This window comes from Homo sapiens, chromosome 17, assembly GCF_000001405.40.
Source record: "Homo sapiens chromosome 17, GRCh38.p14 Primary Assembly".
Taxonomy (NCBI): domain Eukaryota; kingdom Metazoa; phylum Chordata; class Mammalia; order Primates; family Hominidae; genus Homo; species Homo sapiens.
In genome coordinates, this window is record NC_000017.11 from 21123853 (window position 1) to 21363112 (window position 239260).

Here is a 239260-nt window from a genome sequence, read left to right on the forward strand (position 1 = left end):
GAGGTGGGTGGATCACAGGCTCAAGAGATCAAGACCATCCTGGCCAATATGGTGAAACCCCGTCTCTACTAAAAATACAAAAATTAGCCAGGCGTGGTGGCGTGAGCCTGTAATCCCAGCTACTCAGGAGGCTGAGGCAGGAGAATTGCTTGAACCCAGGAGGCAGAGGTTGCAGTGAGCCGAGATTGTGCCACTGCACTCCAGCTTGGGTGAGAGAACCAGACTCCGTCTCAAAAAAAAAAGAAAAAATAAAAAATAAAAATAAAAAGAAAATCCAGCCCTCCACTTGGCCTTCTCTGACACCATGCCAGGGAGAGGGGACAGTGGTGCCTCTTTACAGCCTAGCATGCGTGGCAGTCTAGGCTTTCCAAGAGGCAAGCATGGGGATGGGGCTTTTTCTGTGGTTTGGGCTGGATTAGAGCCATTATTGTGTAAACGTTTTCTGTCCTCTGAGGCTGCCCATTTCCTGGTCCTGTGGCTAGAGAGAGAAGGCTTTTCTTAGGGCATTGTCTTTGCCTGTCGGCATTTCCAGGTTGCTTGCTTCCTAGCACCCAGTCTGGGATATATAAGGCAACACCCACCATGTTGTTCCTTGCGTCCCAGGGTGGCTAGCTGGTTTGCCTTCTCTCCAACTTTTGGAGTCTTAGATTGTTTTATATATAATGCCCACAATTTTTAGTTGTACTTAGTAAAAGGAATAGGGAAAATTGTGTCTAGTTCATCTTCCTGGAAACAAAAATCTTCCATCTTGTTTTCATAGAAGGCCATGGAACTGTGCTAACCACTGGAATCTATTTGTTTTGTTTGTTTGTTTGAGATGGAGTCTCGCTGTGTTGCCCAGGCTGGAGTGCAGTGGCATGATCTCTGCTCACTGCAACCTCCACCTCCTGGTTTCAAGTGATTCTCCTTCCTCAGCCTCCTGAGTAGCTGGGACTACAGGTAAACGACACCATGCCTGGCTGATTTTTTTGTATTTTTAGTAGATGGGGTTTCCCCATGTTGGCCAGGCTGATCTCAAACTCCCGACCTCAGGTGATCCGCCTGCCTCAGCCTTCCAAAATGCTGGATTACAGGTGTGAGCCACTGCACCCGGCCCACTGGAATCCTTTTTGTATAATATCCTGGCTGCGAAGTTAGAGTTTTTACACTTGCATTTGGCAGATGCAATTCAAATTGGTTACCAAAACTTTGAAATATATTGAGTTGCTTCTAAAACAAATTCCATGCAGGATTGAAGAGTGGGTAGGCTAAGAGGGTAGCAGGCCTGGGAAATGAACCCCAGGAAACTGACTTAGTCATGCAATAAAGACTCAGGTGTTACCAGTGGAGAGTGTCCAGGTTCTTGGCGTTTTGAACAAACAATTGGACAAAACGCACAAACAAAGCAAGGAAAGAATGATGCAACAAAAGCAGAGATTTATTGAAAACAAAAGCACACTCCACAGGTTGGGAGCCTGCCTAGCAGGTGGCTCAAGAGCCCGGTTACAGAATTTTCTGGAGTTTAAATACCCTCTAGAGGGTTCCCGTTGGTTACTTGGTGTACACTCTATGTAAAAGAAGTAGTGGCCTGTGATCAGCCTGATTGGTTGCAAGAGGGGACCAATCAGAGGTACCTTCAATTTTTCATCTGCCAGGCAGAAAAGCGGGGCAGGTTGCAAAGGGACTAGCTTCTGTTCCTTTTGTTACCTGGGCATGGAAAGTTCGGGTTTTCCTTTTGATTTAGTTCTAGGAAGTCAGCGTGAATTGGCCTTAGGTTCCCTGTCTCCAGACCCTATTTTTCTGCCTTACGGTTCATATTGGGTTTGCTACAAGGATATTCAAACTTTGTGAATTGGCAAGCAGGAATCTAGAGTTTCCAGAACAATGGAGAGGGGCCAGAAAGGTATAAAAACTTTTGTGAAAACGTCAAAAATAAATATTTAGTTAAAAATAAAATTTCCCATTTTCAGATTTTGTGAATATCTGTAAGAATTTCCAGGATATATTAATTCGCTAAAGTTAATAAAAGCAAGAAACAGAAGGACGTTTCAGAATGCTATTGTTTGTGTAACAAGGGGGTGCTGAATACATACATAATTGCTTGGTTATGAATAAACTGGCTCTGGAAGGACACACATAGCTAATAGCATCGTTACCTAGGGGGAGGTGAAGTGGGTCCTGGAGAACAGAAAGGGAGATTTTCCACCTTACACACATTTGCCATCTTATGATTTTGAACGATAAGAGTCCCCCCGCCCCTTCCTTCCTCTGCCCTGCCCCTTCCTTCCTCTGCCCTTTACTCTCTCAATATCCTCTTTTCATGCTTTTTTTTTTTTTTTAAATCACTTCGGGTCCTTTAAAAAATTTACTTGCAAGAAGTACGTACATATTCTGAATAAAATTCATTTTCAGATATATGTATTACAAATATCTTGTCTGTTCTATTGTCTTTCCCTTTTCTCAATGGGGTCTTTTCGGTGTCTTATAGTTACAGACACCCAATTTATCAGCTTTTTCCTTTAGGACTGGCACTTTTTGTGTTCTGCTAACACGTTATTTTCCTCTCTTATGGTCATAATATTCTGCGATTTTATTGTCTAGAGTTGTATTGTTCACATTCAGGTCTACCATCCGTCTAGAATTATTTTACTTGAGATAGGAGTCAAGGTTCATTTCCCCCCAATCGACCTTCAATTGACCTAGCACTATATATTGAAAAAACTCTTCTTATTGCATTACAGTGGCTACTTGTAGGAGGAAAAAGTGACTACATAGCTGCAGGTCTGTTTCTGGTCTCTCTCTTTTTCATTCATTGTTTTTACCTTTGTGCCAGTTATCACACTGTTCTGATTACTGTGGCATTATAATCATCTTGATAACTGTATCGTGAATTCTCCAACTGTGTTCTTCGCCGGAAGTCCACGGAACACCAACCACGACCTTCGGAATTTCCCTCCGGAAGATGAAGGCACTGTAGTTATGCGGGTGGACCCTATCAGATCTCGGGTCCATCGGGTCCTGTGTACACCTTGAGGGACGCCCACCCAACGCGCATGCGCAGCCTCAATGCTGGGATTGGACGGAGCCTCGCCGGCTGCGTACACGTCACTTCCGAGGCGGGAGGATGAAGTTGATTGACTATGGTCTCTCCGGCTACCAGGTAGGGGCTGGGGAAGAAGGAACCTCCGAGATGAGGCGATAGGGTCTGGCCTTGAGCTGAGGCGACGCCCCGGCTTGGGTGAGGGGAAGCGGTGTAGTGGTCGAGCTAAGGCCGCGGGCCCTGGGCGGCTTCCGGATCCCCGCGACGCCGAACTCTGAAGGAAGACTCAGCCCAGGCGCTGGGACCAGAGCCCTGGCTCCGGCGAGTGCGTGGCGGGGAAACCCGCCTGTCGCCGAGGTGTCTTGAGTCCAGTTTCCGCTGCTGGGAATGGGTGTCGCGCCGGGCGCTGTGTGTGAAAGGCCTCGCGCCCACAGGGCTCCTGGCTTCAACCTGTTTATTCCCACATTTCTGCGCGACGTAGGGGAGGCTCCGCAGCGTCTGCGAGTGGCAGGACCGAGGGTTGAGCGCTGGGGGCCAGTGGCACCTTAGCCAGTGACGGCGAGTTAGGACTAGCAAAGGAAGTCCGGTTTTTCAGAAGGCAGGAGGAGGGTGCTGACTCGAGCGTCCACGGGAATGGCTGGTTGAGATATCTTGCTCTTCCAATACTTACTCTGCGGCTTCCTGGCTGTGCGGCTTTGGGCAAATGTTTTAAACTCTGAGTGTTTCTTCAGCTGTAACTTTGGGAGTAACAAGCCCACTCATAAGGTTGTTGTGAAGCGTAAATGAGACTGCGCGTGCAAGGTGCTCAGCTGGTGTCTGGCACATAGTAGGTATTCAACAAATGGTAGCCACATAATGCTCTTTTTTTCAGTTTCCAAACCTTCCATGTAGTGATTGGAGAATCGTGAAGTTACTTTTGAAGTAACGTTTGGGTTTCACACACTCATACATTTAGTAAGCAGAATTCTTGCTTACACTGTTGCCGATTGCAACGGTGTGTTTGCATAATGGAAGCTATGTTTGTGCCTTTGCCAAGGGTGTGGAATATGCCTTCCCTACCATGTACATGTCCCCTTTTCTCCATTCCTTAATAATAGTTGATATTTTTTGAGTGTTTGCTATGTTACAGGCACTGTACTAATCCCTTTACTGAATTATTCAATCCTGTAATAACCCTAATCATAGGAACTATAATTTTTATTTATGGAGGGAGAAATGGGCTTAGAGATGTTAAGAAGTTTATCCAAAGGCATAGAGCTATTAGCCAGGCAAGGTAGCACACGCCTGTAGTCCCAGCTATTTGTTGGGGCTGAGGCAAGTGGATTGCTTGAACCTGGGAGACAGGCTGCAGTGAGCCGAGATCACGCCATTGCATTCAAGTCTGGGTGACAAAGTGAGACCCTGTCTTGGCTGGGCGCAGTGGCTCACACATGTAATCCCAGCACTTTAGGAGGCTGAGGCGGGCGGATCACCTGAGGTCAGGAGTTCGAGACCAGCCTGGCCAACGTGGTGAAACCCCGTCTCTACTAAAAAATACAAAAATTGGCTGGGCGCGGTGGCTCACGCCTGTATTTCCAGCACTTTGGGAGGCCAAGGCGGGCGGATCACGAGGTCAGGACCTCGAGACCATCCTGGCTAACACGGTGAAACCCCGTCTCTACTAAAAAAATTCAAAAAAATTGGCTGGGCTTGGTGGCGGGCGTCTGTAGTCCCAGCTACTAGGGAGGCTGAGGCAGGAGAATGGCGTGCTCCGGATGGCGGAGCTTGCAGTGAGCCGAGATCCCGCCGCTGCACTCCAGCCTGGGCGACATAGTGAGACTCTGTCTCAAAACAAACAAACAAACAAAAATTAGCCGGGCGTGGTGGTGGGCGCCTGTAATCCCAGCTACTCGGGAGGCTTTGGCAGGAGAATCGCTTGAACCTGGGAGGCAGAGGTTGCAGTGAGCCGAGATGCCGCCACTGCATTCCAGCCTGGGCGACAAGAGCGAGGAGACTCCGTCTTAAAAAAAAAAAAAAAAAAAAAGTGACACCCTGTCTCAAACAACAACAACAACAACAACAAACAACAACAAAGGCATAGAGCTAGTAAAGGCCGATCCAATGCCATGTCACTCCAGAACCTAGCGCTTAGCTACAAATTTCATTCATTCCTTCAGATACTTATTGAACGTTTACAGTGTACCAGCATTGTGCTGGGTGTTGTGGATACAATGATGATCAAAACAGATAAAGCCCCTGTCTTTAAATTGCTTATAAATCTAGCAAGGGAGATAGTAAATATATAAATAAAACTAAATATTAATTACGATTGTGATGCATGCTGTGGAGGACAGTAGAGGGTGCTGTGAGGATACATAATGGAGTCACCGGCATGCGGAGGGGGAAATGAGGAGAGACAGGGAAGGCTTTCCCAAGAAAATAATATTTAGCTGAGACTTAAAGGACTGAGTTGGAGTTAAATTGGACAAAGAGCTAACAGGAGGAGGGAAGGGCATGTGTGAGGTCTTGAGACTAGGAGGAGCTTGTATCTTGTTACTTAAAGACCCCTGTGAGGCTGTAGGTGGTGGCTCACACCTATAATCCGAGCGCTTTGGGAGGCTGAGGTGGGAGGATCATGTGAGGCCAGGAGTTTGAGACTAGCCTGGGCAACATAGGGAGACCCCATTTCTACAAAAAATAAAAAATTATCTAGGCGTGCTGGTGTGTACCTGTTGTCCCAGTTACTCAGAAGGCTGAGTCAGGAGGATCACTTGAGCCCAGGAGTTTGCGGCTACAGTAAACTGTGATAATACTACGGCACTCCAGCCTGGGCAGCAGAGTAAGACCCTGACTCAAAAAAAAAAAAAAAAAAAAGAAAAAGAAAAAAATAAGCATTAAACCAGACTGGAATGTATTATGGATAATATGCTAATGCAGTTTCTTTCAGAAAAGAAATCCCACCACTTATTTGTATGCAGCTGAGCAGATACAACCCATTATGTAGTCTCAAGATTAATGGTAATTTGTCCTCTTATAAGAAGACTTGACAGCACCATTTGCTGTACATGTTTTCATAGTTCATTCTAAATTCACCTGGTAATTGGGTTGGTCATCTGTGCTACCTAGTTACTTTTTTCCAAAGGAAAACATGAAACAGCTCTATGATAAAACAAGTAGTTGAGGTGCCTAGGCTAAACTTCCACAGTGATAGGGATAGGGCTGGGGCATTGTCTTCCTGGATATTTCCATTTAAAATAGGGGGTTTGGCTGAGCACGGTGGCTCACGCCTGTAATCCCAGTACTTTGGGAGGCTGAGGAGGGCAGATCACCTGAGGTCAGGAGTTCGAGACCAGCCTGGCCAACATGGCGAACCCCGTCTCTATTAAAAATACAAAAATGTGTGGTGGCGTGTGCCTGTAATCCCAGCTACTCAGGAGGCTGAGGCAGGAGAATCGCTTGAACTGGGAAGCAGAGGTTGCAATGAGTCGAGATTGTGTCACTGTACTCCAGCCTGGGCTACAGAGTGAGACTCCACCTCAAAAAATAAATAAATAAATAAATAAATAAACTTACGTATGTATGTACGTACGTTTGTAAAGGGGGGGTTCCAGGCCCTTCAGAAAAACAGTCCTGGGTTTTACTGTATTTACTGGGTTTAAACAAGCTAAGCTAGGGGTAGTTTATTTAGCCTTTAAAAAGATTTGCATACATATCAAAGGGACAGAGGAATAATTTATAAATACTGGGTTTTTCAAAGAAATGCTGTGAGGAAAAGGAAGGAGAGAAGATCTCTTTCCCTTTGGAAACAGTGAAAATTCAGTTTTAAAATTTTTACTATATGTTTGCATGACAACTAAAAAAAAAATTTACTTACAGTACAGTAAAATGTTGGACTAGAGCAACATCCATAATGTTGGATGGTGTAGGAATTATTCATTCCCACCCCATTATACACATAAGAAACCTTTCTTTGGTAGCCAATGTTATTTTAATGCAAAAATGAACTCTCTATTCTGGAAGGCCATAAGCATGAGGGTGAAAATTGGGATTGAATGGTGTGTAAATTCAGTTTGAAAGCTTCTTGCCACCCACCCAGATAGGAAATACAACAAATTCCTTAGGATTTTACCTGAGCTCTCCCTCCTATCTTCTAAAGTTCCCAGTAACATGAGGCTTGGCCATTTAAACTGCTTAGTGGAGGGAGAGGTCTGTGATGGCCACTGAATTTGCTACTGGAGAAGAGTCTTGATCCAGACCTCAAGAGAGGGTTCTTGGATCTTGTGTAAGAAATAATTTGAGGCCAATCCATAGAGAAAAGTGAAAGCAAGTTTATTAGAAAAGTAAAGAAACAAGAGAATGGCTACTCCATAGGCAAAGCAGCCCTGAGGGCTGCTGGCTGGCCACTTTTATGGTCATTTCCTGATTATATGCTAAAGAAGGGGTGGATTATTCATGAATTTTCTAGGAAAGGGGTGGGTAATTCCCGGAACTGAGAGTTCCTCCCCTTCGTAGACTATATAGGGTAACTTCTTGACATTGCCATGGCATTTGTAAACTGTTATGGTGCTGGTAGGAGTGTCTTTTAGCGAGCTAATGCCTTATAATTAGCATATAATGAGCAGTGAGGATGACCAGAGGTCACTTTCATTGCCATTTTCCATTTGGTGGGTTTTGGCCGGCTTCTTTACCTCAGCCTGCTTTATCAGCAAGGTCTTTCTGACCTGTATCTTATGTGACCTCCTATCTCATCTTGTGATTTAGAATGCCTAACCTGCGAATGCAGCCCAGTAGGTCTCAGCCTTATTTTACCCAGCCTCTATTCAAAATAGAGTTGCTCTGGTTCAGATGACTGATAAATTGATTGAATATTGCTTACCAGTGGTTTGAGCTTCCTTGCTGTACTTAGCTAGTGTTTTATTAAGTAAGGCTATGTTTGTACTAGGAACACTAATTTCTGAAGGGGATATAAATTTTTCCAGTTTATATGAGCAGCACTTAGTGGTCATTAAATTGGATACTACTACATTAAGAAACTACCATTGCAGAATTCTCTATGAGTATGGCATTATAATCCAGATTGGTTTAAAATGTTAGCTAAACTGAATCAAAGAAACTGTACTGAGTTCCTATTAAGCAGCTAACTTGTTTATGTTCAATTGTTGCTTAGAAGCCTTTGTATTCTGTTTGAGTTGTTAAAACTTCAGACAAACTAAATTCAACAGAGTTTAACTGAACAAAGAATGATTTGCAGATCAGCAGCCTCTGGAACTAGAATAGGTTCAGAGTGACTCTGGGGTAGCTACATGGTTGGATAGTATTTGTGGACAGAAACAGCAAAGTGACATACAGAAAATGGAAGTGAGGTACAGGCCAGGCCCAGTGGCTTACACCTATAATCCCAGCACTTTAGGAGGCCAAGGCAGGAGGATTGCTTGAGCCCAGGAGTTTGAGACCACCCTGGGCAACATAGGGAGACCCCATCTCTTAAAAAAAAAAAAATATATATATATATAGATAGATAGATAGATAGAGATATGCAGGTGTACCACTCATGCCTGTGGTCCTAGCTACTCAGGAGACTGAGGTGGGAGGATCGCTTGAACCTGGGAGGTTGAGGCTGCAGTGAGCTATGATCACACCACTGCACCCCAGCCTAGGTGGCAGAGGGAGACCTTGTCTCAAAAAAAAAAAAAAAAAAACAAAAAAAAAACAGGGAAGTGAGGTGTAGAAAGAGCTAGATTGGTTGCAGCCTAGTGTTTGCCTTATTTGAGCAGTTGGCTGCCTATGACTGGCTGAAACTGGGCTGCTGTGATTGGCTGAGACTGGGCTACTTGTTACAAGAGTAGGTTAAAGTTTGTTTGCACATCCAGTTAGGTTACAGGTCACTAGCTATGGAGGAACATTTAGGCTAAACTTAAAATATGTAAGGAGGCAGCTTTAGGCTAAACTTCTTATAACAAGGTGATTAGAGCTAAGCTTAGGGATCTCTTCATCTCTTAGACAGTATTAGAATCCTTCCTGTTTAAAGTTCCAGCTAAAGGATTTTTTTTTTTACATGACCCCCTATTTGATGCACTTAAGAGTTAAGAATGTGGGCTTCAGAGTCTGAGTACGTTGGTTGAAATCTCTTTTCCACCATTTGCTAGCCATGTGACTTCACGTACTTTTCTTATTTAGCAAATGAAAATAACTGTCATACCTACCTCCGGATTGCTGTGAGGATGAAATGAGATCATGGGTATGGAGAATGTGTATTTCAGTGTCTGGCACATTGCAAATACTTAAAAAAGTTAGTAATTGTTATTAATATTTTTCCTTTTCAATAGCCATGTATGGTACTGTGAACCCAGAAAATCTGAGACAGGTCTTAGTTAATTCAGAGAGTTTATTTTGCCAAGGTTGAGGATGTGCCCATGACACAGCCTCAGGAGGTCCTGATGACATGTGCCCAGGGTGGTCAGGGCACAACTTGATTTTATACATTTTAGGGAGACATGAGACATCAATCAATATATGTAAGAAGTACTTTAATTCCATCTAGAAAGGCAGGACCACTCAAAGTGGGGCCCCCCTTCAGGGGCTTCCAGGTCACAGATAGGTGAGAGACAAATGGTTGCATTCTTTTGAGTTTCTGATGAGACTTCCAAAGGAGGCAATCGGAATATGCATCTATCTCTGTGAGCAGAGGGATGACTTTGAATAGAATGGGAGGCAGGTTTGCCCTGAACAGTTCCCAGCTAGAAGGAGCCCAAGATATTTTCCTTTCACATTTCCCCACTTTTCTTTTTTAAAATCATTTGGAGAAAGCATTTTAGAAGAAAATGAATCTCTGGTCTCAAGTTTCATCTGATCTCTCATGGTTAGGATGGTTTATTCCTAGTTAGTTAGGTCCTGAAAGCTCATTCTTAGCAGGTTGTGAAGTCTCATGTCCTGTGAAGAGAAAATGGGGGGAGGAAGGGAGAAAAACAACAACAAACAAAAGAACAATCCTGGAAAAATCGATATTGGCCACATTACTCTGAAGTCCACACATTAGTAGGCAGGTATGAAAGTGGCTTATGTATGTAAATAGGTTGCTATTATTTTCTTCTGAAGTGTAAGTTGTCTGGCTTCAGTTTGCAGGGCTTTAAGAAAGCACAGCTTAGTTTTCAGTGACTCCAAATTAGGAAAAATGGAAAAAAAAAAGGAAAAAAACTGAAAACATTATTTTGAAGACTTATAGCCAAGAAAAATTAGAATTCAGTTCAAACTGTAGAAAATAATAAAAATTGGAAAAACATTAGGCAAGACTAGACTCCAACAACAGGTTTACTATAGTTTTGAAACATAATTTTTCTCTCTCTGGTTTCCCAATTTTGCCAAAGACAAGTCACGCTAGGACTGGTTTGCTTTATTATACTTGACCTAATTATTTGTATACAGTGCAGCAAGAATAATTTTTTTTTACATACACTTTTAAATTGCTTTGATGGAACTTGTTCCATAGGAGGAATCTCAGATAAGACTTTCTAAAGCTGAGCCATGATTTGTGTCATCAAATACCTATGAGCTGGGTGAATTTCCTCACCTCTTTAGGTTCCAAGATAAACCTGGGGCTTCTGGGACTGTCAGAAAGTGACATTCTTTACTTACCACAGGTCAGAAACCCTGTACATGGACTGTATACACAAAATATGAGGCCAGATTTTCCAGGGGCTTTACTGGCTCTATATGTCACGTTTGATTCCTTAAAGGAAAGCACTCCATTCCAGTCAAAGCCTTGGTAAAATAACCAGTTTCTCCAATTGTGTCCTGCTACAAATGAAAACACAGTCTTACAGCACTGATGCAAATAACTGTATTGCCATAAGAATACTCATAAATAGTTTCCAGATTCTGGAGTAATCAGGTAGAGAGAAACAAATATGTTCCAAATTTTGTTCATAGGAGTATGCTGAATTGTTAAAAGCTGTCAGTAGCTCAAAAGAAAAGTTTTGAGACTCTGAAAAACAAAACAAAGGATCAGCAAACATTTTAAGCAAAAATTCAGTCCATGCAGTTAATTCCTGTTCTGCTTGATACTCATGAACATTTTAGCTCTCCGTGAGTCCTGGAAGTTTTTCCTCTATTCTGATATCACAATCTCTAAAGTTATGAGAAACCTGCATTCAAGAGCACCTGTTAGAGTTTTGTAGCTGATTATAAAATCACCTTCTAAAGAGGACCAAAACAAGACAACAATTGTCTGTGGATGACAAAAAGTTTTAGGGCAGCCATAGTCAAAGACAATTGACAAGGAAATTTGTTACCTCTGTGACACACAATAATTTTATGATTATTACTGATAATGTATACTAAGTTATATCAGAATTATAGGAGTTTCACATAATTTTGGAACACATACCAATAACATATTTATACAAATACAGCCCAAAGGAAACCAAACACCATTTCATATTTGACAATGCCTCCTGTATAATTTTTGGACCAGATAAGCCAAATTATGTTATTTTTTGGACTTTAGGGAACCTCTAATGTCTTAAAGGATTAATTAGGTCAGAAAAAGACATAATTTATTATTTGATTTGGGAAAGTTTGTCAAATATCAAAGGTTTTAAACACTTGATATCACAAAATAGGATCACAGGTCTTTGTAAAATAAGTCATCCATTTAACCAAAATGATAAGGATTTCAAAAACAAAAAGGTGAAAACCTTTATTTGTTGAGAGAGAAGAATTAATTTTGCAAACAATAAGCCTTAATAAAACCAGCATGAAGCCAATTAAATTTGTTTTTTAAAATTTTATAAATAATCTATAAGATTTTAATCTTGACCGTAAGATATAGCTTCCATAAGCCTTTTATAACCTTTATTAAGGAGTTGGTTAATGCTTCAAGAAAACCTAACTAATCTGACACAGGGGCCCATATGCTGGTCTTGCATCAGTGTGCCTTTGACATTAATAATTAATTTATAGAGAAACTGAACTTATTTTATCTTTCAAAATTGGCCGTTACAATCTTACGTGCCCACCTCTTCCACAATAGTCCCTGGGCTTTGAGGAGTTGAATAGCTTTAACTTTTTGCCTTGTGTGTCAGGAATGCAGTTTATTTTGATGGGCATCTTCTATGGGGCCTGAAGACAAGGCTTTAATTGCAGTCAGTGTTTAAGATTTAGCAAGACTGGCCGGGGATGGTGACTCATGCCTATAATCCCAGCACTTTGGGAGGCCGAGGTGGGTGGATCACCTGAGGTCAGGAGTTCGAGACTAGCCTGGCCAACATGGTGAAACCCCGTCTCTACTAATAATACCAAAAAAATTAGCTGGGTGTGGTGGTGCACACCTGTAATCTCAGCTACTCGAGAGGCTGAGGCAGGAAAATCACTTGAACCCAGGAGGTGGAGGTTGCAGTGAGCCGAGATCACACCATTGCACTCCAGCCTGGGCAACAAGAGCAAAACTCCATTAAAAAAAAAAAGAAAAAGATTTAGCAAGACTTGGTGTCCTGTTTTAGATCCAGGACTCAAAGCCCTGTAACTCAATGTCACAAGGACTTTAAAAGCACATACAGGAAGATACATGGAGGCTGAATCACTTGAACCTGGGAGGTGGAGGTTGTGGTGAGCCGAGATCACACCTTTGCACTCCAGCCTGGGCAATGAATGAAACTCCGTCTCAAAAGAAAAAAAAAAGAAAAGGTTTTGTGGGTTTTTTTGTTTGTTTGTTTGTTTGTTTTGAGATGGAGCCTTGCTCTGTTGCCCAGACTGAAGTGCAGTGGCCCGACCTTGGCTCACTGCAACCTCCGCCTCCCAGGTTCAAGCGATTCATTCTCCTGCCTCAGACTCCTGAGTAGCTGGGATTACAGGTGTGTGCCACTATGCCCAGCTAATTTTTGTATTTTTAGTAGAGACAGGGTTTCACCATGTTAGCCAGACTGGTCTTGAACTCCCTACCTCAGGTGATCTGCCCGTTTCAGCCTCCCAAAGTGCTGGGATTACAGGTGTGAGCCACCGCACCCAGTCAAAAAAAGTTTTTTAATCTCAGTTTTTTTATTTCTAAGCAAACCAAAACTTAATAATAATATGGCAACTTGGTCATATTAAAGTTTTTTGGCTTTTAAAATTTTTTTTATTTTTATTTCTTTTTTTTTTTTGTGAGACAGAGTCTCACTCTGTCACCCAGGCTGGAGTGCGGTGGTGTAATCTCAGCTCACTGCAACCTCTGCCCCCAGGGTTCATGCAGTTCTCCTGTCTCAGTCTCCTGTGTAGCTGGGATTACAGGCGCCTGCCATCATGCCTGAGTAATTTGTGTATTTTTAGTAGAGACAGGGTTTCACTATTCTGGCCAGGCTGGTCTTGAACTCCTGACCTCAGGTGATCCACCTGCCTTGGCCTCCTAAACTGCTGGAATTATAGGAATTATAGGCGTGAGCCACTGGGCCTGCCCATTTTTCTTTTTTGTCTTTTTTTTTTTTTTTTTTTGAGACAGAGTCTTGCTCTGTCACCCAGGCTGGAGTGCAGTGGCACAATCTCAGCTCACTGCAAGCTCCACTTACCGGGTTCACACCATCCTCCTGCCTCAGCCTCCGGAGTAGCTGGGACAGGCACCTGCCACCACGCCTGGCTAATTTTTTTTTTTTTTGAGATGAAGTTTTGCTCTTGTTGCCCAGGCTGGAGTGTAATGGCATAATATTGGCTCACTGCAACCTCCGCCTCCTGGGTTCAAGTGATTCTCCTGCCTGAGCCTCCCAAGTAGCTGGGATTAGAGGCATGTGCCACCACGCCAGGCTAGTTTTATATTTTTAGTAGAGACGGGGTTTCTCCATGTTGGTCAGGCTGGTCTCGAACTCCCAACCTCAGGTGATCCGACTGCCTCGGCCTCCCAAAGTGCTGGGATTACAGATGTGAGCCACCGCACCCGGCCTCTGGCTAATTTTTTGTATTTTTAGTAGAGACGGCATTTCACCATGTTAGCCAGGATGGTCTCAATCTCCCAACCTCGTGATCTGCTTGCCTCGGCCTCCCATAGTTCTGGGATTACAGCCACCGCACCCAGCCTCTGGCTAATTTTTTGTATTTTTAGTAGAGATGGCATTTCACCATGTTAGCCAGGGTGGTCTCGATCTCCCGACCTCGTGATCTGCTTGCCTCAGCCTCCCATAGTTCTGGGATTACATATTTCTGGGATTACAGGCCTCCCATAGTTCTGGGATTACAGGTGCCCGGCCTCTTTTAAAAAAAAAATATATATATATATATATATATATATACACACACACACACACACACACACACACACATATATTTATTGCGACTTATACTGACCATTCGTGACATGCTTGGACTTTCTCATTTGTCTTGAACATCCATCCCTCCTTCTTTTTTTTTTTTTTTTTTTTTTTGAGATGGAGTCTCTCTCTGTTGCCTACACTGGAGTGCAGTGGCGCGATCTTGGCTCACTGCAAGCTCCAAGCTCCGCCTCCCGGGTTCACACCATTCTCCTGCCTCAGCCTCCTGAGTAGCTGGGACTGCAGGCTGCCACCACCATGCCCCACTAATTTTTTCTATTTTTAGTAGAGATGGGGTTTCGCCATGTTAGCCAGGATGGTCTTGATCTCCTGACCTTGTGATCCACCTGCCTCTGCCTCCCAAAGTGCTGGGATTACAGGTGTGAGCCACCGCGCCTGGCAACATCCCTCCTTCTTAAACAACCAGTCATTTTATTTTAGGACTAAATTTACCATACAATATTCTTTCTCGTAAAATTATTTTTCTTTAAGCTTTCTTACCACACATACAAAAATCCTATTTATTTTTAAAACTTTCTTTACATCTCTTTTTATTTTCTGGTTCCTTTTACCTTGTTTTATATGTAACCTTTAAGTAAGCTGTGAATTAGACAAAACTTGTTCACCCTTTTTTAAAAAGGACACATCCTTCTGTTTTTTTAGCAAGAATGTTTTCCTACAATATATATTTATTGGAAAATACCCAAATAATTAAATACCTATTATTTAATTTAATATAACTTTATATTCTAAATTATGACCAGTTTATCTACAGGTATTTATCCCATTACATTTACCTAATTATTTTATTTGTTTACGTACATTATTTATGAAAACTATGATAGTCATAATTTAAAGTTATGAAACCACCATTGCAAAATTGTAACAGTGAAAAATGATTTGACCTAACTAAACTTCATCTTGCTCTTAACCTCCAATCTGTCCTTGTTCATTCCTGGGCATAGGCTGAACTAACTTTGGGAGGAACTTATAGTTTAGCTTTGAAACAAAGATGATAACAGTCCTTTCCCAAAAGAAACCTCCTTATTGCCTGTGGACTAGACTGCCTAAAGCCATGAGGTTAGAAGTTATGGTAATTTTACCATATTTAAGATGCAGCTATTTTCATTAAACCAGTATTAATGTCTTATTTATTAAAAATTACACAAGCGAAGATCATTCTGTTTTGGGCTGGGTTTAATGTTTTGTAACCCCCGTGCCATATTTTGACACCTTAATGTATCTGGCAGAGAACTATGAAACTGCTTGATTAGGCCACGCATGGTGGCTCACGCCTGTAATCCCAGCACTTTGGGAGGCTGAGGCAGGCAGATCACAAGGTCAGGAGTTTGAGACCAGCCTGACCAATGTGGTGAAACCCTGTCTCTACTAAAAATACAAAAATTAGCTGGGCGTGGTGGCACGTGCCTGTAATCCCAGCTACTCAGGAGGCTAAGGCAGGAGAATCACTTGAACCTGGGAGGCAGAAGTTGCAGTGAGCCAAGATCGCGCCACTGCACTTCAGCCCTGGGTGACAGAGCGAGACTCCATCTCAAAAAAAAAAAATAAATAAATAAAAGAAATTGCTTGATTAATAAATGCAAGCAAAAATGAATGCTGGCAATTGTTAAGACATTTCTAATGTTTCCCAATAATTTTAAAACTTGCTTTTTATTAAAGAGTCTACTTAAGTTACATGAACTTGAAAAAGCATTTGAGTAGTCTTTTTTAGTATCTGATTTAAGTGCTTTTTTAAAGCCAATTACCTAGAGCTCTTTTATATGTATTTTTAGTAGTGAAACATTGTGTACACAACACATACACAGACATATAGGCATGCCAATAGAAGTACATTTTGTAGATTCATAGAAACCTTTTTTTTCCTATCAGACTTTCAGATTCTTTTTTTTTTTTTTTTTTTTGAGACAGAGTCTCACTCTGTCGCCCAGGCTGGAGTGCGGTGGCGTGATCTCTGCTCACTGCAAGCTCCGCCCCCTGGGTTCACGCCATTCTCTTGCCTCAGCCTCCCCCTAGCTGGGACTACAGGCGCCCACCACTACACCCAGCTAATTTTTTGTATATTTAGTAAGATGGGGTTTCACCATGTTAGCCAGGATGGTCTCGATCTCCTGACTTCGTGATCCACCCGCCTTGGCCTCCCAAAGTGCTGGAATTACAGCTGCACCCGGCCTCAGATTCTTGATAACTTGTTTTACAACCCTGGGCAGCTGTCAGCTACGTAGCCTTAAATTTGCATGTTAAAGGAACCAACTCAGGTGAAAGTCAAATAGCAAAGTTTACATTATAAGGTGCGGAGAGAAAAAGTTTGGGTTATAGAAATTTTAAAGGCCTTTTAAATACACACACACACACACACACACACACACACACACACACACACACACACACACACACACACCCTGACACCCTATAGCTTTTACTTCAGAACTTTTTGCCACTAGATAAATAGAAATTTACTGGCTTGCAAAAATATCTTGTTGGATCTAAACAGTGGTTTTTATCTTAATAGAAAAATAACAGCAGATTGAGAGCAGGCAGAAAAGAAAAAATAGAGAAAAAGAGTACTTAGGAACTCTGTAGTTTGCAGGTCAACCTTAGGCCTCCTTTTCCTTAATGTGAATGTGCACAGAGACCATATTATTTCCATTTTACATAAACTTTGGCAAGTAGAGGTGCCATAAAACCTATGGAATGCTCAAAAGGGGTCATTCTCCTTTTCTCCTCATTCTTCGATTATTTGCTTCCTGCCCTTTTTCTTTTTTTTCTTAAAAGGGGGAACTGAGCTTGTAGCCTAGGGTTTTTGTGTGGTGGATCAATATGTGCTCCTTGTGGGCAGGACTACACAGTATGTCAGCACTGAGTCGCTTCCACCCTTTTACATGTCTCAGTTTCTCTCTCCAGAGGTCTGTGACCTCAGAGAGGGCTCAGAACACTGGGTGATCAGTCCTTATATGCGATTCCTGGACGAGCCATTTTAAAAATTAATTTCTGTTGGGGATTTCCCTGCAAGCCTGCTGCATGTCATTGTCGGGGGCGGAACTTAACCCCCAGACACCCCCAGGAGGCCACCGGTCACCCAGGGGTGCCTTCTGGCTGGGAGGAGCAAAACACCCTTTTTCTTCTCAACTGACAAAACTCAGTCTCTCATTAACATATGAAAACAGCAGTTCAATTTCTCACACAAATGCACACAGAAAAACTGAATTAACATTAAATTTGAGAGAAAAAGCAATAGGGAAGAGCCTTTAGAATGCATCTCTGAACTAGAATTAGGTTCCTTAACAACTTCAGACAGGAACAAATAGCAAAAACAAACACACACACAAAACAGCAATAGGATCACTGAGCGCTCCAATGGTAAGGAGGAATTACGACCAGTTAGTTGTTAATATTAACTTTAACCAAGACAAACCCCAGTTCAGTTACTTACCTAGGGATGAGTCTCAGGCTGAAGACTGGTTTCTACCAGCAAGAAAGCAAAAAAAAAAAAAAAAAAAAACAACCTCATCTCAAACTCCACAAAGGAGTTACTACTGCCTTCCATCATTATGGAAGCAGGAAAATCACTTGCCTTGTGCTGGAAGCAGGTAAAACTCCAAAAAAAAAAAGAGGAGTTATACAGCAAAATAAACTTTAGATCTCGATCAAATTTTGGGAGATCAGGGATTCTCTGGAAGGAGTGCTCTCAGATCCCAGCAAATCGTCCTATTGGTTTGTGCCATAAAGGTAGCTGATGCTGGTACCAAGCACCAATAGGAAATTTGTCAAAGGTCAAGGGCATCTCCACTCAGAATACCCCCATGGTTACCAAAATGTGAACCCAGAAAATCTGAGACAGGTCTCAGTTAATTTAGAAAGTTTATTTTGCCAAGGTTGAGGTGTAGCAGGACAAGCTGCGGACAAAACCCCTCAGACACCAAGATAGTGAAGGGAGTGGCTTTCATCAGCTGGGAGCATCGGCAGGCTAGTGTCTTAAAATCCGAGCTCTTCAGGTGCTCAACTTCTGTCCCTTTTAAGGACTCACAACTCTAAGGGGGTCCACGTGAGAGGGTCATGATCGATTGAGCAAGCCAGAGGGTACGTGACAGGGGCTGCAAGCACCGGTGGTCAGAGTGAAACAGAACAGAACGGGAGGTTTCACAGTGTCTTTCCATACCGTGTCTGGAATCTATAGATAACATCAGTTGCTAGGTCAGGGGTCGAATTTTAACTACCAGGCTTAGGTCAGGCAGGCCCAGGCCTGGTTTCCGGTCTGGTTCCTAGGCACCGGGCTACCTGTCTTTAGTTTCGCTTCTCTTTCCTTTTCTGAGTATAAAACAATATAAAACAATATGAGAGGGTCTCTCTCTTCCTTCAGAGGATGTGCCCATGACACAGCCTCAGAAAGTCCTGAAGACATGTGCCCAAGGTGGTTGGGGAACAGCTTAGTTTTATATATTTTAGGAAGACATGAGACATCAATCAGTATATGTAAGAAGTACATTAGTTCCATCCAGAAATGCAGGGACAACTCAAAGCAAGCAAGCTCTCCCACCCCCTCACCCCCCTCCCCCGCCCCGCCGTTACCCTGGGGGCTTCCAGGTCACAGGTAGGTGAGAGACAATTGATAACATTCTTTTGAGTTTCTGAAGTCTTTCCAAAGGAGGCAATCAGAATATGCATCTATCTCTGTGAGCAAAGGGATGGCTATGAATAGAATAGGTAGATTTGTCTTGAGCAGTTCCTAGCTTGAAGGAGCCCAAGATATTTTCCTTTCACAGTAATAGGCTAAAAATTACTTGGGGTTTTGTTTGTATGTTTGTTTTGAGGTGGCGTCTTGCTATGTTGCCCAGACTGGAGTGCCGTGGCACAATCTTGGCTCATCACAACCTCCACCTCCTGGGTTCAAGTGATTCTCTTGCCTCAGCCTCCTGAGCAGCTAGGATTACAGGCACCTGCCACCACGCCCAGCTAATTTTTGTATTTTTAGTAGAGACAGGGTTTCACCATGTTGGCCAGGCTAGTCTCGAACTCGACCTCAGGTGATCCGCCCACCTCGGCTTCCCAAAGTGCTGGGATTACAGGTGTGAGCCACCGCACCCAGCCTAATTTTTGTATTTTTAGTAGAGATGGGGTTTCACCCTGTTGGCCAAGCTGGTCTTGAACTCCTGATCTCAAGTGATCTGCAGCCTTGGCCTCCCAAAATGCTGGGATTACAGGCGTGAGCCACTGTGTCTATCCAAAATTACTTGCTTTTAAAGTATGATTTGGACATCTGTGTAATATTGTTTCACTCAAAGCTGTCATGTGAGAAATAGCCACAGGATGGGCAAAATGTTAATTATATTAGAAATAAAAATGTACTTCAGATTTGTGAAGTTGGCATATATAGTGTTTTCTACAACATTTTCAAAGGAATGAAGGATTGTGACATTACAGCATTTTGTAATATATAAAAAGCACCTGAAAGGAGCATAGTTCCTCTCTCCCTATCAATTGTCAAGTATTTACAGAGGGTCAGTTTTTTTCCTCTCATTTTAACCCACGAGATTTACAAATTATGATAGTAAAATAGTGGTTCTCATATACCTGTGTGTGCCCCTTCTGAGGATCCAATCTGGCAGCTTGCACAAAAGAGTTGTAGTTATTGCTGACTGCTGACTCTTCGGGGTAGCAATTGGGGTGCTGAAATCCCAGTTACTGAAAACGAGAAGATTACAGCGAGGGAGCCTAACATGTTAAAAGTGTTTGCTCTTTTTCACATCTGCTTTTCATTTGCTTATCATTTCAGATGTTTATTCAGCATCAAGCTTGTGCATGGCACAGGAAACAGAGAGATGAATCAAGTGGCCTTTCTTAGGCCACCAGAGAGAGACCACCTGTGGACAGGTCAAGTGCAACCAAGGGTTCTAAGAGCTATGGCAGGAGGCTCCAGACAATTCTGGGCTTTCTCATGATCTAATTTCTTACTATCAGGTTGAGAAACACTCACCTGATGTAGACATGCAGCAGTAGAGGATGCTTGTAGCAGCTGAGGACAGGTCTGAGGACAGATCATTCCAGCAGACTCCATTCAACATGTAATGCTTTATAGTGAATGAGGAACTGTTACCTCTTTACGTCTTATCTTATAAGTGCCTAGAGATGCAGGTAGAATGAGAATCTACTCATTCTGGAGGTGAGAAAACTGGGGCCCAAAGGGGATAAGTTCCCAAATCAAACAGAGGAAGTAAATGGTGGCAACATTTTTACTCCAAATAAGTTGCTCCAACATGCAGTAACTATAAAACTAACAAGCATTTCATTTGTCATGCTGGACTACCTTAGTTTAAGGAATCTAGATTTATGAAAACCCAGGTTTACTGATTCACCCAAGTTTAAATGGTGAATATTTGCATTGCAGAAGGATTTTCCAGGCTGGGCATGGTGACTCACGCCTGTAATCCCAGCACTCTGAGAGGCCAAGGTGGGTGGATCACCTAAGGTCAGGAGTTCAAGACCAGCCTGGCCAACATGGTGAAACGCTGTCTCTACTAAAAATACAAAAATTAGCCAGGCATAGTGGTGCGTGCCTGTAATCCCAGCTACGTGGGAAGCTGAGGCAGAGGAACCGCTTGAACCCAGGAGGCAGATGTTGCAGTGATCCCAGATCACGCCACTGCCCTCCAGCCTGGGTGACAGAGTGAGACTCTATCTCAAAAAATAATAATAATAATAATATTTTCCAATAAAAGTAGGTATTGTAACTTGGAGTGTACAGATGGGCTTCAAGAGTTTTGTAGGTCTCCTGAAATCATTTCCACAATTTTGTATATACTTACCTTTTAGCAGACATAGTAATAATCAGATTTCCAAAGGAATCTATACAGAGAATTGGTAGAGACCCCCACCACTCTAGTGGATTAAAAAAAATCAACCTGTAGGCCATGCACGGTGGCTCATGCTTGTAATCCCAGCACTTTGGGAGGCCAAGGTGGGCGGATCACGAGGTCAGGAGATTGAGACCATCCTGGCTAACATGGTGAAACCCAATCTCTACTAAAAATACAAAAAATTAGCCAGGCATGGTGGCGGGTGCCTGTAGTCCCAGCTACTCAGGTGGCTGAGGCAGGAGAATGGCATGAACCCCGGAGGTGGAGCTTGGAGTAAGCCGGGATCGCGCCACTGCATTCCAGCCTGGGCGACAGAGCGAGACGCCGTCTAAAAAAAAAAAAGAAAATCAACCTGTAAATTTTTAAATTATAGTACTTAATGGAGTGCTTCTCAGTAACTCTTCAGAAAACGTGTTTAAAAAGAAAACATTTAAATGCAGGTTTATGGGAAAATGTTACATTTCTTAGTATGTTCCATGTGGTAGAATATTGTACTGTGTAGAAGCATCTCAATTAATGAAAAGGGGAATTTTAAAAGGTCACTTCATTTTCCATTGCTGGATAAGGAGAGATAAAGAAATTTAAACTACAGATGGTTCCCAACTTATGATGGTTCTACTCAACCATTTTTCAACTTTATGATGGTGCAAAAGTCATATGCATGTAGAAACTATACTCAAGTACCTATACACCCATTCTATTTTTCACTTTCAGTACAGTATTAATAAATCACATGAAATAATCAACACTTTATTATAAAATAGGTTTATCTGAGATGATTTTGCTTAACTGTAGGCTAATGTAAGCATTCTGAGCATGTTTAAGTTAGGTTAGGCTAAGGTATGATGTTTAGTAGGTTAGGTGTATTAAATGTATTTTTATTTATGGTATTTTCAACTTATGATGGGTTTATTGAGACAATCCCATGTAAATTGAGGAGCATCTGTAGTTGATTTGGTTGCCCATTAATGTTGGGCACAAGGAAGAATAATAATTTATCCATTTTCTTCGTTCGTTCTCTTTACTGTTTCTTATATTACCTAACACCCCCTCAGATAGATAACCCAGCAGTTGTGGTAATAATATCATTTAACTAGACCAAATAAAAGGCCTCCTAACCTACATATAAGCCTGGGCACTGTAGCATAGTACATGTTTGTAATCCCAGCACTTTGGGAGGCTGAGGCAGGCAGATTGCCTGAACTCAGGAGCTCAAGACCAGCCTGGGCAACATGGCAAAACCAGATCTCTACAGAAAATTATCTGGGCACACTGGTGTGCACCTGTAGTCCCAGCTACTTGGGAGGTTGTGGTGAGAGGATCATTTGAGCCCCGGAGGTCAAGGCTGCAGTGAGCTGAGATCACACTACTGCACTCCAGCCTGGGTGACGGAGTGAGACCTTGTCTCAGAAAACAAAAACAAAACAGAAAACAAAAAACATGCATATACCTATTTAATCCTTTCTGCAGTCTTATAAGGTAGATATTAGATACATTTTGCAGATGAGGAAACTGGCAGAAACATTAAGTAACTTGTTCAAAGGCACTCACTTAGTATGATGTTGGTATTTGATCCAAGGTCTGCCTGGTTCCAACAATAGTTTGCTATATCAAGCATTTGAAATGGTCATTCACACCTCAAATTTATTTATATCTCAGTAGAAAAATGGCAGCTAGCAACTTGATCTTAAGCAAAAAGCAAGTCAGACTTGAATTTAAAGAGAAATTATTTTATGGAAAAAACAATGAATTGCAAGAAACAAAATGTGGTTTCTTACTGAATAAGAAGGAAGATGTGGTTGGACAACTATAGCAACTGACCCCAGGCCAAGGGTACTGGTTAGTGAGGAAACGTTAATTCTTACAACAAGAGGAAAGTTTTGCAATGATCTACTGTCTTTTTCTCATAAACTTGGAATTAAGGATATTTCCTTTTTCCCCAAACATTTTTTATTTAACTTGGCAAATATAATGTCTTAAAAGGCATCTCTTCTTGAAAGTTTCTAATTGCCGTGCACTACTATGAAGACATTTGGATAGGATTATTTCAGAGACATAATTTCTGTGTGATTAGGGTTTTTTGTCTATTTTATCAAGATTTTAATTTCTAGCAGTGGGATAATTATATTAATAAGTTCTTGGGAAATTTGTGGCGCTTAGAGTCTGTTGAGGTGCTGAACAGAGCTGGGGGTCTTGCTGTAGCCAGTGATCTCAGGACATTTTAAACGCTGCCACTGTTGTAGGCCAAAACCAGTGTGCCTTATATCAGTGAAGACTCTGAAGCCTTGGGCTATGGCAGAACTTGGGGCCCTGAAGTACACATGGAAGTCAGCCCACTGAACATGGGCTGACAAAAAGAGTGGAGAAATAAGAATATATATTTGGACTACTTCTGGTTCCAAAGTAGCAACATAGAAGCAAGCTGACTTCACTCACCTCCACAGACAACCAAAAACAAATGTATAGTGCTGAGATTATCACGAGAATTGTCCCAGAACTCAAACATGAAGATGAGACAGTTCTCGAGGCCATGGAGAAATGAAAAAGCTCCGAGCAGATGGTAAGAGAATTGGACTTCCATATCCCTTCTGCCTGGCACCAAGTGTGAGGAAAATTTCCCTGCAAGTCACCATTTTTGCACTGGAAAAAGTAAGACTGAGATGAACAACCAACATCCCTATCATCTTGGATTCCCTAGCAGGAGACTTGTCCCTGCCTTAACCCACAGGAAGCATCTCAAGTGCCTGAAGGGAGAAATCCCTGAGGACAGGCAGAGACAAAGGTGGGAGGCAGGTCTGCCATCCCCAGCCCTGGAAACTCTGCTCTGTAATTCAGCCAAAGGAGATGGCAAATCATAATGGCTGCTCAGCAACACAACACTGTAGGAGGTTTCACCTACAGGTCCCTTGGGCACAGTGTGGGAGGATCAAGAATTCAAAATAGGCCAGCACCATGGCTCAAGCCTGTAATCCCAGGACTCAGGGAGGCTAAGACAGGAGGACTGCATGAGCCCAGGAGTTTGAGACCAGCCTAGGTAACATGGTGAGATAGTGTCTCTATTTTAAAAAATAAAATAATTTTTGAAATTTATTTTATACTTTTTGTAGAGACAAGTTCTCACCATGTTGCTCAGACTGGTGTCAAACTCCTGGGCTCAAGCAATCCTCCCACCTAAGCCTCCCAAAACACTGGGATTACAGGGAGAAGCCACCATGCCCAGCCCTAAAAAATAATTTTTAAAAAAAGAATTCAAAATAGTAGTTTCAAGGAAACTCAATGATCTCCAAGATAACACACACAAAAAAAATTCAGAAATTTATCAGAGAAACTTAAGATATTGAAATAAGAAACAGAAGTCTCAGAACTGAGAAATACATTTGCTAAACTGAAAAATTCATTAGTGGCTTTCAGCAGCAGAATGGATCAAGCAGAGGAAAGAATCAGTGAGCTGAAAGATGATTTGAAAATACACGGCCAGGCACAGTGGCTCATGCCTGTGTTCCCAGCACTTTGGGAGGCTGAGGATGGATCACTTTAAGTCAGGAGTTCGAGACCAGCCTGGCCAATGTGGTGAAACCCCATTTCTACCAAAAAGTATAAAAAATTAGCCGAGTGTGGTGGTGTGCACCTGGAATCCCAGCTACTTGGGAGGCTGAGGCAGGAGAATCGCTTGAACCTAGGAGGCGGAGGTTGCAGTGAGCCAAGATCGTGCCACTGCACTCCAGCCTAGGCGACAGAGCGAGATTGTAAAAAACAAACAAACAAAACCAGAAAATACACAGAGGTAAAAAAAAAATGATGAAAAGCCATGAAGATTGCCCATAAGATGTAGAAAACTACCTGAAAAGGCCCAAACTAAGAATTACTGGTGTTCAAGAGAGAGTTGAGCAAGAGCAAAGGGTAGAAAGCTTAGTCTAAGAAATAACAACAGAAAACTTTACACAACTTAAGAAAGATATAAATATTTGGGAACAGGAAAATCAGAGAACATCAGATTTGACCCAAATAAGACCCCAAGGCATATAATAATCAGACTCTTAAAGGTCAACAAAGAGAGAATCCTAAGAGCAGCAAGAAAAAAGAAGCAAATAATATAAAGGAGCTCCAATTTGTCTGGCAACAGACTTCTCAATGAAGAAGCCTCATGGGAACCATGATGCAAAAAAAGCATGCAGGAAACCATACAGGCCAGGGAGGTATGGAACGATATTTTCAAAGTGCTGAAAGAAAAAAAAAACCTGCCATTCAAAAATACTGTGTCCAGCAAAATTGTCCTTCAAATATGAAGGAGAGGTAAAGTCTTTCCCACATAAACCAAAGTTGAGAGAATTTACCGCCACTAAACCCATCTTACAAGAAATGCTAAAGGGAGTTCTTCAAACAGAAAGAAAACACTCATGGGCAAATAGGAAAACATTTGAATGTCTAAAACCCACTGATAAAGTTAAGTACGTGGACAAACCCAGAATACTCTAATACTGTAATTGTGGTGTTCAATTCACTCATAAGTCTAGTATGGAGCCCAAAAGACAAATCTATCAAAACAAAAATAGGTATAGCAACCTGTTAAGAGGTAGATAATATAAAATTATGTAAATTAAGACAACTAAAAGTCAAAATGTGGGGGGACGAGGATAAAGTGTAGAGGGAGTTTTTTAAACATATTTTTCTTTGTTTCTTTGTTATTTAAGATAAGTTGTCATCTCTTTAAAATGACTTATTACATCTGTGAGATATTTTTTTGTAAGCCTCATGGGAACCACAATGCAAAACACTTGTAATAGGTTTACTAAAAATATAAAGCAACAAAACATTCTACCAGAGAAAATCACTTAACCACAAAGGAAGACCAGAAGAAAGGAAGAGAGGAGTTGCAAAACAACCAGAAAATAAGGAACAAAATGGCAGTAGTAAGTTCTTATCAATAATAACACTGAATGTTAATGAACTCAGTTCTCCAATTAAATAGCATAGAATTTTCTTTAGCCAGGCATGGTGGCTCATACTTGTAATTCCAGCACTTTGGGAGGCTGAGGTGGGAGGATCACTGGATCACTTGAGCCCAGGAGTTCAAGACCAGCCTGGGCAACATAACAAGGCTCCATCTCTATTTAAAAAAAAAAAAAAAAAAAAAAAAAAACTAAGGCATAGAGTATCTGAATGGATAAAAAGTCCTTGGAAAAGGGGCAAGGTGTCTGGTATGGCAGACGAGGAGGCTGGTAAATCTCCTAGAAAACCAACCTATTAAAAAAGTATGAAACAGGATGAAATTATTAAAAACAACCACTTCATGGGTGTAGAAATTGACCAAAGACATGCAACAAATCAAGAAGCATTTCTTTGTCCGGGCATGGTGGCTCATGCCTGTAATCCCAGCACTTTGGGAGGCTGAGGCGGGTGGATCACCTGAGGTCAGGAGTTTGAGACCAGCCTGGCCAACTTGGTGAAACCCCGTCTCTACTACAAATACAAATATTATCCGGGCGTGGTGGTGCATGCCTGTAATCCCAGCTACTTGGGAGGCTGGGGCAGGAGAATGTCATGAACCCAGGAGGCGGAGGTTGCAATGAGCCGAGATTGCACCATTGCACTCCAGCCTGGGCAAAAGAGCAAAACTCCGTTTTTTAAAAAAGCATTTATTCATGAAAAAACATGGAACTTTGAGTAAGAGCAGTAGGAGTCTGTGACAGACATGCCGAGAGCTATAATAAAATTACCACAAATTTAGTGGCTTAATAAACCACATATTTATTATTTTATAGTTCTAAAAGTTGGAAGTCCTAAAATTAAGCCATCAGCAGTGCTTGATTTCTTCTGGAGGGTCTAGGATAACTCCCCTATCTCGAGATTCTTAAATTAATCACAGCTGCAAAGTTTCTTTTTACCATATAACTGAAGTAACATGCCCACTGATTCTAGATATTAGGATTAGAATGTGGACATCTTTGAGAGGTATTATTTAGGCTACCACAAACATTAATATACATATCCAAGAAACTTTGTGAGCTCCAAGTAGGACAGACACAAAGAGATCCACCACATCTAGATACATCGTAGTCAAACTGTTGAAAGCCAAAGGCATAAGCTCAAAAGCAGCAAAAGAAAAATTACGCATCAGATACAAGGGAACAACAGTTATGTGATTAGTGTCTGGCTTCTCATTATAAGAAATGGCCGCAGGGCTTTGAATTTACAGTCCAGCAGGTAGGTAGCTTAGAAGTTGCCACTTCTAGGCTGGGTGCGGTGGCTCACGCCTGTAATCCCAGCACTTTGGGAGGCCTAGGCAGGTGGATCATGAGGTTGGAGTTCAAGACCAGCCTGGCCAAGATGGTGAAACCCTGTCTCTACTAAAAATAAAAAATTAAAAAAAAATTAGCTGGGCGTGTTGGCAGGCACCTGTAATCCCAGCTATTTGGGAGGCTGAGGCAGAGAATTGCTTGAACCTGGGAGGCGGAGTTGGCAGTGAGCCGAGATCACACCACTGCACTCCAGCCTGGATGACAGTGTGAGACTCTGTCTCAAAAAAAAAAAAAAAAAGAAGTTGCCACTTGTTCCTAACAAGTAAAAAGCTTAACAAACTGAAAAATCAACTCTTCTTTGATACATCAGAGACATGAAATCATACCGCACACAGTTGCCCCCAAAATAAAAGACAGATAGGTGGATACATGGAATCACACTTACTGGAGCAGAAACCTCTGTGGGAACCAGTCCTGTGGTAGGAAAACATGAAGTGTAATTGACAAATTGCTGGAGACTCAGTGTGGACAAGTCTGAGAGTGATTTAGTTGAATGTTGTTCCCACTAAAATCTCATGTTCAATTGTAATCCCCAACGTTGGAGATGGGGTATGGTGGAAGGTGATTGGATCATGAGGAATCTTATGAAATGGTTTAATGCCATCCTCCTGGTGCTGTCCTCGCAACAGTGAGTGAGTTTTCACAAGATCTGGCTGTGTAAAAGTTTGTGGCATCTTTCCCCCTTGTTCTCTCTCGCTCCCACTCTCAACTACTCCCTGTTCACCATCCACCATGATTGTAAGCTTCTTGAGGCCTCCCCAAAAGCTGAGCAGATGCCAGCACCATGTTTGCTGTGAAGCCTGCAGAACCATCAGCCAATTAAATCTCTTTTCTTTATGAATTACCTAGCTTCGGGTGTTGTTTTTTTATTTTTATTTTTTGAGAAAGGATCTCACTGTGTCACCCAGGCCAGAGTGTACTGTCCTGATCTCAGCTCACTGTAGCCTCAGCCTCCTGGGCTCAAGTGATCCTCCTGCCTCAGCCTCCTGAGTACCTGAGACAACAGGCACATGCCACCACACCTGCCTTATTTTTGTATTTTTTGAAGAGACGGGATTTCACCACATTGCCCAGGCTAGTGTCGAACTCCTGGACTCAAGCAATATGCCTGCCTCAGCCTCCCAAAGTGTTGGGATTACAGGTGTGAACCACCACACCCAGCCCAGGTGTTTCTTTATAGCAATGCAAGAACAGTGTAACACAGAAAGTTATAAACTTCAGTGGGACCCAGTCATGGGGGGTGCTCATGCTTTCCGTAAGTTTTACCTCCAAGAGTTCTACCAGCCCCTCACAATGAATATTGGAGAGACATCCCTTTGTGCTTCCAGCAGAGGGAGGGGAAAAAAAATCATCACTTTGAAATATGCCAGAGCATTCTGCTCATCTTAACAATGCCTGCCCTCAGGAGAAACTATTTTACCAGAGTCTAACTTACTTTGGGGAAGGGTAATACTCAACCTCAGCTCACTCTATTCTTTCATGTGGGGAAAATTAATACCCAACTCCAGCCCTCTCTAGCCATCCTGTCCCACCTGAAGGGGGAACACTGAGAGGCACTGGTGAAATTTATAGTTCACAGGCTCACCAAAAAACTGAGACCTAATAGGACTGTAGAACACTTCCCCTTCCTCCAGCACCTTACCACTACGTTACTAAAGGCCTGTTTGCCACAGTTCTTTTTACCCAGTGCATCCTGTCCACCTTTTGATTAAAAAATTACAAGTCATACTAAAAGGGAAAATACACAGAAGAGACTGAAGAAGCATCAGAACCAGAGTTTGATATGGCAGGAATGCTGGATTTATCAGACCAAGAATTTTTAAAAATCATGATTAATATGCTAAGGACTTTAATGGAAAAGTAGACAACATGCAAGAACTGATGGGTAATGTAAATAGAAAGATGAAAAATCTAAGAAGAAAAACAAAATGCTAGAAATCAAAAGTGATACAACAGAAATGAAGAATGCCTCTGATGGGCTCAGTAGACGGGACATGGCAGAGGAGAGAATCTCTGAGCTTTGAGGATATGACAGTAGAAACTTCCAAAACTTAAAAGCAAAGAGAAAAAAGACTGAAAAAAACAGGAACAAAATATCCAAGAAATGTGAGATAACTACAAAAGATGTAACATACACATAATTGGAATGCCAGAAAGAAGAGAGAAAGGAATAGAAGCAATATTTTAAGGAATAACGTTGAGAATTTCCCCCAGAATTAATCTCAGACACCAAATCGCAGAACAAGGAAGTTCAGAGAACACCAAGCAGGATGTCTTAGTCCTGTAGACTGTGTAATTTATAAAAAAACAGAAATGTCTTACAGTTCCAGAGGCTAGGAAGTAGAAGATCAAAGCACTGGCAGGTTCACTGTCTGGTGAGGGCCTGTTCCTTATAGAAGGTGCCATCTAAGTGTCCTCACGTGGCAGACGGGATAGAATGGGTGAAAAAAAGGGGGAAGGGCATGTAATCCCATTCATGAGGGCAGAGCACTCATGACTCAATCACCTACAAAAGGTCACAACTCTTAATACTATTGGATTGGGGATACAGTTTCAACATGAATTTTAAAAGGGACAAAAACATTCAAACCATAGCACAGGATAAAGGGAAAAAAGACTATACAGACATTTCATAGTCAAACTACAGAAAATCAAAGATAAAGAAAAAGATCTAGAAAAAAACCAGAGAGGAAAAATGCTACCTATAGAGGAGGAGAGATAAGAATTACATCTAGGTTGGGCATGGTTGCTCATGCCTGTAAATCCCAGCACTTTGGGAGGCTGAGGTGGGTGGATCACCTGAGATCAGGAGTTTGAGACCAGCCTGGCCAAACATGGTGAAACCCTGTCTCTACTAATAATACAAAAATTAACTGGGTATGGTGGCATGCACCTGTAATCCCAGCTACTCTGGAGGCTGAGGCAGGAGAATTGCTTGAATCCAGGAGGTGGAGGCTGCAGTGAGCCGAGATCGTGACATTGCATCCCAGCCTGGGAGACAAGAGCCAAGCTCTCTCTCCAAAAAAAAAAAAATTACATCTGACTTCTCAGAAATTATGCAAATGAGAAGAGAATGGTGTGAAATATTTAAAGCGTTGAGAGAGGAAAAAAAACCCACCAACCTGGAATTCTGTACCCTGCACAATTATCCTTCAAAAGCAAAGGAGAAATAGAGACTTTCTCAGACCAAAAATAAATAAATGAAATTGGAGGAATTTGTTGCTGGTAGACCTGCCTTGCAAGAAATGTAAAAAGTTTTTCGGAGAGAAAGAAAATGATATGAGTCAGAAACTCTGATCTACATAAAAGAACAACATTGGAAAAAGAATAAGTGAAGGTAAAAGAAAAGCATTATTTTTCTTATTCCTAATTGACCTAACAGATAAAAGTTTGTTCAAAATAATCATAGCAACAATGTATTTTATTATGTATGCTTTTATATACCAATACATTATGTATATAAATGAACATAAATATGTGTTTATGTATTTTTAGTTATAAGTGAAATGAATGACAGCAACAGTGTAAGGGAAGAGAGGGAAGAATCAGGAGTATTTTGTTATTATATGATACTTGCAATGCCTGTGGAGTGATATAGTGTTATTTGAAAGTGGACTTGGATTCATTGGAAATGTATACTGTAAACTCTAGGGCAACCACTAAAAAAAGTTTTTTTAAAAAAAGAAGCATAGTTGATAAGCTATGAAGGGAGAGAAAATAGAATCATATAAAATGCTCAGTTAACCACAGTGGGCAGAAGAACTGTGGAAGACAAAAAGAGGAGCAAAGAACAAGGGTAACAAATGAAAAAAAATTAACGAATATGGTAGCTATTAATCCAGCTATGTCAATAATCACTTTAAATGTCAGTGGTTTTGTCAGTTACATCATTTAAAAGGCAGAGATTGTGAGAGTTTATCAAAGAATAAGACCCAAATATATGTTGTCTACCAGAAACCAACTTTAAGTATAAAGACACATATAGATTAAACATAAAGAGATGAAAAAAGATCCACCATACTAACACTAATTAAAGAAAGTGGGAGTAGCTATATTTCTACACAGAGTAGACTACAGAGCAAGGAAAGTTATCAGGGTTAAAGAGCATTACATTATGACCGCAGATCAATCCTCCAATAAGACAATAATCTTTAATGTATATACACATAATAGAGCATCAAAATATGTGAGGCAAAAACTGATGGAACTGCAGGGAGAAAGAGATGAATCCACTATTGTATTTGGAGACTTCAATGCTCCTTTATCAGAAAGACAGATTTGGCATGCAGAAAATTAGTAAGAACATAGTTCAACTCAACAGCGGTCAATTGGATATAGTTAACATGTATAAACTACTTTGTCCAACAACAGCAGATTATACATTCTTCCCAAGTGAATGAAACATTCACTTAGACCACATTCTAGGCCACAAAACACACCTTAATAAATATAAAGGAACAGAAATACATTGTCTGCTTCCAGACCACGATGGAATTGAACTAGAAATCAGTAACAGAAAGATAACTGGAAATCCCCCAAATAGTTAGTGATTAAACAACATACTTGTGAATAACACATGGGTTAAAGAAGAAATCTCAAGAGAAAACTGAAAATATTTTGAAGTAAAAGAAAATGAAAACCTTACCAAATTTGTAGAATGCAGCAAAAGCAGTGCTTAGAGGGAAATTTATAGCATTGAATGTATGTATTAGAAAAGAAGAAAGATCTAAAATCAACAATCTAAGTTTATACTTTAGGCAACTAGAAAAAGAAGAGAAAATTAAATCCAAAGTAAGCAGAAGAAAAATAATAAAAATTAGAGCAGAAACCAATGAAATTGAGAATAGGAAATCAGTACAGAAAACCAACAAAACTAAAAGCTGGTTCTTTGAAAAGATAATAAATAAAATCAATAAGCCTCTAGTCCAGCTAAGAAAGTTAGCTAAAAAACTAAGGCACAAATGACTAATATCAGAAATGAAAGCAAGGACATCACCACAGAGCCCATGGACATCAAAAGAATAATAAATGTAGCCGGGCGTGGGGGTTCACGCCTGTAATCCTAGCACTTTGGGAGGCAGAGGCAGGTGGATTACCTAAGATCAGGAGATTGAGACCAGCCTGGCCAACATGGTGAAACCACATCTCTACAAAAATACAAAAGTTAGCCAGGCATGGTGTTGTGCACCTGTAATCCCAGCTACTTGGGAGGCTGAGGCAGGAGAATCGCTTGAACCTGGGAGGTAGAGGTTGCATTGAGCCAATATTGCACCACTGCACTCTATCCTGGGTAACAGAGTGAGACTCCATCTCAAAAAATAATTATAATAAAAAAAATAAGCCGGGCGTGGTGGCTCATGCCTGTAATCCCAGCACTTTAGGAGGCCAAGGCAGGTGGATCACCTGAGGTCAGGAGTTCGAGACTAGCCTGGCCAACATGGTGAAACCCTGTCTCTACTGAAAATACAAAAATTAGTTGGACGTGGTGGCATGCACCTGTCATCCCAGCTATTCGGGGGGCTGAGGCAGGAGAATCGCTTGAACCTGGGAGGTGGAGGTTGCAGTGAACTGAGATCATCCCATTGCACCAGCTAGGGTGACAAAAACAAAATTCTGTCTCAAAAAAAAAAAAAAAGAATGCTATGAATAACTCTGTGCCCATTTCTTGATAACCTAGATGAAATAGACCAATTCCATGAAAAGACAATCTGCCAAAACTCACGCAATAAGAAATAGACACTCTGAATGGGCCTGTATCTATTAGAGAAATGGAATCAATAATAATAACTTTCCCAACAGAAAGCACCAAGCCCAGATAGATTCACTGATGAATTCTACCAAATAATTAAGAAAGAATTATACCAATTCTCTACAATCTCTCCCAGGAGGTAGAAGCAGAGAGAATACTTTCTAACTCAACCTATGAGACTTCCATTACCCTAATACCAAAACCAAAGATATTACAAGAAAATAAAAATATGTACCAATGTCTCTCATGAGCATAGATGCAAATATCCTCAAAAAATATTAGCAAATTGAATGCAATAATGTATGAAAATGACCAAGACCATGACCAAGTGGGATTTATCCAAGATGTGTAAGTCTGGTTCAATATTCAAATCAGGCTAGGCACAGTGCTCATGCTTGTAATCCCAGCACGTTGGGAGGGCTGAGGTGAGAGAATTGCGTGAGGCCAGGAATTCAAGACCAGCTTGGGCAACAGAGCAAGACCTCATCTCTACAAATAATAAAATCAGCCAGGTGTGGTAGTGTACACCTGTGGTCTCAGCTACTTAGGAGGCTAAGGTGGGAGAACTGCTTGAGCCTGGGCAGTTGAGGGTGCAGTGAGTTGTGATCATACCACTGCACTCCAGTGTGGGCAAGAAAGTGAGACCCTGTCTCAAAACAAAACAAAACTAATGTAATCTGGCTGGAGGTGGTGGCTCATTCCTGTAGTCCCAGTACTTTGGGAGGCAAAATGGTGAAACCCCATCTCTACAAAAATGACCCAGGTGTGGTGGCACACTACTGTAGTGCCAGCTACTCAGGAGGCTGAGGCAGAAAAATTACTTAAGCCTGGGAGGTAAGGGCTGCAATGAGCTGAGATTGCACCACTGCACCCCAGCTTGGTTGACAGAGTGAGACCCTGTCTGAAAAAAAAAAATAATAATAATCCATCACATCAACAAACTAAAGAGGAAAAAAAGTCACATGATCATATCAGTAGCTGCAGAGAAAGTATTTGACAATATCTATCTCTGATTCATGATTAAAACTCTCAGCAAATCGGAGTAGAGGGGAACTCCCTCAACTTGATAAATACTTAAAAAAAACTACAGCCATCATACTTAATGGTGAAGAACTCAGCTTGCCCACTAAGATCAAGAACAAGGCAAGGATGTTCCCTCTCACCACTGCTTTAAAAAAAATTTTTCCCACCCAAATCTCATATTGAATCATTACTGTTTTTTAACATCATACTGGAAGTCCTATATAGTGCAGTAAGACAAGAAAATGAAATAAAAATTGTAGAGATTGGGAAGGAAGAAATGAAAATGTATTTGTTCACAGATGGCAATCATTTATGTAAAAACTCTGAAAGAATAAGAAACTAAGCAAAGTTGCAGGATACAAGGTTAATGTATAAACATGAATCACTTTTCTGTATACCAGCCGTGAACAAGTAGAATTTGAAATTAAAAAGACATTAAGTATGAACAGGTTTTTTAATGAGGCAGACTATAAAACTGTGATGAAATGTATCAACTAAATAGATATTCCATGTTCACAGATAGAACAACTCAATAATGTCAAGATATAATTTCTTCCTAGCTTATCTATGGAGTCAATGCAATCCCAATCCAAATCCCAGCAAGTCATTTTATGGATATTGACAAACTGATTATAAAGTTTATGTGGAAAGGCAAAAGACCAAGAATAACCAACTCAATATTGTGGGAGAAACAAGTTAGAGGACTGACGCTACCTGACTCCAAGACTTAGTATAAAGCTACATTAATCAGGACAGTGATATTGGTGAAACAACAAGTAGATCAATGGAACAGAATAGAGAGCCCAGAAATAGACTCACATAAATAGAGCCAACTGATGTTTGACAATGGAGAAAAGATAGTCTTTTCAGCAGATTGAAACACTATCTGCATGCAAAAAAAAAAAAAAAATCTAAACACAGACTTCACAACTTTCTCAAAAGTTAACTCAAAATGGATCATAGACCTAAATGTAAAATGCAAAACCATGAAACTGCTAGAAGATAACATAAGAGAAAATTTGATGACCTCGGGTATGGTGGTGACTTTTGGGCATGATCCATGAAAGAAATAATTGATAAACTGGACTTCATTAAAATTAAAAACTTCTAGTCTGAGAAAGACTGTGTCAAGAGAATGAGAAGACAAACCACAGACTAGTAGAAAATATTTTCTTTTTCTTTCTTTCTTTTTTTTTTTTTTAAAGACGGAGTCTTGCTCTGTCGCCCAGGCTAGAGTGCAGTGGCGTGATCTTGGCTCATTGCAACCTCCGCCTCCCGGGTTCAAGTGATTCTCCTGCCTCAGCCTCCTGAGTATCTGGGATTACAGGAGTGCACCACCACGCCCGGCTAATTTTTTTTTTTTTTGTATTTTTAGTAGAGACGGGGTTTCACTGTGTTGGTCAGGATGGTCTCAAGCTCCTGACCTCATGATCCTGCTGCCTTGGCCTCCCAAAATGTTGGGATTACAGGCGTGAGCCACCGCACCCGGCCAATATTTTCGAAAGACACATTTTAAAGGACTGTTATCAGTTGGAATGGTGGCTGATGTCTATAATCCCAGCACTTTGGGAGGCCAAGATGAGAGGATCACTGAGCTCAGGAGTTTGAGACCAGCCTGGGCAAGATGGCAAGACCCTGTCTCTGCAAAAATTTTTTTAAAGTTAGCTAGTCACAGTGGTGTGTGCCTATAGTCCTAGCTACTTGGGAAGCTGAGGCAGGAGAATCCCTTGAGACCAGGAAGTTGAGGTGGCAGTGAGCCACTGCATTCCAGCCTGGGTCACAAAGCAAGACCCTGTCTCAAAAAAAAAAAAAAAAAAAAAAGGACTATTGTCTAAATTATACAAAGAACTGTTAAAACTCATCAATGAAAAATAGGGCCAGGCATGGTAGTTCATGCCTGTAATCTCAGCACTTTGGGAGGCTGACGTGGTGGATCATTTGAGGTCAGGAGTTCAAGACCAGCCTGGCCAACATGGTGAAACCCTGTCTCTACTAAAAATACAAAAATTAGGCCTGGCGTGGTGGCTCACGCCTGTATTCCCAGCATTTTGGGAGGCCGAGGTGGGTAGATCACAATGTCATGAGTTCGAGACCAGCTGGGCCAACATGGTGAAACCCCGTCTCTACTAAAAAATATACAAAAATTAGCCGGGCATGGTGGTGTGGGCCTGTAATCCCAGCTACTCGGAAGGCTGAGGCAGGAGAATCGCTTGAACCCAGGAGGCGGAGGTTGCAGTGATCCAAGATCATGCCAGTGCACTCTAGCCTGGGTGACAAAGTTAGACTCTGTCTCAAAAATAAAAAAATTTAAAAAATTAAAAATGAACAACACAACAAAAAAAAATGGACAAAAGATCTGAAGAGACCTGAGTGAAGAAAATATACAAGTGGCAAATAAGCATATGAAAAGATGCTCTGCATCATATTTCATAAGGGAAATGCAAATTAAAATGACAGTGAGATACCACCACTAAATAGGATGGCCAAAATCCAGAACATTGACATCACCAAATGCTAGCAAGGAAGTGGAGCAATAGAAACTCTTATTCATTCCTAGTGGGAATGCAAAATGCTATACCCACTTTGGAAGACAGTTGGTAGTTTCTTACAAAATGAAATGTACTCTTAACATACACCACAGTAATCACACTCCTTGATATTTACCCAGATAAACTGAAAACCTATATCTACTCAAAAACCTGCACACAGATGTTTATAGCAGCTTTATTCATAATTGCCGAAACTTCGAAGCCACCAAGATGTCTTTGAATGTATAAACTCTGGTACATCCAGACAACTGAATATTATTCAGTACTAAAAAAAAATGAGCTATGAAGCTATGAAAAGACATGGAGGAAACTGAAATGTATATTACTAAGTGAAAGTAGTCAATCCGGAAAGGCTATGTACCATATGTTTCCAAGTATATGACATTCTGGAAAAGGCAAAACTGTGGAGATAGTTAAAGGTTCATGGGTTGGGGAGGAGGGAGAGATGAATAGGTGGAGCACAGAGGATTTTTAGGGCAGTGAAACTATTCTGTATGAAACTACAATGATAGATATATGTCAGTATACATTTGTCCAAACCAAGAGAATGCATAGCACTGAGAGTGGGCACTAATGTAAACTTTGCCCTCTGGGTAACAATGATGTGACAGCATAGGCGCATGGGTTTTAACAGTGTAACACCGGTGAGGGATGTGGATAATGGGGGAGGCTGTACTTGTGTGGACACAGGGGTGTATGGGAACTCTACTTTCCGCTCAGTTTTCCTGTGTACCTAAAGTTTGTCTTAGAAATTTTATTAATAAAAAAATGGCAGCTATGAGGCAGTAGAACAGTATGTTCAAAGAATATACATGAAATTCTGTATCTAAAACTATCCTTCAAAATTGAAGGTAAGATAAAGACATTCCCATATAAACAAAGACTGAGATAATTGGTAGATTGTAGATTTGTCCTTCAAGAAATGCTGTATTAAAGGAAGTCCTTTAGGCTAAAAGGAAATGACTCCAGACATTATCTTGAATCCCCAGGAAGAGGGCCTTGTGAGAGAAATAAGAAGAGAAGACATGTATCTGTGAAGAAAAGTGGGAAATCTAACAGTGGGTGAAATAGATTGATTACTTACTGTATGACTGTCCGAAAGAGACACAGCCGTGTCCTCAGGAAATATTTGCTAGGACGCTTGGTAAAAGAAAGTGATAGGGCACCTGCTAGGCTATTTTTAAATGAAATCATAGATGTTGGGAGTGGCACAGCCTTCTCAGCTCATGACACTTTGCTTCCCAGTCAGTTCTTCCCACATGTGCCCTTCCTCCTCTGTGTTTGCTGGCATTAAAAGTCAGTGTACTAAACGTTTTCAGGAGAGTTGTTATATAAACTTTCAAAACCTCCCTTAGAATAAAGAGCATTTTCTAGTTAAATTTCACAAAAATGTTTTTCACACAGCTCTAAAAATAACTTGGAATTCAGGGTGAGCCATCATCCTAGATAAATTACAGTAAGGCACATTTGTCTGAGAGAAAGGGAGCCAACAGAGACATGATGATTTATCTAACTTTGTGAGGAAACCAAGACAGGAATTTGTTAGAATTCAAAGTATTATGATTTCAACCATGAGACTACATGAAATTAAGCAACATTTAATGTTTAATCCCTAGCGAATGACATACTTTTGCTCTGGGATGTGATTTGTTTGCCGTAATTCGTTTTAGTGATATTTTGCTGAGATAAAGCTGCAGGAATGTTTGCTTTTCTTATGGCAACTGGCAAATAGTTAAAATGGACTGTGAGAACATTTGTTCTTCAGGATTCTGTTTAATACTGAGTGTAGGCAAATAAAACAACACATCTGGGCTCTGTTTTTTTCTGTAATCTGATGGTATTGGATTAGATTATTTCCATGATACAATCTTATTCAACAAACATTTATGAAGTTCTCACCACATAGATGGTGTGGGAGTCAGAATAAAAGGCCAGACCCTCAGAGAACTGCTGTCTTGGGAGGCACGTGGCAGTGAAGGGAAATCATTGTGATGTTTTGTGAGATGCTATGGAGGCTACACTGAAAAGGAAGTGATTAACCCTGTCCAGATATGGAGGGCAGGGTTGCTGGGTGGCTTGAAAGGTTTCAGGGAGATGGTGCCCAAGCAGGACTTGAAGATTGGATAGGAGTTATCAAAGAGGACAGCAGGCAAGAACGAACTTCTAGAGACCCAATTTTTCTTCTGCTTTCTACTTATCAAAAAGTATTTAGCATTGAGAGTGTTTTCTATAATGAAGGCTCTTAAAATTATTATTTAATATTTCTTGAACATGCTTGGTACCATTTAAAATACAGGTTTAGGCCGGGCACAGTGGCTCACGCCTGTAATCTCAGCACTTTGGGAGGCTGAGGTGGGTGGATCATCTGAGGTGAGGACTTCGAGACCAGCCTGGCCAGCATGGAGAAACCCCGTCTCTACTAAAAACACAAAAATTAGCTGGTTGTGGTGGCGGGCACTTGTAATCCCAGCTACTCAGAAGGCTGAGGCAGGAGAATCGCTTGAACCCGGGAGGCAGAGGTTGCAGTGAACCGAGATCGCGCCACTGCACTACAGCCTGGGTGACAGAGCAAGACTGTCTCAAAAAAAAAACCAAAAAAAACCAAAAAACAAAAAACACAGGTATAATCTAAATAATCAAGTTAAATTAGAAACGGCTTTGGTACATTGTCAGGACACTAGGGGGACATTTACTTCTGGAGTTTTTTTCAGTTCTGTGTATTTTACTTCTTGAGTCTTTGTGCTGACCACTCTATTTCAGTGAATTGAGTTCCCTTTAAAAAGCATATCAGAAAGTAAAACTGCTTTTGTTGTGTTTCTATTCAGCTACAAATCTCCCAGAGTCTGCTTGCAGTGAAGTGTTAGTAATGAGGTCTCTTCTGTCCCCACTTCAATGCCGCCGTGAAGAAAATCCCATGAAATGTTATAAGGCATTTTAGTGGATGGAAAAGCAATATAAATGACCAGATTACCTAGGTGCTTAAAATTGCATCAGGTGGCCTCCTTGTAGCCCTTGCCACATGGTAATTAAATGTTTGTTACTGATTGTTCTCCTCACTGGCTTAGTCCACACACACAGTGGCATCAGGGGCTGGGTCTTGTTGATTCACTGATATCCAAGCTCCACATCCTTAGGGTGTGATCACAGCTCACTGCAGCCTCTACTTCTGGGTCTCAAGTGATCCTCCCACTTCAGCCTCCCAAGTAGCTAGGACCACAGACATGTGCCAGTATGCCCTGCTAATTTTTGTATTTTTGGTAGAGACGGGGTTTTACCATGTTGCCCAGGCCAGTCTCAAGCTCCTGAGCTCAAGTGATCCTCCTGTCTTGGCCTCCTAAAGGGCTGAAATTACAGGCATGAGCCACAGCACCTGGCTATGCTGCTCAATCTTGAGTGCAGATATTGTCAATTGTTGTGCTTTTTTTTTTTTTTTTGAGACAGGGTGTCATTCTGTCTCCTAGGCTGGAGTGCAGTGGCATCATCATAGCTCACTATAACCTCAAACTCCTGGGCTCAGGCAATCCTCCCACCTCAGCCTCCTGAGTAGCTGGGACCACAGGTGCATGCCACCACACCTGGCTACTTTTTTCACTTTTTTTATACAGACGGGGTCTCACTCTGTTGCCCAGGCTGGTCTCAAACTCCTGGGCTCAAGCAGTCCTCCCGCCTCAGCCTCCTGAGTAGCTGGGGATTACAGGCATGAGCCACTGGGCCAGCCTTGCTTAATTAAGTTTCTGAAACTGATGCCTGTAGATAGTTCCTCTTAGATACTCTAGTTGACGCTGTAGCATCTCCTTTTAAACTAGATTCCTGAACTCCTAGATTTCTGACCTCATATTTATGTTGGCATCTTGTCTGTCTTGTTGCTGTTGTTATATGTAATTTTTAAAGACAATAATCTGATTTAGGAGTCACAAACCAGCAGTGGCCTCGGCCAGGTGCGGTGTTCGGCCAGCACAGCAGTTTGAATTGTTTTGACTTTGAATGAAGTCTTCAGGCAAGGCTTGTACTTTGGACAGCCCACTACTCTGTGTTGTTTCACACTGATTGTTTCTTTCATTATCACAATTATTTAATTTTTGTGTTTCTTTGTATATTGTCAGTCTTCCATAGGGGCTGCCTCCATGAGGTCAGACAGCTTTTCTCCTTCGTTCATTGCCCTCCACCCCAGCCCTAGCCCAGTGCCTGGTACCAGAGGGCACTTGAGAAGTGTAGTTGAGTGGATGAGTGCACGACATCCAGGATCTGAGGTGATCCCTGGTGTGGGTGTGAAGGAATACGGTTGGTCTTTCTACCAAACATACTCAAACATGACGAGCCCTTAAAGCTGCCAGCTTGGCTGCTATTGCTTGGAACGTTTCTGAAATCCTCTCTGGGAATTGCCTTTTTTCAGTCAGTTTATGATTCAACAGCACAGTTGTTCAAGATTTTCATATTTACAAAGTGCTTTCCTATGCATTTTCCTATTGGAGCGATCATCCCCATTCTGAGGTGAGTGTGCTTAGTTTCAAGTAGTGAATGAATCTGCCTGTGTTGCACAGCAAGTATGCAGCATGGTGGTCTTGTCCCCCTCCCCCATGCTGGCTTGGTGTTTTCTCTTCTTCACCACCACAGTCAGTGCCTTGTCCAGTTTCTGTCAGGGGTGGGTGCGGGGGGCCTGGGGCTCTGGTGTGTTTTCTAGGAAAGAGAGTGACATTATTCCAGTGTCTTCTGGTAACACTATATTCACTTTTTTTTTCTTTTTTTTGGGACAGGGTCTCACTCTGTCACCCAGGCTGGAGTGCAATGGCACCATCTCCACCTCCTGTGTTCAAGCTGTCCTCCCACTTCAGCCTCCCAAGTAGCTGGGACTACAGGCGCGTGCCACCATGCCTGGCTAATTTTTAATTTTTGGTAAAGATGGGGTTTCGCTGTTGCCCAGGCTGGTCCCAAACTTGTGAGCTCAAGCAGTCCACCCATCCTGGCCTCCCAAAATGGTGAGATTACAGGTGTGAGTCAACTGCGCCTGATCTAAATTCACTTTAAGAAGCATATTAAGGCCGGACGTGGTGGCTCAGCATTTTGGGAGGCTGAGGTGGGCAGATCACAAGGTCAGGAGTTCGAGACCAGCCTGGCCAGTATGGTGAAACCCCGTCTCTACTAAAAATACAAAAATTAGCCAGGTGTGGTGGCGTGCGCCTGTAGTCGCAGCTACGCGGGAGGCTGAGGCAGAAGAATTACTTGAACCCAGGAGGTGGAGGTTGCAGTGAGCAAAGATCGCGGCACTGCTCTCCAGCCTGGGCAACAGAGCAAGACTCCGTCTCCAAAAAAAAAAAAAAAAAACCACATTAAAAACCAAAATTGTGTGTGTCCAAGTTCCTAGGTAGCCATAGTAAGTGCTATAATTGATAAGGAGGGCTTTAGGCCATAATGAACAGACAGACTTGGCGCGGGCTCTGCCTCCTGTTCATTGTCACCGCACTCCTGTGCCATCATATTACAGGGCCCGGGGCTGGGCTTTGGCACCTTTCTCCGCCCCCCCTCACAGGATTGCCGGGAAGCATGTGCTTGGCATCTTACTGGAGAGCAGAGCTCACTTCAATGTGGCTGCTCTTCCCAGGATTGAACACTCAGGAGCCTGGTCTGAAATCTCCAGCCTTCCTTCAGGTTTTATTTTTACTAAAGCCAGCCTGTACTCTTTTAAACCAGGGAGCTGAAGGCTGGCTTCTGAAAATACACCCCACAGGCCACTCTGCCGTGGCTTGTTCAGGCATTCCAGGGAGGGCTTGCTGACCTGAAGGTGTCCTCTGGCCCAGGTCAAAAGACCAGAGAAGACACTGGCGCCAGGAACCGCCACTGGCAAGGTAGCTGCCATCTGAGGTAGGATATTGTTCTTTTTTTTTTCCAGTCGAAGGCGGCCTTAATGTGGCTTCTCAGACATTTGAGACCAAAAAAAAAAAAAGGCAGTTTGACCCTGCCTTTACTTTCTGAAAATGACAGAAGCTTTCAGATATATTTCAAGATATGGGTCATAAGCATGACCCATAGTTTATGTCACCTTAAATAGAGCAGCTGATTAGAACTGGCCATTGGTTATAAAATAAAAGAGTACGTGTAGGTTTGTGGGAGCAGGATCCTAACTGCTTTAGCAATACTAAGCCACTCCTTGCCGTGTGATTTCAGTGTCTTTCCTTCCAGTTGGAACTCCTCTCTGCCCTTTAGCCTGATTTTCTTGTGTGTAACATGGCAAATTATTTCATGGCTAATCCTTCTTACAGACCTGAAATTGTTCTTTTTAAAAAAAACTTTGGTGGGTTTTGAGATCCCCTCCTTTGATTCTCAGATGTGGCTGTTAGTAGTTTAATTTCTGTATGTGGTTTCTGAGTAGCTTCCAACAACCTATTTTTGTTAACAGTTCTTTAAAAAAAAAAATGCTCGAGAGAAAGGAATCTTAGGAACGGATTCCGTCTGTGAAATGCAAGGGAGAATTTTGGCCAAAGTAGAAGGAATGGAATGGATGACATAAAGGGTGACATTTGTGCTCAGAGTTGATTTCTTGGTGATAGTCTCATGTCTAATTTGAGGTTCCAGAAGCCCTTTAAAGGGTGGATGAGCTGCACAAATGGATGTGAGGGAGTTACACAGTGGTGGGTTCAGCAGAAAGTAAAGGAGCAGCAGAATCACAGAGAGAAGCCCCGAACTCTGGCTGCCCGGGCCCAAGGAACCCTCACCCTTAGCGGGACTTTGCTACCTTTGCACTCTTTTAACCTGGGTCTAGAGCTCATGGATCTGGCAAGGGATGAAAATATAAGCAGACAGTATTAATATGTGAGCCCCTGAGCTCTCTCCCTTCCTCACGCCAGTTCGTGAGTCTCATCAGTGTGAGACTGTGTTTCAGGTCTCTTGCCCAAGGACTAAGAGTGTGACTATGACTGCACACATTCCATGTGTAGGTGGTGCCCTCTGCTTCCAGATGCCGTGTGCACTATGGTTTCTATTTGAGGGGCTCTCACCTTCTTTTTCTGGCTTCACTCTCTCTCCCCATGTCTCTGTCCTGCTTTCTGCCATGGCTCACAGTGGTGCTAGACAGACTCTGTCCCTTCTTTCTACAAGCTGATCTCCAAATGCTGAAAATCGTGAGCCAGATATTTTTTCCCAGTCCCTTTTTATACCATCAATCTTGCCTTCTCAGTCCATGATCTGGCTATATATCTGAAACTAGCAGTTAATAAGGATTTTGGTATAAAATGCATGATTGATAAATATATTAAAGTTTATACATATATATAAATCCTTCTTGTATGCCATTTTCAAAGAAAACAGGCCTCCCTTTGACCTTGCTTTATGTAGATTTATTTCCTAATCTGGAAATGTGGCCAGCTAGAACACTGTTCCTTTCTTCCACTGTGAAGCTGTCCTTTTAGCTGGTAGAAAGCCCTGGACACCACAGCAAGGTGGTGGGGCTTTCCATGGCTAGCTCTCATGGTCATCCTGACTTCCAAAGACAAGCTAGGAAAGTGTTGGCACAGCTGTCTCTAAGAACCCAAGAAGGCCCAGCAGTGTGGCCACATGCCCTGCATAGTGGAAGAACTATTAGGAGGGCTTTCAGAGTTTGAAAAACTCTGGAAAGAGTCGGGATTATCAATATGAACAACTTCATCTAGTCAGGAAAGTTATGCTGGAATTGAACCTGATTCTCAGATAAATGGCTCACTCTGGGGTGTCTTTTCCCACCATGGTCATTCTTTGTTAGCAGGGGAGAGTTGGCACTGGATTTTGTTTTTTGTTTGCTTTTGAGACAGGGCCTCACTTTGTCACCCAGGCTGGAGTGCAGTGGTGCAATCTTGGCTCACTGTAGCCTCAACTTCCTAGGCTCAAGCAATCCTCCCACCTCAGCCTCCCAAGAAGCTGGGACTACAGACGTGCACTACCATACCTGGTTAGTTTATGTGTTTTTTGTAGAGACGGGATTTCACCATGTTGCCCGGGCTGGTCTTGAATTCCCAGGCTGAAGCGATCCCCCTACCTCAGCCTCCCAAAGTGCTGGAATTACAGGCGCGAGGCACTGCGTTTGGCCTTGGCACTGGCTTTTAATTTGCTTTGCATTCTGATTCGATAGCACTTTACCAGACTGAATGCAGACATGCGCTCTCCCCACAGACAGCGGCCCGGGCCAAGGATGGATCCCATTCACCCGGCGCCATGTTTGCCTCAGGCAAAGTGGTCTCCAGGGCCAGGAGACCAAGGCTGGCCTGTGATGTTGTGTCAGGTGCTCAAGGAATCCCAGAAGTGTACAAGACGGTGTGTAGTTTTCGCTCTTTTCTTCATGTCATGGATTGCTGGCTTGAGTTTTAATTAGGTTGCATGAAAGTGCAATTTGTTGGGAACTTTAATCATCTTCCACTGGGGAGCCTTGCTGGGCTGGTTTATTTTCATCCTGCTCCTCCCTGGGTGTGAAGACGGGGTTGAGGGACATTTTAGTACCTGTCTGCTCTCTCCTGCTTTGCTGGCCTTGATAACCACATTTTCTAACACAAAACTTGGGACATGAGAGCCTGACTTCTGCCAATGTTGTGGAGTTTTTTCCTATTTGTTAATTTGATTAAACTGAAAGGTTTATGAAAATATAGAAGTTAAACAACATTGGACACTTAATACATTTAATGAGCTTCCTTTATTTGGAAAGAACCACACTTCACAAGCCAGGGGTCCCTTCAGACAGTCTTGGGAGTCGGATTGCTGGGAGGTGAGGTCCTGATCCAGGAACTTTGAGTTAATGGTGGTCATTATGATGCTGGTGGCAGCTGTGTTCCCTCTGTGTACAGATGAATTCATCCAACCTCATAACAAACCCAGGAGGGAGGTCCTCTCACAACTTCAGCTCAGAGGCGAGGACACTGAGGCCCAGGGCAGTGAGGCCCCTTTGCCAGGCTGCCAAGTGACTGGGCCAGGGTGTCACCCAAGCCAGGCTGGCTTGAGGGTTCATCCTCATGACCCCTGCACTGCCGCTGTTGTGCTGCAGTTAGTGTTTTTCAAGTGGTCTCTGAGTTTTGAGAAGCGACAGGCTGCATACTTGGCTCTTGACCCCCATGACCTCGGTGGCACTGTGCCTCAGCCCCAGGTTGTCAATTTGAAATTGGGTGGACTTCACAGGCACTGGCCTCCAGGGGCCCACGGAGGAGTGTTCGGAGGGGTTTCCACCCAACACGCCTAGTGGGGCTCTGGGTCCCGGCCCCAGAGGCTGAGCCCTACTATCCTTCCCTGAGCTGAGGCCCCCACCCCTTTCATACCTCAAGCTCATCCTGGGCAGTGGCTGGGCCCTGGGCCATTCTGGACAAGGCAGGGTGGTCCTACCCTGAGACCTACCTGGTACAAAGACCTGGGATTGCAGTGAGAAAAAAGCTTTTACCAAATAGCCATCCAGCCGGGTTGAACTCTTCCCAAGCCCCCACCCCTCAACCAGCTTATTACATGCAAGTTTTAAGCTATCCTTGCCTGGAGCCTTCTCTTGCCTTTTGTCAATTGCTGTAATTTTCTGGTAAAGCTATATCAACAAAATGGCAACCATTCCTGCCTCCCACTGTTTATCCCTCCTTCCCCTAGGAAACCCTCCCACATTCCCTGTTTTCAGGATCTTGGTCCCGTGCAGGACTCCAGGCAGCACCCACAGAACCCTGGAGTGGCACAGGCCTCGGTGCCTACTCTACAGCTTTCCTGAGCACTTCTCAGATTCCACACAAAGGGTCCTTGGGACCCAGCATAGCCTGCAGGCAAGAACACCTGGTCAGAACTTCCTCTTGGGGCAGGGATGGTACCAGTAGTGCCTGGTGAAAAGCTTGGTGCTTTAGATACCACCTTAATCCCCAGTTCATACAATGGAGGCTTGGCATAGTGTAGGGCAAGAGGGAGCTTTATCCATGCAGCAGATAGTAGCTGAGGTGTTTTCAGAGGTGGATTAAGTGGCAGTTGATGGGAAACTGTCATTTTTACAGTCCAAGAATGTGGCTGTTTTTTATGGTGGTTAAGAATTCAGGTGTATCTGGAAAAGCAGGTGAAAAAGTAAATGCTAATCTAGTTCAGTTGACAGTTCCGTTGCAGTAGAATCCTCTTGTAGGGGGCAATTTAGCATAGATCAGGACAGCCACCCTGAACATGAACTTCAGGATCAAAGCGACTTGGTGCATAGATGGATGTGTGTTGGGAGTCCACAGTGTTCCTGGCTTCACTCTGGCATCCAGAGTTGATGTCCTCTTACGAAAGGAAGCAGAATTTTTTTTTTATATGTGGGCTTGAGATGGGATATTAAGTAGGTGGCTGAGGGTTTTACATTATTGCTCCAAGCTTATGAATAATTTAGAGCTACAGTCTGGTTTGCCAGAACTCTCTTCTTGGATTCCAGCCTCTTCCTTCCTGAGAAGGATTCTGTGCTCGTAAACCACAGCCCTGGAGGTGGACTCGGGGGGGGCCTTTTGTCTCATAGACTCTGGCTCGCTCGTCAAGTGGCCTTCCAGGGCATTGCTTCCCAGCGACAGCACATGGTGCTCACCACGGTCCTCACCAGCTCCTCCTCAGCCTTCCTTTAACCCTGTGTCCCCCTCTTATCTCCTGCTTTGGGCACAGGAGGACAGGTGAATGCGGAGGAATGGGGGAGGTTCAGGGGAAATAAGGGCAGATGGGGAAAAACACACATTTTCTAAGAATCAACTGCACACTGTTGCACAGACACTCATACAGCCTCCAGATTTCATGGCTCACTGGGGAATGCTGGGCAGGAACATGCCACAGGCACAGCGGGGCAGCACGCTCACCGGCCGGAGCCCATGCTGGTGCTTGGGGCAGGGCCCTGCACTGAATCCCCTTTGGGTGTCTGTGAGGCCTGTGGTCAGAAGTCCATCTGTGGCCCTCACTGTAACAGTCTAGGGGCTGCTCCACCCAGAAACGTCCGTCCTCTGAGTGTCTGCTCTGAAGAGGATAAGAATTGGTACGACTTCCTTTTTCCTTTCCTCAAAAAACCCCTTTCTAGTTTCACAAGTATTCAGGGATTGAAAATGAAAACAGGCATTACTTGAGGTAAGGCCAACACAGGTTTCCGAAGGAGAGGCAGGTGAGTACTGACACACCACCTCTTCCTGTAACACTGTGGGTGACTATGTCCTAGGCTGAATGGCAATCTCCGCTTGTTCCCTGAGGGGCAGCATGAGGCCTGTGGCTTTTCTGTCCGCTCATGTCAGTACTGAGAGGAAGAAAGTTCTACAATGCTGAACAGTCGGCCGAGGGTGCAGGGCCTGGGTCAATGCTTGCTAGGGCTTAGAGCTGGAGTCCACAGAGGGAGATCTGGGATTCATATCAGATGAGAGGAAGAGCCTAGGAAAGTCCCCTGAACTCTGCTACTTTGTCACTGGTGTGTTTGGTTTTGGTTCTTCCAGGAAGAGTCTGCCGAAGGTGAAGGCCATGGACTTCATCACCTCCACAGCCATCCTGCCCCTGCTGTTCGGCTGCCTGGGCGTCTTCGGCCTCTTCCGGCTGCTGCAGTGGGTGCGCGGGAAGGCCTACCTGCGGAATGCTGTGGTGGTGATCACAGGCGCCACCTCAGGGCTGGGCAAAGGTGGGTCCTGGAGGCAGTGCTGCCAGGGGGCGGGGGTAAGTCAGCCAGGGATGAGGAGCGGCCCAGCTGCACAGGGACCACCAGCGCAAATGCCCGAAGCGGCAGCAGAAGGCCAGATAAGGGAAGTGGGCCGGATGGCACTGTCCTTGGTACAAGTGGAAAAAGCAGGAGCCAAGGCACAGTGAGAAATGACTCAGCGTCAGGGTGGGAGGCAAGTGTGAGAGAAGCAGCCTGGCCCCGGGGGTGGGGTGGGGTGGGGTGGGATGGGATACCTGCCCCTCACAGGGCAGCCCTGCTCAGCCTCAGTTGCTTGCTGAGGTAGGAATTTTATGTGAAATATCCCAATTTCCAAATATGGACAGCTAACTTAAAACGTGTTTTTACCTCTATGAGGACCAAATGAAACATGTCCTTTCCTAGATTCAGCCGGGGCCTCTGGTTCACAGCTTTGGTGCATGCTTTCTCTGGGCCTTGCCATCCCAGGCCAGGCCCCCAGCTGTCCCCTCAGCATGGTCTAGACAAGGTCAAAGACAGATAAATGGTGCCTCAGCTGTTCCAGGGTCTCCAATCTAGGTCCATTCCAACCCAGTGAACACCATGAGCTTCTAAGTCTCAGGAATGGTGTACCGGGACCCTGGCCTGGAGTGTCAAAACCTGGGTTCCCCCTTCTCCCATTTCTGGAAGCCTCTGAGTTACAGGGCTCCATTGTTTTCCTGCCACACACGTATATTGACTTGGCACGTTGCACATGCACACACCATACCATCTGCCATCCACGCTTACTCTGAGTTCCATGGAAGAAAGCTGAGGAGTTCCCTGAATTGTGGTGACCCCACCCGCTGCTACATCTTCTGGTTGGTGATAGCTCAGCTGGAGCTGATGGAGCACCTGCTAAAGTGGGAGGCTCTGGGTCAGGTTCTAGAACAAACAGATGAAAGACAGGGTCCCTTCCTTCAAGGAGGTCACGGTCGTCTGTTGTAAGGAGAAAGGCAAGGACTTATCTCAATATATTGCCATTGCAGTAACATATGCTCTCAAACCAGCCTGGTGGCAACAAGGCACATGTATATGTGCTGACTTGTGCTAAGCACTTTTACATGCATGATCTCACTGACTTCTCACAGCTAAGATTCAGAGAAGGAATGACTAGGACTTCCAGCCAGAAGGTACAAAACCTAGAGTCAAACCCACATCTCTGTCTCTAGAACTCACAGTCTCAAAGCTTCAGCAGGGGAGATGGCCAGGTAGAAGGAATAGGTGGGCTAGTAGACAGAACATTCCAGACAGGCCCAGAGGTAGGGGAGAAGCACGGTCCTGTAGGGACTTATACAGTTGGGTGTTGCATGAACACAGAGAGGCAGGTGGGTCTTTGTGGTGGAAGTGGCTTGCAGTTGGCCAGGGGTGGCCTGGGAAAGCTTTAGGGAGTATGGATTCATTTGTGCACCACTGTGGATGTTAGGTGAGGTCTCCAGGGGTGAACACCATATCTGTCATTGGATATCCAGACCTTTGCAGGGACAGCTGTCTGCAGGCCCTTTGCCATCGTCAGTCCTCTGACCTTACTCAGTTACTATATATAGGGTGGTCAGCAGCCACTTCTCTTGAGCTCAAAGAGAAGCATTTTGTGAAAGTCCTTGAAGAGCATTTGAGGGCTGGCAGAGGTGGAGCTCTGAGTCGCAAGTGCTCCCATCCATGCATGTTTGAGAAGCATGCTGTCATCTTCATTCTGCATCTCCTCTCCTGACACCAAGACTATGAAGGGAACAGAAAATGTCACGGAGGTCACCAGACCTGTCTATGTATCATAAGATGTCAGGCCCTTCCTGGATTCCAGTCACTGCTTATATTCTGCCCCATTTAACTTTTTGGGAACAAGAGTCCCTCCATCCAGATAAAGTAGGGCAGGTTCTTAACTGGCCATGTCAAGTACAGCCACTGTTGATGCCACCAAGGACGTTCTGATGTTGCCTTGCTTCTGTGAGGAGGCAGAGCTATGTTGTCCTCAGTGGCTCTGCCTGCCGTGTCAGCCACCCGGAAGGTTTGGAGTTATGCAACGAGTCTTCAGTTTTCCGTGTTTCTCCTATCTTGTCTCTTGTTTTGTGTACTTAAGCCTCTTGAGCTTGTCCTTGTAGAATAGTGTGGGACCACTGACTAAAGGAACAGAACGTTCTGGATATCTCCTTCCTCCAGCTTTAGCCACAGGGCTGTGCACAGCTCTGTTGATTTCCAGCCAGGCGTGCCAGCGGCACTGGACAGTCATCTGCAGCCCTTCATATATCGTACCTTGGAGTTGTTTTCCTTGGACCCTCCTACCTTCCAATATCAGCTTTTCAATAAATGAAAATGGAATCCTTCCAATCTGTTGTTTTCATTTCTGTCACTCCCTACACAAACTTTCATTTCCTCTCTTTTTAGCTTTGCTAGGAAGCAAAACTCAAACAGGTTTGAGGCAGTCATCTCCCCAAAGCTGTTTAGACTCCAGCGGGACTCCCACCTTTGAAGGGTTCTGTGTCTGCACCCTTTGGTGGCACCTCACAAATGTCCTATGTATTGGTCAGGACAAGACAAAATGGGGTGAGGAAGCCAGCAGGGCCCAAGGTTCCTAGCCTTTGGGAATGATTTATAAACCGGATGAGCAGTTCTAGCCTCAGGAATGCTGGCATCTGGCTTGGAGTGCAGCCATCACCCCCCTCATTCCTGTGGGGGCTCTGCTGCTCTGCTGAGAAGCGCACCAGGGAGGCAGGGTTGGGGCGCTGGGACCAGGCCTCACTACCCAGGGTGGGTGCTCTCTCCGGGCTTTTGCCCTTTGTTGGGATGAGCCAACGAACACACCAACCTCACCTCCTTCAAAGAAGATAGTGTGTCTAGATTGAGTCTACTTAGCACCTCTTTCCCGAAGACTGTCGGGTGTATGGAGAGGCGCCTGGGGGATGAGCAAATGCTGTGTGGGGAGCTGAACAAGAAGCTGTGGAGCACACGGAGGCTTCACACCATGAGACAGACGTCAGGGAGCCTTCCCTCAGACCTCTCAGGACCCCTGGTGCTGAAGGAGTTTCTTCTCCTCCCATGTTTTGAACCCATCTAGCTTTAAGGAAGTTTGACACTTCTCTAAGGGCAGGCCTGTTCAGACCAGTACACACCGCCTGCCCCTCTGACCTTTCCTTCCCAGCTGAGGAGATGGCAGCCCTGATCCTCTGACCCTGCAGTATTGGCCCATCACCACATGGCTACCAGAGATGGAATTAGCCTGCAAAGGCCATTCCCTTTCATGAACCAGGAGCTAGGGTGCCACCTAATCACCTGGGCCTCTAAGATTCGGTCTGGAACCAAGTCAGTGGCTCACTGGTGTCAGGTCAGGGTCAGCCAGGGGCCAAGGTATCCTGTGCAGATCTGCTGGTGAGCACTTAAGGGAGACTATGCCTCAGGTGAGGACAGGAGTGCCTCTTTAAACCAGCATGTGGCCAGGTGCAGTGGCTCATGCCTGTAATCCCAGCACTTTTGGAGGCCCAGGCAGGAGGATCGCTTGAGTTCAGGAGTTCTAGAGCAGCCTGGGCAACATGGCGAAACCTCATCTCTACAAAAGTTAGCCAAGCATGGTGGCATGTGCCTGTAGTCCCGGCAACTTGGAAGCCTGAGGTGGAGGCTCGCTTGAGCCTGGGAGGTTGAGGCTGCAGAGAGCCATGATGACACTACTGCATTCTAGCCTGGGTGCAGAGCGAGACCCTGTATCAAAAAAAAAAAAAAAAAAAGTAAAAAACTATGTTTCAGTTTTCATCATCAGTTTTTAGAACATTATTATTTACACATATTTTTATTTTTTGAGACAGGTCTTGCTCTGTCACCCAGGCTGGAGTACAGTGGTGTGATCATGGCTCACTTGACTTCCCAGGCTCAAGGGATCCTCCCACCTTAGCCTCCTGAGTAGCTGGGACTACAGGCATGCGCCACCACACCTGGCTAATTTTTTATTTTTTGTAGAGACAAGATTCCTATGTTTCCCAGGCTGGTCTCAAACTTCTGGGCTCAAGCGATCCTTCTGCCTCAGCTTCCCATAATGCTGAGATTACAGGCATGAGCCACTATGCCCGGCCAGAACATTTTTACAAAGTAGTTCAGAAATATGGCCAGGCACAGTGGCTCATGCCTGTAATCTCAGCATTTTGGGAAGTCATGGCAGGAAGATCGCTTGAGCCCAGGAATTTGACACCAGCCTGGGCAACATGGCAAAATCTCCATCTCTACAAAAATACAAAAATTAGCCAGCCATGGTGGCGAGTATCTGTGGTCCCACCTACTCTGCAGGCTGAGGTGGAAGGATCACTGGAACCCAGGAGTTCGAGGCTACAGTGAACTATAATTGTGCCACTGCACTCCAGCCTGAGCAACAGAGTAAGACCCTGTCTCTAAAAAAAATATTTTTAATAAATAGAAATACAAAAATGACAATTGACACCGCTGTAGTGCTGTTTATCAAACACTGTGGTAAGAGATTACCTACCTTAACTCATTCAATCTCACGGTCACACCCCGAGGGACTGAATGAGTTAAGGTAGGTAGTCTCTTACTACCGTGTTTGATAGATAAAAAGCATCCTAAATAAGAGGAAAGTCAGAAACAAAGAGGTTCTAACTTACTGGAGTTGGAAGTCTAGCTCAAGTCCACTCTCTTGGCTGCTGGGCTGTCCTGCTTTTCATAAGCTGTATGTACATTTTTGGGGCACTGAACATTTACATAGGATATGTTGCAGGGGAGGGTAAGCAAGAAGCAACGACGCCACCCTCTGCCTCCTCTCCTCCCATCACTCCGTTTCCTTTCTGACTCCTCATAGAGTAGTCCTCCACCCCCAGTTCTCATGGTTTACCCTGCTGCGTCCAGGGGGTTTCTCGTCAGGCCCTCCTGCTTAGCCACAGGAGAATTACCTGTGACCCTTGCTGGGCCCCCCACTCAAGGCTGATCACGGCCTTCCCTGGGATTTGATCAGAGCTGGGAAGAGACAAGACAAAACTGTGCATGTGAGCTCTGGGGCCTGCCCGCGTGTGAGAGCACCCAGGCACGTGAGAGCACCCGGGCAGCCAGCACTTGGGTCCCTCCTAGGTTTCGGCCATCCGGCTCTCCTCTTCATTCTTGAACTTCCCCACAATCCCTCTGGCAAATTCTCTTTTTGCTTTGCCCCAGTGTGAGTTTAGTTTCTGTTTCTTGCCACCAAAAGAATATAGAGCACGTGTCTGACTAGCTTTGGACTGTCCCTGCTGTGGTCGTAGTTGAAGTCCGCATCGATTGTTACCTGGAATAGTGTGGTGGGCTTGGTGGAGCCTGCTTTCCTCCAGTGTCCCCACTCCCTCCCGCCCAGCAGGACTGAGCCTTTTCAAAGGCAGGCACCCTTAATAGTCCTGCGTGTGGCAGGTGCTTGCGTGCACTGACTTGACCCCTCCCCAGCCAGTGAGGTTGTTAGACCCTCCACCTTCTGTCCCATCTCTATCTGCCTGTGGCCCTTCAGGCACTCTGCTCCCTCTGCCTCAAGCACTCCCTGGGAAACAGCCCATCAGATCTGGGAAGGGCCTCGGTCCCCTGCCCCAGCTTTTCTACAGGACTGTGTGAGTATTTCCAGGAGAGCTGTGCCTGGGTAGTGCCACCACACAGTCTTGGCAGGGCACAGCACCATAATAGCTGGCCCTCATTGACCTTGCCAATCAGGACAAGACCCTGCCTGAGTGACCTTGGTGAGCTCCCTCAGCTGTGAAGATAGGTGATGCTCACAGCTGATCCAGGTGAACAGGAACATCATGGGGTGTTCTGAGCATGATACTTAACACATCTGTCCACCTCGGCCCTCCTTTCTCTTTGCCCTGTGGATGTTTGTAGCACTGGGCGTGAGCCCGGCATTGGGCCCTAGCTCCCAGCTTCATGCTGGGCCACACAGCAGGGGCCAACACAGACCTGTGAAGGGTGTGAAGCAGCAAACAGCAACGCTGGGTGAATTTAAACTGAACGGCACTGAGGAAGAATGGCTGTCAAGGCTCTTTTCTCTTCCCTTAGAATGTGCAAAAGTCTTCTATGCTGCGGGTGCTAAACTGGTGCTCTGTGGCCGGAATGGTGGGGCCCTAGAAGAGCTCATCAGAGAACTCACCGCTTCTCATGCCACCAAGGTGAGCCAGGGGCGTGCTTTCCATGGGGAAGGAGTGCAGGCCGTCTTCTGTAGGCACTGAGGAGATAGTGGCCCACTCCTGGACTGCTGAGCTGTAGGACATCCATGCGTCACACTGTCCCAGGGAAGGCAGCAGGTCTCCATAGCGAACCGGGCCCACTGCATAGGGAGAGAGAACTGTCCAGTGGTTTACATCCTGATGCCCCTACTGGCTAGCACTGTGAGTTGAGAAAGTTCTCTTTTCTCCCTTTCCTTTTACCTGGCTAAGCTCTACTTACTGGGTGGGAGTGGGGGATGGTGATAACTTTAAAAGGTGTTTTTTTTTTTTTTTTTGGGACACGGAGTCTCGCTCTGTCACCCAGGCTGGAGTGCAATGGCCCAATCTCGGTTCACTGCAATCTCTGCCCCCTGGGTTCAAGCGATTCTTCCGCCTCAGCCTCCTGAGTAGCTGGGATTACAGGTGCACACCACCACACTCAGCTGATTTTTGTATTTTTTGTAGAGACGTGGTTTCACCATATTGACCAGGCTGGACTCCTGATCTCAGATGATCTGCCCGCCTCAGCCTCCCAAAGTGCTGGGATTACAGGCGTGAGCCACCAGTACAGCCCTTGTTTTATTTTCTTAGGCTCTTGCTCTGTCACCCAGGCTAGAGTGCAGTGGCACAGTCATAGCTCACTGCAGCCTTGAACTCCTGGGCTCAAGTGATCCTCCCACGTCAGCCTCTTGAGTAGCTAGGACTATAGGCATGTGCCACCACACCCAGCTAAATTTTTTTTTTTCTACTTTTATGTAGAGACACGGTCTCACTATGTTGCCCAGATTGGTCTTGGACTTGTGGCCTCAAGTGATCCTCCTACCTGAGCCTCCTTATTGTGGTTTTGATTTGTATTTCCCTAATTAAAAATGATGTTGAGCATCTTTTCATGTGCTTATTGACCATTTATTAATCTTTGGAGAAATGTCTATTCAAGGCCAGGCACTGTGGCTCATGCCTGTAATTCCAGCACTTTGGGAGGCCGAGGTGAGTGGATGATCACTTGAGGCCAGGAGTTTGAGACCAGCCTGGCCAACATGACGAAACCCATCTCTACCAAAAAGTACAAAACTTAGCTGGGTGTGGTGGTGCATGCCCGTAGTCCCAACTACTCAGAAGGCTGAGGCAGCAGAATCACTTGAACCCAGGAGGTGGAGGTTACAGTGAACCAAGATCGCACCACTGCACTCCACCCTGGGTGACAGAGCGAGACTCTGTCTCAAAAAAAAGAGAAATGTCTATTCAAGTCCTTTGCTTGTTTTTTTAATCAGGTTGTTGTTTGTTGTTGTTGAGTTTAGGAGTTCTTTATGTATTCGGGATATTAATCCCTTATAAGATATGTGATTTGCAAATATTTTCTCTCACTCAGTATCTTTTCACTTTCTTTTTTTTTTTTTTTCTTTTTGAGATGGAGTTTCACTCTTGTTGCCGAGGCTGGAGTGCAACGGTGCGATCTCAGCTCACCACAACCTCTGCCTCCTGGGTTCAAGCGATTCTCCTGCCTCAGCCTCCCAAGTAGCTGGGATGACTGGCATGCGCCACCACGCCCGGCTAATTTTGTATTTTTAGTAGAGACGGGGCTTCTCCATATTGGTCAGGCTGGTCTCTAACTCCCGACCTCAGGCGATCCACCCGCCTGGGGCCTCCCAAAGTGCTGGGGTTACAGGCATGAGCCACCATGCCCAGCCCACTTTCTTTTTTTTTTTTTTTTTTTGAGAGGGAGTCTCGCTCTGTCACCTAGGCTGGAATGCAGTGACACGATCTTGGCTCCCTGCAAGCTCCGCCTCCCAGGTTCAAGTGATTCTCCTGCCTCAGCCTCCCAAATATCTGGGACTACAGGCACGCACCACCACACCTAGCTAATTTTTGTATTTTTAGTAGAGATTGGGTTTCACCGTGTTGGCCAGAATGGTCTCAGTCTCTTGACCTCATGATCCACCTGCCTCAGCCTCCCACAATGTTGGGATTACAGGTGTTAGCCACCACGCCTGGCCAAGTTTTATAATTTTAAATCTTACATTTAGGTGATTGATCCATTTGAGTTAATTTTTATACATGGTATTAGGTAAGAGTCCAATTTCATTATTTTGCACGTGATTATCTACTTTTCCCAGCACCATTTGTTGAAGACTGTCTTTCCTCATTGAATGGGCATCCTTACAAAAATCAATTGATTACATATTTGAAGTGTCTATGTCTAGGTTCCTTGTGCCATTCAGTTGGTCTATATGTCTGTCTTATGTCAGTACCATACTGGGTTTTCTCCCCCTTAGAGGGACGGGGTGGAGCATGAGGGTAGGAAGGGGGAGGCAAGGGGGAGGAGGAGGGGAAGGACCCATACTGTTTTAATTGCTGTAGCTTTGTACAAGTTTTGAAGTGAGGAAGTGTGAGTCCTCCATCTGTCCTTTTTCAGGAGTGTTTTGGCTATTCAAGGCCCATTGTAATCCCATATTTGTGCAAAAACTGCCAGTGGGATTTTGATAGGAATAACATCGAATCTATTGGTCCCTTTGGGGAGTACTCTCACATCAACAACACGGTCTTCCAGTCCATGAATGCAGGATGTCTTTCCATGAACTTACATCTTCTTTAATTTCTGTCAGCAGTGTTTTACAGTCTTTTATCTCCTTAGATTTATTGCCAAGTGTTTGTCTTAGTCTGTTTTATGCTGCTGTAACAATAGCAGAGACTGGGTGATTTTTATTTTTATTTTATTATTATTTTTAGAGACATAGTCTTGCTCGGTCATCTAGGCTAGAGTTCAGTAGTGCAATCATGGCTCACTGCAGCCTGAAAATCTCAGGCTCAAGCAATCCTCTGCCTCAGCCTCCTGAGTAGCTGGGACTACAGGCACATGCCACTGTATTGGGTTAATTTTTTCATTTTTTGTAGGGACAGGGTCCTGCTATGTTACCCAGGCTGATCTCGAACTCCAGGCCTCAACTGAGTTGCCCACTTTACCCTCCCAAAATGCCAGGATTACAGGAGTGAGCCACTGCGCCTCGCCGGACTGAGTAATTTTTAAAGAAATCTAGTTTTCAAAGTCTGGAGGCTGAGAAATCCAAGTTAGAGGGGCTAGCATCTGGCAAGGGTCTGGTGTCTGGCAGGGGCCTTCTTGCCACATCTTAACATGTAGGAAGGCATCACATGGGCGAGAGAGAGGGAAAAGGGCTGATTTTATCCTTTGATAAGGAAGCTCCCACAATAACAGCATTAATCCATTCATGAAGTTCCCACCTTTCAACACTGTTGCATTGGGGATTAAGTTTCTAACACATAGGTTTTGGGAGACACATTCAAACCATAGCATATTTAATTTTTTTAACTGCTACTGTAAATAGAATTGCTTTCCTGATTCCCTTTTCAGATTATTCATTGTTTGTATATAGAAACACAGCTGATTTTTGGATGTTGCTCTTGTACCTTGCCACTTTGCTTAATTTGTTAATTAACTCTTATTAGCTTTTTGTGGATTTATTGGAATTTCCTATATATAGAATCATCTGCAAACAGAGGTAGTTTTACTTTTTCCTTTCCAAATTGGGTCACTTTTTTCTTGTCTAATTGTTCTGGTTAGCACTTCCAGTACAATGTTGAGTAGCCGTTGTGAAAGCAGGCGTCCTTGTCTTGTTCCTGATCTTAGAGGAAGGCTTTCCATCTTTTTCCACTGAGTATGTTATCTGTGGGTTTTTCATAAACACCCTTTGCTGTGTTGAGGAATTTCTGGTCTAGTCCTAGTTTATTGAGTATGTTTACCATGAAAGGGTGTTAGATTTTGTGAGATCTCTTTTCTGCATCAATTGAGATGATCAAGTGGGGTTTTTCCCTCGTTCTATTAATGTGATATATTATAATGTTCAATTTTCTTTTTTTTCTTTCTTTTTTTGAGAAGGAGTTTTTGCTCTTGTTGCCCAGGCTGGAGTGCAATGGTGCGATCTCGGCTCACCACAACCTCCGCCTCCCAGGTTCAAGGGATTCTGCTGCCTCAGCCTCCCGAGTAGCTGGGATTACAGGCATACGCCTCCATGCCCAGCTAGTTTTGTATTTTTAGTAGAGACGGGGGTTTCTCCATGTTAGTCAGGCTAGTCTTGAACTCCCGACCTCAGGTGATCCACCCACCTCGGCCTCCCAAAGTGCTAGGATTATAGGCATGAGCCACTGCCCCCGGCCAATTTTCTTTTTTTTAATTTAAAGAGACAGGGTCTCGCCATGTTGCCCAGGCTGGCCTCGAACTCCTGGGCTCAAGCAAGCCTCCCTCCTCAGCCTCCCAAAGTGCTGGGGATTACAGCCATGAGCCACTGTACCTGGCCATGATTGATTTTCCTATGTTGAACCAACTTTGCTTGCATTCCTAGGATAAATCCCACTTGGTCATGGTGAATAATCCTTTTAATACGCTGTTAAATTCAATTCGCTGGTATTTTGTTGAAGATTTTTGCATCTATATTCATAAGAGATATTGCTCTATAATTTTCTTGTGATATCTTTAATCTGGCTTTAGTATCAAAGTAATGTTGGCCTCAGACTGAATTAGGAAATGTTTTCTCCTCTTCAGTTTTCTAGAAGAGTACAGGAAGGACTGGTGTTAATTCTCCTTTAAATGTTTGGCAGAATTCACCAGTGAAGCCATCCGGTCCAGGACTTTTCTTTGTTGGAAGGTTTTTGATTACTGATCCAATCTCTATCTGTTAGAAGTCTCCTGAGATTTTTTATTTCTTCTTGAGTCAGTTTAGGTAATTTGTGTTTTTCAAGGAATGTATCCATTTATTCTAGTTTTTCTAACTTGTTGGCAAATAATTGTTCATAGTATTCTTTTATAATCATTTTTATAATCTTTATAATTTTTTTTATCATCTCATCATTTCTGTAAAGTCAGTGGTCCCACTTTCATTTCTGATTTTAGTTATTTGTGTCTTCTGTTTTTTCCTTGTCATTCTAGTTAATGCTTTCTCAATTTTGTTGATCTTTTCAAAGAACCAACTTTTGGCTTCATTGATTTTTATTGTTTTTCTGTATTCTGTTTGTTTATCTCTGTTCTAATCTTTATTATAATGTTTCCTTCCTCTGCTGGTTTTGGGTTTAGTTTGCTATTCTTTTTCTAGTTCCTTAAAATATAAAGTTACATTATTGTTTTGAGGCTAAGTGATCCGTGGGACACATAGCTCAGATGGCCTGCCACTCAGAAAGTGAATTTGTATCTGTTGTATTTGACCAGGTGCAGACACACAAGCCTTACTTGGTGACCTTCGACCTCACAGACTCTGGGGCCATAGTTGCAGCAGCAGCTGAGATCCTGCAGTGCTTTGGCTATGTCGACATACTTGTCAACAATGCTGGGATCAGCTACCGTGGTACCATCATGGACACCACAGTGGATGTGGACAAGAGGGTCATGGAGACAAACTACTTTGGCCCAGTTGCTCTAACGAAAGGTAACAGTCTTGAGAAAAGAGCAGTGATAAGTGATATGTTGGCATTCTTTTTACTTCACTTGGATCCTTTTCAGCTAAACGTTCCCCATCTCCATCCTCTCTGTTGCCCTGGAGTGGGTGTTAGGTGTTATTGTTACAGTTTGGGTATTTGCTTTATAGCTTCCAATCAAGATGTTCTCTTTAGTGACAGCCACATTTGTGCAGCATTACCTACATGTCTTTTTCATGGTGCCTGCAAACCCCTACAAGGTGGGGATATTTTTATGTCCCACCATGGATTTCAGTCCAGGGGAGAGGCTCCAGCAGGAAAAGGGAACTGAGCTAACCATTTGCAGTGACCTCTGTCCCTGTTTCCTTGCCTCTCTCCTCTCTCCTGCTGGCCTGCTGGCACTCTGCTGGGCATAGGAGGCTGGAAGTTCCAACATAGTCCTCTACCCTAAGGGGTTTTCACCATTCTCCCTCATTCTGACTAAATATCAAAAGCAAGGTCGCCTTCCATCAGCATCGGGTGCAATGACTGGAAGTAGGGCGCTTGCCTAAGCCTCTGCATCTGTCCTCAGCACTCCTGCCCTCCATGATCAAGAGGAGGCAAGGCCACATTGTCGCCATCAGCAGCATCCAGGGCAAGATGAGCATTCCTTTTCGATCAGCATGTGAGTACTTCTCTCTCCCACAAAATGCTTGGCTTTATTGTTTTTTCCTGATTATAAAAATAACACATTTACTATCTAGAATTTAGACATTGTAGAAATAAACTATCCAGAATGCAAAGGCACTTGAGAATGTGTTCTCCAGAGCCACATGCCTGGGATCAAATCCCAGCTCTACTTTCTGTCCCCTGTGTGACCTTGGGCAAGTATCCCCACTTCTCTGTGCCCTGCCCTCAAGTGTAAATGGAGACAGCCTCAGTCTTAGCCCGGAGGACTGCTGTGAGCGCTGTGCTTGGAGCTGCCCCAGACACTAAGCACTAGGCATGTGCTAGCCACTCCTACTGTTAAGATTTTTAGCTTGTCCCACAGATATAACCATGCCATCACTTTGGGGCATATGCTTCCACAGTTTTTTCTACGTATAATTCAAACATGCAAAAATGGAATGGCATTATTCATATTGCTTTGTGGCTTGTTAATCTCACTTAATGTATCTTTCTACATCAGCATGTATGGATTTACCTCATCCTTTCAATACAGTAATCCATTGAATGAGTGTGACATAATTGATTTAGCCATTTTCCTGGACACTTGAGGATTTTTTTTCCCCCTCAGTCTTTGACCATTAGCAGCAGTGTGCTGTGTAGAACATTCTCAAATATTTATATCTCTGGGCACTCAAATGGGAAGGTTTCAATAAAAAGGGTTTTAAGGTAATTTCACAAACTGTCCTTTCTTTGCATCATCTCCCGAAAGGAAATACTGCCTATACCAGCCTCATCTCCTCTCAGCCACCCAAGGGCTAGACCCAGCCACAGCCTGGTCAGCAAAGGCAGGGAAATCTGAGCTGCTGCAGCACTTTGCAAGGGCAGCCCCAAACATCCAGTTCCATGACACTATAGGGCCAGCTGTGAACTGAGAGTGTAACACAGTTTATTCTTTCTTCCAAGATCTGGATCCCAGCTCTACCTTTTGGTTCTGGTTGTATTTTCTTGGACACATTACTTAACTATTCTGATCCTGTTTCCTTACATATTAGTGAGATTTACAATCATCATACATGCTTGTACATGCATGATTTCCCTGTTTGTTAATATTCTCTTTCAGCTTTGGATAGGACAGCCATCTAAGGCTTCTCAAATGGTTCAGGAAAAAACAATTATATATAGAATCATCAATGATAAAGCAAATGAGTTAAAATGTTAATAATAGGTAAATCAGGGTAAAGAGGTTTTTTTTTTTTGGAAACAGAGTTTCACTCTTCTCGCCCAGGCTAGAGTGCAGTAGTGCGATCTCGGCTCACTACAACCTCCGCCTCCCGGGTTCAAGCGATTCTTCTGCCTCAGCCTCCTGAGTAGCTGAGATTATAGGCGTGTACCAGCACACCTGGCTAACTTTTGTATTTTTAGTAGACACAGGGTTTCACCATGTTGGCCAGGCTGGTCTCAAACTCCTGACCTCAAGTGATCCGCCCACCTCAGCCTCCCAAAGCGTTGAGATTACAGGCATGAGCCACCGCGCCCAGCTGGAGTTCTTTATACTAAATTATTTTCAAGTTTTACTTTGATTTATAATAATACCACTGATTTTTGTTGTCTGGCCTGCTGACTGCAGTAAGGCATACAATGGTTGGTCTCCGTATTCAGTTTTATAATGACCAGGCTGAATATGGAGTGCCTCTTGGGCAAGTTGGTTAACTCAGATAAGTAGTGGCCTTCTCACCTATAAAATGAGGAGAACGGCATTTTCTCTGTCACACTGCTAAAGTAAAGACCAAGTCACGTGGTCCACAGTGTCCTTAGTACTGGGCCTCACACTGGCAGGGTAAGTGATGTGGCCAGCGGCGAGGTCAGCACAGCCTGGCTGAGAACTCACAGCCTGAGAGCTCTGGGGAGACCCAGCTGTCAGAGTGTAGCCTTCTGTTTTGGGGACTTACATGATAACCCACTCTTCCCTGTCCCCAAGCCTGGGCTGTACTCTTGGAATCATGGCTGATAGGAGCAGTCCTCTCCATCCACCCACAGCCAACTCATCCAGCCCCCAGCAACTGTGCCCCAAACCAATGGAGCAGGCCCAGCAAGGCACTGCAGCAAGCTCAGACACTGCTGAACTGCCTCATGTGACTTGCTGCGACACTTCCTTTCTTTCTGTCTTCCTGTTTCCTTAGCTGACGGATGCCCCTTCTTTCCTAAGGCTAAAACATTTACAATTCTGAATTGGAGGAAACTGATTTACTGTGGAGACGCTGGTGTGTTTCCCAGGAATGTCATTATAGGGTCACTGTGTTCCCATTCAGAGCACCTTTTACCGGGTTGTGAAGCCCTTGCTCGAGAGCAGGCACAGCTCTGTTTCTTGCAGGTGGAGTAAGCTCTATAGCTCTTCTAGATGAAAAGCCACTGCCTGGACATTTGTCAAAATGAGACATAAGAAGGCAGGTTTGGATTTTTTACACCCATGAAGGCCCACTGATGGGGCCAATTCTGTCACTTGGTAACTCACTGGGGAGGACTAGGCAGCCACAGCTACATGGCAGGTCTGCAGGGCCAGCATGGGAGCTGTCCAACCTGCCACCAGGTGAAGAAAGCTACTTGCAGGAACAGTAGAATAGGTAAGAGTTCATTTCTGTATTAAAAGATATATATATATATATATAAAATATATAAAATGTGTAAAATCACATGAATATACGTAGAATATATTTTTAAAAAATCACTGGGCATGGCTGCTTACTCCTGTAATCCCACCAGCACTTTGGGAGGGTGAAGTGGGAGGATTGCTTGAGGCCAGGAAGTCGAGGCTGCAAGGAGCTATGATCCTATGATCATAGCTCTACTCCAGCCTGGGTAACAGAGAAGATGCCTTCTCTAAAAAAACAAAACAGAAGGCCGGGTGCGGTGGCTCACGCCTGTAATCCCAGCACTCTGGGAGGCTGAGGTCGGTGCATCACGAGGTCAGTAGATCCAGACCATCCTGGCTAACATAGTGAAACCCCGTCTCTACTAAAAAATACAAAAAAGTAGCCGGGCGTGGTGGCGGGTGCCTGTAGTCCCAGCTACTCGGGAGGCTGAGGGAGAAGAACGGTGTGAACCCGGGAGGCGGAGTTTGCAGTGAGCCAAGATCGTGCCACTGCACTCCAGCACTCCCGCCTGGGTGGCAGAGCGAGACTCTGTCTCAAAAAAAAAAAAAAAAAGGAAAAAAAAGAAAACCAAAATAGAATTAAACAAAAATTCTGGGAAACTGTTAGCACTGATTATCTCTAGGAATGGAATTTGGAAGACAGGAGGACTTTCTTTTTTTGTACTTTCTGTCCTTTAATGTACTATTTGAATGTTTTACCCAGTAGTCATTCAGTTTTTTTTGTTTTTAACTTTTATTTATTTATTTATTTATTTATTTATTTATTTTTGAGATGGAGTCTCGCTCTGTCGCCCAGGCTGGAGTGCAGTGGCGCGATCTCCGCTCACTGCAAGCTCCACCTCCTGGGTTCACACCATTCTCCTGCCTCAGCCTCCCGTGTAGCTGGGACTACAGGCACCCGCCACCAAGCCTGGCTAATTTTTTTTGTATATTTAGTAGAGACGGGGTTTCATCGTGTTAGCTAGGATGGTCTCGATCTCCTGACCTCGTGATCCGCTCACCTTGGCCTCCCAAAGTGCTGGGATTACAGGTGTGAGCCACCGCGCCCAGCTTAACTTTTAACTTGGAATAACTTCAGACTTAAAGTTGCAGGAACAGCACAAATTACTCCCATGCACCCTTCATGCAGATTCCCTGTTAACCTTTTACCTTATTTCCTTTATCTTATTCTCTCTCTCTGTGTATATGCATATATACCGTTTATAATATATATAAAACTATATGTGTATATAATTTATAATTTTTTTCCTGAACCATTTGAAAGGAAACTGGAGACATGATGCTCATTTATTCCTATTTCAGTTTGTTTCCTAAGAACAAGGGCACAGTACACTTCTCAAAGTCAGGAAATGAACATTGTTATAATACTGTAATCTTAAATAATAAAACCAGGTTTTAAAGCTGGGCACAGTGGCCCACGCTTGCAGTCCCAGCTGAGGCAGGAGGATCACTTGAGCTCAGGAGCTGGAGTCCAGCCTAAGCAACATAGCAAGACGATCACAAATAAAACCAGGTTTTCAAAACAGAGAGCGTGAATGGTAGTGAATAGTTGGGCACCAGGCCATGCCCACCCCAGCGCACTCAGTCACCTGCCTCTCCGTCCACATGTGTAGATGCAGCCTCCAAGCACGCAACCCAGGCTTTCTTTGACTGTCTGCGTGCCGAGATGGAACAGTATGAAATTGAGGTGACCGTCATCAGCCCCGGCTACATCCACACCAACCTCTCTGTAAATGCCATCACCGCGGATGGATCTAGGTATGGAGGTGAGGCCCGGTTTCTCTTTTCTCCTATGAAAATCTGTCGGTCAGCCACAGTGAGACATGCTGCTCTTACTTCAGTGATTCTTTGGTCATTTTCATTTGGAAGAGAACTTTTAAAGTGAAAAAAACTTGACAGAGGTGTTGGTTCTAGATATGGACTATTGAATAATCTTCTTTTACCCCACCATGGCCTACCCTTAGTGTGAACGTCACCATTGCAGCATTCAGAACAGGACCTCTGTGGGCAGGACTCAAGGGCTAAAAGGAAGTTGCCAAGCTGAAATGCCAACAGACTTCCAACTAACCCATTCGCAGATCCCGAGTCCAAGGAGTATTATCGGCATCGGGATTGAGTGAATTGACCTCATGGCAAGTGTAGGGTGTTTGATGGTCTGTCTCTGTCCCATAGGCTTGAGAAATGACTGATTCAGGGCCAGTCTTCAGGATGAGGCCGAGTGCAGCAGTCTCAGCACCTTCATCTTGTCTCATTTGGAGACAGTGCAGAGCTGACCTGCAGTCACCACTCGCGGGCAGAGCAGCTGGCCCCAGCATGCAGGCTCAGGCCAAGCAGAGACCAGTGTGCCCATGATCACTGGAGCCCTTGGAGCTGGTGCTGCCTCCCCATGCTTGGAACAGGGCCTGCTCACCCCTCCAGTGCTGTCCTGCCATGTCCTCCTCCCTGAAGTGAGCTCTTGGGGTTTGTGCTGTGATGTCTGCCAGGGGCCTCATGGTCCTGCGCCCGGCCCAGCCAGGCCTGAACCAAGACTGCCCATGTCCTGGCAGCAGCTGCTCTCTCACACAGCAAGTCTTGTTTTCCCCACAGTAGACTCTATACAGAGGCATGGGGCTTCATACAGCTTTACACCTGTTTATACCTAGAAGATACCACTTAAAAAATTATCTCTGCGGCATTTAAAAATAAGCTGTAATCCAAAACTTCCTACTTTTCTGCATTAACAAAAACACAGAACAGACATTGGTGAGGGAGCTCAGGCAATCTGGACAACTTAAGAGTGGTTTCATATGGCTAGGCACTGTGGTCAACACCTGAAATCTCAGCACTTTGGGAGGTCAAGTCAGGAGGATCACTTCAGCCTAGGAGTTTGAGACCAGTTTGGGCAATAGTGCAAGACCTAACCTCCACAAAAAATACGAAAATTAGCCAACCATGGTGGCACCACCTGTAGTCTAGCTACTCAGGAGGCTGAGGCAGGAGGATTGCTTGAGCCCAGGAGGTCGAGGCTGCAGTAAGCCATGATTGTGCCACTGCACTCCAGCCTGGGCAACAGAGCGAAACCCTGTCTTTAAAAAAAAAAAAAAAGTGGTTTCACATGGTCTGTGCTAGTGGCCGCTCCTGTGTGCCTGCCAGCTGGTCCTACTTTGCGGGCAAAATTGTCAAATTACTAGGGTAGAAGGAACATCAGTTGCCGTTAATCTAACACTGCCTCCTAATCTCTCCCAGCTGTTCCTTCTAACACCTAAAACAAACTAAGGACTTCTTCCTGTTTCTCATCCAATTAATACTTGACATCGAGAACAGGGACATCTGTCTGCTCCTGACTCAGTGAGCTTGTGCATATGGGGGTCAATAGTCCCCACCCACCTCTGTCTGGCCATCCTGAAGCCAAGCTACCCAAGATAAATGAGGTGGCACAACATCCCTTAGTCTTTGGTTGTTCTAATAGGCACACGTTTCCCAGGTCAGGAAGCTGCTTTTCAGGTGCGGTGTGAGGGGGTCACTCTGAAGCCCCCACCCCGGGCTGGCCCTGTGCCTTTGCTGTGGAGCACCAGGCAGACAGACTCACTTTGGTTCCAAGCCCTAACTGGGATCCTCAGTCTACCTTGTTTCCACATCCCACCCACCTCTCGCTTCCCCCACTGACCCACATCCAGCTGCAAAATGGTTCCCTCTTTCCTTGGAGCATGGAATCATCAGGGATGGTGGCACACCACTGGCTTCCTGGCCCTGGGAAGAGCTTCATGGTGGGAAAGGCAGCAGGCTGACCTGACGACTCACATCAGCTCCACTCCTCAAGAGGGACCTCTGCTTCCAAGTTCATGTGTTTCTTTTGTTTTATTTATTTTAGTTATGGACACCACCACAGCCCAGGGCCGAAGCCCTGTGGAGGTGGCCCAGGATGTTCTTGCTGCTGTGGGGAAGAAGAAGAAAGATGTGATCCTGGCTGACTTACTGCCTTCCTTGGCTGTTTATCTTCGAACTCTGGCTCCTGGGCTCTTCTTCAGCCTCATGGCCTCCAGGGCCAGAAAAGAGCGGAAATCCAAGAACTCCTAGTACTCTGACCAGCCAGGGCCAGGGCAGAGAAGCAGCACTCTTAGGCTTGCTTACTCTACAAGGGACAGTTGCATTTGTTGAGACTTTAATGGAGATTTGTCTCACAAGTGGGAAAGACTGAAGAAACACATCTCGTGCAGATCTGCTGGCAGAGGACAATCAAAAACGACAACAAGCTTCTTCCCAGGGTGAGGGGAAACACTTAAGGAATAAATATGGAGCTGGGGTTTAACACTAAAAACTAGAAATAAACATCTCAAACAGTAAGAGTTGTAGTCTTCCAGGACTAGAACCTTGTGTCCTTTGAATTCTCGCCCTGCCAGCTCCTAGAAATAGTTTCAATCTTGGAATCAGATGTTATGTCACCTGACCCAGTTGTTTCTGTATTTGACTTAAACCTCATTGTTGTGGCAGAAAGACCACCTCCAGTACTGAGGGGAGAAAGTTGTAGTTTCAAGAAGTCAGCAGTCACGCCCATTTCCAGGTCCCTATGATATCTCATCCAACTTAAAACGTGGGCCAGTATGTAATGGCTTATTTGGTGTATCCCAAGGGATGCCTGCTTTAGCACCTCATAGGAATTCCTGTTTCTCTCTTAACTCTCACCACATCCCTGTAGGATGCCAGGCACCACTCCAAGCAGAAGGTGAACTTACTAAAGAGAGAGCAGCCAAAAGGGAGAGGAGGACCCTGCGTGGCCCCGTGCATCCTCTAGAAGTGAAACCATTAAATTGGCCAGCTGGGCAGACTCTACAGCAGCCCCTGGTCTGGTGGAAGTGAGCCATTTGTTAGCTCTAACTAGTTGGATCATAGCCAGAAAGAATGCCTGTTTCTGCCTTTCTGATTTATTAAAAATACATTGTTGAGGCTCACTGAATAGGTCAAGTTCATTTCTAGTGTTTAGGAGGAAACTTTTCCTATTATTGAAACTGAAAATTGAAATGTAGGTCCACTGTAGACTTCCCCAAATTGGATTACAAATCTCCTAGCACATCATACCGACATCTTGCACCACATCCCAACTCTGGCGTCGTTGAGCCTATATTTTATGACCATTATATAACATGGTCAGCAACATGTTATTTTTTTAAATTTTATTTATTTATTTTTTTTGAGACGGAGTCTCGCTGTGTCACCCAGGCTGGAGTGCAGTGGCACAATCTCGGCTCACTGCAACCTCTGCCTCCCGGGTTCAAGCAATTCTCCTGCCTCGGCCTCCCGAGTAGGTGGGACTACAGGCACGCGCCACCACACCCAGCTATTTTTTGTATTTTTAGTAGAGATGGGGGTTTCACCGTGTTGGCCAGGCTGGTCTCAATCTCTTGACCTCGTGATCTGCCTGTCTCGGCCTCCCAAAGCGCTGGGATTACAGGTGTGAGCCACCGTGCCTGGCCTGAGCTTGTATTTTAAACAGCTGCCCTAGACAGATGATAAAAATGGCCACAGCCAGTCTTTGGTTAGGGTGTCAGAGGGTTTCAGGTTTCCTGGTTGGTAGGAGGACAAATGGGTGATTAGATCTGGTGACTTGTCCCAGCTCCTAACACTTCCTGGACGTTCCAGGAGCCTCTGGGTAAAATGTGGACACAGATGTGATGGGTCGTTCTTCATTTTCCAGGTAAATTGTCAACCTCCCTCCTGACATGGAAGAGAAGGGTCTCCTTAGTGTTCACACTGGAGACAGTAGACCCAGGCAAGAGCTGGAACTGAGACAGCAGCAGCACCTGTCTAAAGCTCAGCCCGAGTCTAAGGTTGAATGAAAGTGCCGAGCACACAGCAGGTTTCCAGGAAATGGCAGCAATGAAGGGCGCTCTCCCTTTAGATGGAAATGAGAGGACATTTCTCCTTGGATGCTGTTGGCTGCCACACTCAGAGACACCTGGTGTCCAGGTGCTGTCCTTTCCTCTCCATTATATAACATGGTTAGCAACTGGAGGTTGATGTGATAGGCTGCCCTCAAAGGAATGCAGGTTTACCAACTGTGTACTCCGTCATCAGAAGATGGGAACATCACATATGTTGCTGAGGTTTTTGGTTTTGGGGCCGTTGTGTTCTGACTCACAGCTGGGGTGCATGGAGCTTGGGCTAGCATTAAAGAGTGCTTAACCTACATACCACCTGTAAGCTGTAATTGGTTGGATGGCAGCCAGAACAAACACCTGCTTTCACGTTTTTTTTTCTTTTTTGTTTTTTTTTTTTGAGACGGCCTTGGCCTCCCAAAATGCTGGGATTACAGGTGTGAACCACCGTGCCCAGCCTCTCTTTCTTTTTCATTTTTTTTGAGACAGAGTCTCGCTCTCTTGCCCAGCTAGAGTGCAGTGGCATGATCTCTGCTCAATACAAGCTCCGCCTCCCGGGTTCATGCCATTCTCTCGCCTCAGCCTCCTACAGGCGCCCGCCACCACGCCCAGCTAATTTTTTGTATTTTTAGTAGAGATGCGGTTTCACCATGTTAGCCAGGATAGCCTTGATCTCCTGACCTCGTGATCCGCCTGCCTCAGCCTCCCAAAGTGCTGGGATTACAGGCGTGAGCCACCGCACCTGGCCTCTTTTTTGAGATGGGAGTTTCGCTCTTGTCACCCAGGCTGGAGTGCAATGGCGTGATCTCAGCTCACTGCAACTGCCACCTCCTGTGATTCACCTTCAAGTGATTCTCCTGCCTCAGTCTCCCGAGTAGCTGGTACAGGTGTGTGCCACCATGCCTGGCTACCACCTTTCTAATTTATTAAAAATACATGGTTGAGGCTTACTGAGTAGGTCAAGTTCATTTCTAAAGTTTATTTCCTCCCAATTAAAGTGGTTAGCAACTGGATATTGACGTGCTAGACCAGCCAGATGTCAATATTATTGGTTGTTTACTTACCCAACATTCTAAAAACCTCAAATCACTTTCTAAAACTTAACTTTATAAACTTTATAATTTTGCCATATAAATAGAAACTAACACAAACTGAAGAATTATTAAAATCTAGCTAAATAAAGCTGTTTGCCAAAGGCAGAGTCTGAGGCCCACTGTTCTTGAGGAGGAGGTTGGCAAGTCCCAGAGGGGACCTGTTAAAGTCACACCAACACCAGACAGACGCTCTTCTTGGCCTCAGAGGCTGAGGACTAAAAGGGCCTGCAGCTGTGCTCTTTCATGTCCGTGTTGCTCCTACAGTTGTCTTGGGTCGCTGGAGTTCAGTGTCCCTTCCTGGAGACAGCAATGGTTTGGATAATGTGAGACTTAGCCTTTAGAATTGTCCCAACGTAGCAGCTGAAGTGACTTCCTGTGGGTGAGCCCCACGTGCATTGCTCCAAAGCAAGAAGCCCAGCCACAGCCCGGTTCAGCTGATGGCCTTTGAGCAACCTTCATTGCTCTTGGATTTTCAAACCAGTGTTTGAATATGGACGTTTGCCAGCAGGGTTAGCGATGCTGCCATTCCACTTTCTCTTTTCTGTCTTTAGAGGGTTTTTGCCCCTTTCTCTTTCATCCTTAAATTCTGCTGGGGAGGTCTAAAAAGCACGATTTTTATTTGGTTCTGCCTTCAGGTATCTGATGAAGTTCAAAGACACTTTCCACTTTGCTCTTTAAGCCCCTTGGTGTTTCACATCATGCCAAAACCAGAGACGGAAAAATAAAACCAATTAGCTTTTCCAAACAGCAGCATCTCCATGCAGTGTAGAGGGGCCACAGCCGATTAGTGAATCGAAGAAAATAGTGTACAGCCCTGGGCACCCTGCCCACCTCCCAGCAAGTCTCCCTTCCTTCCCTCAGGGCCCAGCAGCTGCTGCACCAGATGTGAAAACTCTGGAGGCAGCTGACAGACTGGAACGGGGAGATCCAGTTTGATCAGTTGTCCTTTTACATAACAGCTCTTCGCTCTTCTCTGAAATTGGGTGGGGATGGGTAGCTAAAACTAATTTACTAGATTAATGACACAATCTATTCCCTAAAGTGGTCCATGTAGGACTCATTTAAGTGGATTTTGCACAGGAGGGCCCTGGTAACTTGGTCTTTGCTTTTTCTTGGCAGTTACCGAATGCTGTTTAAAAAAAAGAAAAAAAAATTGGCCAGGCGCGGCAGCTCACGCCTGTAATCCCAGCACTTTGGGAGGCCGAGGCAGGTGGCTGAGGCCGGGAGTTCAATACCAGCCTAGCCAGCATGGCAAAACCCCATCTCTACGTGGTGACGGGCACCTGTAATCTCAGCTACTCGGGAGGCTGAGGCAGGAGAATTGCTTGAACCTGGGAGGCGGAAGCTGCAGTGAGCCGAGATCGCGCCATTGCACTGCAGCCTGGGCAACAGAGAGACTCCATCTCAAAAAAAAAAATTATTTTTTGGAGACAGGGTCACACTCTGTTGCCCAGGCTGAAGTGCAGTGGTAAGATCACAGCTCACTGCATTCTCAACCTCTCAGGCTTGAATGATCCTCCCTCCTCAGACTCCTGAGTAGCTGAGACCACATTTGCGTACCACCACATCTGGCTAATTTTTGTCTTTTTTTGTAGAGACAGGTCTTGTTATGTTGCCCAGACTGGTCTTCAACTCTTGGACTCAAGTGTTTAATGGTCCTCCTGCCTCAGCCTCCCAACGTGCTGGGATTACAGGCATGAGCTACTGCACTCAGCCTTCAAATGCTATTTCTTGAGAAGTACTGTCGCATATCACAGATGACCATAAGCAACTTGTCAGCAGCTCTGCCATGACTGATCATCTAGCAAGGACAATGGCAGGAACAGAGAAGTCAGCACTGACAGTGGGAAGGGAGGCACATTTCTTGCTGCCAGCCTCAGGCACACGAAACCCCTGCCTGCAGTCCACACCAGCACCTCATCCCCATCTCCCTGGCCAGGGGCCATGTAACTAAGATGGCATTTCAGAATCTAGGTTAATACATCCAATAAGAATCACTTGGTTCAGTGCAGCTTGGGAAATGGTAGAAGAGCTACCCATTTGCAGCTGGATTCTACCTCGGGGGAGGGCTCCTGCTCAGCTGACTTGAGGTTGCCTCGACTTGTCTGGCTTGTCCAGCTTGTGCCTTCTAGTCAATTCCCCCATGAAATCTAACTTGTTGGCAGAGCACTTCCAGGCCAGGTATGGGGCTCCCTTTCCAAACCTGGGCATTATTAAGAAAAAAAAAAACCAAAAACCTGCCCAGCAGGCTCAGATGCCAGCACTCAGACACCTGAGGGGTCATGGGCAGCTGCATTTCAACTCACACTGCTGTCGAGATGAGGCATGTTTTTACGGGATCAGTTGTGTGGCTAAGGCAGTTCCCTCTTTACCATTATTCCAGGTGCCCAGAGACTGCCACGTAAACAGTGGTGCACACCCAACACCGTCATGCCCCCAGCACTCAACTGAGTGATAAGTTATTTCTAAATCTCTTGGAATTAAATCAAAGTTTCTTAAACTTTTTGTGGGCCGTGGGTCCCTTTTAAAATCCTTAAGAGGTGTGAATCTCCCCTACAAAAAATGGCCCAATCACCCCTCGTGAATCCTTCCCATGCACCCTTTCATTACTCTGTGACATCAGGTCTTCCTGATGGGGACTTTAAAACTAGGTGAGAAACCACTTTGGCTGTCTCTTAAATATTGGCCTGGCCAGGCACGGCAGCTCACGCCTGTAATCCCAACACTTTGGGAGGCCGAACCGGGCAGATCACTTGAGGCCAGGAGTTAGAGACCAGCCTGGCCAGCAAGGCGAAATCCCATCTATACTAAAAATACAAAAAGTATCCAGGTATGGTAGCACACAGCTATAGTCCCAGCTACTCGGGGCTGAGGCAGGAGAATCACTTGTACTCGGGAGGTGGAGGTTGCAGTGAGCTGAGATCACATCACTGCACTCCGTCCTGGGTGACAGCAAGACTCTGTCTCAAAAACAAAACAAAACAAAACAAAAGACTGGCCTTCAGAAGGAGGTGCCATGTGGCTCTTCAGGGATGAATGGGGCTTTAGGAAGGCAGAAGTGAAGACAGGCACCCCAGCCTTTTTGTGGAAGAGAGAATTTCCCATTTACCCAAAGCCTTAGAGCAAGCTTGTCCAATCACCAATCAGCAGCCCATGGGCCTCATGCAGCCCACGATGGCTTTGAATGTGGCCCAACACAAATTTGTAAACTTTCTTGAAACATTATTTTTTTGTGATTTTTTTTTTTTTTTAGCTCATCAGCTGTCGTTAGTGTATTTTATGTGTGGTCCAAGACAATTCTTTTTCCAATGTGGCACAGGGAAGTCAAGATTGGCCACCCCTGCCTTAGAGGAAATGTGGCAGGTGACACAGTCTACCTTCTGGTGTGAGGGAGAAGCACCGGCTTGGCTCCTGTGGAACAGCGAGCACTGAGGCCAGGGGGTGCTTCCAAGATTGCTCCGAGGGCTCTTCTGTCAGCCTAGGGCAATGGGTTAATAAACTCATGGTCCACAGTAGGAAGAGTTTTGGTGCTTCAAAGAAAACACAGGTGTTCAGATCTCTGAAGAGCGATCCTGGAGCCCAGAGTTCCCCACGTGAACTCAAGTGGACACCCAAAGGCCTCCAAGCCTCGTCACCTTATCCTACCATGTTCCTGAACAGCATGGTGGCAGTGATGGCCTTCGGAATGATGAGGCCAAGGTGAGCCAGGAGACTGCTCCTGGGCGGGGTTTGGCCCCAGGACTACCTTGGATCTAGGCTTGTCGTCGCTGTAAGTGGTAACACTGGGCCGCAGCTAGGAGCAGGGCAGGGTGGCTACCATGGCACCTGCTCCTTCCATGTGCAAGCCGCCACCCAGAGCAGATGTGCAGCAGCAGCTGCGGGCAGTCATGGAAAGAGAGAACAGCGGGAGTTGAAATTCTCATAATTTTAATGATCAATAGCTTCTGGTGGGCTCTGGATGGTACAGTTAAACAATAGACTTAAAGACCTCCCCCAAAGCACGTCCACACCCCCTCGGCAGCGTCTGCCTCCATCAGCATTCCACTGCCCAGTCGGACTTCCACAGCCTCAGACCCCCCTCTTGGGTTATGGAAATCCACATCTTAGTGTAATGAGCTGAAAAACCCTGGGTACACCCGTGATCTGTTATTTTTTAAAAATAACAAATACTAAGCCAAACACCTGCCCAGGCTCTGCTGCCTCACAGAGTGTGGCGATCTGAATACTCTGTTGTCTCTTGTGGGCCGGGTGGTTTTGCTTCGCTCCCTGTTCTACTGAAATCATACGGCATAGAGTTCGTAAATCTTCTTTACACAGTACACCAGGGCGGCCAGTGCTATCGTGTTGTGCAGTCTCTTTCTGTGCAGGTCGTCCTTCCGGACCAGCACCACCGGGGTGGAGGAGGTGAGTGTGTGCAGAGGCAGGCGCGACAGTTTATAGGCGTCGTACTCCACTTGGTACTTGCAGCAAGGGTCAAACTGCCAGGAGATCCCATAGAGGGTGCAGCAGGCCAGGCTCAGCACACCAGCGGGCAGGGAAATGTAGTGGGAATAATCTAAGGGCAGCGCCAACGGGGTGAAGAGGCAGGCGGTGCCCGCCAGCACGGCCGTCTTGTGCAGGCAGTTGCCCACGGTGATCCAGCGGGCTGTCTCGTCGCCAATGCGAGTGGGCTCAATCACAATGTACTTGTACTGGGCTTCCAGGGCCTGCTCCAGCTCGTACTCAAACTGGTCTTGGGCATTCTCCCCATTGTAGATCTCATGCACAATGTAGCAGTCTGTGGCCGACAAGCTCACCCTTTTGATGGAGGGGGCAGGAAAGGGAGAGAGAGAGAGAGACAGGATGATTAGGCTGAGGAGCACTTAACTGTGTTTCAGCGCTGGGGGAGGTCTGAGCCTGCACTGCGGAGAGCACATCTCACTTGGGTCCTCATCTCCTTTAAATCCCAACACAAGATAATCAGTAAAAAGGATTTTTCCTGAAAATAGTGAAATAAAGCTGGGTGTGGTGGCTCACACCTGTAATCCTAGCACTTTGGGAGGCCGGGGGGGCGGATCATGAGGTCAGGAGTTAGAGACCAGCCTGGCCAACATGGTGAAACCCTGTCTCTACTAAAGATACAAAAAAAAATTAGCCAGGTGTGGTGGCGCATGCCTATAATCCCTGTAATCTACTCGGGAGGCTGAGGCAGGAGAATCACTTGAACCTGGGAGGCGGAGCTTGCAGTGAGCCGAGATCGTGCCATTGCACTCCAGCCTGGGTGACAGGGCGAGACTCAGTCTCAGAAAAAAAAAAAAAAAAAAGATATAAAAAGGCAGGAAAAGCAGTGCCTCGACGTTTAACATGACAAACACAGGCCTGGTGGTTAGCCTAAGGCTGTGGACCAACTGATCTGAGTCAGCAAAGGAGCCTAAAGGGGAAAGAACGATTCGGCACAGAATCACAGGAGCACACACGGCAGCAGAGGGCCAACAGCCTGAAAGCCATTCTTAGTTAATCAGGGCAACTGCAAGAGGATTCTTCACTGGAAACCACAGACCTCAGGACAGATAATGCTAAGCCCTTGCCCTCCGCACGTTTCCTAAGTAGTCATCCTGGGCCTGCAGAACAGAGGCAGAAAGGAAGAGCTTTGCCTTGGGCGAATGAAATCCAAACTCCTTTGGCTCTCCTGGAGGCCAGGCTGCACAAGCCCTGGGTGCCCTTCCTGGGCCGGCAGCAGCCCCCAGCTCCTCCCCGCTGCGGAGGGGAGAAGAGGAGACCCAGGACACTAGCCCACTGCATAGGAAAAGCGACCCTTTCCTTGAATTAGGAAAAGACAACGCTTCAAGAACAGTAGTGGGCTCCAAATTTAGTAAGCAGGAGGGTCAACTGAGGGGCTTCAAAACATCCAGCCCAGCAATGCCACCAATTCTGGCCCTGTAGGCCCAGGCCCCTGCACCACCGGCAAATGCCACTCATTTGCATAAGAAACACTGCCACGGAGACCACACAAGGGGCTTTCCCCCCCGGGACTGGGGATGCATGTCATGACCCCAACCAGCAGGAGAGTAATCCACCACACGGAACGCTCAGCTCTGCAGCAAGGCCAGACGGCAGCCCGGCTGCAGCCCCAGCAGTGACCGTGGGCCAAGCTGCATTTCAGGCAGTCTTGCTTTTCTTGGTTTCAGGCCTCTGCGGTACAAATTTCCCACCCAAAGCAGAATCTTCTTCACCTGTGGCGGGCAGGCCTGAAGACAGGGCTATCCATGCCTTGTCATCTTTCCTTGGCTGGTTTCAGCTGAGACAGATCTCTCTGAATCTCCGCACCGTCACCCCACATCCTAGTTTTCCGTTATCTGCTCATCTGCAAGAAGTCTTTATCTGGGCCTTGACGGGGACACTGCTAGACATAGCTCTTGAGGCTGGATCAAGTTTTCCAACTCATGGCTCCCAAGGCTGCACAGAGCCATGTTCTGTCACATGCCTCAGGGAAAAGCTGCCCCTTCCCTCAGCACACCCTGGTCCCCAGGATGGTCGGACCCATCTGACTAAAGGACACAAGGCTCCAGGGACCTGCTGGTCACTGCTCCCCTGCTGGAGTCCATGCCCTTCCAACTGGGAGGCTCTGGAACACTGTACCAGGCAACACAAGGGTCAATGTGGCCCATGTACCTGAAGCTCCGAATGTGCCTGACAGGAACTAGCTTCCTTTCATGGCTAACGAGAAGCACAGCCCTCAGTGTGCACAGACGCGAAGGTCCCGTCCGCCCAGCCTGTCCTGGCAGGCACACCTGGCTGCGGTGCAGAGGAGAGTCATGGGGAGCTGAGCCACCTGGCCATTGGCCGTAATATGGGAGTGACGAGTGAAGACATTCATAACAAGCCACCCCAGAACCTCAGCCCAGCATGAAGGTAACTCCCTCCAGCCTCCTTCAAAGATGGGAGCAATTCCAAGTGAAGGATGGTGGAAATCGGACTGTCGGGAAACTTCAAGGAAAAAGAACAGGCAATCGTAGTTCTTCCTACTACTGAGACTCCTCCCAGCTCAAAGCTTTCAGCAAACAAATAAGCAAACCTAACAGGCAGGGTTGCATTCTGGTTGGATAAACAACTAGTTAACGATCTCATGTGGCCACATTAAAGATGAAAGTCATTGGTAATGGGCTGACTGTGCCCCCAAGCATGGGGACCCTAACCCCGCCCCTGGGTGGGAACCACTTTCATAAAAGGCACTGGCTTGGACTTGGGCAAACGGAACTCTTTATCCTGAAAAAGTCACTGTAACTAAGCCAGGCTAAGGCAAAGCCTCCTAATTCAATCATAGGCCCTAATTAAACGGCATGCACTGGGGAGAAATCAGTGCCCTGAGGGTGGGACAAGAGCCTCCTAAACATGGGTTGCTGCCAAGCCACCTGTGACTGTGCCAGTGTCACGGCTGCCTCGCCAGGGATGAAATGATGAGCTGTTACTGTAAGACTGCACGAGCAGCTTATGAAATGGGGAAAGGAGGGTTTTCCTTCTAAAGTTCTCGGTGGAGTTTTTCCATTTGGTCTTAGAGGAGAGGTAAGGGAGAGGCCAGCTGTTACTTCCAGGTAGGATTCAACAGTTTTTATTTTTGAGACAGGTTCCTGCTCTGTCACCCAGGCAGGAGTGCAGTGGTGTGATCTCTGCTGATGGCAGCCTCGACCTCCCGGGTTCAAGAGATCCTCCCACCTCTGCCTCCCGAGTAGCTGGGACTACAGGTATGTGCCACCACGCCTGGCTGCCTGGCTAATTAAAAAAATTTTGTTGTACAGATGGGGTTATGCCATGTTGCCCAGGCTGGTCTCGAACTCCTGGGCTCAAGTGTTCCACCCGCCTTGGCCTCCCAAAGTCCTGGGATTAACAGGCATGAGCTACCGCATCCAGCCAGATGCAGCATTTTAGAAGCTACCTACAGCAAACAAGCACACCCAAAGCAGGGTCTTCACTGGCGCTGGAAAGCTGAAGGCCGAGCAGTGCCCCCACGTGCTCAGATGAGAAATGAGTGGCGGTGGCGCAATGGGCTGGCTGTGGCCCTGGGTGTGCGGGGAGGGGCGGGGCCTCCACTCTCAGGTGGGAGCACTCCTGGCCAAGAGAACTCCCTTCTGGTCTCAAGTCCATCAGGCAACAGGAGCAGAGAGGCCAGATAACAAGGTAGGGGTGGAGGACCAAATCGTGTCCCAATCTTGAGACGGAAATGGAGTTGCTTCCAAGTCAGCTGTGCATCCTACTGACTGTCAAAGCCAGGCCAGGGACACCTTGGGGCGGGCACCAGAGGCGGGCTTCCTCCCTCAGGAACACTCAAAGCAAAAGGGAGGTGTCAAGCTGGGGTTACACAATGTTCTCGCCAACACCCAAATCCACCCTAGTGCGGTACCTTTCTCTGCCCAGCAGGCCAGCGCCATCCTGAATGTAGTGAAAACCACTGTTGGTCCCACAGAGGAAATTCCAGTGGAAACCCCGGTCCTGGAACCGACTGCCCCATCTGGAAACACAGCAGTGGGCAGATCCCACCCCCTCACCCCCTCCGGCCCCCCTGCAAGCCCAGCTGGCACCCACATCCACCCAGACCCCTCTGCAGGCTCCATCGCTTGCTGGGACGGATGGGTGGGTGCGTCCACGAGTCCCAACCAGCCTGGAAGCAGCGAGAAGCCAAGGCCCTCCAGGCTCCCTCCCACCTCACTGCTGTTGCCAGGTGTGGCCCGCCCCCCAGCACAGGGAGTGAGGAGACTGGGCATCCTCTGCCCTCGGCTGTGGGCAGTCCTGTGAATGACACAGCCATAAGCAAGCACGTGGACATGGGGGCACTCGCCAGCACACATCCTGAGATGGTGGCGTGGGTCTGCCCCCACCTGCCTGTCAAACCATGGCCCCGGCCTCCTGCAGCCTCGGCGTCTTCATATGGGCTGGGCACTGTTGCTGCCCACTGTCTAAGACACCTATCCACAGCAGAAACACAAAGGACATAAGCCACACTGCCTTCAAACAAAGGCAGGGTCCTGCACAACGGCGCTGAGGCCAGAGGCTCACCAATTCTGCTTTTAAAGCCAGTTAGGCAAAGGGAATCTCGGTTTCCACTGGGAAAGGACAACACGTGAAGTCTAGGGAAGTGGATTTCTAGGATTCTATAAGGCAACAGACCCTATATGGAGACGGTAAGGTTCAAACCAAAACACACACAGACGCACCCAAAGCCGCAGGATCCCTCCGTTGGAGCTCACCCGGCCACGACCAGGCAGTCAGCACTCCAACTTCCTGGTACACTGGTGGGAGTGGGGTGCTGTCAGTGCAGACACAGGTTTTTTAGCTGCCACTGCTGGGCCCTTGGGTTCAGGTCTGCACTGCTGACAGGGACTGCTGCACTTCTCTTACTTCAGAAATTCGTGGCCATGACCAGGTGCGGTGGCTCACGCCTGTAATCCCAGCACTTTGGGAGGCAAAGGTGTGCAGATCACTTGATGTCAGGAGTTCGAGACCAGCCTGGCCAACAAGGTGAAACCGTCTTTACCAAAAATTAGCCAGGCGCGGTGCTGCACACCTGTAATTACAGCTACTCAGCAGGCTGAGGCACAAGAATCACTTGAACCTGGGAGGCAGAGGTTGCAGTGAGCCAAGATTGTGCCACTGCACTCCAGCCTGAATGACAGAAAGAAAAAAAAGAAAAAAAAAGAAAAAAGAAACTGCCAAGTACTCCCAGGAGACAGCCACGTCCAGCCAGCTCCTGACCACCCAGCAGCCACCCGTATATGGCTTGCTTCTGCTTGTGGGTCAAACAAAACCTAATGAAGGAAAGAACCCAGTCAGAAGGTTATCTCAAACCACTGCAGAGCATCACCAGCTGCCCCCTAACTGGTAAGGCCATGGGCTTTAGGAACTGGGTGATCTGAACCCTGGTGCATGGGAGATCTTTTTTTTTCCTTTTTTTTTTTTTTTTTAAATTATATGGACTTTTTTTTTTTTTTTTAAGTAAGAGCTAGTTGGAATCTTTTGAGCCCTGGGCTTCCTAAGGGACTGTATTTTTGCTTTTCATTGCAGGTGTGAAATGACCAGTAAGAGAGCAATTAATAGAGTCTATGTTTAAAAAAAAAAAAAAAAAGAAAGAAAAAGTGGCCAGGTGCAGTGGCTCATGCCTGTAATCCCAGCACTTTGGGAGGCCAAGGCAGGCGGATCACCTGAGATCAGGAGTTCGAGACCAGCCTGGCTAACACGGTGAAACCCTGTCTCTGCTACAAATACAAAAATTAGCTGGGTTTGGTGGCACGTGCCTGTAATCCCAGCTACTTGGGAGCCTGAGGCAGAAGAATTGCTTGAACGCAGGAGGCGGAGGTTGCAGTGAGCTGAGATCATGCCATTGCACTCCAGCGTGGGCAACAAGTAAAACTCCGTCTCAATAAAAAAAAAAAAAAAAAAAAAAAAGAGAAAAAGGTAGCAGCAGTAACAGCAAAGTCTCCAACTGAAAGCAAGTTCAGGGGAAAAGGCAGGGTTCAGAAGAGTGTTTACAGTATGCTATACGTAGTGTATTTTTAAAAGTCTCTATTTGCTTTTATATGCACAGAACACTTCTGAAAGGATACACAAAGACCTGATTTTTATGACTGGTCACTAGGGAGGGAACTGAGGGGCTCAGGAAAGAAAAGGAAGGGAGGCTCTTTCTAGTAAATGACTTTTGATCCTTTTGAATCTGGCATGATCTCTGGTACTTAAAGATCACTGTCGGAAGTGGGTCTTAACATATGGAAGAAGAAAAGTAAAAGGATCAGTGTCATGATCCTAAACACATCATGCCAGCACTGAGGAAGCTTTGGATTCTCTGAGCCTTTAGTGCTGGGAGCAGGGGTCAGCCCGTTCCAGCACCTCAGGGGGACTGCTGCAGACACTGAATGGGACCGCTCTCTGCCGCCTCAGGATAGCTTGCAGGCACTCATAAAGTGGGCATCTTGAACTTCCTCCCTCAGCCTTCAACCAGAGTCAGCCTTCAGGCCCTCATCTCTCCACTTTTGAGCCCAACTCAATCAGCTCTCGCAGTCAGCAAAGGAATCCCCTGGCAACACTAGCATTCCAGTTAAAAGGCGGCCACAGTGAAAACTCAGCAGGGCAACTCCACGGCCCCTCTGGGATGTGGGCAGCCTGTGCCTGTCCCAGCAGCCACAGTCTGGAGGCGTCTCCCCAAAAGGCAAGAGCCGCACAAGAAGGTTCAGAGCAGAACTGTTCGGTGAGAGCAAAAGATGACAGGAGCGGGGAGAGCAGAATCGCACCTCCTCCATTAGTGACATGAATCAGTTCCAGTGGCCTGAGCCAGGGATACAACTCTCACACATTCTAAGGCGGCAGAGCTCAGGGACGTGCCACTGAAAGCCAACTATAAGGACAGCAAGGGTGCTGTGGTGCACTTGGGGCACAGGGTCTCCGCTGCAGGAGGAGGCAGGCCAGGGTAACGCTAGTTCTCTATCGCGCTGGGTGGGGAGCCCACACAACTATCACTTTGCCTTTTTTAAAGTGTGGTAAAATACACGTAAAATATACCACCGTAAGCACTTTTAAGTGTACAGTTCAGAGGCACTAAGCACATGCACACTGATGTACCAACCATCACCACCATCCACCTCCAGGATTCCTTTACCTTCCCAAACTGAAACTCTACCCATGAAATGATCCCCCCATTCCCCACCAACCCCAAGCCCCTGCAAACTACCATTCTACTTTCTACCCCAATGAATCTGACTATACAAGTACTTCATACAAGTTGGATCATATATAGTATATGCCCTTTTGTGTCTGGCTTATTCCACAGAGCATAACGAGTCTTCAAGGTTCATCCATATTGTAGCATGTATCCGAATTTTCTTCCTTTTTAAGGCTCAGTAATGTTCCACCGTATGCATAAACCACATTTTGTTAATCCATTCATCTGTGATGGACACTTCGGTTTCCACCACTGGCTATTGTGAATAATGCTGCTATGAACATGGGTGCACAAACATCTCTTTGAGTCCCTGCTTTTTTTGGGGGGGGGGTATATATACCCAGAAGTGGAACTGCTGGATCATATAGCAGTTCAATTTTTTAGTTTTTTTGAGGAATCTCTATACTGTTTTCCAGAGCAGCTGCACCATTGTACATTCCCACCAGCAGCGCACAGGGGTTCCCATTTCTCCATATCCTCACCAACACTTGTTATTTTCCGTTTTCTTTTCTTTTGAGGCAGTCTCGCTCCATTGCCCAGGCTGGAGCGCAATGGCGCTATCTCGACTCACTGCAACCTCCGCCTCCCGGGCTTAAGCGAGTCTCCTGCCTCAGCCTCCCAAATAGCTAGGACTACAGACATGTGCTGCCACGCCCAGCTAATTTTTGTATTTTTAGTAGAGACAGGGTTTTCACCATGGTGGCCAGGCTGGTCTCGAACTCCTAAGTGATCTGCCAGCCTCAGCTTCCCAAAGCACTGGGATTACAAGTAAGAGCCATTGTACCTGGTCTCATTTTCTTTATTTTTATTTGTTTATTTATTTTGTGGAGACGGAGTTTCACTCTTGTCACCCAGACTGCAGTGCAGTGGCACAATCTCGGAGCACTGCAACCTCCACCTCCTGGGTTCAAGCAATTCTCTTGCCTCAGCCTCCCAAGCAGCTGGGATTACAGGCACGTGCCACAACGCCCAGCTAACTTTGTATTTTTAGTAGAGACAGAGTTTCTCTATGTTGGCCAGGCTAGTCTCGAACTCCTGATCTCAGGTGATCCCAAAATGCTGGAATTACAGGCATGAGCCACCATGCCTGGCCTGATTTGTATTTTTTAATGGCAGCTTTACTGAGATAGAATTCACAGCTTTACTGAGATAGAATTCACAGAGCAACTCCCCCATCGGAGGTGAACGATGAAGTGGCTTTCCCAAAGTTGTGCAACCAATAGCACAACTGATCCTGGTGCATTTTCATCATCTCAGAAAGAAACCCTGTACCAATTAGTGGTCCCTTCACATCTCCCCAGCCCTCCACAACCACCAGTCGGCTTCCCAACTCTCTGGATATGCCAATTCTGGGTATTTCATTTAAATGGAATCCTGTAACGTGGTCTTCAACAACTGGCTTCTTTCATTTTGCATTATGTTTTTAAGGGCCATCATGCTGTGGCATGTTTATTACTTTTCACATATTGTAAACATAACTTTTGATGTGTTTAACATATAACTTTAAAAAATCTAAGATAAGGCTGGGCATGGTGGCTCACGCCTGTAATCCCAGCACTTTGGGAGGCTGAGGTGGGCAGATCACCTGAGGTCAGGACTTCAAGACCAGGCTGGCCAATGTGGTGAAACTGTGTCCCTACTAAAAATACAAAAATTAGCTGGGCGTGGTGGTGCATGCCTGTGGTCCCAGCTACTTGAGACTGAGGCAGGAGAATCGCTTGAACCCCGGAGGCAGAAGCTGCAGTAAACCGAGACTGCACCACTGCATTCCAGCCTGGGTGACAAAGTGAGAGTCCGTCTCAATAATATAATTTTAAAAACCCCTAAGGCAAGATATATAAGACAAAGTATCAAAGGTGCTATACATGAAAATAGATCAGGCTAGGCGCGGTGGCTCACGCCTGTAATCCCAGCACTTTGGGAGGCCGAGGCGGGCGGATTACCTAAGGTCAGGAGTTTCAGACCAGCCTGGCCAACATGGTGAAACCCCGTCTCTACTAAAAATACAAAAATTAGCCAGGTGTGGTGACAGGCGCCTGTAATCCCAGCTACTCAGGAGGCTGAGGCAGGAGAATCGCTTGAACCTAGGAGGTAGAGGTTGCAGTGAGCCAAGATCACACCACTGCACTCCAGCCAGGGGGACAAGAGCGAGACATTGTCTCAAAAGAAACAAGAAAATAGATCAACAGTGGTTTTCTTTGGATGGTGGCCTAATAGGTGACTTGTCAATTTCTTCATGCTTTTCTATATTTTTTAAAAAAAAGTGTTTCTTTTTTTTTTTTTTGAGACGGAGTCTCGCTCTGTCGCCCAGGCTCAAGTGCAGTGGCGTGATCTTGGCTCACTGCAAGCTCCGCCTCCTGGGTTCACGCCATTCTCCTGCCTCAGCCTCCAGAGTAGCTGGGACTACAGGCAATCGCCACCACGCCCGGCTAATTTTTTGTATTTTTAGTAGAGACGGGGTTTCACTGTGTTAGCGAGGATGGTCTCAATCTCCTGACCTCGTGATCCGCCCACCTCGGCCTCCCAAAGTGTTGGGATTACAGGCATGAGCCACTGCGCCCGGCCAAAGTGTTTCTTTTATAACAGGAAAAATAATTATAAACTTATTCTTAAAAAGAAAAATTCTGTTCAACCCTATATCCCTTGAGGTAAAGGGACCAGATACCCGTGGGAGGGCCTCCTTCCACTGCCAAGAAGAGCGGGAGGTGGCTCACTTCCTGCTCCAGAACCTTCTCGGTGTCCATGAAAGGCAGAAGTCTGGACGCGGGCAGCTTCTCATGGCTGAGGTGTCATGCTGGTGTGTACCTGTAGTCCTGCCCAAAAAGAGGAGGGCAGTTCCAGCTCCGTTTCCCTTGAGCAAACACTGGCTAAGCTGCCAGGCCAGCCACCAATCACCTTCCCAGTTCTGAGAGACCCAGCAGAGGCAAATCTGAGTGGAAGCATCCACATTAGGCCCCTTCTTGGAGTGGGGCCCGGGCTCACAGGCAGGCCTGAAGCTCCATGAGGGCAGAGGCTGCATTTTCATCGTAGTTTCCCCAGCACTGGGCCTGAATGTAACAGGTTCCCAAAAGACACAGGTTGGAGGGACATTTGTAATGATTACAGACATGAGCCACAGGAGTCACAGGAGGAGAAAAACAATTATGGTTATTAAGAGAACTGGTACCAGAAAAGTCAACCCATCCGTCAGGCTGCTTTTCACTTAGTGAAAGGGTCACTTGATCACCTATGATACAGGAGGTGCTGGGCTGGACCTCCACCCGCTTCTGCCTAATTAAGCCCTGCTTCTTTGGGACCCACAGAAAGCAGAGGACTGAAGCAGTGAAAGCCCGTGCCCCAGACTCAAAGGCACGGGCATGCGGCCCCATGGCCTGAGGACGGCTCCCACAGGCCAAGGAACTTTCACAGGACACCCAGCCCTTTCGTCTGCTTCAGAGGACACTTTCCTATTCTGCGCACTGGTAACTCAGCAGCCCTTCTATCTGGGGAGCAGGAACACGGCGCACCAAGTGTGGGAGTCGAGAGGGTGGATTCAAGTTCCCTCTCGGCTGCCTACTGGCTTTGTGTCCTAGGGCAAAACACCCGGCCCCTCTGAGCCAGTTTCCCATGTTGTCAAACGGGGCCAGAGGCCCTGGCTCTCCCAGAGGACTGCAGTGAAGATGGGAACAGTCGCCAAGCACTGCCCCTCTGCCTAAGACACATGTGGCTGTTGAAATTTAAATTAATTAAAATTAGACATCTTAAAAAATTCAGTTCCTGGCCGGGCACAGTGGCTCACGCCTGTAATCCCAGCACTTTGGGAGGCCAGGGCGGGTGGATTCCTTGAGCCCACAAATTTTAAGACCAGCCTAGACAACATGGTGAAAACTCTGCCTCTACAAAAAATACAAAAATGAGCTGGGCGTGGTGGTACATGCCTGTGGTCCCAGCTACTCGGGAGGCTGGGGTGGGAGAATGGTTTGAGCCAGGGAGACGGAGGTTGCAGAGATCCGAGATCATACCACTGCACTCCAGCCTGGGTGACAGAGCCAGACCTGTCTCATAAAATAAATAAATAAATGAAACCTCAGTTCCTCAGAGCCACACGTGGCTAATGGCTGCCCTAATGGACTGCAGGGACACGCCAGGAGTCTGTCATGCCAGAAACTCCTACTGGACAGCCCTGCTCTGAAGAACTGTTATGACTACTACATGGCTGTCAGCTTTTCCTGAGAACTGTGCCCATAAAGTGGCTGCTGGCACCAGGGCGGAACACCGTGGCAGTCAGGAGGTTCCCGGGTGTGCTCGGTCATGGAGTGCTGCCCAACTCCACCCCCCGCACCTCGCTCATTGAAGAACAGGTGCACACCGACAAGCCGGGGCAGAGGAGCCACCTCCCCACCTCCGTGGACCCAGGCGCAGCCCTCCCCTCTTCAGAAAGGGGAGCCTTCCCTGGAACATGACCTAAAGGACTGAACCACTGAGACACAAATTAATGCACTTGGAATCCAGGCTGCTTGAGTGAACCAAGGAAAACAGAAATTCTTGAAAACTTGAAGGCACATCAATACTGAAGAGGATGAACCCCATCCTTACCTACGAATCCAACTTCTGCGGCCAGAACATGTGGCTTTGCCTTTGTTAAAGAGCTGAGCAGAATCCCACAACCAGTGGCTAAACCCCCACACACTTGGGTGCAGATCCCGTATCTGCTCATCTCATCCCAGCCAGAAGGAAACAAAAACTCCCGCCACACACAAAAGCAAGCATGGAGTCTTTCAAGAGAGATTAAATACTCCCAAAGCCTGAGAGTCTAAAAGGGAAGGATCAGATCAGAAAGGGAAGCTGTCACCCCGGGACCATGACCCAACCTGCCCCCGGGGCCTGTGCTCCATCTGCTCACTGGATGAACGTGTAAGGGCCACCTGGGACCAGGCACACCTGAGTTCACAAAGAAGAGGACAGGTCCTGGGGAATAAAGCATGGCAAGGAAAGCCATGAAAGTCAGCCCAGGGAACTGGCTGCCTATAAAACGCTGGAGCAGATGGCCGCGCAAGCCAGGGGAGGGGCAGGCCACAACAAATAACTTCGCGCTAAACCTGAACTTTTAGCCCCGTGCATCTGGCCCTCTGCACACCCCAGGTTGCCTCATATCATGCTCAGAAGCAGATCAAGTACATCTTCACGTGATTATAAAAACAGGAACTCAAGAGCACACAGCTATACTCACATTCCAACAATCACGGAGGGCTCTGGGAGGTTCAGGGGCCCTGAGACAGTGAAGCCGAGCAGCCCAAGTAAGACAGGCAGGGCTGTCTGTGAGCTGGTCCGGGCTGGCACACGGTGGCAGAACACAGATACCTGCACTGTGCTTTCCTAGATGGGCAAGTGTGTCTCAAAGACGCCGACAGGACAAGTGGCAATCTGTTTGATGTGCTCGTTGCCAGTGTGCTGAATTTTGGACAAGAATTCAGGTTACAGCTCAGAGTCTGATGTTCTTCATTACAAACACTGTTGGTTCCCTAGATTTAATGGAGTGGAGAGAAAAATCAACATGCAAGCACTACCATTTTGCTATTTCCACCCCTCCTATCTTAGTCGAAACCAGCACTGTCCATATCATAACTTTCTGCAGTGATGGAAATGTCCTCCACCTATGCTGTCCAATATGGTAGCCACAGGCCGGAAGTGGCTATTGAGCACTTGAAATGTGGCTAGTGAGACTGAGGAGCTGAATTCTTCATTTTACTTAATTTTAATGAATTTAAATGTAATTGCCACATGTAGCTGGTGACTACTGAACTGCTGTGTTAATTCAGCACTAATTCTAGAGCTGTGGTTCTAGACTCAACAAGGTAAAGCAAGAACCCACACGCTACACGTGCTAAACTGGACCATCCAACACACAGCGCCGGCAGTAATACTGCAGGCAGTCTGGCACTGGGTGGGACCTTTAAGTACAATGCATGCTTCAGAGTTGGTAGCCGCTGGCAAATCTGGCAAGTGTGCCCAAAGTGTCACTCTGTTCTAGCCCCTTCCCCAAACCAGATAATGTTTCCCTCAGCTTCAGCAAAAGCAGATGCTAACCAGGTGTGAGCAGCAACGGGAGAGAGCACTCGTATAACATGGAGCTGAGATTTGAGTCAGCACGAATGTGACATGGAACAAAGTCATTTTAGAGAGCCATAAACAGCCTACTTCAGTCATAAGAGCCAATAATACACTCAGATCTCATAATCTAGAGTGCTGGGCCATCAGCTAATCCGCCCTGCCCCACCTGAACAGTCATCACCAACTGAGCAGGAATGGAGGGATGCCCAGAAGTCAGCTCGCTAGCCCCACAGCGGGTTATGTTTCCATCCCCTGCTCAGCATGGGAAGAGCTTAGGGAAGCTGGGCTCGGGGAAATGACTCTTCCAACAGAACCTGGCTAGGGGTTTACAGCAAGAGCAAACAGACAGGTAGTCTCCACCCATACCACGTTATCTAGGAGAGTAGATGGTGACATCCAAACTACAAAACCAAATGCCACATTCCTGCTGACACACAACATCTGCGTGTGTGAGTAGAGCCTTCAGTTCCAGGCCAAAGGTGCAACCTGAACACCTACAGAGACCAAGCAGGCAAATGCATTGAGTCAAGCTGACAGGTGATTTGAGTCAAGCTGTCAGGTGATTTGAGTCAAGCTGTCAGGTGAGGAACCAAGAACTGGAACCAAGCACTTGTCCCGACCAAAAAGAGTCAGCCACTACCCAGCTTTTCAGGGAGCGTTTTATATGAAATCTGCTGGCAACTAATTTAAATTCTCTTAAAAACTGTTGAGGTTCAACAGTCAAGGACTGGATCCAGCCTATGCACTGCTAATTTGCAGATCCATTTTGAATAAACAGTTGTCTCAAGCCAAAACAAAAACAATTCTCAGCATCTATTTTCTTAGATCAATAAAAGCTTAACCTGTGCTGGCAAGGCTCCTGTTCCCTGCCTGAGGCATCCCTATTCGGCTCTTTTCAGATGCTTTTAGTCCAACAAGAGGGCGTATGTTTCTAATACTTTGTTTTCTAAACAGGTTATTTCGTATTACTGTTTGCATTGAATATCTTGAAAATGTTTGCTAGTTTTTAAGAGCATCTGAAAACCATTGAGGTAACTTATTTAAATGGTCCAATCTAATACCAGGCGGGAGTTAGAAAAACAAAAGTGTGTTTACCACTGCTTTTCCAAGGAAGAGGAAATGCAGAATGGGCAACGCTGGATAACTGGGCTAAAGAATAAAGTGCAAGCAAGCTAAAGGATTCTATCACAACTGCCAAACAGGAAGAATCTTCCCAGCTGGGAAAGCCATCTGCAAGCAATAGCAATGAACACGGGATGGAATCAGTCACAGAAAAGGAATAATGCAGAGTAGTTGAGAGGAAGATAACTTTTCTGTTAGACAATCCTCACCAAAAAGACGGGGAGGGGGAGAACCAGCAAAACAAAAACTTTTCCTTTTTTGCTGACCGCTGCTATAACAATCAAGCTTTAGCGGACAGTTAATCCAGGTGGCTCCACCAATACATCTTCTCCCAAATTTCTAGTGGCTGAACAGCTTCTAGTGGTTTCCACTAGCTGAAACTGCTTCCCAGATGCAAAAACTGCAACTTGAACATGAAACACGGAAACTACTCCAATCTCATCTTCTAGAAATCAGTTATTCAAATGGAGGTCCCTGTTGGAAGAAACACGCTCCTAGCTCCCTGCCCACACACCATTCATTAGGAAAGGTCACTTTAAAGGACTTCTACGGCAGGAGCGCTTGCACAGAACCATCCAAAAGTCTTCAGAATCTTCCCTCGAGGAAGTGGCCGGCTCTGGGCTCGGAAGAGACACATCTGGCGGGAGCTAAAGCTCCCTAGTAAACGTGCAGATCAAACTACCCCTGCCGCGGCCGGCCTGCTCTGTGAAGGCTTCCCCTTCTTTCTCTCTCCGGGGGCCCTGCCTTCCTCTACACGTCTGGGGCCGCGGCCGAGATGGCCACGCGCGTGCCCAGGCGGGAAGGGTGCTTCAGCAGCCGATCGGCCCGCGGGCAGCTAGGCGGGTCCCTGAGGCCTGCGCTGGGCGCCAGTTCCTTTCAGCACGGCCCGGCCTCGGGCCCCGCCCCGCATGGCCGCTGCCTACCTTACTCAGCCCGGCTAACGCCCCTTCCCCTAAGCTCTCCGCCGAGGCCTTCGACCTCGCTCCCACCCGGATCCCGGATCCTCCGGAACTGGAACCCAGTATGCCCGGCGAGGGTAGGGGGAGCGCGGGGAAACCAGGGAAGGAAGGCTGCTGCAGCCCTCGGAGGCCGCGCTGGGCTCTCCGGCCGCTGAGCCGCCTGCACTGGGGGCAACAAGCCCTTGGATCTCACCTCTCTCGGGCGCTGCCGCCACTGCTGCCCGGGCCAAGACGCCTCCTTCCCCAAGCGGCCATCTTGGAGACACTCTGCTTGCCAACGTCTCGCGCCAAGGCGGCATCGGGAGAGCAGGCGGGCCGACGGGAAGTGTAGTCCGGCCTGCGGTCCGGGGCCGCTCGGCAGGCGGAAGCCAGACCCGGCGGAACTACCGTGCCCACAAGGCAGCGCGCCGGAAGCCCCGCCCCCGGGGTCGCCGGGGCCCGTAGTCCTTCTGCGAGGGCGCGAGGACTCCAGGAGCCGTCCTGGTTCGAGCATTTCTGAAGAAACTGAGTTCCCGGCGTTCGCAGCCTGGGAGTCACAGGCGCCCACCCACCGGTAGGTCCTTGAGTTTCGAGAGCCAGTAGCTGAAGGAGAGAGGAGAGGCAAGTGCCTACAACTCCCAGAGCACTGCGCGGAGGCGCCCGGCCGCGCTGTCCTGGCCGCCAGGCTGCCTCTCCCGCTGGGGGCCGCCGCGCTGTCTGCGGGCTACTAGCGCCGGGCCCCTCCGCGTCGCCACGCCTGCCCTTCACAGCCTTGGCCCATAAGGTCACCGAGGGGCGGGAGGCGCCGCCCGGGCCCTCCTTGGAGGCGGGCGCTGCTCCCGCACCATCCTCCCCCAGTTCTCTTAGACTCCGGGGTACTTTGGAGGCCGAGACAGACACGCTGTCCCTGCTGCCACGGAGGTCCCTGCTTGCAGGTGCAGGCTGTTAGAGGAGAGGGTCTGAAAACAAGAAAGGGGAATAGCTGTATGATAACTGCTTGAAGGCGAGAGGGCCCAGCGACAGCTCTGTTTTAGACAGGGCCTCCAGGCCTCTTAGACTCAGTCCCTGCCACGCACCCACTCCTGCCCTGGCCGCTGCGACGGCATAATCTCGGGATCTTTGAAGGCAGATGCGGGGCTAAACCATCCCACCTGACGGGAACCCTGCCACAGGACCCGACATATCCCTGTCTGGACACTGCTGTAACGAGTCAAAGTCAGGAAGGACTAACTGGAGCCCAGAGATTCCCAGGTGCTGCTGCCTCAGACCTGTGGACTCTTTGGAGGATCTCTTACAGTTTGTGAACTTCTCAGTTCCTCTACTGCTCCCACAGACAACGTTGCTAAACATATTAATTGGTCCCATAAATACTTGAGCAAAACAAATGCGAAAATCTGTCCCGAATTCAGCCTAGAAGAAGCCCAGCCCTGCGCGTCACACTTCTGTGTAGTGGAACCCCCCTTCCCACCCCGCCGCAGGCCACAGCAGGAGGGCCAGCAGACGGAAAGGCGACCCTCTCCTTGTTGAGGATTCCTTTCGATTTCCTTCCAGCTGACATTCTACCACAGTTTTAGCTGCTTGCAATCCTCTCACCGTCCCTCATCACCTACAGTGTGTGATTCAAATTCCTTAGCACAATCAAGAAGCCCCTCCTTAGTTTGGAAGTTGCCTAGCTCTCCAAATTCAACTGCCTACCTTTCCCGTCTGGAACTTGCCAGGCTAGTAAATTCAGAGGGTTTGCAGATACGTAGATGTTCTATGCTTTACCTAAAATGCTTTTACCTCCCAGCCAACTTTTTTTTTTTTTTTTGAGACAGAGTCTTGCTCTGTCGCCCAGGCTTGAGTGCAGTGGTGCGATCTTGGCTCACTGCAACCTCCGCCTCCCAGGTTCAAGCAATTCTCCTACCTCAGCCTCCTGAGTACCTGGGATTACAGGTGGTGCCACCACACCCAGCTAATTTTTGTATTTTTAGTAGAGACGGGGTTTCACCATGTTGGTCAGGCTGGTGTCCAACTCCTGACCTCATGATCCATCCCCCTCAGCCTCCCAAAGTGCTGGGATTTACAGGCATGAGCCACGGTGCCCAGCTCTCCCAGCCAACTTTTGTCCTTCAAGACCTTGTACCTGTCTGGTCTCTAAAAAGTACCTGGCCTTCCTGTTGAGTCATACAGCCCTGCCTCCAAGTGTCAGCGTAGTTCATGCTGGAGACCTCTTAACAGTTCCATGGTATGACACTGCGGATATGGCTGTCTTTTCTTTGTATCAGTGTGGTGATTCAGAGGGTATACTAGGGATTCTAGAACGCACTTCTGGCTCAGGGGCTGCTTGTGTAACTTCTGTTTCTCAGCTGCCTGGTTTGTATCATGGGATGATAGTATCTCCCCTCAGAGGATTGCGGTATTTCATGAGGTGATACGTGTATGGAGGCCAAGTGCTGTTTTATATTTTAAGTGATCTACATCTTGATTTTCACAACAACTGTATAAAAGTGATACTGTTGGCCAGGTGCGTTAGCTCACGCCTGTAATCCCAGCACTTTGGGAGGCCAAGGCGGGTGGATCACCTGAGGTCAGGAGTTCAAGACCGGCCTGGCCAGCATGGTGACACCTCGTCTGTACTAAAAATACAAAAATTAGCCGGGCATCGTGGCACACGCCTGTAATCCCAGCTACTCGGGAGGCTGAGGCATGAGAATCATTTGAACCCGGGAGGTGGAGGTTACAGTGAGCTGAGATCGCACGACTGCACTCCAGAATGGATGACAGAGCAAGACTCTGTCTTAATAATAGTATCACTTTTTTTTTTAATCAACAATCTCATTTTGTAAATGAGGAAATCAACTTACAGACGACCTGAGTGACTTGCTCACACTGCCAGCCAGGAAAGTGCTAGGATTTGAGCCCAGACTGTCCAGTTACAGAGATTACACTCTGCCATTGTGCCTCTCCAGAAGCACTGGAGGTAGGTCTAGTGCATAGAGTAAATGTAAATGCTGAAACAACTGTGGCCCTAATGAACATCCCATTTCTCCAGCTTTTTACTCTCCCCTTAACTTCTGAATGACCGTCTGCTTCTAATCTGCCAACTTGGTCTAAGATCCTCACGGTGTTTCCTCCTGATTACTGTTAATGCACGGAGGTTGTCTGGAAGGTTCATAGGCAGCCTGATTGACTCAGTATGTATTAGCTGAGCACCTTTGGAGGGCACAGCCTGAGTGGTGGGAATTAGTTCCTGGGGGCTGTCCTGCGGTGGAGACTCCCGTGAGCCCTCTGTCCTGCTGTATGAAGGCAGCCAGTGGAAAGGCATGTCCTCGCTGGTGCTCAAAGTAATCTGCTACTTCTCTTACTACACTTTTCATTCATTCATTCTTAAATCGTTGAAGGCATACTCTGCAGGTACTCTTGGGCACAGAGATACGGTGTTTAGTAAGACAAACACTGTTCCTGGGTCTTAACGGGCTTTACATTCCAATGGGATAAACAACTTAAGTAAATATTTTCAGAGAGGAGTACCAAGAAGAAAAGGAACAGGATGATATAATGGAGTGACTTGGAGATCACAGGTGGTAAGAGGTCACTCTAAAAAGGTAACATTTGAAGGCTGGGCACAATGGCTCACACCTGTAACCCCAGCACTTTAGGAGGCTGAGGAAGGAGGACAGCTTGAGTCCAGGAGTTTGAGGCCAGCCTGGGCAACATGGGGAGACCTTGACTCTACAAAAAATTTAAACATTAACTAAGTATGGTGGCACGTGCCTGTAGTCCTAGCTACTGGAGAGGCTGAGGTGAGAGGATCTCTTGAGCCCAGGAGTTTGAGACTGCAGTGAGCTATGTTTGTATTACTACACTCCAGCCTGAGGGACAGAGTGAGACCCTGTCTCTTAAAAACGAAAACCCGACTGTATCAAAAGGTAACATTTGAGTGGGACTTGAAAGAGTGTGCATGCGAAGGACTGAAGACAGAATGTTCTGTGCAGAGCGAATTAATGCAATGGCTTTGCAGTGCAGATGGGCCTGGGGTGGTCCAATAAGGTTAGGACCAAGGTGGCTGGAGCATCATGAGACAAGCGTGGTACTTAGCTTGCCTTTGGTTAAGTCACTTTCTCTATTTGAATTTCAGTTTCTCACCTGTAAAATATGAGTAATTTTATCTGTATTAGCCAGTGTGTAATTAGAGGAAAAACCATTTAATACAGGGTATTGTTTACAAAGGTGTTGGAAGGGCATGAGAAACAAGGGGAGAACAAGGGCACCCAAAGCCTGACCCCCACAAGGCTAGAGGAGCAACAGGAAAATTCGTTTCCAGAGACTGATTCCTCAGCTGCTGAGCAGGAGCCTGGAGCCACACTTGCTGCCTGGTACTACTGACACACAACTGGAACCACCGCTGTGGCCTGGGGTGCCACCAGAAGCCAGAGATTAGAATTGCTTTCCCCATCTCATATCTTCCAAACTCCCACCAGTGCCTCCCACTGGCTGAGTCAGATGACAAGGGAGTCTGGGAAATGTAGTTGTTTGGCTTCCAGCCCTGACCATGGAGAGTATAGAAAGGCAGGTGTAGGGGAGAAAATAGATGCCATTCACACAGCGCCTATCTTGCAGGGCTGTTTTGAGGAGTAAAAACTCAGCCTATTTTTATTCCTCATAGCATGTAGTAGCATTCAGGGAAAGGCAAATCTTCCAAAACAATATCTTAGGTATAATAGTTCTACATAAAGGTTTGAATTTACCATTAAAAGCATCAAAATGAGCATTTTAAAAGTAGAATTTTAAGTCTGAATGGGCAGTATATTCACATGGTATAAAATTCAAATTACAAAACAATATACAGTGAAAAATAAGGGGGTTTTTTTGCTCATCTTCTTGTGACCTGGCTCTTTCCATCTCTGTCCACAACCCTCTGCAGGCAATAACTGGTACCTTTGTTATGGATCCTCTGCAGATATAAAGTAGACATATATTAACAAATGTTTTCTTTGGCCCAGAGGATGCATATTATGCACATTCCTCCATTTCTTGTTTGTTTTTGTTTTTTCCACTTAATTGTATCTTGGAGATCACTCTGTATCAGTATATATCTGATTTGTTTTAGCAGTACATGATAATCCATTGTTTGGATATGCCATAATTGTATCAGCCAGTCTCTGGACAGTCTTTTACTATTTCAAGGAGTGCTGCAGTAAACATGTTTGCGCCACTTCCTGGTACCCATTGCAAATAAAACTGGGATAATTTCCTGACGAGAACTTGCTGGGTCAGAGTGTAGGCACTTGTTGTTTTGATAAATATTGCCAGACTACACCCCACTCCCTCCAGCAGTACATGACACTGCCTATTTCCCCACAGCTGTGCCAGCATGGTCTGTTAGCAAGTGTTTTCTTTTTGCAAATTTAAAAGTGGTATCTCGCTAAATGCAATATGGTAGCAGAGGACATTTGTGGAAAAACAGGTGAAATCTGGGCTGGGTGTGGTGGCTCATGCCTATAATCCCAGCACTTTGGGAGGCCGAGGCAGGCGGATCACAAGGTCAGGAGTTCGAGACCAGCCTGGCCAATATAGTGAAACCCCGTCTCTACTAAAAATACCAAAAAAAGTTAGCTGGGCATGGTGGTGCAAGCCTGTAATCTCAGCTACTCGGGAAGCTGAGTCAGGAGAATCGCTTGAACCTGGGAGGCGGAGGTTGCAGTGAGCCAAGATCATGCCACTGCACTCCAGCCTGGGTGATGGAGTGAGACTCTGTCTCAAGAAAGGAAAAAAAAAACAAAAAACAGGTGAAATCTGAATGGGGTCTTGAGTTCAGTTAATAGTAACTGCCAATGTTGGTTCTTAGTTTTGACACATACCATGACTATGTGAGATGTTAATGTCAGGGGAACCAGGATGAAGGCTATACAGAACTGTACTATTTTTGCGACTTCTCTGTACATCTAAAATTATCCTTAAAAAGGTTTCTTTAAAAAATGACATCTTGTTTTCTGTAAAATTTGAATTTCTCATGAGTGAAATGGAACGTTTTGAATATGATGCTCTTTTTAAAAGGTGGCCTTAATAATTTGTATTTACTAAGGAAAAAAGTCAGAGTTTATTTACTTTAAAAAAATTCAGGCCGGGCGTGGTGGCTCATGCCTGTAATCCCAGCACTTTGGGAGGCTGAGGCGGGCGGATCACGAGGTCAGGAGATCAAGACCATCCTGGCTAACATGGTGAAACCCTGTCTCTACTAAAAATACAAAAAATGAGCCGGGCGAGGTGGCAGGCGCCTGTAGTCCCGGCTACTCTGGAGGCTGAGGCAGGAGAATGGCGTAAACCCGGGGGGTGGAGCCTGCAGTGAGCAGAGATTGCGCCACTGCACTCCAGCCTGGGGGACAGAGCGAGACTCCGTCTGAAAAAAAAAAAAAATTCATTAACAGTACATTTAAAATTTCTGTTACTGGAGATTGTATTTCTCATTCCATCCATTAATGTGCAGCTTCAATGTTTTCCCCCAGATATGCAATTTCACTTACAGGATCTTGTTCTTCAGTGACATGTCATAAGAGTTAATAATTCCACAAGCCACCCTGCACTGCTGTGATCCTAACAATATTGAAAGGTTGGTGTGTATCCTTTCCTACCTTTCCTCATTCTAAAATGTTTCCTCGTTCTAAATGCCAAGCTGGTTTTGAACAACTGACCTCAGGTGATCCACCTACCTTGGCCCCTCAAGGTGCTGGGATTATAGGCATGAGCTAACATGCCCAGCCCTAATCTGCTCTTCTTAGATGGATACTTGTCAGATTGGGTTAAGACCCACTCTCATGGCCTCATTTTAACTTAATTTTCTCTTTAATAAAAGTCCAAATGCAGTCCATTCTGAAGTACTGGGAGGTTAAGATTGTGTTATTTGAATTGAAGTGAGGGTGAGGGGCAGGGGCACACAACTCAGCCCATAACACGTAGGATTAAAAAAATTCTTCGGGTCCGGGGAGGTGGCTCACACCTATAATCCCAGCACTTTGGGAGGCCAAGGTGGGAGGATCACTTGAGCCCAGGAACTGGAGGATGCAGTGAGCTATGACTGCACCACTGCACTCCAGCCTGGGTGACAGAGTGAGACCCTGTCTCAAAAAATAAAGTGAAGCCTCAGCCTCAGCATACAGTGAGGCAGTGTGTGTGTGCAGTGAATCGAAGTTCCAGTCATCATTACTTCATTTCAGGGCTCCACACTGCCATCTGGGCATCCCCAGGCCTCTCTGGACTGGCCCTGCCCCACCCTCATGGAGGTAGCCTTTACCTGGCAGGCACCTCAGAGGCTGGTCCTATATGTCACATCATTGAGATAAAAAGAAATCCAAGGCTGGAAGCAGTGACAAATGGTGTGGACTTGGTGGAAGTTGCCCAGGGAGATGGATGAGAATGGTGACATCACACATAGCACGGCTTTTTCTCCAAAATCCCAGGACTTACCACAGTGGCCACACTCTGTCTCTCACCTGTTCACTTTCTTCTGCTCGCTCGCTCTCTCTCAGCCTCCCCTGTCCCACCTTTTCCATATGCGAAGACTCTCCCCCAGCACCCCTGTGGTGGTTTAAAAGCATGGCAGCAAACTCCTCGGCATTCCTTCCTTCAGGGTGGTGCCTAAGTCCCCTCCCAGGGAATCTGAGTGGGCCTATAACTGCTTCAGTCAGCAGGGTGTAGAGGAAGTGATGCTGAATGACTTTTAAGGTTGGCTCCTAAAAGGCCATAGAGGCTCTGTCACTGGAGCTCCCTGTGCTGTGATGGAAGTCTGAAGTCTTAATGCTGAAGAAGCCCAAGCCATGTGGAGAGGCCAGGTGTCAAAGCTCTAGTGAGCATCACAGCTGAGCAGGGACAGGGCCCTCTGCTTCTTGTGGAGCCCTCTCTAGATTCCCCACACACAGAATCCACAAGCAGAATGAAGTGGCTGTGATTTGATGCCCCTGGTTTCCTTGTTATGCAGCAGTAGATCACTGAAATCAACCCCCTTCTAAAGGCCTCTCTGCAGACATTCTCCACTTGGTGAGACCAAAGCTAGCCTAACAGGGCTCAGCAGCAGAGAAGCCCAGCCATTGGCCAAAAAAGCCACTGGCTACCATGCAGCCAGGATGTCCTTGGGGAGCCTTGATCTATCCCACCACATCAACATTTCCACCTCAGACATGGGAAAGGCACCAAGGTGTGAGCATGGGCAGTACTCCTAGGGAACCCCAAGCACACCCCATTGCCCCAAGATGCAAATGGAACTCCTCACTGGTCCCATAGTTTTACAATGTGAGTCTAGGAAAGCACAGATGAGCCCTCTTTTATGTTATTGTCCGCCTTGGCGGAGAATGGAAACAGCAAGAATGCTGAGCTTGTGGTGCAGACTTGGAGATGCATTTGTCACTAGAACCTTAGCGCGTGCTTGTACAACCCTGGTGGTGGAGAGATGAATGGACGAGGCCCCTCCTTTCCATAGCTCATGTGGCCAGCCCCTCATCTAAGGCAGGGGCCAAAACAGAGCAGGAATGTGGAAGGGTGGCCAGCTGTCCTGGCTTGCCTGGGCCTGAGGGGAGTCCCAGGGCATGGGATTTTTAGTTTTAATATTGGGAGAGTTTTGGGCAAACTGGGCCAAGTTGGTCACATGAGGGTGTGGCAAGCAAGGCAAAGATGGTTTGATCATTGCAGCCCCTCACTTCCCATAGCTCACTGCAGAGCCTGTGTCATCCTGACAACAACGATGTGGAAGGTGAGACATCTGGCAGCATTTTGACTTCATGAACTGGGAAACGCACATGGGTGGAGGCGCCTGCCCACGCTGCCCAGTGTCTCATGGTGGCCACAAGAGGCTGCGGCTCCTGTTGCTCAAACAGGGCCCTGTTCTTGTCCAGCATTTCCACAGCAAGGCCCCTGCTCACACCAGACACTTCCAGGGAACCCTTGGCCAGATGACAGCAGTTGCTCTGGTAGTTAACGTTATGGGAAACAGATTCTAGGAAGCGCCCATGCATCGCATCACACTTTTTCATCTCTCCTTCTGTCCATCCTTCTGCCCACTCCTAGTTAGGGCATGTGTGCTCCAGGCTGGGAGCCAGGGCAGCCTCATGGGTCAGCCCCATCCGCAAGGAACCCATGTCTGGGGAGACAGGCATTCAAGAATGAGATATTTTCAGGTGAGTGCTAGGCAGGCGATATCACTGAACATACTTAGGGGTGAGTGGGGAAGGAGGTCTACCTAGGTAAGGAGGTATGTGAGTCTGTCCTAGCCAAATACCACAGACTGGGTGGTTGAAACAACACAGTTCCTGCTCACAGTTCTGCAGGCTGAAGTGCAAGATCAAGGTGCTGGCAGATCCCGTTCCGGCTGAAGGCAGATGTCTGCCTTCTTGTGTCCCCACATGGCTGAGAGACACAGAGAGTTCTCTCCTTATAAGCATACCCTTTCTGTCAGATTAAGATGCCACCCTGTGGCCTCATTGCACCTTCGTTGCCTCCTAAAAGCCCCGTTTCCAAGTACAGTCCCATTCTGAGGTCCTGGGAGTTAGGTCCTTAACACAGGAATTCTAGGCGGACACAATTCAGTCCCTAGCACCCCCGTTCCCAGTTGGATCAAGGCCTCAAAATGAAGACAGGCTTGTCTCACCTCACCTGTCCCTCTTCTGAGAAGCTGCAAGACTGAGAGGGAGCTGGAGATAATAGGTTGATTTGGGACAAGGACACTACAGGGTGAGGACATGGCTCTGTGTCCCAAGGTTTTGGGGCAGCAGACTGGTGGAGGACCATGCTCAAGGGTTCTGAAGGGGAGCAGCTTCCTTGGCAGCCCGAGGCCCAAGACACAGAGGGCAGAGCACACAGATACGAGCTGGGGCTGGATACATTGCTGACTCTGGGTAGAAGGCGATGGAAATGAGGGTCTGACGCTATGTTCAATCCTGTCCCACCCTATGTGATGGCTGGAGGGACAAGGGAACCCCAGTAGGATGATGGATTCCTAGGGGTTGCAAAAGGAATGGGCAGGGCCAGCCATCACTGAGACAGCACCCAGGCGGTCTCGTAGGTTTTGCTTAGAGACTGTGTGCTCCACTTGCCATTGCCAGGAGAGGCATCCACCCAGGCGTCCATGAATACATGGATACACACAAGGAGGTGCAGCCACATGATACAATGTGATTCAGCTAAAGGAGAGTGGAGCTCCGGTCCATGGACCTTGCGGAGGCACCTTGAGAACATTGTTCCGGGTGAAAGAAGCCAGACACAAAATAAAATATTGTATGGTTACAACAATGTGGAAATGTCCAGAACAGGCACATCCACAGAGACAGAAACCAGATGTGTTACTGCCAGGGGCTGGGGGCAGGAGGGAAAATGGGGATGGCTTCTCGGGGGAATGAGGTTTCTTTTGGGAGATGAGAATGTTTTGGAAGTAGATAGAGGCGATGGCTGTGCCACATTGTGGATGCACCAAATGCAACTGAATTGTACTCTGAAATGATTAATTGTACATTGTGTGAATTTCACCTAAATTTAAAGAAAAAGGTGACCATGAGAGCAAAATCTGTCCCAGCCATGGAAACCCCCGGGCTCACCTGGGTACACTTAAACCGAACTCTCTGGCCCCTTGCTGGTCTACCTCCCCAGCCCAGACCAACAAATAGCAGGTCCTGGAGATATCTGGGCAGCATCCACACATCATTTCCATAGAGCACATGCCAGGGGCCCTGGCATGAGTGGGACAGAGATGAGGGAGACCACCGCAGAGAGCCACAGGATAGATACTGTGCTGCTCACAAAGGTCCTTTAAAATTTTCCAGCAGCGGCTGGGCATGGTGGCTCATGCCTGTAATCCCAGCACTTTGGGAGGCCAAGGTGGGTGGATCACTTTAGGTCAGGAGTTCAAGACCAACCTGGGCAACACGGTGAAACCCCGTGTCTACTAAAATACAAAAAATTAGCCAGGAGTGGCAGCGTGTGCCTGTAGTCCCAGTTACTCGGGAGGCTGAGGCAGGAAAATCGCTTGAACCAGGGAGGCGGAGGTTGCAGTGAGCCAAAATCACGCCACTGCACTCCAGCCTGGGCGACAGAGTGAGACTGTCTCCAGAACAAACACAATTTTCCAGTAGCAACACTTAAAAAGTAAAAGGAGGTGAAATTATGTTTTCTCTTTGAGACAGAGTCTTGCTCTGTCGCCCAGGCTGGAATGCAGTGGCGCAATCTCAGCTCACTGCAACCTCCGCCTCCTGGGTTCAAGCGATTCTTTGGCCTCAGCCTTGCAAGCAGCTGGGATTACAGGCATGTGCCACCAAGCCTGGCTAATTTTTGTATTTTTAGTAGAGATGTGGTTTTGCCATGTTGGCCAGGCCTGTCTCGAACTCCTGACCTAAAGTGATCCACCTGCCTCGGCCTCCCAAAATGCTGGGATTACAGGCATAAACCACTACGCCTGGCCTGAAGTTAATTTTAATAATATATTTTACTTAACCCAGTATATATCCAAAAAGTATCATTTCATCATGTCAATTAGAATTTATGAGTGAGACATAGGTGGGAGTTGAACAATGAGGACACATGGACACAGGGCGGGGAACATGACACACCGGGGCCGGTGGGAGTCGGGGGCAGTGGGAGGGATATCATTAGGAGAAATACCTAATGTAAATGATGAGTTGATGGGTGCAGCACACCAACATGGCACATGTATTCCTATGTAACAAACTTGCACATTGTGCACATGTACCCTAGAACTTAAAGTATGATAATAATTTAAAAAGGAATTTGAGATATTTTAACATTCTTTTTCTTTCTTTCTTTTTTTTTATTTTTTTGAGACGGAGTCTTTCTCTCTCGCCCAAGCTAGAATGCAGTAGTGTGATCTTGGCTCACTGCAACCTCCGCCTCCCAGGTTCAAGTGATTCTCCTGGCTCAGCCTCCCGAATAGCTGGGACTACAGGCACAAGCCACCACACCTGGCTAATTTTTGTAATTTTAGTAGAGGCAGGGTTTCACCATATTGGTCAGGCTGGTGTTGAACTCCTGACCTCAGGTAATCCACCTGCCTTGGCCTCCCAAAGTGCTGGGATTAAAGGCGTGAGCCACCACACCCAGCCAACATCCCTTGTCTCCCCTCCCCTCCCTTCCTCCTCCCCTCCCTCTTCCCTCCCCTTTTCTTCCCCCTTTTTGAGACAGACTCTTGCTCTGTCGCCCAGGCTGGAGTGCAGTGGTGCAATCTCGGCTCACTGCAACCTCCGCCTTCCAGTTTCAAGCGATTCCTCTGCCTTAGCCTCCTGAGCAGCTGGGACTACAGGCACGCACCACCACGGCTGGCTAATTTTTTGTATTTTAGTAGAGACGGGGTTTCACCATGTTGGCCAGGATGGTCTCGATTTCCTGACCTCGTGATCTGCCCACCTCGGCCTCCCAAAGTGCCGGGATTACAGGAGTGAGCCACTGCGCCCAGCCAACATTATTTTTCTTCATACTGACTCTTCCAAATTCTCTGTGGGGTTTTGCACTTGGAGAGTATCTCACAGATCCTGAAACCCAGGGACTCCTAGAAACTTCTCTCCAATTCTTTAGAGAGAACGCTGCAGCTCGGAGGGGCCTCGGGGGGATCTGGTGTGACTTTTCCCATTTCCACAGAGGAAACCCAGCGAAGCCTAGGGAGGTCCTAAGATGACCCTGGGGCCCCAGTGTAAGCTTGCAGCGGAGCCAGGACCAAATGCCTGTCCCACCAGCCCTCGCCTCCCTGCTAGGGCCCAAGGCGTCTCTGCTCTTCCGGATGGAGAAAGAAGCTGCCTTTTGAGGCTGCATCTCATCTTGTGGTTTGGGGTTGGAGTTGGGAGAGAATGCCTGAGAAAAGGTCAGGTGTGGTGGCTCACACCTGTAATCCCAGCACTTTGGGAGCCCGAGGCGGGCAGATCACGAGGTCAGGAGTTCAAGACCAGTGTGGCCAATATGGTGAAACTCTGTCTCTACTAAAAATACAAAAAATAGCCAGGCGTGGTGGCGCATGCCTGTAGTCCCAGCTACTCGGGAGGCTGAAGCAGAAGAATCGCTTGAACTCAGGAGACTGAGGTTGCAGTGACCCAAGATCATGCCACTGCACTCCAGCCTGGGTGACAAAGCAAGATTCCGTCTCAAAAAAAAAAGAAAAAAGAAAATGCCTGAGAAGATAGGAATTGGTGGAGATGAGGGGACACAGGTCCCCAGGCCTCCTGGACTTACATAGCCTGGGAAGGCGGAGTCAGAAGAAGGAGGATGGTATGCGGGAAGAGAGGCAAGAAAGATGCCAGCGAGGGAGAACAGCAGGGGGCATGGGAATAATTTGGGATTTGCTTCCACGGATTGGGGGGGCGACAGGTCTTAGCTTCCTGTGGCCACTGTAGCAAATGACCAGAAATGGGGTGGCTTCAAACAGCAAGCATTTGTTCAGAAGAATGAAATCAGGGTGCTGGGAGGGCCGTGTTCCCTGAGAGGCTCTGGAGAGATGCTCCCTCCCTCTCCCACTTCTGGTGGCTGTGGCCTGCCTGGACTCGTGGCCTTGTCACGCCAGCCTCTGCCTCATGGTTGCACGTCAGCCTTCTTGGTCTCAACTCTCCCTCCGCCTCCCTCGTATAAAGACACTTGGTTGGGTTTAGGGCCCACCCAGATAATCCAGGATGATCTCCTCATCTCAAGATCCTTAATCTCACTGGGTGTGGAGGCTCACGCCTGTAATCCCAGCACTTTGCGAGGCTGAGGTGGGAGGATCTCTTGAGCCCAGGAGGTCGAGGCTGCAGTGAGCTGAGATTACACCACTGCACTCCAGCCTGGGCGACAGAGCGATATCCTGTCTCAAAATAATCATCATCGTAATGAAAGATCCTTAACCTAAGTACATTGACAGATATTTTTCCAAATATAGTGGCACTCACGGGTTCTAGGAATTAGGATGTGGGCATGTCACTTTGAGGGTCACCATTCAACGCACTGCAAAGTGACAGAGTGAGAACATCAGTCCAAAAGTAAGGAGAGACCCTGTGCCATCAGAGACGGTGTATCCTGTGGAGTCATTCAGGCAGGTGACTTGGAACAGGGAGTTTCAGCGTAGTGAGCCCTTGGTGCCTGGCTTAGGAGTGAATGAGATTAGGAGGTTACAGAGGCCTTCCTAAGAGGCCCCAAGAGTCTTCCAGACCTCAGCACCCCCATCTGGAGGGGAGCAGTGGGGCCCTGTTGCCCTCACACCTGTGTCTCTATTGTCTGAAAGTTCAGTAGAAGGGAGTTCACCACCTCTGTCACCTCTGTCAGCTCCTGCCTGGGGGCCACTCTCTCCTCACCCAGACACAGGCTCCCCAGCCAGATCACTCTGGAACTTTCCCTGGCAGCTCAGAGTGGCAGGAGTCAGAGCTGTGTTGACATTGCACATTTTTGAACCTGTCTACAGCAGCCTGGGTTGGGCACAACCTGGAATTGCCCTCAGGAGCTGCCTTGGGCCTGTGCATCAGTGAGGCCAGGGCGGCCGCCTCTGTACTGACCTGCCAGTCGGCTGGCTCTTCCTGCTTCCTTCCTGCTGCTCCAGGCCTCCCAGGTCTAGCACACGTGCATTCATTGTGGCCAGGAGTCCTGCATTGAGGCTCAGGACACCTGGGTCTCTGTCCCACCTGCCCCTAACCTGTCACCCCACCTTGGGGCCTTGGTTTCTCTCCTTTAAAAAGGAGTTGAATTATGGAAGGTTTCTTCCAGCTTGGTCCTCTGTACAGGGGATTGTGCCAAGCATGGGTGGTGGGCAAGAGTTAAGGAGGAAGGTGGCTGGCTATAGTGGCTCACGCCTGTAATCCTAGCACTTTCGGAGGCCAAGGCGGGCGGATCACTTGAGGTCAGGAGTTTGAGACCAGCCTGGCCAACATGGTGAAACTCTACTAGAAATACAAAAATTAGCCGGGCGTGATGACAGGCGCCTGTAATCCCAGCTGCTCCGGAGGCTGAGACGTGGGAATCACTTGAACCCGGGAGGCAGAGGTTGCAGTGAACTGAGATTGCACCACTGCACTCCAGCCTGACTTTTTGAGACTCTGTTTCAAAAAAAAAAAAAAAAGGAAAAGGAAAAGGAAGGTGATGGCAGGTAGGGGTTTCCTGAGAGACTATGAGGGGAGCCCAGGGCCAGAGAGAGCAGGGAAGGCCCAGCCAGCGACTGCTATCTATAGAGTGGGCCAGTGCCTGTCAGGTCACTGTATCCTCCCAGCAAACTCCTATCCTTATTTGTTCTGGAATGTTCTCAGTGGTGTCTGGTGGAATTGCTCTCCTAGGTATAAGCTCAGATTGGGTTTCTGCCCATCCTGGGGTCAGCTGAGACAGGGTAGTGTGTGTTGTAGGGAGAAGCACTGAGCTGCCCTCTGACATCCTTCGGCTACAGGGACCAAAACGAGTTTAGGAAGGGTGTGATCTGATACGTTTATTCTTTTTTTTTTTTAATTTTCATTTTTCTTTTTTTTCCCCTCTTTTTTTTAGAGACGGGGTCTCGTGTTGCTCAGGTTAGAGTTCAGTGGCTATTCACAGGCATGATCTCACTGCTAATCAGCATGGGAGTTTTGACCTGCTCCGTTTCCAGCAGAGGCTGGTTCACCTCTCCTTAGTCAACCTAGTGGTCCCCTGCTCCCAGGAGGCCACCATGTTGGTGCTGAACTTAGTGTGAACACCTGATTGGCATAGCACACTACAGCCCAGAACTCCTGGGCTCAAGTGATCCTCCCGCCTCAGCCTCCCGAGTGACTGGACTACAGGTGTGCCCCACGACACCCAGCTAACCATTTTTTAATGAAAAAAAAGTGTAGTTTTCTCCATTTTTTTCATTCAAAAATCTTTCTTTCAGCTAATACTTATAAGCACCTGCTTTGTGCTAGGCTTATTTGTGCAGTAAATTCTTTTTTTTTTTTTTTTTGAGACAGAGTCTTGCTCTGTCGCCCAGGCTGGAGTGAGGAAGCCCTAATATATAATCTTCAGTCAACTGTTAATCTGGAAGCCTCACCACATTGCTTTTTGGATTAGCAGAATGCCATCCTGGGGAATCCCAGCAGAAAGGAAGAAAGGAGCACTGTCAGTCTTACTGGTCACCCCTGGCCAAGGCCCAGTCATGACCCTTCCTTCCATCTCCATTTGATCCCATCATAAACCTCAAGAAAAGTAAAAAGCATCATCATCTTAGGAAAAAGTGTGGCGGGGGTGCTCAATATGTTGATCATGTTATGGCAAGACTCCAGATTATCTCTCTTCTTCTTTTTTTTTTTTTTTTTTAGGCGGAGTCTCACTCTGTTGCCCAGGCTGGAGTGCAGTGGCGCAATCTTGGCTTACTGCAAGCTCCGCCTCCCGGGTTCACGCCATTCTCCTGCCTCAGCCTCCCGAGTAGCTGGGACTACAGGCTCCCGCCACCATGCCCAGCTAATTTTTTGTATTTTTTAATAGAGACGGGGTTTCACCGTGTTAGCCAGGATGGTCTCGATCTCTTGACCTCGTGATCTGCCCGCCTCGGCCTCCCAAAGTGCTGAGATTACAGGCGTGAGCCACCGCGCCGGGCCTTGTGCATTAAATTCTAAAAGCAACGCTCGTACGGAAATGCAGGCATTTTGTGAGCAGCGCCTGGTTCCCTCCTGGCTGTGCAGCTGTGGGGCCTGGCTGTCCTTACTCTCCAGTGCAGGTGGAGCTCCTGTGGAAAGTGCAAAGGGTCCTGTTTCCAGGGCTATGAGTGCTGTCACTTGTCACTTGTATGCTTGCGCCAGGGCACCCAGTGGGGCAGGCATGGAAGCTTGTTGCAGCAGCACCCTCCTCCCTGCCCCTGGAAACTAACATGACCTCAGCAGGACAGGCCATTTCTGGGAGGCAGCCTGTCCACATGGAACACGTTGCCATGGATGGTATGATGGTGGTCAGCTGCATGGGTCATCTGGCGCAAGACTGGCCCAGGCATCTCTGATCTTAGGGCTGACAAGCGCTGGATGAAGAGTAAGTGGTGGTCTGGGCTCTGGCCCCAGTGACATCATGCGCTTGCAGTGGCCCTGAATAGCCACCCCTGCTTCTGCGCCTTCTTTCTCTGCTTAGAAATGAGCCCTGCCATCACGCTGGACCCTTCATCCACTCAATATTTTTCTTAAGTGGGTTCATTCTTTGAACACTGAAACATATTATTTAAAAGGGAAACTGGCCGGGCGTGGTGGCTCATGCCTGTAATCCCAGCACTTGGGGAGGCCGAGGCAGGTGGATTGCTTGAGCCCAGGAGTTCAAGACTAACCCAGGCACCACAGGAAGACCCTGTCTCTACAAAATATCAAAAAATTAGCTGGGAATGGTGGTGCATGCCTGTAGTCCCAGCTACTCAGGAGGCTGAGGTGGGAGGATTGCTTGAGCCCTGGAGGTTGAGGCTGCAGTGAGCTGTGATTGTGCCACCATCCTCCAGCCTGGGAGACAGAGTGAAACTCCATCTCAAAAAATAAATATTTTATTTAGAAAAGGAAGCTCTGTGCAGCCACCTAAATGGAACACCTGTATCATGTGCAGGTAACTGCAAAAGTAAATACAATGAAGACCAAAGCCAAAATATTATAAAATTCCAGATAGACTTGGCTGCCTCCCTACATCTCGGTGCCTGGGCTCTGCATTTGTTGGAGTTAGGGGCGTGCTGGCCTGGAGCTGAGCCCTACTTCACCTACACAGGTGACTGGAAGATCCTTGAAGAGGGAGGCTCTTTCCCAGCAGGTGAGGGGTGCCATTGAACTTGGGGCTTTGCTCTATCTAGGAAGGCCTGCCAGCCGGCGTGCCTCTGAAGAAATGCTCACCTGTGAGCAGGGAGCGCTCCCTAAACGCTAGTGGTGGGATTCTCCCTCTCTCCACTGGGCCTCAAAACACAGGCTCTTTGTTCACATGGCTGGAGACTGCCGAGGGTTTGGCTGCTGCTCAGGACCGCCTGGATTCCTCACAGAGAGTGGCAAGGAGGCATCAGGATACACCAGGAAATTCCCAGAACCATAAGGTGGGAGACCCAGGTTTGAGTCCTGCCTTTGGCACCAAGCCAGCTGGGGGACTTTATTATTCATGCAGTCTACAAATATTTATTGAGCATTTCCTGTGTGCCTGATACTGTGCCAGGGCTGGGCTTTGGCAGTAAACAAGATGGAAATGAAATTGCTTTGGCAATTTGGCAGTCTGGCAATTTGGCAATGAACAAGATGGAAATCAAACCCCTTGCCCTAGTGGGGCTTTTATTGAAGTGACAGGAGATAGTCAGCAAACAAGGAAACAAGTAGGAAACTTCCAAGTAGTGATATGGGATCAGAATAAGATGGGGTAATAGGATAGAGTGCCTAGGGAGCCAGCATTAGATGGGGAGGTCAGGGAAGGCAGTGTCTGGAATATGGGTGTGATGCCTGGAGACATAGCAGCCATTTTGTGACCATGAGGCAAGAAGCATGAGGACAAAAAACAACATAGCAACGATGCTGCAGAGGGAAGTTGAGAAGAGCCTAGGCCTTTGATGACATCATTGCACCACTGCACAAACTCTGGACCTTCATCCTCCAGGCTTCATGATACATGAGATAAATGAAATGCCCTGTGGGTTAGGCTTTTCTAGCAGCTAAACATGTCTTTAACTAAAACAGACTTAAACGACAAGGAAGAGCAAACTAGGAGAATATGTAGAAGAAGAACATTTCAGGTAGAGGGAACACATGTGCAAAGGCCCTGAGGCAGGAATGAGCTTGAAAGAGTTGATGAACATAACGTCAGTGCAGCTGAAGTGTGATGAAGTGGAGGGACATAGGTAAGCAGAGGCAGCATTGGGGCCCTTGGGTTTTATCCTTCATGCAGTAAATAAGAGGGCATTGGGGACTTTTGAGCAGGAGAGAGACACGATGTGATTGAGGTTTTAGAAAGCTCTTTCTGGCTGCTGCATGGAGCCCACAGGGGGCAAGACAGCAGTCAGGCCAAAAGGTCAAGTGAGGAGTGATGGACTCTGGCCTGACTCGGCCACAGCAGAGATGGAGTCTGGGGGCCACGCATATAATACACCACACACACCTCAATACACCCCCTTCTGCCCAGGCAGACCCAGGTTCCAGTCCTGACCCTGCCACTTGTCAGCTCTCAAACCTACCCATTTTCTCTCTCCTTACTGCCCCAATCATAGTGCAGGACGTCATCGTCTCTCACCTAGCATCTGCCACGGCCTTCTAATCTGCCTTCCTACCTCTAGCCTTCATCCCTCCCATCCTTTTTCCACATCCCAGCCACAGTTATATATTTTTTCTTTTCTCTTTTTTTTTTTTTTTTCCAGATAGAGGTTCACTGTGTCACCCAGGCTGGTCTCCAACTCCTGGGCCCAAGTAATCCTCCCACCTCAGCCTCCCAAAGTGTTGGCATTACAGGCGAGAGCCACTGTGCCTGGCCTAGCCACAATAATTCTTTTAAAACAATAAATGTAACCATACTGCTTCTCTGCTTAGAATCTTCTAGTGGAGCCTCAGCGTCAAGTCTAGATCCCTGGCCATGGCCTGTGTGTTTGTCAGGGCGTTGTCAGCTGCTGGAGCAAATGGGCTGAGAAATGCTTCATAGTTAAGATGCAGTTCAGTCTGGTTCTTCCTCACTGTGGTGTGAAGTAGGTGTCTCTTGCCAGTGGATAGCTTTCCTCCACGCGGTGATTCAGGGACCCAGGCTCCAACTGTCTTCTTCCCCTTCTCTATCCAGCCAGTTTAAGGGAAGCAGAGGTGAGGGAGGAGCCCTCCCACTCTTAGAAGCCTCAGTCCACCTCTGCTCACAATTGACTGCAGGGGGAGACTATGAAATAGTCTGTGTATCCAGGGAGGTCAGAAAATGGATTTTTAATGATTCACTATGAGTCTCACAACAGTCTTTCTTTCTGGCAACGAGATAGCAGTGTGCTCTTTCTTCTATCACACCCTCCCCCAGAGGGATGACCCCAGACTCCATCTGTCTCTGCCTGTGGCCCTGCATCTCCTGGAACATTCCATGCTCTCCGCTAGTACCATCCCGTGATCTCCAAGTAAAATCCAGTTCCTGCTCCCTCTGAACTGACTGGGGGCAGTTAAAGCTCTCATTAGGGAAGGGGGAACAGGGACACACAGCAGCCCCCACACCACAATTGCAGAATCTGACTGGCGGTGTTGTGAAGCTCCCTGTCCTACTCGTGGAGGGATTTCCCATCTCTGCTTTCTGGGAGGCCCCTCCTCATCCAGTATTCTCCGTGGCAACATCTGAGGTGGGGACCACATGGTTTTTGCAGCTCTTTTCCTGCCTGTACAAGGGTGGAGGCCCAAGGCTTGTTCTACAATGACAGGCTTGTGGTGTCTTTGGCAATACAATTCCCTCCAGATTTTAGGGAGTTTTCCTTCCAATAAGTTCCATGTGACCACACCCGAGGTACTTTTCTACTGTCATCTTCCAGCAGCTTTATTTCTTTGCTTCCTTATTTCCCATGTCTCTGTCTCTGCTGTCTCTGTCTGTCTGTGTACTGACACTGACCTTGAGAACATCTCAACAGTTAGTGGGGCAAGACCACCCACTTCATTTGATCCTTGCTGCAGGATTAAGGCCTTTGTAGACCTGAGAGTTTTAATGAGCCTTTGCTACTTAAAACCTTTTTATTTTTATTTCCTGCTATTTGAGATCCATTCACAGTTCACTTTTCCAACACTACAAGGCCTCAAACTCTTCATATTTCCCTTTCTTCTATTTCCACACTGTTTATATCTTGCTTGAGTGCGTCTCTGTCTCACAATACCTTACTGTACACCAAAGGAATGACTAACATACTTTTTTTTTTTTTTGAGATGGAGTCTCGCTCTGTCTTCAGGCTGGAGTGCAGTGGCACGATCTCGGCTCACTGCAACCTCCGCCTCCTGGTTTCAAGTGATTCTCTTGCCTCAGCCTCCCAAGTAGCTGGGACTACAGGCATATGCCACCATGCCCAGCTAATTTTTGTATTTTTATTAGAGACAGGGTTTCACCATGATGGCCAGGATGGTCTCGATCTCTTGACCTCGTCATCTGCCTGCCTCGGCCTCCCAAAGTGTTGGGATTACAGGCATGAGCCACCGCACCCAGCCCAACATACATTTTTATTGCAGCTCACTCAGCCACCTTCTTCTGGAGCTACAGGCTTACTTCTCCCAGTCTTCCCTTCAAGCTATTGTAGGCTACAGGTCTAACAAACATTTCACCTCTGCATGACATAAGTCTCCCACTTTCCATTCTGCAACATCTATTTTCATGTTCCCTGCTGCCTGGCCACTAAGCCAATGGTACATATTTTAGGTTTCAAGTTATGGCGGCACTCTATTTTGAGGTATTCATTAGTGCACACTATCTCCTGTAACAAATAGACCCCAAAATGCAGAATGATTAAAACACCACAGAGATGTGTTTCTCACATAACAAGCCAGAGTGAGAGCTCATTAGTGGCACGTGGCTTTTCTCCTGAAAAGCTGAATGCAGTGATTCGGAAACCCGTGTTCTTTACAGTTAGTAGATTCACCCTTCCCAAGGCCTAGTAACCAATGGTATTCAGCGGTGGAACGGGAAAGAGAGAGCCTGGAGAGAGCCCATATCCATACTCCTTGCAGAATGCAGACCTCAGGCCCCATCTGCTGTGTGGGTGGCAGGAGGTGCAGCTGTGTGCCCATGAGTGAAAACCCATTGAACTGCTAACAATCTCTCCCACACTTCAGGGCTGTCCATCATCCAGCCATCCCACCTCTCCAGTCTCATCCCTTGACCTTCCCCCTGCCAGCCTCACTCATCTTCATTCGATTCCTCAAGGATGGCATGACTCTCTCATCTCTAGGTCTTTGCTCATGTTGGTTAGTCCACCTGGAGCCCTCTCTCCCTCACTGTTCTAGCCATTCACCCAGCCAGCCAGCCATCCACTCATCCACCAAACCATCCACCCACCTACTCATCCAGCCATCCACCCAGCCATCCATTCACCCATTCATCCAGTCACCCACCCATCCACCCATCCACCCATCCACCCATCTACCCATCCATCCACCCACCCATCTATCCACCCATTCATCCACTCTTCCATCCATCTACCCACTCATCCACCCAGCCATTCATCCACCCACACCCATCCATCCACCCACTCACTCATGCATCCACTCACCCATCCACCCACACATCCACTCATTCATCCACCCACCCATCCACCCACTCACTCATCCACCCACACATCCACTCATTCACCCATCCACCCACTCATCCACTCAGCCATCCATCCACCCACACCCATCCACTGATTCACCCACTCATCTGCCCACCCATCCATCCACCCACTCATCCACCCGTCCATCTATCCATCCACCCACTCATCTATCCACCAATCCATCCATCCACTCATCCATCTGTCCACCCACTCATCCACCCACACCCATCCATCCATCCACCCACTCATCTGCCCACTCACCTATCCTTCCATCCATCCACTCATCTACCCATCCATCTATCCACCCAATCATCTACCCACTCACCCATCCACCCTTTAATCCATACACTCACTCATCTACCCATCCATCTATCCACCCACCCATCCACCCAGCCATTCACCCATCCACCCATCCATCCATCCACCCACCCACCATCCACCCACCTATCCACTAATTCACCCACCCACTCATCCATTCATTCATCCATTTACCCATCCATCCATCCACCCACCTATCCACACACCCATCCACTAGTTCACCCACCCACCCACCCAACAAATGTTTTGAGCACTAAATGTGTGCCAGGCACTGATCCAGATGCTGGGATTCTGCAATGAACAAAACAAACAAACTCCTGCTCTCATGCAGCTTGTATTCTAGCTGGGAGAGACAATGAATAATAAACCAGATAAAATAAATAAATCATACATTGTGTAAGAAAAAATCAATGGCTGGAAAAAAATGGGGCAGGGTAAGGGGATCAGAAGTGGAGGAGGCGGCAATTTAAATGTTAGGCAGGGGAGAACTGGGAAGGAAGGCCTCATCCAGAAGGTGATCATTGGGCACAGACCTGAAGGAGGTGAGGGACGGAGTCATGAGCATATCTAGGGGAAGAGTACTCTGGGCAGAGGGCATAGCCTCTGAGGTGGGAGCAGCTTTGCAGATACGAGGACCAGCAGGAGGCCCATGTGGCTGGGGTGGAGTGAGAAAGGAGAAGAGTAGTGGGAGATGAGGTCAGAGACCATGAGGCCTGGATCCCTTGGGGCCTGCAGGCTGTGCCCCTTGCAAAGCTCCCTCATCTTTCAGGCCCCAGCCCACATCTCCTTCTTCAAGAGAGCCTTGCAAGTTCTCCGCATTGGGACTGGGTGCGTCGCCTGCGTGTGCACCAATAGTCTGGTCACAAAGTTTCTTGCTACGTGTGTACTTTCTCATCCCCCTCCCCTGAACTCGGGTCCTGTGAAGATAGAGCCCCATCTGCCTGGGTCACCCTCACTGAGCACGGTGTGGATGACATATCTCCAAAGGGCAGTGGCTCCACCTGAACAGGATGCAGGTTCTCTCCTCATGGCTTGTTGGGAAGTTTAAATGAGACGACCTAGTCCAGGGCACCTAGTTGAACTTTTTGTCTTAGTTGGCAGATGAAACACCAATACATTTTTATGCTCTGGCTCTCCTTTCCTAGATTCCAGAATGGCCATGCAGAGGCTTATTCCTGCAGTCTCAGTGTCTTTCCACACCCAATGTATGACCCCATCAAGTTTCCTCTTGAATCAGGACAACTCTCAGGAACAAACCGCTCAAGGGGCCCCGTCTTTCAACTCCTGGGTTCCACCCTCTCCCTAATTCAGAAAATGATAGAATCTCACCCAGCCAGATCTCCCACCTGACTCCATGTTTAATGGCCTACAAGTGTCTCCCTCGACCCTCAGACAAGCTCTTCCCAAGACAAGGGACCTTTTACTTTTAGCACTCCAGTGCATGATGTGCTGGTATTAGTGATGGCAGATGAGCTGGTATTGCTAATAACCATTATCTCACCCGTCCACACATCCATCCACCCACTTACCCATCCACCCACTCATCTACCCCTCCATCTATCACCCAATCATCTACCCACTATCCATCCATTCTTGGTCTGCCTGGTTCTGGGGTCTGTCATCCTCTAGATGCTTTGCCTCAGCCTTGGTATCAATGAACTGGCATTTATGTCATATGCCACAGCCCCTGCAGGCAAGAATATTTCTCCTTGCCCTGATTGTCTGTTGGTTGCCAGCCCTTCCCTTCTCTGATCACAGAGAAGCTGGAAGCCTGCAAACTACATTTGCTAGAGCCCTTACCAGTGGGCTTCCAATTTGTTTCTGCTGGTAGGAAGCACTGATCAATCAGAAGGCAGTAAAGTTCCTGGATCTGGGGGTTTTTTTAGTGGTGGCAACAGCAGGCATGCACACCTGGGTCTTGTTCAGCCATCAACTTTCTACCAGGAGTACCCTAGCAGCCCTGTGATCCCCAGACGCTTCTGGGTGACACCTGTTCCTCCAGCCTCCATGTAAAAGCAGCTTCCTGCACTTACTTACCAATATTTTGGCAATCTCACCTCCACTCTCACTCCTCTCATCCTTCCAACAGTTTTCATAACCAGTCCCCTGCATTAAATCCACTCTGAAGTGCCTGGGCAATTTCCATTTTCCTGACTCTTCACTGACTGGTAATGTCCTTGGTAGCAGGAATGACTTCCTAGAAATAGAGCCTTAATGCTGGAAATCGGGGACTGGTTATCTGCCTGGATTGGGCTGGAACGCAGTAATGACCTCACTGTCAGAGGGGATGTGGTACCCTGGAAAGTCACAGCATTCAGTGGCAAAACTAGTCCTCACAATATCACCTATGTTAAGTGCCTGGCGTGAAGTGTCTCTTGAAGGCAAAGTTTGAGAGACCAAATGGCTGCAGCCCTTCATGTCATGGGGACAGCTGGAGAGACTGGTGGCTTCTGACTACACTGGAGTCAGAAGTGATAAACCCAGCTCAAAACATGGACAGAAAACCAGAGAGCATCTTTGATAACCAGAAAAGAATCTCTTTAATATCTTGTAGCCGTAAGACTGATACAACTGAAAACATAACCCTAAATTTGATTCTGCAGGTTGCAGTTACAACACAAGTTGAAGTCACAGCCTTGCCGGAACTCTTATGTAAAGTTTAGGGCATTGGATCTGGAAGGAGTGGGACCCTGAGAATCGTAAAGGGATATTTGGGTGGACTTGAGCAAATCCAAGAACCCTGAACTGAGGAAGAGCAGTGTGAGTACATGGTCAGGGGCTCCATGAATATTCCTGCCTGCAACCCCAGCTTCACAGGCAATTCAGCCTTCTCCACACTGGCCCGGCACTGGCTAGCTGCTCACCTTATGGCTCGAGGCAGGACCCCCCCGCAGCCTTGCAGCTGAGTGGGAAGTTGCTGGAAGTTGTATCTGTTTATTGCTTTTAAGGCTGTCATGAGCAGACATAAGACCTCATATCACACAAGCTTGATGCCACCAAGAGGACGGGAGCTGGGCTGGGTCCTGAGCCCTTCTAGCGGTGTGGCTTTGGCTTGTGACCCCCGACTCAGCCTCAGTATCATCTATCAAATAGGCCTAATAATGGGCATGTCCCGGGACTGCTGTGAAAACGAAGTGGAGTAAGATTGCAACGGGGCCTGGTGAGGTGGCTCACGCCTGTAATCCCAACACTTTGGGAGGCCGAGGTGGGCGGATCATTTGAGGTCAGGTGTTCAAGACCAGCCTGGCCAACATGGTGAAACCCCGTCTCTACTAAAAATACAAAAATTAGCCAGGCATGGTGGTGGGCACCTGTAATTCCAGCTACTCGGGAAGCTGAGGCAGGAGAATTGCTTGACCCGGGAGGTGGAGGTTGCAGTGAGCTGAGATCGCACCTCTGCACTCCAGCCTGGGCGACAGAGCAAGACTCCCATCTCAAAAAAAAGATTGCAACAGGCCTGGCAATTTATCTTTCATTCTGAGTAGCCATGTAACCCCTAGTGGTAACTAGGAGAAATTGTCCTCCAGCAGTCTGTCCCCTCCCTCAGTAGCTGGGGCGGAATGAGATATGGCCCTGGGCCTGGTGCAAGATTTTCACTTGTTTTGGAAGCATTAGCCACAGCTTTTCCTTGATGGGCATGTGTTATCATGAGGCTGGGCCTCACCTCCCTGCATTGGACCAGAAATTCTAAAGGAAGCAACTTCTTATGGCACAGCGGATCTCATGCATGGCATCACTGCCCCTTCCCTAGGAGACCGCACAAAGCCACTCAGCTTCATAGCTGGGCTGTGGCCTCAGAGGCTTTTGTGCCTGGAGGTGGCAGGGAACTGTGGTGTGGGGGCTGGGCCAGCCGGGAAGGTAGAGCCGCCCAGACTGGGGTCTGGGTTCCTGAAGTCACTGTTATCCTGCAGGGAGACCTCAGCCAAGCCCCAGTGACACGCAGGGTCTCGCTCTCCACGCTGAAGGCTGTGCTGAGGGCTGAGCAAAAAGAGGCCAGACACCAGGGAGGGAAGCCCGCCTCCCCCTCCCCACCTCGACCTCCACACCAGTTAAGGCTGACCGGCAGGTTGCTGTGGGGGAAGCGACAGCGTGCAGACAGCACTGCATGCCAGGCCACACCTTTTATGGAAATGTTCCTCTGAGACCTGTTGATGAGCTTGGAGAATGAGGAAGGGGACGGTCCAGCGGCCAGCTGGGTCCACACCCTGCCGCCGGCCCTGAGGAGGGAAGGCACGAGTCACTGCCTATTTTGACCCGGCAAGAAATACAAACCCACAGGGTGAGGCGGGCAGAAAAGCAGCTCTGTGGGAGACCTGCAGGCCCCTGAGCATCCCCTGCCCCAGTCAGGTTCTCGCCCAGGTGCATAAACCGGCCCCATGTGGCGGCATCCTTACCAAGGACCCCCAGGTGACCGGACAGGAGGGGTGAGGCTAGGCTGCCAGGCAGACAGGGTAGCACCAGATGGGATGGGCTGGGGGCTCCAGGGCACGGTGTCTGTGGCAACCCAACCTGGGAAGATGTTATTGCTCTGCTGGAGACCTTGGGCCAGGCCCCGCGAAGCCCTGCCTAGCCCCTTGGCGTGGGTTAGCGGTGCTTTAAGGCAGCCCGAGGCGAGGAGGCCAGGTCATACCTGCGGGAGCTTGATGAGGCCTCATGAGAAAGCCCTAGTCTCAGTTCCTGGGCCCGGGGCCTCTGCAGGCCTCCACCACCCCATGCTGCCTAGTTCAAGTATTTGTTGTGGGCTGGCCAGATCAAGAGTCACCTGCTAGAACACAGGGGTAGGAATCTTAGGTGGGAGTGGGAACAGAGTGGCACCAGGCCCATTCCCTCCTGGCTCTCAAGGTCCATGCTGGCCCTCAGGGGCTTCCTGTGGGGGACTCTTTGTGCTGTCACTGCAAGGGACCCTCCTGCGGATGGGCTGGAGGCCACAGGGACATGGCCCCAGCTCACTGAGCTCCTGAGTGGTCATGATTGACTATGTGCTTGAACTTGGGGAGGGACGTGTAGATGGGAAGGGGGTGACCTTAGGGAGGGTAAAAGAGGACCCTAGCTCTGCTGCCCTGGGACAGTAAGGGGAAGGCCCAGGCCTGGCTGCCCATCCTCTGTGCCTACAACCTGCTCTTTCCTTAAATTCTGCCAGCAATGGGCCACCCCTAGCCCCGGAGCAGCTCAGCCCACCTCCTGCCAGCTGCATCTCCCTGGAGGCCCAGGGCTTTCTCCGACCTCTCACACAAGCCCTTTGCAAAAGAGCTGACTTCCTGGAGGCCAGGGCAGGAGCATCTGCCACAGGTCAAGGGGCAGGGATGTCGGGGGTACTCAGGATGGTGACCCCTCCTGGTCCATGCTGTGACCCACAGCAGGGGTTTCGAGGAGACTCCGGGGCTCGGGGACCCCCATCGGCAGGCTGCCAGGCCTCCCTGCACATGCAGGTCTCCGTGGTCCTGCGTCCAGGCAGGAAGGCCCCTGGGCTGCTGTTGCTGGAGAAGGAATGTGGGGGGTCTCGGTGCCAAGACTGGGGATAGCAAGGAGGTGAGTGGGAAATGCAACCACAGGCCAGCCAGCGCCCGTGCATGGAGTCAAAGGGAGGAGTCAGCATGGTGACCACTGCCCCTGCACCGGGGGAGGAAGGCATGGGGGTCCTGGTGAACCTCTCCCTGTACTGCCCAGAGCCCAGCCTGACTCCCCCCGAAGCCGGGTAGGGATGCATCACTCCGACTAACAAATGTCTCAGCCCTAAAGGGCCCCTGGCTCCAGGTCACCCTCCAGCTCTACAGAAGGGCAGGGACGAATCTGATCCTTGTTAGCACTGACACAAGAGGGCGGGACCTGAGTCAGCCCCAGGGGAAGCCAGCATGCCCTGGAAAGGCTGGTCCCACCAAAGCATGCTAGTGTGTCTCCCAGGCTGCACCCAGGAAGGCTGGGTTGGGGAGGAGCCCAGGGCCAGATGGGCAGCAAAGTGTATCCGGCTGTAGCCAGCCACAAAAGAGGACACTGATGTCTGGCAGCAGCACAGAAACCCCTGTGGCTGATGTTTCTTCCTCTTGGATGCTGAGGGTGGTTTTTGGAGAATAGTCAGCTTCACTCCCACCCCAGCCCCAAGGCATCTCCTCGGAGAAGGCTCAGGCAGGTGGCCAAGGCCAGCAAGGGGCGGGCCTGCAGCTGCTCAGGCCCCCTTGGATCTCCTCCTGGCAGACAGGGGTATAGGGGATAGCAGCCCATGGGGATGGGGCCTTGGTTTCCTGCAGAACCTACACGAGAGGCCAAAAAAAAGATGGGGGTACCAAGGAGAGGAAAACACCCCCGGCACCCACCACCAGCCCGCCTGTAGACTGCATCCTGTGTGTTCACATGTGTGAACCGCACGTACGGTTGAGCCTGGCCAGTGCTCAGTCCTTCACTCTGCTGGTCTCTGTCAGGGAGAGCTGACCCTTTCCAGGGCCCTGCCTGCACTGGGCATGGGGGTCTGAGAAAGGGGCAGCACCGCTGGCAGGTGGGGTCTGGCACTGCCACCCTCAGAAGCTGGCACACGAGGTTTCTTATTGCTCCTCTTGGCTCTGGAGCACACCTTCTTAATTTCCAGAAAGGACACAGGCCCAGGAGAGGTGGCAGCAGGGGTCCCACACTGGCCCTCCTGCTGATCTCCAAGTGGAGCCCGGTGGGCAGGATGCAGGCTGGCTCTAGCCCCTACGTGTGACCCACAGGCCTCCCACGAAGCCGCTGGTCTCTGCAGAGTGAGAGGTGCCGGGACTACCTGGCCTCCTTGCCGCCTCGGTTACCGGGTCACCGCCCATCATTGGTCAGCTGCCTCCAGGGATCTGGACGTGGGGCACAGATGAGTGTCCTTACAAAAATAACTCTGAGTCTGTTCCCAGTGGGACCAGGTTCCTGAGAGCACGTGGGGCCAGGCAAAGGCCACGTGGAAGAGTCCGGCAGGGAGCGCTCCCGCCTGCAGGCCAGGGTTACGGCTGCAGGCGCTCCAGGTACTGCGGCAGGGGGTTCTCCTTGACGTACTTCTGGATGTACCAGCAGGTGAGATGGGCCTTCAGGTCCTCCTCCACCACGAAGTCCAGGGCGGCCTGGGAGCCGGGCAGAGAGGAGAGTGGTCAGGGCCTGCAGCCGGCACCAGAAGGTAGCATTGTCTGCTGCCTCCCCAGGCCCGGCTCCCTGGCCACCCTTCCACTTTGCCCAGGTCAGTAACTCCCTTGAGTTTCAGTGTCACCTGGGATGATCCCCACAGACTGGTCCGGTACACAAGGAAAAAACACATCACCTCTCCCCTACAAGCCCCCTTGCCCCAGGCAGCATGGAGGACAAAGGTTGCCCTGCAATTCTCCTGGCGGGGTGGGGGTGGAGGAGGGGAAGCCGGCAGACGGCCCAGCTAAGTCCCAGCAGCAGCCCTCAGGGGAGTGACGGTCATTCTTTGCTCTGGCTGTAACTCCCTTCATTAAGCCCAAACCTGCTCTCCAGGCAGCCTGGGGTTTGGGATGCCCTGAGGATGAAGGGGTTGGGGGCAGGAATGGGGCTCCTGTGAAGCACCTGCCACACAGGAGGTGTGTGAGGATCTTGGAGGCTCAGCCACGCCAGGGTCTTGCAGAACAGGAGCCTGGGCCCAGAAAGGCGGCCACTGGCCCAGAGAGGACCCAGGGCCAAGAAGCAGGCTGAAGTGGCCACCAGGGCCACCGTCTCCTCGGAGCGAAGGTGGCAGCCCCCATGTCCCCGTCCCCGCTTGGCCCTGCCACCTGCCTGCCCTACCTTGGCAAGGTGCTTGGCGATGCCACGCCCACGGTAGGCATCTGGGACCTCGGTGTGCTGCAGGTCCACGATCCGCTTGCCCACGTACTCATAGAGCAGGACGGCCCGGTCATGACATCCTGGGGGTTGTGGAGACAGGTAAGCCTATGCTGACTCCCATCCCAGCGGACTCAGGCACCAAGACGGGTGGAGGGACAGGCATTTGGAGTCATTCAGCTGCTACAGCTGAATCCTGAATAACCTCTCAGTGCCTCAGTCTCCTCATCCATAAAGTGGAGGTACAATAAAATGTCCTTCATAGGGTGGTTTGGAGGATTAAATGAGGTAACCTCTGTGACGTGCTTACAGCCATGCCTAGAACACTTGAGCCCCACATGAACCTTTGCTACTGCGTCAGTCCTAGCATCCCAGGGCCCTGCCACCCCTTTCTGTAGCCCTGCTCCCTGCATCCCCACCCCACCACATCCCTGGATCTGGGAGTCCCAGAACCCAGCACTGGACACAGAACAGGGCTCAGCAAATCTGCAACTAAGGCAGAGCATGAAGAGATTAGAGAGGCAGCGCTGCGCCACGCATCAGGACCACCTGCTGGACCCTGAGAGAGACGCAGCAGGAAAGATCAGAGGCCTGTGGTAGAGTTCATGAGAAACTGACGCTGGGCACAGGAGGCAGGAACAAACGGGTTTTCACACTCCACCAGGCCTGCCAAGCCTGGAGCTCACCAGTCCACCCCAAACTGCTGCTGGGCAAACAATTAACTGAACTTTTTCCTAATCACAGTTTTTAGTGTCTCATCTATTTGTCTCTCCACCTACCCATCCATCAACCCACCCATCCACTTATCCATCCACCAAATGTTTCCTGAGCCCCAGGTACTGTTTCAGATGCTGGGAGTATAGCAACAAACAAGCTAGACATGGAGTCCTACCCCCATGAAACCGGAAGGGGAGAAAGAGAATAAACATGAAAAGCAAGTGATGTGTAGGATGCCAGGGAATGGGGGCAGGTGAAGACAGGAAGGAGAGGGCACCAGCCATTCTGAGGGAACAGTGTTCTGGGCAGAGGGAACAGCCAGTGCAAAGGCTCTGAGGCAGGAGTAGGCCTGAATGAGGGGCCGCTGGAGTGGGGTGGGTGAGGGGAAGGGCAGAGATGGGGGCAGGGAGGTGATAGGGCAGGTCCTGCAGAGCCTCCTAAGCCTTCTGAGCTGGGCGCCACTAGAAGGCCCTCAGCAAAGGGACAGATGTGATTCACTCTTTAAAATCATGCTGTGTTTCATGAGTTTTAACTTCAAAGCCCCAGAAAATCTGCCCTTAAAGCCTGTGCTGGGCAACACGAGGGGAAGGCTGACAGGCCAAGAGGTCCAACCACTAGTCCAGGGCCACCGGAACTGGGGCCAACGGCAGCAAGGAGGCCTTCTGGCTCTTGGTATCTCCTTTGATTCTCCCCAAAGCCTCAGGAGAGTGGCTACAATTCATCTCCCCATTTCCAGATGAGGAACTACTGAGATGCAGGGATCCAAGTCACACAGCAGGCCAAGATGACGCTGGAGCCCAGGCCTGCAGGTCCTGAGCCACAGCCATTCTTTCTGCTCCACCGACACACCTGCTACTTCCTGCACCCGCCATCGCCTAGGCACTTCCCTCTGCCTGATGCCCTTTCTCCGTTCCTGCCAGGCCCAGCTGAGGGTTCCCCAGCCCCACTCCCCTCATGCCTGCAGCCCCGCCCCCACACCAGCCCTGCTGCCTCCTCCTTGTGGGCCTGACTGTCCTTCTGTGGACTATGCCTGCCACCCTGGCCAAGGCCCAGCTGTGGCCACTGCCGCCTGTCCTGGCTGCACAGCAAGGGATGTGGTTCTTGGCTCCCCACCTGCTGGGGTTAATTCAACTCACCCAGGACAGGAGAGCAGAGATCGGAGGCTATTCTGGGACTGACTCCGTCACCAAGGGAGCTGCCTACCTAGCCTGGCCATTTAATTACCCCAGGCTCATTGAGGGCCTACTGTGTCCCAGTAGGGTTTGGGCTGCAGGGCAGGCAGCAGCGAACAAAACTGATGAAACTCTTCCTCATGGAGATCTTACGTACTGATGAAGACACACAATAAGTAATATCATTATAAATAATACAGGGGCCAGGCACGGTGACCCACTCCTATAATCCCAGCACTTTGGGAGGCCGAGGTGGGTGGATCACCTGAGTTCAGGAGTTCGAGACCAGCCTGGCCAACATGGTGAAACCCCATCTCTACTAAAGATACAAAAATTAGCCAGAAATGGTAGCGGGTGCTTGTAATCCCAGCTACTTGGGAGGCTGAGGCAGGAGAATCACTTGAACCCGGGAGGCAGAGGTTGCAGTGAGCTGAGACCGCATCATTGCACTCCAGGCTGGGCAACAAGGGCAAAACTCCATCTCAAAAAAAAAAGAAAAAAAAAAAAAAAGCTGAGCATGGTGGTACACACCTATGGTCCCGGCTATTTGGGAGGCTGAGGCGGGAGAATCACTTGAGCCCAGGAGTTTGGGGCTGTAGTGAGATATGATTGTTATCACTGCATTCCAGCCTGGGTGACAGAGTGAGACCCTGTCTCTAAATAAATACATACATCACAGAGGCCACACAGGTGATAAGCTGACAGGTGCCAAGGATCACTATACAGCAGAGGAGGGGTGGGGAGGGGCAGGGCTGCCACTGTAAAGAGGGCATACAAGGACCCCAAAGGACATGTGGGGTATGAGCCGCCCACTGGTGAGAACAGCACGTGCAAAGGCCCTGGGGTAGGAGGTTGAAGGAAGAGCAAGGAGGCCAGAGTGGCTGGGCCCAAACAAGCCGGGAGTGAGGGTTGGGAAACCAAGTCAGAGATCCTGGGGCCAGACCACACAGGGCCCTGCAAGCCACCAAAAAAACCTCAGCTTTTGCTCCAGCAGTCTCTGCAGAGCAGGGAGGTGGATACAAGAAGCCTGGCAAGCTCATTACTACTCCTCTGTGCACACCCTGCGTCAGTGTTTCTGGAGTAGCCACCTGGGCCATGGATGGACCTGACCCTGGGAGTCCTCAGAACTTCTCTGCCTCCCATTGACCCTCAGTGATCGCACAGCTCAGCCACTACCATATTCCAGGCACCCAGCTCGGCGTAGACACCCAAGAAATGTTTGTCCAACTAAAACAACTGCTTTCTGTCTTTGCCAGACACACACTAGGGCCTTGTGGCAGACCTGTGGACAACTGGCTGGACCAGCATGCTGGCCTTCCCACAGCCAGGCCTGCACCTCAGGCTGTGGCTCCCAGGAGACAGCAGGACAGAAGCGGTGGTGGCCCAAGCGTGTGCAGCCCCAGCACAGGGCAGGCTCGTGCTCTGCTCTCTCCACACAACGATCCTCACAACCATCCCACTAAACACGATTCTCACAGCCCCATGTACAGATGGGGAAACCGAGGCCCAGGAGGGAGGAAGGTGGTGGTGATCATCCCGGGACAGGTCAGTTCTCTGGGGCAGAGAGGTGTCGGGACTGGGGTAAGATCACCTGGCAGAGTTGAGACTGGAACTGAGGGCCCTGCCCTGCCCTAAGCTTGCTCCTGTGGCTCCCAAGTGACAAGTCCTGCCCCCCTGTGCTAGTCTGAGGTCTGGAGCTCTCAAGGCAGCTCTTAGAGCCTAGCCCAGATAAGGGCCTATGGCCTGGACCAGGCCTAGAGGCTATGCCTGTGTCACTGTGAGCCGAGACAGCAGGATCCACAGTGCCCAGAAGTGAAAGCGTGGCTGACAGTGCTACCCTGGTGTCCTGCTGTCCCGTCATGGGTGCTGCGGGCAGTCAGGGGAGGCCTCTGGGCAGGTGACGTTTGGGCTCACCTGGAATGAGAGTCACGGAGGTGTATGGAGTTGACTGGGGATAGGGCTGAGTCAAAGGAGGGTCTTCAGGCTGAAAGGGGAACAGAGGGCATCTGGGGTGGCCACGGTGGTGGTGGGGCTGTATGTGAGGAAAAGACCGAGTTTAAATGGACACCCTACATGGGCCAGACCACATGGCACTGGGCCAGCGAGGAGCCAGGCTCCTGGGCAGCAACCTCGGAGCATCTGGCCAGGACCTGAACCCCACCTTGGAGGGCCTTCAAAGGCCACCCAGTCACAAGTGTTACACCCATGACACAGGCCACAAATGCAATACCGGTCCTCACGCTCAACTCCTTGTCCTGCCCCAAACCTGCCTGGACATCCCAGGAAAATGCCCAAGTCCCCAAAGCTTGACCAAGGTCCTTGGCTCCTCCTCACCTTTTCTCATCTGACCTGACCCTCGGCAGGACCGTGGACATGGCTTTCTAAACATGCCTGGGGTCCAGCTGCCTCTCTGGCCTCCCTGCCTTGGTGGCTGCTCCCCTGCCTGTCACCTTTCTGCCCAGGGCCTCCGGGGACCCTTCCTTCTCATTTCAGGTGAGCCCAAAGGTCACGTGCCCAGAAGCCTCCCCTGACCACCCGCAGCCCCCATGATGGGACAGCAGGACACCAGGGTAGCACTGTCAGCCACGCTTTCACTTCTGGGCACTGTGGATCCTGCTGTCTCGGCTCACAGTGACATAGGCATAGCCTCTGGGCCTGGCCCAGGCCCTTATCTGGGCAGCTCTAAGAGCTGCCTTGAGAACTCCAGACCTCAGACTAGCACAGGGGGGCAAGACTTGTCACTTGGGAGCCACAGGAGCAAGCCTAGGGCAGGGCAGGGCCCTCAGTTCCAGTCTCAACTCTGCCAGGTGATCTTATGCCAGTCCTGACACCCCTCTGCCCCAGAGACCTCACCTGTCCCTGGATGATCACTACCACCCTCCTCCCTCCTGGGCCTGAGAACCCCACCAGCATCACGTGACTGGTTTGGGAAAAGTTAAAGCTACACTGCTCGTGGGGGACCCGTCCCTGGGTCTCTGCACCCCCATGCTCTCTCTGCCCCTCCTGAACCTCGGGACCAAAGGGGGCCAGGAAATTGTCAGGGGAGGCGATCACAGAGAAAGACCAAAGCTTGCAGACAGGGGACAGGGGCAGGACCTCTGGGAGATGTGGAGTCTGCAGAAGACATTGACCTCTGCTTTCTCCACTCGGCCCACACTGACCCCGCAAGGAGAGCTGGCAGATCAAAACGCGAATATACAGATGAGGAGACTGAGGTAGACGGAGGCAGAGCCCAGGCGCCAGAGCTGTGGCACGGGACAAGGACAAGCAGACACCCTGGCCGGCTTTTCTGGCACCTCTGTAAGTAGAGCCTGGATCAGGGAGGTGCCACATGTTGGTGGTTCATTGGTAGATTAGGCAGAGGGAGCTGTGAGCCTGGAGAAGCTCAACCATACGTCCCTCCCCTCCCCAGAGGACCCTGGTCCAGCCCAGCCCAACACAGCCAGCGGCCTCATATTGGGGCTGTGATCTGAGCACCTCCCAAAGCCTGGGGCTGTGATCTTAGCTCCACTGCATCCAGGGGTGCTGAGGGAGGCCAGGGGCAGCAGCTGACTCTCTGGGGCCTCAGTCTTCCTGGCTGCAAAATGGGGGTTAGGGAGGACGCAGAAAGTTCCAGGGTTCTGCACCCCTCAAGTGTTCCTTTCCTTGCAGCAAGTGGGACACTCAGCCCTGCCTGTGAGGGAAAGGGAAGGCTAAGGAAGGGGCTGCCCAGGAGGTGGGGGTCTCTTCCAGCTGCCTCCAACCTTCAGAAACCGTCCTCAGATGGAGGCCGGGGGCTTGATTCTGGCTTAGCTGCCTACAGGCTGTGCGCCTTGGTTTCCCCATCTATAAAGTAATGACAAGCTTGCATTTCAGAACCAGGATATGGCATCAGACAAGCCTGAGCTCAAGCCTTCCCTCATCACCCACAAGCAAGTCACAGCCATGCTTCCTTCCACATCTGTCCAGGATCTAGACGTTTCTCCCACGCCTGTTTGCAGTGCCTGGACTAGTAAAGTAACCACCTCCCTGCTCTGTCCTGGTCCCCACAGTTTGCTCCCCTTAGAGCAGCAGCTAGAGGGAGCTGGGGCATCCCATCTGTCTTCTGCTCAGGACCCTCCTGGGAGCCTCAGAGTCAAAGCCGAGCCCATAGGACAACGGCTTCCAGGCCCTGCACCACCTGCTCCCCATGACCTCTTGACCCATCCTGCACACACAAGGCATCGCAGGCACTGCAGAGCCTTTGCTCTTGCTATTCCCTCCACTTGGAACACTCTTCCCTGTTGCAGCTCTGTTTCTTGCCTCCTTCAGGTCTTCACTTAAATGCCACCCTCCAGGGAGGGGCCTTCCTAGACACATGATTGTAAATAGCAGCCCTGCCCAACACAGCCTCCCCTCTGCCCCCTGCACCTCTCATGAAAGCCCTTGTTTTCCAGGATACTTTAAAACTGACTCTATTTCTTGTCCATTTCCCTCTCTAAACTGTCAGCCCCAGGAGACCCCGACACCTAAAAGAGTGCTTGGTACATGGTAGGTGCTCAACAAATACTTGCGGGGTGAATCACAGCTCTTCCACCTCTGTGGTGCAAGACTTTGGGCAAGTCATTTCACTTCCCCATGCCTCAGTCTCCCCATCTGTATATGGGAAATGCAGTTTCCCCTCTCCCTGTGGTGTGTGGCTATGAAATAAAGTGACTCCAGGTGCCCAGGGCCTCCTAGAACACTGTAAATGCTTAATAAACAAAGGTGCTCAAACGTTTTCCCTCACTCAGAACCAGAGCTCGCAGGAAGAGAATCAGCCTAGCTGTGCTATGTGGACAGCCTAGGAACACTTCTGCACCAGGAGCCTGGGGCTACCTGACCCCTCAGCCTCAGTGTTTATATCTCTCAGTGGGCACAACAGCACCAGCCTCCAGGCTTGCCTTACAGGTCGGGAATGACACCACAGCCTGTTGTCCTCCTCAGCTCAGGGAGGCCTGGGCTCAGACTCAGACGACCCCTCTCTGGTCCCAAGACACACACCCAAACCCAGTGGGGCCTGGAAGCCCAGAAGAGCCCCACCCTGTGCTGCACAGCCACTCCCTTGGGGGCCTCTGGCCTCTCTCTTCTTTCTCCCCTGGGCTTGGCTGGGGAGATGCCCAGCCACATCTGTGGTCAGCTATCTGGGCAGTGAATTCCAGAAGGGGGTAAGTTTAGAAATACGGCTGGGCATGTCCAGCCCTGACCACGGCCAGCTCTGGAGGGCTGTCCTTTGGCTGTACCCACTTGGAAGAGAAAGAAAAAGAAAAAAAAAAAAAAAAAACAAACGTATCCCCTCTTCTTTCTGTCTCTGAGTATAATGGCCCTCCCGAGCCCACAAGGGAACCAGAGGCCGCTCTGGAACCTCAGAAGAGAGGATTTGAAAGCCATGAGGCCTCTCTCCCAGAGTCGCCAGGGCCCCGAGTGTCCTGGCCAGCTGAGCCCTGCCAGCACCACAGCAGTAGCAGGACTTGCCTCTGCCTGGTGGTGTAGGGTTGGTTGGGCCAATGGTGAAGTTCTGGGTGATGCTGGGCAATCACTTCCTAAGGTCCCTAGCCTCAGTTTCCTCATCTGTAACACGGGGTGGTATGTCACAACATTGTCAGGGTATTGTGACAGTCCCATCCACGAAGCTGTAGTGGGGCCTGGCTCGACACTCGGCACATTCCAAATGGCATCGGAGATCTGGCAGAGGCCCCTCCTGGCTGAAGCCAAATGTGGGTCGCAGGAGCCCCACCGTTCAGGGAGTCAGACCAGTCAGGACGCCATCCCAGCTCTGCCCAACTCTCAGCCTGACCTCTCGCAAGCCTTTCCCTTTCCTGGCCCTCCACCTTCCCTTCTTGAAAATGGGCACAGTGGCCCCTAAGGACCGGTCCAGCTTGGACATTCCCACTGGGGCGAGGTGGGCCACAGGGAGTTCATAGCCCTTGTTTTTGTAGTTCTATTTCCTACCTGTGGGACCTCCTGAGGGGGGATGGGCTAATCAAAACTTCTCTACACTGGCAGGGCGTGGTGGCTCACTCCTGTAATCCCAGCACTTTGGGAGGCCATGGCAGGTGGATCACCTGAGGTCAGGAGTTCAAGACCAGCCTGGCCAACATGGTGAAAGCCTGTCTCTAATACAAAAATTAGCTGGGCATGGTGGTGGGTGCCTGTAATCCCACCTACTCCTGAGGCTGAGGCAGGAGAATCACTTGAACCCAGGAGGCAGAGGTTGCAGTGAGCCGAGATTGTGTCACAGGAACATTGTGTCGCCTGGGCGACAGAGTGAGACTCCATCTCAAAAAACAAAAACTTCTCTACACTAAGGGAGAACTTGCCCTTGCTTTCTGGCTTCACGAATCACGATCGGGCCACGTTTACCAGCACTTACTAATCCCCCATGAGCTGGTCTGATCCTTTACATTTGTTACAGTCTTTCATCCTTACAACTAGCCAATGGGGTGTGCACTGGTATTATTCCCATTGCAGAGAGGGAGAAACTAAGGCACACAGAAGTGAGGCAAATGGCCAGTCCCAGAGCCACTGAAGTCTTGATAGTGATAGCCATCCCCCCGCCCCTCACTCCCCCCAGGGGACCACAAGCCCCTTTCGCGGTCAGCCCCAGGTCCGCAGGCCTCCCCCGTGTAGAAAGACTAAGATTCCCAGGGGCAGCAGGAAGCCATATACCACCCGCAGAAGGGGACAGGTCACGGCTGACCAACTTTCCAGGATCTCAAACAGGAGCCTTCAGTGGGTGCCCAACAGTCGTGAACAAGTGGGCCTGAGCAGGTGCGGGTCCCCTGCGGCTGAGACAGGGGACCCGCGCTGCCCCAGCTCCTGCCTCTGCCTTTCCAGGGGCCCCTGTCCGCCCTGGCCCCTGCTCTCCCGGGAAGTCTGCCCCCGCCCAGCCCGTTCCACTTCCCGGAGCGCCGGCCGCGCCCCCACCTGGCCCCGAGCACAACCCGGCCCGCGCCCGGAGCTCCGGCCGCCCGGGACCACCCCGCGGCGCGCGCTTGCAACAGCCTTCCCGGGCGGCGGGCCGGAGCCGGGCCGCGGGCGCGCGGGGGACAGGCACCCAGCAAGGGGGCGGCCCCGGCGGGCCCCGCTCGCTCGCAGACAAAAGGTCGGGGCGGGCCGGGGCCGCCTTACCGTTGAGCCGGACAGTGAACTGGCGGCGCCGGCGGTCGTGCTCCACGCGGATGGGGCAGCCCTGCTCCAGCGCGCCCAGCGGCACGGCGGCAGCCGAGTGCGCCATCTGCGCGCGGGGCTGCGGCGCGGCGCCGGCGGGGGCCGGGGCGCGCGGGGAAAGGTCAGGCGCGCGGCGGGGCTGGAGCGCGGGCGCAGGCGGCAGGCGGTGGGGTAGTTACGGCCTGGGAGACCGCAGGCGGCGGCGCTGAAAGTGACACTCGGCGGCGGCGGCAGCAACAAAAAGGGTGGGGGGGGGGCCAGGAAATCAGCTGTGAGGTCACGTGCGGCGCGCAGCCAGTGGACGCGCGGCCTTTTTGTTTTGATACATTCCAGTCACCTCTTAAAGGGGCCGCGCCGGCCGCGTTCCTCTCGCAGCCCCAAACAAAACAACACGGGCCGCCGCCGCGCCGCGCCGGCTACTTTTCCGTCTTGCGTTTGTCCCACGTGCAACTTTGGGACCCCCGCAAGGAGCCTTCTAAAAAAGACGTAACAATCTTTTGTATGGACATTCTAATCGTCCCCAAGGCAGCCACCATTTATTAAGCACTTGCTGTGTGCACGGCCTGTGTATAGCAAAGCCCTGGCGCACAGGGCGCTCAGTAATCACTGCGCTGAGATTTATCACCAGAAGCCTGAGAAATAGGTATGCTTGACTCCATTTTACAGATGAGCAAATAGAGGCTAAGACAAGTGAAAGACATGCATAAGTTCTCACGCAGCTGAAGCCCTGGGGCTACTGGTGCTAGGAGTGCGCACCCACCCGTGTTGGCAGCCTGGGTGGCTACTGGCTACTGGGAAGGAATTGTCCTGTGAAGCCTTGTTTGGGATAGGAGTGAAATGCCACCTCTCCCAAAGAGAGGCGTAAATGCGGGAAGAGGCCTTGGGGATCCCTGGATCCACTCCATAGATGGGGAGGCTGAATCCCAGAAAGGGGCAGGGACTTGCTTGAAGACACACAGGACTGTTGGGGCTCAGACTTCTTTGAAAGGCGCCTTAATTAGGCTCCTCAAGGCTCAACCTTAGAGCCACACCCTCCCCTCTTGCTCACCTGAAGGGGCACTCCTGTTGCCCATAGCTGTGCAGTGAATCATACAGGTTACTTTTAATATTTTGCTAATTACGGTGCAAACTTGATGTTCACACCCGTGTGACCACCATCCAAATCAAAATACAGAACACTGGTGGTTCCCTAGGGCCCTCTTCCAAGCAATGCCCTACCCTTTGAGGTAACCACTGTCCCTGACTTCTAGTGTTGTTGACTAATTAGGTTTCTCTAGACCATCATGTAAACATAATCATACAATATATACTATTTTATTTTATTTTAAGACGGAGTCTCTCTCTGTCGCCCAGGCTGGAGTGCAGTGGCTTGATCTCGGCTCACTGCAGCCTCTGCCTCCTGGGTTCAAGCGATTCTCCTGCCTCAGCCTCCTGAGGAGCTAGGACTACAGGGCTACAACAACAAGCCGGGGTAATTTTGGTATTTTTAGTAGAGACAGGGTTTCGCCATGTTGGCCAGGCTGGTTTCAAACTTCCAACCTCAGGTGATCCATCCGCCTTGGCCTCCCATCGTACTGGGATTACAGGCATGAGCCACCGCACCCAGTCCAATATGTACTTTTAATGTCCAATTTCTTTTGCTCAATATTTTATCTGTGAGATTCATCCCTGTTTTTGCATCTTTTTCGCCACTGAGTAATTATTCCATTGTGTTGACAAAAAAAGCCAAACTGTAAAATATTTGAAGAGCTTATTCTGAGCCAAATATGAGTGACTATGGCCCTGGACACAGCCTCAGGAGGTCCTGAGAACATGTGCTGGAGGTGGTCGGGTTATAGCTTGGTTTTATACATTTTAGGGAGACAGAAGTTACAGGCAAAGACCTAATACCTGTAAGGTGTACATTGGTTCGGCCATCCAGAAAGTGGTGGGGGCTTACAGCTCATAGGTGTATTCAAATATTTTCTTTTTCTTTTTTTGAAACAGGGTCTCGCTGTGTCACCCAGGTTGGAGTGCAGTGTCGCCATCTTGGCTCACTGCAACCTCTGCCTACCTGGCTCAAGCCGTTCCTTTGTCAGATATATTTACCGAGAATATCCTCTGATCCTCCCATCTCAGCCTCCCAAGTAGCTAGGACCACTGGAATGGGCCACCACACCCGGCTAATATTTTTGTATTTCTTTTAGAGATGGGGTTTCACCATGTTGCCCAGGCTCAGGCGATCCATCCGTCTCAAACTCCTGACCTCATCCACCTGCCTAGACCTCCCAAAGTGCCGGGATTATAGGTGTGAGCCACCCTCACCTCGCGCCCCCACCCCACCCCCCCAATTCAAAGATTTTCTGATTGGCAAGTGGTTGAAAGAGTTAAGCTTTTCCTAAAAAGAGTTGATGTCAGAAAGAAATACTCGAGTTAAGATAAGGAGGGGTGTGTGGAAGCCAAGGTTCTTATTATGTAGATGAAGCCTCTAAGTAGCAGGCTTCAGAAAGAATAGATGGTAAATGTCTCTTTTAGGACTTTAAAAGGTGTCAGACTCTTAGTCAAATCTCTCCTTAATCAGAAAAAGACCCAGAAAGGGAGGGGGATTCTCCACACATGCAAATTTCCCCCACAAGAGATGGCATTGCAGGGCCATTCCAAAATAAGTCGAATAATATATTTTTGGGTAAAATTCGTTAATTTCCTTCGGGGCCTGTTATCTGTCATGCGATGCTATACCAGAGTCAGGTTGGAATTTGTTATCTTAGTGCTACAAAGAGTCTGTTTTGGGTCGGGCGCGGTGACTCACGCCTGTAATCCCAGTACTTTGGGAGGCCAAGGCAGGCGGATCATGAGGTCAGGAGATCGAGACCATCCTGGCTAACATGGTGAAACCCCATCTCTACTAAAAATACAAAAAAATAATTAGCCGGGCGTGGTGGCGGGCGCCTGTAGTCCCAGCTACTCCGGAGGCTGAGGCAGGAGAATGGTGCGAACCCGGGAGGCAGAGCTTGCAGTGAGCAAAAAAAAAAAAAAAAAGGAAAAAAAGAGTCTGTTTTGTCAGTCTAATTATATATATTTTATGGGTTTTTTTTTTTTTGAGACGGAGTTTCACTCTTGTTGCCCAGGCTGGAGTGCAATGGCACGATCTTGGCTCACCGTAACCTCTGCCTCCTGGGTTCAAGCGATTCTCCTGCCTCAGCCTCCCGAGTAGCTGGGATTACAGGCATGCACCACCACGCCCGGCTAATTTTGTATTACAGCGTGCTACCATCCTGGGCTAATTTTTTTCAGTTTCATAGAGTTGGGGGCCTCTCTGTGTTGCTCTGGCTGGTATCAAACTCCTGGACTCAAGTGATCCTCCTGTGTTGGTCTCTCAAAAAGTGCTGGGTTTACAGGCATGAGCCACCATACCTGGCCTTTGCTGGATCTTATAGTAGGTGTATATTTAGTTTTGTGAGAAATTGCCAGAGCTTTTTCCAAAGCGGGTGTACCATTTTACACTCCTGCTGACAATTTTGAGAGTTTCATTCGTTGTACACTCTTTTCCAAGTTAGCCATTCTGAATGTGAAGTGGCATCACATTGTAGCTCTCACTTGCGGCGGCCTGTTGAATGGAGATGTTGAGCCTCTTTTTATATGCTCCTTGGCCATTTGGATATCCTGTTGTGAACACTTTGGCCAACTGTTGTGCCACAGTTTTTGTGGCGCAAATTTAATTTTTTTAATTTTTAAATTCATTAGAGTGATTTTTGTTGTTCAGTTACCATTCCTTTGTCAGATATATTTACTGAGACTAACCTCTGCTAGCATATTTTTATTGTTATTTCAACCAGTGTGTCTTGTATTGGGAAGTTTGTAAACAAAACAAGGCTAGAGAGTGAGTCTTTACATGCAAGGAGACAGAAAGTGATTCTGGGGTCAGGTAAGTCCTTGACCTCAGCTGAGTCATGTTGGCTGCAGTCCTGAGCAAGCAAGATGTAACCTCATGAGTGTCTCAGGTGACTTCTCCATCTCCAGAGCACTTAAGTGGTTTAGGGAGGCCAGAACGTGTTCCTGAAATCTCTTTTTTTTTTTTTTGAGACAGAGTCTTGCTCTGTCACCCAGGCTGGCGTGCAGTGGCGCAATCTCGGCTCACTGCAAGCTCCGCCTCCCGGGTTCACGCCATTCTCCTGCCTCAGCCTCCCAAGTAGCTGGGACTACAGGCGCCCGCCACCGCGCCTGGCTAATTTTTTTTGTATTTTTAGTAGAGACGGGGTTTCACCATGTTAGCCAGGATGGTCTCGATCTCCTGACCTTGTGATCCACCCGCCTTGGCCTCCCAAAGTGCTTACACGCTTGAGCCACCGCGCCTCCTGAAATTTCTTGAACCGGCCATACTCGTTCCCTCCTCTGGGCCTATGCATGTGCTGTTGTCCAAACATCACCTCCTCTGGGAAGCCCTCATCTCTGCAGTCACATTTATTTAGTGTCTGTTCCCCAGCTATCCTAGATCCAGGACAGATTCCTCTCTCATCAGTCCCTGGCAGAGCCCAGCACACACCAGGGCCAGTTAAAAGCCAGGGTCTTCCTTGTCTCTGGCTCCCTTTCTTCTCCCCTGCTTTTGAATATACTTAGCTTACTGGCATCTTTTCACCTTGCAGAAATCCCTTCTGGAACAAGGATAAACAAAAGAACCAAGTGAGCATTTACTGTCTGCTGAGTCAGTGGATGTGCTCTGCCTCCCTACCCTGGGGAAGCAGTATGTGCCGAAACCCGGCCATGTGGAGACCAGGTTGTAGACGTAGGATATCATTTATTCAGTCAGTCATCAGTTCATTTAGCAAATATTGGATGCTTACTGCATACCAGGTACTGTCATAAGGAGACCCAACAGTGAACAAAACAAAAAACTCCCTGCCCTTTAGGAGCTGATGCTCTAGTTGGGGGAGAGACAATAAGCAAAGAAGAAAATAATGATCTGGCCGTTCACATGGCCCAGTGGGAGATTCAGCAGGGGGCAGGGGCGTGCTCCTGGAGGAGGTCATGGTTTCAGATTGGGTGGCCAGGACAGACATCAGCTGATGTGGAGTCTTTTATGAAAGGCTTGAAGGAGGGGTCGGGGTGGTGGCTCACGCCTGTAATCCCAGCACTTTGGGAGGCCCAGGTGGGCAGATCACCTGAGGTTAGGAGTTTGAGACCAGCCTGACCAACATGGAGAAACCCCATCTCTACTAAAAATACAAACATTAGCTGGGTGTGGTGGCACATGCCTGTAATCCCAGCTACTCGGGAGGCTGAGGCAGGAGAATCGCTTGAACCCAGGAGGCGGAGGCTGCAGTGAGCCAAGATTGTGCCACTGCACTCCAACCTGGGTGACAGAATGAGACTCGATGTCAAAAAAAAAAAAAAGACTTAAAGGAAGTGAGGGAGTGAATCAGGTGGTATAGGGGGAAGGGCAGAAAGAGTGGCTGTGCAGAGGCCTTGGGGTGCGTTTCCAGAACACAGGGAAGCCAGCGTGGCTAGGACAGAGAGACCCTGGAGGACAGGGGATGAGACCAGAGGTCCTGCAGGCGGATTGAGGGGACTTTGGCTTGGACTCTGATCTGGGAGGGATTGGGGCATGATCTTGTCAGAGGCGTTTGAACCAGAGTGACTCCATCTTGTATAGGGGCTGGGTAAAATAAGGCTGAGACTTGCTGGGCTGCATTCTTAGTAAATTAGGCATTTTAAGTCACAGGATGAGAAAGGAGGTCAGCACAAGATACAGGTCATAAAGACCTTGCTGATAAAACAGTTTGCAGAAGACCGGGCGCGGTGGCTCATGCCTGTAATCCCAGCACCTTAGGAGGCCGAAGCAGGCGGATCACGAGGTCAGGAGATTGAGACCATCCTGGCTAACACGGTGAAACCCCGTCTCTACTAAAAATACAAAAAAAAAAAATTAGCCCGGCGTGGTGGTGGGCGCCTGTAGTCCCAGCTACTTAGGAGGCTGAGGGAGGAGAATCGCTGGAACCCGGGAGGCGGAGCTTGCAGTGAGCCAAGATCGAGCCACTGCACGCCAGCCTGGGCGACAGAGCGAGACTCCGTCTCAAAAACAAAACAAAACAGGTTGCAGTAAAGAAGCCAGCCAAAACCCACCAAAACCAAGATGGCAATGTGAGTTACCTCTGGTCGTCCTCACTGCTCGTTATGCACTCATTAGGATATATTAGCATGCTAAAAGACACTCCCCCACCAGGGCCATGAGGGTTTACAGATGCAATGGCAATGTCTGGAAGTTACCCTGTGTGGTCTAAAAAGGGGTTTAGCTCTAGGAATTGCTCACCCCTTTCCTGGAAAACTCATGGATAATCCACCCGTTGTTTAATATAAAATCAAAAAACTATCCTTAGTCCAGCAGCTCAAGCTGCTGCTCTGCCTATGGAATAGCCCTTCTTTTATTCCTTTACTTTCTTTTTTTTTTCTCGAGACAGAGTCTTGCTCTGTCGCCCAGCCTGGAATGCAGTGGCGTGATCTCGGCTCACTGCAGCCTTTGCCTCCCGGGTTCAAGCGATTCTCCTGCTTCAGCCTCCTCTGAGTGGCTGGGATTACAGGCACGTGCCACCACGCCCAGCTAATTTTTGTATTTTTTTATGTCTCTTTTCAGTATATTGCATGAAGGAGTTACACTAGTCCAAGTTAAAAACCGGACCCCAAATGGTTACATTGTACAAGCTATGAGGTTTTTAAACTTGTGACAAGGGACGGAAGGGAAATTTTACTCATTGCAGGCAAATCCTCACTTAAGCTTCAGTGAGCCACAAGCACTTAAAACCCATGAACCTTCAGCTGATCGTCCTTAGCCAGTCCAGTCTCTATGAGGAACTGGCATATGTTCTTGTGTTGGTCACCCTATAGCTGAAGTACTTCTCCATATTCCGGATGCTCAATTACAGCACCATTGCAGGCAAACTTCTTTTTTATTTTTTATTTTTGAGGCAGAATCTAGCTCTGTCGTCCAGGCTGGAGTGCAGTGGCGCGATCTCAGCTTACTGCAACCTCTGCTTCCCGGGTTCAAGCGATTCCCCTGCCTCAGCCTCCCGAGTGGCTGGGATTACAGGTATCCATCACTACGCCCAGCTAATTTTTTGTGTTTTTAGTAGAGACGGGGTTTCACCATATTTGCCAGGCTGGTCTCGAACTTCTGACCTCGTGATCTGCCCGCCTCAGCCTCCCAAAGTGCTGGGATTACAGGCGTGGGCCACCGCGCCTGGCCTTTCTGTTGAATTCTTATATGGATATAATCCTCAGTGCTAGCAAGAAACAGGTCATCAGCCTTACTTGCATCAGCAAAGGGGTCTGAAAAGAAAGGTTAAACTGCGCCGGGCGCAGTGGCTCACGCCTGTAATCCCAGCACTTTGGGAGGCCGAGGCGGGCGGATTGCCAGACCTCAGGAGTTTGCAAAGCTCAGATGCCACTGCCACTGCCATCCCCCCTAGATGTTTTGTGCGTGCAGAAAATAACACTGAAATCATCAGGGCTTGGGCCAGGCCGAATGTGTCCTTTGCTGGCTCTCCTGGAGCAGGTCAGTCCGGGACAGCTGGCTTCCCCAGGCTCAGGGAATGCCTGGGCCTTCCGCCCTGCCTGGGAAGCTGATCACGTCTAATATTTGTATTCTTAGTAGAGATGGGGGTTTCACCATGTTGGCCAGGCTGGTCTCGAATTCTTGACCTTGTGATCCGCCCGCCTTGGCCTCCCAAAGTGCTGGGATTACAGGTGTGAGCCACTGCGCCCGGCCTATTCCTTTACTTTCTTAATAAACTTGCTTTCACTTTACTCTGTGGACTTGCCCTGAATTCATTCTTGGGTGAGATCCAAGAACCCTCTCTTTGGGACCCATTTCCAGTAACAATCTTAGTGTTTTTGGTTTTTTTTTTTTCCCTAATTTTAGAAAACTTCAAAGATATATGTAAATATATACAATAGGAAAATGAAGCCCATGTACCTGTATCGTGGCTGAGGAGTTTGGTTTTCTTTTCATTAAAAAAAATTAAATGTACTGTTTATGGCTGGGCATGGTGACTCATGCCTATAATCTCAGCACTTTGGGAGGCCGAAGTGGGCCAATCACTTGAGGCCAGGAATTCAAGACCAGCCTGGCCAACATGGCAAAACCCTGTCTCTACTAAAATTACAAAAATTAGCTGGGTGTGGTGGCATGCACCTGTGGTCCCAGCTAATTGGGAGGCTGAGGTAGGAGAATTGCCTGAACCCAGGAGGTGGAGGCTGCAGTGACCTGAGATGGCGCCACTGCACTCCAGCCTGGGTGACAGAGTGAGACTCTGTCTCAAAAAGAAAGAAAGAGAAAAATTTAATGTACTGTTTATATGCAGTAAAAATTCTTTCTTTCAGCATGCTCTGCAAGTTTTGACAAACATATCTAGTCATTTAACCATGACCACTACCAAGTTATAAAACAGTTTATCATCCCAGCACTTTGGGAGCCCGAAGTAGGAAGATTGCTTGAGCCCAGGAGTTTGAGACCAGCCTGGGCAACCTAGTGAGACTCCATCTCTATGAAAATAAAAAATTTAGCCAGGCGTAATGGCATGTGCCTGTAGCCCCAGCAACTTGGGAGGCTGAAGTGGGAGGATTGCTTGAGCTCAGGAGGTCGAGGCTACAGTGAGCAGTGATTGCACCACTTAACTGCAGCCTAGGTGACAGAGTGAGACCCTGCCTTGAAAAAAGAATGACGAGTTGATGGGCGCAGCAAACCAACATGGCATATGTATACCTATGTAACAAACCTGCATGTTGTGCACGTGTACCCTAGAAGTTAAAGTATAATAAAACATAAAAAAAAAAAAAAAGAATGACCACCTGGGTGCTGCACGGATCAGCAGTCTGTCCCTTCACAGCTGCATGGGATTCCAGGGAATGATGTACTGGCCTTGGTTTTGAAGACCGCTCTGCCCTCCATGTGGGGGATGAACCCTGGAGGGGAAGGGGGAGAGCAGGGGACCCCTATCCTCTCCCTACACGCAGTGACAGCAGTCGCGTAGCCTGTGGCCCTGAGTTCCTCCCTCTTACAGCAGTGCTGTGCAGAAGAAGGTGCTATGCTCAGTTCAGCCTCACTTTACAGAGAGGGGAGGTAACTTCCTTGGGTTACACGCTGGCAAGTGGCAAAGTCAGATTCAAACCCAGCCCCTCCGTGTTCTGTCTCCAGGAGTGCGCTGTCTCTACAAGGCTCCCCAGGGGCTCTATGGACATTTGTAGATTTTCTGATCCCCACTGTGGGGCCAGGGAACCGATTACAGGGAGGCAGCCAAGCTTGACCTCAGAATCCTAACAGCCAACTGCAGCCTGAGGACCCCCGCATGTGCAGGCAGCTCCTGGGCTTGGCCCAGATCCTACTGTCTCCTTGCAGGAGAGGGAGGAGCACCAACAAAAGTTTAGTGACAGATCGGTCTAGGATGAGACGCTGAGTCTGTCTTCAGAGCCTCTAGCTCTACTCCCCATCTGTGAACCAGAGGTAAGAAGTGTGAATTACTTCAACAAGTATCAAAGCGTCCTGGTGTTGGAGGCTGACACCTGAGCAGGCCTGGTTCCATCCTGGCCCTGCTGTGTGGCCTGAGGCCAGTCACAGTCCTTCTCTGGGCCTCATCTTCCCTTCACAGGGCTCCTGCAGCCCTGATTCTCTGTGCTGCTGAGCTGCCCGCCCCGGGAATCTTGGCTCTGCTGCTGGGGCAGAATAGTGTGAGCAAGGCATGTGGGACGCGTGCTGGTCACCAGCCCAAGCTTCTTCCTAGTGAGTCTACTCCCTTCCCTTGCCCAGACCCCAGTGCCCTGACACCTGCAGACAGAGCATTTGCTTTTTCTTTCCATACCTTTATTGTTTTTCTTTTCTTTCTTTCTTTTTTTTTTTTTTTGAGACAGAGTCTTGCTCTTGTCGCCCAGGTTGGAGTACAGTGGCACTGTCTCGGCTCACTGCAACCTCCGCCTCCCAGGTTCAAGCGATTCTCCTGCCTCAGCCTCCTGAGTAGCTGTGATCACAGGCACGTGCCACCACACCTGGCTAATGTTTGTATTTTTAGTAGAGATGGAGTTTCACCATGTTGGCCAGGATGGTTTCAAACTCCTGACCTCAAGTGATCCACCTGCCTCGGCCTCCCAAAGTGCTGGGATTACAGGCATGAGCCACCATGCCTGGCCTGCCTTTACTGTTTTTCTTTTCTGATTAGAAGCATGAGGAGTGCTCGTTTAAAATTTTCAGAACACACAGAAAAATATCAAGAAGATAAAAGTCATAAATCCACCACTGTTCAGTTTGGCCACATGCCCTCAGACATCTTCCTGATCCTGTAACCATCCATTCATGTACTCATTTACTCATTCATTCACTAATTGACTCATGCACTTGCTCACTCACACGGTGCTTATTGAGCAATTGAGGTATGTTCTGGATTCTGGGAACACAGCGTGAACAGACAGACAAAGCCCTGCACACATGGAGCTCTTTATGTGCAAATAGAACGTTTTCCAACAAGGCTGGGTGCGGTGGCTCATGCCTGAAATCCCAGCACTTTGGGAGGCCGAGGTAGGTGGATTGCTTGAGTCCAGGAGTTCAAGACTAGCCTGGGCATCATGGTGAAATCTCATCTCTACCAAAAATACAAAAACTAGCCAAGCATGGTGGTGTGCACCAGCTTCTTGGGAGGCTGAGGTGGGAAGATCGCTTTAGCCCGGGAGGCAGGGGTTGCAGTGAGCCCAGATCGCACCACTGTACTCCAGCCTGGGGGAACAGAGGGAGCCCCTATCTCAAAAAAAAAAAAAAAGTTTTCCAACAAAATTGTAATCAAATCAGATTATCTGTTTTATAGCTTGTTTTTTATTTTCAATTTAACAATATGCTGTGATCATTTTCCTTTGTTAATATATAGGAAACCACAGAATTATTCTATAAGAATATTTTTAGGCTGAGTGGGCTGGCTCACACCTGTAATCCCAGCACTTCCTGCTGTGGCAGGAGGATCGCTTGAGGCCAGGAGTTTGAGACCAGCCTGGGAAACATCTCTACAAAAAAAAAAAAAAAAAAAAAAAAAAAAAGAATATTTTATTTATTTATTTATTTATTTATTTATTTATTATTTTTTTATTTTGAGATGGAGTTTCGCTCTTGTTGCCCAGGCTGGAGTGCAATGGTGCAATCTCAGCTCACCGCAACCTCCGCCTCCCAGGTTCAAGCAATTCTCCTACCTCAGCCTCCTGAATAGATGGGATTACAGGCATGCACCAGCATGACGAGCTAATTTTGTATTTTTAGTAGAGATGGGGTTTCTCCATGTTGAGGCTGGTCTCGAACTCCTGACCTCAGGTGATCTGCCCACCTTGGCCTCCCAAAGTGCTGGGATTACAGGCGTGAGCCACCACGCCCGGCCCCAAAAAGAATATTTTAAAAGATAATTTTGATTAGGTAATATATTCATGTTTCAAAAACTAAAATGAAGTGTATGTGGGTACCAAGAAAAAATCTACCCACTGCCTTTGTCTGCCATCTGCCTTCTGCCCAGAGCTCCTCCACTTCACACAGGGAAGCATTTTTACTTGTTTCTCATGAATTCTTCCAGTGTTTTCCACACATAAATACAAGTGAATACAAATATATATTCTTCCCCCCCACTTTTAACCCACAAGTTGGCATATCACTTAGCAGTCTCTCCTGGAGACCCGTCTGTCTCTCCCTATAGCACAGCGGTCCACGGAGTGGAGGGACATGGCACTCACAGCTGAAAGATCCTAACCATTCTCCTGGATACAGCAGTCCTTTACCGATGGCTATCTGGGTAATTTCAAAATACAGCATCTTTGTCTCAGTTGTTGATTCTTTCATCTCAGGGATATGTTCATGATCTATCCAGTTCCCTCTTGTTGGGATTTTGATAATTTCCAGTGTTTCACTGCATTGCGATGGATGAGTGTGTTAGTACTTGTTTCCGCCCACCCACCTGATTGTCTTCTCAGGAAAATGAGACCCGAGGGCTCCTCCTAGGCCAGGTGCCATGCTAAGTGCTTCCTGGGAATTCTTTCATCCAGTCCTCACACCCACCCTCGGAAGCAGGAGTTGCACTCATGAAGGGACTGGGCTCTGAGGAGCCTGAGAACTTTCCAAAAGTCTCCTTGGTGGTAGCTCTTGGAATTTGGATCTGAACCCCAGTTGGGGTAAGTCTGGAGTCTGATCTCCTGAGCAGAGAACAAGTGGCTACAAAGTCAATGCATTGTGAAGCCACTGGCACTGATGGGCAGTTGCCTCCCCAGGATAAGGTGCCTCCCCCACCCTGAAGAGACCTGAGGCTCTTAACGATTCTCTGGAATTGGCTGAGCACGGTGGCTCATGCCTGTAATCCCAGCACTTTGGAGGCCGAGGTGGGCGGATCACCTGAGGTCAGGAGTTCGAGACCAGCCTGGCCAACATGGTGAAACCGCGTCTCTACTAAAAAATACAAAATTAGCCGGGCGTGGTGGTGGGCACCTGTAATTCCAGCTGCTAGGGAGGCTGAGGCAGGAGAATCGCTTGAACCCAGGAGGTGGAGGATGCAGTGAGCCGAGATGCGCCATTGCACTCCAGCCTGGGCCAAAAGAACAGAACTCCATCTCAAAAAAAAAAAAAAAAAAGATTATGTGGAATTAATTGAGGGTAAAAAATTCCATGGTGCAGGACCCAGGCAGGTTACAGGATTGCAAGAAATGGCTGGGTGTCAGACAGAGGGAGCAGTGTGGAGTGTGGCAAAGTGGGACCACCTGGTCTGTCCCAGGGGCAGCTTCTGCTCCTTCCAGCAAGTTGTTCCACAAGGGAGCCCTGGGCTAAGTCTTCTGCTTTTCAACAGGAGCTGGAAATCGAATAAAAATGTGAGACTTCTTGATGTTTAAATGGCAGTTAATTTTGGCTGAGTGTGATGGCTCATGCCTATAATCCCAGCACTTTGGGGGGGCAAGGTGGGCGGATAACTTGAGCTCAGGAGTTTGAGACCAGCCTGGGCAACATAGTGAGACCCCGCCTCTACAAAAAATACAAAAATTAGCTGGGATGGGAAGCCAAGGTAAGAAGATCATTTGAGTTTGGGTGGTTGAGGATGCAGTGAGCAGATTAAGTCTTTGCACTCCAGCCTGGGCAACAGAGTGAGACGCTGTTTCAAAAATAAATAGGCTGGGCGAGGTGGCTCACACCTGTAATCCCAGCACTTTGGGAACCCGAGGCAGAGGGGATCACTTGAGGCCAGGAGTTTGAGACCAACCTGGCCAAACCATGGCAAAACCCCGTCTCTTCTAAAAGTACAAAAAATAGCTGGGCATGATGGCATATGCCTGTAGTCCCAGCTATTCAGGGGGCTGAGGCACAAGAATCACTTAAACCCGGGAGGCGTAGGTTGCAGTAAGCAGAGATGGCACCACTCCAATCCAGCCTGGGTGACAGAGCAAGACTCTGTCTTAAAAAATAAATAAATAAATAATAAGTAAACAAACAAATAAATAAATGCCAACTGATTTTAAAACACAGGTAGGTGTGTCTGCTGCTAACTTAGATGGTCGGGAGAGTGAGAGAGAGAGAGAGGCAGAGAGACAGGGAGGGAGAGGGGTACTCTGGCAAATGGGAAACCCTTGCTAGGTCCAGGCAAAGGCCATGTACAGATTCACCCACGATTCTGGCTGTTTGTTTGGAGGTGTTAATTTTTTCAAAATAAGAAAATTGCTCAGGCTGGGTGCGGTGGCTTATGCCTGTAATCCCAGCACTTTGGGAGGCTGAGGCGGGTGGATCACAAGGTCAGGAGTTCGAGACCGGCTTGGCCAATATGGTGAAACTTCATCTCTACTAAAAATGCAAAAATTAGTTGGGCATGGTGGCAGGCGCCTGTAGTCCCTGCTACTTGGGAGGCTGAGGCAGGAGAATCACTTGAACCCGGGAGGGGAAGGTTGCAGTGAGCCAAGATCGCTCCACTGCGCTCCAGTCTGGGCGACAGAGCAAGACTCTCTCTGAAGGGAAAAAAAAAAAAAAAAGAGCAAATTGCTCACTCTGAAAGAGATAAAACTAAATGTAACATCTGAATCTTGGCTAGCTCTTAGTTTGAAACAAAAAGTCCAGCCATAAAAGACATTTTGGGGACAACTGGGTAACTTGAATGTGGACTGTGTGTTAGATATCTGTGGAATTACAGTGTTTTTTGCAGTGAGGTAAGCGTATCATGGTCTTGTAGAACGGCCGCCTTCTCAGGGAGTGCATGCTGATGGACTAGGGGCAAAAGGTCACAAAGTCAAAAACTTACTTTCTTTTTTTTGTTTAAATGATTTTTAGATAAAGATCGAGGAGTCAGAGGAGGCCTTGCTATGTTGCCCAGGCTGGTTTCGAACTTCTGGCCTCAAGTGATCCTCCTGCCTTGGCCTCCTAAAGCATTGGGATTACATACGTGAACCACTGCTTCTGGCCAGTAACTTACTTTCAAATGATTCAGGGCCAGGTGTGGTACCTCACACCTGTAATCCCAGCACTTTGGGAGGCTGAGGCGGGCCGATCACGAGGTCAGGAGATTGAGACCATCCTGGCTAACACAGTGAAATCCCGTCTCTACTAAAAATACAAAAAATTAGCTGGGCATGGTGGCGGACGCCTGTAGTCCCAGCTACTGGGGAGACTGAGGCAGGAGAATAGCGTGAACTTGGGAGGCGGCGCTTGCAGTGAGCCGAGATCATGCCACTGCACTCCAGCCTGGGCGACAGAGCGAGACCCCATCTCAAAAAAAAAAAGAAAAAAAAAGATTCCGAAAACAGCACATAGCTATGTGTAGAGAGGGGAGTGTGCACGTGGGCAGAGCTGTCAGCACCGGGCAGGTCGCACCAGATGGCAGCTGTGGATTCTGCTTTTGACTTCCTGTGTGCTTAAATTTTACATAATAAAAATTCAGAGGAAAGGGGGGAAAAAGTGACCACAGGGGTGAAACAAAACATATGGGTGCTAGAAATGGCCCCTGGTTTGTGACATGTCATTCAGCCCAATCCTCCCTCAATGCAAGATGGGAAAACTGAGGCCCAGAGGTGGAGGGAGGGTCTCTTCTCAGAGCGGACTTCCCTCCCTAATTCTGTTTTCCTCACACCGCATGCAAGCAGCTGTTTGGGCAGGAGAGGCTGAGGTGACACTTCCTGTCCCTTTGTCTTTTCTCTTCCTGCCAGAGCTCTGTGAGGGTGGTTCTGTTACAGCCCATTTCACAGAGGTGGAAGCTGAGGGCCTGAGAGCAGAAGTTACTTGCCTGAGTCACACATTGAGTTGGGGTGGGAAACTGGTCCCTAGGCCCCCACCTTCCTCCGATCCCTAGATCAAGGGCAATGGCTTTGGATCAGCAGGCCCGGCCTGGCCCCCAGTTTTGCTGTGTGACCTTGGGTGATTCATCTGACCTCTCTGTGCTGCTCCAGGGGTGAGGAGTTAATGAGGTGACCCATGAGAAGGCTCCTGCCCTGCTGCCCTGCACACGATCAATTCTGTCACATATTCCTCTGTCCCTGCAGTCCCTGGAATCTCAGAATCTCCAGCAATTGCCATGGCCCCCGCCCTGCCTTGCTGCTATTTCCCTCCAGCCTCTGTATAGGTTTCTGCGTGTCTCTTCCTGTCAGGGTTTGCCACTAGCCAGGCTTTGGCCCTGAGGGATGGCATAAACTAGTGGAATTTCAGGCAGCAAGAGGCAGAGCGACTGGGGAGATATATGGGACATTCTCACCCCTTGTCTGGAATGTCCTTTTTCCTACACTCCAATTGGCAAACTCCTATTCATCTTCTGAAGCCCAGGTTAAATATCGTCACTCTGAGGAGCTTTCCCCCATCCTCAGCCCAGGTTGGGTCAGTCACCACCCAGTGGCTCCCGCAGTCCCTCTGAGTGCCACCATTATGTGGGTGTGGGTTTTCTTGCTCCATCGCCTGAGAGGGCCTGGGTTTTGCTCATCCCCCTACCCATTTTAAAGAATGGGAAACTGAGACCAGCCTGTAATCATACAGCAAATGCAGGGCAGAGTCCTGAGGGCGAGAGTGCAGGCAAATCCCGGTCTCACCACAGACTCTCTCTCTCCTTGACCTTGGGCCCATCATGTCACCCCCTGAGCCTTAGTTTTCTTGTGTGTAACATGGCAGTAATGGCCCCAAATGCTCACCGTTTTTTCCCTTCATTGAAAGGACTTCTCTGCTCCTCCCTCAGCTTTAATGAAGGATAATTACATACAATAAAATGCAGCCATTTAAGCGCATGGTTTGATGATGTTTGACACATGTATACGGTTGTGTAACCACCACTACAATCATCATACACAACATTTCCTTCACTCCCAAGTTTCCTTCGGGCCCCTTTGCAGTTGATCCCCTCCCCACCCCAGTCCCTTGCCACTACTGATGGCTCTGTGCCACTGTGGTTTTGCTTTTTCCAGAACGTCCTGTGAATGGAATCGTATTGTAGGTAGCCTTTTGAATCTGGCTTTTTTTTTCCGGCGGAATGCATCTGAGCTCCATCTGCACTGTGGCATGTTTTGGGAGTGCATTCCTTTCCTGTCACCGAGTAGTATTGCATTGATGGATATATACCATGTTTTGTTTATCCCTTTCCAAGTTCATAGACAGCTGAGTTCTTGCTAGGTTTTATCTATTATGGAAAAAGCTGTTACTAACCTTTGTGTTCAGGTTTGTGTGTGTGTGTAAACACAGTTATTTCTCTTGGAAGTGAAATAGCTGAGTCCTAAGTAGGTGTATTTAACTTTATAAGAAACTGCCAAACTGTTTTCCAAAGTGATCCTACCATTTCACATTCCCACAGCAATGTATGAGAGTTCCAGTTTCTGCACATCCTCACCAATACTTGCAATTATCTTTTTTTTTTTGAGACAGAGTCTCACTCTGTCACCCAGGCTGGAGTGCAATGGCGCGATCTCGGCTCACTGCAACCTCTGCCTCCTGGGTTCAAGCGATTCTCCTGCCTCAGCCTGCTGAGTAGCTGGGATTACAGGTGCGCACCCCCACGCCCGGCTAATTTTTGCGTTTTTAGTAGAGACGGGGTTTCACCATGTTGGTCAGGCTGGTCTCGAACTCCTGATCTCGTGATCCACCCAAAGTGCTGGGATTACAGGCGTGAGCCACCGTGCCCGGCCTGGAATTATCTTTTTTTAAATTTTTTTAAATTCTTTGTTTATTTATTTTTGAGAGAGGGTCTTGCTCTGTCACTCAGGCTGGAGGGTAGTGGCATGATTATGGCTCACTGCAGCCTTGAAATCCCAGGCTCAAGTGATCCTCCTGCCTCAGCCTCCCGAACAGCTGGGACCACATGTTGGTGCCATCACACCCAGCTAATTTTTTTTTTTTTGAGACGAAATCTTGCTCTGTCGCCCAGGCTGGAGTACAACGGCGCGATCTTGGCTCACTGCAACCTCCGCCTCCCGGGTTCAAGCGATTCTTCTGCCTCAGCCTCCGAGTAGCTGGGATTACAGGCGCCTGCCGCCATGCCCTGCTAATTTTTGTATTTTTAGTAGAGACGGGGTTTCACTATGTTGGCCAGGCTAGTCTCAAACTCCTGACCTCAGGTGATCCGCCCGCCTCGGCCTCCCAAAGTGCTGGGATTACAGGCATTAGCCACCGCGCCCGGCCTTTACACTCAGCGAATTTTTTATTTTTTGTAGAGATTGGGTCTTGCTATGTTGCCCAGGCTGTGTCAGTCATTTTAATTTTCACCTTTCTAATAGGTGTGTAGTGGTTTCATTGTGGTTTTAACTGCATCCCTCTGATGACTCCCAGGGTTGAGTCACTTTCCAAATAAGCACATGGAAAGAGACTCCCCATCCATATGTCTTCCTTGGGGAGGTGTCTGTTCAGATCTTTAGCACGTTTTTCAGTCATTTTAATTTTCACCTTTGTAATAGGTGTGTAGTTATTTCATTTTGGTTTTAACTGCACTCTGCTGATGACTCCCAGGTTGAGTCTCTTTCCATGTGCTTATTTGCCATCCACATGTCTTTCCTGGGGAGGTGTCTGTTCAGATCTTCAGCACGTTTATGTTTATCTTTTTTCTTTTTCTTTTTCTTTTCTTTTTTTTTTTTTGAGATGGAGTTTCACTCTGTCACCCAGGCTGGAGTGCAGTGGCGTGATCTCCACTCACTGCAACCTCCGCCTCCTGGGTTCAAGCGATTCTCCTGCCTCAGCCTCCTGAGTAGCTGAGACTACAGGTGTGCGCCACCATGCCTGGCTAATTTTTGTATTTTTAGTAGAGACAGGGTTTCACCATGTTGGCCAGGCTGGTCTTGAACTCCTGACCTCATGATCCACCTGCCTCAGCCTCCCAAAGTGCTGGGAGTGAGCCACTGCGCCCGGCCATAGCACATTTTTCATTGTGTTCTTCTCTTACTATTGAGTTGTAGGAGTTGTTTGCATGCTCTGGGTGCAAGCCTCTGAGAAGTATTCTGCCAAGATCTTCTCTCAGGGTTGTTTGGAGCATTAAATGACATCATCAACACCCAATAGTGGGTGCTCTTATCATTATTATGATTACTACTATTATTTATCACTTCATTTTGTCATTGTGGATACGATGATGTGTCTCCCAGCCCAGAACTGCCAGGAGCACCTGCTCACGGAGCTTCTTTGGTGCCCCATACCTACCAGTTGGGTCCCCTCCAGCAGGACCCCCCGCAGGAGCCCCAGCTTCCACCAGAGCACTGGGATGCCCTTTGTGTGTTGTTTGGTGTTTATAATACTCATTTATCAAAACCAGCCAGCTGGCTTAGGCTGCTTGGCCGCACTGCTCATGGGAGGGGAGGCGTGGGAGGTGGCCTCCCCCTCCTGGACCTGTCGGAGAGACAACATCATAGCCCTCCCCATCACCTGGCCTGCACCCACAGCCCAGTGTGCTGGGTGCCTGCAGACATCTCCCATTCATTAGAGCCACACCATAGCACCCGGGTCTAGGTTCTGATTCCCATTTGCCAGATGAGACAACAGAGGCTCAAAGAGGCCATCTGGTTGCGGTTGCTGAGAGTCCCACGGCCCAGAAGGTTCGCATTGAGATACGATTGCAGGGTCTCTGGCTCTCATGTCATCACTTGCTCACATTCTCACTCAGCAAACCCTCATCCACCTCTCCTGCTGCCTGCCCAAGCGGGAGAGCAGCCAGAGGCAAGCAGGGACTGTTGAGCACCCAGCAGGTATGAAGCACGAGACTGCATAAATGATCTCACTCCAGGGAGGTGGCTGTTATTGTGTTATTGTCCCCTTTTACAGACCAGGAAACTGAGGCTTAAAGAGACCTAGTGACTCACTCAATAAATTAGTGGCAGAGCAGGATTTGAACCTGGGCACACTATTTCCTCAGCCTGAGTGCCTGACTGCTGGGCCAAACTGAATCCATGGTCTGTGTCCCTTCAGTGGGATGGGCCCCAATCTGGCCCGTAGTTCTGGGAGCACACATGCTGTGTGTGTGCCCTCACCAATCATCACAAAGGTCCTCCAGGAGGCCCTGCCATTCCCACTCACCCTTGAAATCCTGTTTCCTTCTCCATTCAAGCTCATGTGGCTCCATCTCTGAACCTTGTTCCGTGCAGGGCTGCTTCCTGCACCAGCTTCCCCACCCAAGCAGTTAGTAAGAACCAGAACTCCATCCGGAGGCTCACAGCAGCCCCTGAGGGAGATTGGCCAAGGGAGACTGGCCAAGGCGGCCGGGAGCTTCCAACTGAGGGAGGCCCCGAGGCCTGCAGGTGCCTTTCTCTTGCTCTGAATGACACTAGGAATCCAAAGATACATCTGGCCTGGGCCTGCAGGCTTGAGGTCAGTACAGGGTTTGCAGGAACCCAGAGGAGCCAGTGGTAGTTCCACCTGAAGCATCGGGGAAGGCTGCCCTGGAGAGGTGGTGCTGGCATGTGGCCTAGAAAGATGACGTGGTCATCAGCCTATCAACTCCACATTTCTCCATCAAGCTCTATCTCCTCTTCCCACACCCACTGCCCCGCCTGGTTTTATCTGTGTGATTGGCAGGCTCCCCAACCCTAATCTGGAGGAGGCTCCAAGCCTCTCCATCACCCTGGCCTCCTCCCTCAGCCTCCTTCTACTGCCTACCTGCCACCACAGCCTCAGAATCTTTCTCAGGTCCCGTCCCCTCCCCACTGGAGGAGGAAGCCTCCGCCAGGGGCCCTGCTCTAGGAAACGTGCTGACAGACTGGGAAGTGTGGCAGGTGGCCCCGTGAATAGTCACGGTTCACATTAAATTCCAGGAGTGTGGAGGTTTTAGAGAATGGCTGCAAATTCTCTGTCATTCCTTCATTGAGAGGCGGGGTCTGTGTCTCCTCCCTTATATCTAAATGGGCTACTTCAACCCACAGAGTGAGGCAGAAGTGATGCTGGGAGGCTGTCTAAGCTACATCAGGCCATGCAGCTTCATCTGGTTCTCTTGGGACACTCATGCTCCGTGCCTGTTGCCATGCTATGAGGAAGTCATAGGCAGAGGCTGGATGGAAGTGCTCCAGTCCAATCAGGCAGGGCCAGAGTCCTCCTGGCCCGGGTGAGGAGGAGGTAAATATGCAGGTGAAGGAAACTGCACATGAATCCAGCCGAGGCTGGGACGTTACAGCACAGGGACAGGCCATCCCTACTGTGCCAGCTATTTCATACCCCTGAGTTTAGGGTGGTTTGTGACACAGCAGGAGATAAACAAAGAGGGGATTTTGTGACTTCCCCCAACCCTGGTCATCATTCCTTTCTCAACACATATCTGCTGGAACCCATGAGGGGACAGGGGCTGTGCAGGCAGCTCAAAGTCAAATCCTAGATCCACTGTATTCTCTGTCCCTGTAAAACAGTGGGGGCAGGATTAGAATCAGGGCACATTTGATAGGACCCCCTGCACTACCCCCAAGCCACTGCACCCACCCTAGCCCCTGACAATATTTGAGTCTGGGGTCTCAGGTCACTAGATGGTGACATGTTCCTCCTGGCTCTGGCTTCCCATGAGGACCTCAATTTGGGTAATCCTGGAAGGCTGCATGGAAGAGACAGGATTTGAGCTGTAACGAACAGGCAGAGTTGAAATAATTGTGACATTTTGTTTATTTATATTAAAATATTATATTAACAATTATATTGATTGCCTTAACATTAAAATACTATACATTTAATATATCCTGAAAATAATACACACTTTTTGCAGAAATGTTTGACAGAAAGGGTGTAAAGAAAAAACAAAAACAAAACCATCTTTGTAATTTCAGTGTCCAGAAATAATCATGGCCGATGTGTTGGTGTATTTCCTACATTTCTACCATCCAACTCAGAACAGGCTGCAGCCTTCAGCAAACTTTCCCAGCTCAAACAGGGCAGAGACCAGCTGGCAGAAGGGAGAGATCCCATCACCAGCAGAAATGCCCATGTTTGGGCCATGTGGCCTCCAAGGAGGGTGCCAATTCAGTGCCCTCCATTCCCAGACAGGACTACTCAGGATCCCCAGTCCAAGGCTGCTCCTTCTCTGCCCTGCACCGACTGCCGCAGGGGTTCTCACAGCCTTTCCTCCTGCCTCAAGCCATTCACATCACTTGGGCAAGGTGGACTCTGCAACCTCCGCCTCTCGGATTCAAGCGTTTCTCCTGCCTCAGCCTCCCGAGTAGCTGGGAGTACAGACACACGCCACCACGCCCGGCTAATTTTTTTGTATTTTTAGTAGAGACTAAAAAAACCATGGGTTTTGCCATGTTGGCCAGGCTGGTCTCAAACTTCTGACCTCAGGTGATCCGCCTGCCTCAGCCTCCCAAAGTCCTGGGATTACAGGTGTGAGCCACCATGCCCCGCCGACTTGCTCTGTTGTAGAGGGGCAGCCTTGAAGACGGTGCATCCTTCTTGCTGCAGACTATTCTTGGCTCTCAAGTCCCCATGCACAAAAAATAACCTGCAGACTCAGGACTGTGTAAATCTATCCTCAGGAGGGCAAAGAAAGCCACTTCTCTAAGCACGCCGGGGGCATACTGGCTGCCCGCCCAACAGATGTCTGGATCAGTCTGAATCCTGGGCACCCGGGAGAGGAAATGAATTCCCTTCATCAGCGGCCTCGAGCCCCCAGCAGTCCTCCTCCACCCGGGGACAAATTCTTCTCTCCCCCCAAGAATGTTTGCAATCCTTCGGATGGCAGTTTTCCAAGACCGACCACTTGAATGTCCTCTCTACCCTCATAAAAGCAAGACCTGTTCCTTGCTGGGAAAGCATGGGGTGGGTGATCGTCTTCAACCTTTAAAGGGCTGGACCCGTAGCTGCTGCACCCGGGGGCACAGCTGACGGGAGAGGAGAAGCGGCCTCTTCTCAGCATGGGGATGTGGGGAGCCGCTCAGGGAGAGAAAACGAGGCCTTTACAGCACCGGTTTAACAGCCTCGGCCACGCATCTGCCCGCACAGATCTAAGGCTTGGCTTCGGGTCCGGCTCCACGCCTGCCCCATGTCCCCACGGTCCGCGGCCCTCGGGAGGCCCGGCCCTGGGGGCTGAGCTCTGCCCTGGGACCGAAGGCCACTCTCCCAGCCAAGGCCGGAGGGCTCTGCCCTGGGCACATGCGCCCCATCCGCCTGCCCTGAGCTGACCCCGCCGCTCCACACCACCCCACTCGCGGCTGAAAAGCTGAAGGCAGCCGCACACTCGCCCTTGCAGCTTGCCCTGCAGCCCGCGCGGCCATGTGAGCAAGCGCAGCCAATCAGAGGCTCGCCCTGGACTCCGTCCCGGGCTGGGGGGCGTGGCTGGAGGGCGTGGCCGGGCGGTACCCGCGGCGTCTCTGCGCTGCCGCCTTTGCTTGCGCGGCTGTGTAGGGGGTTGTGGCGGGCCGGAGAGTCCCCGAGTGACTTAACATTCTCTAAAAATACCCCATTTTTGAACTTCGACGACCTGGGTTGGCCTGCTCACTCTGTGTCCCTGCGCTCCTCTGCTTCTCTGCTCCTTCGGTCTTGTGTGCTGGGGACACGTGGGCCTTTCCAGTTCCCTGCAGCCACCTTTGGTCTGTAGGAAGGCAGTGGCGCAGGGAGCGGTGGGAGCCCGGGTCTGCAGGGCTCAAGGTGGCGACGGCGAAGCGGTCTGCCCCACCCGCCACCCCCACCCGCAGGATGCGCATCGCCAGTGCAGCCCGGGTCGTGGCCCCCCAACAGACCCAGTCCCGCCGCGACACGGCAGCAGCACCTCTTCGCCGCGACACGGCAGCAGCACCTCTTCGGCCCTTTGAGCTCTTCCCTCCTTATTTCTCAGTCTCATGCTACACTGCGATTCTTTTATTTATTTGCTATTTTAGGCAGTATCCGCCGGCTCTCTACCATGGACACTCAGTGAGGATTTGGTTCTCTTAGGTATGAACCCTGTGCTTCACCTCCTGTGAGCTCCAAGACTCATTTCATCAGTTTTGGGATGCATCAGTATTTGGTGTTTACAGTATTATGGTTATGTAAATATTGTTCCCAGCTGAGCTGTGCAGTACATTGTGACAACATTTTCCATTTTGTGTTGTTTGTTTTCCTGGGAATTCATAATAGCCTGTTTTCTTCTTGCATCAAGCTGGACACTCAGTGGATCCTTTCAAATCTGGAGACATGACCTTCGGTTCTGGGAAGCTGGAAGGCACAAGTGCTGTTTTTACAAGCTCTGAACTCATCTTGTTTCTGTCCCCACCTGCCCCCCCACTTCCAGAGGGACCTTGTGACTCCCAGGCTATGTATCTGGGGGGCCTCTGGCCTTGAATGGTTCCCTCGACATGCAGAATTTGGTTGCAGCTTCCTCCACTCTGCCTAGGTGATTACTATTAATTTTCCAGCTTCGAAAATTCTGTAGGCTGGATGCGGTGGCTCGCTTCTGTAATCCCAGCACTTTGGGAGGCTGAATCAGGAAGATCGCTTGAGTCCAGGAATTCAAGACCAGCCTGGGCAACGTGGCAAGACCCTGTCTCTACAGAAGAATTTAAAATTAGTGGGGTGTGGTGGCGCACGCCTGTGGGCCCAGCTACTCTGGAGCTTGAAGCGGGAGGATCACTTGAGTCCAGGAGGTTGAGGCTGCAGTGAGCAAAGATTACGCCACTGCAATCCAGCCTGGGTGCCAGAGAGAGACCCTGTCTCCAAAGGAAAAGTTCTGTAGACTTTTTGTCCTTGCCATTGACTTTCTTTGTCATTGACTTTCTTTATAAGTTTGCGACTTAAACATTTTTCCTTATATTGTCATCTTAGTGGGGTTTGGAGAGGGAAAAGAGAAAAATATCCCTGTTAGTTCCATGTTAGCTAGAAGTCCCTCTCACTCTGAGCATCTACTATGTGCCACAGCCTATTTTAAGCCAGCCCTTATCCCCAGTTTCACATGGCTCTTTCTTGTCACCCAGGCCTGAGCAGAGAAGACACCTCCTCCAGGAAGGTCTCCCTGACTACCCAGTGCTTCTCTGCTACATCACTCAGCTCTACTTTGGTTCATAGCCCTTACGGCTTTTCGAAATTATTTTATAGATTTATGTTCATCCATGCTGAATTTGCCTTATTTCTCAAGCTCCTCTAGAAGGCTTGCCCCATAAAGGCAGGAGGTCTTCACTGCCCCATGAAGGCAGGGACCTTTCTGTCTTGGTTTTCACTGTATCCTCAGTGCCTCCCATAATGTCAGGCAAAACCAGATGCTCAGGAAGCATATGGAACGAATGGATGGGTTTGAGCGTGACACAACTTCAGGATTGCTTAAGAAAATGCTGATAGTGGTAGCCAGGCGCGGTGGCTCACGCCTATAATCCCAGCACTTTGGGAGGCCAAGGTGGGCAGCTCACGAGGTCAGGAGTTCGAGACCAGCCTGACCAACATGGTGAAACCGTGTCTCTACTAAAAACACAAAAATTAGCCGGGTGTGGTGGTGTGCGCCTGTAATCCCAGCTACTCAGGAGGCTGAGGCAGGAGGATCGCTTAAACCCAGGAGGCGGAGGTTGCAGTGAGCTGAGATTGCGCCACTGCACTCCAGCCTAGGTGACAGAGTGAGACTCCGTCTCAAAAAAAAAAAAAAAAAAAAAAAAAAAGCTGATAATGGTCCAAGCTTACTGGGAACGAAAGACCCTGCCATGAAAGGGTGAGACACTCATCGTGGGAGGGACATAAGCCCAGGCTTGGATGGCCGAAAAGGGACAGAAGCATTGATGGGAACGGACAGGGTGACCTCCAAGGCCTGGCTGAGACAACTCATTGGTTCACGGTTACTTGGCTACTTCCTGGCCTAGATTAGAAAACAGCACTTTGAAGGCAGATATGCTGGATGCACCCGTGTTGTGGAGTCAGCCCCATTGGGACGCTTTTGCCTCTCTTCTCCCTGGTTGTGTGATCTCACGGGCAAGTTGCTTCATCTCTGTGTCTGCAGTACTTCTCACCCATCATGGGGCAATAAGAACAGCCCTGTGGTCTTGGCATCTAGATAATGAAGCACAGGATTGAACTAAAAAGGCTGACACACAGTAGGCTGTTACAGTGATGGTCTGGGTTAAAAATCTGGTGTCATCCTTCCTGGTGGTGGAACCTGGGCAAGCGCTTGAAGCCTTGGGCTTCTGTTTCTTCATCTGTAAGATGAAAGTCTAACCACACCCACTTCCCTGGGATGTGTGTCAAGTCACGAGGCCTGGCATGCAACAGGTGCCAGTAAGTGTTGTCCCCTTGACTGCCTCCTGCCTGCTGGGCAGGAAGTGCTAAGTTTGAGAACCCTGGGCAGGGAGACACCATGCTGAGGCTCCTTGGACCCCTGGACTGGTGTTGGGGACAGCCACAGGGTTGTTCGTGCAACCCTGCAGGGAACCGGGCAGGCCAGACTCAACTGCTCTGTTAGAAGCAGAGCTGGTGGCTTTCCAGAAAGCAGTGAAGGGAGCTCAAGGGGAGTTTGTTTTGCTCGGAAGCAGGGTGTTGCAAAACACTTTAGTGGAAGTGTGGGCAGGAAAAGGCAGGGAAAACTATCTCCATCTGACAGAACAGATTTCAAACAATAGCTCTGCCATTACCAGCGGTATTGGATGCTTCTGGGCACCTCTCTGAGCCTCGATTTTCTCATCTCTTTAGTGGAGATGATGATAATACTAGACACCTCGTTGGGACATTGAAAACTTTCCTCCACTCCGCAAGTATTCACTGAGCACCTACTGTGTGCCGGAGACACTGCAGTGACCAAAGCAAAGGCATTGCCCCCGTGCAGCTTGCATCACAGTGAGTCCATAAGATGCTGTGCTTGGAGGGACTAGCACATAGTAGGAGCTGTAAAAATAGGACTTGCTGTTTTGCTAGTGGAGCCAGTCACTTGTGTGAATTCATCTTTTGATATTTGAGAGTGATGATGATTTAAAGAAAGCAGGTGAGCCTCCGTTGAGGTTTCCTTCTCTATATTTCGACTTCAGAACCGGCCCCTGAGTAAAAGATGCTCAGGAACCACATATTGCTGCCTCCAAGCTTCTCAAGTTTTCACTTTTCCACCATCACCAGCATGGCCTGATGCTGTTCTGGGGAGAACCAGTCACAGGCCCTGCTTTCAAGCAGCAGGAGTCGTATGGGAGAGGCAGACAGGGGCGCAGCCACTGACAGGGCGGGTGAGCCATGGTGAGAGGGGCTGGGGCAGGGGCACTGGGCAGAGCAGTGTCAGGCAGGGCCTCCTGTCCCACCTTCAGAATTGGGCCTCGAAGGAGCGGAGGGAATGTGTCAGGTCGGAAGGTAGGGAAGGGCATTCCTGGCTAAGGGAACAGCCTTTGCAAAGAAAGGTTCAAAGAGGAAAGCTTGAATTCAGAGTGGCTGGACTGGGGGATGTCTGGAGAAGTCACCAGGGGTTGGAGTGTTGGAAGTTGCCCGCCTAGGGAGCCAGGGCAGGACTTAGAACTTGGCCAGCCGTGTTTGGGAAGGCTCTGGCTGCAGTGTGGAAGGCCTGGGGGCAGGCAGCACAGAGAAGAGGAGGCTGGATGGCCGTCAAAGCAGTGAGGGCAGTGGATCCTGTGCTCCTGGGCACTCTAGAGCACTGCCGGGCCCTGGTCACCAGAGGGCGCTGTGGGGCAGCAAGCAGTGGAGGCCCCAGCTGGTGGCAAGGCTATGCATAGACCATGTGCACCGCTGTGCCTGTGGGTTGTGTCTGTGGACGTGACCATGTGGTCCCTCCACATGAACGTACACACTTGTGCACCCCCTTGTGTCATGTGTGTGTGCATGTGTATTTGGGGTGTGTGGACTTGCACAGGTGTGAAGGGGCACGTGGGAGTGAGTACGTCCAAGGGGGTGTATATAGGTGAGAACAGGGACTCCTCAGCTCCCACCACCCAGCCACATCGGTCTCCTTGTTACTCGCCTACAAGCCATCCACCTCAGGGCCCTTGCACAACTGTTCCCTCTGCCTGGAATGCTTTTCCCCCGGATCTCTTTGTGGGTCCTTCCGTTAAGTCCTTTGGTCTCTGTTTATGTGGCACCTTCCAGGGAGGCTTTTCCTGACCTCCCTCCTTAAAATTATAGCCCCCATGTCCAGACACACACCCTGTCCCCTCCCCTACTTTCCCCCATAGCATTTGTAATAATTTTTTGTTTTTTGAGACAGGGTCTTGTTGCCCGCCAGGCTGGAGTGCAGTGGTATAACCTTGGCTCACTGCAGCCTTGACCTCCTGGGTTCAAGTGATCCTCCCACCTCAGCCTCCTGAGCAGCATGCCACCATACCCAGCCAACTTTTTTTTTTTTTTTTTTTTGTAGAGACGAGGTTTTGCCATGTTGCCCAGGCTGGTCTCAAACTGCTGGGCTCAAACGATCCACCTGCCTCGGCCTCCCAAACTGCTGGGACTATAAGTGTGAGCCACCATGCCTGGCCTGACATAATTTGACTTAGGCATTTTGCTTGTCTGGCTCACACACCAGGTCATACCTCCCCAGGGAGTTGTGTCCATCTTGTTCAATGTTGTGTTCTCAGTGCCAGTCACACAGTAAGTGCTCAATGAATATCTGTTGAATGAATGAAGGAGCTGCCCACATCCTGGGTTTGGGTCAGCCTCTCTCTTTTTTTTCCCCCATCATCAGTATTTATTGAGCATTTACAGTGTACTAGGCACAATAGAACATACAGAAAACATTTCCCTGCCCTTGAGGAGCTTACATTTTAAAAGAAAAAATACACCTCTTTTAAAATGGCATTTTTGTTTGGTGTTTTCTGCAAAGTACCGAGGAAATATTTTGTAAAGTGATGCTTTGGGTATAACTTAGCCCCATCATTATTTAAAGAATAGAGGAAGAAGAAAGAGGAAGGATTTTAAAGGCAGACAATGACAGACCATTCAGGATAGGTAGGGTTTTAAAGGGAGATAAACACAATCTCATCGACTAAGGAGAGATTTGCTGTAGTAAATAGGATGAGGGAAATAGTCTGTGGGATGCAAGCAAAGGAAGCAGGGTGCCTTAGACATTGATTGGAGCCAGAAAGATCATGCGGCCTTTTTCCAAGTACATGGCCACCAAGTAGGAATGGTTGGTGACAAGACAGAAGGCTAAAAAAGGAAGGTAATCTTGTGCACCTGACAAATAGAAAGAATAAAGGATCAAAATCGAAGGCAGGCTACAATAGTATCAAGAAATTCTTAAAAACCAAAAAGTGATTTGGAAGCACAAAACTTATAGTTAATGCTATTGAGTCAGCCTCTCTTTACAGCCTTCTGTCACCCCAGGTCCTGCCCACCTCAGATCATGCTTGCATCCTGACTTTGGCCACAATCCTTCCCATCCAGAGACTCAGTTTCCTGCATCCACAGAGAGCAGGTTTGGGACTTTTCTCCTAGGAATCAAGGTAAGAGGCAGCCTCTTGTGACCCATGTCAAACATTTATTCTGCTTTCTGCATGGTCATGGAGTTCCCCAATCTGACTGTGCCACTTACAGACAGAAAGAAATCAAGAGATGTCACTATAGCAAGCCAGCAAGAGACCTTTGTCTCTGATGGTTCTTGATGGTACTTCTTGAGCTCCAGTGGTGCAGCTGTGCATCCCAGTCTGGCCCTCACCTGGTCCTCATGTGTGGCCCTTTTTACATCTCCAACCCATTGCCTCTGCTGTTCCTTTCCAGGGATGCTCTTCTTGCTTCTCTGCCTGGTAAGCTCCTACTGGTCCTTAAAAGTCCAGTCTCAAAATCACCTCCTCTGAGAGGCCTTCCTTGTCCCCACCCAGATGGAGATGGCTGCATCACCCAGGCACCCTCCTGGGACTTTTGCTCATGCATCTATTTATAGCACTCACATGGAGTTTTGTGATTCCTGAGCTGTTTATCGGGCTCCTGACTAATCCCCAAACTCCTTGTATGCGAGGGCCTGTCTGAGTCATCTGGCCGCCAAGGAGGTTGGCACGGGACTGGAGTCGCTTCACCCTGGTCTGTGGATGCTTTCCTCCTTCCTTTTTTCATTCCTCAAATATTTATCAGGCACCTACTATGTGCCTGGTTCTGGGCTATGCATTGGGAACACAGCAGGGAATGAGGCTCGGATGGTCTGGAGGGAGAGCTGTGTTAAAAACTGAGTCAGTAACAAAGACATCAGCAGCATAAGTGTTGTGCCTCAGTCTGGGGACCATGATGAGAAGGCCTCTTAGGGGTGTTCATTTAGGAAGCGGTCTGAGGGATGAGAGGGAACCAGCCCCAGGAGGCTTGAGTGGAAGAATGTTCTGGGCAGGAGCAGCAAGGGTGAAGCTGCTGCGGCAGGACCATCCCTGGCACATTTGAGGGGCAATACTGAGACTCTTGAACATCCCAAGAAGCAGAGTGCACAAGGCGGAGTGTGGCCTTGTGCAGAAGTCAAGGCTGTTGGCCAGTGCCTGAACCCAGAAAACTCGCTGGACTAGCCTTGCAGTTCTGGTAGAAAGGAAGCTGCTCCTGGATGCCCATTTTACAGACGGATAAGCACAGGTCACCAGGGATGATATGGCAAGGATGGAGGCAGCCCACAGTGTTTTCAAACTCACATTTCCTGGGCACCTAGTGAGTGCCAAGCCCTAGGCCAGGTGTTTCCACTCCTGAACTCATGAAACGCTTTCAGAGACCTTATTGTCCCCATGGGATAGGTAAACTGAGGCACAGAGCTGCTCAGTGACTTCTTTAAGGTCATCCAGCTAGTAAGTGGAGGAATTGGTATTGGAACCCATACCTATCTGAGCCCCAGACTCATGATTTTCCATCCCACTGCCTGGGAAGGGTGAACAGGAGACGCAGGAAGAGAATGGTGATGGCTGCAAGGCTTCCCTCTTATCTCCTGTGGCTCCCCACTCTGTGCATGGGGCCCTGCATCACCCCCACTTTACACCTGGGCAAGCAGAGGTCAGGCCCGGCCTCAAGCCTTTCTAGCAGGTGGTGGAATCTGCTTCCCTCACGTGAGGTCCCTGACAGGGTACACATGTCTGCCTGGAGGCCAGGGGCTGACCCCTTGACCTTTGCCTGGTACATTCTGCCTTCACTAGCCCTGGCTTTACATCCAGAGTCATCTGTTCCCAGCGCCAGATTGGTCAGCGGTTCCTGAAATCCCCCGAGGTTCCGTGTGGGAGCAGAGGGAGGACTGGCCCATCCAGCCATTATGCAGATGGGCAGACTGAGATCCTAGGAGGAGAGGAGAGAACGAAGGTCCAGGAGAGAGCCAGGATGGGGCCTCGGGGCTCGCGGGATAAAATGCACCGCATGCCGCCTCACTCCCTCTGAGACACGGTTTCCCCCTGTGTAGAACAGGGGCAGCAGTAACCAGCCACGAAAACTCCTCGTGCTGCCTCGTCACCGGGCATCGCTGAGCTCACCACCGACCCCGCGCCCTGGCCGGGCGCCTGGAGCGCGGGCGCGGGCGACGTTTGCTGGCGCCAGGCCCTCAGTGCGTGTTAGCGAGCAGCGCCGGGAGATAGCTGTCACCGCCGCCCGCTCACAGATGCGTAGACTGAGGCTCAGGTGTCACCACCTGACCAAGGCTAGTTCCGCTACAAAGCTGCCGACTCGGATCCGAACCCGGGTCCAATTTACAGAAAAGGAAACTGAGGCCCAGAGACACTAGGGAGCTTGCTAGGGTGAGGCAGCTGCAGGTTCAGAGAGCCAGGAGGCAGCCCAGCAGCGCACTTTTAACCCCCGCCCACTTCGGCAGGCCCAGCCGTGCCACCTTTAGGGATCTCGGGTTTTTTCCAGACGACGCACCCAGGAGAACGCGCCCGCGCATCGCACCCGCCGGGGCTGCGGGTCTGGGGGTGCCGGGCTGGGCCTGGGCGCCTGCAGGGAGCAGCGGGCTCAGTGGGTCCCGGGAGTGGGTGGGGCTTGCATGTTGACGGGCAGCGCGAGGGGCGCGGCTTTAGTCCAGGGGGCGGAGCCTGACCGGACCTGGGTTTTTCGGGCGGCTGGCGGACTTGACAGAGAGCGGGAGGGGCCCGGATCCTGGGCCTAAGGAGGGTGGGGCGTGTGCTTGACAGGCAGGGACAGGCCGGCGTCTGATAGGCAGAGGACGGGCCTTGGAAACGAAAGGACCAATCGGGCACGCAGGGGCGGGGCCTGAGTCAGCGCAGTTCGGCCGGGGTCTCCCCGGCGCTGCCCAGTCTGTCTCCGGCGCCGCCCGTCGCGGACTCGTCCTTGCTGCAGTCGCCGCCGCAGTCCTCGCCGCAGTCGCCGCCGCCGCCGCCGCCGCCGCCGCTGCTCCTCCGCCTGGCCTGGGCCGTCTGCCCGCAGCCATGAGCGTGCTCGGCCCCGGTGGAGCCCGCAGTCCTCTAGATTAGTCTCCACCGCCGTCCAGGACCCACTTGCAGCATGGAGTCGCCCGCCTCGAGCCAGCCCGCCAGCATGCCCCAGTCCAAAGGTAGGCGCTCCCGGCCGGGACCTCGGCCTGACCCCGCGCCTAATCTGGGGCCGGGCTGCAAACCCCGACCTTTCTTTGGTCCCACCCCATCCTGTTCTCGACCTGGCAGCGGCGTCCGGTCCCGGAACCCCTTCCTGTTCGGGGTCCCGGGACCAGCCCCCGCCTGGGCCCTCACCTGGACCCCCACGTTAGGCCTTGGGACTGCACTCAGGCCCGAGATCACCCAGGCTGGACCCAGACTAGGACTTTGTTCTGCTCACCCCATCCAAGTCAGGAGCCTCATTCTGACCTCATTTGGGCCTTATGGCTGCAGCCTGGACATGAACTCTCCCAGTCTTCTCCCTCAGCGGGACCCAGGTGAGATTCACACTGGCCTTCACCTGGGTCCTTGGGCAGCACCCAGTCCCATTTCTAGCTTCGGGTCCCAGGGCTGTATCCAGGTTGGGATTTAACTTGAGTCTCCATCTGGGCCCCAGAGTGCTCCTGTTGTTGCGGACCTCACTGTACCCCCTATGCGGGTGCTCTGGCTACACCCCAGCTCGGAACTCCCCGTCCTTCTCTCCCCCAGCTCTTCTTATCCTTATAGGCCCTATGTTGCCCCTTCCCTGGCTGGCCTGCACCCTGTCCTGCAGCCCTGGGCTCCCAGGAACCTTCCTTGTCCTCCCACCCCTCCCTAAGGTACAGCCCCCTCTCTACCGGCCTCTCTCTGTCTTGAGTTGCAAGCTTCTCCCTGCACTGGGGGTTCTCACCCCATCTTATTCTTGTCCTGGCTGCCTGGGATCTGGGCCAGCCGCCAGGCCAGGGTGCTGGCTGTGCAAGGGATTTGCTCTTCTCCAAGTAGCTGGCCTTCCTGGAAATTTTTGTGAGGTGGCAGCAGCAGGATTTGTCATGCGGAGGGGGAAGGATGAAACTCGGAGGGCAAAAGGGGAATTTTTTTTTTTTCAGGAAGAGGAAAGGATGTTTTTGGTGCGTCGGAGTTTCAGTAGGCTGGGTTGTGCGAGAGATTTCCAAACCGGACATAGCCGTAATGAATGGGCTGCCTCCTGGCTTTCTGAACCTGCAGCTGCTTCACCCCAGCAAGCTCCCTGGTGTCTCTGGGCCTCAGTTTCCTTTTCTGTAAATTGGAAGTAATCGCACCTGCTTCTGTGGACGTGGGAGTGTGGTGTGGGGTGGTGAATAGTAAAGAGCTCTGAGGCGTTCTCTCAGCGTAGCACCTGGCGCAGAGCCGGTGCTCACCAGGGTACACTGGCTGCACACATCTCGCTATTGTTTCCATTCTTCTTGCTGGAAAGGCCTCCACTGCTGGAAGTGCAGCCTCAGAGTGAGCAGGAGGAAGCACCTAGCAGCGGGCACCTAGTGGGCACTTCATCAGGGGTCAGCCGCTCTTCTGTTCTGGAGGGTGCAGGCCAATGGGAGCCCTATGTGGGCCTGGGGAGGGCATGGGCTCTTCCTGGCCCCTGCTGCTGGCTGCTATGGTGGCTGGAGCCGGGTGGGCTGGATAATTATGCCTTACATAAGTGGGAGGCCGGATCCCTGACCATTGCCCAACCACTGTGAGTAACTCGGGAGGCACTCGACGGGGGAGGTGTCTGGGGAGGGACTTGCACTGCACAGACCTCGTGGAGCTTGGGAACCAGGAAATCAGACACTTCTCCACTCTGGAGAGCTCGGGGAAGGGTAGGAAGCACTGTTTGTTTTGGAGGCTTTTTAGCTCTCCAGGCAGAGAATGCCTCATCAAAATAAAAGTTCCAGTTGCAGAGTTGTGAAAGGAGAGGGGTCATAGATGCAGTGAGAATGCTGTGAGAGGGCCAAAATGAACTTCTAGATGTGGACCCAGGTCCTAGATGAGGTTGAGGGGGCTGGATGGAGGGTCAGGGACCTCCCTCAGGCCCAGGGACTCTGTAGTCTCTTTGGGGTCTGGGGAAGGATGTGGTGGCAGAGCCACAATGCCCTTCACCAAAAACCCTATGAGCTCCTTCTTTTTTTCCATGTGCCATGCATTTTCTCATTTATTCCTCATAGCCCCATTTACTGATAAGGAAACTGAGGCGTTAAGTGCCTTGCCTGAGGCCACACAGCTGTGACAGGCGGAGCTAGGGTTCCCCCTAGGACTGTGTTTCCACAGTGGCCTTCCCCGTGCTCCCCTATGTGCCCCTCCCATGCTGGATGCCTGAGCTGAGCTGGTGGGGTGCCCCCACCCCTGGCCTTGCTCAGAGCATGTGCAGTGGGCCTGTCCTCATGGCCACGTCAGACCTAGAGGACAGACTGAGGCAGAGGTGATGCCTCTCCTGTGCACAGCGCTTTACACTGGGCCTGTTGCATTCTCGCTGCAAAATCCCACTCATTTGACAGATGCAGAACTCAGCTTGGATGGAGGAGTGGCCGGACTGCCCCCATAGGTGGAGAGCCTCACTCTGTGCCCACCCCATCCTGGGCACTGGGCCTCCCAGCACTGATCCCTTCTCCACCTTCTCAAAGGAATTTGAACAAAGCAGGGAGTGGCTGGCGCTTGACCTTACTGGAGCTTTACCTTTGAGCTTCCTGCCTGGCAGCAGGTGCCCTGCACTGTTTCCATGCCATGGGCCTGGGGAGTTTTCTATGAGTGTGTGAGGCCCTCAGGCCCACAGCTCTGCTGGTTTTCCCCTGGCCTCCTTGCCCACATGGCCATCTCTGGCTGGGGTTAGAGGCCAAGTGGCTGGCGCTGGGGCCAGTGGGTGGGGGCATGTGTGCAAGCCACATTTGTCCTTGGAGGGTACCACACGTGTCCTGTTGTCGTTCAGAACATGGGTTCTGCCCCTTCTGCCCTAAGAGTGCCACCTGTGGGAGCACTTCATGGCTAATCTTCACACAGCTTGGACTGTGGCTGTAGGACTCCTGACTGCCCGATGGTGACACTGAGGTTTCATAGAGCACTGTTGTATCCTAGCCCTGCCTGCTGTGGCCACCCCCCCAACCCCTGGCTGTCGGAAAGACTGGAGGTGGCACCTCGGGGACTTCCCCCACCCCTCTTGTGACGCACAGGAAACTCTCTGTCAGCCAACCCATGGCCCAGCGCCCAAAGGGAGCAAAGTTCTCAGTTGGCCCGTGTGAGGAGAAGGCCGGGGCAGCGGAGGCTTCCGGCGGTGAGTCAGCGGGCACTGGGTGCTGACTCACCCGCTGGGCATGCCAGCCGGCTGCCTACAGCTTAAAGGGGCGATGCCTGCCAGCCTGGTGGGTGGGGAGGGGGTTACGTGTCCTGCAGGTGGCACCTAGCCCTGAGCTGGGGCACTGGAGGTGGCCCCTTCCTGGGCCTCGGACTGGGCTGGGAACCCCTGGGCAGGCCCTCTGTGCCCCACCCAGGAACTTCCTCTATTAGGCAAGGGGCTCTGCTTCCTCTTGCTCACAGAGCAGGAGCAGGTGGCAGTGACTGTTTACCACCCTTGGCCCAGGGGACACCTCAGGTTCAGCTGTGCAGCTGGGACTCAGGGAGGGTGAGGAGCAGAGGTGGTGCAGGGTCGGCTGGGGTGGGACCCGGCCTGAGCTCCTGGAAGATGGTGATGTGGAGAGGCTAAGACCTCAGTTTCCAGAGCCTGACTGCCTGGGTCCAAACCCCAGCTCTGTCCCTTTTGCGATGTGACGTGGGACAAGTTGCATCTGGTCCACTCTCTGCACTCTGTAAATGATTTCTGTCCCCTGGGCATGGCCCAGCTCTCAGAGGAGAAGCTTCCATTTCCTCATCTGCAGACTGAGAATGGGGACCCTGCTTGTCTGGATGTAGACAGTTCCATTCCACACTTGCTAAGTGTCAGGCACAAGTCATAGTGAGACTGCCCTCTGCCTGCAGAGAACCCAGCCGAGGCATGCCTCTGTCAGGCAGGAAGCCGGGGGTCCTGGGCTCTGCTGGGATGGCCCTGGGTTCGAATCCTGGCTCCACTACTTCCTTACCTGGGCAAGTCTTGTGCCCTCTTTAGCCCTCAGTCTCCTCTTCTGTAAAGTGGGAGTAAACATGCTCCCTTGCAGGGTAGTGGTCGAGATTGAAGATAGCATTTGTTAAGTGAATGGCACCTGTTATTATTTTATTATTGTTACTTTTGTGGGTGTAGTTCATTGGTAGGTGGATAAACAGTAGCAGGGCTTCGTGACAATGTGCTCGTAGGCGCTGTGACATGAGGCCTCTTGGCTGTAGGGTCCTTTCACGCAGGCCAGAATTTACCAGGCTTTAGGGCCTCTTAACCCACTGGTCCCCAACGTGGGGCTGGGGACTGCCCCTGGCCTCCTGGGCCTCCCTTGGGAGGGTGAGTGGGGAACAGAGAGCTGGGGCCTGCTCCTGCAGGCCTGCCCTGCCCCTGGCTTTGGCATGCAGCATTAACAGGACGAATATGGGGAAGGTGGGGTGGGACTGGGAATTAGAACTCAGGCCCCTGGGCCAGCCCGGGAAGCAAGAGGGCCTGGGGTCATGGTTCTAGGGGCTCAGTCCTGAGTCAGGGGTGTTGGGGGGTGGTGGGCCAAGCTGAGGGGAGCAACTGGGTGCCAGTGTCTTGGGAGGGTCCCAGAGGAGGGCTGCTGGGCAGCAGCATGGAGGACACAGCATTGTGGCAGGGCCCCACGACTGATGCCCACATGCCGTCCACGCCTGCCCTTGTCCGCGCCTCCTGGCGCTGCCCACCTCCATCAGGCCTGTGTGCCCAGTGGCTTCTGCAGATGCCTCCCCGAAGCAGTGGCCCTGGAAACCTCAAACAGCCTCTTGCCAGGGGCATGAAGGCCATACAGGGCCAGGGGAGGCAGAAGCAGTTTGTTGGGCCCCTTGCAGCTTCCAGATACCAAGCCTGACTGCGGCAGCTCCAGAGAGGGCCCCAGACTTTCTTCCCCTGACCCCAGTCCTGGGCACATGTCCTTGTCACCTCCCTGCCCTGCACTCCAGGGCCACCTTCCCTGGTTTCTCTGGGGAGGCCATGTCCAGCTGTCCCTCTCCCAGCTGGTCCCCTGCCCAGGGTGGCCGGCACCACCTCCTGCCATGTGGCCCATGGCCGGGATTGCACCTGGCTCTGCTGACACCTCCTGGCGGCTATATCGAGTGCCCTGACTGTCCTTGCCTGCATCACTGTGCTGATGCCCCCAAGGGCTTCCAAGGCCCGTCCCAAGGTTTACATGTGCCAGTGTGTGCGGTGATGCGGTGACAGGCCAGGGGGCTGCCTCACTGGGGCAGGGCTGCGAGGGGCTGTGGATGCCAGCGGTGTGTTCAGACCTAATCAGGAGGTGTGTGGGGGCTGGGGAGCACTGCTGCCTGGGAGGGTTGCTTTGGCGGTGTCAGTTGGCAGCTGAGGCACACGTTGGAGGCCTGCCCAGGACGGCTCTGGGTATGGGGATGGAGACAGCTCCCATCCCCTTGTCATTCTGCTCTTGCCTGGCTTAGCCTTCTGGTCAACCCATAGCCTCCTGCCGTTGGCATGGCACACGGCATCCCGGATGGCTGGGGCAGACCCCAGGGTGGCGCGGGCAGACACTCGTTGGGAAAGTCTGCAGGGACTTCCAGGTGGCAGGGCTGGTTCTAGGCCAGCTCCCTACCTACCTCTCAGGGCTGCTGTTGAGGGTGAATGAGACCTGGCAAGTCCAGGGAGCCCCTAGGTACCAGACAGCACTGAATTTGAACCTGATGTCTGTGCTAGCATTTCCATCACCAAGAACCCCGTTTTTGGTATGTCTCATCATCAATCCCATGCTTTGTAAGATTTTAATAGTAATGATAAATCCCAGCCTTTGGGAGGCCGAGACAGGAGGATCATTTGAGGGCAGGAGTTCACAACCAGCCTGGGCAACATAGGGAGAGCTCATCTCTACAAAAAACATAAAAGATTAGCTGGGCATGGTGGCACACGTCTGTAGTCTCAGCTACTCAGGAGGCAGAGGTGGGAGGATCGTTTGTGCCTGGGAGGTTGAGGCTGCAATGAGTGCCACAGCACTCCAGCCTGGGTGACAGAGTGAGACCCTGTCTGTTTAAAAAAAATAGAAGTAGGCCAGGCACGGTGGCTCACGCCTGTAATCCCAGCACTTTGGGAGGCCGAGGCGGGTGGATCATGAGGTCAGGAGCTCGAGACCATCCTGTCTAACACGGTAAAACCCCGTCTCTACTAAAAACACACAAAAAATTAACCGGGCGTGGTGGCAGGTGTCTGTAGTCCCAGCTACTCGGGAGGCTGAGGCAGGAGAATGGCATGAACCCGGGAGGCGGAGCTTGCAGTGAGCCGGGATCGCACCACTGCACTCCAGCCTGGGCAATAGAGAGAGAATCGTCTCAAAAATAAATACAATACAATCAATACAATAGAATACAATACAATAGAATACAATACAATAGAATACAATACAATAGAATACAATAGAATACAGTACAATACAATACAACACAACACAACACAACACAACACAACACGTAGTGATAACAGTGAAGCACAGATGGCGTTTGTTCAGGTTTGTTTTCCGTTCTGCAGGAGCAGCAGCACTGGCCTGTCGACAGTGCAGGTGGCTGGCAATGGCCTTGCTGACCTCGAGCCGGGCCCACGTGGGGACCTTTGGAGCACAGCCTACGATCCTGGTGCAAGGAATGTCCCATTCTTCTGATGCTCTGGGAGGGCTGAGCATCACTTGTGGGTCCCCCTGCCCTGTCATGGCCTCTTAAAGCCTGAGCATGGGGCCTGCCCCACAGTGTGGGAGCCTGGGGCCAGAGTCCCACCGATCTGACCCCTTTTGTGCTGGGGATTTTGTGTGCATGGACTTGTTTGGTCTTCACGGCTACCCAGCAACCTGGGTGTGTTGTCATCAACCCCATCTTAGGAGTGAGTAAACTGAGGCCTGGTGGGATAGTGACCTGCTCAAGGTCACGAAGGACTGTCCTGGGAGCATGGCTTTGTCTTTACAACTCCGGACCCTTGCTCATCCTTTCCCAGAGGTCATGGCCCCTTCACCCGTTCATAGGACGTCAAAGGAGGAAACCGAGGCTTGCACAGAGAGGGAGTGTGGCTCGCCCCCAGGCTGGCACGGGCCGACGCTGTGGTGGTTTCTCCACTGAGGTGCGGGGAAGGCAGGAGCTGGGACCCAGGCTGGGGGCCTGACTCTGCTGCTGCCCTGGTGCGTCACCTCAGGCGTGTCCTGGGGCCCCTGGTGTCAGCATCTGCACTGGACAGTCTCTGGGGCACCCTCCAGCCTGAGCAGCCTGCTGCGGGGGCTGTACTGTGCTCAGTGAGCCTGGCTGCCCCTTCAGACAGAGGAGAGTGCTGGGGCTGGCTTCAAGCAGGCCTCTTTGTTTCTTCTTTTCTTTAAATTGCCTGCACTTGAGTAGCCTTTATCACACAGTGCAGGAATCTCAAAGGGACAAAAAGGCAGTCTCTTGTTTCTCCTCGGAATACTCTGCACACTCCAGCATTTTCTTTCCTTCTTCTTCTCATTTTTTTTTTTTGAGACAGTGTCTTGCTCTGTTGCCCAGTGGCACAGTCATGGCTCACCACAGCTCAGACGATCCTCCCACCTCAGCCTCCCAGGTAACTGGGACTACAGGCACGCACCACCACGCCCACTACATTTTTGTTTTGTTTTATTTTTTGTAGAGACAGGATTTTGTCATGTTGCCCAGGCTAGTATTGAACTCCTGAGCTCAAGGAATCCACCCACCTTGGCCTCCCAAAGTGCTGGGATTACAGGCATGTGCTAATTTTTGTATTTTTAGTAGAGACAGGGTTTCACCATGTTGGCCAGGCTGGTCTCAAACTCCTGACCTCAAGTAATCCTTCTGCCTTGGCCTCCCAAAGTGCTGGGATTACAGGCGTGAGCCACCTCACATGGTCTGACCGGCATTTTCTTTCTCACACTGCTGTACTCCTGCTGCTCTTGGCTCTTCCTGTCCCTGGGAGGCCACTCCTCGCATCCTGCTGAGGACCTGCAGGATCCTCACCAATTCCATGTGCCAGCCTTTTGATTCTATAAACCCTGGGCCTCAGTTTCCCCATCTGCAGCATGGAGATCACATTAGTACCTGCCTCAAGGGGTTGCTGAGAGGATCAAATGAGATGTAATGAAAGAAATTTGCATAGGCCAGGCACGCAGAGGACACCCCAGGACACCCCAGCACATAGTAGGTATTCACTAAATGTTAGTGGGTGTTGTAGTGTGGGGGTAAGCTGCTCAACGTGGAATTTCTGGATGCAGAAGAATGGGCATTTTGATGGCCATGGGGCATGGAGGACCCAGACCGGTGAGGTCTGGCCATGGGAGGCCAGGCTGCACCCTGATGCCCGCAGCCACCTGCTGTGGGCCCCCTGTCTTTCACGTGCCTTGTGCCCCAGCCACTCTGCCCGGGGTCCTCCCGTGTTGCCTCCTTCCCTCTCCAGCGAGGCCCGTGCCTCTGGCCCTTCCCTACGTCCTTCCCTCCAAAGCACAAGTGGTTCCATGTTGCAGGCGGGCCATGGTTGTCTCTGCTGGGCTGTTGGCATTGGGCGGGAGGACCCTCTGGCAGCCATGGTTGCCCCTGTGCAGCTGAGCATCTGGCCTCCCCACCGGATGTTAGGGGTGCTCCCGAGCCATGCTGGTCCGGAGCATCACCGGGGAGGGGGCGCTGCCAGGTGGATAGTCTGGGGATCCCCCGTTCTCTGCAGGTGAGGAAGTCCCTGTAGGGTAGAGAGGTGGGGAGGGTGTGAGGCCCTGGAGGCCAGGCCCTGGCCAGGTGGCCTTGCACAGCCGGGCAGAGGCAGGGCAGGGCTGTGGAGGGCAGAGCCTTGGTCACTCCTCCTCACCCTAGCCTGCTGCACACCTACAAGGTGAGGATAGAGAAGGTAGGGCCTGCAGTGGCCGTGTATGAGGCCAGATGGCACAGCCTGGGCCTGGCATGGAGCAGGCACTTGGTTAGATGGGAGAACCTTCCCCTTGTCCTGCATCCTCTCCAGAGCCCAGGACAGGGGCCCCAGAACCTCAGGGCAAGGGGCCCTGCCTGAAGGTGCATGGCCACCCCCTGCTGCCCACAGGTGCTTGGCAGTGGCGTCTGCAGTACCTCAGGACCTCTGATGGCACCTGTCCTGGGGAGAGGGGCCAGTGTCTGGCAGGTCGCAGCCAAACACATCCATCCACACCGTCGAGGTACATCTGCCCACGCAAAAGCCTGTGCCCACTTCTCGGGGCCTCAGTTTCCCCCGTGCCATGGAGCGCATTGGCCTTGTTGCTGTCCCTCTGAGGGACCCTGGGGAATAGAGGTGGCCTGGGGCAGGGCGGCGCCTCTTGCTGCTCACATCTCCCAGCCCTTGTGGCTCCTTCCCTGGCAGGCCCAGAACTTCTGCAGTAGAACAGGGACCTCCTGGAACATCCGGAAGTCAGGTGAGGGCAGTGAACTAGGAGCAGGGATTACTTCTGTTGTCAGAAACCTGGTGATGCTCCTGCATGTGGCATGGTGTGGGGCTGACTTTATGAGTGGAGGCGGAGCAGGGGCTGCAAGGAGGGGTTGTCATCTTGCCCCTGTGGGTGACCCTTAGAGGGTCACACAGCTTGGTCTCCCCAGGCCCAGGGTAGAGGGAGCAGCCGAAGTGGGGGCCCTGCCCTCAGGCTGTTGCTGTTTGGACGTTGGAGCCAGACAGACCTGCCTTTATGGCCACTCCTCACCAGACGCCCACCGTGTGGCCTCTCTAAGTCACCTCTTCTCCCGCATGCTTGATACAACAGATAAGTGAACCTCCCCTACTCCCTTGTGGAGTCACTGAGAGGGTGGACAGGGGTGGTCTGGGGCTGAGGGTGGTGTTCTCTTGGGAGCTGTGCACTTCCAGATGGCCCCATCTAATCTCCACGCGCCAGGCACTGCTATGGCATGACGCTGATAACCCGGGGAGGTTTGTCTGTAATCTCCACTTTACATATGTCCAGAGAGGTGAAGCCACTTGCCTGAGGGCACACAGCTAGGAAGGGGCAGAGTTGCAGTTGAGCCCAGGCCTTGGCTCCAGAGTGAGTGCTCACAGGTGACCTGCTGACTGGCTCTCTGAGATGGTAACTGCAGAACGGCCACCTGTGGGACTCCACAGCAGAGAAGCCATCAGGCCACAGGGAGAGCCGGTCACTGGGGCCTGCGCAGTCAGGCAGCCTCTCTGAACTGGTGAAAGGCAAGACGACGTAGTAGCTAGGACAGTCACAGGGAAGAGCATTTCAGGCAGAGGGAAGGGCATGTGTGAAGGCCCTGCGGTGGGAAAGCAGGTGTCTCATTCAGAGAAGGGCTCACTCAAGGGTCGGGGGCTCTAGTTGGGGGTGAGTGGGAGGAGATAGGGCAGAGCTGCCACGGCCAGTGAGAGTTGTGTTCTAGTCTGGGGGTGCCTCTCTTTACCTGTGGTGTAGCCTCAGGTCAGTGGCTGAATTCTGGTCAGTTTCAGTTTCCTTGCCCCTGCCTGGGGGCTGCTATGAGGCTGGAGTATGTGGAGGACACCCCAGGACACCCCGTGCTGAGAGCCGGGACAGGCGGGCTTATCGTGGGTTGCCAGTGGCCGCCGAGAGCCTCTGTTTGTTGTGGTGATGGTTGCCACAACGGCTGCACCTGGGCAGCCCTGGGCTGCCTGGCCATCTGGGCCCAGCTCTGACGTCTGCAGCAGCCTGAGGCCTGTTTCTAGGCTGTCTCCATGACGGCCTCACCCACTCCCTCTGACAGCTGGGTGGCTTCCCCATGGAGCCTGTGGCCCTCCTGATGCAGGCTTGGTGTCCCCAACAGGCCGGTGGATGCAGAGGCCAGTCCATATACCACCCAGGCCTGCGAGGAGCGTGGTCCCCACCCATCCAGCCCATATGTGCAAGTGCCCTTGACAGGTGGGGAAACTGAGGCTTGGTGAAGGGGGGGCCACATGATACAACATTCCCAAATCCCAAGGCATGAGGTGGGTGGCAGGCTGGGGCCAGAGGGACCAAGAGCAGAGAGAGTGCAGGGAGGGTGTGGCGTGGACCCCACAGGGAAAGGGTGGGACTCAAGGGGCTGGGGGCAAGGTCAAGGCCCAGGGTCTCTGTGCAGAGCTTTAATTTTTAACAGAAAATATTTTATATTCTGGTTACGAAAAGCCTGACATCAGGAATAAAAGCTACCTATAATTCTCATTACTTAGGGCAGTTTTTTTTTTCACCTCTGCAGAGAGGCTGGTCATATCCATGGTGACCATTTATGGGCCACAACAGGTCCCCATCTGCGCAGTGAACCCTGTGCTGAGCACCTTGCAGACGTGATCTTGCTTCGTCCTGCAGCACTGTGCGGGGCAGGTGGGTGGCATTTCTGCCTCGAGCTGTTTTGTACATGAGGAACCCAAGGTGCAGAGGAGGGCACCATGCCAGGGTCGCAGAGCTGGAGTTTACCACGGCTGCGCCACTCCAAGCCCAGAGCCTCAGAAGTTCAGAGACTTTGGCCCAGAGGCAGGATAGAAGTGGCCTCAGAAGCTGCTGGCCCTGTGTGCCATGGTTTTTCCTGTTAGAATGTGCTGAGCCTCTGCATCTCCAGACTCTGTTGCCGTTTCTTGTTGAGCACGAGACTTGGGCCCCTCCTTCCGCCTCAGGGAGGGCTCCCTGTGGCAGGGGTGCTGTGAGCCATGGCCTGGCCTGTTGGGGTCTGCGAGTCAATAAACTCAGGAGTGACTCCTGGCCAGACCCCTGACTTGCTGTGCAGCCTGGGGCAAGTGGCTTCACCTCTCTGAGCCTGTTCCCCAAGTAAAGTGAGGTTGGGAGCCCCTCCCTGTAGGGCTGTGGGAGTATCTGGAGTCACAGATGAGAAGGGCCCTGCCTGTGGCCGGTGCTGTGGCTGTGACAGACTCGCAGTGAGACCCATGCGGTCCCTGACAGCCAGGGTGTTGCTGCATCTTAAAATGAGATAAAAACGCTGCGCACAGGAGTAGTGACTAGGCGATTGATTCATGGGGTGAGCAGTTAGCAGGCAGGCACCCAGTGCATGTGGCGGCAGCTGCTGCTGCTGCTGCTGCTGCTGCTTCTGTCTGTGGACGCTGTTGTTTCCTGAAGCCTCTGGGGCCTGGCAGCGGGGTCCCCGGGGTGGCTTTGGTGGAAAGGCTGCAGGTATCTGCTTGCCTGGCTCCTGCACTCTGCCCACCTGCCCCAGGATGGACCCTGGGACCCCTGTCCCTGCCAAGGCTATTCTGTTTCCTGTTGTTCTGGCCTTGTCTTCCCAGTAGCGGTAACCACCCTTCGCCCTCCATCTGGGCTGGGTTGGCTGCTGGGCCCCGGTGCGTGGCTCTGAGATGGGGCCACAAGTCTGTGTTGCACCGTGGCCAAGGCTGGATCTGAACCTGGCTTGGAGGCGGCTTCAGAGACTGGGGTCTTCTTGGCAGGCGGCAGCAGGGCCATGGGCAGTTTCTAAGCCCCAGTACCAGCAGCCAGGGTGAGCCAGCAGCAGGGAGTGGCGGGTGGTGGGTGAGGGCCAAGATGTGGCAGGATCATGCTTGGGAAATGATGAGGCAGAAGCTCCCACAAGGGCAGGCATGTGGCCAGCATGTCTGTACTGGGTGGTCTCCGGGAGCCGTGTCACTCCCAGCCCTGCTGCCTGATGGTGCCAGAGCACCAGGTGACCCTGGCATCTCTGATCCTTGCTTCTCCTGCCTGTGGAATGGCGGCTATGCCTTATTCAAAGGGCGGCCCTGACTACAGGGAGCTCTCTCTGCATGCCAGCCCCACTGTGCCTGGAGCCCCAGAAATGCTGACCCTCCGTTAGTACCAGCTGAGTGCTGTGCACCTGGCCAGGCTCTTGTAGCCAGCCTGAGAGGTGTGGACACTGGGGCCTCTCGCCTGTCCCTAGGGGTGGAGTGAGGAAGGTACTGCCCCGGGACTCTGGCCTGCCTGGTGCAGGGGAGGGGAGAGAGCCAGCGCTTTTCAGGGGAGGGAGAGAAACGGGCATCGGGTGTCGGCCTCCAGGGTGAGCAGGGCCCAGCAGAGCTAGCCTGGAGGGCAGCCCGGGCTGGAGTCCCCGCCTGCTCCACCGCCTGTTGCCCTTTCTGGGGGCCTGGCCTTCCTCATCTTGGATGCAGTATGAGCCCCATCCTGCTACCTGCAGCTAATGAAGCCCCTGTACAGTGGCTGCTGCAGGTGCTGGCTGGACCCCCGCTGGGCCCCTTCTCACCCCACATCCCATTGACTAGTCAGGCAGGGCAGTGAGGACACCTCACAGATGGGGAAACTGAGGCCCAGGGAGGTACTCAAGATGTGCCCAGTGGGCAGGGCTGAGATAAGGCCCTGGAGTCCAGCCTCCAGGCCTGGGTCTGTCCTGCTCTGCTCCCCTGCAGGGCTGGTGGGCCTCCTTCCCCCTTTGAAGGCCTAACGGCCTGGCTTGGAGAGAGGGGGCTCCCGGCATGGGTGATGGCAGAGGCTGGCACCCTTGTGGGCCAGGGCCTGATGGCTCATGGGAGTGCAGGGGACATTGATGTCAAGGGATAGGCCAGACGCCTCACCTTCTCTCCATTCTAGGAAAATCCAAGAGGAAGAAGGATCTACGGATATCCTGCATGTCCAAGCCACCCGCACCCAACCCCACGTGAGTCTGCCTCAGTTTCTCCCTGGCTCACCCTGGAGAGGCTTCCCGAACAGGGCTCAATGGAAGGAGTGAGAGGCAGGTGGGGCCAGCCCTGCTTTACCTCGTCCTGTCCTGGGCAGCCCCTGCTGTGCATACAGCCAGGTGACGGCTGCTGGGGGTTCATGCAGCACCATTTGCTCTGCTCTGCTCACTTCTCACCCTGTCTTGGAGGCTCGATGAGGCCGTGCCCAGCTCAGTGTAGATGCTCAGCAGCCAGTGAGAGGAGGTGGCCGGAGAAGGCGCCTCCGGGGCAGGAGGCACCTCGTCCCCACGCCAGGCCCCACACTGGCCCATCTACTGCTGCACTTGGGGAAGGGTGTGGTTCTCTCTGAAGCTCACGGAGTCTTCTTTCTCCACAGACCCCCCCGGAACCTGGACTCCCGGACCTTCATCACCATTGGAGACAGAGTAGGTGCCAGCCGCCACCCCTGCAGGGCCTCTCACTTCACCTGACGAGCGGGTAGAGCTGACCCTGCAGGGCCACTTTGGGGGGAGGTGACTGAGGGGTCAGAGAGGGTCAGGCTCTGGAGAAGAGCCTCGTCCTGCGCTGCTGGCTGTGTGGCCCTGGGCCACCCACTCTTTGACCCTCCTGGTGGGAATGAGGACCATCGGCTGCCTGACTGGAGCTTGGCGAGCCCAGAGCTGGTAGGAAGGTTTCTGAGCTGAGAGCAAGGCCCTGCACCTCATCCTAGCCCTAGGGGAGAGTATTGAACATGCAGGCTCCTAGGCCGCCCTGGACCCGCTGGATCACTCCCTCAGGCCAGCACCTGGGCAACCTGCATTTTATGCTTCCAGAAGCCTCGGAAGGGCACTAGCCATTCAGAATCCTGGCTCAGGGACCGTGCTATGCCCCGTTCCTCCCAACAGAAACCCTACTCCCAGGCCAGGTGCAGTGGCTCACACCTGTAATCCCCACACTTTGGGAGGCCGTGGCAGGAGGATCACTTGAGCCTCGGAGCTCGGGACCAGGCCTGGGCAACATGGCGAAACCCTGTCTGTACAAAAATACAGAAAATTAGTCAGCGTGGTGGTGCGTGCCTGTGGCCCCAGCTACTTGAGAGTATGAGGTAGGAGGATTGCTTGAACCCAGGAGGTGGATGTTGCAGTGAGCCATGATCGTACCACTGCCCTCCAGCTTGGGTGACGGAGTGAGACCCCGTTTCAAAAAAAAAAAAAAAAAAGAGCTGGGCACGGTGGCTCACGCCTGTAAGCCCAGCACTTTGGGAGGCTGAGGCGGGTAGATCACCTGAGGTCAGGAGTTCAAGACCAGCCTAGCTAACGTGGTGAAACCCTGTCTCTACTAAAATACAAAAATTAGCCCGGTGTGGTGGCAGGCGCCTATAATCCCAGCTATTCAGGAGGCTGAGACAGGAGAATCGCTTGAACCCAGGAGGTGGAGGTTGCAGTGAGCCAAGATTACCCCATTGCATTCCAGCCTGGGTGACGAGAGTGACACTCTGTCTAAAAAAAATAAACCCCATTCCCTAGGCCTGTCCTTGACGATACTCCCTCCAGGCTGTCGCACTCCCTGACACTCACCATCTGCTGTCCTGTTCATCTACTTGCTTACTCCTTTTTGTGTCCCTCCCAAGAGAGGGAAACATCTGTGAAGGCAATACTTTTGTTTTGTTGTCACTGTGTCCCCAGTGCCTAAAACACATTGTGGATGCTTGGTAAACAGTTTCTGAATGAGTGACTCATTCTAGCCAGCTGAGTGGGGTCGGGAAAAGAGGGACAGGGCACCTCTTTCTCAGAGCTGTACCTGCTGGCGGGGCATTTTGTCTCAGTCACACTCCATAGCAGCCTTGGGGTGTTGGCACTGTGCCTGTTTTATAGAGGGCATCGTGAGGCTCAGAGAGGTTAAGTGACTTGCTGAGGGTCACACAGCAGGGAGCGGTGGATATGAGGTTTGAGCCCAGATCTAATCAGCTGGTCCTCTTCATGCTGCCCAGGTATCTCCACTGGGCATGGGGTGAGGACTGGCTTCCAGCTTGCTGGCCACTGACTCTCTTTTCCATCCTTCAAGAACTTTGAGGTGGAGGCTGATGACTTGGTGACCATCTCAGAACTGGGCCGTGGAGCCTATGGGGTGGTAGAGAAGGTGCGGCACGCCCAGAGCGGCACCATCATGGCCGTGAAGGTGAGCAGGGCCTGGAGGCAGCTGGGAGGGCTCCCTGGAGGAGGCGGGCTGAGCTCTGCCATGGGGCCCTGCCTATCCCTCTCAGTGATCAGTACCGAGGCTAGGCTTTTTGGGGCACACTGGGCAGTGGCCCCCTGAGCTCCTGGCCCTCCTGTCATGAGTGTGGGTGTTGGCCTCTGCCACGGCAACCTCTGAATGGCAGTCCTTCCCTGCAGCGGATCCGGGCCACCGTGAACTCACAGGAGCAGAAGCGGCTGCTCATGGACCTGGACATCAACATGCGCACGGTCGACTGTTTCTACACTGTCACCTTCTACGGGGCACTATTCAGAGAGGTGCGTCCTTGCATGATGCAGCTGGGGATCTCCACCTCCCACCCATCAGTCGCCTGCAACCCACTGTCACTCAGTCCCTCCAGTACGCCAGGTGCTGGGGACACCTGGCATACTGGCAGGAGGCTCCCCCGTCTCTTGGCTGTTACTGTCCTGCTCAGTGCCTCAGTTTCCTTGTCAGTCAAATGAGGCCGGTGGTTGTGGGTGCCTCCTAAAGTTGACACGGAAGGTAAACGACATGGCCTGGGGCCTGGCATTCAGCTGCACTCAGTTCTGTCTGTGTGACCATTCGCATCCCCATGGCATACAGGGCGTGGGAATGGCATATGGGGCGTGGGGTGCCCAAGCAGGCAACGGCCATGGAGATATGAGATCTGGATTCTGGGTTCTAGGTTTGTGGACAGGATGGGGTGTGTGCTGAGAGAGTGACTGAGGCTGGAAGAGTGGAGCTGCCTTCCGCCAAGCCGGGTGGGTGTGGGTGAGCAGGGAGGCCGGGAGCCTAGGCGATGCTGGGCTCATACTGGTCACTTGCCCCTCAAAGAGCTGTGGCAGGGTCAGGGCATCTGAGTCCAGCCATCGGGCAAGGTCAGGGCTGCTTCACCTGTCCTCACTCGTCACTCATGAAGAGCTCAGCATCCTCTGTGCCAGCCCCTAGCCGATGGGGCCCCTGCAGCCTGCGGGTGCCCCCTGCGCATCTCCCAACCTTCCTGTCAGGAGGGTCCTCAGGAGTTCACTGGGGAAGAGGGAGCAGGTCCTTGCAGGCAGGGAGCCATCTGCCAGGGTCAGCTGGCATGAGGGTGTCTGTCGGTCAGCAGGGCCGGCTGTTGCCATGGAGCTGGTGCAGGTGCATCCTGAAGCTCTGGTGGAGGGACCCAGCGAGGCTGTGTGCTAATCCTCTTCCTCCCTGGAGACACCTGGAATTAGGGATCAGATAGAGGAGGCTGGCGCCCGAACCTGGCAGTGCAGGCAGAGTTGGAGGGTGGGGGAAGCGGGCAAGTGGGTGGTGGGTGGGAGCCCGGTGAACTGTGGCTGAGTGGGTGGGCACACGTCGGAGAGGGGGCTGGGGCTGGGGCTGGTGCTGGGGCAGGCAGTGCAGGTGGTGCAGACACGGGCAGCCCGGCAGCCTGGCTGAGCTCTGGGTGTCACCCACAGGGAGACGTGTGGATCTGCATGGAGCTCATGGACACATCCTTGGACAAGTTCTACCGGAAGGTGCTGGATAAAAACATGACAATTCCAGAGGACATCCTTGGGGAGATTGCTGTGTCTGTGAGTGGCCTGGGTGGGCTGGCGGGGGGTCCTAGGTGCATAGGCAGAGGCCCAGCCCTGCCAGCAGGCATGGAGCCTGCCTATTGATGGTGTCTTGGGCAGAGCTGGGCATCAATGTGCCCCCTGAACCTGGGCAGCTGCCCTGCATAGGCCCTTCTCCTCCACCCCAGACCAGAGCCTTTGTGCTTAGGAGACCTCCGCTCCTGGGGCTCCTGGAGCCCCACAGATTTGGCAGATCCAGGTGTCTGAGCCATTGATTCCAACTCTTGAGTTCCAGATCATTTTTTAAAAAAGGAATTTAGTATTTACAACAGCGTCATACTAAAAATGCCCCGGGGCAGCTCACAGAGGTACAAGCTAAGTTGGGGGAAAGGTTAGCATCCAAAATGTGTGCTTTTTGAGTCTAAAAAGTCCTTGAGGGAGGGCAGCAACACTGGGCTTGAGCATTCCAGTAGCCAAAGGAAAAAGGAAAATAGAACCAGTGAGACTGGTTCAATCCTCACTGCATCTGGAAACATTTACAATATACCCCTGCCTCAGGCTCCCCACCCAGCCTTCCCAAGGGAAATGGCTCCAAGCTGCTAGAATACTGGCTCTGCCACGGGAGGGGAGATGGGACAGGGAGGCTGCCAAGAGCTGGGTTTTACCCAAGAAGAGTGTGGCAGGCAGTGATGATGCCTCCCTGGGAGGTGAGCCCGGGAGGATGAGAGGAGGCAGGAGGCCGAGTGTGTCTGCACCAGGATTGTTAGGATGCTGGGGCAAATGCCAGGACAGGGCAGGAGGCTGGGATGAGAGGGTGCGTAGCCTGTGCAGCGGGAGCGGGAGACAGGTGGACATGGATGGGGTCTTACTGCTCTGTCGTTTTTGACGTGACCAGGAATAACAGAGTCCTGTCTCTTCCCTCCTCCCCACCCCACCGCCAGATCGTGCGGGCCCTGGAGCATCTGCACAGCAAGCTGTCGGTGATCCACAGAGGTCAGTGCCCGGCAGCCACCCAGGCACGGTGTAGCCAGTGGGAGGGATCCCAGGCCAAGGCGGGTGGACGTCTCCCTATGAGCAACTGTGGCTCCGAGAGGTGATAGGTTGTGACGTGCCCGATGGGGTTCCAGCCGCTTTCCACCTGCAGCCCTGCAGCTGCCTCCCCTCAGGTTTGCTGGTGCTCGAAGCAAGGACTGGCTTGACTTCTGTCCTGAGAAAGGTGGACTGGGTTCTGTTCTGATGTATAGTTTACAAATCGTGAAACTCCAGCATAGAGTGCATATAATCATGTTCACACCCATGCAACCACCTCCCTCCAAGATGCAGGACAATTCTCTCACCCCCTCCCAGAATGTTCTCTTGGGCTCCTTCCCTGCCATCCCCCATGTGCCTAAGGCACCCACAAGTCTGGTTTTCCCACAGTGGGTTGGTTTCGCCCTTTCTGGAACATCAGCCTCGCTTGATGTTTCTGGACCCACCTGGGTCTGGTGTGGTCTCAGTTTGTTCCTTTTTGCTGCTGAGCACAAGTCTATTTTTCCAGATTTACTGCTTTTCAAAAAATGAATTAGGCTTAGTTCCCATTGTCCACTGGGTGCCCATCCCAGCCCCCCAGGTCACTGTGGTTGGCGGTTGGCACGGAACCTTCTGGTCCTTTTTATGTGCATTTCCATCTTTACACACATCCCCATGGAGGGCACGGGGATGTGAGTGTCCTATGCGCATTTGTATGGAGAATCCCTGCTGGGCTGCTCTCCCATGCTGGTCTGTGGGGACTCCATGTCCAAACACGCAGATCCTGCCTCCCAGGCTTTAATTGATCCTGCTGCCCTCTGGGAGCACCCACACAAGCCAGGCTCTCACTGGACCTCATGTCTGGAGGGCGGATGCAGGCACGGTGCTCCCAGCAAAGCACCTGGAGTCCTGCCTTCCTTGCAGTGGCCGGGCCGGGCTGGGCACGTCCTGGCTGTTCCCTGAGGACCAAGTATGACTCTCAGCTGGCCCGGCACCTCTTGCAGCCTCAGTTCCCTGGTCTGACCCTTGGGACCCTGGTGCAACCTGCCCACTGGGGCATGGGAGGGGGCACAGGAGGGGTCTTGGGCGAGGGAGGGGGGCACAGCTATGCAGAGCATGGCACCTGCCTCCAGTCGTGCTCCACAGACGTGGCTGAGGCATGTCCCTCCCTGGCAGATGTGAAGCCCTCCAATGTCCTTATCAACAAGGAGGGCCATGTGAAGATGTGTGACTTTGGCATCAGTGGCTACTTGGTGGACTCTGTGGCCAAGACGATGGATGCCGGCTGCAAGCCCTACATGGCCGTGAGTGGTCCCCAAGCCCCCCAGGCTCAGGAGAGGATGGGGCGGGGAGAAATCTGCCCAGGCTGGCCACCCCGGCCATACCCTCTGTCCGTAGGGGCAGAGCCTCCCCACACTGCGTTTCCTGCTGTAGTGGGGCCACCTGTGTCTTGCTGCCCAGGGGCAGCCCTTCTGTACCCCGTTGTTAACTGACCCCCACAGTGCCCCAGTTGGGTGATAAGCTCATGGACCACCTCTGCGGAGGACACTGGTGGGCTGTGCAGGTCCCGCCCCGCCCTCATTGTCAGGAGGGCCTTAGGGGCCTGCTCCCGGGTAGGGTCAGACCGATGCAAGGGTTGGGCCTTCTAAGCATGACCCAGGCCCTCCTAGCCTCAGTTTCCTCCCCCGTCACATGGGCAGGTGGGCTAAGCTGAGCGCTCAGTTTGGGGATTGGGAGGCAAGGCCTAGCCATGGGGGCTTACCTGGGGCGGGTGTTCACGCCTCACTCTTCCCTCCTGCAGCCTGAGAGGATCAACCCAGAGCTGAACCAGAAGGGCTACAATGTCAAGTCCGACGTCTGGAGCCTGGGCATCACCATGGTACTGTGGGGGGCCAGGGCCTGCCCTTGGTGGTCAGGTGGGGTGGGTGGAGCCGTGCCTGGGGCCCTGAGCTTTTGGGGGACTCATCAAATAGTTTAGGTTCTGGAAAGAAGTATTGGCTTCAAAATCTGAGAAGAAAATGTGCCATCAGAAATTACCATCTATTTAAGGGAACCTCCTAGGGTCAGGGTCACTCATCGTGAAGTCCTGGGTGCTTTGTGATATGGTGGCCACAGGGCTTTCTCTGGAGTTCTTGGTGCTTGTTGAGAAATCACAGCCAATCCCAAATTACGTAAGTTCCTGGTATGTAAATCATGCAAAAGCAAGATGGTAAAGATCTTTTCAAAAATATTTCATAGCAGAAGGTTTGTTGTCGGTGGCGTCCTGGTACATTGCGGTGGGGTGGTAGAAAGGGTGGGCGGGCTCTCAATCCTGGGCCTGTGGAAGCCAAAGGCATCCCTGGCTTGGGTAGGGTGAGGGCAGATGTGGCAGAAGTCCGAAGTCCAGGTGTAGGGATGGGCCCAGAGCAGTTGCTTCTGGAGTTGCCTGGCAGAACCCCATGCCTTCCGTGTTGGGGCTCAGGTCAAGGTGTGGGTGAGCCCGCTCTGGCTCCCCTGTGGACAGTGGATTGGAGGGATGGGAAGACCACCAGGATGTGTCCCCCAGCCAGGGCTAGGAAGCTGTGCAGGAGACGCGTGGAAGGACGATGCCATCAGCAGGTCGGGCTCAGGCTGGTGGCCTTGGCCAGTTGAGTGGCTTGGGACCAATGGAGTGTCCTGGGCGTCAGCTCCTTCCCTGCCCAGGGAAGCCTGGCCCAGGACATTCCTGCTTGTCCCTAGTCCCTTTGACTGTTTGGTGTTGGGGATGAGGCCGTCAGATAGAATCAGTAAGATGTGGTGAGAAGCGCTGGCGGGGTGTTTTCCAACACCGCAACCCATTCTCGGATTCTCCAGACACCCACCCAGTGCCCTGCAGTTCCGTTCGGTTCTGATGCTACCTGGAGTTCGCACAGACCCCACAGGTTAAGGGCTCTGTCCCACCAGACTGCCCCCAACATCACACACCAGTTGGAAGTAGCGGGTCTCCCATACTACTGGACTGACCAGCTACAAATTGGGGGTCCCCATGACCCTCTCGTAAGGTTTGATAATTTCCTAGAATGGCTCACAAAACTCAGGGAAACACTTTATTTGTGTTTACTGGTTTATCAGAAAGGATATAACTCAGGGCCAACCAGATGGAAGAGACTCACGGGGGAGGGGTGTGAGTGTGGGGTGCAGAGCTGCCGTGCCCTCTCAGGGCCTGGCACCCTCCTGGTACCTCCCTGTGCTTGCGAACCTACAGGCTTCTCAAGCTCATGGAATTTTGTTGTTTTTGACACAGAGTCTCACTTTGTCACCCAGGCTGGAATGCAGTGGCACAATCTTAGCTCACCGTAACCTCTGCCTCCTGGGTTCAAGCGATTCTTGTGCCTCAGCCTCCCGAGTAGCTGGGATTACAGGCACCACCATGCCCAGCTGATTTTTGTATTTTTAGTGGAGATGGGGTTTTGCCATGTTGGCGAGGCTGGTCTTGAACTCCTGACCTCAAGTGATCTGCCCGCCTCAGACTCGCAAAGTGCTGTGATTACAGGCATGAGCCACCACGCCCAGCCTCACATGGAGAGGTTTTTTGTGAGAGAGGGTCTCACTCTGTTGCTCAGGCTGGAGTGCAGTGGTATCATCGCAGCTCACTGCAGCCTTGAACTCCCAGGCTCAAGCCATCCCCCTACCTCAGTCTCCTGAGTAGCTGGAACTACAGGTGTGTGCCCCTATGCCCAGCTACTTTTTTAATGTTTTGTAGAAAAGGGGTCTCACTATGTTGCCCAGGCTGGTCTTGAAATCCTGGGCTCAAGCAATCTGCCTACCTCGGCCTCCCAAAGTGCTGGGATTATAGGCACAAGCTACTGCACCCACTGAAAGTTTTTATAGAGCACAGTCTCCAGGCCCCCCTCCTCTCAGCATCAGTTGGCGGGTGATGCTGAGAGTTCCCACCCTCTATAATCAGCTGGGTTTTCTGGGGAGCAGCCCCATCTGAGGCTGTCTAGGGGCCTTACCCTGAGTCACCTCATTAGCATAAACTCAGGCTCCTTGTGGATAACAAAGCCACTCCTGTCACTCAGGAAATTCCAAGGGTTTTAGGAGCTCCATGCCAGGAACAAAGACCAAATAAATTCCTTTTTATGCCACGGGGGTGGAGAAGACTGGAGCAGGTAGGGGTGGCTCTGGGGACAGGTGGAAGGCCACTGTTGCAGATGCGGAGGCCTCTGCAAGGAGGGCACCCTGCTGACCTGAGGGCAGGGTAGACCAGGGGGTGCAAGTGCAAAGGCCCTGAGGTGGGGCTGTGCCTGCTGTGTGCCTGGGTGGCTGGGTCAGAGGAGAGGGAGGGAGGGTTGGGAGCGAGCGAAGAGAAGTGTCTGGTGGGTAGAGAGTTGACGCAGGTGTTGTGGGTTTTACTGGTGTTGCTGCTACCATTGTTATCATCATCATGTGGTTATAACTTTATTTATTTTTAATTTTTATTTTTTTGAGATGGAGTCTCACTCTGTTGCCCAGGCTGGAGTGCAATGGGACGATCTCGGCTTACTGCAACCTCCGCCTCCTAGGTTCAAGTGATTCTCCTGTCTCAGCCTCCTGAGTAACTGGGATTACAGGCTCGTGCCACCATGCCCGGCTATCTTTTTTTTTTTTTTTTTTTTTTTTTTTTGAGACGGAGTTGCACTCTGTTGCCTAGCCTGGAGTGCAATGGCATGATCTCAGCTCACTGCAACCTCTGCCTCTCGCGTTCAGGCAATTCTCCTGTCTCAGCCTCCCCAGTAGCTGGGATTATAGGCGTGAGCCACCACACCTGGCAAATTTTTGTATTTTTAAAAAAGACGGGGTTTCACCATGTTGGCCAGGCTGGTCTCAAACTCCTGACCTCAGGTGATCTGCCTGCCTCTGCCTCCCAAAGTGCTAGGATTACAGGGGTGAGCCACTGTGCCTGGCCTTTTTTTTTTTTGAGGGAGTCTCACTCTGTCGACCAGGCTAGAATGCAATGGCACAATCTCAGTTCACTGCAACCTCCGCCTCCCAGGTTCAAGCAATTCTCTTGCCTCAGCCTCTCAAGTAGCTAGGATTACAGGCATTTGCCACCATGCCCGGCTAATTTTTGTATTTTTAGTAGAGACGGGGTTTTGCCATGTTGGCCAGGCTGGTCTCAAACTCCTGACCTCAGGTGATCCACCTGCCTCAGCCTCCCAAAGTGTTGGGATTACAGGCGTGAACCACCACGCCCAGCCTTGAGCCACTGCGCCTGGCCTGTGGCTGTAACTTTATAAATAGTGTATCTGTAGACAGTGACTGGGAAAGACTCAAAGTCGAAATAATTTTGTCAGAGAGGTGGGACTGGGCCATACCTTCAATTTTCTTTAATTGGTGACATGTAATTTTTCAATTAAAATTTTTTTTTTTTGAGGTGGAGAGGAATATTCAGGCTGAAGGCAGGTGCTGTATCTGCAATAACAGTTTTCCAAGTCCTAAGTTTGATGCAAAGGACAAGTTCTTGCTGTATTTAGACTGCACAGAACTGGTTGGATATTAGAGACCCTGCTCATGACTACCTCACACATACACACACCCTATGTCCCTTCCCCATCTCCCTGTCTCCCTTCCAGTTGTCCATCCATCATGATTGTTGGGGCCACCATGGCTAGTGGCCTTCTGATATGGCTGGTGGAACTTGGACAAGTGTGTGCTAAGTGTATATTTCAGTTATCAAATATTGCATAGCAAACCACCCTAGAACCTAGTGACCCAAACCAACAGCGGTTTCTTATTTCTCATGTTTCCACCACTGTGGCTGGGCTCAGCTGGATGGCTCTTCTGCTGTACCTGGGATTGGCTGGGGTCATGGCTGGGCTGGGCTGGTCTGGAAGGCCCAAGACGGCCTCACAAACATGGGCCTCCTCTGCCTGGCCTCTCCATGCAACTTACTCACATTGGCCTGCTCCCTGGGCTTCAGAGCATGGCAGTGTCAGCAGAGTTGGAGTTCTTTCATGATGGCTGGCATCTAAAAGGAAGTTCTCTGAAGTGCTAGGCCTGGAACTGGCACAGCATCACTTCTGCCTCATTGTGTTGGTCAGCGAGTCACAGGCCAGCCCAGGTTCAAGGGCAGGGAATGCTCCCGGCTTAATGGAGGATCAGCAGGTGCACACAGCGGGAGGCGGAGGTGGTCACTTTAGGCACAGGTTAGGTTTTTCTTTCACAAGTTACAAACGTAGTGGAAACCTAACATAAAAATAGAGGCACAGTAAGGGGAAAATGACTGTAGTTATTCTACCTAGAGACACCTCTTACCCCGTTTCAGTGCCAACATTGTGCATTATATTATATATATAATATTTTTATTACATATAATAAAATACGTTTTATTAAAATTTAGAGAAATACAAACAATATGTAATGCTTCTCTTTTTTTGTTGTTGAAACAGAGCCTCGCTCTGTCACCCATGCTGGAGCGCGGTGGTGCGATCTCGGCTTACTGCAACCTCCGCCTCCCAGGTTCAAGTGATTCTCCTGCCTCAGGCTCCCGAGTAGCTGGGACTACAGGCGTGCGCCACCATGCCTGGCTAATTTTTGTATTTTTAGTAGAGATGGGGTTTCACCATATTGGCTAGGCAGGTCTCAAACTCGTGATCCACCCACCTTGGCCTTCCAAAGTGCTGGGATTACAGGTGTGAGCCACTGCGCCTGGCCTCGTAATGCTTCTTTTTAAAAAACTTTTTAAAAAAAATTTTGTAGCATTACATGTTGTTCATATTTGTCTCTCTCTCTCTGTTTTTTTTGTTTTTTGTTTTTTTTGTTGTTTTTTTTTTTAGATGTAGTTTTGCTCTTGGTGCCCAGGCTGCAGTGCAGTGGTGCAATCTCGGCTCACCACAACCTCTGCCTCCTAGGTTCAAGTGATTCTCCTGCCTCACTCAATCTCCCAAGTAGCTGGGATTACAGGTGTGCACCACCACATCCAGCTAATTTTGTGTTTTTAGTAGAGATGGGGTTTCTCCATGTTGGTCAGACTGGTCTCGAACCCCCGACCTCAAGTGATCTGCCTGCCTCGGCCTCCCAAAGTGCTTGGATTATAGGTGTGAGCCACCGCACCTGGCCAATTTCTCTAAATTATAATAGACTCCTGTATGTATCCCTTCCAAAGACTCCATAACCATCTGCCACCATTCAGTCACCCTGTCTGCTGATGTGGGTTGTTTCCCTTGTTCCTGCTGTTTTCCTTCCATTTCAAATTCTCAGCCATCCTGGGGGAGCGACTGATGAAACAGAGTCGGGAGAGTCCCCCTGGGTGGGGCTCTGGCCTCGGCCTCCCCCCATCCTGCAAGGGCCCCAGAGCTCTCTTGGCGTTGGCTTTTTCCCACTCACTGCACAAGCCTCAGGATGCCAGTGGGAATCACCCAGAACAGACAGGGGTCATGCCGGGGATGGCCCTTGGCCAGGAGCAAGTGCTGACTGGGTGCTGGCCTGTTAGTGTTGTCGCTGGGGAGTCACAGGGGTGCGACTACGGTCCTGGCTGGGTCTCCGCCCCCATGGTGGGGCCGGCCCCTGGCGCTGGACATTCAGGCTGTTTCTTAGTATTTCCTGGCAGAAAACACCATATGGCACATCTTCGTGTCTGGAGGCTATTTTTGTTGTTTTTCATTTTTTGAGCTCTTTAGAAAAAATAAAGGAGTACGAGGTTGAAGGTTTGGACACTTCTGCTTTTCTAATTATAACTCTCATGGCCGCTGGTCCTTCTCCTGTAGCTCGTATGGGGTACTTGCTCTACATATTGCAGTCAGTGAAAATTCTAAGAGAAAAGCCCCCCAAATCGGTACGGTTTTGTCCTGTGAACACGCATGCACACATGCACACACACGCAGTGGGCCCTGCCTGTGTGGGTGTGTTTGTCTGAGCTGGAAAGGGCCTCTAGCCTGATGGGAGGCACAGTCTCAGCACAGTCCTTAGGGTCTTGTCCGGGCTCCAGTTGCCAGTGCCAAGTGTTTGTGCTGAGGTCTCTTCCGTTCATCATGGTGATGACGGCCGGCAGTGAGGGCCCTTGTGCTGGAGCCTCGGAATTCTCTGTTCTTCCAGGCCGGGGCCAGGGCTGACATAACTTGTTTTTTCCATCCAGTCATCATGATTGGAGCCCAGAGTTGGTTGTAAGCTAGCTAGTCCGTCCCTTCCATGATGACTTCCTGCCAACCACAGGGCTGGGAGCTTGGAGCGAGGACAGAGACCCACCGGCCCGATGTCACCCACAGGAAATCTGGATCCAGCAGGGCACATGTGGCCACACAGGCCACTTGTCTAGGAGGGAAACTGCTGGGGCCCTGCAGAAGATGAGGCTGCAGGCTCACGGGTGCAGAGGCGAAGCAGCCTCATGGTCTCACACTCTGTCCGCGGCCTTGGAGACAGCTGTGTGTGTGTGTGTGTGTGTGTGTGTGTGTGTGTGTGTGTGTGTAGCATTTCCCATGTGCCTCCTCTGTGAAAACAGCCCAAATTAATGACAGCAGATGCTGAAGTCTGAGATGGTCAGATGTTAGGAAGGGGATTGGCTGTGACCACCTGGGACCTGCCCACCTGGCTCATGAGGCTACGGCCCAAAGTTGCCAGCTCCTCAGATTTTTCCAGAGCAGCTGGAACCTGCATTGTTTTGTAAAATCTTCAGAATTCAGGTTTTCTGAAAACCCTATGATGGTCCCACCAGTCCCGGTGTGGGCTGAATCTGCTTCCTGAGCTGGGTCCTGCTGGCTGGGTCGGAGGAGCTAAGAGCTGGCATCCCCGGCTTTCTCGCCTTTGTTCTGCTGGGATGTGGTAGGGAGATCAGCTGTGCAGCTTTGACGCCTGGCTCTGGTACCAGGATGGGTGGGAGCCCCCAACCCTCGCTCCTGGGTGCAGAGCGTGGTTGTATCTGGGGCCGGGGCCTCTGACCCCCTGTCCCCGCTGCAGATTGAGATGGCCATCCTGCGGTTCCCTTACGAGTCCTGGGGGACCCCGTTCCAGCAGCTGAAGCAGGTGGTGGAGGAGCCGTCCCCCCAGCTCCCAGCCGACCGTTTCTCCCCCGAGTTTGTGGACTTCACTGCTCAGTGGTGAGTCTTGGGTGCTGCTGAGCGCCTGCCACTGCCCCTCCCTGGCCAGATCCCTGCACCTTCCTGGGCCCTGTTCCTTTATTCCTTTGGCAAATAAACCCCCAGATGACTTGGCATCCAAATATGTAAGGCAGAAACAGCTGGAGCATGAGGAGCATTTGACAAAACGATGGTCTTGGTGGGAGATTTTAATACAGTTCTTCCAGAAGTGGACAAATCAGATAGACTGAAAAAGAGAACAAAGTATATGGAAAATTTGAACACAAAAAACAAGTTTGCTTTTATTGATATCTAGAACTTTGTACCAAATTAAAGAATGCCCCATAGGAGCCTTATAAAAATCATGTTTGAGAGGCTGGGCACGGTGGCTCACGCCTGTAATCCCAGCACTTTGGGAGGCCGAGGCAGGCGGATCCCGAGGTCAGGAGTTTGAGACCAGCCTGACCAACATGGTGAAACCCCGACTCTACTAAAAATAGGAAAATTAGCCGGGCGTGGTGGCGCATGCCTATAATCCCAGCTACTCAGGAGGCTGAAGCAGGAGAGTCGCTTGAACCCGGGAGCCGGAGGTTGCAGTGAGCCTGAGCCGAGATCATGCCACTGCACTCCAGCATGGGTGACAGAGTGAGACTGTCTCAAAAAAAAAAAAAAATCATGTTTGAGGTTACAGAAGGAATAAGGAAGAGGGCAACTTCTCTGAACTTAATTAAATAGAGCAAGAATTGGGTAAGGAAGAAGCGGCCGGGTGCGGTGGCTCACACCCATGGTCCCCGCACTTTTATTGTTGACCATAATCAGCAACAGAGGAGCCCAGCAGAGTCCCTGGGCAGTCTGACCCCTTTAATTGTGGACTAACTTCTCCCAGAACCCATGATAAGGAGTTTCTCTCCTGATTGAGGATACCAAGTGTGTGACTGTTAGGCAGAGCATTGCAGCCCCATTTTGGTGTTGATATGGAAATTCCTAGGTCACTATGCAGACAAGAAAACCAGGACCCCAGGAGCCAGAGAAACTTGCTGCAAGTCTCTAGTTTGCTCCTATGAATGCCCCTCCACCCTGGAAGAAGCCCTAGACAGTCCTGTCCCTTCTTCCCTGGGTGCACGTGTCCCCTGCTGCTAGGCCTGGGGCAATCCTGGGGTGGTTTGGCTGGCCCTTGGGGGCTGGGCTTCCTCCCTGCCAGCCTGGCCACAGCTGCACTATTCTCTCCTAGCCTGAGGAAGAACCCCGCAGAGCGTATGAGCTACCTGGAGCTGATGGTGAGTATGGGCGGGAGGTGCCTGCCCTGCTCTTCAGGGCTGGCTGGGGCTGGGTGGGGCTCTGGGGAGAGGGCTGCATCCTGCACACAGATGGGTAGCTCCTCTGGCTGGCCCTGTGTTCTCTCCTTTAGGTGCTCGGTCATTTGTTTGCTCCTGCATACCTGGCTCCCTCCTCCCTCCTTCCTGCATGCCAGGCCCTGGGAAGGGTACACAGGCAGTGTGTGACAGAATGGGGCAGAGGGGCCAAGGGTGGCATCAGGGAAGGCTTCATGGAGGAGGTACCATTTGAACTGAGCCTGGAAGGATGAATAAGGGTTATCTCCTGATGGAGAGGCTGTCCCAAGCAGAAGGTCCAGCATGGGCAGAGGCCTGACGTGTGGGGGGAAAGGGAGGTTAGTGTGGCTGGAGAGTGACCACAAGAGAGCTGAGGAGGAGCCACAGATGCCATCTGTGACAGTCATGGAGGGCCTCCTGGGGGTGGAGGTCCTAGAAGGATGAGTAGGATTTTGCCAGTCAGGAGAACACTTGGGCTGGAGCTGGTTGGGGAAGAGTGGCCACCTCTCCCTCCCGCTACCCCTCCATGGTGACTGTGCCTTCTGTCACCCCCAGGAGCACCCCTTCTTCACCTTGCACAAAACCAAGAAGACGGACATTGCTGCCTTCGTGAAGGAGATCCTGGGAGAAGACTCATAGGGGCTGGGCCTCGGACCCCACTCCGGCCCTCCAGAGCCCCACAGCCCCATCTGCGGGGGCAGTGCTCACCCACACCATAAGCTACTGCCATCCTGGCCCAGGGCATCTGGGAGGAACCGAGGGGGCTGCTCCCACCTGGCTCTGTGGCGAGCCATTTGTCCCAAGTGCCAAAGAAGCAGACCATTGGGGCTCCCAGCCAGGCCCTTGTCGGCCCCACCAGTGCCTCTCCCTGCTGCTCCTAGGACCCGTCTCCAGCTGCTGAGATCCTGGACTGAGGGGGCCTGGATGCCCCCTGTGGATGCTGCTGCCCCTGCACAGCAGGCTGCCAGTGCCTGGGTGGATGGGCCACCGCCTTGCCCAGCCTGGATGCCATCCAAGTTGTATATTTTTTTAATCTCTCGACTGAATGGACTTTGCACACTTTGGCCCAGGGTGGCCACACCTCTATCCCGGCTTTGGTGCGGGGTACACAAGAGGGGATGAGTTGTGTGAATACCCCAAGACTCCCATGAGGGAGATGCCATGAGCCGCCCAAGGCCTTCCCCTGGCACTGGCAAACAGGGCCTCTGCGGAGCACACTGGCTCACCCAGTCCTGCCCGCCACCGTTATCGGTGTCATTCACCTTTCGTGTTTTTTTTAATTTATCCTCTGTTGATTTTTTCTTTTGCTTTATGGGTTTGGCTTGTTTTTCTTGCATGGTTTGGAGCTGATCGCTTCTCCCCCACCCCCTAGGGTACCAGCAGGCAGAGCCTTGCCCTCTGCTCAGGCTGGGGTCCAGTGGGAGGGGCCCAAGATCTCTGCTCAGAGAAGTGCAGGGGGAGCCTTCCAGCTCACTCTCCCTGAGGACTGGCTTGACAGGGGCTATGGGTTTGCTTTGGTGTTGTTTTTAAAAAAAGAAAATATATTTTTTTGAAAAAACGACTGCCCATCCCGGGTCCTTTCCCTGATGGGTTGGGGCAGTTACCTGGTTGCTGTTTTAATTAAAAAAAAAAAAAAAAAAAGGACTAAAGGTTGTGTGAGATTGTGTATGACACCTGTGAGCCCCCCTCTTACTTGGGGAAGGTTGTGGCCCTTCAAGGGACCCTTGTCTCTGGGCCAGGGGCAGGGTGTCGTGCTCAGGGGAGGGAGGACTGCCAACCTACCAGGCCCTTCTACATCTGAGGACACAGAGGCCCCCAGAGGGCTGTGATGAGGTAACATCCTGTGATCATCCAGGCACCAGGCCCTGTACTGACACTGGACAGAGCAGCGAACACACAGGTCCAGTCTGCTGGTGGCGGCCACCCATCCCACTGTCCTGAAGTAGTGATGACAGCCAGGTCACAGAGCAGCGAGCACCCTGCACACTTTGCCTGGGCTGGACACGGTGACCTCATGGAGGTTACCTGACCTCCAGTTTACAGATGGGAACAACAGACCCAGAGAGCTGACATCACTTACCCAAAGCCACACAGCTTATAAGACAGAAAAACAGACTTGGGGACAGGTGGTGGGCTCCGGAGAAGGCTCCGAGGGGAGTAGGGGCAGCCTGATGAAGGCGCCCTGCAGTCTGGCCCTGTGACGCTGGCAGCATGGCTGGGGCAGCAGGGAATTTGCTCACGTAAGCCGGGTGTGCTCAGCTTCAGGTACCGTTAGGTTCGAAGTTCAGCTGATGGCCTGAAGGACTTGCATCCACCTTGGCTGTTCATCCGTCTCAGGTTCACCCCCTCATGGGGACCAGTCAGGACCCAGGGACTCCAAGAGCTCGGCACACCGTGCCCAGGGTACTCCTGAAGTCCCAGGACTGGCTCTTACCAGCTGGGAAGGAGTCGAATTCATCCCCAGGCCAGGAGGGTGGGTGTGACAGCTCAGGTCAGGTCAGGCATGAGGGGACTCCGCCCACTACAGCTCAAGGTCTGAGAGCAGGGTCTCTGTGGTCCTCTGAGGAAGCTTAGGGTGTGTTCCCAGGAGGAGGGTCCCCATGGGGTCTGTCTCTGCACTCCTCCTGTCCTCCAGCCCCAGTCTGGGACAGGTCTCTGCCCACTAACCCTTCCCTGGCACAGGGGCGAACAGTTCCTGGGAGCTGTTGTCTCCCTCTCTCCATCCTTCAATCATGAAGACTTGTTTTCACCCCAGGGCCTTTGCACTGGCTGTCCCCTCTGCGTAGAACACCCCCTCCCCCGTCTTCCTGTGGCTGGCTCCCCCCAACCCCATCCCGGTCTCCCATGTCACCTCCTCAGCGAGGTCTTCCAGGACCACTCTGGCTCAAACAGCCTCCGCCCACTAGGCCCAGCCAATCTAGCTTATTATCCTGGGTTATCCTGGCCGAGACCTGACTTGTCACTGTTGTGTCGTCAGCGCTGAGAATGCTGCCGACACCGAGGGAGCGCTCGGCTTCTGCTGAATGAACACATGAAAGAATGAATGAGGGAGGGAGGGAAGGGGGGAGGGAGGGAATGAATCCCTTGCCGGGGCGCGGCCCCAGGCTCTGTCTCCTGTAGCCGCCAGGGGGCGGTAGAGCTCGGCTTCAACCGCGTGTCCTGGAGCCCCGCCCGGCCCCGAGCGCCCGTCCGCGTCCTCGTGCGTCCTCGGCGCAGCTGGAGGCCGCGGGCTTGCCACGCGTCAGCCCAGTTCTCGGCCTCTGCGGCTGTCCTGCCCGTGTGCACCCCCTGGCCCGGCCCTCGGGGCTTCCGGGGACTCTGCAGCCTGCAGACAGCAGCAGACCCAACGCCTAGAGATTTACCGTGCGCGCCCCTGAAGTTACCCAGCGCCCCGCAGGCCACCGCGCCCCTCGCGGCTCGCAGGCCTGGCTGGACGCCGCAGGCCTGGCTGGATGCCGCAGCCCTTCACAGAGAGCAGGCTCCTCCGCGCACGACTGCAGCCCCAGTCGTTTGCAGTTCCCTTGCCATTTATGGGACCCTTTGGCTTTTACAGAGCGTGTCCAGCCATCAGAGTGCGGAAGCCAGTGCGCAGGTCACTAACATTTACAAAGCACAGGCCCTTGACAGTTTATACTACCCGTGGAGGTCTCAAGCGGCAGGGCCCCTCTCCCCTGTTCCCTGTCCCTGAGGTGGGGGAATGGGGATGGGGAGCGGCCGCCCCCCCCTCCCCCGAGGCCGGACGCCCGCATTTCCTGTCAGGCAGCAGGGTCCGGGCAGGCGCCTCTTCCAGGCCCGGGATTAATGAGTCTCTGGACTGGGAGATGGCAGAGGCATGTAGACTTTGTTCAATTACAGCCGTGAGAGCCTCCTCATCAGGCAGCATTAAAACTGCAGCAGACAGGCCGGGCGTGTTGGCTCACGCCTGTAATCCCAGCACTTTGGGAGGCTGAGGTAGGTGGATCACCTGAGGTCGGGAGTTCGAGACCAGCCTGGCCAAGATGGTGAAACTGCGTCTCTACTTAAAAAAATACAAAAATTAGACGGGCATGGTGGCGCACATCTGTAATCCAAGCTATCTGGGAGGCTGAGGCAAGAGAATCGCTTGAACCTGGGAGGCAGAGGTTGCAGTGAGCTGAGATCGAGGTGCTACACTCCAGCCTGGGGGGCAGAGTAACACTCCGTCTCAAAAAAAAAAAAAAAAAGAAAAAAGAAAAAAATGCAGCAGACAGGCCTGCTCAGGAGCAGGGAGGCTGCGGAGGGAGGATTTGGCGAATTCCCTTCTAGAGGCCAGGGCGTGAAGCCTCTCCTCCAGATCCCTGCTGCAGCTACCGTCTTCGGTGGGGGCCTCCTCATGGTCCACAGTGCCCCACCCCGGGCGCCCACCCCTGCCTCCCCTGTACCCTGTGCCTGGCTCCCTGCGCTTCACCCCGAGCCTGGCGGTGCAGGGCCTCTGCAGGAGCTGTCTTGTTCTCCTCCCGGAACGCTCTTCCCCGGATGTGCTCCCGCTTTGGGGTCTGCTCAGATGCCTCCCTGACCACACTTGTCCTGCCGCACTTTCTTCACATTTATTCATTTTCATTCTTGCCCACTGGCCGCCTCCCCCGCAAGACCAGGAGGAGCCGGCCTTGCTCACAGGAGACAGGGCAGGTGCAGGAAGGCTGCCGCAAGGCCCAGCGCAGGCAGCAGGCAGCAGGGCTGTGCGGGAGGTGGTCTGGGGACAGTGCTGCCATTCCGTTTATTCCGGGGGTCTGCTCTGGGAAGGCTTTCCAGGAGCGAGCCGATACTGAGCCGATAGGCGCGTTGTGCTGGCTGAGGACTCTGCACCTCAGAGAAGGGAAGCCAGGAGCTCCAAGTCAAACAGCAGGCAGCACCCGTGCCGGGGGTTAGCGTCCCGGCTGCGCTCCCGCTCCCATGCCCTCCCTCGGGGCCGAGCTCTGCTTCTGAGGGCGGAGCCCAAGGAGGCCCGTGCTGCCCACCTGGCGGCTCAGGCTCCAGCAGCCCCGAAACTGTGGTCAAGTCCCTCTTCCCCCAGGGAATCGGCAGGGGCCGGAAGGATTGAATATGTCCCCCAAGCTGCTGTGTTGGGAGGTGGGGCCTCACAGCAGGATTAGATCCTGGGGGCCTGCCCTCCTGAATGGATGAATGCTGCCAGCCATCTCCCAGTGGGTTAGTTACCGAGGGGGTTGGTTGTAATAAAAGGGCGTTTTGCCCTCCCCTGCTGCCTCCAGCACTCTCTTGCCTTTCGGCCTTCCTTCAGCCATGGGAGGACACAGCAGGGAGGCCTTGTCAGATGCCGGCCTGGATCTTGATTTCCCAGCCTCCAGAACCCTGAGAAATTTCTGTTGTTTAGAAAGTACCCAGTCTGGGCTGGGCACATGGCTCACACTTGTAATCCTAGCACTTTGGGAGGCCAAGGCGGGCGGATCGCTTGAGGCCAGGAGCTCACGACCAGCTGGGGCAACATAGCAACACCTCATCTGTACAAAAAAGCCAGGTGTGGTGGTGCATGTCTGTAGTCCCAGCTACTCCAGGAGCTGAAGTGGGAGGATTGCCTGAGCCCAGGAGTTCGAGGCTGCAATGAGCGGTGATTGCCACTGCACTCCAGCCTGGGTGACAGATTGAGACCCTGTCTCAATTTAAGAAAAGAATGAAGAAGAAATCATCCAGTTTGTGGTATTTTGTTATAGCAACAATGAAACAGATGAATACAGGCCCCCAACACCAGCATTATCTCATCCTGGTTTCCCTGTGGGCAGGGGCTGTGGTGGGCAGGCAGGACCAGTCACCTCATCTTCCAACAGGGGCTTCGCATCTGACCACACCTCTCCCTGATGCACCAATCCTCTCAACCACACCCCCACCAAGGCCTGCTGGCCTCTGCTTGCATACCTGCCCTGATGGGGAGCTCACTCCCATACAGACGCGATTCCTGGAGGGATCTGGGTTCCATCTTCTTTTCCCTGTTCTAGTTCCCCAGGCCTGTGACGTGAGGGGCCCATGTGTAAACCCTGGCTCACTCTCAATGCTCATTTCTTTGCCTCTTGTGAAAGCTGTTGCAAATCCTTTTGGAAACCAGGTGGGAGGGTCTATATATACACTGGCTGTACTATGTTTATCAGAGCTTGTGTATCTTCACGCCCAGGGCAGCCGGCTTCTCCTGGAGGTTACAGAGGCTCAGCGAGGCTCTGACCCCTCCTGAGGCCACCAGAGAGTGAGGCAGAGCCAGGGAAGCCCAGAAACCCAGGCGTCCTGCCCCTAGTCCCTACCCCCAGCTGAGGCTCTGCCCAGCCCCAGTGAGCCACCTGCCAAGCCAGGTTTAGCTGCAGCCACCCCCTCTGTCCTCGCAGAAGCCGTGGGCTGCTCTATTCCTGTTCTGGGCCAGCCTTATTGGGGACTTGAGTTGGGGAGGCCTGGCGAGGCAGCAGCAGCTGCAAGCTCTGGTTGGGGATGGGGGAGTTGCTCTGTGAACTAGCCTAGGAAATTCTTTCCTTGTCTGCCTCCCAAACCCTCCATGGCTCCCTATTCCCACAACATCCAAGGAAAAGGAGGCACAGCATGAACTTGACAGCAGGGCCTTATCTGGGTTGTTCTCCACAGGGTTTGGCCCATGGCACGTGTTATCTGAGCACCTTCTATGTGCCACGTTGTGTTCTAGAACCAGAGCTGTACCAGGGCTCAGACAGACCTGGACCTGCTCAGCCAGGGTGTCAGGCAGGGAGGAGGCACCCACCTTCGCGGAAAGCTGTGCTCCCCCCATTCTTCCAGCATCACCCCATGATCACTCCCTAAGGAGAAGCAGTGAACTCTAAGTTAATTAGCAAAGTCATTTAAACTAGTTAAGCTTAATTACCATTAAATGATTACATTTAATTAATTAATTTTTTTACATTTGAATTTAAAAGCCCCTGGGGCAGGCAGGGATTTTCTGCCACCCAAGAGACCAAGGGGTTGAAGGACAGATGGCACGGGCCCTGCAGGCCATGGCAGAGAGGCTGAACTTCATATTCAGGGCAAAAGTCACTGGAGGGCTGTGAGCCGGGGAGAGATGTCATCTGATTGCATTAAGAACAACAGCAGCGCAAGATCACACCTGTTTGCCCTCAGAGCCCTACTCCGTGCCTCTTCAGCCCCCACTGTCCCCAGCCCTTGGGTCAGACAACCTTGAATTTGACACTTTCACCCCAGGTTGTATGACCTTGAAGATGTCACTGCACCTCTCAGAGACTCAGTTTCCTCATCTGCAAATTGGGGCAGGATCTGGCAGGATTGCAGGTGGTTTCAACAGAACCCTGCAGCATGGAACAGGCTGGCACACAGTAGGTACTCCATGAATAATGCTGTCCCCCTGGTCCCTGCCTCCACTGCCTCCTCTTGGGCCAAACCCAAGTTTATTCTGCTTCCTATAGTTGCCTTCAACTACAATCTGTCCCCGTGGGGTCCCTCAGGATGCACATCCATGGCAGAGCTGGGCTTGCCCTTAAACCTTGGGCTAGGAGGCTGGAGGCATCTGTCCTGGGACTCTGAGATTTCACAGGCTGTGCTTGTAAGTGGGCACAGACCTGCCGTCTTGGAGTCCTGGAGCCCTGATTGGAGCTAGGGCAGAGCCTGGCCAGGTACCCAGACCCCCTCCTGGGGCCCACTTGGTCCCTTCTGTCTGTGGATGACTTTCAGCGAGTCACCACGTCCCTCACGGTTTGGTTGCTGTGAAGTGGAGCGGAGGGGTCAAGGTTGCTTGCGTGAGTGCAAAGCCAGCCAGCTGAGGCTGGTGTTCCTCAGGAGCATCCATCCAGCCGAGAGAGGAGACTTGGAAGTGTATATCCTGCGCCATCTCCAAGGGATGGAGCTCCAGTTGCACCCAGCGGTAGCTCTGTTGATGACATGGCCTTGGTTGGCTCTTCCCTGTCTCACTTCTCCACTTCCCTATGGGTATTTCCTAGGATTTACTTGAGTCCAAAGCTTCTCAGTGTCTGAGAGTGTACTGGGAGAACCCAAGGAGACAGCGCCTCTGAGAATCATGGTGGGGAGAACAGGACCTGATGACGAAGTGCTCGGCAAATGACGCCTGATGTTACAGGGATCCTTGCTGACCCACTGGACCACGCCCTCCACACCAGCGCTGGTGGTTCCCCACAGTCTGAGGTCTACTTCCCCCAGCTTCTCTCGCACCTTTAGACTTCTCTGTGGCACTGCTTTCTCCTCTCCTCACCATCTCAGCTCCTCCCTCCTGTTAGCTGTGTGGCCCTGGGCAAGTCACTGCCCCTCTCTGATTCTCCACGTTCTCAGTCCCGTGGCGGGGACCTGACACCCTCTCTGGGCAAATGCCAGCATGCTTTGCTAAGCAGTCCTATCCCAGGTCTTGTGGTGTCTGCCAGAAATCTCCGGGAGGCAGAGGATGAAGGCCTGGGCGTTAGTGTGCCTGGTTGGAGGTCCTGGGGACGAAGGCTGCTGGGGTGGGGGTATTGCACTCCTGGTTGAAGGTCCTGGGGAAGTGTTTGTGGGGCTGTCACTCATTCATCTTGTTAGGCCAAGGTGTGAGGAGGTGGGCCGAGGTGGGTGGGGGAGGTTGACGTTGTGGAAATCACTGAGGGCCTGGAAAGCTGCTGCGAAGAGTCCGGGACTCCTGGGCATAGAGTAATGTTGGTGCCTTGACCAGAGCCTACAGACCTCCTTACTGGGACAAGCCAGCTCCCCGCCTGCTCTGTGCTGTGCTGCTAACCCTTGCATCTCAAACCTGCTTCAGGGAAGTATGCAGCAGAAAAGCCTAGCCCCTTGCCTTAAGGCAGGACAAACTCAGAGGCATAATTTGTGCTGCAGAGCTCCCTTGGGCTCAGGCCACGGCAGGGATGGAAATTGAAGAAACCCTTGCTTGTCTTCTCCTTCTTTTTCCCTGGCTCCCTCGCTGGTTTCAGCTGGAAGAAACTCCCTAGGGAAACATTTGCACCTGAATCCTGCTCTCAGGCTCGGCTTCTGGGAGAACCTGACATGAGACAACCTGCTGGCCCTGGGCACCACAGGCGTGTTTTAATAGAATGAGTTTATTGGTTAGAATGCAGGCTCGGTTACTTATTAAAAAACAAAACCGGCCGGGCGCAGTGTTTCATGCCTGTAATCCCAGCACTTTGGGAGGCTGAGGTGAGCGGATCACTTGAGGTCAGGAGTTCGAGACCAGCCTGGCCAACATGACGAAACCCCGTCTCTACTAAAAAATGCAAAAATTAGCCAAGCGTGGTGGCCGGCGCCTGTAATCCCAGCTACTCGGGAGGCTGAGGCAGGGAGAACTGCTTGAACCCGGAGGCGGAGGTTGCAGTGAGCCCAGATCGCGCCACTGCACTCCAGCCTGGGCGACCCAGCAAGACTCCGTCTCGAAAAACACACAAACAAACAAACAAACACCAAAACCCAAGTTAATGATGGTTTAAACAAGGTAGACGATTATTCGCTCCTGTAGCAGTCAGTGGTTCACGGTGGCGACGGCGGACTGAGTTCTATCCCTTTTCTGCCCTGCCGGGTGTGGGTTCATCCACTTCCTCGCGCCGCTCGCACCCCATTGGCAGTATTGGGTCACATGGCCAGCCGTGGCCGCAAAGGACGTTGGGAAATGTAGTCTTCATAAGGGAGCCAGTCGCTCCCGGGACAGTGGGGTCCACGGCTGCGGGAGGGGAATAGAGGTGGGGACTGTCATTCCCTCTGCAGGGAGGGAGCACAAACTTTAAAGCGGGGACAAGATTCTTTTAGAAAGAATGGTCTTCGTGTAAGAAAATATGCAGAGGATTCTGTGTCTGTGGAAAGGGAGCTCTTGCCGGGGATGCGGGAAGATGTTTCTGGAGGTGCCCGGCCCAGGGCGTCCTGGGGCAAGGAGTGGCCAGGCAGGTCCTATGAGGACCCTCCTAGGGAAATCCGACCTTCTTCCATCTTCAGGGAAAGTGGACACAGGCAGCAGCCTGGGAGGGGCGTCGGAGGTGGGGAAAAGGAGCGGGTGTAAACGGAGCCCTCCAGGCGGGCAGGGACAAGTAGAAAACGACAAAGCTAGGTCGCGAGTGTAACGACACGGAACATGGCAGCAGTGGGGTGAGGGACCCTAGGCCTCCTGGGAACTTCCAGGGCAGTTTGAGAAAGCCAGGTTCCCCCAGGAGGGGTTGGGGCGTTTCCATTTTAAATATTAGCGGGGTGTCCCGGGAGGCTGATAACTGGCTTCCGTCCATTTCCCACACGTGTTTGCAAAACGAATGTGTCAGATGTGCAGATGCGCATCCCTGGCGCCCCAGCATAGTCTGCGGCCTTCTGCCCCGTGGTTACCGTTTTCCGTGGCTTCCCCGAGACACTCCTTGCCCTGGACGCAGCCTCTGACTCCAGCTTCCACTCCAGTAAATAGCCCCGACGTGGACACCTTGCGCAGGCAGCTTTGCTGGCATTTCAGATTTGAGATGATTTCCTCGGGCATGATTCCCAGAAGAGAAGTCGGGTAGGGGAAGTGCATTTGCCTGTAAGGGCCGTGGTTGATACAGCCAAATGTCTGCCTGGTCCAGTGGTGCCAATGTACCCGACCACCTGCAGAGCACAGGCAAAACCTTCCTCGGGGAAGGGTGGGATAGTTTGGTTTCATCTCTTTCCCAGATTTTTAAAGTACTATTGAAGATACTAAGCAATTTAAAAAGTAATTTTACCTATAATCCCGTCTGCTAGCATGTTGATTTATTCCTTCTAGCCTTTTTTCTAAATATAAATTTTTTATTGTGTGAAAATTTACATACACGAGCCTTTTATTATGAAAAGTTAAGACATACACAGAAACAGAGAGTCACATAAGGAACCTTCAGGAAGCCAGCACCAGCTGCAGCAGTGATGCCCACACACAGTCCTGTCTCATCTCTACCCTCAGCTACTTCCCCTCCCAAATTATCTAAACATTCATTCCATTCATCCCAGACACAGTATAATTTAATTCACAAATATTTCAGAGCATAGCTCTGGATGATTAGGATCTTAAAAAATGACAATAACAGTCTTTAGTATTTGCACAAGTAACAACCATCCCTTAATATCAGCAACCATTCAGTCTCTGTTCAGATTTCCAAATGTCTCATGAATAATAGAATTAACAAAAGAATGGTTTGATTTGGTATCTGAATAAGACCCCGCGTCTCCACTGGCTGATGGATTGCCTTGGTGTCTTTCATTTAGTGGTTGCCCCTCCCTGTTTTCTTCCTCATAATTTATTTGTTGAAGAAACTGGGTTGTTAGATTGTAGAGTTTCCCGTAGTCTGTATTTCCGGTAAATCGGTAGCTGGTCTAGTGACTTGACCAGATCAGGTTGGACTTTTTTTTTTTTTTTTTTGGCAAGAACACTTGGTGCAGAGTTCTCTGCTCTTCTGTTGGGAGGCAGTGTTCTGTCTTCTCTTTGTGGTATTAGCAGCTGCTGATGCTCAGTGCCTGGACTCATTAATTTATTAGTGGTTGCAAATAAATTTAAAACAAATTAGTGGTTGCATAACGGTGATATTCTGTCATTCCTTCATGTATTCGCTGAAATGTTTCTATAGAGAGAAACTGACCCTCAACAAAACTTCTGCTATTTGGCTACCTGGTGGTACAGTTTATAAAGTGATATATGCTTGATCTGGTTCCTCTAACAGTTTTCTAAATTAAATTGTTCTTCCAACGATGATCAAGTAGGGATAAAAAAATAAGTACAAACTTGTGAATTCAAAGACATTTTCTGTGTTTTAATTGACTGCATTAATTGCCCTTATTGAAGTTCAAATTGTCCCATCTTTCAAGCTGGCTCTTGAGTACTTTGGACATGACCCCATTGGTCTTTGAGAATGTACTTGCTCTCTGGTTTGGCAAGATGCTGCAGGTTTATTGTGTGCATTTACTGCTCTAGACCTGGAGTCAGCCATTTCTCCCAGGAGCCCTAGTTCCTTTTAGTGAGAAGTGCCTCCACAACCTTTGTCAAAATAGCATGTAAAACAAAATATAAAAAAAGGAAAATAGAATTAAAAAAAAAACACAACTTGGGTACCAGGGGTGCACAGTACTGCTGTGGTCAGTACTTCCTCCTCCTCCTCTTCCTCTTCCTCTTCTTCTTTTTTGAGACAGTCTCCCTCTGTTGTCCAGGTTGGAGTGCAGTGGCACGATCTCCACTTACTGCAACCTCTGCCTCTCAGGTTCCAACAATTCTCTGGCTTCAACCTCCCGAGTAGCTGGGATTACAGGTGTGCAGTACCACACCTGGCTAAGTTTTGTTTTGTTAGTAGAGATGGAGTTTTACCATGTTGGCCTGGCTGGTCTTGAATTCCTGACCTCAAGTGATCTGCCCACCTCGGCCTCTCAAAGTGTTGGGATTACAGGATTGAGCCACCACGCCCAACCTGTGGTCAGTATTTCTACATCATTAAATCATAATGATACTTCCTATTCAAATTTAGGACCGCAGGGCTTTCACTTAACTTCTGTCATTTATTTGTATTCATTTTCTCTAGGAAAGAATCTGGTTCTCAATGACACACATTAATACAGTAAGAAAACCATTTGCATGAAGCCACCGTACACACACAATGATATCAGAATAATACCAGCACCATCGTCAGCATAATGCAATGATTGAAACAGTTTAAAATGATTTTTTCTTTTTGTCTTTAGGGCATATTGCACTAGAAATGTATAGTCAAATTATGGTATTTTAAAGTTCCTTGGAATACTTCCTCTCAATGTGGTTGTAAAATGTGTATACACAGGCCGGGCACGGTGGCTCACACCTGTAATCCCAGCACTTTGGGAGGCTGAGGCAGACGGATCATGAGGTCAGGAGTTCGAGACCAACTTGGCCAATATGGTGACACCCCGTCTCTACCAAAAATACAAAAATTAGCCGGCGTGGTAGCTCGTGCCTGTAGTCCCAGCTATTCAGGAGACTGAGGCAGAAGAATTGCTTGAACCTAGGAGGTGGAGGTTGCAGTGAGCTGAGATGGTGCCACTGTACTCCAGCCTGGGTGACAGAGCAAGACTCTGTCTCAAAAAAAAAAAAATGTATACAGAGGTTCATTTGTTCCCTTTTGCTTTCAATGTTTAGGGGATTTGTAAAACTTTTATAATTATATGACATACTTACATGTTTCTAAAATCAGATCTACAGAATGAATTATATTCAGAGAAGCCTAACTTCTATTCCTTTCTGCCCCACCTTGTCCCCACTCTTCCCCATATGTAACCATTATACGCAATATACAGTTTATCCTTCATGGCATTTGTAAAACATGGCCACAAATCCTTGGATAGTCATCCCATTAAGAGATGTGGTCTATGTCCCTCTGCTTGCATCTGGAGGATTTGTGACTGCTTTAGCTAACAGTGTGGCAGAAATGATGCTCAGAGACTTCTGAGGTGGGTTGTAAAATGCCTTAGAGCCTCCACCCAGCTCACCTGGGGCATTCATGCTTGGAGCCCCCTGAGCCATCACGTGAAGAAGTCCAGTCACTCCAAGACCCCTTTTTGGAGAGGCCGCGTGTAGGCACCTGGGTCCATCCGCTGAGCCCAGCCTTCCAGATGTCCCACCAAACACTGCTGTGTGAGTGAAGCCATCATGGAGCCTCCAGATCAGCCCATCTTCCAACCGGCTGTCAGTGAGTGATCTCCATCAACGCCGCATGGGAAAGAAAAACCACCCAGCCAGCCCTGCCTGAACTCCTGACCCAAATAATCATTTATGCAATAAAATGATTGTTCAGACCCACCAAAAAGGTAGTTTGTTATGCTGCTTCAGGTAATTAGAACACCCTTCCTTTTCCATTTTTAATATAAGCTGGTTCATATATGTGTGTATCCTGTCTCTGTATTAGATAAATGGTAGCATATTAGAGTCACTTCCCTACCTCACACTTTTCACTAGACAATATGTTCTGGCCATCACTCCAGAGAGATTTTATTTTATCTTATTTTATTTATTCTTTATCTGAGACAAGGTCTTACTCTGTCACCCAGGCTGGAGTATAGTAGTGTGATCATAGCTTACTGCAGCCTCAACCCCCTGGGCTCAAACAATCCCTCCTGAGCCTCCTGAGTAGCTGGGACCACAGGTGTGCACCATTGCACTGGGCTAATTTTTTTTTTTTATATAGCGCTTTCCTATGTTGCCCAGGCTGTTCTCAAACTCCTGGGCTCAAGCAATCCTCCTGCCTTGGCCCCCCAAAGCGTTGGGATTACAGGTGTGAGCCTCCATCTCAGCCTCCAGAGAAATTTTAAAGGACAGGTTTGAATTTTGTTTTGTTAGCCAATATAGAAATCTTTTTTCTGCTAATAGGTGAATTAAGACCATATAATCAGTATGTTTAACCTCAGTTCTGTCATATTGTTTTATGTTACATTTATACTTACGTAAATCTTTTAAACAAATTGTTTTTCAGTGTGGCTTTTATTTTTCTCTATCTCTTATTGTTTTTTTTTTTGGTACTAAGGAAGGGTCATATTTTTGCTGAAATGATTACCTTTATACTAATATCTGCACATAATGCTTTCAGTTCCCTCTTTTTTGTCTGTTGGTTTCCTACTATGAACAATATTGAAATGTGCTAGTATCCTCTTCCCTTTCCTTTCCCACAGCACCTGATTTGAATTAATATCCTTTTACTCCTAGTTATTAACTATAAGGCAGTCAACAAGCTTATTCTACTTTTCATATGCTCTTCCCATTTTCCCTCAAATATCTCATAATTGTACTGTAACAGCTGTACTTTATTCCTTACAACCATTGTTTACTCCTAATCGTACAAGTAAGTATATGCTGTATATGTTGAATACGCACCATCAGACCTTATGTTTATGTTTCTCTAGTCACTTTGGTTGCCTGACGCTTGTTTTCTAATAGGGTCCTCAGTAGGTGCTCCCAGGAATAATACTCTTGGAGTTCTTGCATGTTGGTAATTGTTTATGACCCTTATACTTGAACATCAGTTTGGCTGGAGACATATCTTTCTTGGATTGTACTTTACCCCTTTAATAATGTGGCCATACTAGTCCCTTGTCTTCTGGCATGAAGTATTGATGTAGGTAAGTCTGATGACAGTCTGATTTTCCTGATAAGTGACTTAATCTTTTTCTTTCTCTTTTTTCCTTTTGTCATGCCGTCTTGTCTAAGAGTGACTTGATCTTTTCCCAGATTCTCAATGGCATCCATAGAATATGTCATAGAATATGATTCTCTGTTGGATGTGCCGGGTCACTTTTTTTTTAGGTACACAATGTTGTTTCAAGTTTTTATCTATCTCAGGAAAGTGTTTTTAAATTGTAGTGTTTACTCTTTCTTTGATTATCTAGCTTTGGTTTTCTTTTTCAGCAGCTACTATTATACATATGTTAGATCATTTGCCTGTCATCTACATAGTCACTTTCTCTCAATCCTAGTTCTCTGTCTTCCATTTTTTTGTTTTAGAAATGTTCATCATTTTATCTTCTTTGTGTTCATTTGGTCTTGTGTTCCTTCTAGTTTAGTCGTCATTCTGAAATAGGGTTTTTCTTTTATTTCTAATTATTTCTTCAGTTCTAGCACATCTTTCCTGAAGTCTTCCAAATTTTGTTATTCTTTTATAACTTTTGTTACTTTCTTAACTTCTGTTGGCTCATTTTTAAATGAGTTTCTACACTTTGGGGCATGTATTTTGGGGCATGTGTTTCTGGAATGCCTTCATTATCTGTGGGGGCATCATTCATCATTCTCATTTTTCTTACAATAATTTTGTATGGGGTTTAACCACAATCATTTTGTGTTGCTCATTTTTTAATGAAATGAGTTTTCTAAACTCTGAAGAAGAGGGTGGGTCAGAGCCACTTTTCTAACTTCACGGCTCTATAGTTTCCTCTTCTGTTGCTTTTGTGAAGTGTTAAAAAATAGGATCTTGTACTTTATTTTATACCCCTTTTCCTTCCTACCTAAACCTTTTCTCCCTTCTTCCCTCCCTCCCTCTCTTGCTCTTTCTTTCTTTCATTTCTAGTTTTTGGTTCTTGTTGTCTCTGTTCTGCCCATTTTAGATTCTACTCTCAGCCTGTTCTTTTTTTTTTTTTTTTTTTTTTTGACAGTGTCTCACTCTGTCGCCCAGGCTTGAATGCAGTGGCATGATCACAGCTCACTGCAGCCTTGACCTCCTGGGCTCAAGTGATCCTCCTGCATCAGCCTCCCAAATAGCTGGGATTACAGGTGTGTGCCACCATGCCCAGTTAATTTTTGTGTTTTCTGTAGAGACAAGGTTTTGCCATGCTGGTCTCGAACTCCTGAGCTCAAGCAATCTGGCCACCTTGGCCTCCCAAAGTTCTGGTATTACAGGCGTGAGCCACCATACCCTGCCTACTCTTAGCCAGTTCTCAGTGTGGACCCTGCCCTGGAAGGGAGTTCTAATTTATTAGCACTATTCCGGCCCCTCTGACCTTTCTATGAACCCCTTGTAATCACCATGAGTGGGGCGTGTAGCAAGACCTCCCAGTCTCAGCAATGACTGTCACTTCCAGTTGGAAGCAATTAAGACCTGGTGTGCCTCCTCCCTCTTTTTCTTTTACTGCTGTGGTGATCTCCAAAGACACAGTGGCATCTAAGGTAGAGGGAGCCTTGATCCTCCATCATCCCTATAAGGCACACAGAACAGACTGGAGGCAACTAGATCAGAATCCTACTAGATGTTTAAAGGGAATGTGATTCCAGGGAAATCCCATGCCTGGCTTACAAAAGCCTTTGATGACTTGAAACTTAAAAAGGGATTAAATGACATTAGGACCTTTGGCCTTCTAGGAGAGAGGCAGTGGACTGAGAAAGTGGGAAATCTCACCCAGATAGGGATAAGAAGAAAAAGGAAACAGGCAGAAAGAGAACAACCCAAAAGGCAGAATGAAGGGCCCTGGAGGACACTGGACAAGGGAGTTTCTCCCCTGAGAAGCATCAGGGCCTGATGAAAGGCCCATCCTCATCCTCAAGGTAGGGGCTGCCCACAGACTGACCGGTGGGCTCTCAAAGTCACTATGAATCTTTACATGTCTGCACAGGCTCTAGGTGGGAAGGATGCCCGTGGTATCCACCGGAGTATACTGGGGGGTGTGGAGAAGGGTAAGTAACTTGTCATTTTAGTTGAGAAGGCCCTGGACAAGAGGACCCTCACAGACATAGACCTGCACATCACCCTGAGCTGGAGGCAGTGCTGGGTGGGACAGGTTTCTTTCCCTTAGGGAAGAGGGGTGTGTTCTCTGTATAGGAAAAATGGAGCAAGAGTTATCTGGTGACTGTAAGGAAATATTACAGCAGAGACAACCAGCACTCGCTACATATCCATGGTCTCCTTCCTTTCCCAGCCTCCCTGCCTGTTGAGTTGAGGCCACGTGACTCATCCTGGCAGATGGCGGATGCAGCGGGGACCTGCACCAACCGCAGTGGAGACAGTTAAGAGTTGGGGCCTTCTCACATCCTCCTCTCTTGTTGGCAGTAACTGTGGAAGTCATATTGAGAGGATGGAACCGCAGGATGGATGCTGCTTGGATGCCAGTGTCACTGTGTGGAGCAGAGCTGCCTTAGACATTATCCAATTTATCTTAGACTGGGACATGATGAGGAAATGAACCTTAGTTTGCTTAAGCCATCAAGATTGAGGGGTTTTGTTACCACAGCTTGTCTTAATCTGTCCTAACACAGGTGTATACTTCTTTTTTACACAAAATTGAGACCGAACCAATCATGTTATTTTATTTATTTTATTTTATTTTTGAGATGAAGTCTCACTCTTGTCCCCCAGGCTGGAGTGCAGTGGCGCCATCTTGGCTCACTGCAACCTCCGCCTCCCGGGTTCAAGCGATTCTTCTGCTTCAGCCTCCCCAGTAGCTGGGATTACAGGCGCCTGCCACCATGTCTGGCTAATTTTTGTATTTTTAGTAGAGACGGGGTTTCACCATGTTGGCCAGCCTGGTCTCGAACTCCTGACCTCAGGTGATCCACCTGCCTTGGCCTCCCAAAGTGCTGGGATTACAGGTGTGAGCCACTGTGCCCGGCCCAACCATGTTATTTTATAACATGCTTTAAAAAACTGTTAAAGAATCAGCTTAATTGAGGCATAATTTATAGACTTTAAAATTCACCAACTAGAAGTGTCAGTTTGATAAATGGAGACAGCTGTGTAACCCCTGCCTAGGCCCCTTCCTTCACAACCCAGAGACCTCACCTGCACATTTGCGGTTGACTTCCATTCCCACCCCACCCCTCCCACCCCCTCACTAAACATGGATTTGTTTTCTGCCACTAGAGTTTTACCTTTTCCAGAATGCCGTATAAATGGAACATAATGCTTTTGAGATTGAGCCAAAAGTCCATTCCTTTTTATTGCTGAGTCGTATTTCATGGTATGGATGTGCCATGGTTTGTTTATTGCCCATTCAGCAGTTGAGGGACGCTTGGGTTGTTTCCAGTTTTGGGCTATTGTGGATTAAGACGCTATGAACATTTGTGTACAGGTTTTGTGTGATCACATGTTTTCATTTCTCTTGGGTAAATAGCTGAGAATAGAATTTCTGGGTTCTGTGATAAATGTAGATTCGACTTTAGGAAAGGCTGCCAAAATGTTTTCCAGAGTGGCTGTACCATGTTTTATTCTAATCAGCAATCTATCGGAGTACTACCTTCTTCTTCAGGAAGCTACGATAACATCATTATTTTGCAACTTAAGGAAAGACTTTTTTTTTCCTTTTTTTTCTTTTTTCTTTGAGATGGAGTCTCGCTCTGTCACCCAGGCTGGAGTGCAGTGGCGCAATCTCGGCTCACTGCAACCTCCGCCTCCTGGGTTCAGCCATTCTCCTGCCTCAGCCTCTCCAGTAGCTGGGACTACAGGCGCCCGCCACCACGCCCGGCTAATTTTTTGTATTTTTAGTAGAGACGGGGTTTCACCGTGTTAGCCGGGATGGTCTCAATCTCCTGACCTTGTGATCCACCCTCCTTGGCCTCCCAAAATGCTGGGATTATAGGCGTGAGCCGCTGCTCCAGGCCAGAAAGATTTTTTTTGGAAAATGATTTCAATAGTTTGGATAGTTTAAACCATGCCGTATTGTTTCACATTTAGGTCACTTCCATTTTGCTCCCTGGTTTGAGGTGTGACTGTGAAGGGCATCTTGTAAAGGAATTTTAGTGCACATCTCGGGCTATTTCCTGAAGCAAAATTCCTAAAAATGCGGTTAAAGGGTGAACTTTTCTTTCACCTTTTGATATACAATGCCCTCTTAAACTGTTGAACCAACTTCCATTAGAACCAGAGTGAGGGGCTTGTCACCCCTTTCCTGTCTGATTTGGAAAGGGCCTCGTCATGTAGTAAGGATATTCATCTTTCCAGGGCCTTATTTTCACAGTTTTTGTTTTGCCCATCCTACTCTGCTTCAGGAGTTTTTTAATCCACAGGCTTTTTAAGCTATTTTGTCATCAAACGTGTCAGTCTATTCTTTTCGGCTTGTCTTTGGTGATATGCTTGGACAGGGCTTCCTCATCTGAAGAGCATGAAAACAGTCACTTAAACTGCTTTATTTTATTTATTTATTTATTTATTTATTTATTTATTTATTTATTTATTTATTTTGAGATGGGGTCTCACTCTGTCGCCCAGGCTGGGGTGCAGTGGCGCGATGTCGGCTCACTGCAAGCTCTGCCTCCCGGGTTCACGCCATTCTCCTGCCTCAGCCTGTGAAGTTGCTGGGACTACAGGCACCCGCCACCGCACCCAGCTAATTTTTTGTATTTTTAGTAGAGGCGGGGTTTCACCGTGTTAGTCAGGATGGTCTCGATCTCCTGACCTCGTGATCCACCCGCCTCGGCCTCCCAAAGTGCTGGGATTACAGGCATAAGCCACCGCGCCTGGCCTAAACTGCTTTATTTTTTTTTAAGACTTTGAACTTTACATTTGGCACTGTATGTATTTATTTGTAACTGTTAAGTGTATGAGACACGCCAAAGAGAACATGGCACACATGCAAGTTTAACAGATAATAATAAAAATGCTCACCCCAAGATACCCAGGCAGAAGAGGAAGCCACAGAAGAGATTTAGTGTTTTCTCTGTTACATTTATGTAGAGGTTAAAACCAAGTAAAATTGAACTGTATATTGTTTAAGAATACACCTTCAGAACTGTAAAAAGCAAGGGAGTTTTTTTGAGAGGAGAGGGAGATGAAGCTGGGTGGGGACACTCGGGGCCTCCACGGGACTGGAATGCTGTTTCTTCAGGCGGGTGGTGGGCCTATTGGAGTCATTCTGGTCTAAACTGTATCCCGTCATTTTACAAACTCTTTGAATATGTATCTTTCTCTGTGGGTATAGAAAAACCCAAACCAAAGTGCTTTTTCTATCCTATCACTCAACAATCAACACAGAACACTGACCAAATGTAGGGGGATTGTTCCCCACCAGCAAGCAAGCACTTCTGCAGCAGACACCAGCTGGGTTCTGACACCATCGATCTGAAGACAACATCGGACCACAGGCTGAGGAGGGGACAGAGCAGAGACCCCTCCCTCTTAAGGGGACACCAGCACTGCCACCCTACCCCACACAAGGAGATAAAGGAAAATCTTGAGTCCTTTCAGGGGAACTTCCAGGTACCCAGCTAGGCCTGAGAAGTAAATGAGCAGCTTGATAAGCAAGAAGGTAATAGTAACATAAAACAATAGCCAAGGAAGTTAGAGTCAGATGTTTGGTTCCCTATAGAAACTGAAGATAAGATCTTCACGTATGTCCCTGAGTTGTTTTTCAGCACCACACTCTAACCAACTGAGCTAACCGGCCACCGACCCTGAGCTTTTCAAAAACCTGGACCCCCACCACATGGAGTCTGCTGGCACATAGACTCCAGAGAACGGGGAGCTGAGCACTGAACTCTGACCTCTTGCTGTTCTTTGATCTACATTTCTTCCTGAGGGGCCTGAAAGAAGCCACATCCACAGGCCAGACCTTAACATTCCTTTCTGCTGACCCCAAGTTTTTAGACAAAGTCTAGATTCCTTAATCAATGGCAAATCAGAGAGTCTTTGAATCTACCTATGACCCAGAAGTGCACCCACTTCAAGACATCCCACGTTTTTAGGCCAAACCAATGTGTAGCCCCTGTATATTGATTTATGATTGTACTTGTAACTTCTGCTTTCCTGAAATGTACCCCTGTCTTTAAGAAGCCTTGTTTGTAAGCCACTGGGGAGGTTGGGTCTCAAGTATGAGCTGTCCCCATTCTCCTTGCTTGGTGCCCTGCAAATAAGTGCCCTCTCTTCTCCTGCTGCAAAACCTCAGTGTGGATGTTTGGCTTTACTGCACTTGGCAAGCAGACCCCAGTCCAGTGTGGTAGCAAGGGCTCAATCCCCAAGACTGCTCCCCAACTTCCAATGTCAATCAAAAGCCCCAGGTTGTTTCACCTCTGCTTCTGGCCAACTAGCTTGAAATTGGGGTTCCCATGGCCACATCCTTGGGTTTAACTTGCTAGAGTGGCTCACGGAACTTAGGGAGACACTTACTTATATTTACTGGTTTATCACAAGAGATACGTCAAAGGAGACAGCTGAAGGGATGCATAGGGTAAGTTATGGGGAAGGGGTGTGGAACTTCCATGCCCTCCCTGGGAAGCACCGCCCTCTAGGAACCTTCATGTGTTCAGCTCCCTGAATCTGTCCCTTTATGTTGTTACGGAGGCTTCATTATGGAGATACGATTGATTGTAATATGATATGATTGCAATGTCACTGGTGATCAACTTAACCGTCAGTTCTCTCTCCTCTTCCCAGGACTGATCCTGCCTTGGTCTTTCCTCTGACCAGCCCTATCCTGAAGCTACTTAGGGGCTGCCAGCCCTCAGTGAATCATTCACATGCAAGAAGACATCACTTTGGAGATTCCAAGGATTTCAGGAGTTGTATGCCAGGAAAAGGGAAGAAGACCAAACGTATATTTAACAATATCACAGTTCCACATAGCATTTAAGCAAATTTTTAATTGTGGTAAGATTCACATAATATAAAATCTACCATCTTAACCATTTTTAAGTGCACAGTTCAGCGGCATTAAGCGCGTTCACATTGTTGTGCATGCAGTCATCACCACCATCCATCTCCAGAATTCTTTTCATCTTGCAAAACTGAAACTCTGTCCTCATTAAACAACTTCTCATCTCTCCCCCATCCCCGGGCAACCACCATTCTACTCTCTGTCTCTCTGAATTTGACAAGTTGAGGACCTCATATAAGTGGAGTCATGTTTGTCCTTTCATGCCTTAGCGTAATGTCCTCAAGATTCACCATGTGGCAGCACGTATCAGAGTGTTCTTCCTTTTTAAGGCTGAATCTTATTCCACCGTGGGTATCAACCACATCTTATTCATTCATCTGTCAATGGGCTTTGCATAGAATTAAAATTTTCCCCCTTGCATCTCCATTTGACTCCTCAATTGTCCAGGAAGGTACATGGGTGTGTGGTGTGAGGTCTGGGCAGGTGGTCTGCTTTGATTTCCCCACTTCTGAGAGCCATGAGAAACTTGCTCCATTTCACAAGCTTTTGTATAAACCCTATCGTACAGGGCATGGTGAGGAGGCTGAAATAAAGCTATTCTTTTATTCACCAAATATCAGTTGAGCCCCTGTTACTTGGTGTGCATGTTTCTAAGGGCCTGGGGCACTCTCCATGAAGACAGGTGTAAACCCTGCCCTCACTGGTGCTGCGGGTTGGAAGACAGAGACCAATTCTAAGGCAGAGGAGGGAGTGATCGCTTCCAGATTTGTGGGAGATGTTCAAGGAAGGCTTCCTGGGGGAGGCAGCCTTTGATCTGGGCCCTAACACATGGATAGACTGAACAGAAATGAGAAGGGGAGAATTTCACTAAGAGGGAAAAGTTCACCTAAAGGCCTAAGAGCCAAATGTGGGTATTGGTTTGTAGTTTTATCAGAGAGTATTCAGCAGCAGGTGACAGAATTCCTCAACTACAGTGGCTTAGTAATAAAGTCATTGGATTCATAGAAAGAAAACTGCAGAGGCAGTTAGTTCCATAGCTTGGTGGAGCTCCAGGTTCCTTCCATCCTGTGTGTGTTGGTTTTTGTTCTTAGGCTTTTTGCCTCATAGTTGCAAGATGGCTGCCTCATCTCCAGTCATTGCATCATCTCACAGCTTTCAAAGGCTGGAGGCAAGGGGGTCAGCCAATGTGTTAAGAGTCTGCTCCTCTCACGTCTATCTCTTTATACCAGGAGGTCCATCTCTCCCAGCCTTCCCTTATGTTTCATCGTTGTTCAGAAGTACATCAGGAGGCAGCCACAGACCCCCCACTTGCCATGGGGAGTGGGATTCCCTGACTGGTTTGGCCCAGTCAGGATTCATCCTCCAGAGCTGAGCTGTGCAACAGAGCTCTCTGTGTTGATGGGAATGTTCCAGATCTGTGCTGTCCAAATGACAGCCACCAGCCACAGGTGGCCATTGAGCACCCAGAATGTGACTCATTTGATGGAGGAGTGGAATTCTTACTAAAGGTCATTTTCATTTGTTTAAGTGTGAATGTGTGGTGAGAGGCTGCTGCAGAGGACAGCCCAGTTCTGGAGGTTGCGCCACTGACCCCTCGCTGGATGAGGTCTGGCTTCTGTTAATGGGGAGAAGGGAGATGTCAGTTGAGGAGGTGACAAAGGCATCTGCCCAGGGCAGCACCTGCAAGTAGATAAGGAACCAGTGTGTGTGTGTGTGTGTGTGTGTGTGTGTGTGTGTGTGTGTGTGTGTGTGGAGGGGGAGAGGCATTAGAGGAGGCCTGGGTGACCGCAGCACCTCCACTTTCTTCACCGGGAGGGGGAATGGGAGAGAACTCACCCATGCACCCACCAGCACGCGGGCTCTTCAGTCCCACCCTGAGGGCTTCAGAAAGCTCGGTGCCCTCTCTGGGGTCTCCTGGGCCCCTCTGGCTCTGATTTTGTCTCCGCATCCGGGCCCCTCTTTAGGTCTTCCCAGCTGAGGAGGAGGAACTGACACGACAGCAAATTCCAAAGTCCGTTCTTCCTCTCCTGAATCACACTCGGCCTGGCCAGCTCCCTGCTGGCCACAGGGTCAGGGCTGGAGGAGCCTCTTGTAGGCCTGGTGTCTGGGAAATGCTCCCATGAGCCTGCAGGGAGGGGCGGGTCAGCCCCTTTCATAGGCCAGGAAGGTGAGCTGGTCCCTCTGGCCGGGAGGTGGCCTCGGCCAGCCTGGCACGCCCAGCCTCCGGAATCTGAGCTGGAGGCAGCCACAGGCCCTAGGCCGTAACTCAGGGCCAAGTCAATGGAAACATGGTTTGGGTGTATTTTTAACCTTGCTGGCTGTGAGCTAAGAGGCTGGCTCTGGCATCTGTGTGGTCAGTGAAGATGAATGGCTGGGCTGCTGGGCAGCAGTGTTCAGCATCCCGGTTGAGCAGGCCTCTTGCCCACCATCCCCCTTGTCACTGATGGTTCATATGGGAGGGGGAGAGGGGCAATGGGCAGGAAGCCAGTACCCCTCCTGCCAATGCCCCTCCTGTCTCTCCCTCCAGCACCTGGGCTGTGGAGAGAGGGTTCAGTTCGAACCCTGGCTCTGCCTCTTACCAGCTGTGTAACCTTGGGCCAGTTACTTTACTTCTCTGTGCCTCAGTTTCCTCACCTACAAAATGGGCATCCTAGCACTGTCTCCTGGGGCCAGTGTGAGCCCAGCATCTGCTCATGGCAAATACTCAAAAACAATGACCAACATTGGCACAGCCAGCTCCGGTCCACCAACTTTCTATACCAACCCACAATGAGCTCCACAATTATTGCCTAAGCAGCTACCATCACCTTCACCTTGTGGTTGGGAAACCAAGGCACAGAGAGGAAAGTAACCAGTGCGAGGCTCACAAGTGGGGCTAGCAGGGAGCACAGATCTGAGCCCAGGAGCCCTCTTCCAGCAAGGCTGGCCTCTGGCGCCACGGCTGGGTCATTGGCTTCTGTGTTCCTGGGATGCTGGGTCCCACTGCCTGTGGGGGCCTCAGGCCCCTCGTCGCTTATCTACTGATCTCTGCCTCCACTCCTGCTTGTGAGCCTCAGGATGGTGAGTGAGTGAGTTCGCTTGTTCGGCTGTTTATTCATTTACTCACGCACTCATCCCACCCGTGTCCACAGAGCCCCTTGGTGGGCGGACTCTGCTCTGTAGATGCCACCGTGCCCACAGCCCGCCCTCACCAAACTCAGTCTGGTGGAGCCAACAGACATCAAAGAAACAAGCAGCCACAATGACAGTCAAGGGGCACTCGTGGAGAGAAATGGGGAGCTTTCAGTCTTGGGCTGAGTGGTTTGGGAAGCCTTGCAGAGGAGGTGGGTTTTTTCTGGAACTAGGGGACAGACAGTGGGGGCAACAAAGCAATTTACTTGGAGGGGCCTTGAGGCTGCATATGAGTTGGACCTGGTCTAGCAAGGAAAGAGGGAATGGTGCACCAGGCAGAAAGAATAGCAGTTGCAGAGGCATGAGTGGAAAATGCCGAGCCTGGTGTGGCTGGGGCTGCAGGGTGCACAGGGGAAGCCAAACTAGCTCCGACCTCCCCTCTGCTCCCTCCCCTCTGCCACCATCCAGGGCACAGCTGGCTTCCTGGGCAAAGGAGAAGCCTCCCTCCCTGTGGCTCCGTCTCGGGGAAGAGGCTGATGCTGGCTGGCCCTTTTACACTTTCTGGTGGGGGCCAGGCTGCCAGCTGGATCAACGAACAGCCAGTGCAAAAATGTCAGGAGCAATTAGAAGGTACCCGTGGTCTGAGCTTTATCTGCAACAATACGTCTTTATTAATGAGGCTTTTAATGATGCAACCAAGAGTGCTGGCAGAAACGGTCACAGCTACCCATCCTCTGGGGTTGCGCTTTTTTTTTTTTGAGACGGAGTCTCCCTCTGTTGCCCAGGCTGGAGTGCAGTGGCGCAATCTCGGCTCACTGCAACCCCCGCCTCCCATGTTCAAGTGATTCTCCTGCCTCAGCCTCCTGAGTAGCTGGGATTACAGGCATGCGCCACCACACCAAGCTAATATTTTTGTATTTTTAGTAGAGACGGGTTTTCACCATGTTGGCCAGGCTGGTCTCAAACTCCTGACTTCAGGTGATCCACCCACATCGGCCTCCCAAAGTGCTGGGGTTACAGGCGTGAGCCACTGTGCCCGGCCTGGGCACGTACTTTTTTGTGTGTGTGTGTGTGGGGTGGGGGCAATGTCTTGCTCTGTTACCAGGCTGGAGTGCAGTAGCATGATCTCGGCTTACTGCCACCTCCGGCTCCCGGATTCAAGCCATTCTCCTCCCTCAGCCACCCGAGTAGCTGGGATTATAGGCACCCATCACCACGCCCAGCTAATTTTTGTATTTTCAGTAGAGATGGGGTTTCACCATGTTGGCCAGGATGGTCTTGAACTTCTGACCTCGTGATCCGCCCGCCTCAGCCTCCCAAAGTGCTGGGATTACAGGCGTGAGCCACTGCGCCCAGCTGGGTGTGTACTTTTAATTCACTGCTGCAGCCCCTGATGGAGATGAGGCCTTGAGTTCTGCCCCCTTGAAAGCTCAATCTCCTCCCTGTGAAATGGGGTTATGGTGTGTATCAGTTAGGTATTGTGCCATAACAAACAGCTCCTAAACTCAGGGGTAGAAAACAACAACAATTTTAATTAGCTCACGGTTGTTTGTTGGGCTCAGCTGCTCTCAGCCACTTGGTCACTGTCTGTGGCCTCAGCTGGGACATGTGGGCCTGGTGATTTAGGGGCCCTCTCACTCCCCAGTGGGCTAGTCCTGGCTGGGTCATAGGTGGCAGAGGAGTCCCCAGCACAAGAGTGGAAGGGGCAAGGCCCCTTGACACCTAGTCTCAGAACTGGCACAGCATTGCTCTGCCTTCTACTGGCATGGCAATCACATGACTTGAGGGAGGGGAGACAGAGTCCTTTCTTCGTGGAAGTTGCTGCAAATAATTTGCAGCCGTATTTGCAATTTAGATGTAGTGAAATCAATCTTGAGTTATATCAATAACGTTTTCTGAGCACCGCCCCTTCCCCTGGCTCTGATATGCAGGCCTTATGCTGGGTAGTGCTGGGACCACAGGGAGAAATCTGACTTGGTGTCTCCTTCCCAGGAGCTCTGATGGAGGACACAGACACAGTCAGACAGGAGCACATACAAGGTGCTAGAAGCCAATGGAAAGTTTGGCTTAACAGACAAAAGGGTTGGCCGGGCGCAGTGGCTCATGCCTGTAATCCCAGCACTTTGGGAGGCCAAAATGGGCAGATCACCTGAGGTCAGGAGGTCCAGACCAGCCTGGCCAAGATGGTGAAACACTGTCTTTACTAAAAATACAAAAATTAGCCGGGTGTGGTGGTGGCTGCCTGTAATCCCAGCTACTTAAGAGGCTGAGGCAGGAGAATCGCTGAACACAGAAGGCAGAGATTGCAGTGAGCCAAGATCGCGCCACTGCACTCCAGCCTGGGCGACAAGAGTGAGACTCCATCTCCAAAAAAAAAAAGAGGTCATGGGGGTCACGGGGTGGTATGTATGTGGGGAATAAACTCTAAAGGGGTTGTGAAGTGTCCTGTGGCTGCAGGGGACTGGAGCTACCCTTGATTCTGCACTGATTCTTTCCCAGTGGTGTTCATGATGGTCTTGTCAGCTTTGTGTTGTTTGCTAAGGCTCAGAGTTGGTGAGGTTATGCAGCCTAACAAGCTCTCAGATTGGGATCCAAGTATACCTGGCCTTTGGCATCTGTCTTGAGCCAACTGGCTTTGACCCTGATGGACTCAGTAAGTGAGACACTCCCAAGTGAGCCAATGAGGCTCAGGCCCCAACACGGAGGTGTGTGTGTGCAGGTGAGCTTGGGGAGGCAGGTGGCTGAGGCTTGGGCACAGAGGCTGGACCAGACACAAATGCCTAAAGGGTTTCCAGGGGATACATTCTGGGATCCAGAGTCAGGACCTACTTTGTGGGAACCACTTGTTCCCTAGCCCCTGTTCTGCCCTGGCTTTGCCGCCCAGGGCTCACGACCTTTCTTTCCCTTCTGATGTGTTTGTCGCATGTCAGTCTTGCTGGGAAGAAAACAAAGGAGATGCAGCCTTCAGCTTTTCCTTGTCACCTGGAGAGGAAGCCTCCAATGTCTTCCAGGGTGGGGCCTGCCCCAGAGGAAGCCACAGACACTGTGGGTGTCTTCTGGATGGCAGGAGTGACAATGGCAGCAGCAGCAGTCACAGGGACAGCAACGTTTGCCAGGCACTGTCCTGGCCTTGCCTCTTTGAATCCTCATCATGTCCCCAAATAGGTGTTATTAAGCCTGTTTCACAGATGAGGAAATCAAGGCATGGAAAGGTGAAGTGGATTGCCCAGATCACACAATGAGTAAAGATGCAGCCCTGGGAATGTCCGATGCCAGCAGCCCTGCTGTCTTCAGCAAGTTGGCAGCCTCAGGAGCCAGTGGGTACCAGGCTCAGGAGCCCAGTGGGTACCAGGCTAACTGCTTTGTCTATGTCATGGCCCTGAATCTCCACAACCACCCCACCTACGGCTGCTATCACCTAAGGTCTTGGAGATGGGGAAACTAGGGCACAGAGAGGCAAAGCAACCTGCCCAAGGTCACACAGCAGGTAGGCAGCAGAGCCAGGAATGGGTCACAGCAGTTGGGACTCTGAAGAGTCCTCGTTCTTAGCTGCTGGGCTGGGAACCCTCTGGGCTCCAGGCCCTGCCGGGAGAGCGGGGCTGTAAGAGGCCAGTGTGGGCATCTTTGGGATGGTCCCTGTGAGAAAGTTCACTCTCTGAATCTTTGCTTCCTTGTGGTCTCTTCTGATGTGGCCAGAGGGAAGAGCAGAGACGCCATGGAGGTAGGCTCGGCAGGTGGAAGGCTGTGGGGAGGAACAGAGGGAGGCTGACCGGGATGCAGCTCTCTCCACTCTGGGAGGCCTTGAGCTCCTGCAGCTGCCTTGGGCTCTGGGCACAGGCCACCTCCTGGGCCTCTCTGGGAACCTGGATGTTTGGACACCCCCATCCTCTGGTCAGGGGTCTTAGGGAGTACTCACTTTACAGCAGCAACAGCAATAGCAATAATAACAGCGTGGCTGCCACTTCCTGAGCACTTACTAAGTGCCAGGCACTGCCCTAGGAGCTTACTCCTGGGAGGCAGGGGCCGTTCCCATTTCCATTTTACAGGGGAGAAAACAGAAGCACAGAGAGGGTGAAAGACTCACTTTCTAGGCCAGCAAGTAGAAGGGCCAGGGATTAGACTCTATGCACCTGGACCCTTCACTGCTAGGGAAACCAAGGCCAGAGAGAGGAAAGGGCCCACCCTGATGCCCCAGCACTGGAATAGAAGAGCCAGGATCAGAAATGCCAGGTGCCACCGAGGACAGAGGAATGAAGGTGGGGTCCCACGTCCCGTGCATGTTCCCTTAGCTCCCTGGGCCTCTGTTTCTCTGTCTGTAAAGTAGAGATGCTAACGGCACCTGCCCCAGATAATGGGTTTGAAGATTAATTGTTAATGCACACAAAGCACTTAGGAGACAGCCTGCATGCAGTAGGTGCCTGGTGCAGCCGCTGTCACCACTCTGCTGGGGCCCTGGGGCTGTAGTGCTGGCACTGGGTCTCTGGCGAGGCAGTGGGCAGCTGGGACATCCCCACAGTTTACAAGAGATAGCCTTGAGGTAGGACCCGCTCACCCAAGTCCGGCAGAGAGGACAGCCAGGCTTACATGACTGACTGCTCGGCGTCTACCCACACACCAACCTGGTGTCCCCTCACTGAGCTCCCTGGCCTGGTTGCTCATTGCGTGGGCCTCAGCCAAGGCTGGCCAGCCTGGCAGGATGAGGCATGTGGCTCGAACCCTTGGGGATGCCCCCTTGGTGGCAGGGAGGGCCTGCCCAGAAGGGACTCTCTGTTTATGGGTGTCACTGGCCAAGAAGCTGGCAGTGCTGACAAATCTCGTGTGGTCCTCATGCTGTGCAGGGCTTGTTCTCAATGCTTTATGCCTAACTGACAGGGCAGGGAACAGCAGCAGCCCATTCTGCAGATGGCAAAACTGAGCTGAGAGGCAAAGTTCCACAGCTGGTGAGCCACAGGGACCCAGAGGCTGCACCTTGACCACCACCTAGTAAGTGGGGTACTTTCATTATTATGAGTTAATTACTGGGGAAACAGGCACAGAGAGGTGAAGTGTCTTGCCCAGGGCTGCTCAGATGGGAAGGGGTAGAGCTGGGGTTGGAAGCCAGGTTCCCCAGCCAGAGGCTGCAGAGGTCCCCTTGCCACCCTCAGCGTAGCCATGCCCCCAGACCCCCCTGTGGCCCTGCCTGTCGGCTCACCTGGTCCTTCAGCATTCACCCCAGGCCCAGGCTGCTGTGTGCAGTCTCTGATGGGACAATGATCTTCCCAGGCCTCAGGGTGCCCATCTAAGAAATGGCCTTGAAGCCCCAGTCTTGGGGAATGGGGGTCTGCAGGTGGCCCACGTGCTGCCTGGGCTCCCTGATGCCCTCCTGTCTCAGCTGCATCCTTCTGGGCCTGATCTTGGAAGCATAACGGGGCTGCCAGGGCCCTGCGGGAGGCCCCTTGCAGCCTCACCTGCCGCCTCTGGAAATGCACGCAGCCCTGTGGGAGTGGGAGGCCCTGCCCACCCTCTGCGTCCTCGCCTCGCCCTGCTGTCCTCCCGAGCTGAGTTAGGGATTCGGGGTGCATTCTGCCCTCCCTCTCCCTCCTCGGGCCCTTTTCCTCCCTTTGAACTGTCTGTCTGTCTCGCTGCCGAGGAGGAAGCTATTCATAGCCAAGGTGATGCAAAATTCATCAAGTGTGGCTGCTGGGGCTGAGGCTGCCCCTGTGCGTGGCCAGCGCACCCCGACCACTCAGCACTCTTCCTCAGCAGGTGCGAGTGAGTGTGTGACTCTTTGTGAGAATGTGAGTGTGTGTAAGTGTGTAACTGTGATTGTGTAACTATGAGTATGTGTGACTCTGTGTGTGATTCTGTGTCTCTGTGTGAGTGTGTGACTCTCAGTGTGTGTGAGTGAGTTTGTGAGTGTGCGAGCGAGTGTGGGGGCACCTCCTCGGTCCTCTCCCGAGCTGCCTCTCTCCTGGCCTCTCCTCTGGGTCTCCACTCCGGACACCGAGCTCAGCACAGCTTCTTAGGAGGGAGCAGAGCTGGTGGCATTAGCCCATGTACTCTTCACGTTCTGGCCAATTCTGGGCAGGGCTTCTTTCTCCCCTTACCTGGATAACAGTTTGTTGTTCTAATTCTCAACAGTGAGAATTAGACACAACAGTGGTCATACCTCTGGAGCCCACACCATGAGCCAGGCGTTGTTCTCACAGACTCATTCCATCTTCACAATACCCTACGGGGTAGTGGCGATTACTACCTGAATTTTACAGGTGGGTAAACTGAGGCACGGAAAGGCTGGCTAGGGCAGCTGGGGCCTGAGGGTGGAGGGCTGGGAGGTGGAAGAGCTGGGATTTGAACCCCTGTCTGTCAGCTTAATCACCACTGCTTACCCAATGCACCATTCTGCCTCCCTCTCCATTGGTCCTGTGGGTAGATCCATAGATTGATTGATTGATTGTCTTCCCCAGAGACTCCAGGTGCAGAAAGATTCTGGTGCTGGAAGCTTCCTAGAGGACTGGTCTCTATCCCCTTCCCAGAGGTAGGTGAGGACCAGGGAGGAGACATGAACTAGCCAGGGAGGGAGGGCCGACCCCACCTGACTCCCCACTCTGGCTCTGCTCTTGGCCACTGCTGGGGCTGTGGCCACAGGCATGGCCTGGGTTGGCCCGGCACCTCCCCTGGCAGGGCAGCCAGCCTGAGCCGCATGGGCCGCCCTGCAGAAGCATGGTCTGGGGATGGTAATGAACACAGCAAATGTTTCACTTGCTCTGCTTCTGGGCCCCCGTGCTCAGCGCTCCTCCCTCACAGCAGCCCCGGGGGCATGGGTGTCCTTTTCCTCCCCAGCAGGTCCGGATCCAGAGCCCTGCCTCTCAGCCTTGTCTCTGCGTGGGCTGCTGTTTCTCCTGTGTCCCTGGTTGGGGATTCCCCCGTTTTTATTGAGGTAAAATTCATGTAAGGTAAAATGGCCCTTCTTTTTTTTTTTTTTTTTTTTTTGAGACAGAGTCTTGCTCTGTTGCACAAGCTGGAGTGCAGTGGCGCAGTCTCAGCTGTCTGCAACCTCTGCCTCCTGGGCTCAAGCGATTCTCCTGCCTCAGCCTCCCGAGTAGCTGGGATTACAGGCAAGCTCCACCACCCCCGGCTAATTTTTGTATTTTTAGTAGAGACAGGGTTTCACCATGTTGCCCAGGCTAGTCTTGAACTCCTGACCTCAGGTGATCCACCTGCCTTGGCCTCCCAAAGTGCTGGGATTACAGGCGTGAGCCACCGCGCCCAGCCAGAAATTGCACTTCTTAAAGTGTACAAATTAAGTGGCATTCTGCTCACGATGTTTTGCCGTCATCACAACTCTCTAGTTCCAAAACGTTTCCATGGCTCCAAAAGAAGATCCCGTGAAAATGCGGCACACTCACTCCCCGTGTGCCCTCCCCCGAGCCCCTGGAAGCCTCTGAGCTGCTTTCTGTCTGTATGGGTTTGCCAGTTCTGGGCATTTCATATGAATGGAACCCTAAGCATTTGTCCTTCTGTGCCCTCAAAGTCTGTGCATGTTGTACCAGTGCCGGAATGCCACCCTCTTCATGTCATGGATGAAAGACATTCCATTGTGTGGACACACTTGGTGTGTTCATTCATCTGTGGGTGGACTCAGGGCTGTTTCCACCTCTTGGCTACTGTGAACAGCATTGTTATCAGCATTCATGTACAAGCTTTGTCTGAACACCTGTTTTGATGCTTTTGGGTAGAGGCCCAGAAGCGGAATGGCTGAGTTGCTGTCCCTGGTGTTTAATGGTTTGTTTTCTTGCTGTCCAAGGCCTTAACAACAGTCCTCATGGTCTCATCCTGTCTGTGTCTTCCCTCTGGGCTCCCTACCTGCCCATCGGTCCAATCCAAGGCTGCTTTTTACTCCTCCCTCCCTAAAAACCAGGAGCTCCAGCCAGGGACCCAGGACCCCAAGGGACAGGCTCCAGATGAGGAAATCAAGGTTCTCAGGGGAAAAGGGTTTCACCCCACAAGTTGGAGTGGAGCTGGGATTTAACCTTAGGCCCCCTCCCCCCACCCCGGACCCCTAGGTCCTGGTTCTTTGTGCTGTAGCTGCATGTCCCACATGGGGATATCACTCCCAGAGAGAGCTGGCCACATTCCCAGCATCTTATCTGTTGGGCGTTGGCTTTCCTGGAAGATCCAGGGCAGGACGTGAGGCTCTTGTATGAAAACAAGCCTCAAGTGGACTCTGCAGCAGAATGCCAGCCTTGCATACACTTCCAGACTCAGTGAACGGCATCCAAGAAATGTCATGGCTTGAATGGGCAGGGACCCCCTGGGACTCCCTTGGCCCAGCCCTCGGCCTCAGCTGCTCCATGACTTAGAAGCGGGGAAGCTTTGAGATGGCCTCCTCAGGGTGCGCTGGGGAGGTCTCTTTGCCATGTTCAGAACTCGCCCTGGCCTGGACTCCCCTGGAGCTCCCTTGAGCTTCTCTGAACCCCTAGGTGACAGGGGAAGAAACCCTCAGATGGGTGATCACGGCCCTTCCCGCCCCCTGGTCCCAGGCATTGATGGGGCTGTGGCATTTGCTTTTCCTTCCTCCAGGGGTCCTGGCTCCACTCAGCTTCCCACTCCTCCTGCCCCCTCCAGAGCAGCTGCGTCCCTGCGATCAATATGGAGCTGATCAATCTATCTGTCCCTCTGCTTGGCTGAGGAAGCCAGCAATGATGGCCACCTTGGGACCCCATGAGTGCTCCTGAGACTGTGGCATGTATCACCTCCTCACTGCACAGGTGGGGAAATTGAGGCCTCCAGAGGGTCAGGGCTTCCCAAAGTTCCCAGCAAGTCTGTGGGGTGGGAAGGGCTGGAACCTGCTCAGCTGGCTTCTCTTTCAGACATCACGTCTGTGATGCATATGGTCCTGGGTGCCCTGTGTCCCCGTGGCCATGCCTCAGGGGTCCTGAAGTGCTAAACCATGAATTCATCAAATGTTGACTGAGTGTCTGCTCTGGGTTGGGCAGGCCCTGTGCATCCAGGGATGCCTAAGACAAGGACCCTGCCCTCACGACGGAGCTGATGTTCTCATCGGGAGCGGGACAACACTGAGATGTCAGGTGGTAGTGAGCACAATAAACCAGCGAAATGGGAAGGAAAAGGTCAGGGAAGACCTCCTGGAGGAGACATTTGAGCAGATGCCTGAAGACAGTGCGGGATGAGTCACAAGATGCCAGCAGGAAGAGCTTTCCAGGCAGGGAGCAGCAGTGCAAATGCCCTGTGGTTGGCATGTGCTTGGCACTTGAGAAAGTTGCTTCAGAGCTGGCAGAGCTCACAGGCCTGGCCCCTACTGTAGGCACTCAGCCTGGCCTCCATGGATTCATTCCACATACTTTAAACATTCCAACTAGGGGCCAGCATTTTCAAATCTAAGATTTGTTTCCATAAAAAGTCCTGATTTCCAGCCTTTCTTAAGAAATTGAAACCTAGAGTCAGGAGTGTCCACCCCTTTGGCCTGCCTTATCCACCCTCTTGCTTGAGTCCTGCAAGGGCTTGTGGCCCTGGCAAGAGGATGTGGTTGGGGCACAGATGGCACATGCGTTATCACAGGTTTCTGCTTCTTTATATTCTGTCTGGAGAAAAACACTGGTGATTGAAGCACGGTTGCCACCCAACGAGGCAGAACTGAAAGGTCACTGAACGGTCTTGACCACATTCTCCTGGTTGTCACCAGTTGCTGGCAGTTTGCAGCAATCTCTCCACCTTTGGAAAGTCGGGGGTCGGGGGGCGTCCACCGCCCCTTGCTGTAGCTGTGCCACCCCTAACTGAAATCTCGGGCAGGTCACTTCGTCACTTGGTCAAGGTCCTCCATGTTTCTGTGCCTCAGTTTCCTTGTCTGGAGAATGGGGGAAATGAACACTGGGCTGTCTAGCTTAGGACAGAAACAAGAGCAGTCAGGGGCTTTGATGCTTTAGGGCTAAACATCTTACTCATTTTCAAGTTATGGTAAGAGAGAGAATGTTTGGGGACGTGCCAGCCCTCAGATTTCAGCCAAACCCAAGCTGGCATTCAGAGCCTCTGAGGTCTCGGCATGGACACACCCAGTGTCCATCCCTTCCTTCTCCTTCCCCTCTGGGGCCCCAGCCACCTGGCTTTATCTCCCACTCTGCACCCACTCACTGTGCGACTCATGCTTTTGAGCACCTGTTGTAGACCAGGCCCCTGCTAGGATGAGTGGCAGGCTGTGGTTTGAGCAGGCCCCTGGGGACGGGCCTGCTGCAGGCCTAGCTGTGCTCCCATCCTAGCCTGTCAGGTGGGCCCCATCCCACCCCCATGGGCCCCTGCTCTGACCCTCAGGTCATTTCCCAGTATCCTTTGCCCTCAGGCTTCTGCGCTTGGTGGTGGTGGGGGAAGGGGGCACGTCTCTCCTTATGTCTCTCCTCGGATGGCCTCCTAGCAGCGGCCACCTGCCCCCACCAGCCCCATGGCTCCAGACACCCCTGCCGAGGCTCCAGCTCCCTTCGCATGAACACAGCCCCTGGGACTGGTGACCCTGTTGCTTTCTTCCCTGCCTCCAGCCTGGGATGGCGGCTTCCTGCTGATTTCAATCCTGGATTCCTCCTCATCCCGTTTAGCTCTCAGAGCCTTTATCACAGTGTGACCAGCTCCCTAGACGCAATTCTCTCTGTTGGAGAGAACTGGAGGGCTTCTTTTTCCTGGCTGGATCCTGCCTGATTCCGTGGCCATGTCCTGACTGCACAGATCAGAGTGGTCTGGCTGTGGGCCTCTTTCCTTGCCTGAATCATGAGCTTCCTGAGGACGAGGACTGATGGGCTTCTTCCACAGTAACAGACTCAGCTTCGAGGAGGCCTCAGTGATGTCACACCTCATGATGTCAGCTGATACCACTTCTGCAGCAGGCACAGCCAGGGCCAGTCAGGCAGCTCCAGGGCATGAAGGGTCAGTCCCTACCCCCAGCCCTGAGCATCACCTAGTGGCAGGGGAGGCCAAGAGGGAGACCCCTGGCCTGCAGTCTCCAGGGCAGAGAATCAGCCCAGTCAGCAGGGCCTGCTATGATCTCTCTCTTGCCCTCTCAGTACTGGCTGAGGAGGGGCCTGGACCCCAGACCCAGGACTCCTCTTCCTTCTTGTTCCCACAGGCTTGGGGCCCTCACAGTCGCTCTGGGCTGACTTACTCTCAAGTCCAGCCCGTTCCTAGGACCAGGTGTTTGGAGCTCAGAGGGTTTGTTTTATGGCCTTGACTCTCATCAGGGCCTGTGGCAGAGCCCAGCTTCCCCTACTGAAGCCTCTTACACAGCTGGACACAGACCCAGCTACACAAGGGTGCACAGGGACACAGACACAACTACACACAGATATGTACATGTGCGCACAGACACACATGGGTATGCACAACACAGACACACAGGGACACATACAGTCACACATGAGTACACACAGACGCGGACACATGTGCACACATGGACACACATGATCACATACAGACACACAGGGACATACAATCACACATCAGTACACACAGACACACATGGACACACAGGCACACACATACAGACACATCTGCATAGGCACACACACATATACATGGACACACAAATATAGATAATAGAGACATACATATCTATACCTGCATAGATACAGAGACACAGACATGCAAATACAGATACGCCCAGACACACACACGCAGCCTGGGGCTGTGATGGGGTAATGCCGGGTGCCTGGTGTCCTGGCCCAGCCTGGTGGGGCGGCAGGCCTGAGGGTGAGTCCCTTCACCCCATTAGCGATGCATTTTCAGAAATACAGAGGCAGCAAGAAGAGGCCAAAGCCTTGGCCAGCATCCGGGTGGTTTCAGGTGACATCTGTCATACGGAGAAACACGCCTCACGGTTCTCCTCCACCTCCCCGATGGCTGCCCTGCAGCTCACAGGCCCTCCCAGACGCCCTTTCCTTTTCGCACCATCAGTGTCTCCGCCTTTCCACACCATCAGTATCTCCGGGTTGAGGCTGTTGAGGCTGCAGGCCCCCAGGCACGTGCCAGATGCGGACGCTGTGGGCATTTCCGCTCAGCTGCAAGAACAGCGCCACTGAGGCATCCAGAGGCTGCAACCTCCACCAGCAACAGTCACGTCCGTGGTGTTTGTGCTTCACTACAAGTCCCTGGCCAGCAGGCTGGCACGTTTCATTTTCATTTTCGTGGGCACTGTGCACGGCCCCATGTTCACAGGAATCCAGGCACGGAGTGGACGTCCCCTCCCTGCCGCATCCCCAGCCTCTCGGTTCTCTCCAGAGGTCAGCGCTGGATTGTTTGTGTGTCCTGCTGGAGACTCCCGTACACACAGCATTGCTATGACATCTTTTTTGTGGTTCTTTTTTGTTTTGTTGGTTTTTTGGTTTTGGTTTTTTTGAGACAGAGTCTCACTTTGATACCCAGGCTGGAGTGCAGTGGTGCCATCACAGCTCACTGCAGCCTCAAACTCCAGGGCTCAAGGGATCCTCCCGACTCAGCCTCCTAAGTTGCTAGGACTACAAGCATTAGCCACCACGTCCAGCTAATTAAATTTTTTTTTTTTTTGTATAGACAGGGTCTTCCTATATTACCCATGCTGGTCTCGAACTCCTGGGCTCAATCAATCCTCCTGCCTTGGCCTCCTGTAGTGCTTGGGATTACAGGCTTGAGCCTCTGTGACTGGGCCCTTTTTTGTGGTTCTTATTTTGAACAGAAAAGGTAGCCTGTGTGGACACTGCTCTGCACCCTTGGTTTTGCAAACCTGATGCATTGGGGAAGTGTCTCATGTGGTGACAATGGAGCTGCCTCTTCTTTTTTCCTGGCTGTCTCCCCTTCAACAGTGTGGATGTCCCCACACATTATGCACCCCGCCCCATGGTGGCATCCTGGTTATGCAGAGAGGCTGCAGTCAGCACCCTTGCTCAGGGACCTGGTTATCTGTGAGTCAAAGTCATCAGTAGGTCTGGGGACACTCCCCATGCCACTCTGGGGTCTTTGACAACCTGATGGGTGAAAAATGGCACCTCCAGTTAGATTGAATTTGGTTTACACTTTTAAGAGTGAGCAGTATGGTTTTGGGGGGTGGAGAGCAGGGCCCCCAGGCCAGTGGTCAGTTGTTGCAGGGGGTGGGACAGCACTAACCACGCCCAGGGTGGGTGGGGCCCCTTGCCCCCCAGGTTGGTGTTGAGGACAGGCAAAGCTTCCTGAAAGAGCTTCTTCACTGGGCCATGGGGCGGGTGAAGGATTTCCTCAGGGGAGGAAGAGAGAGAGGGTTCCAGGCAATGGAACAGCACAGGCAAAGGCAGGGCTCCCTGAAAGTCTGCCTGAAAGTCAGGGTGGGTTTAGGGAGCAGAGGGTTGCCAACTTGGTGGGAGGGGACATGGACAGGCCATCTTGCCCAGAGCCCCAGTTTGTCTTCTGGGCACTGGGGAGCCAAGTCAGGAGAGGGAGGAGGGAGGGCCAAGGGCAGGGTCTTCTTCATCCGGGGGAGGAAGAGACAAGCAGAGGCAACCCTAATAAACGAGGCCTGTCCCCCCAGCAAATAATGAACCCGGATGGAGCAGAGGCCGATGTTTTATTCATGGCCGGCACAGGGCAATCAATTACCCACCCAGCCGCTGCCCGGCACTGCCTCCATCATCCTGCCATCCTGCGCTATTTTGGGCTTGGGCTGGGCCTCGCCTCCCCTGTCATCCAGGCCTTCTCCCCGCCTGGGCGGGGTGCGCTCATCCTGGCTCAGGGTGACAGGCCAGAGGGGCAGAGAAGCCACGGGTCCAATCTCACTGAGTATTTGGGTAAACTGAGGCTCAGCGAGGTGCAATGATGTGACAGGCTCCCACGGTTTCGGGGAACTGGGCTTTCATTTCCCCCAGTGCAGCCCCTAGGCCGGTGGTCGGGGGAGGATTCTTGTTCCCATTTCACAGAAGGGGATGTGGAGGACCTCAGGTGTCAGAGGACGGGCCCCAGATCTTTGTGCCCACAGAGCAGCCTCTGGGAAATGGTGGCAGCCTTCCTGGATTTCCGGCAGGGTGAGCTACCTCGAACCCCAGAACCTCAGGGGTCCTCAGAGAGGGGGAGGAAATTCACCTGAGGCTCACAGCATGGCCCTGGCGGGGAGGGGAGAGGCGGTGGGATGAGCAAGAGTTGATTTATTGTGACTGTGCTTGTGACATCTAGGCTGCTGAGTTGCTGGGCCTGGCTCATTCTCGCCAAGGACAAGCCCACCAGCTCTGCCGCCCAGTGTCCCTCTCCCTGTTTGGCCTCTGCAGGGGGTGAGACAAACCTGAGGGCAGCAGGAGTCCACACAGCCATCTGTTTCTGGGGCCTGCAGGCTTCTCAAAGCGGGGATTCTCTGGCTCCTGGGGTGGCTGAGCGCCCACCATGCTCCAAACTCTGGGGCTCTCCAGCAAGCCGTTCCTGGCATCAGACTCCAGCCCCGAGTCTCCCCACTGTGAGAGGAACATGTCCTAGAGCTGGTGTGGGAAGAGCATGCCCGGCTCGTGTGGTCACCTCAGCCCTGCATCCAATTTGATTTCCCTCCATCCCATTTTCCACGTACGCACTGGCACATTTGTGCCACCACATGGCCCAGTGATCGCATACACAGGTGTGTACACCCAAGAGAAATGAAGACAGGCGTCTAAACAAGCACCACCACAGCCATGTTCACACAGGGCTGCTCACTGTCGCCAAAGGTGGAGATATCCTAACATCCGTCACCTGATGGACGCAAAGTGAAACACGGTCTGTCCACACAGCAGAGCATCATGCAATCATCACAAGGAAGGACATGCTGGTCTATGTTGCAACACGGATGAGCCTCACAGCATCATGTTGAGTGAAAGCAGCCAGGCGCAAGAGCGTGCATGCAGGATTTCATTCACAGGAAACACCAGTGGACAACTATTCTCAAATTCATTCATTCCACCAGGTCACTGAGTGCCTACTGTGTGCCAGGCACTGTGCTGGGCACTGGGGGTAAGCAGGTCCCAGAACATCCGTGTCCCAGGGGAGCAACATTCTAGTGGAGAAGACAAAGGCAAAAGTGCCAGCGTGTTCGCAGAGAAATTCACAGAGACAGAAAGCAGATTGGTGGTTGCCAGGGGCTGAAGGGAGGGGAAATGGGGACAGGGTTTTCTGTTGCGGTGATGAAAATGTGTTGGAACTAGATAAAGGTGGTGGTTGCACAACATTATGAGTATAATAAATTCCACTAAATGATTCATTTTAAAAAATACATTTTAAAAATAGAGACAGAATATTGTTATGTTGCTTAGGCTGGTCCCGAACTCCTGGCTTCAAGCAATCCTCCTGCCTCGGCCTCCTGAAGTACTGAGATTATAGGCATGAGCCACTGCACCTGGCCTGTTCACTTTGAAATGGTTAATTTTACATTATGTAAATAGTACCTTAATTAAAAAAAATAAACCTGCCCGGCACGGTGGCTCACGCCTGTAATCCCAGCACTTTGGGAGGCTGAGGTGGGCAGATCACAAGGTCTGGAGTTCGAGATCAGCCTAGCCAATATGGTGAAACCCTGTCTCTACTGAAAATACAAAAATTAGCTGGTTGTGGTGGCACACGCCTGTAGTCCCAGCTACTTGGGAGGCTGAGGCAGAAGAATCGCTTGAACTCGGTAGGCAGAGGCTGCAGTGAGCCAAGATTGCACCACTGCACTCCAGCCTGGCGACAGAGCGAGACTCCATCTCAAAAACAAACAAACAAACAAAACAACAACAAAAATAAACCCATCAGAGAGACCATCTTGCCCCTGCTTAAAACCTTCCAGCTGTTCCCCATAGAACAAAAATATAAAGTTCAAGTCTTGTGCTGTGGCTCTCAGGGTCCCGTGATCTGGCTTAGCCTCTCCCTGACTCGGGGCCAGCGCTCTGTTTCTCTGGGCTCTCTGTGTGAGTGGCCATGCTCTGTCCTGCCTCCAAGCCTTGTGCCTGCTGACCACCCCCACTCAGAATGGAACACTCTTTTTCCATCTCTGCACCAGTTTTCACGTCTCCTGTCAAACATCCCTCTTTGGAGAGGCCCTCACTGACCTCCCTGGCTAAGTAGCCGCTCACGCCTCATTCGCCACCCTGCTACCCTGACCTTCATACCTTGACCTCTGCCTGAAACTGCCTCCTCTGAAGTTTACGCATCTCCATTTTTGTTGTCTGTCTCCTGCACAAGAAGATCAGCTGCACAAGAACAGGGGCTTTTGTCTCTTTTGTGCCCTGTTATGTCTCCAATGCCCAGATCGGGGACTGGCCCAGAGCAGGTGTTCAGCAAAGGAATGAATGAATGAATGAATGAATGAATGGAAGTTGGCTCCCATCTTTCCAGCCCTGCCTCCAACACCTCCAGCGAGACTGTGGTTCCTCTTCTCACAGTGGATTCCCACCCCCAAGCCGAGCCCAGGGCCCCTCGCGGGCATTTGGTGAAGTTATGGCCGTGTCCTGTTGCCCTTGCGTTAATGCTGCAGTGTCTGGCCTGGTTTCCCAGTTCTTTCCCTTCCCCAGCCGGCCCAGCTGTCAATTCCCACCACCCTCAACCCCCATCACCAATGCCGGTGCTTGCGCCCACCACAGACAGGTCCCACTTCCAGGCCCTGTGCCTACCTGAGGCCACTGTGAGGCATGTGGTGAGACTGACCTTGCCGGCAGGATTTGAGGGGAGCCAAGAAGCCAGCTTGGGAGGCATGACAACCGCAGTCATGGATGTTGCCACGAGGACCTGCATGTCCTTCACTATTATCCCTCTTGACCCCTGGTTGGGTGATAACTGACCTTATTTTTCAGATGACAAAATTGAGGCTCAGGAAAGTTAAGATTGTGCTCCAAGGTCACAGAGCAGGGAAGGGACGAGCTGCAATGGCTGCTGCACTTCCCTTATGGTAATAGCCTTATTATTCCTGTTGCTGCTGCTGGGTCCTGGGCTCCATCTCCAGGAGCCTTTCCCCTCGGCCCCTCCCACCCCTCCAGAGCCTCAGGCCACTCTTGCTGAATAAGGGTCTAGCCATTTACTGACCTGGGGCTGGTCCTCATCTGGAAAGCGGGATGGTGAGAGGCGGTAATGAGGGACCTGACACGTGGACGGGATCTGGGAAACGGCCGTAACAGGCCGTCCTTTCCTTTTCTCAGGGCTCCTGCCTGTGTGGAGAGATGATGGCTCCCCACCACTGCCACCTCCCCCACACCCCTGCCCACCCACGTCTCCCGCTCCCCGGGCTCACAGTCTGGGTAGAGGCTGTTTCAAACAGAAGACCAAGCATCTGCGGGAATCCAGACCAGACCCTAAGCCAGCTCCAGAGGGCTTCCTGGGGGAGAAGAGTTTTGACAAGAGTATCCAAGGCAGAAGAAACAGCCTGGGCAAAAGCCTGGAGGTGGGGAAATTGAGACCTCCTGGAGGCTGAGGAAGGCTGGAGGGAGGGAGGAGAACAAAGGGCCTTAACCAGCCATCAGGTGAGGGCAGCTAGGCCTTCCCCAGGGCCACATTATGACTTTCAAGCACCCAGGGCACTTTGGCCTAAATGAGTCCATTTATCCATAAAAAATAAAAACACTAAATACAAAAAATTAGCCGGGCGTGGTGGCGGGCACCTGTAGTCCCAGCTACTCGGGAGGCTGAGGCAGGAGAATGGTGTGAACCCAGGGGGCGGAGCTTGCAGTGAGCTGAGATTGCGCCACTGCACTCCAGCCTGGGCGGCAGAGTGAGACTCCATCTCAAACAAAACACAACAAAACAAAACAAAACAAAAACACTAAAAATATATTCTACGTCTTCACTGGAATAGAGAGAAATATAATTCGTTAGTCATCCACTCACCCATTCATCCCCTGTCCATCTTTCCGTTAGTCATCCACTCACCCATTCATGCCCTGCCCATCTATCTATCCCTTTGACTCCATTCACTCACCTCGCCAACCACCCACCCATCCATCCATCCATCCATCTATTCAGCTACGTTCCATTTATTCATTTACCCACTCACCCACTTATCCATCCATCCATCCCTCCATTCATCCATCCATCCATCCATTCATCCATTCATCCATCCATCCATTCATCCATCCATTCATCCATTCATCCAGCCACTTACCCACCCATGCATCCACCCATTCATTCATCCACCCACCCTTTCACCAATTCACCAATCCATCCATTCACCCACTCATTTATTCATCCATCAATTTATCCATCTACCCACCCACCCATCCATTCACCCATTCATCTATCTGTCCACTCACTCACACATCCATCCATCTTACCCACCCACCCATCCACTTATCCATTCATCTATCTATCCATTCATTCATCCACCCACCATTCATCTACCCATCCACTCAACCATGCACCTTCTCACCAATCCCCCACCCATCCATTCATCCATCAATTCATCCATCTATCTATACACCCACCCATCCACTCATCCATCCATCCATCTTTACATCCCTCTTAGCACTCCTGCTCACCCCATTCAATTGTCTGTTTCCCTGTAAATATACTCACCCGTCTGCCCACTCATCCATCTACTCATATTCCCTCTGTTTCCATTCTCCATTATTTACTATATCAGCCTCTGCAGTCATCTCTTTTCTCTGGAGATTTCTCTAGCATCTGATCCCGACCTTCCCATCATAAGCCCTCTCTTCACTTCCCATTGCTCACAGATACAAATCCAAACTTCAGACTTAGCTGGCTTTCAAGGCCCTGAAACTATTTTGTCTCTCCTCTCACTGCTCCCACCACGGATCCTGGAAGTTGTGTGGGCCCTGGGCACTGTGCCTACTGTGCCCTCCCTGGCTTTCCCTGCCAGCTGCGGCCTGTGCCTATGGGCTTGAGTCCAGAGAGGAGAAGTGAACCATGAACTTGGGAACAAGAGGGGAAAAGGTGAACAGGACCAGATTAATGCACCAGCCTCAGCTCCCCGCCTGTAATGAGGGGATGGAGTGCCGATGTCCTCCCCCACATTCTAGGCTGGTTTCTGGGCTCACTGAGCTGCCTTGAGGGCCAAGGTGGTGGGGATAATGGAGGGGGCTGATCACTCTTCCCTCTCTCCTGCCACTTACCCCTTAACAGCCTAGCCGATCTGGAACAGAAGGGAAGGGCCTGCTGTGGGAGGGGCAGCCCCATTAGCACTGTTTCTGGCCCCTAGGGAGCCAGGGGTCACCAGAGCCCAGCTGCAGGGCCATTAGCAGCCCATTAGCCCTGCCCCTCCTTCCCAGTCCCCACTCTGGCTCCATTCAGGACCTGCCCTTCACGGCAGAGCTTCTGCCCCTTCACCAACCCCTGCAGGCCTCAGAGGCCCCCTCCGAGGTCAACGTGTCAAGTTCCGGTCAGCCTGGGCAGGGCTGCAGCTGACCCTTGCAGAGCTGGGGAGGACAAAGGAAAGGGAACCCCTGCAGGTGTAAGTGGCTGGACCCTCTGAAAGGGCTTCATCCATCTCTGAGGCAGGTGGTAATGGCTAGTGGAGAGGTGTGTAAGCCATGGGGCCAGCGAGTCAGGTGCCTCTGTCGTCTTTGCCAAGAAGGGGTTGCATTGCTGATTTCTGACTCCCCTAGTGTATGTGAGTTGCTTTTTACGGAGGAGCTGTGCCCCCTCAGTCAATCAATCAACACACTTTTGCTTGCTGAGCTAACAAAGTATTGGACCTCGAGAGGGAGAGCCAAGACCTTAGGCTCTCCTGGTTACATAATCCATTCATTCACTAGCAGATATTCAGTGAGTGCTCACTGTATGCCAGGCCCTGGAGCACAGCAGCAAGAGACACTCCAGTAGAGGAGAGGACAGTAAACACAGAAAACAATCAGTGGGACGATTTCTGGAAGGAAAGGGCTGTGCAGGAGATGAAGCAGGCATCATGAGACAGGCATGGGGTGGCTGTTGTAGTCTGAGGGTTTGGGGAGGCCTCTTACAGGAGACCTTTGAGCTGAGCCTGGGTGGTGAGAAGGAGCCTACCAAGTGGAGGGCAAGGACTGAAGGTCACAGGCAGTGGGACAGCAAGTGCAAGGGTCCCCGAGATGGGGACAGAAGCTAGCAAGCCCTGGAGGCTGGGGGAGGGGGAGGGAGGTGGGAGGTGGCAGAGGGAGGTCATAGATTCTCACTGCTATGCCAAGCCTTGAGGGCTCAGGTCTGATTCCAGTCTCCCAGAACTTCCTTGGCTGTGCATGGGGCTCACAGGGGCAGCAGGGAGGCCTGCAGGGGGTGGCCACTGCCTGAGTCCTGGTGAGCAACCATGGGGGCTCCGACCTGGTGGAGGTAGCAAAGGAGGGACTTGCATCTGCTGAGGTCTGAGCAGCCAGGAGTCAGAATCTTGTGAACCTCAGAATCAGACTCTCAGCATTAGAATTAGAATTAGGAGCTCTTAGCCCTGACATTTGAGGCTGGCGGGAAGCTCAGTGGGGACCGCACAATCTGGGCTGAGCCACACCCTAAAGCCAGCTATCTCACCCGGAAAACATTCCAGGCTGTGAAGGGCTGGATCCAGCCTGACTCGTGCTAAGTGCTTCACACATGTACTATTTGTTCCTCATGAGGACCTGATGAGACAGATGCCATTCTTCTCCCCATTTCCTAGATGAAGTCACTTGTTCCAGGTCACTAAGGGAGGGATAGGGTCCTCCTTCCCCAGGGGCGCCTGACCTCTGGGTGGGGTCAGCGTGGGAAGGGGGAAGGCGTGGCAGAAAGAGAGTGTGCCTGGAACAGTATTTTTAGCGCTGCCTGCCCTGCGTGCGAGGGGAGGGGAATTAGAGATGGCTTTCAGGGCAGGAAGAGCATGAAGTGATGTCTTAATTGGGATCCTCAAGGAGAAAAACAGTGTTACAAGCGCTCAATTATTTTATAATGAGCCTGCGGTGTGCAGGGAGAGCCACAGACATTTTCGAAGCTGAAGTGTGCGCCTGCATGTGTGTGTGTATGTGTGTGCATATGTGTGTGTGTGCATGTGTGCACGTGCATGTGCCCACAGGTGTATGGTGCTGAAGCGGGACTGTGGCAGGGTGGGACGGGCTCTTTCTCCTGATTTTGAGCAGTGGGCCCCTCACTTGTGCTGCCTTCTGCCCCTCAAGCCTCTTGTGGTGCCCCCGCCCACCAAGTCGCTCCCACAATGAGCCACCAGTGAGAGAACTTCAGGTTTTGCTGGGCAGGAGGATGCTGGAGCCTCAACAGGCCCTCCAGGAAGGGGAGACCTTGGGGAATTTCCACTAAGCTTCAAGACCTTTCTCTTTGCTGAGTAGAAAGGGGACTGGTTGTGAGCATCATGCTGAGCACAGGGAGAGGGCTGTGCTGGGAAGGAAGGACCCACACTCAGCTCCATCGGGGCCAGGACCCAGCTGACCACCCTGCCACAGTTCCCCACAGCCCTCCTGATGACGCCCCAGCTCACCGGGGGAACTTCTGTGACCTGCCTGCTGCCCCATGATGACCCTGCCCCATGCTCATCCAGCCAGATTCCTGCCTCCAGGCCTTTGCCTATGCTTTGCCACCACCTTGTCTCTGTTCAGGGCTGAAAAGCCTTCTGTCTCTTCCTTCGTGGCCTGGTTCAACTGCTTCTTCCTCTTTAGCAAAGCCCTTGTGTTTAACCTCACCCCAGCAGGGAGTCCCCAGCACGGTCCCTGCGTAAATCAGCTCCTGCCAGGCCACTTGGTCAGCGCATCTCGTTAACGGAGGCTGGGCTAAACTTGAGGAATTCTGAAATGAAGGTTTCCACAGCAGTGGGGTAGAGATCAGACTCTTTCCCCTAGGTGCTTTGGGGAGAGCTCAGCCCCCCAACATAGTGACCCTGAGCTGAGGCAAAGCAGAACAGGACATTAGTGTTTCTATTTCACATTGAAAAGGTTAAATTTCAAACTAACTTTTGAAAACATGATTTTTGTCTTCACTGCTACAGATAGGAATGAAACAGTGGCTGGGAAATGGGAAGTGGACAGAGAAGCATTGCTGAAAGGGGCTTGGGAACTGGCCCCAGGGTCCTCCACTTCCCCATCTGTGAAATGGAGACTCTAATGATGATTGTCTTCCTGGTCCCCAGGCCAAGATGAGGCCTCCAGGGAGGGAGAAGCTCTCATTACTGAGGCTCAGCAGTTCCTGAGAGTGGCTGTAATGGCATTGCGGGGGTGGCAGGGGCAGCAGCTCAGTGTCTCTAGACAGGGTTGGGGGCCCCTTGGAGTCCTTCCCACTGCCCTCCCCAGCCTTAGGGACCAGGTATCTAGATGCAGCTGCTGGAGTGGATGGAAGGACTTCCTGACCTCCAGCAGGAGCGGAGGTCTCCAGCGCTGTCACCCGAGGCCCGTAGAGGCTGGGGGCTGCAGCTTGAGGCTGTCGGGGCCTCAGAGCTCTGGGTGGGGAGCATTATACAATTTAACAAGCTGGAGAGTGGGGCTCCCAGAGGCCTGGGAAGAGGATAAGGAGGGAGCCCCCGGCCTGTGACCTCAGTCACTCACTAGCCATTCTTTTCTTTGCTCACTGATTCTCTTGTTCTTATCATCTGTTCCTCCCCCACCTTCATCTCAGCAAATGTTTCCCATTGCCTTTCATAGCCAAGCCCCTGCTGAGTGCTGGGGATGCAGACACAGTCTCTGGCCTTAGGCACCTCCAGTTGTTGGGAGAGGCAGACATGTTCCAGGAACCATCCAAAAGTGCAAGTGCAGCACCAGCTACCCTGAGGGCTTGCAGGGGAGCCAAGGGGGCTCCAGAGGCCTCTCCTCTGCCTTTTGACACCCAAATCGGCTCAGGTCACCCTTCTGTCAAACTTTCCCATGGATCCACTCTCTCCAGAAACAAAAGCAATGGCTCCCCAAGGCCTTGAGGCCCCCCGAACCCCACCCTAGCTCCCACCCCCCTGGCCCCCGCTCCCTCTGTTCAGCCACATAGGCTTTCCCTGGAGCTCCCCACACCAGTCCCATCTCAGGGCCTTCGCACATGCTGTTTCCTCTACCTGGTGCTGTTCCCCCATGCTCCTCCCTACCTCCTTCAGGTCTTTCTCAGTGAAACAACTGGTTCAACTTAACAGTGCAACCCCTCCCCCTGTTTTTCTCCATAACACATTATGCTCTAATTCCTCACTCAGCTTGTTTGTTCTCTCTCTCATGAACTAGAACTCCACCTGCACAAGGGTGGGGATTCTGTTTTGTTCACTGTCTTGTCCCCAGTAGTGGGCACAGTGCCTGGCATCCAGTGAGTGCCTAACAAATATCACTTCAGTGATTGACTTATTGATTAATTACCTGCAGGGCAGGCTGCCTACTCCAAGGTTGCTAGCCTGGAGTGGAGAGTAAGGGCTGAGGGGTGGATGGCTGCCCTACTCCCTCCTCTTTCTTCTTCTACCATGTGAGCCTTGAGGCCTCTTCTGGGTCCAGTGTAGAAGGTGAATATCCAGCTAAGTTTGACATTTAGTTTGACTGTGTCAGCAGTGGGGGGCAGAGAGGGGAGCTGTACTAGAAGGGTTGGGATCAGATGCTAGAAAAGTCTCTGGAAGTGAGAGATGAGTGAGAAAGCCCATGCTGTAAATGACGAAGAAAGGAAACTTATAGGCAGATGGATGAGCAGACAGATGGATGAGTGGAGAGGTACATGAGTAGATAGATGAATAAAGAGATGGATGGATGGATGAGTGGATAAATGGATAAGTGGGTGATGGAGAAATGGGTGGATGGATCAATAGGTGAATGAATGGATGAATGGATGGATGGATGATGGATGAATGAATAAATGAGTGGATGGATGAATGGGTGAATAGATGAATGAGTGGATGGATAGATTAGTGGACAGATAAAGGAGAAGATGGATGGATGAGTGGACAAATGCATGAAAAGATGCATGGATGGATGGATGATGGATGGATAAATGGATGGATGGATGGATGGATGAATGGATGTATGTATGAGTGAATGGATGGATGAAAGGTGAGAGGACAGATGAATCAGTGGATGGATGAATGGATGGATAGATGGATGAGTGAACAGATGGTGAGATGAATGGATGAATAGATAGATGGGTAGATGGATGAGTAGATGGATGAGTGGACTGATGGATGATGAATGGATAGATGGGTGGATGGATGAATAGATGAACAGATAGATGGAAGAATTGTTAGATGGCTGGATGAATGAATGAATGAGTGGATGGATGGATGTGCAGATGGATGGAGGAGTGGATGAACAGAGGATGAATGGATGGATGGGTGGATGGATGGATGAGTGGATGAATGGATAGATGGGTGGATGGAGGAATAGATCAGTGGGTGGATGGATGAGTGAATGAATGGTTAGTTAGAGGGATGGATGGGTGATAGATGAATGGCTAAAAAAGTAGGTGGATTAATGGGTGAACAGATGAATGAGTGGATGGATAGATAGATAGATAAATGGATGGGTGGGTGGATGGATGAGTGAATGAATGCATGAGTGGACAGGTGGATGTATAAATGAATGAATGGATAAAAGTGGA

General features: G+C 50.3%; 4 protein-coding genes, 1 long non-coding RNA gene and 2 pseudogenes across 26 annotated transcripts, besides 45 other annotated features; 3 read left to right on the forward strand and 4 right to left on the reverse strand.

Moving 5' to 3' along the window:
- Nucleotides 2774–3433: an enhancer, noted in NCBI's record as "active region_11879". NCBI's record gives its function as "activates an Ori minimal core promoter by ATAC-STARR-seq in GM12878 lymphoblastoid cells {active_cell/tissue: GM12878}" and the evidence as "EXISTENCE:reporter gene assay evidence [ECO:0000049][PMID:35858748]".
- Nucleotides 3112–67568, forward strand: DHRS7B (dehydrogenase/reductase 7B). 12 transcript variants are annotated; one of them, XM_047435722.1, is made up of 8 exons: nucleotides 3112–3139; nucleotides 44900–45040; nucleotides 48166–48344; nucleotides 54381–54490; nucleotides 59742–59958; nucleotides 60519–60611; nucleotides 64859–65011; nucleotides 67096–67568. In XM_047435722.1, exons 1-8 carry the CDS (start codon nucleotides 3120–3122, stop codon nucleotides 67299–67301), a joined length of 1119 nt encoding a protein of 372 aa, XP_047291678.1. In that variant the 5' UTR covers nucleotides 3112–3119; the 3' UTR covers nucleotides 67302–67568. The 12 variants fall into 12 exon arrangements, with proteins under 12 accessions (XP_047291678.1, XP_011522088.1, NP_056325.2 ...); XM_011523786.3 differs by having other exon boundaries at nucleotides 64859–65003; XM_047435724.1 differs by lacking the exon at nucleotides 3112–3139 and adding an exon at nucleotides 42318–42619.
- Nucleotides 67569–74101: 6533 nt separating this feature from the next.
- On the reverse strand, nucleotides 74102–90309 carry TMEM11 (transmembrane protein 11). Of its 2 annotated transcripts, NR_024547.2 has the most exons (3): nucleotides 90239–90309; nucleotides 87084–87375; nucleotides 74102–74988 (listed from the first exon to the last, which is right to left on the reverse strand). NR_024547.2 is itself a non-coding variant. In NM_003876.3 (2 exons), exons 1-2 carry the CDS (start codon nucleotides 90298–90300, stop codon nucleotides 74472–74474), a joined length of 579 nt encoding a protein of 192 aa, NP_003867.1. In that variant the 5' UTR covers nucleotides 90301–90309; the 3' UTR covers nucleotides 74102–74471. The 2 variants fall into 2 exon arrangements, 1 of the variants encoding a protein (NP_003867.1); NM_003876.3 differs by lacking the exon at nucleotides 87084–87375.
- Nucleotides 75050–75847: an enhancer, noted in NCBI's record as "NANOG-H3K27ac-H3K4me1 hESC enhancer chr17:21102215-21103012 (GRCh37/hg19 assembly coordinates)". NCBI's record gives its function as "activates a minimal SCP1, AML or CMV promoter by ChIP-STARR-seq in primed H9 embryonic stem cells {active_cell/tissue: H9 hESC(primed)}" and the evidence as "EXISTENCE:reporter gene assay evidence [ECO:0000049][PMID:30033119]".
- Nucleotides 81254–81886: an enhancer, noted in NCBI's record as "H3K27ac-H3K4me1 hESC enhancer chr17:21108419-21109051 (GRCh37/hg19 assembly coordinates)". NCBI's record gives its function as "activates a minimal SCP1, AML or CMV promoter by ChIP-STARR-seq in primed H9 embryonic stem cells {active_cell/tissue: H9 hESC(primed)}" and the evidence as "EXISTENCE:reporter gene assay evidence [ECO:0000049][PMID:30033119]".
- Nucleotides 90211–90310: an enhancer, noted in NCBI's record as "active region_11880". NCBI's record gives its function as "activates an Ori minimal core promoter by ATAC-STARR-seq in GM12878 lymphoblastoid cells {active_cell/tissue: GM12878}" and the evidence as "EXISTENCE:reporter gene assay evidence [ECO:0000049][PMID:35858748]".
- Nucleotides 90391–90530: a silencer, noted in NCBI's record as "silent region_8313". NCBI's record gives its function as "represses an Ori minimal core promoter by ATAC-STARR-seq in GM12878 lymphoblastoid cells {active_cell/tissue: GM12878}" and the evidence as "EXISTENCE:reporter gene assay evidence [ECO:0000049][PMID:35858748]".
- On the forward strand, nucleotides 90473–96881 carry TMEM11-DT (TMEM11 divergent transcript). 2 transcript variants are annotated; one of them, NR_184102.1, is made up of 2 exons: nucleotides 90473–90598; nucleotides 96513–96881. It is a non-coding gene; the product is annotated as a TMEM11 divergent transcript (long non-coding RNA). The 2 variants fall into 2 exon arrangements; NR_184103.1 differs by lacking the exon at nucleotides 96513–96881 and adding an exon at nucleotides 94237–95270.
- Nucleotides 90651–90920: a silencer, noted in NCBI's record as "silent region_8314". NCBI's record gives its function as "represses an Ori minimal core promoter by ATAC-STARR-seq in GM12878 lymphoblastoid cells {active_cell/tissue: GM12878}" and the evidence as "EXISTENCE:reporter gene assay evidence [ECO:0000049][PMID:35858748]".
- Nucleotides 91081–91290: an enhancer, noted in NCBI's record as "active region_11881". NCBI's record gives its function as "activates an Ori minimal core promoter by ATAC-STARR-seq in GM12878 lymphoblastoid cells {active_cell/tissue: GM12878}" and the evidence as "EXISTENCE:reporter gene assay evidence [ECO:0000049][PMID:35858748]".
- Nucleotides 105482–105776, reverse strand: RN7SL426P (RNA, 7SL, cytoplasmic 426, pseudogene; annotated as a pseudogene).
- Nucleotides 115001–115745: an enhancer, noted in NCBI's record as "H3K4me1 hESC enhancer chr17:21142166-21142910 (GRCh37/hg19 assembly coordinates)". NCBI's record gives its function as "activates a minimal SCP1, AML or CMV promoter by ChIP-STARR-seq in naive and primed H9 embryonic stem cells {active_cell/tissue: H9 hESC(naive and primed)}" and the evidence as "EXISTENCE:reporter gene assay evidence [ECO:0000049][PMID:30033119]".
- Nucleotides 115018–129558, reverse strand: NATD1 (N-acetyltransferase domain containing 1). Its single transcript, NM_152914.3, has 3 exons — nucleotides 129307–129558; nucleotides 120254–120372; nucleotides 115018–119577 (listed from the first exon to the last, which is right to left on the reverse strand). Exons 1-3 carry the CDS (start codon nucleotides 129410–129412, stop codon nucleotides 119461–119463), a joined length of 342 nt encoding a protein of 113 aa, NP_690878.2. The 5' UTR covers nucleotides 129413–129558; the 3' UTR covers nucleotides 115018–119460.
- Nucleotides 116491–117235: an enhancer, noted in NCBI's record as "H3K27ac-H3K4me1 hESC enhancer chr17:21143656-21144400 (GRCh37/hg19 assembly coordinates)". NCBI's record gives its function as "activates a minimal SCP1, AML or CMV promoter by ChIP-STARR-seq in naive H9 embryonic stem cells {active_cell/tissue: H9 hESC(naive)}" and the evidence as "EXISTENCE:reporter gene assay evidence [ECO:0000049][PMID:30033119]".
- Nucleotides 120214–120956: an enhancer, noted in NCBI's record as "H3K4me1 hESC enhancer chr17:21147379-21148121 (GRCh37/hg19 assembly coordinates)". NCBI's record gives its function as "activates a minimal SCP1, AML or CMV promoter by ChIP-STARR-seq in naive H9 embryonic stem cells {active_cell/tissue: H9 hESC(naive)}" and the evidence as "EXISTENCE:reporter gene assay evidence [ECO:0000049][PMID:30033119]".
- Nucleotides 125188–125689: an enhancer, noted in NCBI's record as "H3K4me1 hESC enhancer chr17:21152353-21152854 (GRCh37/hg19 assembly coordinates)". NCBI's record gives its function as "activates a minimal SCP1, AML or CMV promoter by ChIP-STARR-seq in primed H9 embryonic stem cells {active_cell/tissue: H9 hESC(primed)}" and the evidence as "EXISTENCE:reporter gene assay evidence [ECO:0000049][PMID:30033119]".
- Nucleotides 129180–129299: a silencer, noted in NCBI's record as "silent region_8315". NCBI's record gives its function as "represses an Ori minimal core promoter by ATAC-STARR-seq in GM12878 lymphoblastoid cells {active_cell/tissue: GM12878}" and the evidence as "EXISTENCE:reporter gene assay evidence [ECO:0000049][PMID:35858748]".
- Nucleotides 129450–129559: a silencer, noted in NCBI's record as "silent region_8316". NCBI's record gives its function as "represses an Ori minimal core promoter by ATAC-STARR-seq in GM12878 lymphoblastoid cells {active_cell/tissue: GM12878}" and the evidence as "EXISTENCE:reporter gene assay evidence [ECO:0000049][PMID:35858748]".
- EIF1P5 (eukaryotic translation initiation factor 1 pseudogene 5) lies at nucleotides 136116–136649 on the reverse strand (annotated as a pseudogene).
- Nucleotides 138915–139484: an enhancer, noted in NCBI's record as "H3K4me1 hESC enhancer chr17:21166079-21166648 (GRCh37/hg19 assembly coordinates)". NCBI's record gives its function as "activates a minimal SCP1, AML or CMV promoter by ChIP-STARR-seq in naive H9 embryonic stem cells {active_cell/tissue: H9 hESC(naive)}" and the evidence as "EXISTENCE:reporter gene assay evidence [ECO:0000049][PMID:30033119]".
- Nucleotides 144687–144736: an enhancer, noted in NCBI's record as "active region_11882". NCBI's record gives its function as "activates an Ori minimal core promoter by ATAC-STARR-seq in GM12878 lymphoblastoid cells {active_cell/tissue: GM12878}" and the evidence as "EXISTENCE:reporter gene assay evidence [ECO:0000049][PMID:35858748]".
- Nucleotides 151657–151856: a silencer, noted in NCBI's record as "silent region_8317". NCBI's record gives its function as "represses an Ori minimal core promoter by ATAC-STARR-seq in GM12878 lymphoblastoid cells {active_cell/tissue: GM12878}" and the evidence as "EXISTENCE:reporter gene assay evidence [ECO:0000049][PMID:35858748]".
- Nucleotides 151867–152176: a silencer, noted in NCBI's record as "silent region_8318". NCBI's record gives its function as "represses an Ori minimal core promoter by ATAC-STARR-seq in GM12878 lymphoblastoid cells {active_cell/tissue: GM12878}" and the evidence as "EXISTENCE:reporter gene assay evidence [ECO:0000049][PMID:35858748]".
- Nucleotides 156155–156234: an enhancer, noted in NCBI's record as "active region_11883". NCBI's record gives its function as "activates an Ori minimal core promoter by ATAC-STARR-seq in GM12878 lymphoblastoid cells {active_cell/tissue: GM12878}" and the evidence as "EXISTENCE:reporter gene assay evidence [ECO:0000049][PMID:35858748]".
- Nucleotides 159931–160431: an enhancer, noted in NCBI's record as "H3K4me1 hESC enhancer chr17:21187095-21187595 (GRCh37/hg19 assembly coordinates)". NCBI's record gives its function as "activates a minimal SCP1, AML or CMV promoter by ChIP-STARR-seq in naive H9 embryonic stem cells {active_cell/tissue: H9 hESC(naive)}" and the evidence as "EXISTENCE:reporter gene assay evidence [ECO:0000049][PMID:30033119]".
- Nucleotides 159931–160847: a biological region, named in NCBI's record as "H3K4me1 hESC enhancer GRCh37_chr17:21187095-21187595".
- Nucleotides 160318–160847: a silencer, noted in NCBI's record as "silent region_8319". NCBI's record gives its function as "represses an Ori minimal core promoter by ATAC-STARR-seq in GM12878 lymphoblastoid cells {active_cell/tissue: GM12878}" and the evidence as "EXISTENCE:reporter gene assay evidence [ECO:0000049][PMID:35858748]".
- Nucleotides 160859–191388, forward strand: MAP2K3 (mitogen-activated protein kinase kinase 3). Of its 9 annotated transcripts, none has more exons than XM_017024859.2 (14): nucleotides 160859–161117; nucleotides 171823–171917; nucleotides 172234–172358; nucleotides 174561–174627; nucleotides 175026–175074; nucleotides 176693–176806; nucleotides 177022–177141; nucleotides 178291–178407; nucleotides 179331–179382; nucleotides 180574–180701; nucleotides 181199–181276; nucleotides 188290–188429; nucleotides 189640–189685; nucleotides 190295–191388. In XM_017024859.2, the coding sequence occupies exons 4-14, from the start codon at nucleotides 174599–174601 to the stop codon at nucleotides 190376–190378; spliced, it is 957 nt and encodes a 318-aa protein (XP_016880348.1). In that variant the 5' UTR covers nucleotides 160859–161117; nucleotides 171823–171917; nucleotides 172234–172358; nucleotides 174561–174598; the 3' UTR covers nucleotides 190379–191388. The 9 variants fall into 9 exon arrangements, with proteins under 9 accessions (XP_016880348.1, NP_001303261.1, XP_016880346.2 ...); XM_011523959.3 differs by lacking the exon at nucleotides 160859–161117 and adding an exon at nucleotides 164184–164239; NM_001316332.2 differs by lacking the exon at nucleotides 171823–171917 and having other exon boundaries at nucleotides 190295–191380.
- Nucleotides 162508–162567: an enhancer, noted in NCBI's record as "active region_11884". NCBI's record gives its function as "activates an Ori minimal core promoter by ATAC-STARR-seq in GM12878 lymphoblastoid cells {active_cell/tissue: GM12878}" and the evidence as "EXISTENCE:reporter gene assay evidence [ECO:0000049][PMID:35858748]".
- Nucleotides 163708–164907: an enhancer, noted in NCBI's record as "P300/CBP strongly-dependent group 1 enhancer chr17:21190872-21192071 (GRCh37/hg19 assembly coordinates)". NCBI's record gives its function as "activates an origin of replication core promoter dependent on BRD2, BRD4, P300/CBP, MED14 and CDK7 cofactors, with strong dependence on P300/CBP, by STARR-seq in HCT116 cells {active_cell/tissue: HCT116}" and the evidence as "EXISTENCE:reporter gene assay evidence [ECO:0000049][PMID:35650434]".
- Nucleotides 163779–164374: an enhancer, noted in NCBI's record as "H3K4me1 hESC enhancer chr17:21190943-21191538 (GRCh37/hg19 assembly coordinates)". NCBI's record gives its function as "activates a minimal SCP1, AML or CMV promoter by ChIP-STARR-seq in naive H9 embryonic stem cells {active_cell/tissue: H9 hESC(naive)}" and the evidence as "EXISTENCE:reporter gene assay evidence [ECO:0000049][PMID:30033119]".
- Nucleotides 164218–164307: an enhancer, noted in NCBI's record as "active region_11885". NCBI's record gives its function as "activates an Ori minimal core promoter by ATAC-STARR-seq in GM12878 lymphoblastoid cells {active_cell/tissue: GM12878}" and the evidence as "EXISTENCE:reporter gene assay evidence [ECO:0000049][PMID:35858748]".
- Nucleotides 172881–173420: an enhancer, noted in NCBI's record as "H3K4me1 hESC enhancer chr17:21200045-21200584 (GRCh37/hg19 assembly coordinates)". NCBI's record gives its function as "activates a minimal SCP1, AML or CMV promoter by ChIP-STARR-seq in primed H9 embryonic stem cells {active_cell/tissue: H9 hESC(primed)}" and the evidence as "EXISTENCE:reporter gene assay evidence [ECO:0000049][PMID:30033119]".
- Nucleotides 173581–174082: an enhancer, noted in NCBI's record as "H3K4me1 hESC enhancer chr17:21200745-21201246 (GRCh37/hg19 assembly coordinates)". NCBI's record gives its function as "activates a minimal SCP1, AML or CMV promoter by ChIP-STARR-seq in primed H9 embryonic stem cells {active_cell/tissue: H9 hESC(primed)}" and the evidence as "EXISTENCE:reporter gene assay evidence [ECO:0000049][PMID:30033119]".
- Nucleotides 174083–174582: an enhancer, noted in NCBI's record as "H3K4me1 hESC enhancer chr17:21201247-21201746 (GRCh37/hg19 assembly coordinates)". NCBI's record gives its function as "activates a minimal SCP1, AML or CMV promoter by ChIP-STARR-seq in primed H9 embryonic stem cells {active_cell/tissue: H9 hESC(primed)}" and the evidence as "EXISTENCE:reporter gene assay evidence [ECO:0000049][PMID:30033119]".
- Nucleotides 185311–185810: an enhancer, noted in NCBI's record as "H3K27ac hESC enhancer chr17:21212475-21212974 (GRCh37/hg19 assembly coordinates)". NCBI's record gives its function as "activates a minimal SCP1, AML or CMV promoter by ChIP-STARR-seq in primed H9 embryonic stem cells {active_cell/tissue: H9 hESC(primed)}" and the evidence as "EXISTENCE:reporter gene assay evidence [ECO:0000049][PMID:30033119]".
- Nucleotides 188135–188752: an enhancer, noted in NCBI's record as "H3K4me1 hESC enhancer chr17:21215299-21215916 (GRCh37/hg19 assembly coordinates)". NCBI's record gives its function as "activates a minimal SCP1, AML or CMV promoter by ChIP-STARR-seq in naive H9 embryonic stem cells {active_cell/tissue: H9 hESC(naive)}" and the evidence as "EXISTENCE:reporter gene assay evidence [ECO:0000049][PMID:30033119]".
- Nucleotides 193161–193670: an enhancer, noted in NCBI's record as "H3K4me1 hESC enhancer chr17:21220325-21220834 (GRCh37/hg19 assembly coordinates)". NCBI's record gives its function as "activates a minimal SCP1, AML or CMV promoter by ChIP-STARR-seq in primed H9 embryonic stem cells {active_cell/tissue: H9 hESC(primed)}" and the evidence as "EXISTENCE:reporter gene assay evidence [ECO:0000049][PMID:30033119]".
- Nucleotides 194008–194684: an enhancer, noted in NCBI's record as "H3K4me1 hESC enhancer chr17:21221172-21221848 (GRCh37/hg19 assembly coordinates)". NCBI's record gives its function as "activates a minimal SCP1, AML or CMV promoter by ChIP-STARR-seq in primed H9 embryonic stem cells {active_cell/tissue: H9 hESC(primed)}" and the evidence as "EXISTENCE:reporter gene assay evidence [ECO:0000049][PMID:30033119]".
- Nucleotides 194685–195361: an enhancer, noted in NCBI's record as "H3K4me1 hESC enhancer chr17:21221849-21222525 (GRCh37/hg19 assembly coordinates)". NCBI's record gives its function as "activates a minimal SCP1, AML or CMV promoter by ChIP-STARR-seq in naive H9 embryonic stem cells {active_cell/tissue: H9 hESC(naive)}" and the evidence as "EXISTENCE:reporter gene assay evidence [ECO:0000049][PMID:30033119]".
- Nucleotides 198879–199552: an enhancer, noted in NCBI's record as "H3K4me1 hESC enhancer chr17:21226043-21226716 (GRCh37/hg19 assembly coordinates)". NCBI's record gives its function as "activates a minimal SCP1, AML or CMV promoter by ChIP-STARR-seq in naive H9 embryonic stem cells {active_cell/tissue: H9 hESC(naive)}" and the evidence as "EXISTENCE:reporter gene assay evidence [ECO:0000049][PMID:30033119]".
- Nucleotides 199006–199055: an enhancer, noted in NCBI's record as "active region_11886". NCBI's record gives its function as "activates an Ori minimal core promoter by ATAC-STARR-seq in GM12878 lymphoblastoid cells {active_cell/tissue: GM12878}" and the evidence as "EXISTENCE:reporter gene assay evidence [ECO:0000049][PMID:35858748]".
- Nucleotides 199066–199175: an enhancer, noted in NCBI's record as "active region_11887". NCBI's record gives its function as "activates an Ori minimal core promoter by ATAC-STARR-seq in GM12878 lymphoblastoid cells {active_cell/tissue: GM12878}" and the evidence as "EXISTENCE:reporter gene assay evidence [ECO:0000049][PMID:35858748]".
- Nucleotides 199216–199345: an enhancer, noted in NCBI's record as "active region_11888". NCBI's record gives its function as "activates an Ori minimal core promoter by ATAC-STARR-seq in GM12878 lymphoblastoid cells {active_cell/tissue: GM12878}" and the evidence as "EXISTENCE:reporter gene assay evidence [ECO:0000049][PMID:35858748]".
- Nucleotides 214335–215270: an enhancer, noted in NCBI's record as "H3K4me1 hESC enhancer chr17:21241499-21242434 (GRCh37/hg19 assembly coordinates)". NCBI's record gives its function as "activates a minimal SCP1, AML or CMV promoter by ChIP-STARR-seq in primed H9 embryonic stem cells {active_cell/tissue: H9 hESC(primed)}" and the evidence as "EXISTENCE:reporter gene assay evidence [ECO:0000049][PMID:30033119]".
- Nucleotides 219483–219983: an enhancer, noted in NCBI's record as "H3K4me1 hESC enhancer chr17:21246647-21247147 (GRCh37/hg19 assembly coordinates)". NCBI's record gives its function as "activates a minimal SCP1, AML or CMV promoter by ChIP-STARR-seq in naive H9 embryonic stem cells {active_cell/tissue: H9 hESC(naive)}" and the evidence as "EXISTENCE:reporter gene assay evidence [ECO:0000049][PMID:30033119]".
- Nucleotides 221498–222055: an enhancer, noted in NCBI's record as "H3K4me1 hESC enhancer chr17:21248662-21249219 (GRCh37/hg19 assembly coordinates)". NCBI's record gives its function as "activates a minimal SCP1, AML or CMV promoter by ChIP-STARR-seq in primed H9 embryonic stem cells {active_cell/tissue: H9 hESC(primed)}" and the evidence as "EXISTENCE:reporter gene assay evidence [ECO:0000049][PMID:30033119]".
- Nucleotides 222731–223232: an enhancer, noted in NCBI's record as "H3K4me1 hESC enhancer chr17:21249895-21250396 (GRCh37/hg19 assembly coordinates)". NCBI's record gives its function as "activates a minimal SCP1, AML or CMV promoter by ChIP-STARR-seq in naive H9 embryonic stem cells {active_cell/tissue: H9 hESC(naive)}" and the evidence as "EXISTENCE:reporter gene assay evidence [ECO:0000049][PMID:30033119]".
- Nucleotides 223233–223732: an enhancer, noted in NCBI's record as "H3K4me1 hESC enhancer chr17:21250397-21250896 (GRCh37/hg19 assembly coordinates)". NCBI's record gives its function as "activates a minimal SCP1, AML or CMV promoter by ChIP-STARR-seq in naive H9 embryonic stem cells {active_cell/tissue: H9 hESC(naive)}" and the evidence as "EXISTENCE:reporter gene assay evidence [ECO:0000049][PMID:30033119]".
- Nucleotides 233408–233978: an enhancer, noted in NCBI's record as "NANOG-H3K4me1 hESC enhancer chr17:21260572-21261142 (GRCh37/hg19 assembly coordinates)". NCBI's record gives its function as "activates a minimal SCP1, AML or CMV promoter by ChIP-STARR-seq in naive H9 embryonic stem cells {active_cell/tissue: H9 hESC(naive)}" and the evidence as "EXISTENCE:reporter gene assay evidence [ECO:0000049][PMID:30033119]".
- Nucleotides 233979–234549: an enhancer, noted in NCBI's record as "NANOG-H3K4me1 hESC enhancer chr17:21261143-21261713 (GRCh37/hg19 assembly coordinates)". NCBI's record gives its function as "activates a minimal SCP1, AML or CMV promoter by ChIP-STARR-seq in naive H9 embryonic stem cells {active_cell/tissue: H9 hESC(naive)}" and the evidence as "EXISTENCE:reporter gene assay evidence [ECO:0000049][PMID:30033119]".
- Nucleotides 235613–236323: an enhancer, noted in NCBI's record as "H3K4me1 hESC enhancer chr17:21262777-21263487 (GRCh37/hg19 assembly coordinates)". NCBI's record gives its function as "activates a minimal SCP1, AML or CMV promoter by ChIP-STARR-seq in naive H9 embryonic stem cells {active_cell/tissue: H9 hESC(naive)}" and the evidence as "EXISTENCE:reporter gene assay evidence [ECO:0000049][PMID:30033119]".

Bases quoted from the DNA above. Each gene is read 5' to 3' on its own strand.
- DHRS7B (XM_047435722.1), top strand. From the start codon at position 3,120: ATGGTCTCTCCGGCTACCAG. The intron at 54,491-59,741 runs GTGAGCCAGGGG...GTATTTGACCAG, and splicing joins CCGCTTCTCATGCCACCAAG to GTGCAGACACACAAGCCTTA. The intron at 65,012-67,095 runs GTGAGGCCCGGT...TATTTATTTTAG, and splicing joins GGATGGATCTAGGTATGGAG to TTATGGACACCACCACAGCC.
- MAP2K3 (XM_017024857.3), top strand. From the start codon at position 161,069: ATGGAGTCGCCCGCCTCGAGCCAGCCCGCCAGCATGCCCCAGTCCAAA. The intron at 175,075-176,692 runs GTAGGTGCCAGC...CCATCCTTCAAG, and splicing joins TCATCACCATTGGAGACAGA to AACTTTGAGGTGGAGGCTGA. The intron at 176,807-177,021 runs GTGAGCAGGGCC...CCTTCCCTGCAG, and splicing joins GCACCATCATGGCCGTGAAG to CGGATCCGGGCCACCGTGAA.
- NATD1 (NM_152914.3), bottom strand. From the start codon at position 129,412: ATGGCGCACTCGGCTGCCGCCGTGCCGCTGGGCGCGCTGGAGCAGGGC. The intron at 120,373-129,306 runs GTAAGGCGGCCC...CACAACCCCCAG, and splicing joins GTTCACTGTCCGGCTCAACG to GATGTCATGACCGGGCCGTC. The intron at 119,578-120,253 runs GTAGGGCAGGCA...CCCGGCTCCCAG, and splicing joins TCGCCAAGCACCTTGCCAAG to GCCGCCCTGGACTTCGTGGT.
- TMEM11 (NM_003876.3), bottom strand. From the start codon at position 90,300: ATGGCCGCTTGGGGAAGGAGGCGTCTTGGCCCGGGCAGCAGTGGCGGC. The intron at 74,989-90,238 runs GTGAGATCCAAG...CTCCATCAAAAG, and splicing joins GGCGGCAGCGCCCGAGAGAG to GGTGAGCTTGTCGGCCACAG.